General features: G+C 38.9%; 1 protein-coding gene and 2 pseudogenes across 7 annotated transcripts; 2 read left to right on the plus strand and 1 right to left on the minus strand.

The window, feature by feature from the left end:
* Positions 1 to 4,617: 4,617 nt before the first annotated feature.
* LOC149251262 (pentatricopeptide repeat-containing protein At2g03880, mitochondrial pseudogene) lies at positions 4,618 to 35,389 on the minus strand (annotated as a pseudogene).
* Positions 30,134 to 199,735, plus strand: LOC149251263 (translation initiation factor). Of its 7 annotated transcripts, none has more exons than XM_089459319.1 (8): positions 30,135 to 31,187; positions 100,856 to 101,151; positions 130,859 to 131,181; positions 131,514 to 131,867; positions 132,135 to 132,181; positions 132,379 to 132,444; positions 198,791 to 198,923; positions 199,102 to 199,735. In XM_089459319.1, exons 3-8 carry the CDS (start codon positions 130,890 to 130,892, stop codon positions 199,119 to 199,121), a joined length of 912 nt encoding a protein of 303 aa, XP_089315445.1. In that variant the 5' UTR covers positions 30,135 to 31,187; positions 100,856 to 101,151; positions 130,859 to 130,889; the 3' UTR covers positions 199,122 to 199,735. The 7 variants fall into 7 exon arrangements, 6 of the variants coding, with proteins under 6 accessions (XP_089315449.1, XP_089315445.1, XP_089315448.1 ...); XM_089459322.1 differs by having other exon boundaries at positions 30,135 to 31,144; XR_016266856.1 differs by lacking the exon at positions 100,856 to 101,151 and having other exon boundaries at positions 30,136 to 31,187; positions 199,102 to 199,290; positions 199,417 to 199,686.
* Positions 82,473 to 83,132, plus strand: LOC149251264 (cullin-1 pseudogene; annotated as a pseudogene).
* Positions 199,736 to 288,358: the final 88,623 nt, after the last annotated feature.

A 288,358-nucleotide genomic window follows, 5' to 3' on the forward strand; every position in this document is an offset into this window, starting at 1 on the left:
AATGAAAGGAATGTCAATTTGAATTTTGAGATAAAAATTACAAATTTATTTTCCAACCATCAATAAAAAGGGATAAGACATATAACACAAGATACCTTCGAGAATCAGAGAAACTACAAATATTATTATTGATGTAGAAATAGATGCACGCCTAGAATAAAATTTTGTATACTTTTCCCCATTAAAGGACATGTTGACTGATTGAAAAGTTGTCATTACAATTTATGCTCCAGATATGGGAATGGGAGGAAGATTTCCATGTCACATCCAATGAAATAGATTAATGCATAATCTTTACAAAATAAAATATAATATGAAATTAGCTAGTATAGATCTGACCTAATAAAGCATGAAACAAGCTAATATAAGAAAGGCTACCGTTGTTAACATTGCAGCACGAAAGCAAAAATCAAACTAGAATAAACATTAGAATTTAAAATTGGATGCAATTACCCACGTTCTTTGAGGATGGGTGACTTCTTACACCTAAAACATCATCATGTATAATTCTCTTTAACGAATCTAACAACTATGAGCAATTGCAGAAAATTCCATTCTCTTGAAAGAATCTAGTTGTTGGACAGTAGGAAGCGACATCAAATAAATAGTAACGCAAAACCATATAGAATGAAGTAATCGATGAAAAAAAACCTTCAAAAGTAATATTACAAAAAAAATTGACAAGTAAAAGGTGCTATAGAGAACTGAAAAAAAAAGACACACAAGAGGACACAAACAGTCAGCACCAAACCACTTATAGATTGACCTACAAAATCTTGAGAGAAAAAGTGAATGGCATGCACTATGAAAAGTGCCACGTTTATCATACCAAGATAGTTGCATAATAAATGCATGCAATGATTACAAAAAGATACCACCCTTAGAGTTTTGTGGTTCTATGGCTAGTTTGAACTTTTGAAGTCACAACAATCGGACTTAAGAGTCTAGAGCATGCCTTCCAAGCAATTACTAAATAAAGTAATTTTGAGTGTGTTCTTGTAGCACCAAATGTTTCTGATTATACACAGAGACATGACCCTAGAAAATCCTTTCTTGCAAAAACACCATACAAGGGATAGTGGGGATGTCACCGATACATCCTAGAAGTAATTGGTACACCCTCTATATCATGGAATCCCTTCAAGCATGCCCCTTTCACAATTTTTGGCATCCCTACAAACAAGGACATGCAGGACCCTGTCAATTGGTGCACTTCTAGGCATCCCTGGTCTTGGGGTGTTGTTTAAGTCGATTAAAAAATAAACACACGATTATTTTAATTCCAGCTCACACCTAGTCACCCCGCTTGCGTTATTACACAGATAAACCCCACACTGAACCAATACAAAATATCATGTTCAAGATTGATGTTTCTAACTTCTAAGCAGTGACTGGAAACTTGGTGACTGAAAACTGATAACAACAGAGAATTTGTGGCATCTTTTCACTAATGAGATATTGGCCATCATTGAGGAGAATTCTAAGCTTGATTTATAGCTTTCATGTAGGCAATATTTAGGACAACAATGGAATTTTGGTACTTTATTGCTGGAACAGTAGCTGGAAACGTGAAACATAAGTATTTTTTCCGTGATACTAAAACCCACTCACAAATGTTTTAACCTCACCATTTCTCAAGCCTATGGTATGATGTTGCTTTCATAAATGATAATTTTTGTTTTTTGTTTTTTAATGCAACTTATTTGTGATTCATTGTTTGTTATGCAATCATTAACCATTGATGAAAGATTCATAACAATTTTCAGGTTTTTAAATTTATATTTGATATACGTTCTATATTTAGGGCTGAATCACCCATGCTAGGATATATTACCCCCACCATACACTAGCGTGTTGAGATAGAGAGGTTTCTTCAAACACATTGGAGGTACGTTCCCATATATCCCTGTTGGATGAATGTTGCACTTCCAGGAATCCATCACATGGACTAACCAAGACCCTAGGAACATGAGACTAACTGCTCAATCAAAGTAATAGTAAGGGTTTGGAAATTTACTAATGCCTACAGGTTTTTGGTGTAATGGCAATCCTGAACATGGTATTAGATCCTTCGCCCCCCTTAGTCACGTCAGAGGGGGCGTGTTTCCCTAAATGTCACACCTCTGGGAATTAATCACGTGGCCTAATCGCCACCTAGGAACATGGAACTAATTGCCCACTCAAAATAATGGTAAATAATTGGATACTGACTAATACCTTTAGAATTTGATCTAATGGAAAACCTCAACAATCCCTTGGTGGAACAATGGATATTGTAAAATAAAATAAAAATCAACTAAAATTTGTGCTACATTCAAAGTCCTTGTTTAATTTGTTCCTGCACTATTAATTTGTTCCTACACTAAAGCATATCCCGAATGTTTATACTTGTAAATGCTATTAAATATGCATAAAATTATACACAAAAATTATAAGAATAAAAATAGAGATGCATCCTAAACAATGAACCCCCTGCTTTTTTATTCACAACAATTTATTAATGAGCTTCTGTCATTAGGAAAAACGAGCCTAGCTCTAGATGTTAACCTCCATATACCACAACTCATAATGATCTAATGTCAATTTCATTCCCAGCAAGCCTAAGAATTGAAAAATGAATGTCACAAATCTATAGCCACCTCTAGTCAAGAACCATGTTCAAAACATATACTAGAGTAGACTTACCAAGAACGCCATTCATTGGTGTACGAATTTCATGAGAAACTGTAGCAAGGAACTGCATTACCAACAGAGCAAAGAGGTTAGGAAGATGCTATGTAAATAAAAATTATATTGACATTAGAATTCCTAGGATCCATAAATTACATTAACAGAAACATGCATAACATTGAGAATTTGAGATAGTATAACTTGTATCTCACAAATGAATAGTGACAAGATAACAATTCTAGTTGCCACATAGATCTATAAAATTTCAACGTTAAACATTAAAATAAATTCTGACAAATAATTCATGAATTTAACTCTTACTTTTGTCTCATCTTTAAGGTTAAAGTCATGAGGATGAAAACCTAGCATAGATTGTTAAGAGCATCACAAATCTCAGAAGAATCAACATTGTGACAAGACACTATGTTAGTCAGACATAGTCTACAAGATCAATTTGTAGTATCACTAAGTGGACCATATTATAATCTTGCAAAGTGCCAATTGCATGAAACTACAATTCAAGGTGGAAATGATTAAAATAAATGTTGTAGTTTCTGACATAGGAACCTAGCCACAAGGTAAAAATCAACCAAAAAAAATTAAAGACCAAAGAAAAAAAAAGGTCACAAGAACCAACCACGTAGACCGGAAAAACTACAATCCCAAGTTGCAGGAATACTACAGAGGCCCGCAATGCCATGAGTTGTTGAAACACAAAGAAACTACAACGCCAATTTGGGATGATACATAAAACAAAAAGTAAATTGACACACACAACAAATCCAGATTGCTAAAGACTCCAGAAGGCTGCAACAAAAGAACTGCCAAGAATCAAGAATACAAACACTATATTCAAGGCAAAAGATCAAAAGACTTTTCACAAGGTTGCTTTAGGAAATATGGTCATTGATGACTAACAGTCCTCTAGTAATTGGAATATTTCATAATATATTTATATGTACTTCAACTTTCAAGAGAGCTTTGACGACAACTCCCTGGCTCTTGAATCTTCCATTTCTCTTTGTAAGCCTGTTGACGGTAGTTAAGATAGCCAATAGAGTAAGAAAAAGCCAAGATAGTGAGTACATAGCCACAGGGGTTGGTACTAAGTAACAAGGACTACATTGGTGTAATGACTCTTTCCTAATGAATTTATGTGTTGTTATTTATAATTGTTGCCTACGTATACCATGTAATGTGAATCTTTATAGACGCAGAATAAGTAAAACACTTTTTACTACATTGCATAGTCAAAATAACTGAAGCATGAGTACAAAGTTGCAAAGAATATCCTCTAGACCCATTGTATCATGAGATATCTAACTCTAAAATTTTAAATCAAATTGTCTTGAAGATCTCAACATTTATTTAAAAATCATAGCACATAAAGAAGAAACTATTCTCACTTTAGTCCAACTGAGCCCTCATACATTATTTACTAAAATCTATTCAAACTATTAACCCACAAGTTTAGTGTTGAGTAACATGTACTATGCTAGCGTACTCACTCCTTATTAGTGATTTGATATGCTGTTATTTACAATCTATTTACATATGTAACACAATGTGAATCTTTATAGCGACAACATAAGTCATATACTTCCTAAAACATTGCATAGTCAAAAGAAATGAGATAGGAATACAAAATTATGATTAGAATCTTGTAGGATCCGTGGTACTAGGAAGTTAGGTTTCATGCATCAGAAGCAGGGGATCTGTGGAAGTTATAAGAGAAATCATTATTGGAATTTTTTGAAGCCAATTTTAAAACTATGTTTTTTCCATAAACAAAAAATATTTTTGTGTGCCTTAAAGAGTAATGAAAAGATATCATATATGTTACCTTCTTCTTCCATTCTCCACAATAGAGAGTATAACAACATAGATATCCAACAGAGTATCAAACCTTTACTTCACAAAGCATTTCCTATTTTGTTTACCTGTTCATCACCAATAATCCCCATAGGAACATGACCCATCCTTGAAATGATGGAAATGATTGCCATCCCTCAAAACAATTTCTCTTCTAGATACTCTAGAAATGAGATTGGAAGCACTGTGGCAATCCCTGCATACACGGAGGTCTTTAATCACTTTGATAGGCATTCCATGTGATGTGCTTATAAGCCCAAATGCAATTACCAACTTCTCACTATGATGGGCAAGAGAAGTTTCTTTTTGCTCTTGCTCCACATCATGCAGAGCAAAGTTCGTGTTGGGCACATACCCTGCCTCTTTAATTTCCTTCATCAGACTCTCTAATTTTGCATAGATACTCGTTGTTTGTAGGTGTGATCTATCCCCTACTGCAAAAGAATGAAATGTTTTCCTGACTTCAATCCAGCTTAAACCTGGTTCTTTTTTAACCCCCTTGTCTTTCATCATATTTCTCACTTTTGTTGCATCATCCCACATGCCATAGGAGGCATATATATTTGACAGCAACACATATGTTCTTGATGTGTGGGGCTCTTACTCAATAACGTGTTTTGTTGCACGCTTCCCTATGTCCATATTCCCATTGATCCTGTTGGCACCAAACAATGCCTACCACACTACAACATCAGATTCAAGTTTCATTTCATTGATGAACTGCTTTGCCTCATCTAGGTGTCCAACATGACCAAGAAGGTCAACAACACAAGCTTAATGCTCTATTTTTGGTTTAATGCCATGGTCTCTAGTCATGTAATCGAGGTAGCGACAACCTTCATCCACTAGGCCTACATGGTAGCAAGCATAGAGGACACCAACAAAGGTAATATCGTTTGGATTTGTTCCTTCTTCTTACATTTTCCCAAAGAGTCAGAGGGCTTCTTTCCCACGTCCATTCTGAGCATATCCTGATATCAGCACCGTCCATGACACTACATCTCGCTTAGGCATTCCATTAAACAAAGTGCATGCATCATCTATGCTTCTACACTTTGCATACATCCCAATGAGAGAATTTCCCACAACAATAAGTGATGCAAATCCAATTTTGATAGTGTGGGTATGGAGTTGCTTGCCCTGTTCCTCAACTTCTATGCTGATAGATGAACCGAGGATACTAGATAGAGTAAACTAATCTGGCTTCATCCCTTCCCTTAACACTTGCTGAAAAGGTTTGAGAGAATCTTCACTGTGCCCATTTTGGGCATATCCTGCAACCATTGTAGTCCATGAAACAATATCTTGTTTCGACATTTTATCAAACCATCTATGTGCGTCTTCTATTGCCCCACATTTGGCATACAAGTCAACAAGAGCACTTCCCACAAATTCTTCTAATTCAAAATTGCTTTTAATGATATGAATGTAGATTTGTTTCCCATTCTCCATAAATGAAAGGCCAGAGCAAACTCCAAGGATGTTGGAGAAGGTGAAATGGTTAGGTTTCATTCCCCTTTGCTGCATTTTCCTAAAGACACTCATTGCTTTCTCCCCATATTTTGGGCATGATTCAACATCTGCAACCTGGAAAATTCCTACTATCATTGCATTCCATGTTACCACATTTTGATTAGGCATATTATAAAACATTGTAAGTGCATCCTCTAGGCTTACACAATTAGCATACATATCAACTATGGAACTTACCACATAGACAACGAACTCAAATCTAGTTTTAATAATGTGTCCATGGACTTGATTACCATGTTCCTGAGCTACAACACTACTGCATGCTTTGAGAACGCTGCCGAATGTGAAGTGGGTCAGCTTCAAACCTACTTGTTGCATTTGCTGAAAATGTTTCAGCGCCTTCACACCATGTCCATTTTGTGCATATCCTGTAAGCAATGCATTCCATGAAACCTCATCTCTTTCAAACATTTCATTAAACATATCATGTGCCTCTTCTAGTAACCTACATTTGGCATACATATCAACAAGTGCATTTCCCACAAATATATGGTTATCATATCCACTTCTAATGATTTGGGTATGAACCTGCTTGCCATGTTCCAGATCTGCTAGGTTGGCGCACGCGCTCAACACACTAGCAAAAGTGAAGTGATTTGGCTTCATACCCGACCTATGCATCATGTGAAAATGCCTTGGGACATCCTTGTAGATCCTGTGTTGGGCATATCCTGAAATCAATACATTCCATGAAATCACATCTAGTTTATGTATTTTGTCAAACACTTGGCATGGATCCTCTAAACTATCACACTTGGTATACATATTGATGAGATCGTTATCCAGGAAAAGCTAAGGCTTGAATCCATGCTTTATCATATAGACATGAATCTGTGTGCCCTCTGACAGAGCTTTTATCTTAATATGCTCTTGCAATAGATGAGCATACACATTAGAATATGTGGGGACTACATGTTGGCTCGTTTGTGCCCATAAGTCCAATGCCTCATGCAATTGACCATCCTTACACAATGCACTGATTTGTTTAGTGAAATCAAGATACTCTCTGTTGGGTTGGTAATTCTATATTGGGTATTCTTCAATACTAGCACAACTACTATGATACCGAGAAGACAAAATAATTTTAATCTCAAAGCTAGCAATCCTGAAAATATAAGTGGGTTTTCGTACAGTCTCAGGACTGCTGCCAAAGATTTCAGAAGAGTTGTAAAATTCAAGTGATCCATGACTGAATTATGATTGCTATGTTATTATTATCTCAATGTGATGAAGGTGCAAAGGATAAAACCTTAGACAAGATAAATTGTTTTTGGAAAGTTTCTCCCCATTCTTCACCTACACAAGTAGAAACCATTTCAAAACATAATTTATGAGAGACGGCGGGAAACCTAAATGTGGCTTCCAAGTTCCTTGCGTATGTTAGGAACAATAATTTTTTCTTTTCTCTATTTTTTCGAACTCCTGCCCTTCATTTAAATTTTTGTTTCCGAGAGTATGTCCCCCATTTTGGCATCCATTCCTCTAGTTGAAAGTTCAAAGACTTTGGACGAGTCTGCGAGATATTAGACAAAATCACAATAGTTTAATATAATTTAAAATCAAACCATAATCAATCACAAAGTTGCTTCTACTGAGACACACATTTATACAGGGCAATCAAACAAGAAAACCCTTAAAATCGGGGGCAAATTAAACCATAGCTTCGATTTGCAGGAATGGTAAAGGGCGAAATAGCCTTTAACCAGTGCCATTCCTGGAATCCGAGCAATTGGAAGCAAAATCGGGGCTTGAAAGAAATTTGTCCATGTGATTGGAAGGAAAATCAGGGCTTGAAAGAAATTTGGAAAGGCAAAATAGTGTTTTATCCGCTTATATTTCATGGCTAAAATACAATATTTATTTATTTTTTACATATGTTTTAGCGAACTACAAAAAAACAGGTATAATATAAAAAATTCGCCCCTCTAAAATATAAAACCCCTTAAATTTCGCCCATGGGCTAAGATTCATCCCTAAAATTTTCTATGCTCAAGAATTGAAAAGTTTAATGGGTTAAGGTCAAATGGGATCAATATAGTCTAGGGTCTACTACCTGGGAGGATGCAAACACTATGCATTGTGATTTATCTTATTTATTATCCCTGTCATAGGGCAGGTATTACGCATTCAAAAAAAAATCACTGCCAATTAGTTTAAGTTTGACTAAAAATTAAATCATATTGATTAAAGTTAACATTTGGAAACTAATTTTTTTTTTAAATAGATTATTTTATTTTTCCTGAATCTAATTGGCTATTAAGCTCTCGGTCTTATTGAGAAACCATCACAAAATTGTACAAACAAGCTTTCCAGCAGTTGTCCTCCTCAGTCCAGCTCACAATCCATATCTTTTGCAGTGATTTTAGACGAGTGACATTTTAGCGACAACGACATTTTGGGCACTATTACTCTATTTATTTCTGTTTGCGCATTTAATTATGTTTCAGTGGAGTGGTTGAGCATTTAAAATATTGATGCATGTGGCATTTAGAGGTAGCCTAGGTTAAGAATTAAGCATTTCTTACTAGTCTCGTCTTTGCATCATTTTTCAACCTTTTTTGCATCATTTTTTTTGTCCAGACTGATGTGCTCGGTGTCTTTTTTATGTTGCTCCGCCTTTTTTGCTCTGTGTCTTGTTGTTGCTGCTCAACTTTGTGTGTCTTGGCTTTCTACGTATCAGTGATCTGTGTTGAAGAGTTAGACAAATTCAAAAAAGCTAGCTGGACTAAGTTTGGTTAATCACCAAGTAGTCGCCGAAGAACTAGTTGTGTGTTGTTACACCCTACCTTGGTTGTGAGAAGAGCACGAGGGGAGATTGGTTCGTGACAAATCTCGTGGTAGGGAGGAACAACATTGATTTTTGGAAAAAGAAATAAAGAAGTACATGCTTACAATATTGCAGATAAGTATCGTCAAACTTAGATGGTTATACAAATAATAAGATACTTAGTTTATGTAAGTTTATATAAGTTTAGTATAAATTGCAGAATTGAGTCTTTGTGAAAATTGTTATAATATATTGTATATATGTTTAGTACAAGTTGCAAAACCGAGTCTTTGTAAAATTGCTACAAACTTCTTGTGAGTGAAATTAGAAATTATACAGAGTATATTAACAGTAGTACTAGGTTATTGCTCTGGCTGATAAGGTTTAGAAAACAAAAAAAAATAACAGGGTTGCATAGAAATTTGACCGATAAACCAGTAGGATAAATCAGGTTAGTCTTCTAGCCTAGCCAGGCATTGGCCTAGGCGGAAGACAATCCCAAAGTGTGGAAAATTAAACAAGGGCATAGTCGTATGAATTTCTAATGAACGAACTATATATTGTATGTATCAATTTAAATATTTTATTTTTTCTGTTAAACCTGGAAATTTTTAAAAGGAGCCAAACAGAACTGTAAGAGTAAAGAAACACAAAAGGGATTATTGTAATTAAAACACTACTTATAAATTTAACCAAAATTCAGTTAATCTAGAAATTAATATTCCTGCCAAATAGCATAGTGACAAGATTTTGAAAACATGGTAAACTATAGAATTTATAACCAAACCAAGTTTTTATAAACAACTGCAATCATCGAGATAGGCCGACACTGCTAGGTAACGAGGGTTTCCATTTAAGATGCATTCCAACTAGAACTTGGTTGTGCAGAAAATAAATTTAAGACTTACATTACAGTTGCATAGAAATTGGGCTAGTAATTGAGTTCGCAAAGAATCCATTACCGAAATCAGAGCACCGAATTACAACAAATAAGAACCCATTTACAGTTTTAAAATTATATTGTATTTAGGGAAGGGTCCTCCAAGGAACCCAAAAGAAATATATATGTGCAGATCCTAAGGCCAAATAGTGGTCCTTCAAACATAGATTGTAGACCGCAGGGAAGCAAACAAAGTTTGGAACTCATAACCTTATGTACCTAGAAAGACGCAAGAAGCCCAAAACCTTAGCGCACATATTGAGGGATCCTTAGCCATGAACAATAGGAGAGAAAGATTCATGTGCAACCAGAACGACAACAATTAGGAACCGAACGGTGGTATACAAAATTAACAAGCAAAATCATACTCCAGAGTCGTGGAACTTCACGCATAAAACTAGTGGGGTTACTTGTTATAGAGCATATGAGCAGAGTTTCATGCTTTACTGCTGAAGCCACAACCCCTAAATATGGGTTTAAGCCTTCCTATTGCTCAAGAACTAAAATTAGTACAATAAAGTGGAGAACCATGAAATATAGTGAAATTGAACTCAAAAAAATTGTCACAGGAAGTTGAAAAACCTTGTAATCTTACATTGGGAAGGTGACGACATCCATGGAAGAAGATTGAGGCACTTGACTGAACTCTCGACTCTGTGCAAAGGAGAAACTCAAAACCCTACTACAAACAACGCAAATGAGCCTCTAGGAATATGGTTTGATTGGGTAGTTGCTAAGACCCGGCTCTAAGCAATATCCACCGTTGGATGACCATCTCCATCCTGGACCATCGATGAGGTCACCACTCCCAAGGTGGACAGGTGGATGGATTAACGCAATGGTCCAGAGACTTCCATAATAAAATAAAACCAAAATGTTTTAAAACCTAAGTTTATTAATTATTAACGTTGGCTATAGGAAACCTTATGTCATATATATGATATGGGTGTTAACCATAGTAAGGGTTGGTGATCCAACTCTAAATCAACAACTTATCTGGCGTTTAACATCAAGTCCACATTACTTCAACCGTAAATCTATAAATGCATTTAATATCATTGATGCTTTTATTACCAATGAATGACATCAATATTAAGACGAATGTACAATAAATGAATATTAATAAAAAGAAAAAGAAAATTTTATTTGTGGTGTGGTGTTTCACTAGGGATGTGATAATAACTCAATTATTATTATGTATGTTAATTCCAGTAGAAGTTATTTAATTTTAATTTTTCATATATATATATATATATATATATATATCCCTGCCGCAGGGCAGGTATTACGTGTTCAAATTTTTTTTGACTGCCAATTAGTTTAAGTTTGACTAAAAATTAAATCATATTGATTAAAGTTAACATTTGGAAACTAATTTAATTTATTTTTTAAAATAAATTATTTTATTTTTCCTAAATCTAATTGGCTATTAATCTTTTGGTCTTATTGAGCAATCATCACAAAATTGTATGAACAAGCTTTCCAGCAGTTGTCCTCCTCAGTCCAGCTCACAATCCATATCTTTTGCAGTGATTTCATACGAGTGACATTTCAGCGACAATGACATTTTGGGCACTATTACTCTATTTATTTTTGTCTGCGCATTTAATTATGTTTCAATGGAGTGGTTGGGCATTTAAAATATTGATGCATGCGACATTTAGAGGTAGCCTAGGTTAAGAATTAATAATTTCTTACCAATGCCTTTTTTGCATCGTTTTTCAGCCTTTTTTGCATCATTTTTCCAGTCCAAACTATTGTGCTCGGTGTCTTTTTGATGCTGCTCTGCTTTCTATGCTTTGCGTCTTGTTGTTGCTCCTCAACATTGTGTGTCTCAGCTTTCTGCGTATCAACGTCTTTTTTATAAAGGTATGTACTGTTAGCGCTCAAATCTGCCTCAGGCTGAGGAAGGCAAAACTCAAGGCCACATCAAACCAAGCTCAGCCTCGTAGCTAGCCCTACGAGGACAAGAGAGGGCTCTCTCCGGGTCTGTCTCGGCAAAAGGTCTTCAAAGGGGCTGAGATGACTCAAAATTAATACTGATTTTAGGCTAGTAAAGAGATAGGAAAGTTTGATTTAGATTTTTGAGTTTTTTGTTGGAGAAACGGGAAAACCAATTTTGGGTCCGGGGATTAAGGTCAGATCTTTGCAGAATTCGAGTTGGGGCGAGGTAGGCAGTAGTCTTGATGCCTTTGATCAGGTGTATGGATGGATCAGAACGACAAGGAGCTGAAGAGGGCAAAGGAGAACATGGATCCTCTCCAAACTGATGAAAACATGTAAAACTAAACAAATTTAAAGGAAGAGCACTGCGAACAATGAATTCAACCTCATTTACTCATTCATTTAGTTTCAAAATCATAAGAAGGGAATGGCATACATTTAAACATGAATAAACTTACAATAAATTGAGAGATAACACCATCAAGAACTGAAAGCCACAAGAATCCCAACAGGTGCTGCAAAACCTCTGATCTTTCCTTAGCCAAAATATGAAAAATATGTACAATAGTGTGCCAAAATCTTCCGAAGAGTCCAACCCTTGCTACTGACTGAAAATTTACATAATATAGACCAAGCTAACCCATTACCTAACCTCTAGGGGTCGAGCTCCTCCTTCTAGGAGCAGTTTGAACCAATTCTAAACAAGGAACTGAAATCTAGGTAGTCAAACAACTAACCCCTATATGCTAGGAAACTGATTCATTACATTAAATTTTGTTATTTTGTGAATGAATCATCTAGAATAAGGTAAATAAGTGCCAAGTTACATCATACACATCAAATTATGTCAATCTAGGTCAAAAATCTCATCAAGAAGTGAAATTGGTGAAAACTGGCCGAATTCCTGAGCTGGAGGATGAAAATTTGACCAAAAACCTCTATGCGTAGCGCCCTGATCTCTATACGTAGCGCACCTTTCAGCGTATTTTTGGGGCACTTCTCGACATCCAAATTGAGCTCATGATAGCTCGTTGGAAAGCCCTGGATGTCTACTTTCCAATCCAAGTGGAATTTTTCAATTTAGAGCTCATTTGCCCCTCCAAAACTTCATTCTCCCAGAAGTACTTCCTGCTGGTGCAAAAGGTGGCAGCAAGGTGGTTTTCATGGTGTTTTTGGGCCTTTTGATCATCCAGAATTTGATGAAATGCTTCGGCAATACTTGAGCATGCATAACTTACCATGACAGACCCAAAAATATAAAGTTTCCCTCCAGAAAGTGTCCCAATCAAAAGCGAGCGCGTCGACGCGCTACTCGTATAGCTAAAAAATCTGTTTTTAGGCCAAAATATTTTAAAATGACAAAAAGTTCTCCGAATTTGCTCAAATTCGGAGCGAATACCCTCCATCATGTATCATGCCCAGCCAACGAAGCCTCCACCAAAATCCGGAGTGGATCAGGTGTTTCACGGCGCTTCAGTGTCCTCCTGGTGTATGCAGTTCAGTGGTGCAATCTCTGTCTTGGTTGTATGATGTGTTGTTGTCCGCCTCCATGATGTTGCAAAATCTGTGTTGGCTTAAATGAGATGAAGAATGAGGATTTGGTGCTTTTGTTTCAAATGCCAAATGTGGGAGGAACTGTGGGAAATAGGGCCGTGTGAATAGTGGACTGCAAGAGAGTAGGGTTTGTGTTTTTCAACATTCATACTCTTACAACCGATCTTCAAACAACTCCAAACACTGACCAAAGATAATAGCAAGATGATTTAAACTTACAAGAGGCAAAGGAGACTGAGAGAATTTGAATTTTGAAGAGCAGTGGCAAAAAATTTTGTGTTCTGGCCCAATGCGTAGCGCTCCTTATATGCGTAGCGCCAGTGTTATTTTACAAAGGCAGGGGAAGCTATATGCATAGCGCCATTTTGCAGGAGGCTTTTGGAGGCCTTCCTGGTGTCCAAATCAGGCGCAGGATAGCTCGTTGGAAAGGTATTTGAGTCTACTTTCCAAACCAATTGGAATTTTTCAATTTGGAGTTCATTTTCCTTGTCAAAAATCAAATCTCCCAAGATTGGTCAAAATGTGCCAAATGAGGCTGCCTCAAGGCAGAGTGCTGTTGCAGTCAACTTTTGAATGCCTTCCTCAACTCCAAATTGAGCTCATGATAGCTCATTGGAAAGATATTTTTGTCTAGTTATCCTTTGACTCATCAAGAAAGTTATTTTGCCAACCAAGCTAGGATAAAAATTGATTTTCCCAAGGTCACTTCAAAGGTGCATCAATTCTCCCGAGGCGATTGTATTTTTGACATTTATCCAAAACCATCATACCTGTGTAAAGAGTGAAGGAGTTTTTTCTTCCTTGGCATGTTTTGAACAAAAACCTCTCTCACTTTTCCAAAATTCATCTTTTATTGCTCTGAAACATCATTTGAATGAAACCTATCCCGATGTGTGAAACAAGGGATTTTGTCGAAATGAAGCGAAATGAAGTGGATAAGGGGCTTCTAAATTCTTGGGGAAATTTTTGGAAGTAGGGAGGGATGTGAGGAAGTAGGGGAAAGTGGAATCTCAGAGATCGAGTGAGGGGAAGGGGTCCAAAAGGGCAAAACACAGGCCTAGCCTAGAAAATTGCCAAGTTGTGGCAAGAAACTAGGGTTTGTGGAAAAATGAGGAATTTGGGGGATCTCAGTGATGGGAAGTGTTTAATAAGGTACATGAAGGATAGGGGAAGGTGTATGAACATCTGGATACAAGTTTTGCTAATGATTTGACCATTCAAGAGAAATTGCCTTCAAAACCCTAGGAGAGGGAAATGAACCTTGCCTAGGGGCAACTGAAGCATGAACAAGGTGTAACATGACCCGATGGAACCTGATATGATGATAAAAACCATATGAATGATGATAGACTCAGCTGAATAGTGACATAGACTGACATTTGGGCAACTTTGAAAGGAGTGAAAGCAAACCCTAGACCTAATGCCTAGTGACCAAATTTTGCTTGAAGACTCTTTGAAATGACAAAATTGACCTTGACACCTTAAAGTCACTTTATAAGAGCATATTTTATCACTGGAGGAAGGCTACAAAGGCTGACACTAACATGTACCTCGCTTCTCCTTAAAATAGTTGCAGAAGAATTAGCTTCTTCGTTTATTATATTTGTATGTGGTTGTGGCTAAATTTGTGTCTACTGCTTTGTATGGCAATGTTTGCGAATATGTGTAATAAAATTGAACAAAGCACATCCAATACACGAAACTTTCAAAACTTGTAAGCTTTTCAAATAAAATGTAATGGTGCACCTTAAAATAATTATCAGAGAGCATGAAATCTATGTTCTTCCAAACCGATGAGAAACTCGTCCTCTGCTGAGATTTCTTCAGTAATTAGATACATCGGGGTTTTGTAGAAAGAGAATGCAAAACCTTAAGTTACATACCAAATCCCCTAGTGAAGCAGCGCCCAGGCAACTTTACGTTACCCCAGGATTGCATTTTGACCCAGAACTGGAGTTTAACATGAGTATTGGTTTAATAACACTAACAATGCCTGTATGGATAAAGTTTCATTCATGTTGTCGATTCTGGGTTTTTCATCCTCGTGACCTCTAAAATGCAAAGAACTGGCTACCCCAGTTCACACGACCCCGACCATTGGAGTTTCCCACAGTTGTTGATTATTTACATTCCTAGAAAAAGCAATTACCATGAGTTTGGGGGTGGTTTAGGACAGACATTGAAAAGATGCAGTTACTTTGAATTTGAATGATGTGAGATGTGTCTTGCTATGAATCAATAGCACCTGCTTTGCATGGCCACCAAATGTACAATTTAGTTTGAATTTGAATGATGTGAGATGTGTCTTGCCATGAATCAATAGCACCTGCTTTGCATGGCCACCAAATGTACAATTTAGTTTCCATAAGGCATGATGACGACAATTACATCTGTCATGATGTTTTGCAAAAATGGAATCACGGTGGCATTGGAGTAGAGTTTCAAAAACATGTAGGTTGTAGATAAGCCTGATTCCCTTGGTAAATAAAATTCATGCCAGTTGACACAACTACACAATTAAATTATAGCAATATATGTAGGCCCATCTAAAATGACAATTACTTGAGAAAATGTTGGAGTTTTTTTTTAATTGGTCATTGTTTTCAGCAATTGTGTACTGTATTCCTCAATTTTATAGCCAAAACCTAACGAATTTCAAGAATCCCTGATAAAAAACTAACAAACTTCAAGAATCCTTGTTCAAAAACTAACTTGAATAATGGATGAATCGTATGTAAGAAAATATGTTTCTTAAAATTTGACTGGTAGGTTATGACCCTTGGTAGCCTCAAGAGCACGATTTAATCCCATAGAAATCTACACAAATTCTTTCTTTCAATCATGAAATCTTTTGGGACAAAAATGGACAATTAGCCAATGGCAAATATTATCCCTTAATTTATTTTTTTCTTTTTGTTTATATCGGAGCATTGCAGTTTCATAAACTAAGTAAAACTAGAATCGAATAATTGTTTTTTCTGTTGGATAATTTAATGTAAGTAATCTAAAGTAAATTAGTAAAATACTATATTATTGGCAGTGTATGGATGAAATTGTCATTACTGTCACATGTTGTATATAACTTGATAATTTTTTTAACATGTTTTTATGTGCAAATCAGTTGCTAGGGAGGATTTCACTCAGACCTGATATCTTCAAAGAGATCAATTGTTATTGTCATTTTTATTTGTCTTGGAGCATTTTTGGGGTTTTCAGTTTTCAAGTAAACATAATCTTTGATTTTATCATTTATGTAAGCTTTATAATTATGTCACAAATTAGATTGCTTTATAGTGATCTCTTGAAAGAAAAAAACAACATAAAGGTTGATTAGATGTTGAATCCTCTTATCAATTCAAATAACAAGCACCGACAAGAAATTCTAGTGTCAACACAGGCTAGACAAAGGGAAATTATCGTTCATGTGACCGTGGTAAGAACAAGCTAGGGGATCGTTCTGTTCATCTAGATAGTTTCAGTTGCATCACAAAAACTATTTATTTTTACTTTGGGGTTGCTTTGGAGTGGGTTGGTTCATCCATTGAGAGCTTAATTTTGCTCTACTTGTTGAATTCCTCTTTCTCGAAAGTCACCATGGTTTCAACACCAATCTCTTTCGCTTTTCTAACATGGAATTGCAGGGCATGGCTATTGGTATCTTGGCTCCCACACTGGTAGAATGGATACATGTATCCATGGCGTCCGAGTGTAAATGACATGAACTTGTGTAGCCTCTCATCCTCTGGTGGCACGACTAAAGACAACTACAATAGCCATCTGTCGACGAGATTCGAGTATATGGTCTGTTTTTTTTTAAAGCTATTTTTTTCTTAAATTTTGATAAAAGCTTTATTCAAATATAATTAAAAAACACACATTATAGATATATTCATAATTTATATATATTTCATATTAATATGATAAATTAAAGAGTATTTAATATAAACATATTCTAGATCAAATTTTAAAAAAATGTAATAAATTGAAGAGTATTTGATACAACAATTTCAAAAATATATATATTGTAAGCTTGGTAGGACTCTCCAATCTTTGAGTTTACATGTCCATTATTCACCCCACTATGGGGGGAGGGTAGCACAAGATTCGAACCAAAGATCTCTGGTTCGGTGAGACTTCATTCCATGACCATCGCCACTAGAGCTACCCCATGCGGACTATAATTATAAATATTTTATTTACAAACAAATTCCAAACAAATTCCAAATAAATTGGAGAATATTTAATGTGAAAACTTTAACCAAATGTACAATTATAACTATTAAATAAAAAATTAATAGAGTAATGGATATATATATATATATATATATATATATATAGTCAACTAAAGTTATGTATTTTGCCATTTTAATGACTAATAAAAAAAACTATAAACACAAAATTCTAATAAAAAATTTATGTTTTATATAACTAAATAAAAATGATCAAATAACATTAAATCATAATATACTAATTATTTAGAAAATATAAAAACTAAATACCATATTTTATTTACTATAATTTCTTATTAGAAATATGTGATTGAAATTTTCATATATTCTTTTACATTTTGTTTATTACACAATATTAAAATAACATATAGAACATTCAAATGAAATAATTGAAATGGTTTATAGACTATTCAATTTAATCAATATAATTGTGTTGTTATCCATGTTTTTAATGTAAAAATTATATTATTATATCTACATTGGATATAACTTATTAAGTTGTGCATTGACTTGCTATTAGTTTTCCTTTGACTAAAAAAATTTAAGTCTATGCAAAGTTTAACATTATGAAATTAAATTTATTATTTTTAAATAAAATTTATTTCTATTTATCTCAAATATGATTGGTTAAAGTGTCACCCCTCTTATTGTGTAATGATGACAATAATTGACTTTTGTGTACTCGATTATTAATTACTATGTACTATATCACTAATTACTATGTACAATAAATATAAATAATTTGAAAAATAACATTATATATTAATTACTATGGACCATAAACACAAATGGTTAGTAATTAAAATAAAATAAAAAATTCTATTTTCTCATTGGTGTAAAGTATTGAATATACCATTTTTATGGGTTTTATTTTTTAATTTACAAAAAAATAATTTAAAAAATATAAATTTGAAAAAATATGTAAAAATAACATGTGTACAATTTGTACAACTCTCATTATATCAATCTATACTCTAATGACATGACATGTGTACTATAATATGAACATTATATAAAAAATTGTCATCATTCAATATTAAATGCGTAATTATTAACTTGTTATCATTTTCTTCAATGTCAATTATATATATAACCTTTATCTACCAAAAAAATGTTTAATTATATTAAAAATAATAATAAAAAAAGTTAAACAAATATTTTTACAACTCATTTTACAATTTTATTATTGTTTAGAGTACATACAACACATCATGACATTAAAATATTTTATTAAACTAAGTGGCTCTTATGCGGTCTTGTTTGATTAGGATTGATTAACTTAGACTCAATATGGGAGTTTTGAACAATTATTCTTTTGATGGCTAAATTATGTCCATATGAAACTATATTATTATGTTTTAAAAGTACACGATATGATGTGATGTTGCATCATGTGATTGTATGAACTTATATGATGAAGTGTTTAATGAGTCATGCACAAAAGTAACCAAATCTATGCAAATGGTATTGATAACAATAACAGTGCCTTTTGTGATGACATACAAATTTATGAAATTTCCTACTATTCATGATGTGGATTTATTTTCTAGAAGAAAATGATGAAATAATTAAATTGATTGAAAGAGAGCCAATTTATTCAATGAATTCATGGAAGCCAATTTATTTGATGATGGATGGCTTCATGGTATGCAATAAATTAATGGACCATTATGGGTTTGTTCTCTCCTATGGCATGTTTTTATGTATGATGCGGGTCCTCATATGTCAAAATACCAATTAAGGAATGATATAACATGAGGTGGTCCCCTCATTCCTTGAATCTCAATACTAGCTTATAAATTATGTTCTCTCCATGTGATAAGTGTGTGTCCAATGTGGGTCCCCATATGTTGAAAGACTGACAAAGGTATGAGATAACACGAGGTGGTCCCCTAATCCAAAATGGATCTAGTATAGACTTGTAAGTCTAAAAATATTCCTCAGAGAGAAAAATGAAAGTCAAAGGATGCTCTTGGAAATAGTCTCGTTGCATAGATCTCTTCATTCTGAATCTAACACAATTTTAATGGGCTAAAATGGACTTCGGATTAAGGATTTATTGTAAAAAGAAGATTGCCTAATGTCCTTAGAAAAGAATGCATTTCTTATTAAATTTGGCCTAAGGGTTAATATTAGCTTATGCGCTAAAAACCTTTGTTAAGCGCTAAACCTTTTTAAAGCACATTTTACATTGAAATTCAGATAAAGCACGTGGGCACTAGTGACCAAGTGGATATGAAGAATTTATAGAAATCGAGCTAAAACCTTTTTGAGTTCCAGGAAGAAGGCGATAAATGGTATTTCGGGCAGGATCTAGGCGGTAAATGGTATTGGAAGGGTTGAACCCGATTCCATACATTGGCGGACACGCAACACGTGGCAGGAGAGAGAAAACCGATTTTTCAGGCGGGTGATCTCCACGCAAGTAGGCCAACCGAAAATGTTGTTAATCGTTGGATTGGCGATCGCAAGATCAATGACAGAGGTTGAGCAGACTGTTTACTGTTTAGGGTTCAATACGAACCGTCAGATTAAAAGGCAGATCAACGGTCCAGATTAACTGCCAAGATCGCATCGCAACGAACCAAGGGAGAAGAACCGAGACCCATAGCTTAAAGTCTTGCGACGAGCGCTTCCATTGTAGTCATCGAATGAATAAAAGGGATCAACGGTTGTGATTGAATCAACAATCGCTAATCAAGAAGGTTGAAGGACCAAGACCCGTGACCATGTGACTCACCGATATGCGATAGCACTGATGTGCGATGCGCCGATAGCGCTGATCAGGGATCGGTGAATCGGGATGCCACAATACAAAGGAGCGGGGCCTATGCGACATGCGATTGCGATGGGCGGACCCGACGACATTATAGTGGCGAGTTTATTGTTCTTTGAGATCCGGGTTAATTTGTTTTTCAATGTATTTCTTTGTATTTTCGTGTATTGGGTTTTTAAGCATTACGCAATGCGATTGCGATATGTGCGGACCCGATGGGATTATAAACATGATTAAATATAATTTGAAACTCGGCAAAACGCTCCATGATGTGTTTTTCGTTAGTTTGCCTGTGTATTCCGTTATGTGGCTATTTTCGGGATTTCTGCACAGGAAGGCCAAACGACTAGGTTGCCTGTGCCCGCCGATTCATTTCAATTGGAAAACAAATTCTTTGGTAAAACTATCGGTCTTCCATGCTCGAAGAGGCGTAACTGATGTGTGTTAAATACACAGAGAAAATAATTGACAGGGATTCATGCAAAAGCCGAGCAAAACATAGAAAGAATAGAGAAAGAGGATTCTCGTATGCTTAGGCAGAGTAATGCTCAGAGGAAGCTCGAAGAAGCCCAGAGAAGCTCAACACAGCCACCAGAGGTTGGAAGGTAGAGCCAGAGCGCTGACAAAGGCATAGCCACTAGAGGTTGGAGGCAGAGCCGTAGAGTCGGAGGGCTCAATGGACTTCTACAAGCCATGAAGCTGTAATGAAGTCAGAACAACAAAGAGATCGAAATGATCAAGTTATTGCTGATGTCCAGAGTGTGTTGAAGATAGAAGAAGGAGTTCCAAAGACAGTTAAGAGAGTTCTGAGGGAGTTGGTGCAAGCTAGAGCTCAAGATAGCTCAGAGCACTAATTGAAGGAGCCTAGTCCAGAGAAGCCTAGATCTGTCTGCAGAGTATGGATAGCTAGGGATAAGATGGTATTCTAAACCCATAGGTTCAATAGTAAATCAATGGAGTTGAGTGTAGAACTTGTAAAAGAAAGATTACCATAATCCCAGAGAGCCTAGTCGAGTTGACTAGAGCTCACGGAGACGTAGCCCAAGAGGTTTGGGTGAACTCCTAATGATATTGTTGTCTTATGTGTTTGCTGATTTGCTGCTTTATTTACTATTATGTGTGTTTAAATATCAGCATAAGAAAATATACATAAGCACTTGAACAGTTTAAAAACAAATACAAACATACACCTCTTTACAACACTTTTAATTCCGCAATTATTAATCATAAGCATAGATCATGGGAATATGTATAAGTTTTGGAGTGGGAGAGGTTCTTGTAAGCTGACAAAATGCCTTTAGGTCCCCTTTTAGATCATCTCCTCATGCCTCAAATCTCAATACTAACATTTGAGAATTATGATATCTGTTGAAAATAGCAACAAGAAATGCTAAAAATAACATTGCTATAGATAGCATTTCAGGATATATTCCAATTTTAATTTGTCCTTGAATTAAAATTGAGAATTAAAATTTTAATTTAGTCTCACCAGTTGTTTGAACAATAATTAATTAATTCATCTTGAGTTAATTAGTTGGTAAAATTCAAACATGAAGTCTTTGTGAAGACATGCAACAATTATCCCTTTGATTGAGGAAGTTATTCCTTAATTAAGGAGATAAGGATGAGTTGTATTTGAGTTGTAATTAGTTAGCTCAGTTAACTGAGTTAAGTTCAGTTAAATTAGTTCCAAATAGTTTGTGGAACTAATTGTGAGTTCAGTCAGTTAATGCATACATACATGCAACTAGTGTTCTCCAGATAACTGAATATTCTCTCATAAATAACTCATGCATGTCAGTTCAAACAGAGGCCTAGTTGAGATAAAGGCAGGGACAATGTACTATCATTTGCTAGAATATTCCCATGTGAATATCTCTTGCATGCAGAAAGAATTCATTCCTTGAGGATTGCGCAGTTTCTACAGAGGTCAGAGCAGTGTGTGAGGTGAGAATCACACAGGTGGCAGCTGGAGGACCCAGGGAAAACTGCGCAAGGAAATAGGAGGCTTGGAGGACTAAAGGAAGACATATGTGTTGTCTATTCTGTCTATGAGCAGCAGTGAGGGATTGTACTGAGAGCTGGATAGCTTGAGAGCTAAAGCTTTGTGTAATCCTGAGATATTTCCACTTGTATGATAATACAGATAGCGGGGTTTTTAGTTGAGGCTTTCCCCAGAGTATTCTTCTGTGTTTCATGTGTGATTGAATCTTCTTCTCTGTTATATGTGTTCTATTTGATCTTGCTCAAAATCGATTAAGCTTCCACAAGTTTGATTGTAGAAGTAGATTAAGTATTTTGCTTTAGTACATTGCATAATCAGTTTAATCTACAGTGAGAATTTCTACATGGTATCGGAGCAAAGGTGATCAAAGCGGAGAACAATATACAATAAGGGAGAAGTTCGAAGTTTGATGTTCTTGATTTTAGGTACAAAATCAATTTCTTATCACATCTCAAAGTTCACCAATGGCGTTCAATGGCTTGAGACTCGAGTATGCCCTGGATGACAACTCGAATTACATAGCCTGGAAGGATCGTATGGAAGCAGTATTAGAGGGCAACAGTTTGAAGGACTTCATTGATCAAGAAGTCCCCAAGCCAGCAGTAGCTAATGCCGAAGAATTGGCAAAATGGAAGAAATGTGTGGCGAGAGCGATGAGGATTCTTTTGGAGGGAGTTAGAGACCATATTGTCTCGAGTCTCCATGGGAAGGAGACTCCATTTTCAATGTGGAAGACATTGGAGGATATATATCAGAACATCAACGACCAGAGGAAGCTGGCGCTGAAGGACAAGCTTCGGAAAATCAAGTGTGAAAAGGGCGACAGGATCTCTACATATCTAAACAAGCTCACCACATGCAGAGATGAGCTTGGAAGTGTAGGAATCATGACAGCTGATGATGACATGGTGAGTCTTGCTCTCCTCGGTCTTCCTAAGAGCTGGCATAGCTACCAGGACTCAATGAATGGAAGAGAGAAACTGCCAGATTGGGAATCACTATGGTCAGATTTGATGCAGGGGGAGATCAGGAGAAGCACCAAAGATGGTTCTTCATCTAAGCAGGATGATAAAGAAAATCTAGCCTTAGCAAGCAAGGCGCAAAAAGGGAAAGGGAAGGCTTCCCTTTCCAAATCGAGTTCTTCCCATGGTGGGAAGAAGATTGACAAATCTAAAGTGCGATGTGTTAATTGTCATGAGGTGGGCCATTATGTAACAAATTGTCCATTGAAGTAATCCAAGAAGGGATCCTCAAAAGGATCAAATGGTGAGGCACTGGCCTTACAGTTCGAATTGTATTTTACCCTTATCACGTGCATGGTTTCACCAATGGTGGGTTGTGTTTGGTACTTGGACAGTGGAGCCTCGTTCCACATGACCGACGATAAGAGTTTATTCAATACCTTAGAGGAGAAAGACCTCTAGATGCTCATAGAGATGGGCGATGATGGAAAGTATCGTGTTTTAGGTGAAGGTACGGTTGTGTTTCAGAGGGAGCATGGAGCTCCTCTCACCCTGACTGATGTAAAGTATGTGCCTGGACTGAAGAAAAACTTGGTATCAGTCGCGATGTTGGAAGAGAAAGGTTATGATGTAGTCTTCAATAAAGGAAAGGCATTCTTGAGACACATAGCCACAGGTCAAACCAAGAGGATTGGGATTCGAGTGAATAAACTCTACAAGCTGGAGGTAGATGACTGTGCTGCATTGAGTTCCAAAGCAGAATTGGAACAAAGCCAAGATATTGGCGAGTTATGGCATAGATGGTTGAGCCACTTGCATCATGGGGCCTTAAAGATCTTGCAACAGATTTCTACTGGACTTCCCAACGGTAAACTTGAGCAAGTGGACACATGCAAAGGTTGTACCTTGGGTAAGTATGCAAAATCTTCCTTTCATGATCGAGATAGTCGAGCTGAAGCAATCTTGGAGCGAGTTCATATAGATGTGTGTGGACCATTCTCGACAGCCTCCATCGCTAAACAAAGGTACTATGTTATTTTCATTGATGATTTTTCTTGTAGATGCTGGATCTATTTCATGCAGAAGAAGGATCAAACCTTCTCAAGGTTTTGTGAGTTCAAAGCCTTGGTTGAGAAAGAATCAGGAAAGAAGATCAGGGCCTTGCGAAGCGACAATGGTGGAGAGTATGTCTCTCAAGAGTTTAAGGACTTTTGTGTAGCAGAAGGAATTAAACGGGAGTTGACGACACCCCATAACCCACAACAGAATGGGGTGGCCAAAAGGAAGAACAGAACGATTGTGGGAGTAGCTCGGGCGATGTTGCATGACCAAGGCCTACCACTTCATTTGTGGGTTGAGGCATGCAACACAGTGGTTTACTTACAGAATAGAAGCCCACATCGTATACTTGGGATGAAGACACCAGAGGAAGCTTTCTCTGGGAAGAGACCAGATGTGAGTCACTTCAAGATCTTTGGCTCATCGATTTATTGCCATGTGACCAAGGATGCCCGGAAGAAGCTAGAGCCGACAATAGAGTTGAGGATACTTGTGGGGTACACTGATACTCCCCACAACTATCGGGTGTATTTGCCTACCAGTCAGAGGATAGTGGATCACAAAGATCTTAAGTTCGATGAGCTGAAGGCCATGCGAGTTTCCCTTGAGAGGGAGCTCAAGATGCATGCAGAGGAGGAACTTTTGGTTCCTAAGGAGGAGGAGCCTTAGACTGATGCGGAGTAGGCGCATGCAGAGGTTCCAGGAGCAGAGACATCCACTCAAGCAGAGTCTTCCAGAGAGGGGCAGAAACGCACAAGGGAAGCTAACAAATTGTTGATGGATGCAAGAGAGAATGTGGGAGAGCCATCTTCTCAGCGTAGATAGAGGAGGTCACCAAAGTAGTACATTGGTTACATGGCCCTTGTTGGGGAATGTGTAGAGACCAAACCTTCTTCCTTTGAGGAAGCAATGCAACAACCAGTTTGGGTTGATGCTATGGTGGAGGAGTATGACTCCATAGTTCAGAATAGTGTTTGGGATGTTGTTCCAAGACCAGAGAACAAGTCAGTTGTGAGTTCCCATTGGATTTACAAGGTAAAGCAAGCTGCTGATGGTAGTGTGGAGAAACATAAGGCAAGGTTTGTTGCTCGTGGTTTCTCACAGGTCGAGGGGATCGACGATGATGAGACTTTTGCTCCTGTAGCAGGGTACTCATATTTCAGATCGATGTTGGCACTATCACCATAGATGGGTTGGAAGATCCATCAGATGGATGTGAAGACTGCATTCCTCAATGGCAAGATTGAGGAAGAGGTGTACATAGAGAAACTGGAAGGATTTGAGACCTTCGATCGTGAGTCGCATGTGTGCCGACTCAAGAGAGCTTTGTACGGGTTGAAGCAAGCACCTCGTGCTTGGTACACTAGGATCGACAACTACTTCACCGGGTTGGGCTTCACAAAGAGTGAAGCAGATGCGAACCTATACCACATCATGGTAGAAGGTAAGCCATTGATCATTGTTCTTTATGTTGATGATCTAATATTAACAGGTGATGATCAGTTAATCAAGTCCTGCAACGAGGACCTTGCAAGAGAGTTCGAGATGAAAGACATGAGTCTCATGCACTACTTTCTAGGCATGAAAGTGTGGCAGAAGGATGGGGAAGTGTTTGTGTCTCAAGGCAAGTATGCCAATGAGATACTCAGGAGATTCCACGTGGAGAAGTGCAAGCCCATGTAGACTCCTCTAGCAGGTAACTGGAGGAAGGAGGATGCTACTTCAGGTGAGGTAGTAGCTGCTACTGTGTATTGGCAGCTTGTGGGTTCACTGATGTACTTAGTGAACACATGACTAGATTTGTGCTTTGCGGTGAACCAGCTGAGTCAAGCTATGGTTCAACCTACCAAGCTGTTTTGGAAGGCAACGAAGCATGTTTTGAGATACCTCAGAGGCACATCTCAGTATGGATTATGGTATAGACGGTCAGAGGGAGTGAAGCTACAGGGATTCACAGATGTAGATTGGGTAGGGAGTCCATCAGATTGGAAGAGCACATCAGGAGGAATTTTCAACCTTGGTTTAGCTGCAGTTTCTTGGTACAACAGGAAACAGAGGTCAGTTGCACTTAGCTCAGCAGAGGCTGAATACATGGTTGCAAGTCAGGCAACATGTGAGGCCATTTGGATGCGGAACATTCTATTAGTTTTGTTTGATCAGAGGATGGATCCAACTATGATCTATTATGATAATCAGAGTTGTATCAAACTCTATGAGAATCCAGTATTTCATGACAGGTCTAAGCACATCGACATCCAGTACCATCATCTTCGAGACTGTGTGGTGAAGAGGATCATGTTGTTGCAGTATATTTCGACCGAGGAGCAAGATGCTGACATTTTGACTAAGGCATTGTCAAAGTGTAAATTCGAGTTCCATAGAGATAGGATCGGGGTGGCAGATAATCCCTTTCTTGTTGAGAGGGAGTGTTGAAAATAGCAACAAGAAATGCTAAAAAGAGAAAAGCTAAAAATAGCATTGTTATAGATAGCATTTCAGGATATATTCCAATTTTAATTTGTCCTTGAATTAAAATTGAGAATTAAAATTTGAATTTAGTCTCACCAGCTATTTGAAAAATAATTAATTAAATCATCTTGAGTTAATTAGTTGGTAAAATGCAAACATGAAGTCTTTGTGAAGACATGCAACAATTATCCCTTTGATTGAGGAAGTTATTCCTTAATTAAGGAGATAAGGATGAGTTGTATTTGAGTTGTAATTAGTTAGCTCAGTTAACTGAGTTCCAAATAGTTTGTGGAACTAATTGTGAGTTCACTCAGTTAATGCATGCATGCATGCAACTAGTGTTCTCTAGATAACTGAATATTCTCTCATAAATAACTCATGCACGTCAGTTCACACAGAGACCCAGTTGAGATTAAAGGCAGGGACAATGTACTATCATTTGCTAGAATATTCCCATGTGAATATCTCTTGCATGCAGAAGGAATTCATTCCTTGAGGATTGCGTAGTTTCTACAGAGGTCAGAGCAGTGTGAGGTGAGAATCACACAGGTTGTAGCTGGAGGACCAAGAGAAATCTGCGCAAGGAAATAGGAGGCTTGGAGGACTGAAGGAAGACATATGTGTTGTCTATTATGTCTATGAGCAACAACGAGGGATTGTATTGAGAGCTAGATAGCATGAGAGCTAAAGCTTTGTGCAATCATGAGATATTTCCACTTGTATGATAATACAGATAACGAGGTTTTTAGCTGAGGCTTTCCCCAGAGTATTTTTCTGTGTTTCATGTGTGATTGAATCTTCTTCTTTGTTATATGTGTTCTATTTGATCTTGCTCAAAATCGATTAAGCTTCTGCAAGTTTGATTGTAGAAGTAGATTAAGTATTTTGCTTTAGTACATTGCATAATCAGTTTAATCTACAGTGAGAATTTCTACAATATCATGTGATTTCATTTGTTATGTTCATATGTCTTTAATATAGATGCAATGACATTATAATATTATGATGATATTTCTTGATGTGATGGTATGGGGACATCTCAATCTACTATTGTTAGTATTTCTTATACCTTAGAGTTGTGATGACAAGTTTAGAAGGAAGGATGAAATTATAAATTATATGTCAACCACAAATGCTTGACTTGGTGACAGATGATATTCCTATCTTGGCGATAGATGCTTGCTTATGTGGCAGATGATATTCCTGTCTTGGTGTCATATGCCCTCCTTGGTGGCAATTGATGTCCCTGTCTTGGTGATAGATGCCTGCAGATAATGTTCCTGTCGCGGTGATAGATGTTTGCCTTGGTGGTAGATGATGTTCCTATCTCGGTGACAAATACCTTCCTCGGAGGCAAATGATATTCCTGTCTTGGTGAACGAAGCTTACAGATGATATACCTGTCTTGGCGACAAATCACTACCTAGGTGGTAGATGATGTTTGCCTATGATATTCTATCGGTGATAGAAGTCAGATGATACCTTCCTCGGAGGCAAATGATATTCCTATCTTGTAGATGCTTGGTGGCAGACCTGTCTTGGTGTCATATGCCCTCCTAATTGATGTCCCTGTCTTGGTGATAGATAGATAATGTTCCTGTCTTGGCGACAACATACAGGCTGACCTGTCTTGGTGAAATGATATTCCTATTTTGGTGATAGATGTTTGCCTTGGTGGGCAGATGATATTCCTATCTTGGTGATAGAAGTCTGCCTTGGTGGTAGATGATGTCCTTTATGTAATTTTCATTTTTTTGGTATTCCTTATGACATGGTTAGGATGGACTTTTAGAGTTGGAGGTAGATAGGTCACAGGTATAGGTTGGTGTCATCAGCAGGCCCAGGGGCTTTTGGAGGGGTTTTGAGGAGTTTCTATGAGGTCCGATGGCATTCGCTCGGTATATTCCATCATTCGCATAGTTTGCCTTTCGTTCTGCCGCATTTCGTCAACTTTCAGAAAACAAAGTTATTATTGGGCCCGACTCAATTAGTTACACTTAAGGTGACATTTAGGGAGGAATACTTGAGGAGACATGGTGGCCAATTTAGCCTTTTCCCGCATTAAAAAATATTTTAATTAAAATAAAAGAGGGGAAAATGCTCCATCATTAAAATAATAATAAAATACGAAGTTTTAGAGGGGTCCATCAGATCTATAAAAGAGGAGGAGGAGGCCATTGAAGGACATCTTGGATTTGATATTACTTCTTGTATGAGAGGTTAAGAACCCGGTTCTCTACTTTAGCAGTAGCCTGAGGACGGAATCCCTTAGATGATTCGGTGAGATTGAATGAGTACTCATCTCCTTTTAGTGAATTCATCCAGAATTCACGGGAGAGATCAATAGTGCAATTCAATTCAGTGTGGAAGGCCAACATAACAGTGCAATAGATTATCTTGGACACCATATTTTCATCTTAGCTATTTTGGTTGTATGTGCATGTAACTCCAATTTACTCATTATAATAAAAACCGAGAAATTTCCTGTTCATTGTGTTATTGGATTGCAGTGCTCTATTTGTTTTATTTTACATGGCAATCTTCTGTAAATAAAATGTTGATTGTACGGTAAAATTTTGAGTTGAGTAAATTTCGACAAATTTAGAAAAATATCCTATTTGGGACATTACAATGGTATCAGAGCTGTGTATCCTACCAATATGATGGTTTATTACAGAACAACCTTGGAGAAAATCAAGGGTTTCAGAAGAACTAGTTTTCAATTTTTTTATAGTGCCAAAGAGAGATCAAATCAATGCAGGCCAATGAAATTGTCACTCATTTATTAAATATTAAACAATTTCACTTTCAAATTGTTGAATGAAATTTTCGCTCAAAAATTAAAATTTAATAAATTATTAAATATTCAACAATTTCACTTTTAAATTGTTAAATAAAATTTTTGGTAAAAATTGAAATCTAATGACTTATTAAATATTCAACAATTTCACTTTCATATTGTTGAATGAAATTTTCCTAAAAATGAAATTTAATGAATTATTAAATATTCAACAATTTCACTTTCAAATTGTTGAATGAAATTTTTGCCCAAAAATGGAAATTTAATGAAGAGTGGCCAACTCATATTTTATAATTAGCATATTCTAATGTTATGGGGCCGATTATGTTTTGGTAATGGATTATTAAAAAAAGCCCGAAAAATCTCTTTATCCATGGGGCCGAAAAATTTATTTTAGCCGTGGAGCTGAATTGGTAAAGGGCCAAATTATTTTTAACCAAAAGGACCGAATCATATACAATTTAAGGGGCCCACTCTTATAAATTTTCAAGGGGCCATAGCACCAATAAAGTAGGCAAACTCTCATATTTTATTTTTTGAAGGTGATGAGCTTTATTACTAAAGGCCATAGAAACATCATTTGAAATTTGTGACGGTGAATTTTGGTGAGATGCCGTATTAAAATATGAAAGGCCAAACCAAATTATTGTGGAAGGGCCGATTATTGTTTGCAGGGAAAATTACTCTGAAGGGGCTGAAAATCAATTGCGAAAAGAGCCATCAAGAAAAGGTCGGATTTGCCTTTTGAACAGGGCTCTGTGTGACTGACGAATTCACTTCAACCTGTGCGTACTCCTATCGCAAGCCAGAATCAAGCTCCTTCAGATGTGTGGGACGTGTTTGGGCTGCCGCTGATGCTATACAGGCCGTGTGCAATCCTGACTAACCTAGAAGCTAGGCTCACCGTGAACGAGTTCCCCCTCTTGTTGTGGCTGAGCGCACCAAAGTCTGAAATCAGAGGTTCGAGTTGCCGAGACCCTTCTTGAACACTGTCATCCGAGGTTACTTGATGGCGGGATGAGTAAAATATGTTTAATGGGTTGAGCTGAACGTGTCATCCTTGCTGGAGTTTGACATCAGTGTTGGAGGTGCCGTGGATACCCATTCTTCTTTTAGCTGAACGCAGGCATCTATCCCTGTGCGAATTTATCAGTCCAAATGTTACACGATTTCCAGGGGACTCATTCGGCTGAGTTTGTTTGCAGGGGCTGATAATTAGGAGTTGATCCATGTTCCTAGAGTTGAATCTTGCTTGTATTACTGCTTTTGTATGACATTTCTGGTGGGCCGTATTACTTTGACTGGGTGAAATCCGCAATTCCTCCACAAACAGTGACACATTTGTGGGTAAATCTTGTGTCGCTAGGCATGAATACTTGCTGGGGCGTACACATTCATTCTCAGTCCAGGCGGATTGGTTGGCTGAAGCGTGTTATTTTGGGGAGGACAGATAAATGCACTTAGAAGGCTGGGCTGATCTCTGTTCGTTGACAGAGAACTGCTGGAATTCTGTGTAGATTTCGTGACTGAACACTTGCATCTCTTGAAGTAATTTGGTTCCCAGGTCGGCTACAAATCATCCACTTAAGGGGCTGAACTGTAACCAGGTTCCTGTTTAATTCTCTGCTATTTCATGCTTAAGACACCTCTGTAATTTTGATGCAAAACTGCTGAACTACACATCTAAAATGGTGCAACAATTTCCCTGAAATTTATGTTATTTGGTAGCTGCATAGAGACCGTCTCTGTTGATTAATGTTCCAGCTCTTACATAAAATTCTAGGACTGATATAATGACCCAGAAGTTTATGTCCTTAGCATGATAATGTCCTTTTTTGAATTACTATAGCCATCTTGTACGAGCCTTGTAATAATGGAATATTGAAAACATGTCATGCACTAAGACATCAGTCCCTCAATGGACCGCAATATAGATCAGAAAATGAAACTAGCCAACAAACCTTTCTCAAAAGAGATCAATACCATTCTTAACTATGAGTAGCCAAGAAATTTGTAGAAGGAACCGGAGATTGGACACAAAACCCTTGCAGTAGGGACAGATTTGAAGCACATGAGAGTCACATGGAAAACCCTTTTCAAACTAGATGAACTAGATGCACTCCTTTCCGAAGTGAAGTAGTTGGAAGCAAAGAAACTAATTTGGGCTCTAAAACCAGCTATGCTTGCTCTCATACAACACAAGTTCTTGGGGGGACTTTGTGAAAAGGTCAGACTTCTAGTTGCATCTTGTTTTAGTAACATTATGAGGTTGACTGCACCTATACCTCCTTATAGTGATGGCATAATGAGGAGAGTCTTCAGACTGATAGTAGAGACCTTTCAAGATTTGGATAATAGTGAGGGTCCTACTTTCGGGAAAAAGCTTGAGATTCTAAATGCCATGGCCCTGGTTAGATCTTATGACATCATGCTTGATTTGGGATGTGATGACTTGATCCATCACATGTTCCAATGTTTCTTTAGCATTAAGAAACATCACCCTGACACAGTCAAAGCAAACATGCTGTCCATTCTGTTTTCAGTTATGGGAGATCGTGATGCCATTTGTAGGGAGTTGTGGGCTAGATTGTTGACCATTTGGAGGAGAGAACAATTGGTTTCACCTGTTGCTTATGAACTGGCCGAAAGGTTGGTTGAGCAAAACATTGGGTTGTTCAGGAAATAGTTGACTAGGGAGGAACTACTTAGGTTTGGTGGATCATGCAGCAAGAATAAGCTGAGGAAGGTTCTTTGCTTCATTTGCAAGGGACCTTGGGGACTTGATCACTCATGCTTGAGTGACATTGAGGAGATGATAGAGGTAGAGCAGGAGGAGATTCCTTCTAAATCTCAGGTGAGGATTCTTCTTCTTTGGATGAGTCCATGGGTTCATACGAGGATGCCTTTGAGGAGCATGATTCATGTAGAGTTGTTGACAACAAGCCAGATTTATATGATGAGCAGTCAGTGGACCCTATGGGGGGCATTCAGGATGATGAGTCACCAATGATGAGTCAGCATGAACAACATATGGTGGAGCACGAGTCAGCTGAGGAGGAGGATGCACACAGTATGCATGATGAGCCTTTTGGGGATAGGAAGTTGGAGGTTCATATTGAGCCTGAGAGGATGCACACAGTATGCATGATGAGCCTTTTGGGGATAGGACGTTGGAGGTTCATATTGAGCCTGAGAGGATGCACACAGTATGCATGATGAGCCTTTTGGGGATAGGAAGTTGGAGGTTCATATTGAGCCTAAGAGGATGCACACAGTATGCCTGATGAGCCTTTTGGGGATAGGAAGTTGGAGGTTCATATTGAGCCTGAGATGGGGTCAGCCATCGATGAGGAGCAGGAAGATGTATAGACAACAAGCAGTGTGGCAGTATCTGCAGATACATGTCCTTAGGATAGGGTCTGATGGGATAGTTTTGTAGGAGGATAGTAGACGACAAGAGCGCGAAGTTCCCGATCAGAGGAGGGAGGTGCTGTTGGAGATGGTGGTGCATCCATCTTTGGGCCGACCCACTGATGAGGTGTAGGTAGATGCATGGGCAGCTGCTAGAGTTGCAGTACTTTTAGGGAGCAGTCCTCTCCAGGAGTACATAGATAGGGCTTGCAGCATAGTGTGGCCACTTGTACCCATTACAAGGAGAGAGGCAGGGTTTTCTCGATGGATATTGTTGATTAACCAGGCAGGGTTGCATGAGTGGGGCATGGTGCAACATAGGGGGCTTATCACATATACAGGTGCCTATGCATCCGATCCTTCCCATAGGATGGATTGGCGAGAGATCATGAGTTGGTATCCTTTTGATGGAGTATCAACCTTAGTTCGGGGCACAATACAACAGGGGTGTTTAGATGAGGGGGATACTACATGTTTCAGTGGGTAGTGGGATGTGGACCGACAGTGCATCAGTGTTTCAGTATCACGAGCCCAACATCAATAGAGTGGGGTTGACCTCGGCCTATGCTAGAGGTGGGATTTGAGAGAGTTGATGAGTTGGTATTCGCTTTATGGAGTAGTGGTTATAGTCGGAGACAGAGCACAGTCTGAGCCATGGGACTTGGGCGATGATTGACCATGGTGGCATTGGGATCCAAGGGTATTGGTTGATGACATGTATAGTCATTCGGGCATTGGGGGTCCCTTCATGATGGGTTGACAAAGAGGCAGAGCATCACCCAGTGGTTCATATGGGATCCGGGCACTGGGTCTCAGTTGCGTTGGGTCACCATAATGGTCCACAGGTTTGATTGCTTGAGGGCAAGGAATCTTGGGGCGGGAGGATTTGTAATGTTCCTTTTTTTGGTATTCCTTATGATATGGTTAGGATGAACTTTCAGAGTTGGAGGCAGACAGGTCACAGGTGCAGGTTGGTGTCATCAGCAGGCCCAGGGGCTTTTGGAGGGGTTTTTGTTGGACACCTAATCCTAAATGGGTTAGTGTGGAAGCTGAATAGACTAAGTAGTCCAAGAGACCTTGGGATGTGAAACCCAACGGTCACAACAATGTACTATAAATGTATATCAGTGGTTAATAAAAATTGTACTGCATGATTTATCTTTCATATCTCTCTTGCTGCCCATGTGTGTTTAACATGGTATCAGAGCAGGCGAATTTTGGCCCTGCTCATATTTGAGTCATTGTTTGCTTTGTGGAGTTACTGTTTGCTCTCTCTATAGTTCTGTCTGCCACACCTGCGCTGCCCTGACATATTCTATTTATGATTTTTTGCATACGCTCAGACTTCAAAACCGTTTCATATTCTCTGCAAACTCATCTCTGTCCATAACGCGCTGCCTTTCCAGCGCTGCCTCTGCTGCAAACTCACTATTGAAACGTTGAATGATGGCCTGACATGTTGCACAATACCCTGCTGGATATAAACCGGAGACCTTCTGCGTAATGGTGTGGCTGCTCTGCACAGTGGAAACGTGGTGACAACGGACACGGAAAGGACAGTAACGCACTCTGTTACTCGGTTGATGGCGAGTTTAACATTCGAGGATGGACAACATCAGTGTTGAAATTTCGAATGGTTGTTGAGTAACGTCTGCTGCTGGCTTACTATTCAAACAACAAATAACTTCAAACACTGTGGAATGGTATATTGAACTATGGTATAACGCTGTGGATTTATTTAATATTCCACGGCTCTCTTAATTTGCATATTAACGCTGTTTATATGGTATTAAACTGCCATTTTATTGAATGGCATTAAATTGCGTTGAATGGATTTTTTAACATAGCGTTCCTTGCTCATAATCGAATGGAGGTCTCAAACATGGGAGCTTGAGAATAATATTACAGTTGTAATTGAAGGTCACTTTTCCTTGAAGCAGCCCAGCTCCAAATCCGTCACCACCACTACTTCCACCAGTGGAAACCCCTTTCCATGAAGAGTTTCTGCCACTGTCTCCCATATCGGTTTGAGGATCTATGACATCGAGGCCAAGTCCTTGAGCCATAAACAACGGTGCCGTGGATATCTTCTCCTCTACACTTTCTGGTGTGTAAAGATTCGCATTATTTCTCCAGCTGCAATAAACTTGCCCCCATTGTGTGAATATGCCAGGCAAGTCAATGCGTTTGGGGTTCTAGAGGCCACAAGGAATCGGACTTGGTGATTTGCATCAACTTTGTACACGACAACGACACACCCAGCAAGATAGGCAAAATCTCCATTTGAAAAATTGAAAGCAAAGCCACTACAGTTTCTTGTTGTCAAACCTATAACCTTCTCCAATTCAAGCTTCCCACAAGGATCAACTCTCCGGGCTTTCTTCTTTAAAAGCCTCATTCTAAACTGTGAGGGTCTTACTCAGAGACGTGACCTGCGTGAGCATCGGATTTTAAAGAATATGCAATATAAGCAGCCTCTTGTCCGAAGAAAACATTTATTTGCGTGATACTAGCACGAGTTGGCCTGCAGAAAATGAAAGAACTATAAAAGGTGAAGACATTAAGGAGGACAGATTCAAAATAAATCTCTAGCAGAATCGAATGGACGGTTGTGGAGACTGTCAACAGAAGAAATTCTAAGGCCTCTGCGTGATTTAAATTGTAGGTCCGACTTGCCAAATTGTTTAACAAGACTTGAGACCTGGGCTCCATCACTCCCAGAACACCGGCCACCATTATGACATCTATGTAATTTCTGGCCACTGTGCCACCGGCCAGAAGGTGAGTAGTTGCTCCCCGCAGTTTTCCATCGCCGGCTCCTGTGTCTGCTCTAGATTCAGCAGATCCACATATACTGAAGTGCATATGGTATTAGTTGAATGCCTTTTGAATACCTTCGGTGAAGTTTTTTACATCATTGGGGGCATTTCCAATAAAAAAGGGGTTGAGATTCTTGGGTTTATTATTGAAGGAAGAGGTCGAGCTACCCTTGTGTATATTCGTGGAGTTTGAGCCATGTCTCCATTGCTGTTATTAGCAGAACCAAGACTGAACTTTCTCTCTTATTGGTTGAACGTGCTATCTCTCCCATCCCTTGCTGAAATATTACTGCGCAGGAGATAGATGGGCCATCTAGGCCACGCATTATCATTTTTTAATTTTCTCTGCTAGAATGAGAGGATTTATTGAAATCAACCTTTGCAACAACATCAAGAATGTGTCGTCCAGGAGCGTTTTCAAATCGATGGCGAGATTCGACCAAGAAATTTTGATATAAGTTTGGCCAGATGCTGTATAGTGGACCTAGATATTGTTTTGTTGGTGATATTAGGGGCGAAAACGTTGCAGCAGACAGAGGATGTTGTCTTAAGGTTTCAGAAACAGTCCTGTGAATTTTGATGGAAATCGACTTTGGAACTTTAAAAGCAATCGTTTAGTACAAAACTTCGCGGATTTTTTATTCTTTTTGCATTCCTGAGCTTCCAGAAGGGATATAGAGGCAAGTTCTATAAAGTTTGAAGGAATCAGCTACGTAACTTAATTTAAAAGTATTTGAAAGTCTAGTCAGACGTGACATTTCTACAGAATTTAAAGGACAGAATCTCTGAAAGTCTGGTATTGGACAATGTATTTCTCAAACTGATATTCTTCATTTTTGAAATCTTCAATAGCTGGGGTTTGTCTAGACTTGCTATAGTCTCCACTAGGATTGTTGAGTGTTCATTTCTTTGTTGAGACAATGACTAGAATTGATGTTACATTAAAGTTGTTAAATATCCTAATTCATTCCACTGTTGATGGAATCGTAAAAATTAGGTCCGATACACTTTCTGATATTAAAATTTGTTTGCAAAATGCACAAGATAAGATTGAATTTTTGCAGCTTGAATCTCAACTACAGCAGGAAGAATTACAGTAGTGGAGTCATCATTCTGAACCTGTTTCTGTTCAGAAGATTGAAATAGACTCCCATAAACAACAAGACAATAATGTTACAGTTCATTCAGGTTTAGTACCCAATAAAGCAACAAGGTTACATGCAGATGCAGAAACTCAGTCAGCGCTTCCCAAGCCCATCATCAGACCTTGGGAACAGCTTGTCCACAACAAGCACAGAACTGGTCTTGGATATGACAAGGACTTGTCCTTTCATATTCCAGACTATGCCAAGCCCATTCAGTTTCAGAGTGCTGGATTCATTCATGACAGTTCACCTGCTCCTCATGACAGTTCACCTCCAGCTGTTCCAGATTCTGCGCCTCTTCCACAGCAACAACAACAACAACAGATCGTGAAATGCCAACACTGTGACCGAGTTGGCCATTTGAAAGATCACTGTTTTGATCTTCATCCATGTAAGCACTGTCATAAAACCAATCATTCTTCACACAGATGCTTCAGAAACAAACGTCCTGCAAGAACAAAGATTCATCTTGGATGGATCGCTTCTTGGCAATGGGCATCAACAGCCAAGAAGATATTCCAAACACATGTCAGAACTTGTTCCAGAATATTGAACATTGTTGTAGTTGAATTTTCTCCATCCTCTCACCTTGTATCTGACAGGGGGGGAAATGATGGTCATCTACAAGCTTCAAAGCCACATCAAGCGAGCCTGAGCCACAACCTACCGTACCAGATTCAGAGTTGTAGCCAGAAGAAAAGATGCCCCTGAACATGCCTTCAGTTGGCAATCTGGGACACTTCCTCTAGCAGAAGACTTCAGCTTCTTGCTAGTTTTGGAAGAATTCCAAGAACAAAATTGAGAACACTTCCTCTAGCAGAAGACTCTAGCTTCTTGCTAGTTTTGGAAGAGTTCCAGGAATTGCATTAAGCATTCCAGAGTTGTTGGTTATCCTTAAACCATCACAGGTTGAGACTTCCCTTTTCAGGTTGAAGTTCTCCCTTTTATGCGGGGTGAGACCTCCCTTTCATGGTTGAAGGTTTCCCTCTTCAAAACAATAGGATCACTTCCTCTAGCAGAAGACTTCAGCTTCTTGCCAGTTTTGGAAGAGTTCCGGGAACTGCACTAAGCGTTCCAGTGTTGGTGGTCATCCTTAAACCACTACCCTTTATACCAACATTTCATAGAGCACATTCAGCCTAGTGCTGCCATGCATTTTTTGCACATTTTGTATTACAGCTCTCTTCTTGGACTCATACATAACCCTTCGGATTAAGGGGGGAATGTTGGACACCTAATCCTAAATGGGTTAGTGTGGAAGCTGAATATACTAAGTAGTCCAAGAGACCTTGGGATGTGAAACCCAATGGTCACAACAATGTACTATAAATGTATATCAGTTGTTAATAAAAATTGTACTGCATGATTTATCTTTCATATCTCTCTTGCTGTCCATGTGTGTTTAACAGTTTTGAGGAGTTTTTATGAGGTTCGATGACATTCGCTCAGTATATTCCATCATCCGCACAATTTGCCTTTCGTTCCGACACATTCTGACAACTTTTAGATATCATAGTTATTATTGGGCCTGACTTAATTAATTACACTTAAGGTGGCATCTTGGGAGGAATACTTGATAGAACACCTTAGTGTAATAGCTCTTGGGAATTTGAACGAGAAGACCTACATGATGGGATGATTAGATGTGAGTTTCAGTGACCTGAGGAGACATGGTGGCCAATTTACCCTTTTCCCGCATTAAAAAGAAATATTTTAATTAAAATAAAAGAGGGAAAAACGCTCCATGATTAAAATAAAATAAACTAGGAAGTTCTAGAGGGGTCCATCAGATCTATAAAAGAGGAGGAGGAGGCCATTGGAGGGCATCTCGGATTTCATATTACTTCTTATATGAGAGGTTAAGAACCCAGTTCTCTACTTTAGCAGTAGCCCCAGGATGGAAACCCTCGGGTGATTCAGTGAGATTGGGCGAGTACCCATCTCCTCTTGGTGAATTGGTGAATTCGTCCAGAATTCATAGGAGAGCTCAACAGTGCAATTCAGTTCAATTTGGAGGGTCAGTATAGCAGTGCAACAAATTATCTTGGAGGCCAGCTTTTCATCTCAGCTATTTTGGTTGTATGTGCATGTAACCCCAGTTTACCCATTATAATAAAAACTGAGAAATTTCCTGGTCATTGTGTTATTGGATTGCATGCTCTATTCATTTTATTTTACATGGCAATCTTCTGTTAATAAAATGTTGATTTTACGGTGAAATGTTGGCTTGAGTAAATTTCTGCAAATTTAGAAAAATATCCTGTTTGGGACATTACACCTTCTTTGTGACAGATGCTTGCTTCGGTGCTAGATGATATTATGGAATGATGAAGTGCATGATTAAGTTAAACTTCGGGATGAAGTTCATTGAAGTGGGGAAGTATGTCATGTCCCAAATCAATTAAACTAACAAGCTGCACAAGAAATAATGACATAGGGAAAGACACATAAAGGCATAGAGAAAGACAACTTAAGATAAAACTTAATTATTACAAGTGGAGTCTTGGGATCTAGTCCTTTATGATGGAAGTACACTATATAAGAAAGGGGGGAGTAAGAAGAGGGGGGTCTATTTTGGGCAAGAGGAAATACTTTGTTACGTCTGGTAATAATAGATTGAGGCCGAGGGTTGGTAGCTTGTTGAGCTAAGCCTATGTTTGGGAGGAGAGTTGTTCCCAATACCTTTGTTGTGGAGTTGCTGAAGTGCAGGAAGGAGCTGAAAATTCCAATTCTTCAGATAGAGGTACGCAACTTAGCCTTCTTCTTTTATGCTATTTGTGTGGATTCTTAGAGTTGGATGCAACTCTAACTATCATAGTAAATGATTGTGGGATCCAACTCTTGATCTGATAATCCTACAAGTAAGTTGTGAAGCTAGATGGCCTCACAACTAGTAGTATTGGCTGCCATGAACTCTACCTCTACTAAGCTAAGTGGCACAAAATGTTTAACTAGGATATCATTGTTGAACCCATGATAAAGTAGCACCTTGAGTTGTTAGTCCTTTATATTGCATTGACTACCCAATCTGATTATGTAAACCCTTACAATTTCACTTCACCATCTCTAGGATATCTTAGATTATACTCTAATGTGCCCTTCAAGTATATAAGCACATGTTTTGTTGTTACCTAATGCGCTTGTCTTGCCATCACCATGCCCTGACTCAAGGTGTTCACTGCCAAAACCTATATTTGGTCCAGTGTTGACCAAATTCATCAAGGAACCTATCATTTGACTATACTATGTGGGATTTATCAACTCTTAATTTGAAGTTGTCATTTTCTTCAAATGAATGAACAATACATGCCTATAGCCATAGATTTGTAGTTCTTCATTTAGGACCTCTTTAGGATCTCAACTACATACTTGCCTTGCCTAAGGAATATGTCCTTAATCTTTGCCAAAGCTTGACCCCCAAGAAGTAATGCATCATGCCAATGCCCTTCACCTCAAACTCAATATTCATATCTGCATTGTGCCCTGCAATGAGCGTCTTTCCGCCTCTAAGAAATGAGTTTACACACAACAACAAAATGAGCAGATTAGTCCCAACAAATATATACTATAAGATAGGATCCGTTTTACTTTTGGTGAAGCCCATATTTTACAAATAACCATATATCTTAGAATACCATGCTCTTGGTGCTTGCTTGAGTCCATACAAGGCCTTTTTAATCCTGCAAACATGGGACTCCTTTCTGTTTATCTCAAAGTCCTTAGGTTGCTCTACGTACACTTTTTCTTTAATGGTCCCATTAAGGAAAGCTATCTTCACATTGATCTGATGCATCCTTCCCATAAATGGAACTAAGTACATAACTACTCTATTGGAAGTGTACCTGGTGACTGGAGCAATTGCCTCTTCACATTCGACTCCCTCTGTTTGGGAGAACCCTCTTGCCGTGAAACTTGCCTTGAACTTCTTAATGTTGCCATTTGTTGCATGCTTAATCTTGTAGAGCCATCTGGAACTCATTGTTGGCATCCCCTTCGATCTTGGCACTATGCCACAAACATCGTTCTTCATGATGGAGGTGTACCCCCTCACCATGGCATCTTGCCATACTTGCTAGTCTATTGCCACGTAAAAGTTAGAAGGATTGAAATATATAGTGCTACTTGTGAATTCCATGTACTTTGGAAACTTCTTTGAAGGTTTGCTCTCTTTAGATGTGCTCGTAGGATTCTCAACGCACTCCTGAATATCCATTAATGTCTTAGTCAACCATTGAGGTCTCCTCACAAAATTAGGAGTTGATGTCTCCTCCTTTTCTCTTGAAGGCTGTTGTCCTATGTTGGGAGTCATGGGCGACCTTGGTTTAACCTTCAGAGCTTCTTGGTCCTCATCCCTTGTCAGTGGAATGGGCTCATGGGACTTTTTGGATGTAAAATCTTCCTCAAACTTTACATCCTTGCACACTACTATTTTCCTTTGCTATGGAATACAAACTTTGTAGGTTTTTGATGTCTCACTATAACCTACAAATAGTTTTTTCTCACTGGAGGGCTACAACTTGGTCCTTTTTCCACTGGTATATGGATATAAATTGAACATCCAATGTAGAAATGATTCACCTCTAGCTTCACACCAATGAATGCCTCCTCTGGTGCCTTGTCCTTGAAGATCTCAATAAGGACACCAATTCTGGATGTAGACTTCTATGTGTCAGTTCTCTGCCCAAAGAAACATCGTGTAATATTCCTATTAGGAAAATTAACAATGATAATCAAGCAAGTTAGATAAACCCCAGGTGAGAAAACATGCTTCCCAGATGCTAGAAAATACTCCCTCTTCAACCTCTGTGTTGGCCTTGGAAATCTGCTACTGCTATTGGAAAGGGACTGTTGTTTGACCCTTGGAAACTTCTTTGAAGGTTTGCTCTCTTTAGATGTGCTCGTAGGATTCTCAACGCACTCCTGAATATCCATTAATGTCTTAGTCAACCATTGAGGTCTCCTCACAAAATTAGGAGTTGATGTCTCCTCCTTTTCTCTTGAAGGCTGTTGTCCTATGTTGGGAGTCATGGGCGACCTTGGTTTAACCTTCAGAGCTTCTTGGTCCTCATCCCTTGTCAGTGGAATGGGCTCATGGGACTTTTTGGATGTAAAATCTTCCTCAAACTTTACATCCTTGCACACTACTATTTTCCTTTGCTATGGAATACAAACTTTGTAGGTTTTTGATGTCTCACTATAACCTACAAATAGTTTTTTCTCACTGGAGGGCTACAACTTGGTCCTTTTTCCACTGGTATATGGATATAAATTGAACATCCAATGTAGAAATGATTCACCTCTAGCTTCACACCAATGAATGCCTCCTCTGGTGCCTTGTCCTTGAAGATCTCAATAAGGACACCAATTCTGGATGTAGACTTCTATGTGTCAGTTCTCTGCCCAAAGAAACATCGTGTAATATTCCTATTAGGAAAATTAACAATGATAATCAAGCAAGTTAGATAAACCCCAGGTGAGAAAACATGCTTCCCAGATGCTAGAAAATACTCCCTCTTCAACCTCTGTGTTGGCCTTGGAAATCTGCTACTGCTATTGGAAAGGGACTGTTGTTTGACCCTTCTAGAGTGGTCAAAAAATTTTGTAAAATTCATCGTGGGCTCTCCTCACCAAACGCATAAAGTCCTAGAAAGGGTTGGGCCTAGTTCCAACCTTCTGAAATTACCCCAGTAGTGCGAGTTCCTCCTCCAGCAGGGTAATTCTAATTTCTCACTACGTGAGAATCTGCTTCCAAAGCCCTCCAAAATAGCTAAGAAAACCCTCCAATAGTTCTCCTTATGTCTCCTAGCAAAACTCAACCCCAAATTCTTGGTCAAGCCTCCCACAGCAAATGCACTCCTCAAGTGACTGCGCAAGCCCAGTCAAGCCACCTCTGTGCATGCCTAGGAAGAAGAAATTTGGCCAAAAGAATGGCCACCCAATCTGCCCACCAAACCACTGCAAAAATGTTGCTAAATGCCAAGGAAATGTGCCCCTAAATTCTCGGAACCAGCTATGCCCTAAAGCTCTCTCTCCACAAGAGTGCGTGGTCCCTTCCTGCGCCTAGTTTGCTTCAAAGTAGCTCGAATCTCCCCGTGGAATTTCTCCAAAGCAAATCTACAAATGTAACAAAGGATCCCCTAGGGTGGCACTCAAAGTCCACCGAAGGAGTTGAGATCTCCCCTCGGAAATCTTGTGTGTTGAACAACACTTCGTAGACTTGGCTCAACAACTCAAGCATACAAGAGAGTTTGTTTGTCAAATGATCAAAAGCCCCCAAATGATGCCTTCTCCTCCTATTTATCATTGATCTCTCCCTCTCTCTCTCTCCATGCGGGCCCCATACATTGACCCCCTTCTTCTCCCTTTCTCTCCACAAGTGCGTTTTACTCCAAGGAGTGCATATTCCTCTTGGGGTGGCCCCCACCTTCCACTAGGAATTCAATTTTCCTCCTTTTTCTTGTGTTGGAGCCTCCTTAAGCCAAAAATGCGAAGTGGGGTCCTCCTAACACACTTTTCCTAAGTCTAAGATGGCAAATCTTCAAAATTGGCAAAAATAGTAATTTACTTAGCAAAATTGCTATGTATGAGTATCACACATTGGCAAGTCATGGTCATGAATCATGACCTTGGTATCCCTTGCGATTCATTGATTCATGCCTTTGTCCAAAGAAACATTGGCAAGTCATCGTTCATGAATCGTGGTCTTAGTATCCTTTATGATGCATCAATTCTTTTGCTTTGCAACCCTATTGTGTTGTGGATTGTATGAAACAATTAGCTCTCTTGATACTTGTCCCCTTGCAAAAACCCTCGAACTCCTTGGAGGTGTATTCACCCCTATTGTCTAATCTCAAGACTTTGATCTTCTTCCTTATTTGGTTTTCAACTAGAACTTTGAATTCCTGAAACCCGCTAAAGATCTCATCCTTGGTCTTCAAGAAATAGATCCAAGTATTGCAAAAGAAGTCATAAATAAAGGAAACATAATACATGCTTATTGAAATTGATGTTGTTGACTTTGGTCCACAAACATTCGCATGCACTTGTTCTAGAATATCCTTAGGTCTCTAGTTGTGAAGCATGCACCCTTTGTGTGCCCTTGTTGCTCAATGTTGAATTATATAAGACTTGTGTCTATCTCCCTCACAATAGGCAACACTTTGTGATGCAGGTGCCCCATCCTCTTGTGCCATAACTCATCCTAACGGTCATTGCTATGAACTAGGGCTTGAATAGGTTCGCCCTACAACTTGTAAATATTAACTTCTCTAAACTCCATTACTTGAGCTGCATACAAGATAGATTCTTTGGTCTAATCGGGACTAGCTAGTTCTTGAAAATTTGAAATCCACAACATAGCCCTTATCCCCCATAGCTAAAATTGAAAGAACATTTTTTTCTTAGACTTGGAACATACAAAACATCATCAAAATCTAATGAGTTACTTGATTGGAACTAGAGGGATATGGTACCAATGCCTGCTATTGGGTACTTGTCCTCATAGCCAAGCTCAACTTGAACCATTGAGTCTTGCTTTAATAAACTTGAAATCAATTGTTGGGTTGATGTCATATGATTAGATGCCCCACTGTCCACATATCATGCATTCCTTGGAATTGTGTTGGTATAAATACAAGATACCATTTACAAATATTTCTTAAGCCTGATAGTGAATTTGTTCATCTAAGATTTTGTAGAGGCTGCTATTTTCTTTTATTGCTGTTTACGTTTTCCCTTCATCTTATCTAGACATTGTGATGCACATTGCCCGTGCTTATGAAAAATGAAGCACTTGATTTTCCTCAAGTCCTTCTTTCTTGCCCATGAGGTTTACTACTCATTTTTTCCCTAACTCTTATTGGGTCCTTTACCTTTGCCTTTTTTAATCTATCCAGTTAGGGATAGGTTCTCTTCACCACCCTTCTTGCTAGCTGTTGATCCCATTCGAGTCTCTTCCTAGTTGCAGTGATTCCACAATCTTTCAAAGTTAGAAGGTTCTCACAAGCACAACTACCTTTGAAAAACATCCCATGAAGTTGTGTTAAAATTGGCAACTAGGGCCAAACTCCATGTGGGTCATCTTATTAATGGCAGCTGATATTTTTCCTGGATCCCTCTCATCGAGAAGTGTAGGATTGATCTAAAGATCATTTGATTCCGATAAGTATTCATGGAGATATGAATTTATTTGTATTATGGGACAATTCGTCAAGGTCGACCAACAACCAAATAAACCCCACATGTGCTCAACGTTTTAGTATAAATAGAGGTGCCTTGAAAGTCATTTGGACACACTCACAACTCTCTTGTGATCTCTTCCTCTCCATTCGTTTGGGTTTTAATGGAAGGAAGAATCCCTGAGAGAATACGTTGATCTAGGAGGTTTGCCCTAGCCCTCGATGAAGAGATCTATACGTTGCCCTCATCTACATTCATGGAGAAGAATCTTTGCTGCCCAAAAAGGAGGCTCTTATATCGCAGCAAGGATAGGTTTCAATGCTGGTATAGAGAAGCCCTAACAACGCTAATGCTGTCCTAAAAGAAACCCTCAAACACAACAAGAAGAGAACCTTGATCTGATCTTAATATGCTGTCATAATTGGAAGAACAGTGTGGGAAACGCAGGGCTAAGAGATGCCCTAATAGGCTAATTGCTGTTCTCTACAAGATCAAGGAACAGTCATAAAGAACCTAACGCTGTCCCTAACACAGTCATGAAGGTAGAATGCCCTAGCCACAGGACTAAAGGGAAAGGAGATGCCCTAGACATAGTTGCTATCTTGGGTAAGAAGAAGCTACGCTGCCTAAAGAAGATGCCACCTAAAACACAGACTTAGAAGAGAGAGCTAAAAGTTGTCATGGATCTAGCTGCCCTCTATGCTGTCTTGGTTCTAGGTAATAGTCATGTACGCTGTTATATTGAAGTTGCCCTAAACGCAGTCAAGTTGAAGTTATGGTGAAGACCTTAACACTGTTCTAGACCACAGTCTTAGGAGGGGTCTCATGTACCTTAATTGCTGAGTGTGCAAGAGAAGATTTAAAGATAGCTGGGTTGTCTTGTTGCTGGGCTAGGCCGTAGGCCATAGCCAGCAGCATGGAGGATTAAAGTTTGACTTCGGTGCAACACAGTGATATTTAGGTGCAGCACAATGGAATAAGGTGCGTGGGCAGCATGGGACAGTAAGGTGCTGAAGACAGCATGAATGAATGAAAAGGGGTGCAACATGTTGTGATGGAAGCAACAACATGGTATACTACAACTGTATGATAGTGCAACATAGTGCACAGTAACAGGGGTGCAACATAGTGATACATAGTGCAACATGATGTGATGGAAGCAACAATAGGATGCTGAGGTATTGCAGCATGCATTTGGGTGCAACATAGTGCAATGAAGAGCTCAGCATAGTGCAGCAAGAGGAGATGCAGTACAATGATGGGTACAATCATGATTAGTAAAGCATGATGAGATGCAACATTGTGATGATGGGTGCAGCATGGTGCAACACGGTGAGGTGCAACATGATGACGAGATGCAACACAATGATAGGTGAAGGAGTCACCTTGGAGAATCAGTTGAAGCAACATGTCTTCAACTGATCTCATGTATCATCTTCTTAGAGATGATCTTCTAGATAAGTCAAAGTGTTGACTTCTGGTGTAAATGTACTATCTCTCTCTCTCTGCTGAACTATTAAAGAACATATAAGAAGAATTGATCAAGGGTTTCCCCACATTGGGGTTTGTCCCTGGCTAGCGCCACATCTTGTGTCCTCTTGTCTTGGCTTGTCTTCTGCGATTTATGTTTATGTTCTATCTGTAGTTTACTTTAATGCTAATGTGATTGCTAATCTGGAAAAAATATTGAGCTAACTGTGAAAATTGAAATAAATTGCTTTAAGCATAGAACATACCTAAAATTAACAAGTTGGGAATCCATTCATTACCATCTTCACTAGCTCTACATATTCAATCTTCTCCTCAACTACTGCAAGTTGATAACGAATTTGTGACATTCATAAGGTATTTGGTAATTGAATTTGATCTGGTCATCTTTATGGCTTTCAATTTGTTCCGCAATATCCTTTTCTTGTTTATGTTCTCACTTTGGTAGAGGCTAGCAATGGCATTAAACATTACCTTTCCCATTTTCCTTTCAGATAGGTGGGGAATTTAGTGATCCTTGACTGCATCCACATTCACCTGCTTGGCCTACACTTTCTTCTTCTTGTGAGCTTCCAACTACCTACGGATTTGTGGTCCAAGGCACAACATCCTTGACAATGTCCCAAGGATAATTTTTTTTCCAATTATAGTGTAACCCTCATTTTTGAAGACAATAAATTGACAACACTATTGAATCCATCCTTCAATATGAGGCTAGTTGATGCCATCTTTGGGATCTACTTCACAAACTCCCATATTTGAAATTAGTCCTTAAAAGAAGTATTGAAACTTTTTAATTGTTGTTTCTTGTTTTCTGTAGTTGATTTATTGTTCCAAACCGTTGAGAATCCCAGCGAGAGAAATAACTCTAATATCATGTAGAAATTTCCAGCCGTAGGTGACAACTGCTCTTACAATCTTAACTTAAATAAAATTTTGAATTTAATTAAGACACAAATCAATTTTAAACCATAGAATTAGTCTCATAATAGCTTTTTAAATAGTAGAAGCACAAATTAACTTCACACATACAAGGGTAATTTCTCCTTCAAAAACAATTTTCCATTCTATTGAAAGCTTACAAGGAAATCTCCATAGCATGTCAACTATAATGTCCTCGAGGGATTGATTGGCCCAAGGGACAAAGTAGCCTATCGATTCTCGTAGGCTATAGTCCTCGATAAAAGGGAAACCCCCAAAATATCCAATGTTTGTGCAAGTTTGGGGCAGTTGGGACAAAAAACCCAAAGTTTGGGTTTAATGTGAGTTTCACTCAACTAATTAAGGACAAAATCCCCTCAAGGAAGTCTATAAATACAAGAGGGTTGGATTCATTTGGATCATCATTGGATTTGATCATTTTGTCTCTGTTCTTCTTTGAGCATGAGGCTCTGAGGGTTTAAGACCCCTTTCTCTTTAACTAATTTCGGTGGAGGTGATCACACTCTACCTAGTCTCTTTCCTTCTAATTTCGGTGGTGAAAGATTCCAGCCTAATTAGTTTAATTTTCTCTTTTTCTACTTGTTCTAGCATAGGGTATCTTCTATCTAAGGAGCACCAGAGTGTTGGTAGCAAGACAAAGTAAGTATCCTAAAGGCTGGACGAAACTCTCTGTCGCAATTGTTTGACCAGAATGAAGTGGTAGGACAATATAAATTCACCTGAAGCTATATGTGAAGTTGATTCCTGGGCAGATCAAAGGGTTTGAGGCTCAAACTCTTGTAAAGACATTCTGTGACAGAGGGTTAAACTCTTTAAAGTGGGCCAAATATATTCCCGAGGTCAACGTTTGAATTTGTGGAACAAAGCTTGGTGAAATTGTAACTAGGTTTGGTCTTCATAATTATTGTATTTAATGTAAAAAGAAAAAGAAAAATTATTACTATTATTTTATGAGAATTCTTCGGCGTAAATCACATGATAGTACATTTGTCGACGCATTTCAAACCAACGAGTGTGGTTCATCGTCAGGACAAGTTGAAGAACTAGATCATGGCTGCATATTAAATAGGGAGAGTAGATCATCCAATGGTTATGCTTGACTAAAAAAAACGGCTATATTAGGTTAGACTTGATAAACGACTAGATTTGACTCTTCAAATTGTCTAATTATATAATATTATCATGCTAAAATATTAAGATAATAATAGTATTAGGAAAAAATTGCTAGAAATAATATATCTAGGGACAATAATTGAAAGGATTTAATGATAACTAATAATAATTATACTATTATTCTAATAATGATATAGTATTAATCTTATTGTTAATAACTTGTGTAACTAATTAAAATAAATTTAATAGTACGGTTATTTAAGTATTAATAAATCTATGGCTATTATTAACATTAACTAAAATAATCTTATACTAGATAATTCAGATTAGTATTATTATCATTATTATTATTATTAATATTGGTATTAAAAGTAATATTCAATATGATAATGGTATTATTCTTACTATCAATGGATAGGGAATCAATTTATTAGTAATCTAATAGGAACCTATGTTACTAGTTTTAGGGAAATTAGTAATATTAAGGATTTATTATAGTGTTATAATAATAGTATTAAATTAAGGGATGGGTAACTAATTAACATAAATTTATTAGAACATAAATTTGCTATTTAAATATCTTATACTATATAATCTAACCCTAAAGGTATGAAAAGGATTAAAATAAACCAAGGAAGATTCCCAAAGAAGCTCAAAGAACGATGGCTAAAGAAAGAAGGTTAAAGGAAAACAAGGGGAAATCTCTAGAACAGGCGATAAAAAGAGGGAGGGGAGGAAGGGGAGGAAACGACTAGGAGGTGAGGGTCGGGACCCAGCATCTGCTGATTTTCCAACCGTCATCTCTATTGAGATTGCTTGGCCTTCTTTCAATCTCAATGGCTTCCCTAAATTTACGGTGGTGGAACTGCGAAATTCTAGCAACAACATTGGCCTCCTCAATACAAACATGATGTTTGGTCTTCTCCGCATGCTTTCCTAGTGCAAAAGACTTAGTTCTCATGTGCTTAAGATCAGCTACGTGCTCACTAATTCTTTGATTAATGGAGCGTCCAGTCTCACCAATATAGGGGGTCCCACAGGAACAAGGAATAATATAGACCCTCTTTATGTCCTTAGGGTCGATAGGATCCTTCACAGATCGGAGGGACTTACGAATGGTGTTAAGGGGTCTAAAGGTCGAGGGAACATTATGCTTCCTAAGAATCCTCGCAATCTTATCAGTGGTCCCTTGAACAAAGGGTAGATGGACCCTTGGGACACGTTCTTTAGGTTCTTTTTTAACTACCGAATTTTTGGAAGCTTTGAGGAAACCCTTCTAACCCAGGTATCTGCTATAACTGTTCTCAACGAAGACTAAGGAGATGGGATTTCTGATTTCTCTTTCTCAAAGTTCTTTTCATCAGAGATCCTCAGGGCACGAGTAGCGAGTGTGTTGAGAACGCCCAACTTTTGAGCTGGGAAATGATGGGAAATGGTTGCCTCTCTTTCCTTGATATTCTTATTTCTAAGAATATTGACGGTTCCCTCTCCCACCAAGTGTTTCGGAAGAAAACACATACGGAGCAATATCTCCATGCCAGTTCCCATCATTTCCCAGCTCAAAAGTTGGGCGTTCTCAACACACTCGCTATTTGTGCCCTAAGGATCTCTGATGAAAAGAACTTTGAAAAAGAGAAATCCCATCTCCTTAATGTCTTCAATGAGAACGGTTATAGCAGATACCTGGGTCAGAAGGCTTTCCTCAAAGCTTCCAAAAATTTGGTAGTTAAAAAAGAACCTAAAGAACATGTCCTAGGGGTCCATCTAGCTTTTGTTCAAGGGACCACAGATAAGATTGCGAGGATTCTTAGGAAGCATAATGTTCCCTCGACCTTTAGACCCCTTTGTTGGGTTGTGTTATATTCTTTCCACGACTAGTCCACGTAGTTAACTGGGGGGGTTAGGAGGGAGGCGGAGCCCCCCCTTGTTGCGCCGATTGCGTAGCGGGTGGGGGGGGTCACAGGGGGTTTGAGGCGCCCCAGAAAATTTTGGTTTTGGACCCTATGTTAGGTCGGGTGGACCCACCTATGGTTTTGTGCATGATTTTCGCACATGTTTTTGGACGCGATGGTTTTCGGTCCATGGTTTTGGACGCGATGGTTTTTGGTCCATGGTATTGGATGCTTCGGCATGTTTAAATATGTATTGTAACATTGAAAGGAACATAATGAAAAATCAAGCTGATAGTCCCGGTTTTGGGATCTAGGGGAAATCTTTGTATATATGTGTTTTGTGTTATGCTCTCGCATTGTTTATTTTCTATATTTTAGAATTCGGATGCAGGTAATTTCTATACGGGGTTAAAACCTACATTTGGTATCAGAGTTGTTTTGGCTTCAAGGGGATGCCTTTGTTGCTGAGGGGTTTCGCTCGGGTCTGTGGTAGACCCTATTCAGTGGGAGATCTGCGAGATCGATTCTGGTGGTGAAAGAAAATGGCAAGCAGTGGAAAGATAGAGATCGAGAAATTTAATGGTCAGAGTTTTGAGTTGTGGAAACCCAAGATGGAGGATCTGTTGGTGGATAAAGATCAGTGGATCACGGTAGATCCGAGTACTAAACCAACGGGAGTGTCTGATGAAGAATGGAAGAAGTTGGATTGGAAGGCAAAGAGCACAATATGATTGTGTGTCTCAGATTCAGTGTTGCTGAATGTATTAGGGGAAGCTACAGCGAAGGCTTTGTGGGACAAGTTAGGGACTTTGTACCAATCTAAGTCTCTGGTGAATAAACTGTTCCTGCGGGAAAAGCTGTATAACCTAAGGATGAAAGATGGAGACTCGATGACAGAGCATCTGAACGCATTTAATACTGTGGTAAGTCAGTTAGCATCAGTTGATATTAAAATTTCAGATGAAAATAAGTGCATTAGTTTGTTGTGTTCTCTATCAGATTCATGGGATAGTCTGGTTATTGCAATAGGTAGCAATGCAACTACCTTGCAGTTTGATGAAATAGTCTCATCCTTGCTGATGGAGGAGATGAGACGAAAAAATATGGAGAGCCAGAATGGTGATGCTTTGTCTGTACGAGGACGGTCCCAGAACAGAAACAAAAATAAGTCATCGAGTGGGAGATCTAAATCTCCAGGAAAACCTGTAAAGGTGGTGTGCTGGAAATGTGAAAAGGAAGGGCACTACAAAAGGGACTGTAAATCTAAAGCTCCTGATAAAGGAAAGAGATCTGATGATGCTTCCTCTGTAGAGGCGAAAACCACCTCAGATGAAGGTGGGGATGTGTACTTGGCTTCTTCAAGTACACATGTAGATCATGAGGCATGGTTAATTGACTCAGGTGCATCCTTTTACTTCACTCCCCATAGAGAGTGGTTCTGCGAGTATGAGAAATACGATGGTGGTGATGTCTTCTTAGGGGATGATAGGAAGGCTAGAATGGTCGCGGAAAAGTAAAGTAGAAGTTGCAAGGTGGAAGGGTTAGAACACTTTCGGGGTTTTGCATATTTCTGCATTGGCCAGAAATCTGATTTCTGTAAGCAAGTTGGATGATGCAGGTGTAAAAACAGTGTTCGAGAAGGATACCTGCAAGATGGTTCGGGAAGCACTGGTATTGATGCGGAGAATTCGGATTGGAACTCTGTACAAGCTACAAGGTAGCACGATTGTTGATGGATGCAAAAATTCTGTGGTTCGTGAAAGTGGAGCAGAAAATCTAGTGGTCTCTGGAGAGAAGACCATGCTGTGGCATCAAAGGCTTGGACATATTGGAGAGAAGGGCCTTCGAATACTTCATGGTAAAGGTATGATAGAAGGTATGAGTAATAACTCTCTGGATTTTGATTTCTGTGAAAATTGTGTATATGGAAAGTAGAATTGGGTGAGTTTCCCTCTGATGGTAAGAGGGCGAAACATGTATTAGAGCTTGTGCATAGTGATGTGTTTGGACCTGTGAAGGTTCCATCACTGGGTAAGTCTATGTACTATGTATCATTTATAGATGACTTCTCAAGGAATAAATGTATATATTTCCTTAAGAAGAAATCTGAAGTCTTTGACAGGTTTAAAGAATTCAAGGCTCTGGTGGAGAACCAGACAAAGAAGAAGATAAAGGTGCCGAGGATAGATAATGGTGGAGAGTTTTGCAGTAAGGAATTTGAAGAATTTTGTAAGAAGTGTGGTATAACACGACAGAAGACTACTCCATATACACCTCAGCGAAATGGCGTTGCAGAAAGAATGAACAAGACGCTGATGGAAAGGGTAAGAAGCATGCTCAATGGTGCTGGGTTAGGATAGGAATTCTAGGCAGAGGCGGTGGAGACAACATGTTACCTGGTCAACAGATCACCTTCATCAGCGTTGGAGGATAAAACTCCACAAGAGGTATGGACCGGTAAGAAACCCTCTCTTTCACATCTGAGGGTATTTGGATGTAATGCATATGTACATGTTCCAAAGGAGAAACGAACCAAGTTGGATAGGAAATCTGAAAAGTGCATCTTTATTGGGTATAAGGATGGTTTAAAGGGTTATAAGCTTTGGAACCCAGTAACAAGGAAGGTTGTGTACAACCGAGATGTGGTGTTCAGAGAGGTGAAAGATGTTATTAAACATGAAATTCAACCAAAGGAACCTGAGAAGATAGAGTTTGAGCTAAAGGAGGAAGAATCATACTCTACAGCAGAGGAGGAATCAGAAGATGAAGAGCCACAAACTCTGGGTGTGAGAATATCAATTCGAGAAAGAAGGCAGCCAGAAAGGTATAGTCCATCTGCTTTCTGTTCAAATTTTGCTTTATCTATTATTGATGATGATCCCAGAACTGTGAAGGAAGCAGTAGATTCAGAGGATGGAAAACTCTAGAAAGAGGCCATGGTTGATGAAATGACATCTTTGCACAAAAATGAAGCTTGGGATCTAGTGGAGCTGCCGGCTGGAAGGAAACCCATTGGCAGCAAATGAGTGTTTAAGAAGAAGACAAATGCAGAAGGAAAGCTGGAGAAATACAAAGCTTGGTTGGTAGCAAAAGGTTATTCTCAGGTGCCAAGAATTGATTTTGGTGATATTTTTTTTCCTGTTGCCAAGGTAACTTCTATTAGATTACTTTTATTTATTGCTGCTGCTTTTGATTTTGAGGTAGAACAGATGGATGTGAAAACAACATTTTTTCACGGGGATCTGGAAGAGGAGATCTACATGAAGCAAACTGAAGGCTTTGCAGTGAAGGGTAAGAAAGAACTGGTATGCAAGTTAAAGAAGTCTCTGTATGGGTTAAAACAGTCACCAAGGATGTGGTATCAGAAATTTGATACATTTATACGGGGACTTAGCTTCACCAGAAGCAAAGCAGATCACTATGTGTATTTTAAATTAATTGGTGACCGTGCTATTTATCTGGTCTTGTATGTGGATGATATGTTGCTGGTTGGAAATGACAAAGAAATTATCCAGGATTTGAAGACCCATTTGTCCTCCAAATTTGACATGAAAGATCTTGGTGCTGCAAACTATATTTTGGGCATGGAAATTAAAAGAGATCGGACAAAGAGGAAGCTCTAGTTAAACTAGAGGAAGTATGTTGAGACAATATTGCAGAGATTTAATATGCAGGATAGTAAACCAGTGAAGGTTCCTATTCCTGTAGGTGTAAAGTTATCTGCTAAATAGTGTCCCAAGACACAAGAAGAGGAAGAGGACATGTCCCGTGTTCCATATGCAAGTGCAGTCGGTAGCCTGATGTATGCAATGGTCTGTACTAGCCCAGACATTGCACATGCAGCGGGAGTATTGAGCAAGTTTATGTCAAAACCAGGAAATGAGCATTGGACAACAATTAAGCGGGTTTTCAGGTATTTGCGTGGCACTAGTGAATATGGTTTGTGCTACCAAGGAAGACCAGGATTGGACAAAGTGTTGGATATTCGTGGCTTTGTTGATGCAGACTAGGCTGGAGATCTCGATCAGAGAAGATCTACAAGTGGGTATGTGTTTAACCTATTTGGAGGTGCAGTCAGTTGGATGACTAAGAAACAGTCTGTAGTGGCACTATCAACTACAGAGGCAGAATACATGGCAGCCACTCATGCAAGCAAGGAAGTATTTTGGTTGTAGAGATTGTGTTCAAGTATGGAGTTAATACAGGAAGCTATAATGATAGACTGTGACAACCAAAGTGTAATTTTCTTGGCAAAGAACCCTGCATATCATTCATAGACAAAGCACATTGATGTTCAGTATCACTTTGTGAGGGATATGATAGAAGACAAAAATGTGTTGCTGGTAAAGGTGGACACATTGAAGAATACTGCAGATGCATTGACAAAATCTGTGAGCTCTGAGAAGTTCTCTTGGTGTAGAGAAACAATGGGCATTGCAGGGCTGGATAAATGATTAAGCTCTTTTGTGGCCCCTTGTGGAAAGAAAACAACAAGTGGGAGAATGTTGGGTTGTGTTATATTCTTTCCACGACTAGCCCACGTAGTTAACTGGGGGGTTAGCCCCCCCTTGTTGCGCCGATTGTGTAGCGAGGGGAGTCACAGGGGGTTTGAGGGGTGTAGGTAACTCCACTTTATGGTTTTGGACCCTATGTTAGGTCGGGTGGACCCACTTATGGTTTTGTGCATAATTTTCGCACATGTTTTTGGACGCGATGGTTTTCGGTCCATGGTATTGGATGCTTCGGCATGTATAAATATGTATTGTAACATTGAAAGGAACATAATGAAAATCAAGCTGGTAGTCCCGGTTTTGGGATCTAGGGGAAAGTCTCTGTGTATATGTGTTTTATGTGTTATGCTCTCGCATTGTTTATTTTCTATGTTTTAGAATTCGTATGCAGGTAATTTCTGTACGGGGTTGAAACCTACACCCTTAACACCATTCGTAAGTTCCTCCGATCTATGGACGATCCTATCGACCCTAAGGACATGAAGGGGGTCTATATTATTCCTTCTTGTTGTGGGACCCCCTATATTGGTGAGACTGGATGCTCCATTAATCAAAGAAAGTGAGCACGCAGCTGATCTTAAGCACAGAATAACTAAGTCTTCCGCACTAGCAGAGCATGCGGAGAAGACCAAACATCATGTTTGTATTGAGGAGGCCAATGTTGTTGCTAGAATTTCACAGTTCCACCACCGTAAATTTAGGGAAGCCATTGAGATTGAAAGAAGGCCAAGCAATCTCAATAGAGATGACGGTTGGAAGATCAACAGATGCTGGGTCCCGACCCTCACCTCCTAGTCGTTTCGTCCCCTTCCTCCCCTCCCTCTTTTTATAGCCTGTTCTAGAGATTTCCCCTTGTTTTCCTTTAACCTTCTTTCTTTAGCCATCGTTCTTTGAGCTTCTTTGGGAATCTTCCTTGGTTTATTTTAATCCTTTTCATACCTTTAGGGTTAGATTATATAGTATAAGATATTTAAATAGCAAATTTATATTCTAATAAATTTATGTTAATTAGTTACCCATCCCTTAATTTAATACTATTATTATAACACTATAACAAATCCTTACAATTACTAATTTCCCTAAAACTAGTAACACAGGTTCCCATTAGATTACTAATAAATTGATTCCCCATCCATTGATAGTAAGAATAATACCATTATCATATTGAATATTACTTTTAATACCAATATTAATAATAATAATAATATACTAATAATAATGATAATAATACTAATATGAATGATCTAGTATAAGATTATTTTAGTTAATGTTAATAATATCCATAGATTTATTAATACTTAAATAACCGTGCTATTAAATTTATTTTAATTAGTTACGTAAGTTATTAACAATAAGATTAATACTATATCATTATTAGAATAATAGTATAATAATTATTATTAGTTATCATTAAATCCTTTCAATTATTGTCCCTAGATATATTATTTCTAGCAAATTTTTCCTTATACCATTATTATCTTTTCACTTAAATTACATGTGATAAGTATTATAATAATATTTTAGCATGATAATATGATATAATTAAACAATTTGAAGAGACAAATCTAGCCATATTTTTAATCAAACATAACCATTGGATGAGTGCTCTCCCTATTTAATATGTAGCCATGATCTGGTTCTTCAACTTGTCATGATGATGAACCACACTGGTTGGTTCGAAATGCGTCGACAAATGTACTATCATGTGATTTACGTCGAAGAATTCTCATAATATTGACATGGATCACAAAAGCCTCAATTCAACTACTATTATTTTTTTATCAAGCTTGTTCTTCATGCTTTATTTTTGGCCAAAAGAAAATTCGTGACCCTATAAAAAGAAGAAAATATTGAATTTTGTAAATGACATTTGTTCCTCCAAGTTGCCAGGTCGGCCCTCCAGGATGACAAGTCATCTTGCTCAAGAGTTGTGTCTTTTTCGCATGTAGAAACAACTATATATTAGCACCTATCCTCCATCATTTTAGCCATTATTCGGTGATCCTTTGAGGTAGAACAGTTTGGGTTTGTGGCATGGGTTCATGAGGCATACATGATAGAGTTTCTGAGACACACCAACGATGATTTTGAGGATAAAAATTGTCTGCAACATACAAATATCTAAAGGCTCTCTGTGATGGAAATTTCTGTGATACATTTCTTTGTGTAATGCGAAGATCCTATGACATATCTCTCTATGAATGATGCGAGTTCTTGTAGCTCAATTTTCTAAGCTAATGTGAATTTCAGAAGTACATTACATTATGGTGATGTGAGTTTCTAGAAATACATTTCTTAGTGTTATGCTAGTTGTCTGAAGCATCTTTTCTCTGTGAGATTTGAGTTGTCTGAAGCATCTTTTCTCTGTGAGACTCGAGCTGTTTGAGACACCTTTCTTGGTGTAATGCGAACTACAAGAAGATACCTTTCTTCGTGTGATGCGAGCTACAGGAAGACATATATATATATATATATATATTTTTTTTTTTTCCCTTTTTCTGTGAAATGCAAGCTACCTTCTTTTGTGTGATGTGACATCTAAGAACAAACATGTGGCAAATTGATTGACTATCTTATGGACAAAACCTAACAAAGGTTGGAGGGCTGACTTGGCACTTGGATCATTGGTTTGTTTGACTTGGATTTCTCTTGTTGATGAAAAAACTATAAGAATGGATTGACAGGTTTTCTCCTTGTAGATTTTGCCCTGGCCTCTGGTGTAATCTCTAGTGTTTCTTGTCTCTTGTGCATTATTATTTCTATTTTCTTCTATTTGAATGGTAATTGCTTGATGAATAATAAAGGAAAATCTAAGGAAGAACACTAATGACTTCAAAAGTAATTATCACGTTAAGAAATTCCCCCTTTCATTAGAATTTCAATATGGTATTAGAGCAATGGTGAAGACAGGAGCACTAATGGAGAAGCCCTAAGAAGAGCTAAGGCTGAAATATCCAAAATTTATCCTGTGCAAGAAGTCCAAAACTATGGTTACTATCCCATACAAAGGACCTAGAACTATGAAATACATCTATATGAAGAAAGAGCTAACTTGGAAGAAGGGCTACATATTTTATGTCATCTTTAATTACATTCATGACTATACTATAGTATATCTCCTTAAAAGTGTTGAGAAATCTAGGGCTTTAGCATTAGGGGATTTATATTTCATTAGTCACTGCTTGTGAATGCTTTTTACTTCTTTAGATTAGTATCTTCTTCACGTTAGATTATTAGTATTCTTCATCAAACAATAATTAATGCATGAACATAAATAGACAAGAGACACATGATGTAGGCTATAAGCCAGGGCCAAAACCTCTCACTCTTTAAGAGGAAAACCCGCACAAATTCTTGTTATAGAGATTCCAATTGACGAATACCAAGACCAAGACCCTTGACCTATTAGCCACTTTAAGACCAAGACACTAGTTCTCTTGACTGTCTTCTCTTCTTCTTGACTCCTCTTCCGCTTTGACCTTCTTTGCATCAAAACATAGTTATCATCGAGATCTTATCACTATCTACACATCAAGATCTCCTTTACTGTGAGACCTTCTCGCTGTCATATTCCCGAGACCTTACTTTTGTGATGGTTATCCTTCTTATTGTGATTACATCAATACTAAGATAGACCCTTTTAATACTGTAAAGGCACCAAGCTCACAATACTTATCATAACATTAATGTTGAGATAACACTGTGCTCTGATCTGAGGTTTCCTTCATAGCTATGAGACTCTCTTACCGAAATCCGAAATGACTGTAATATCTGAACTGTAGTGTTATCCTTGTTCGAAATTGTATCTCTCTATTATAATCCTGAATAGTGCTTTTCTCTGAAATCCGAACCTCTTATAGCAGTTATAGTAGTCTCTAATTGAATCCAAACTTGTCACTGTTTCTTGGTCACCCAAAAGATTCTAGAGGAATCCAAACCGTTGACTGTAATGGTTATCCGAAAATCTCAGAGTGATGCGAAGTCTGTTCACTATGTTTATGCGAGGAGCCTAGCCTCCTATATATAGTTGTTCAACCGTATATTAAGCCGACCTTAACATCCAAATAATTGTGACATTTTAGGTGAACTGACATGTGTCATTTAATTCATCTTGCAGGGCGACTTTAAGAGGAGATCCATGCTTGTCTTTTGGAGGGCTATCTAGACACTAGATTGACTCGTATACATTTTACATATGCTCAAGAAGAGCTCTTCATACATGACATTAATTCATTGACCTTAATAACAAATCCTAAGGCGCTCAATGGGAGCCACTAACAAATAAAACCTCTTGCTCATGAAACCCATGAAGCAAGACATACAAAAATAATTTTATTCTTTTCATTTCATCATTTACGAAGATCATAATTACATGTCATTATGACGATCGAACCTAGTTACTTTTTACAACACTCCCTCTTAACTAGGGAGATATTCATAATGGTACTTGGTCATTCTCAATCTGAAGAATTTCTCATAAGAAGAATTCAAATTTGTAATTCATTTGTATGGCATCATACCAACCAACATTTAAATAGCGAGGCTTTGACTAACAACTCTATCTCTCCATAGAGCAAAATGTTGGCGAGACAAATGATTTATAGACATCCTCATCATTGTCTCTCTCAGCATACCCCACCTGAGTTCTCGTAGGATATGCTCCATGGAACTATTCCTTTCTTGGACTCCCCAATCCCCAAAAGAATATCGGTCCCCCACGACTACTCTTCCATGGGATTCCATAACTCATCCCACCAGAGCATCGGATGCCAAATGATTACACAATCCTCCATTCTGTCTTCTCAGGTGAAGCACAGAATAACATGTCTATCACTCCTTATACCAGGAGGTTTTATTCCTTTGATGTACCCATTCCTATCATAGAGGAATGTACCTAAGCTTACGACTTAGAAATTTCCGAGTTTCTTCCAAGTAAGAAACTTCTTCTCAGGCTCCCTCTTAACTAGGGACCTATACCTGCATGAAGAGCTCCTTTCTTCGATGTCATGAATTTCTTTTAAGGAGTCTTCAACTTTTGGGAACTTCTGTATATAGGGCACAGATCATCCATCACTTTTGTCCATGAGTTAGTCATGTCCCTAACTCATCAGAAAGTGATCCATCAGATTTTCCATTTGGCTTTGCTTCATGTCATTCTGCTTTCATGCCATATTTCCGGAAGAACATTACATCCTTCCATATGGTTTGCTTGGAAGTCATTCACAGATCTTCCCTTTTACAGTTCTACATAAGCCCAACTAGATGTTAGTTCAAAAATAATCAATGTACACTTCAAATTAGAATTACCTTTGTGATGATCTTTCACTATGACATCTTCCTGTAAGTATCAGCATCCTGTATGCATATTGACACATCTCCCACATATGTTCAATGTTAAGGGTATCTATCTTTTTCTGACTTCCATCAGAGTCTTCACATCCTTCTGGGAGATCTTCTAGTCAAATCTTCTTGGAATTTAGATGTTGAATGCCTTTTATCTTCGTTGCATATTATCACGATCCCTTCCTACCTTTTCACACACTTCATTCCCAGGTCTTCCAATCAGAGTTCCTCAATCGTAGTTAACTACCTCATACTTCATATGAGGACATATTATGTTGATTTCATTTAGTGTGACTCATGCCTTCCGACATTCTTTCATAGGAGGAGATTCCTTTCCTTTGATCATGCTTCTCAAAATAGAAGTAGCGATCCTTGTTACTTGCAACCATATGACATGACTTTATAATATTAAATACAAGAATACATACCTCATTTTACCTTTACGTCATCTAGGCTTCTTTCAGCAGCGTCCTTGATTGAAAAGATCTTCAACCCCTTGATCTGCTTCATCTCTCATATCATCATACCATCATTCCTTGGACTCCATAAGTTGGAGTTCTTGAGGAAACACTTGCTTCCTTTCTAGATTGGTGAATCCTCCAATGAGGATTCCATCTCGCATATCCTTATTCAACAGATGTTTCCTTGATGTATGATGAGACTTGTCTTGGATGACTTCTTCCTTTGATCTTCCAATGAGGTCACCAAGAGCTATATCCTTCAAAGTTGACTACCATAGATTTTGTTCCAGCGGTCCTTTATGGTTTCCTATGTTTATGTCACGAGCTCTTCCTTCTAACGCTTCTCTTCCTTGGACTTCCTTCTTTCAGCTTCCTCCACTTCTTCAGTGAAATGGACTTCTTCTCTATCCTTCTTGTTATTGTCCTTCTTAAGCTATAAGGACAATCTTTCCTTCAAAGAATGAGTTTATCGTATGCATCCTTTTGATGTCTCCTATATTGCTATATGAGGGGATCTTTCATAAGTATCCCTTTCAATGAATTCAGAGGAGACCTTTTGATATGTTCAATGACTTCAACTTCCTAGAGGAATCTCCTTCTTCATGCAAGGAATTTTGATGACCCATCCAATTTATAGATTTCCTTGCAAACACGAAGTCATTTTACCAAATTTATTAAGGAATGAAAGATACTTACTTGAAAAGTGAAGATGAAATTTTTCACCTTGATCACTTTGATGATGGTTGAAGATGTATTAGTGCTCCCTTTTGGATGATATTTTTCCAAATGAAAAATCGTTTCTTCAATAGAGAAGGCTCCTTCTTTTGATGAGGATGATTTGCTGCTTCCTTGGGTGATCTTCTTCTAGGGCAAGGAGAGGATCCTTGCGTGCTATATAACCTTGAAACTGATGACAATGCCTTCTTGCCTTCAATATACTTCGACTTCTCTTGTAGTGTGGATCATAAATGCTTCAAGGGTTTCGATCTTTCTCCAAGATGATGTGATCTTCTTCTTTAAAGTCCTTCGAGCTATCTTGCCATGTAGACAACTTGATTAGGGTCTTTGTGGCCTTTTGATGATAACTATAGAAACAAAAGCTCTTGTTGTTGCAGACTGCTTCTTCGATCTAGGGTTTGATTCTTTAATGTAGATCTTGTTCTTTTGCTTTGATAGCCTTCAACTTGCTTTGATGCCTTTCCTTGAAACTTGAACCTTGAATGTCTTTTTGATTAGATGCCCTTCCTTTGACTTCAGCACCTTAGCTCTAATACCATGTTGAGAAATTTAGGGCATTAGCATTAGGGGATTTCTCTTCATTAGTGACTGCTTGTGAATGCTTTTACTTCTTTAGGTTAGTATCTGCTTCACGTTAGATTATTAGTGCTCTTCTTCATCAAACAGTAACCAATGCATGAACATAAATAGACAAGAGACACATGATGTAGGCTATAAGCCAGGGCCAAAACCTCTCACTCTTTGAGAGGAAAACCCACACAAATTCTTCTTGTAGGGATTCCAATTGACGAATACCAAGATCAAGACCAAGACCCTTGACCTATTAGCCACTCCAAGACCAAGACACTGGTTCTCTTCTTCATGACTCCTCTTCTGCTTTGACCTTCTTTGCATCAAGACATAGTTATCATCGAGATCTTATCACTATCTCCACATCAATATCTCCTTTACTGTGAGACCTTCTCGCTGTCATATTCCCGAGACCTTACTTCTGTGATGGTCATCCTTCTTACTGTGATTACATCAATATTGAGATAGACCCTTTAATACTCTAAAGGCACCGAGCTCACAATACTTGTCATAACATTAATATTGAGATAGCACTGTGCTCTGATTTGAAGTTTCCTTCATAGCTTTGAGACTCTCTTACCGAAATTTGAAATCATTGTAATATCCACACTGTAGTGATATCCTTGTCCAAAACTGTGTCTCTCTATTATAATCCTGAACAGTGATTTTCTTTGAAATCCGAACCTCTTACAGCAGTTACAGTAGTCTCCTAACCGAATCCAAACTTGTCACTATTTCTTGGTCACCCAAAAAACTTTAAAGGAATCCGAACTGTTGACTATAATGGTTATCTGAAAATCTCAAAGTGATGCGAAGTCTGTTCACTGTGTTTATGCGAGGAGCCTAGCCTCCTATATATAGTTGTTCGACCATATATTAAGCCAACCTTAACATCCGAATAGTTGTGACATTTTAGGTGAGCTGACATGTGTCATTTAATTCATCTTGTAGGCGGACTTCAAGAGGAGATCCGTGCTTGTCTTTTGGAGGGCTATCTAGACACTAGATTGATTCATATACACTTTACATACGCTCAAGAAGAGCTCTTCATACATGACATTAATTCGTTGACCTTAATAACAAATCCTAAGGCTCTTAATGGGAGCCACTAACAAATAAAATCTCTTGCTCATGAAACCCATGAAGTAAGACATACAAAAATAATTTTATTCTTTTCATTTCATCATTTAAATAGATCATAATTACATTTCATTATGAAGACTAGACCTAGTTATATTTTACAACAAAAAGAACATTCAAATCTCTCATTTGAAGCCTATCAACACACTCACATCTGATTTGAAATAGTAGACCAGGCTACAAGGAAATTTGCGAGGAAAAGTTAGAAATATAGTTACGAGACAAAAAAATTATGAGGTACATATGTGAGTTATCTATGGCGGATTCTAAGGCACAAGTCTCTGCAAATAATACGAAGATTGAGGCACAAGTTCTGTAGAAAAAAATGCGAAAGATCTGAAGCTTTGTTTCAGTAACATAATGTGAAGTTTTGAAGCTCTGTTCATGTGGTTTTGAGACACAAAATTAGGCGACCTATGCAAATTTTTGGGGCAGAGGCGAAGGCGAACAACTTGGTCATCCTGGAGACTTACTTATGGATAGTTTGCAGTAATCTGTAAAACATGCTATACCTTCTTCTCTATGACAATATGAGTTTTTGAGATGTACCAAACCTACTATGGTACTATATTGTGTAATGTTCCAAATTAGGAAAAACAATGATATGCAAAGCAAATAACAAATGCAATACCAGAAATTTCAAACACTCAACGAACACCCATGTAAACTCTAGAAACCAGAACGAGCTGAGCCATTTTATTAATCAATTGGGGCAAAGTACAATAGTGTGGAAGGAGTGCACCTGGGCTTGCCTCAATGGCAAGCGTGACAAAGCCTAGGTGAGAAAACAACAGGCCCAAGTGCTAGAATCAGGTGCTCCAATGATGCCTTGCGCTGCCCTTCTGAAACTACGCTATTTGCTGCAAAGATGCTGTTGGAAACCCCATCTCCGGTCCTTAGAAAATTCTACCAAGTTATCCCCACACTCCTCAAGCAAAACCCATCAAAACCCAGAAAGGGTTTGGCTTGGTTTTGATCCTGGAAATTCGGCCTCCCAAGAGCTGTGTCCTCCCCCAAGTGCTGCAAGGTACGACCTCCCTGCAACTCTTGAATAAGTGCCACCAAACACACAAATGGCTGAGATAATCCTTTCGAAACTTTCCCTTATCTCTCCCGACAATTACTCGCTCCACAAACTGACCCACAAATTCCCACGTGTGCCCAGTGAGGAATTCCTGCGTTTGCCCTGAGTGTTGGCAATCACGCTGCTCCCAAACAGAAATCTCCAGCTCCCAAAATCCTCCCAAAGGCTAGTCTTCCCCTGTACTTCCTTCACCAAAACTCCTCTGACAATTGCTCCCCGGAAAGCCACTGAATTATCTACTGTGTGTTCCACTACTGCGTCCTCCTGGAGTACGCACCGACTAAATGATGGCTGAGTTGGGGGCTCTGAATATCCGCCTGCAATCTCCTGGAATGATAGCAAAAAATCTCACTAGGGTGGCACTCATGGTCCACCAAAGAGAGGGTGAGTTCTCCGCTTGGAGAGCTCGTGCTAAACAACAAGTGACCTGGGTCACTCGGCTAAGCATCTTGAGCAACTAAGGTTGAGTTCAATATGACAAAAGATGCTAAATAAGGCTGAGCCTCTTCTATTTATAACTTGTGAGCCTCCTTTCCCACATGGGCTCCCTCCAACTAGCAATTCAACCCTCTCTCTCTAGCCATTCGAACTTCCTTCTAAAGTGGTGCGTATTTCCTCATGTGGGTGGCCCCCATACTTGGCCAACAAGACATGTCGGCCTCCATTTTCCTTCATGAGTCTCTCTCCAAAATTCAAATGGGTCCGAACCTTCTATGGCACTGTGATATGAGAGTTTTTCTTGATGCATTGTGAGAACTAGACCAATTGAAGGCCGATACTTATCAAGAATTATGAGAGCTTTCACAATAAGAGCAAGGATCAAGCATCAAGCCTCAAGCCTATAATGTTACAAGCATGTTGTTGACAAAATCTGAAGACAAGGCTCATTTAGGAGGATAGGTAGGGTTGAGATAATACTCCTCATAAGGTACATACAATTTTTTGTTATTAGCTAGACATAGATTTATTTCAAAGTTCTTACAACTATGATCTATGACAATTACATTGCATAAAATGTTGGGCCCTCTAGCTCATGAAGAAGTCACATCTAGAAATTAACATGTAGAATAATCTTATGCTTCTTTGAAAGGATTTGTATAGATATATTAGAGATATATTAGCATTTGAATCCTTTCCTTGCGTGTGAAAGACTAGTTTTTTGTGATGAAATGAACTCCATCTCATGTATAGAGGACTTGTCAAAAGCATCTCTAGGGTTCTGTAACTGACTCATTAAATTTGCAATTCTTAAATGGCAGGTCTTGAAGACTTCAGAGAATTTAGGGTTTGTAAACCCTGACAGAGGTTTGAATTAGAAAACCCTGGGAACAAAACCCTAACTAATTTTTTTCGCTGTAAGAAAAAGATCTATCTCTTGAAGATGACAAAACTGACATCATGCTAATGTGGGAACAAGGTTGATGAAAATAGTCCAGGGTTAAGAGGGAGTTGATCTTTCTCAAAAAGATAAGTACACTACATCTCCTTTCTTTGACTACTATTGTTGCTATTTTGTCTATGCACTTTGCCTTCTTTTCTTTCATAGTCCTCTAATAAAGCTTACAGGTCAATAATTGCCTAAGCTTTAACAACTAATGAATGAATGTAGCAAAGAATGAAGACTTTCCTAGAGGAAGGAGAAGGCAGTTTGAAGGTTATATTAAAGAAGTTAACACTTAACATCAGATGGTTGCATGAAAACAAGACTTGAGTTCACTTACCTCAGTCAGAAAGCGGGAGCTACAAAATCTTGGATGGATACGAGCTGATCCGATTCTTGATTTATTTGATTGAAGAATGCATCAATTAGGATGGCAATGATGCTGATAAAGATACCACCAATGGTTGGGAACTGGTATTATTTCTTGGAAGAGCATGAAGCATAATTATGTTATAATGCGAAGGAAGAAGAAGTGAAGCTGTGAAGAAGTTTGGCTCCATAAGGTGTTTGATGAACTGGTTGATGATATGTTGGATTCAATTATGATATTGATCAAAGTTGCGTGAAGATTGTGAGAGAACTAGGAAGGTCAAAGTGCTTTATGATTTGAGAGTATTATGCAAATAGGAGTCGAGAAGCTACAATAGATCTCCACAAGATGAACAAGTAGCCGATGCGTTGTTGAAGTTCCTTTTCATGAAAAATGATGAGTATTTTTGAGCCAAGCTTAGGCTTTGTGGATAACTCCTCCCTGGTTGAGAGGGAGCGAGGGTGGACACTGTGTTCTCCATGTGTCATGTATTATGGTCAGGACCAACAGCAGCAAGCATAGTGCATGAACACTGGTAGGGAGAATGGTTGATTGGATAAGCATCTGGGACTGATATTCTTTTAAGATCCGTACAATGACCAAGACTAACTGTCGTAAGTCAAGTACATTGATCTAAGATAAGAATAGTCCCGAGGACCGACATTTCCTAGTGTCAAGTATTGTGATAATGGATTAGGAAATGGTCCTGTGAGGACATACCTTGGTGAACACCCGGGTGGGGTATGTGCCTTGAGAGGCGATGGTGTCCAAATTTATGCCTCCCAACATTGTGCTCTGATCTAGTGGAGAGATATAGCGTATTTGCCTAGGCCTTGATGTTTTGACAGTGTTGGCTATGATGATGTAAATCATCATTGATGCTTATTAATCTGGATCCTTTCTTATATGAGTTCTCAACATGAGAATATCTTGATAAGTCATCAATACCTTGCTAGTTAAGAGGGAGTGTTGAAATTTTAACTAGGTTCGGTCTCCATAATTATTGTATGTCATGTAAAAACAAAAAAAATATTATTATTATTTTCTATCAAGCATGTTCTTCATGCTTTATTTTTGGTCAAAAGAAAAAGTCAAGGGCATGTTCTTTGTGACCCTATAAAAAGAAGAAAAATTTGAATTTTGTAAATGTCATTTGTTCCTCCAAGTTGCCAAGTTGGTCCTCCAAGATGACAACTGAGGTTGCTCAAGAGTCGTGTCTTTTCGCACGTGGATACAACTATAAATTGGCACTTATCCTCCATCATTTTGGTAACTATAATCGGTGATCCTCTGAGGCAGAACAATTTGGGTCTGTGGAATGGATTATTGAGGCATACATGACCGAGTTTTTGAGACACATAAATGAAGATTCTGAGGATAAAAATTGTCTGCAATATGAAAATTTCGAAAGGCTCTCGTGATGGAAGTTTATGTGATGTATTTCTCTTTGTAATGCGAAGATCTTGTTACCACACAATCTAGTAGGGGTCCTAGGAGGGGTTTCAAAGGGACTACTACTAGGCCAAGTGACAACAACGGGACAAGGACCCACTGTCACCTCAGTCAATGTCCCCTGCTCTTTATGGACTTTCACCGATGGGAGGAGTCTTGGTAAAAAGGAAACCACTAGAAAGATAAGGTCAACAACAATATACAATATGATTTACAAAGCCCATTCAAAGGAGAGGGTCAGATAATGGCTTGCTTGCTTCAAAAACAAGATAAGGGCTCTCCAAGAAAGGCCTATAGAGAGGGAGGCCTAGAATTAGGTGAAAAGGAGATTCGATGAAGAGGGTATGCCTAGATCAAAGCTTCCTAAAGGAACAAAAGGATCTCTCTTAGGGTTTTGTGAGATAACAAGCATGCAAATGTTTGGGACCACAAGAGAGACCTAGGGGATCCAAGCAAAGAACTAGGGTTTAGGATGATCATCAACAATATGACTAGGTCATGCAAGGATGAGAAGGGTCAATGAGAGATGAACTTCCAATGAGTTTTTGATAGCAAATGACCCTAGAAAATGCCACTAACCAAGAAGGTGAAGGATAAAACGATCTTGGAGCTAAGGCTTGAGATTTCTCTCAAACTAGCCACGGGAATTGGTTGAGACTTTGATGGTAGCTAGAGGAAAGGACAACGCAGTAGTGTACCACTTCACACCCGAAGGAAGTGCCTCTAATACAATTTGCACTAGGCCCTAGCTAACCCTCTAGGGTTAGGGGAAAAATTTAGAAGGAAAGAAAAATGGTTTTAGGGTTGACCATCAAGGATCTAGGACCAGTGCCTAACTATTGGGAAGATTCAACGCAAAATAATCAGGATTTGGGAACTTCACTCTTCAAGGAGGCCTAAAGAAGCATCTTCACTAACAATGGATGCAACTACATGACAACTTTAGACTTTTATACTTCGATGACAAAGATTATGGAGTTTCAAGGATGCGAGTACATAATCCTCTAGGAACATTCATTCATTCTTTGTTCAATGAGTAATACATGCAAAACTTTCAATAGCTTCAATGATTCCACTAATTCGCATTAATTAGGGCACTTTATCCCACCATAAGAAAATGATTCCATGCATTAGACACTTATTAAGACAAAATATAGCATTATATTGCACCTACCAAACAAAGAAGAGTATATCCATCCATAAACTTGCCCAAAGAAGCTCCAAGAGAGATAGCGAAAACATTCCAAACATCAAAATGCATATAATCATCCAAATCATTCCACAAATTGCAGGTTCGAATTCTTTAGAGAGATATATCCCAAATACCAGTGATGATGAAAGATACAATGAGGCTATCATGTATCTATATGAGCCTTAGGGGTTCAAATTATGTCTAATTAGTCTAATGATGCCCCTAGAATAAAATGATGTGCAAAATAACACTATACATTGATGACAAGCCCACCAAATAGCTCCAAAACTGAATGACAAGCTTCTCAAGAGGGTCAAAATGATAGAACAATAACCAATAGGACTGTTGAAAGGCTAGATTGAGTCCCTCATGTGCCATAACGAATAGGAGGGCTCCAACAACAATGATAAAGTGGGTGGCCCCTTAATCTCCAAGCAAATAACTTGTGGTGCTTCCAAGTGGCTTGTGGGGGCACAAGGAATGATATCATGGGTCTCCAACTGGATCGAACAAGTTTGTGCTCCATCAATAAGGGTTGGAACGTTGATACAAGCCCTCCCATGTCTCCCTAGGCGAGACAAAACCCCGTCTGGGCCCTGGATCAACTGCCAAGTGTGTGGTGCAAGTGTGTAGCCGACTGGGCAATGTGGTCTAGGTACATCATCATCATCGAATAACTGCGCACGGGCTAGCAATAGGTGGTGCTGTAGGATCCCGTGGTGTGGCTATCTGCTCTCTGCTGTGGAGGAAATCCATGGCTCTCAATGCTCACTCGAAAAATGCTGTCATGACCCTCTAGAGGACTTGGATCCTGTATAGGGAAGCCAAACCCCAAGATGAAGACCCACCTTAAGTCCTGTATAAGATCCAATGCGTCTCCTCACCTTCCAGTACAACAATCCATTAGTGCAATTGAGTAAATGAGCTTACAAATCAGGGAACCAAGTGGAGACCTCATAGTGGCATGCCCTTCCATAATGGGCTTTAGAACATACAAGTGTCCCTAGGTTCAAGAGGGAGGTTAATCAAGGACCCTATTAGGTGGTTTCAACCAACCTCCAAGGGAGTGACATGTCGATGGTACGCTCATCATACGACAAGTGTCATGTGATATAATGATGGAACAAAGTGGGGTAGTAGGGGGAGGCTCCAAGCTACATGCCATGGTACAAGCGCAACAATAATGAGGGAAGCCCACACATGGGTGTATGGATGTAGGAGGGAGCAATTGTGGTACATGAGTTACCCGACCTTTGTTTTTCCACCATTCTTCATATGTCGTTTGCCCTTTATTGATTTTCTTTTATAACTGCTTGGGACTCCAGAGAATGAGAGCATGGTGTGAATGATATAGCAGTGAATACCCCCTTAAGGTTGGGTAGTTCATCGCCCACCAGGGGTTGGGACAATCATGGGTTCCATAGTGATGCAGGGGGCTCATATAAGGGCCCTAGGAACCAGGGTGATGGCCATGATGATAAGGGTAGAGCTCATGCATGGCTTTTTCCTACATGCTAAATTTTTATGTCTCAACCATCTTTTGCATTTTATGGTACATTTCCTGTTGTAAGTGGCCAAATTACACTTTTTACTTTCTTTATAGCTGCATTGACCTCAGGGGCATCGTTTCAGGCCTGATCCAAAGTGTGGACAAGGGGAGGGGGAAACTAACTCCTTATGAACCCAATGGACAAATGTGGACCCAGATGGGAAACATGTGAAAAAGAGCTATAATGAGCGAAGGGGAGTGATGTATGTGGTGTCGGGAAGCGGGACCATGCAGCCAAAATTGGGGTTTCCCATGTAATGCCACTCCTAAAGCTAGTAGCCGATAAAGGAGAACCCACGGGACTAGGATACAAGACCAACCACGAAATTGGACAAGGGGACAAGAGTACAAACCAAGTCCATTCTTTCTGCCAAATCCCACCACTAATCCATTTCCAGATGTGTCCATGACAAGTAAGCAAAAATACACTATTACATAATGAAAGTCATACCTTCGGGGTTGGAAGGCCCAACATCAAACATTCGATCATAAAAGATGAGCGAGGGCACATAATCGCTGGCTTAGGTGATAGAGATGATGGCACATCGAGCTATCTGGGGCTGCAAGAGGTTGCCCGCTGAAGATAATCTAGGAGAAAAAAATCTCCTATGGGTGTCACCCGCTGGTGGTTGGTAACAGATCATATGACATATCTCTCTATGAATGATGCAAGTTCCTGTAGCACAATTCTCTAGGCTGATGTGAATCAAATACATTCCCTGTGTGATGCGAACTGTCTGAAGAATCTTTTCTTTCTGAGATTCGACCTGTCTGAGACACGTTTCTCTATGTAATGCGAACTGCAAGAAGACACCTTTCTCTGTGTGATGTGAGCTACAAGAAGACATCTTTTTTCTGTGAAATTTGAGCTACCTTCTTCTATGTGACATAACATCTAAGAACAAACATGTGGCATATTGATTGACTATCTTAAGGACAAAACAAAGTAGAGGTTGGAGGGATGACTTGACACTTGGATCATTGGTTTGTTTGACTTGGATTTCTCTTGTTGATGAAAAAGCTATAAGAAGGGATTGATGGGTTTTCCCCTTATGGGTTTTGCCTTTGCCTTTGGCGTAATCTCTAGTGTTTCTTGTCTCTTGTGCATTATGATTTCTATTTTCATGTATTTGAATCGTAATTGCTTGATGAATAATAAAGGAAAAACTAAAGAAGAACACTAAATAACTTCAGAAGTAATTATCATGTCAAGAAATTCCCCCTTGCATTGGAATTTCAACAAAGCTAATCTTGAACTAGCCACAATAGTCTGAAGGTCTGCTCATATTAGCTCGGACCCTCACTGCGGACAAGAATGAGTCTAGAACCGGACGAAGTCCCGAGGCCAATACAGAACCTTGACGATAGCTCCTGGAAGGACTTAGCAAAAATTCAGAATTTGGTCACCCTATAGACATCTCATTATCTATTGTGAAGCAACTCGAAATATACTCCTGAGTCTCCATTGTATTTCGGATAACCCCTGTGGTAGAAAGAGGGTGTCATGTTGAATTCAAACTGTCCAAACAAGTAGAAGTAGCTCGACTTATCAGTAAGGTTCTAAATTAGAATGACATTTTTAATACTTGGTTGATTTATGTTAGAATTTGAATCATATTTGCACTATTGGAACTATTCTAGAATTATTATTCTATGCTGAAGTTTGAATAATCGTATTGTTGGATTGTCTTGGAATTGGTTGGTGATTGATAGTTGGAATTGGACTATGTTAATCTTTTGATTTGTTGAACAATTGAACTATATGATTGATTGTATTGATAAAAGAATGGTATGAATTTCCATTTACATTGGAACAACATATGTTTTCTCTAATCAGAAAGGAAATTTGCTAGCTGGTTAAGAAACCTTAGGCAAAAAATTACCCTAGTATATTATAGTGGTATCAGTGCTGGCTCTCCTACTAGCCAGGAGGATGCTTGAAGATGGGACATGTTACCCACCATTTTTGGGTGATATCCATAGAAGAATTTTTTTCTCCAAGGCGGTCCTCGACCAACCAACAACCCCTTGCAACTACTAGCTAGCTCATTGTGCCATGTCTCCGCCACCTGAGCCAGCCATGTGGTCCCTCACCCATTTGCCATGATCGTATATTTGAAGGTGGGCCTCCCGAACCAAAAGATATGCCTTGTCATTTGGTAATTGAGTATTGTAGTTTGCTTATCATGGACACTTCTGGGCAGGGATTAATGGGGGATTTGGTGGAAAGAATGGGTTAGGTCTGTGCTTTTGTCCCTTAGACCCCTTTTGGATATTAACCTTAGATTCTAGTCCCGTGGGATCTCTTTTATTGACCATTTGGCTTTAGGGATGGTATTTCACGGGAAACCCCGATTTTGGTTGCGTGGTCCCACTCTATTATCCGCTTATATTACCCCCTTTCCACTCATTACTACCCCATTCATCATTTCTCTCACTTGGGTTCACATTCCTCCACTGGGTCCACATAGGGTTAGCTCGCCCCTTCACCTTGCCCACACCTTGGGTCATGGCCTGAAATGATGCCCGAAGGTTGATCTAGCTAAAAATAAAGATAAAAGCATATTTGGCCACATTCAACAGGAAAATGTATCACAAAATGCAAAAGATGGCTGGGACAAACACATTTAGCACGTGGGCAAAAGCCAATACATGAGCTCTACCCGATCATCATGGGCATCTCCCTGGTTCCTATAGGTTCTATGAATCTCTTTCATCATAAAGGAACCCATGATTGCCCCAACCCTTGGTGGGCAATGAACCGCTCTACCTTAAAAGGGGATATTCACTTCTATATCTTATATATCATTCTCTTACCCCTTGACTCCGAGCAGTTAATCAATGAAAATCATAAAAAGGCAAAAGGCATATAAAGAAGGGTGGAAAAATCAAGGCTGGGGCACCTCATGTATCACGATTTCTCTTTCCTATACATTATAAACCCAAGTGTGGGCTTCCCTCTCATTAGCTACCCTTGTACCCCAACATGTGACCTAGAGCTGCCCCTTCTCATCCCCTACTTCATTCACTTATTTGTCACATGGCACCACCTTTGAGGCATGTACCTTGACTATATTATCCCCTTTAGAAGTAGAAACCACCTAATAGGTTATTGGTTAACCCCATTTGGAGTTCGGGAGACATTGGCACATCCCGAAGCCCATTATGGAAGGGCAGACCATTGTGAATTCCCCACTTGTGGTCCATGATTGGTAAGCTCATTTACTCGATTTCTCTAATGACTTGTTGTACTGGAAGGCTAGGGGACACATTGGATCTTATGTAAGATTGCAGATGGTCTTCATTTTGGGTTTGGTCTCCCTATACGAGGCCCCAATCCTCCAAAGGGCTATTTTGGCACATGTAGGGTGTATGTTAAGAGCCATGGGCTTCCACAACAACATACAACACTCCATGAATCTCCACAACCATTCAGAGATTGCTCGTGGTTCACTTATTGGATGAGGAAGATGCACCTGATCCATCATGCCCAGCTAGCCCCATATTTACACCATACACTTGGCAGATGATCCAGGACTTGCACGATGATGTGGCATCACCTACACCATCATCCTAACCCTTGCAGGCAATCTACAGGCATCCTCGATTTGTTTGGAGACCCATGAGGACACGTGTGTGCCCCCACATGTCATTTGGAGCACCGCAAGTTATTATAAGGGGCCAACCCTTTGTCCACTCCTTTTGAGGGTCCTAATATTCATTATGGCACCCATGGACCATATTAGGCTTCTTAGAGGGCCCTACGACATGCATAGATTATTATTTGACCTCTTGAGAGACTTATTTTTTCATTTATGAGCTATTTTGGTGGGTTTCTCACCAAAAGTTAGATTATTAGAACATTATTTTATTTTTGGGGTTATGTAGGCCAAAAAGGCTAATTCAAACTCCTCATTAGTGTTTAAATACAAGTGAGATGAGTTCATTTGCTCATCATCACTTTGGATTGGATCTTTTCAATCTCTTGAGAATTTCACACTTTTTGTAGAGGATGAATTGGAGCTTTATGGATGAATTTTGTTTTGTGGATATTGGTCTATCTTATCTTGGAGCTTCTCTCTTGTCAATTGTAGATGGTTGGATATATTCTATTACATGTAAGTACATGCCTTTAATGTTATTCTTGTTTTACTTTGTCATATACATTGGACTAGGATTTTTGCTATTTTTAGGGCTAATTGCTGCATGCATTTACTACTTCAATTGTGGAATTTTGTCTCTATTATAGCATCTCTCAATGTATGGGCCATGTAATGTGAATGGAATCTCCTAGGGGTAATTCCATTAACGAATTGACCTTGATAAACGATCTCCTTTGCACATTGAAGTATAAAAGCTGCAAGATTGCTTCCTTTCAACCTAGAATTCTAGCGAAGTAGTATTGAGGCCTCCTTGACCAAGAATCAAAGGTCCTCACTCATATTCATCCTAGACTCCATTCTCCCAAGACTAAGGCACTGATTTACCATGAGGTGGTCACTTAAAATCATAGATTTTTCACCTTCTCTTAGGTCTATCCAAATTGGGTCACCTAGGTCATCATTTTCCCGACAAACTATCCCTCCAAAAAGTTCGAGCTCCTAGGGTCTCCTGTGCTAGCGTCTCCTCAAGGCCTTCTCCAATTTTGGTGCTAGTGTCTCCTCAAGGCCTTCTCCAATTTTGAAGCCATTACGATGGTGAAGTTGGGAGAAAATCCAAGCCCTAGCTCCGAGATCAAACTTTTCCTTAGCATCCCCAAGGCGAGTACCTCATAGGATCAATTCAACACCTTCAAGTGAAAATTATTCCTTTGATCCTTTCCCCCACCTTGTCTAGGGTAAGAACATCATTGGTTGCCATACTCTTTCCTGCTACCCTAGACTAGGTCCACTTGGTCCTGTGTGGTCCCGTTCCTTTGAAAATACAATTATTCAAGAACCATTCAGGAAAATAATTTCAACAAGGATTTTAGGGGTTGGGAAACTCCTTCACAAGTCATATCCCATAAACCTAACCCTCAAACCCTCTCTTCCTTTTCCTACAACACATTGTACCTTGCTTAAAAAGCAAGCAAGCTCCATCCTTCAAGCTCTTCAGGGAAAGGGATTATTAGGGTCACTCATATCCATTCATTGATTTATCCCTCATCGGTGACTCCACAATATACTGGGTCTCCTCCCATCGGTGAAAGTACGTAAATAGAAGGGAGCCTTAGCTAAGGTGACAGTGGGCTAAGTCTCTATTTGTTGCCCTTGGTCTAGCATTTGCCCTTTAGGTCCCCTACTAGTTTGAGCGGTAACATTTTGGCGCCATTGTCGAGGATACGAAACGTGTGTTTTGTTCCCATATGACATATTGACATATCATTATTGGCGACTCCATTGGAAGAACGAAGCCCTAGTTCTTCATTGAACTTTAATGTCGATGTTTGTAGGGTGAAGCAAGCATTTTTCTAGTGATCTTTAAAATCACCCTGGCAACTCCTATAGAATTTACATGTATACCCGAAGTAGGGTGTCTTTCTTTGATGATTTTCTCGCTTTGGACATCGCTAGCATCTCTAGGCACACCAATCATGTCACATGAAGGATGGTACGTGGGGTACCCATGTTTGATGGTGACCCAAGCTCCGCAATTGACAATGTGGAAAGGTTTAATGCACATACTTCAAAGGAGAAAGTGGTCCACTAGGATGTCCTTATGTTGTTATTCTTTAGTTCTCTGTATGGTCATAACTCATGGTTGCAAAATCACGAACCTAGGAGCATCTCATCTATTGAGGAGGCCGTTGATGGCTTTCATAGGCATTTTCAAGTATGCCCAACATTGAGCATTCAAGAGGAAGGCTTCATCGAGCATCATCAAGACCTTGCGAATCTAAGTGATGAATGGAAAGATGAGTCCTCCTTGGGTCCACATGATGAAAAGAATGACTTTGAGAACACGTGTTGGGAAGGATGAGTCCATGGAAAGTGAAGTTGAGACTAACCTTACTTTTCTCAATGATATTACTCTCGATGAATCTCCTTTTGAGAACCTTGAAGAAGGTGACCCCATTAGACCCTTGGAAGATGACATTGAAGATTACTTCTAGATTGAAAAGGAGAAATGGGAAATTGTTGGTCCTCAATTTGATTGTGCTCCCATTTATGACATCGACAAGGAAGATGAGGTTGAGAGTGGTCTTCCCTTTCTCTCAAGCATTATTTATGATGACATATCCGTCGATACCCTTAAGAAGAAGGGTCATTATTTTCCCTTACATGAAAAGGATGATTTTGAGGAGGAAAAACCTATTGAATATATTACTTCACCCCCCCTTTGCCTTATTTTTTTTTCATCACTTCAAGTCTTCAACAAGTGATTCCCTCACCCTTTTTCAAATGATCCCGAGTGACCATGAGCCCTTTTCCCCTTTTGTATATGGTGTCAAGGAAGAACCCCTCATTGACTATACTTTATCTCCTTTGACACATCCTCAAGATCATGATCAATTTATAATCCCCCCTTTTCGGTATGATCATCATGGGCAACCTACTTGTGTTTTTCCATCTCATCAGTCTCCCTTGCCTACTAATCATAATCCTATAGAGGCCATAAAATATGACATAAATGATAAGGACCATAATGGAAATAATATGCTTGAGGTTGCCATCTATCAAAAGTTTATGAGCCTAATCATTGACATCTCTATATTTTGGCTAGAAGAGAGGATCTCATGGACTAGATTACATCCTTTTCTTTCCTCTTCTCACATGATCATCCATGTGTGGGCATTCTATTTTCCTACCTCCCATCAACCTTATCATCCATGTGATTTTGTCCACATTCTCTTTGGCATTTGCTACATGAGTAATCATATAGGCCGGCATATTTATATTGATTTGATGATATGTTGGTTGCACTAGCTTTATGATTACACTTAGTATTAGTTTTGTACCATATGCATGTTAGGGTAGGATGCATTGCATGCCCATTTTTGCAGTAGAATTAACGTCACATGATATTTCTCATGGTAAATAGGTGCATATTTGCATATTTTATTTTCTGTTGATTTTATGGCCTAACATATAGCATGTGCGATAATCAGACGTTGCAAAAGCATGCTGCCTCGTATTTTTCCATCTACTATATGTGCAGGTGACATGTCTACGATAACCAAGAGATTGCTAGAGTTCTTGTGACCTCCTGTTCGAGTAGCCTCGCCCACTTCTTTGAGAGATCATGTCCCAGTTGGAGCCAGATGTTACCCACCATTTTGTGGTTGATGTTCTTAGCAGATTTTTTTTTTTTTTCCAAGACAATCCTCAATCGGCAGCCAATAACCCCTTGTAGCCACTAGCTAGCTCATTGTGCCATGTCTTTGCCACCTGAGCCAGCCATGTGGTCCTTCGCCCATTTGCCATGATGATATGTTTGAAGGTGGGCTTCCCGAACCTAAAGGTATGCCTTGTCATTTGGTAATTGACTATTGTAGTTTGCTTATCATGGACACTTCTGGGCAGGGATTAATGGGGGGATTCGACAGAAAGAATGGGTTAGGTCTGTGCTCTTGTCCCTAGATCCCTTTTGGATATTAACCTTGGATTCTAGTCCCATGGGATCTCTTTTACTGAACATTTGGTTTTAGGGATGGTATTTCACGGGAAACCCCAATTTTGATTGTGTGGTCCCACTCCCTTATCCGCTTATGTTACCCCCTTTTCATGCATCATTACCCCATTCATCATTTCTCCCACTTCGGTCCACATTCCTCCACTGGGTCCACATAGGGTTAGCTCGCCCCTTCCCCTTGCCCACACCTTAGGTCATGGCCTGGAATGATGCACCGAAGGTTGATGCAGCTAAAAAGAAAGATAAAAGCATATTTAGCCACATTCAACTGGAAAATGTACTACAAAATGCAAAAGATGGCTGGGACAAACACATTTAGCATGTGGGCAAAAGCTAATACATGAGCTCTACCCCATCATCATGGCCATCACCTTGGTTCATACAGGTTCTATGAACCTTCTTCATCATAAAGGAACCCATGATTGTCCCAACCCCTGGTGGGCAATGAACTTCTCTACCTTAAAAGGGGGTATTCACTGCTATATCTTATACATCATGCACTTACCCCTTGAGCCCCGAGCAGTTAATCAATGAAAATCATAAAAAGGCAAAAGGCATATAAAGAAGGGTGGACAAATCAAGGTCGAGGCATCTCATGTACCACGATTGCTCCCTCCTATACATTATAAACTCAAGTGTGAGCTTCCCTCTTATTAGCTACCCTTGTACCCCAACATGTGACCCGAGGTTGCCCCTTCTCATCCCCTACTTCATTCACCTATTTGTCACATGCTGCCAACTTTGAGGGATGTAACTTGACTATATTATCCCTTTAGAAGTAGAAACCACTTAATAGGATTAGTGGTTAACCCCTTTTGGAGTTTAGGAGACATTGGCACATCCTCGAAGCCCATCATGGAAGGGCAGGTCATTATGAAGTCCCCACTTGTGGTCTATGAATAGTAAGCTCATTTACTTGATTTCTCTAATGACTTGTTGTATTGGAAGGCTAGGGGACACATTGGATCTTATGCAGGATTGCAGATGGTCTTCATTTTGGGTTTGGTCTCCCTATACGGGGTCTTAATCCTCCAGAGGGCTATTTTGGCACATGTAGGGCGTGTGTTGAGAGCCATGGGCCTCCACAACAACAAACAACACTCCATGAGTCCCCACAACCATTCAAAGATTGCTCATGGTTCACCTATTGGACAAGGAAGATGCACCTGATCCATCATGCCCAGCTGGCCCCAGATTTGCACCATACACTTGGCAGATGATCTAGGACTTGCACGATGATGTGGCATCACCTACACCATCATCCTAACCCTTGCAGGCGATCTACAGGCATCCTTGATTTGTTTGGAGACCCATGAGGACACTTGTGTGCCCCCACATGTCATTTGGAGCACCACAGATTATTACAAGGAGCCAACCCCTTGTCCACTACTTTTGAGGGTCCCACTCTTCATTATGTCACCCATGGACCTCATTAGGTCTCTTAGAGGGCCCTATGACATGAATAGATTATTATTTAACGTCTTGAGAGGCTTATTCTTTCATTTATGAGCTAGTTTTTTGGGCTTGTCACCAAAAGTTAGATTATTAGAACATTATTTTATTTTTGGGGGTTATGTAGGCCAAGGAGGCTAATTCGAACTCCTCATTAGTGTATAAATACATTGTGATGAGTTTATTTGCTCATCATCACTTTGGATTGGATCTTTTCTCTTTCTTGAGAATTTCACACTTTTTCTAGAGGATGAATTGGAGCTTTATGGATGAATTTTGATGTGTGGATATTGGTCTAACTTATCTTGTAGCTTCTCCCTTGTCAATTGTAGATGGTTGGATATATTCTGTTACATGTAAGTACATGCTTTTAATGTTATTCTTGTTTTACTCTGTCATTTACATTGGACTAGGATTTTGCTATTTTAGGGATAATTGCTGCACACGTTTACTGCTTTAAATTCTGGAATTTTGTCTTTATTATAGCATCTCTCAATGTATGGGCCATGTAATGTGAATGAAATCTCCTAGGGATAATTCCATTAACAAATTGACTTTGATAAGCCATCTCCTTTGCACATTGAAGTATAAAAGCTGCAAGATTGCTTCCCTTTGACCTAGAAGGCTAGCTAAGTAGTCTTGAGGCCTTCTTGACCAAGAACCAAAGGTCCCCACTTATATTCATCATAGACTCCATTTTCCCAAGGCTAAGGCACCGATCTACCAAGAGGTGGTCACTTAAAATCATACATTTTTCATCTTCTCCTAGTTCTATCCAAATTGGGTCAACTAGGGCATCATTTTCCTGACAAACTATCCCTCCAAAAGGTTCGATCTCCTAAGGTCTCCTGCGCTGGTGTCTCCTCAAGGCCTCCTCCAATTTTGAAGCCATTCCAACAATAGAGTTGGGAGAAAAGCCAAGCCCTAGCTCTGAGATCAAACTTTGCCTTAGCATCGATTCAACACCTTCAAGTGAAAATTCCTCCTTTGATCCTTTCCCCCACCTTGTCTAGGGTAAGAACATCATTGGTTGCCATACTCTTTCCTCCTACCCTAGACTGGGTCCACTAGGTCTCGTGTGGTCCCGTTCCTTTGAAAATACAATTATTCAAGAACCATTCGGGATACCAATTTCAACAAGGATTTTAGGAGTTGGGAAATTCCTTCACAAGTCATATCCCATAAACCTAACCCTCAAATCCTCCCTTCCTTTTCCTACAATACATTGTACCTTGCTTAGAAAGCAAGCAAGCTCCATTCGGCTAGCTCCTCAGGGAAAGGGATTATTTGGATCACTCATATCCATTCATTGATTTATCCCTCATCAGTGACTCCACAATATACCGTGTCTCCTCCCATCGGTGAAAGTTCGTAAGTAGAGGGAGCTTTAGCTGAGGTGACAATGGGTTAAGTCTCCATTTGTTGCCCTTGGTCTAGCATTTTCCCTTTAGGCCCCCTGCTAGTTTGAGCGATAATAGGACAATTGGAAGCATATTTTGTCAAGGAGTATGCAGAGTCTTGGAGGAAGCCTCAAGAGTAGCAAAGCAAAAAACGATTAAAAAATTGCAATACTGGAACAAAATGGCTCTTACAAAATTAGAAAAGTTGGACAAAAAAGCTGCAGCACCTAAGGAAAATGAAGAGGATAAGAGCACACAACAGAAAGCTAGTGATTTTAATAGTGAGCCCAATATAGAAAAACGAAGTACAAAAGAAGCTAGAGCAAGGATGAAGGCATACCCAGAAAAGTGGTCATGGTTATATAAGAAGCAGACAAGTGTCCACGAAAATCTAGTAAAAGAAGGAAAGAAGCGTGTTGATGATTTTCAAACATTTGCTTTAGATCATTTAACAGTTATAAACGCTGGATATGGAAAAGATATAGGACAACAAGTCTGGACTAGTCAGTCTCACTGCATAAGTTGTGATTCAGTGGAAGAAGAAAAGACTGACACCATTAAGCAAGAAGAAGAAGATCAAGGTGCTATCATCTCTGTAGCATAGCAAGAGAAGGAGCTAGGGCTTGAATCACTTTCCCCAAGGGTTTCCCCTAGGAACTTTAAAGGTTGTGGAAATACTTTTACAAATGCTTTGAGGAAGCATTCACATGTGTACGAGGATTGCTTTTTTGTCATTATGAAGGATGTGGTAGGAAATTTCTAGATAGCTCCAAGTTGAAGAGACATTTTCTCATCCATACGAGAGAAAAACATTTTACATGTTCACATGAAGTTTGTGGTAAGGCATTTTCTTTGTATTTTAACTTGCGTGCACATATGCGAACACATTCACCAGAGAACTATCATATTTGTCCATTTGAAGAATGTGGAAAAAGATATGCATGTGAATACAAGTTAAAAGCTCACATTAAGTCCACACATGAGAGGAATTTGGCTAATGCGGTGAAGCTACCCCCTCAGACAAATGGATTTGTAAACTTCTTTAAGGTGTCAAACCTTTTGATTGTTGAGTATTTGTTGGTTAAGGAAACAATTGGCTTTCATTTCAAAATGACAATGAGTAGTGGAAATATCATTAACATGTAGTAAGGATGGGCTATTGTCAATAGGGCCAGGAAAGACGAAATCCTTGAGATGGAAAAAAGTTGGGCTATTATTTATAAAGCTATCCTACAACTAAGAAGTTGGTTGGAAGAAGATCTCAACTGTTAGGTGACTGCAGACGAGAGAGTAGTTATTGGCACTATAGCCTCCTATATGTGTGATTAAACAATTCGCAAGGAACCATCCTATTTTGAACAAGTCTGTTATAATAAACCATCCTAACCCATCTACCTCTATAGTAGATATCAAGACTCCATTAAAGAGTACATCACCTCAATGGTTTCACCGGCTTTGAGGGAACAGAATGATGATGAGCAATTGTTGTCGAGAGAACTTGTCAAACGCTGGAAAATTTACAAGGCGATGCTCCATTGGATGGACATTTTCTTTTGACATTTGGATCTTCGCTTCAGTAAGTTTTCCTTTGTTCCTTTAGTCAGAAAAGTTGGAATAAATCACTTTTGAGCACTAGCTTTTTGGGAAATGGGAGATAATGTGAAGAATGCAGTGATTGTTCTTATTGATGAAGAGCGTGAAGGAGAGCCAAGAAATGAGACTCTTTTGAAGGATGTTGTGGGCATTTTTGTGGATTTATGTACTAATTATGAAGTGGCCATGTTGGAACATACTGGAGATTTCTATTCTCGGAAGGCTGCTTCATGGATTTTAGAAAATTCCTATACGGACTATATGTCAAGGGTGAATGAATCTTTGATACGCAGGAAGATAAGAGTTGCTAGATATTTGCACCAGAGCAACGAGCATAATATATTAGACAAAGTGAAAAATGGACTCTTTTCCCATTACATGACACATCTTCTTGAGGATGAACATTCAGGATGCCTTGCGTTGCTCAGGGAACATAGATATAACGATATTTTGATGATGGGGAGGCTATTTGATAGAGTACCCAATGGCTGGGAATCAATTGCAAATATTTTTAAGCAGCATGTTATTAGTGAAGTAACACCACCTGTTAAACAAGTTGAAGATGCTGTAAAGCAGAATGCAAGGGGGAGGGACAAAGGTCTATTCTTACAAGAAGTATTTGCATTAGTGAGGAAGGTTCTAAAATTACATGGCCAATATATGAAATATGCAGAACATAACATTGCTCTTTCTATGGATTTAAAAGAAGTATGAGGTGTTCTGTAATAAAGGAATTGCAGGAAGTACCAGTGCAGAATGGCTGGCTACACTATGTGATACTGTACTTAAAGAGAATAGCAGTAATGAAAAGTTGAGCGGGGATGATATAATTGAAAATGTGGTGGAATTTGTAGAGTATATTTGTGTTGTAGCGGCTACAACACCTTCCAAAATATTTCCTTAGCTTCGTTTTGGAGCCTCCCTACCAACTTTTGACAGCAGCTTGTCTTGCTTCATCAAGTTCACAAGCTTCAGTGTTTTGCTTGCACAAAGGCAACCTGTCGATCACAACTCGATGCATTCTCCTCACCGGTTGATCACCCGGACTTGGTCCAGCTGCACGTTGAGCGGGTCCCCCAAGAAATTGCGCAATTCTGGAGGGCAACCAGCCTTCCCTCTAGAAATTGCACAATCTTGACTGGCAATCTGCTGTGCTCCAGAATTGTGCAATTCTGGCAGTCAATAGTGAAAATTGCGCGATTTTCCCCAGTAGGGCTCCTCAGCCCAGAATTTTCGCAAACCTGGGCAGCAGTAAGCTGCTCTGCCCAAAAATTGCACAAATCTCCTGGGCAACCAACCCAGCTTCTAGCCAGAGATGCGCATTTTCTCCTAGCAGTCGAATAACCTCTTGCATGTGCAGCTGAGTTGACCGGTTCCCTCCGGGACCGAGCAAAATAGACTTGCATGCGTGGGCTGCTTGTCCCAAGGCAACATGCAAAGGCATCCCTTGTTTCAGGGATTTATTTTTGGGCAGTTGGAGGTTACATGCAAGGATCATTTCAGAAACCTCCCACCCAGTGTCGCTTTCCCTAGATTTGTGGCATGCACGTCACAACCTCGATGTTATCAAAACTCAGCAATCGGACGCTGGAGAGCTCATTCCTCACATCAACTTTGCAACTCTGACATCCCACATCACATCTAGGAGTTGTCGGCACACTCAGCTCAACTGTTTTGGGGTAAGCCTGCTTTTTATGACTTATGTTGCATTTCTTGCGCTTTTGTGTTTCTCTTCGTATGAACATTGTCTGCTTGATTTCAGTGAGTGCTTGCTGTTGTTTTGATACATACTAGCTTGTATCGACACCGTTTCAGTTTTCGTTGCTATCTCATTGCTGTCGCATGCATGAAATTGTTTTGCACGAATGGTCGCTGATTCGGTGACTTGCTTCACCCACATGCATGTTGATCTGTTTACTGAACTTTTCATTCAATGTTTGCATGCACGATCAATCACTTCTATTTTTACTTATTGTTGCCATGCATTCACTTCCACATTTGCTTTCAGTTGCTCGTCGGTGAGTCTCGCCAACCGTGGCCCGGACTCTGTCTTCATTGAGACAACATTGTGCAATTCGGGGAAGGAAGGCTCTGTCTTCCTCTCCAAAAATGCGCATTTCTGCCCAGGCACTGTCCTCCAGGACTGTTTTGCGCATTTCTGAGGGACAGTGACTGTTGGCCCAAAAAATTGTGCAATGCAGTCCCCGAGCCTGTAGTCACTCCCAGTTGGAATTGTGCATTGCGCAATTCCAGCAGTCATAGCCATACTGGATTGTGCGTTGCTCAGTTTCAACAGTTAGTCAACCTCCCAGAAGCCCAGACTGTGCCTTGCGCAGTCTTGGCAGTCAATCTCCTGATCTCCGGGTCGAAATTGCGCAACCTTCATGATCAATCACATATGTATGTTGCAACTTGCAAGTCAGTTCTCAAGTTCATTTTGGTTTACAACTGACAAATTGCTTGCCATGAGTGTTGCCATGTTTCTAGGTATTGCAGGTGTTCATCTGCCTCTCAGTAGTACAGGTACAATGGTTTCCAAGAGAGTAGAGTCGAAGACACCATTCAGAGCACACTTGGGGATGCAGTCGATCAAGTGTATATGGACTTGCCTACCCACGAAGACATCAAGTTGTTCGTAGACAAGGACATCAAGATATGATAGCAGCAGCATCACGACAAGCAACATCATGAACAACAGTTGAAGGTAGCATACCGGATGCAGCGAATGCAAGAGGAAGGTTGTTGACAACACATAGGCGGAACAAAGTTGCAAGCTCAAGCAGATCCACTGATGATGAAAGCAACTTTGGAGACTGAGGCTATGAGGTGACGACGCGACATGAAGATCGCGCGAAGACAGGGACTGGAACAAAGTAGGAGTGCATGTGCTGAAGCAGCAACTCAAGGAAGAACGTGAAGCTGCATAGACAGACGAATGAGTTGCAACAAGAACATGAATAATAGTGGGCGCAACATGCATTCATGGATGAAACTGCACCTGTACAAGTTAAAGATCCATCCCAGCAGATGGCACGACACAGACATGGTGAGTAGTGTTATTGATTGCATGCGAGGGATTCAGCAACATGCATGTCATTGTGTGCACGCATGCGATCCAACCCATTCAGCACACTCACCAAGGCGAAGACAAGAAGCAAGTCCAGCTGGAGCTGAACATGTACTTCGGCAAGTTGCTGTGCATGACCACCAGCACACACTTGAAGATCAACCCAGACACTATGCATCAGTGTGTTGCCGGTTCAACCACACCCAAGAAGACCATGCACACATTAGCAGACGAGTTCGATGAAGGAGCCGAACCAATGCACTAGTTGCAACGGAGGCAAGAGTTCGCTTCAGCAAGATGTCACCGTTGAGCGCATGCACACCATCACGGATCACCAAGCGCGGCATCAGCGCACCACCTTCACCATCACAAGCATGTCAAAGAGTTGGTCTCACCTCAACGGACTGAGTGTCAGTGATGTCTTACATGGCTTGTGTTAGAGTCCTATAGTGATAGGATTCATAACTTTTGGATTGGCTGAAGTTAAGTTTTGTAATATTGTACATACCTTTGCTTTCTGCAAATGTTTTCCATATTAAAATTAAAAAATGTAAAGAGGGTATGTCCTAAAAGAAATATCAAAGGACAAGAAAAATAAAAAAAGATCAAAATATGAAAATATGAACCCCAAACAAAAAATAGATCATGAAAGTGTGCAAGTCCAAGTGCCACTACTTTTACTTTATTGTCTTAAATAATGGTTGTGTGCAGCTTGTCATATATGCCACAACCCATGATAGTCAAACTGTTTAATCTTGACTACATGCTTTGAATTTCATGTTTATAGTTAGAGAATAAAAATCTGACCAAACAGTGTAATCTTGGCAGATTAGTAGATAGGTAGAGAAATAAAAGGAGCTCATCAGCTTAATATGAGCCCTTGGAAGATATAAGGTTAGAAGTAGATAGTTTGTTTCATAAAAGAAAAAGGAAAGAAATGGGTTTGCTAGCTTAAGTGCACCCACCAAAGTGAAGCAAAAAATGTTAGGGTAGGTAGAAGAAAGGTTGCAGAAATACAAGTCATTTGAAGCATAAGCACTACTATCATGCTTAACTATGTGTTTCAGTGTGCAGGAGCAGTTATCAAAGTGAAAAGCATATTCATAAGCTGATTTGCCTAACTTCCCCTTCATTGCACTTCACCCCCCACTATATACTTACTAATTTCCCTTTTACCCCTTCATGGCTTGTGAAGACACCATTTCCATTCATTTTCACTCCTACCCCTTGGTTTCACACATTCCCTAGCCAATTTACCTTCTACATTCATCCCCCTTCCCAAAAATCCCTTTCCCCTAGTGTGAAACCCTTTTTCCCCTTGGAAAAATAACTTTCCCTTGGTTAAATTCCCTAAAAACCCTGAAAACCCACTAAACCTCCTATCCTAACTTTATTTTACCCCCCCCAATTACTTTATTAACCCCGAAAATTCGTTTTCACCCGTAATATTCCATAAACCCGCATTATTTCATAAACCCACAGTTAATCATGGGTTAATTATGCTTAATCGTAATTAATCCCATGGGCCCCGCTAAATCTCGCTCCAATCTCTCGCCGTGCATCTTCACCATGCGATGATCGTTGGATCATCCACCCCTAGATCCAACAACCCTCGCCCATATTGCGCCCGCTCAATGCCCGACTTTCACTGGCTTGAGAGCAAGCAATATGGGCGGTTTTGCTCGGGCCCATTTTTCTACGTGTCAGCCTCTCACATACATTGCGTTCCCTTGGAAAAATACCGCCCTACCCTCATAAGCGGTGCGATGCCCTCCATTATCGCCTCCTCGCCATAAAGCAAAACTGTCACTATTCATATAGTTTCCCCGCTAATTGTAACTGCTCCCTGTTAAAAGCCCGCACACTCCATTTTTAACCTTTTTCCCCTGTTTGCACTGCTGAAGCCTCCGAAGTACACTAGTGCCCTCAGAGTTCTTGTGACCAACTACCAACTGTCAGAACCTTCCGTAAAGCCACCACAACACACCTGAAAGCCGCAGAAGCCTTTGCAAACCTCCATTTAAAACCAGTTTGCAGCCCTGACCATAAATTCCAGGTATTTAAGCAGAAAACCAGAACCCTCCTCTCATTTAAAAATGCACACTAAATTCATGAAATAATTGAATGAATTTAATTGAATTCCCTTTAAATTGAGACTATTCCCCCTCTTAAAATACCAAAACCCCTACCTGCAAACCACTGATACCCTAATCCTATTACAAAATCGTCAGAACTTCACTTCCAATAGCCATATAGCCCAAATTTCCACAATTTATTACAGAAATGGCTATCCAAACCGCTCTAGATGTTAGACCAGTGACAACCCCTCATTTAGACATTGACCACCTGGCTCTGGCAGACAGAGACTTCCAAATCAAAGATACATCCACCCCACGCCACCTTCTGAGAATCCACTGCTGGGCCAAAGATAGGTTCTTAAACCATGCTGATGATATAAACCTTTGGGAATCTAATCTCCCCAAGTATACATTCCCAGAAGTCCACCCATTCCCAGACATAATACATTTCTGCCAAGCCTGTTATGTTCCAAGCCATAGGGCTATTGAGGCACCAAACCATGAGATACTTTTTACTATTACTGCTGAATCCATCAACCAGATGCTGCAAATCCAGCCTAGTCCTAATTTGACTCCATTGTCCATTGGACACTTGTTGGACCTATACATCACACTGGGCCCAGATAGGATCAAACAAATATTTCAGAACTTCATCATTGAGGAGTGCCATACTCCTAAAGACATTCCACCCTATGTAGCCACTATTTTTTCAGAGACTGGCAGGAGAATAATTACCATGATTTCATGCATCCTAGGATGGACATTAGACGAGTTTGTGGATGAGGTCATCATGGCCTTCTTGTCCATTTTCACTCCAGGAAAGCCTCCTACCATTTTGTATGATTATGCCCAATTCATTGCAGACAGAATGCATGAACAACTCACTAGACTGCCCACTGAAAGAGTTTTCAAATACTCTTCAGTGTTGTTTCATATGTTCCTCTACTACCAAACAAATAAATTCCCTTTGAAGATCCAGAAATTGGACACCAAGGGAAAGGAAAGATCAGTCATCTTCTAGACACCCGTGGTCCACAAGTTTTCCACCTCATACAAAGACTTCATAGACTCTTTTGTACATCCAATCATGAACATGTTGACCTCCAAGGTTCAGCCTAGAATCAGCCCAGAAATTAAAAGAGTACTGTAATTAGCCAAGAATAGCAAAGTGGGAGACTGGTACCTCTACCAGAATCACACTGAAATCAGGATCTATGGCTGTGAGCTAGCCCCTACAAATTGCCAAAGTACCTCCCCATGAGGATATTTGCCCTTGAATACTTCAGGCAAATGATAGGTGTAGATGAGGTCAACTTCCTAACTGCTAAGAAGAAGACACGGTTTAAGATGAAAAACCAAATGGGACCTTTCATCTGCAACACCAGAGAGGCTGGGCCTGAAGCTGATAAGATGCTGCAGGAATTCAAATTCAAGAATAGTTTCATCTGGCATTATGACCCTCATGGGGTTATAAACAAGCTCAGACAAAAGGTCAAGCTGGGACCTTACATCCACTACCCAAGACCTGACATTGAACAATATGCTAATCAGTTAGAATGGGAAGAGCATTGATTGACATGGACAACACAATGGTGGATGTGTAGAACGCATTGATTGATTTAGAGAAATAATTTGACCAGAGCTCTTTCCTGCAGGTTCCAGAGTTGGGAGAGCCAATGAACATCACTCCTGTCATTCAAACCCCTCTCAATGAGGAGAGGGATCCTAAAAGAAATAGGTAGGAAGCATCAAGTTCTGCCATGGAGACCACTGATGAGCAGTCTAAGCTGAACAAAAGGCCCAAATTGAATCCTGTGTCTGAACAGGAGGAAAACATTGTATCAGAAGACATCATTGACACTAAGGCAATGGGGCAGAGCAGTAAATAGACAACAGAGAAAGCTGCATCAGTAGAAACTCAGTAGCCATCTACTTCCGACACACAGATCATACTGAGACAGAAGAGTGTGGAGGTGTCTTCCTTTGTCTGGCTAGCTGACAAGGAAACAAACATCAAAGAAAGATTCAAGGAAATCAAAATGAGGAACGAAAAGCTGAAGGCAGACACATATGCCAAATACTTGAAGATGACACCACCAAACCAGAACAGATTGATGTCAGCCTTTGACATCAACGAAAGAAAAATGCAAGTGTCCTTCCTACAGCCCACTGTACAACAACCCAAAACCTCAGCAGGTTACAAGAAGACCAACTTTGAGGTCTTGGCCAGGGATGTTCATCCCATAGATCAGATAGAATTCCATGAACAAGCTGGAGAAATGATCTACTCCACTCTCACAACAAAGACGATGGTAGCATTCAAACTAAAAGATTCATTTGACAATCTAACAGCCTAGTACAAACTGGAAAAGGCCTCCTCCAATGCCAAAGACACGAGGATTAAATCCTTGGAGGACCTGGTTATTGAAATGGGCCATGACCCTAAGGACATCAAGGCTGTTGATCAGTTAATCAAAAAGAAGAATGAGGATATTGTAGCCCTCAAGAAACAATTCGAGCTGCCTCAGTTACAACACCCACAAACAAAGGAAGTCCTGGAAAGCCAGACAAATCATGAAGAGATGATGGACTTGGTGCTGCAGCTCAATGACCAGTTGAAGGAAATGGAAAAGGAACTAGAAAGATTGATTCAGCTCAAACAAGCTAATGTTGATAGTGCTCCTCCAACTGTCATTCCAACAGTGACCACAGCTGTACCTTCCACTCTGGCAGCAGCATTAGCTCCCACTGGTCCAATGGCCACTGCATTGCCAGCGTCAACTTCAGCAACAACATCAACAACAACAGGTACCACAAGTGAAGAAGTGAACAGGCTGGTCAAAGCAATGGAAGAAATGTCCATCCATACCAATGAAATGAACAAACTCAAGGAGAAGGTCAACAACCTTGAGACAAATTGCAAACTTGCCCAAATTATGCGTAAAGAAGAGCAACAAAAGGCTGCAAGAATGAATGAAAGGATTAAAGGCCTGGAGAAAGAACTGACCTTTACTGAGCTAATAGGAAAGGCTAAAGAGCAACTGTGGGCCAATATCATTGACTCTGTCAATGATATTTGGCCATCTATCTAGGTCATTTTTGAGCAAATTGATTTAATCAAGCAGGCAATAGAAGCCATTGAAAGGGTCAAAACAGAACTTGGAGATATGCCAGAGGAAGCAACAAGAATCATCCACTTCCTCAACTCCAAGAATAGATATGAACCGCAAGAGCTTGAGATACCTGATAGGACAGGTACCAATTTAGAAGTCGGGAGAGTCCTCATCAAGAGGAACTTAATGTTGAATTTAGAAGATAAGTGTCAGAACATGCAGCTAGCTGTTGACATGTTCATGGCTAAGTTTGAACTGTTGAAAGAAAAGGGATTACCTAATCCCTTATTTATAAATGACAAATCAATGACACAAGCAAATTACAACAAGAAGATCAGAGAAGTAGCCAAAGAACAGGTGATGACTGCATCTATGAAGGGGCAGGCCAATAGGCAAAGTCTTGTACCAAACATTTGAAAACTTGTTTTACCTCTAGCATGAGGTAAAACACCTGTTTATTAATAAGCCCACTTTTGCCAAATAAACGATGAGATATATAGAAAAAAGATCAATATCCAATTACCAGATGAAGAAAGATGGGAAAAACTGAATGATTTACTGTAGTAAAAACACAGTGAATTATAAATAGTAAATTGTAAATGTACAGTAAAAAGTAAAACAATAGGGTAAAAGGATATTGATAGGTCAGCAGGGTTAAAGTGTATCAGATGAAAGAGTATCAGGTGAAAGGTCAAAGTAAAACAGGGCATCCAGTGTGAAAGCCAAACAACCTAGCAGCATAAAGGGCTAAAAAATCAAAGTCTACAACCAACAGAACCAAAATAAAAGGGATAGCATGAAACAGTTCAATAATTGTCTCTATCTTCTTGCAAGAAGATATTTCTTTTTTCCTAGATTAGTTCTGAATACAGTTTCAGATATTTTGTAATTCCTTTTGTATAAATACTTCAAAATTCAAAGTATTATGGTGGATTATTTTACATTTGTAGAGTTATTGTGATCTTGAACCTAAGGGTGATTATACTATTTTCAAGTCAATAGACTGGAGCAAGTAATAAAAGCATTTCGCTACAGGATTCATGAGATGAGCCATTTGCAGTGAAGTACTTTCTTTGTGTGATTGTTTTACCTTTCTTATGTGTTTTCATAATCTTAAATGTGTTCTAAAATTTAAATGAATTAACTGGAAATATCACTCAGAATTTGTTTAATTACACTCTGTTTTGCACAGTAATTTATTTACATGTTTTCTTCTGATACCTGGATTTGAGAACCCTTAATTGCTCTCCCATCCCGGTTGACTTCTTTCATTTCTTCCAAAGTCCCCCTTAGGGAACCCTTAATTGCTCCCTGGATCTGATTTGAAGCCATTCACCATTTAGCCTCTGAGATCTGCAGTAACTCATCTATCTTGCCCTGTAGACCTTGTTTTTAGAACTGAATCTAGTCTTGTTTGTCAGACACCTGACTTCATAGCCCAATGGTATAAGCCAATCCTCTGTCCATCTAAGTAAAGTGATCCCGCCACCAAATTTTCAAAACAAAACCCAAGTGCAAGCAATAACTAGCCTAAAATCATCTTAATTAAAACAAAGTCAAATCTTAAAGAGAGAGTCCTCTCTGAGCATTAGTAAGTCTAGGTCCTGATCTCCAAAAGTGGTTTGTGGTTACCTTTGGTTTTTCTTTCTTCATACTTCAAAAGAAATATCAGAGTGATAACAGCTTGCTCAAGCCATTTCGTCTCACATGAGCACATGTGCATTGTAATGTAACATCATGTCAAGTGGAAGTTCAAGTGTCAATAGTTGGATGTAATAGTCATAGAGTAGATGAAGAGTCATGAGGGTAGATAAACTGCCACAAAGGGGAATGTCAAGGGTCACCCCACCCTTTGCTATAAATAGAACCTCATAACTCATTGTATAGGCTCTTGGTTAGCCAAGCTTTCGATAAGACTATCTTGGAGAGAGCTTGGACAATATTGTAACGCGCCTTGGCTTTTCCACTACACGGACCTAGTACATCTCTTTGGAGGAGCAGGCGGATGTGTCTGTAACGTTCCACTATTTGAGCTAGTGGTTGGACATGGATGTATTGTATGACTGGAACTTACACTTCTTTATATAATAAGAGCCAACATGTTTCATGCATATGTTGTATTGTATTCCAGCTATCTTGTTTACTCTAAATGGCATATGTATTTGCTTTCTTATGCATGCTTGTATGGACTATTTTGTATGAGTATGTATGAATCTTTCTGAAATGTGTTGTTGGTTTAACCATCACTGTGGATTGCCAGCTAGCTTGCTTTCCAGCTTGTGATGTATCTTCGCTTGTGTGTTCCCTTCCCATACTATTACAGGTTGACAAGGGGTGCACTCATCTCAATGCACTTGTGTTAGAACTTCTCATGCACCTTCCGTGACTCACTGCAACTGTCACACCCTTGCTACCAACAGAGTTATCTTACTTGCCTCTGTGCGAAATCGCGGTCAAGGCATTACCATACGACCCATTGCTGGGACTCCTACACCAAACGGTTTGAGGTCTAATTGGGACTTCTTATTGGGGAGATCCCCTTGACATGTTGGCGGGTCCAACACCGTCAACAATCTGGGATAAAGATTTGTTTGTCGATTCCTCAAGGGAAAAGCTAATTCGTAGAATTCTGTTCGACAAAATTGACAATGTTGGTCATGAGCAGAGCATATTGTCAAAGCTGAAGCAGAAATGTGGTGGTCAATTAACGTCACAGATTGCTGGCATGCTAACGGATTGGACAGGATCGCAGGAGAGACAAAGTAAATTCGAAACATATCTTAAAAATAATAGAAATATACATCTTGGAATAGAGTTTACTGTTACAGTGCTGACAACTAGATTTTGGCCAACATACAAGTGCCCTCAGATTAATTTACCTCCAGAGATGGTTAGATGTGTTGAAGCATTGCAAACTTTTACCTTGGGTAATCCTCAGTTTTTTGAGCATGGATTTCATGAAGCCATCAAAATGGTTGAACATCTACCTGATCTGATTTCTAATATCAAAGAAGGAGAACAAAGTCAGCATGACTCGGATTTGTCATTGCTTGGGGACAAACAATGTTGGGAAGGGGGTATTGTAATGTCCCCGAGGGATTAATTGGCCCATGGGATGAAGTAGCCTATTGATCCCCATACGCTATAGTTCTCAATAAAGGGGAAAAGCCCAAAATACCCAATGTTTGGTCAAGTTTTGGGGTAGCTGGGGCTGGAAACCCAAAGTTGGGTTTTGATGTGAATTTCACTCAACTAATTAAGGAGTTAATCCTCTCAAGGAAGTCTATAAATACAAGAGGGTAGGATTCATTTGGACCATCAATGGATCATTTTGTCTCCGTTCTTCTTTGGGCCTGAGGCTCTGAGGGTTTAAGGCCCCTTTCTCTTGGACTAGTTTCAGTGGACGTGATCCCACCCTACCTAGTATCTTTCCTTCTAATTTCAATGGTGAAAGATTCCACCCTAATTAGTGTAATTTCTCTTTTTTCTACTTGTTCTGGCACATGGTATCTTCTATCTAAGGAACAACAAAGTGGTGGTAGCAAGACAAAATAAGTATCCTAAAGGCTGGATGAAACTCTCTGTGGCAATTATCTGACCAGAATAAAGTGATAGGGCAAAATAAATTTACCTGAAGCTAGATGTGAAGTTGATTTCTGGGCAGATCAAAGGTTTTGAGGCTTGAACTCTTGCAAAGACATTCTGTGATAGAGGGTTAAACTCTTTAAAGTGGGCCGAATATATTCCTGAGGCCATCGGCTGAATTTGTGGAACAAAGCTAATCTGGAACTAGCCGCAATAGTCTGAAGGCCAACTCCGAGTCCAAACCCTCACTGTGGCCAAGAATAAGTCTGGAACAGGCTGAAGTCCCGAGGCCACTACAAAACCTTGACGACATCTCCTAGAAGGACTTGAGCAAAAATTCAGAATTCAGTCACCCACTAGATATCTCATTATCTTTTGTGAATTGAGTCAAAATATACTCCTGAGTCTCCATTGCATTTCGAACAACCCGTGGTAGGAGGGTTTCATGCTGAATTCAAACTGTCCAATCATGTAGAAGTAGCTTGACTTATTAGTAAAGTTCTAAGCTAGATTAGCATTTCTTATACTTGCTTGATTTATGCTAGAATCCTAATCATATTTGCACTATTGGAAATTTGGAACTATTCTGGAATCGATTATTCTATGCTGAAGTCTGAATAAAATTCGTACTGTTGGATTGTCCTGGAATTGGTTGGTAATGGGCAGTTGGAATTGGACTACATTAATCTTTTGATTTGTTGAACAATTCAACTACATGATTGACTGTATTGATGAAATAATAGTATAAATTTTTATTTACACTGGAACAACCTGTGCTTTCTCTAATCAAAAAGGAATTTTGCTGGTTGCTTAAGAAACCCTAGGAAAGAAATTATCCTAGTATAATACACGAAACTAGTAGCTGCATGGGTAATCAAAATCACCTTAGAAACATATTTGCACAAAAATTAAGAAGAAATATCCTACAAGGAAGAATATAGTACCCTTGCTGTACAAATTTGTATGATTGTACATATATGTTGTATGACTTTGTATGACTGTATGGATTCGCTATATGGCTCCGTATAATCATACAAAATTGTTGTACAACTGCTGTATGGGGGACTATTGTACGACCTCTTTTCTTTTTGCTCTAGCTCCTCTCCTGCTCTTCATATTTGCTCAACTGGTTGTTGTCCTTGTTTGACAAGAACTGTGAGCTGTTTATCTTGACCCGTTTTTATACTTTTAGTTGAAACCCTAATCTATCAAAACTCTAATCTCTCTATTTGATGTATGGTTGAGATTAATCCTAGTGTAAGTTATTGATGCATGAAATACACTTTATTAGATTTAATAGCTAGATATAAGACTTTTCACTCTTTCCTAGAGTGAATTACAAGAGCCACTTTTTGAAATATGCCAAACTACCTCTAGCATGTTCACACTAAACTTGTGTAAAATTTTTTGTTTGAACTATATTTCTCAACAATAAGCATATTGCTACTCTCCATTATTTTCCACCAGAAAGATTTTCAACTTCATGATCTAATAATTGCTCGATTTGTAGGGGTTTCATGTGTTAAATTTTGGTATGTTCTATGCTTAGAGCAATTTACTTCAATTTTTCATATTAGCCCAATGACAATATTCAGATTTAGCAATCATATCAGCATGATAGTAAAGTGCAGATAGAACATAAACATAAACAACAAAAGACAAGCCAAGACAAGAGGACACAAGATGTGGCACCAGCTCGGGACAGGCCCCATTGTGGGGAAACCCTTGATCAAATCTTCTTTAGTCTTCAATAGTTCAGCAGAGAGAGAGAGAGATAGAGTACAATGATTCAAAGTCAATACTAACTTGCCAAATAAAAGATCTTCACCATGAAGATGACACAATGGAGTTATACTCCTGGCACCAAGGACTGCAGCTCGGAATACTGATAGGGCAGCCCTCAATCTTCAACTGATTGCAGCTTATCAAGCTTCTAGAATAAGGTTCTCCAAGGTGAGACCCTTACACCACCATGCTGCTCCTTGCTGGTTGAATCAACCTCAACGCAGTCCTTCTAATATCATGTTGCTGGCTATGGCCTGCGGCCTAGCTCAGCAAGACTGGGCTTGAATAAGGTCCAAAGTACTGTCTCCTAACAGTCTCAAAATCTGCCCAGATTTGTCTTGCAATTGTTCTCCAAGGGAAGGCTGTCCCCTTTACTATTCAGAGCAGCCTTCTAGCCCTTAACAGTGGCTGAACAATGGCTATGCCCTCCTCTTATTACAGTGGCATCCAACAGCCCTTATAGTTATAACAGGCCTGTGGCAGCTTATTAGAGTGATTGTTAATGCTCCAGCAAGTGCTCAATCAAACCTCCTAGCCTCAGCCTTTAAGAACAATGCCTCGGCCTACCAACCAGCAGTTCTGCCCTCTAATTGGACCCCTGAAACAACCCTTAAATGTCCACGCTGACCAGTCTTCTTCTTGCTGCGGCTTAGGCTCTTTTGGCTGCGGATATAGGCCTCCTTTGAATGTGGCCAGAACTCCCTTCCACTGCGGCTATATCTCTTCCTTAACTGCTGCCAGGGATCTCCTTCTACTCTGGCTAAGTTTCTCTTTTGACTGCGGTTAGGGCTTCTTCTGACTGCGGCTAGGGCATCCTTCATTGACTGCGTTTAGGGCACATTGAGACAACGTATTCTCCTTTTCTTAACTGCGGCTAGGTCTCCATTAAGACAACGTTTTAGACTTCATCTTAATCGCGTATAAGTGCCTCCTCTTGTTGCATATGAAACCCTTCTTGATTGCGTAGAGGTGTCTTCTCCTAGGACTGCGGCTAGGTCACTTTAGAACTACGGATAGAGCTCCCTCCTTGACTGTGAAGAGCCTTCTCTTTTGACTGCGTCTAGGGCTAAGGCAGTGTATTCTCCTTTAGATCTCTTCTACCACCAAAGCCCAAACAAGTGGAGAGACATCACAAGGGATGTGTATCTAAAATGACTTGCAAGCCACCTCTATTTATATTGCAACGTTGAGATAAGTTGGGGTTAATTTGGTTGCTGTCTGACCTTGACGAATTGTCACATAACACAAATAAATTCATATCTCCATGAATACATGTCGATATCGGATGGTCTTTAGATCAATCCTATGCCTTTCGACGAGAAGAATCCAAGAAAAATATCAACGGCCATAAATAAGAGGACTCACACGGAGTTTGGCCCTAGTTGCCTATTTTAACATCATGACATTAGATGTGAATTATAGATGACTCTATGAATTGTGAATCTTTTGGTGTATTAACGTCCTCATAAAATTATGAAACTTTGGGCTCACCTTCTGTGGCTTGTATGACACATTAAGTTAAGGTATCTCAACTTCACAAATGATCAGAAAATTGTGGTCTACAGAATCTGCAGAGAAATGATTTGAAGATTATGCCCCCTGTTGTTTCTACTATTGGTCATTCTTCTAAGAGCATGTAGATTTACTTCATGAAATTTTTTGAATATATAATTGGAGTGTTGAGTTACATTTCATTGTCATGTTTTTATTTTTATATGTAACTGATTTATGATTATCTAAAAAACCGGATTCGTCCTTCACCCCCCTTGTGTCCCGAATCCCACGAATCAAACACGATTCTCTAGGACACGTGTCCAATTCTCGTGTCGATCTTGTCCTAGAACGTGCGATTCTCGTGTCCAACGTGTCCTGGAGTGTGTCCTAGAGCGTGTCCTGGAGTGCACCCATCTATCATTGTTGAAGATTGTAGATACATAGTTTACCTCTTCATTCATCATGTTGAAGAGGTTGAGCGAGGTCAAGACTGCTCTTGGGGCCATGGTTATTTCCGAGTTTTGGTCTTTTTGGAGAAAGACAGATCAAGCAACCTCAAAAAGAGTCAAGGAAATAGTGTTAGATGATGCTTGGTGGGAGAGGGTAGGTCTCACTATTAAGATCATGGACCGTATTATTGCTTTGCTACGATTTGCAGATATAGACCAACCCATCCTAGGAGAGGTTTATGAGGGATAATATTCCATGATTGAGTCCATGAGGACCATTATTTTATAGAGTGAGTGCCTTGAGTATGAGACATCATCAGAGGCCTTCTTCACCACCATACAGGATATTCTTGTCAGCAGATGGGACAAGAATTACACACCTTTGCATTGTTTGGCTTACTCATTGAACCCAAAATACTATAGCCATGAGTCGCTAAATGGTGGACCTTCCTGGAGATTCCCTCCTCACATGGATGGTGAAATTTCATAGGGGAGGAAGGATGCATTGAGGCAGATATTTCAAAATAGAGAATCCCTTGATGAGGTGGATGATGCCTTTGCACATTTTTCCACTAAAACTGGGCGATTTGCAGGCTATGATGTTATTAGAGACAAGGGGACTAAGAAGCCCTATTCTTGGTGGGCAACTCATGGGGCAACAAGCCCTGCTCTATAGCAGTAATCCATGAGGCTCCTCTCTTAGGTGACTTCATCCTCTTGTTGCAAGAGGAATTGGAGCACATATGGGAATTTGTATAGTGTCCAGAAGAGCAGGCTTGAGCAGTCTAGGGTAGAGACAATGGTGTATGTGCACACCGACCTTTGTCTTATTTACAGGCAGAGGGACGAGTGGCTGAAGGGAAAGAAAAATATGTGGGATGTCCTTATTGGTGACATGGGTTTGGACAACAATGTTGAGTTGGCATTGGCCAACGTGGATCTTAATGACATAGTGCTAGAGCTCGTCACTTTTGATGATGGTGATACTCTTGAGGGGTCACCTTCCACACAAGCAGATGTAGAGATTACATTGGATATAGAGGAGGAGGATGTAGCAGAGGAGAGCAGTGGTGACCATGACAGATTTTGATGATGATGATGATTGATGACCGATGAGCTACCTACTATCTTGAAGTTGTTTTGTATTTGCTATTTCTATTTTCCATTGGCATTGCTACTACCTATGTAACACATTTTGATTTTGATGACTTAATGAGAAAACTGCAATTTGAAGTTTCTTGTCTTTCTCCTATTGGATCATTGATGAATCTGTCACAATTGTATTTGTATGCATAATGTTACTTTGTAAAACTTACAAATTTTAAATTTACAATGTAGAATCTAGATCTATGTCTGAATTTGTATCATGAATGAGAATTTGTGTAAGAAATATCTAATTATATATATATATATATATTTTAATAAAATAATATATAACGTGTCCTGTTCCGGGGGGCCAACGTGCCCATGTCGGACGCTCAAATCTTCGTGTTCTGCATGTCTCACGTCCCCTTGTTAGGTGACTTAGATGATTATGGCATGTTAAGACTTGTTGCTTCCTACACCTGCACTTAAAGTGGGAAAGCTTGAATACCCAACTGCAACCTTAGGGGATCTTAGAAGTGTTGGAAATACTGAGAGGGGGTGAATTAGTATTTCTCATCAATTAGTAAATTTGTTAAATTTTCAGAGCATTAATAACGAGTAAACATCAACACATCAAGAGAACAATGCACAAGAAGTTTTTAGGTGGAAACCCTTCCGGGAGAAAAACCACAGAATGCTTTTCTAACAATTTTATGAGTATAAAATACAATTTAGCTCCAACTAAGAAAGGGAAGCCCCAACTTGTTAGTACTCTAGAAAAGCATTCAATTTACCAGCTCCAACTGGAAGGACACTCCAATGTTCTAGTTTTATTTGCTGCCACTGATAGGATGCTCTAACACCTTGCAAGCTCCTACTTGCCCTTGCACCACCCTGCCACCCTAAAGTGTATTTAGGCTACAATTTGAAGGAGACTTCAAACTCTTGTCTTGCACCACCCAGCCACCCTCAAATAGAAAAATGAATAAGATAAATTGTGGGCTCTCGTACTAGGGACAATGACCCACTTACAAGAATATTCAGTGAACCCCAAACCAGAATGCTGCAAAATGATATGACAATGAAACCCTTTCTGTCAGATTCCTTCAACTGTTGTATATGACAATGAGGCCAAATATACTAGTGATCAAGTAGCTGTCCTTAATTCTTACTGCCAAAGTCTGATCCTGATCAAAGGCCTCATTTAATCTGGAGATACTCTGAATCTGTCCAAGAAATCTCTTACACCAGTCCAAATTTCAATGACAATTTAAGTCTGTTTGAGTAGTTAAAATGTCTTAGAGCTCTATTCTCAGATCTGACCACAAGAATTACTGAGATATATGATGACTAGAGTCTGTAATATGTTTTAGAATTATGTCTTCCACAAATAAACTCAAAACATGATCAAACCTTAGTGATTAGGGCATAACTCCATTTCATATTTTTCAAGGATAATAAAAATGCTCCTTAATGTCTACTCTTGATTTAATGCTGTAAGACACTGGTTAGGGTTTCTTAGAGAAATCGAAACATACCTCAGAAGTGTGCACAATTAGCTACAGGTGGCCAACATATAACTCTTAGAGAACAAGCACTGCTAAACAAGAAGTTTCCATGAATTGTGGATTGATGAAGTCCAATCAGGTTGTTGTGTTGCTATAGTCAAATATGAACTTCTTTGCCTTTCAATCAATTGCAATTATATCTTAAACGATATAGCTGAATTTTCCTTTCAGATAAGAGCACATTAATCACCAAGCATTTGATGTGTCAACAGGTCACTGTGATGCAATTCGATGAACAAAGGGACAAGTTTCGCATAATCTATAGGAGCTTTCACATGGATTCAACATAACATGGCCAAGCCTTATCACAGAGAGGCTGAAACTCAAAAGGCACCAGTTTGTATCATATCAGTGTTCAAGCTAGCCTCAAACTCAGTCATCAAAGGGTCCGAATAACCATAGAAATGCCCAACGAATGCCACAGTCAGTCCTCCCAGAGGGCTGCTTCAGATCCACTCTTGAAAGAATACTTTTTATAAGCAAGCGAAGTCTCAACAAATTTCAGACGGTTTGTACCATAGCAAGAGGCCTAAAGTTTGAGAAATAATAGAGCTGCATGACTTCAAGCATCTGTTCTAAATTCTAATACCCGCAACAGGATAAATAACCAACAGACCATCTCATGCTGCCTCAGACTTCAAAACATTCCTCAGATGCCATGGATCAGCTGCTTAACCCTTCCAATACGATCTCAGAAAGAGACTGTAATAGACTTGTGCTTATACCTGCAAAACAAGTGTAGATGCCCCAACGAAAACCATATCCAAGAACAGATAAACCCTTCAATTCTATGACCTTTTCTCTAGATTCGCTTGACTACCCAAGGTTGAATTTCAGAGATGAATGTCAGAAGTAGTGTTCCCTGGGAGCGGGAGCAAAAACGGTGCGGGAGCGAATCCCGGAGCGATTTTTATATAAGATATATATATTTTTATCTTTTGATACATATATGTCAACAAAAACATGTAAAATGATGAAAACATAGATTGATCATTGAACCATATAACAACAATCATCCTAGAAGTTATAATATTCATCAACCATGTCCACAAGTTAGTAACATACAACATATTGAGTCTCGTGAATCATGATTCATCAATCTTAAAGTTTCAACTTCAAGTTTTTAAAATTGAAAATTCAATATATAACATTTATCATCATTGATCACCAAAGTTGTACTTGTAAGCTAAGTTTAACCATGACAAGAAATAATATCTAACATGAAATAAAATGTTATAAAATGAAATGAAATGAAACAACTTTCACGAAGCATCATATTCAAAATTCAGAATCATTACCAATGAGTTATAATTGCCAACTTCAAACTTCAAACTTAAATTGTCATATATTGTTTACAAAAAATATTATAATAAATATGAAAGAGTCAAGACTCAACAGTTATGAAAACTAATAAAAACTAGAAAAGACAAGTAAACTGTAAATCTATTATCTACTACTTCATGTGGCTTTTGCCACGAGAAGTGTTTGATGTATGAGCAGGTCGTGGTGGTCTTCTAGGAGTCTCCTCCCGCATAGACTGATGACCAAAACCAGAAGGCACATGCCCTCCACGTGAGGGTGTAGATGGAGGCGGCGACAACAAAGGAACAAGACTGATCATTGCTACTGGATGGTGGAGGTGGCATGGTTATTGCTTCATCTTCCTCTCTCATAAGTTCCGCTTCCAGTTCTTCAAGATGTATAGTGCCATCCTCCAAATTATCATCCTCTGGGTGGTTGTCCCAAATTTTATATGTTGGATCCTCATAAGCCTGATCATAATAATGACTCAACAACCTCAAGTTGTAGTGCACATAAACCAAGCTTTTTGCCCAGTTTTCATTGAGTCTGTTTCTTTTCACATTATGTATGAAGTTGTAGGTGCGCTAACACCTCTCTGCAGAAGAAGTATTTACAACCTGTGAGAGAACTTTTTTTGCCAATTTTGGCAAAGGTCCCTAGCCGTCATATGCTTCCCACCATGTGAGAGCATCAAATTTGTCTCTAGCTTCCATTGCATGAAAGGTTGCATAACAAACCAGTGCAACTGAAGTATATGCCTAATTCAAGACGCACACTAGCACATTCCTCCCTGTCAGGTTTCAACTTGTCTAATGCTTGCAAATATCATGTAGATACCTCTTCATCTATATGGGGTTTGACCCTAACCCCACCCCCTGGTGCAGGTTGGCCCAACCAAGATGCATAGTAGTATTTTGGCATAAGGACATACGCCAAGCAATGTAGTGGAACATTAAGTTTATCTCACCGTATACACACACAATCATGAATCAGTTTATACAAGTTGGGATCATTTTTACGAACAATATCTTTTATTTGCCCCAACATGGTATCTATCTGCTCATACACCTCGCCAATCATTGGTTTATCTGTATTTGCAAACTGAATCATGTGATAAACGGGCTTGGTGAAATCCAATACTTGCCTCACACATGCCCAAAACATACCATCAAGAATGGTCTCCTCCACTTGTTCAAAACTTTGCCTGTCAGCTGCATTTGTAGCCCTTTCCTTTAATACCTTCCAGTGTGGACTTGATACCATGCTAGCCAATGACTCTCTTACCTTCAAAAGGAGTCTGAAGGTGAGGTAATAGCTACCAAATCTAGTCCTCGCAATCTTCAACAACTCTAATCTTGAGTGATTGCGGAAAAGGCCATGGGTATTGCTATGATTTGTAATAAATTTTGTCATTTCTTTGCCTCTCTTGTGCAAATCACCAATCCATTTGTATTGTTCGTTTTTGTTCTTAACAATATCATGCATCAAATGGTTCATTGTGTGAACCAAACACCTAGACCAAAATATGTTGGGGTATTTATCCTCAATAGTTGCTCCCGCCGCCTTACAATTAGGAGCATTATCAGTGATGACTTGGATGACATTGTATGGCCCAATACGGTAAATTGTTTCAAGTAATTGTTCTGCAATGTTGATGGCGGTCTTGAACTTGTCTGAGTAATCATATGCTGAAAGAAAGATGGCACCACTAACAGACACAACAAGAACACTTATCAATGGCTTGCCTTTTACATTTGTCCATCCATCAGATACAATGGAAACCCCATGGTCAGTGCAAGAACTTGTCATTCTATTCAAAGAATGTGATATTTTTTCTTTTTCATGATCAAGTCCAACGGTTCTAGCCTTGTCATACCTAGGGCTCTTGTATCCTTTAGGGGCATCATTTATGGCAGAAACCATTCCGTGCCAATAAGGTGAGCGAAGAACATTGAATGGTATCCCACATGCATAGAGAAACCTGTAAACTTTTGAATCCACATCATTCCTACACCCTTCATCAAGGAAATTTGATATGCTTCTACGCCTTAAACTTGGTGACCCTGTGCCTCCATATCCACTGCCTTGGGAGGATGCTGAAGGAGTTCTTTGTGCATGTGATTGTGAGCTTGGTTCAAAGAAACCCTTTGATTTTTTAGATTTGTATTGGGCTTCCTCCTCTTCCCTTATGTATTTGGCTCTATTTGTTGCTGACACACCTGTACAAGTTTTGATTCCTATTTGTTTATCTCCATCCCATGGCCTTTTCTCGCAGAGGTGCTTTCTGACATAGGTGTATGAACCTATGTAATTATTGTTGCAATGGGGGCAATGAAATTTAGTGGTTCCACCCCCTTTCCTTGCTTCAGGCCTATTAACATATTTCCACAATGGATTTTGGTCTTGTTTATTTTTTTGAGACTCATGTTCACTCTCCTCTAGCTCCTCCTCACCAGGGTTTTCATCAAATCCACTATGACCCACTTCTTCATCTCCTTCTTCTTTTTCAACCCTCATTTTTCTACTCTCCAACACCATAATAACCAAAAAAGGAACCAAGAAGAAGAAAATGCCAAGAAATATAACCATGATGTTTGAAATTTGAAGTTTTGAATCTGCAAAAAAATGGAATGGGAATGGGTCCATGGGGGAAAAAAATTATTTATTTATTTAGTAATGAACATTAAAAAAAAATTGCTAGAATAGAGCCTACCTCTTTGGCCTCCAATCTCTCCTTGCTCCTTGCTCCTTGGCACTTGCTCTCTCCTTGCTTCTTGCTCCTCACTCTCTCTTACTCTCTCTTGCTCTCATTCTCACTCTCACTCACACAAATTCTAAAATTATGAATTCATTGGAGGGAGGGTTTATTTACATTCCCTCCCTCCCTCCCTTTTTTTCTTAACGATGCTTCTTCTTCTTCTTCTTCTTATTCTTTTTTTTTTTTTTTAATTTTATTTCGGCAAAACCTTTTTTTTTGTGCGAATTTTTCCACCCGTTTTTTGGGCCGTCGAGCATTTTTTATAGCTCAGGAGCGGTGGGGAGCGATCGTTCCCCGACCGCTCCAGGGCTATAAAAATTGCTTTGGGAGTGATGCTCTCGAGTTCGATCCGACATTTGGTAGGAAGCATTTTTTTTTTCGGGAGCGCGCTGTTGACCCACCCCTGAGTCGCTCCCGCCTGGAGCGTGGATTGGGAGCGGGATCGGGGGGTGCTCCCCCGCAACACTGGGACTTAGAAGATATGCGTGCTATCTCATATGTTTTGGAGAGAAGGTTAGTGCGTTTATATAGATTTGGAAAGACATTTTGAGAGGCAACTAACTGACATTTAGTAGGGAAATTTTAAGTTTCGTTTGGAGCCAAAAACTCCTTCCTTGAATTAGGCTCACTTGTATTTAAATTTAAATTTCCCTCTAATTTGAGAGCCATTTGAATTTGAAAACATCAATAAAGTTTCCTTTTGACTTCAATTAAATTAATCTCTTCAAGGACATCGTTCTTATCCTTATGAGATCTGCCATAGACTAATGAATAATATGTTGCCACATCATCCATTTTTTGGGGCTTTTGACCACAAGCTAGGGTCATCACTTAAATTTGACATATCTCTCAAACCGTAAAGAGTCTTGTGATGTGCCACATACTGTCGGAATTGACATGGCGAAGAGAATTCAATAAAGGTGACCTTGACCACGAAGACCTTAATTTTCCTTGTCATATTTGTCATCAAAAGTGGGGCATCTTCTGGTGCTGCTTGGGTATCAATGACAACCACATTTCAACAAGAAGGGCTACCCACTATCACCATAGTAGCTCCCACTCTTGTTGAAAAATGGTAGCTACGGTTGGTATTTTCATTATCAAATTCAAAGGAGAAATGATTTATTTTCTTGTTGTCCAAGTCAGCCTCAAATAGACAAGTCGGCCCTGTTAGCACTTGAAATTTCACCTCAGGCTGAAAAGGCAAATCTCAAAGCTACATCAAACCATTCAGCCTCGTAGCTAGCCCTACGGGGCAGGAGAAGGCTCTCTCCGGTCAATCTCGGTAAATTTTCAATAGGAAGAGATGACCAATCAAGGTAACACTGATATTAGGCTAGTAAACTGATTTGAAGGTTGATTTGGGGGTTTTTTGGGTTTTTGGTGGCAAATTGAGGAGCTGCAATTTAGGGTGCGGGGATTGGACACAGTTTCTGCAGGGGGGTCTTTGGGGCAAGGTAGGAACCTGTATTGATGTCTTTAGCTGAAGTGGATGATTAGGAAGAAAGAAAAGAAGGCTAAAGAGAGCAAACAATGGATTTGAATTCTCTTTAGACAACAGAAAACATAGAAATTAAACAAATTTAAAAGTAGAGCATGGCAAGCATGAATTCTGACTTTATCACTTCATTTGTTTAATATGCAGCAGTATAGAAAGGAAATGAATCACATAACAAAGCTTACAATAACATGAAGAAACACACCATCAACACCTGAGTCCACATGAATCCCAAAGATGACTGCAAAACCCTGGTCTTCCTTAGCAAAAAATTGCAGAGATACAAGTGAAATATACAATGATAGCTCCTCCCTCAAGAGTCCAACCATGAAAATGAGCATGAAAGTACATAATATAGATGATCTAACCTCTTTCCCTGCCTCCATGGGTCGAGCTCACTATCCTAGGAGCTGTTTGAACAACTTCTAAACTAAGCACTACAAAATAGGCAGTCAAAACAACTTGCCTCTAAAAACTTGGAAACCAGTTCATACAGTCAATTTTACACTTTTACATGAGAGAAACTTCTAGAAGAGTAAAACAAGGGTAAAAGTATCCAAAAAGTGCCACAAGTACAGTCAAAAGGATCACCATCGACCTCAGCAAGTCAAACTAGAGCTAAACTGCAAATTCTGGGCTGAACTGGTCAAATCTGGCATAAATTCCTCAACGGGTCGCGCACATCATCCTCAACGGGTCGCGCACTTTGGAGCCCTGTTTGGAGGCCTTCTCGGTGTCAGAATGAGGTGCAGGATAGCTCGTTGGAAAGGTCTCTGAGTCTACTTTCCAACCCAACTGGAATTTTTGGATTTGGAGGTCATTTGCCCAGTCAAAAGTCAATTCTCCCAAGACTACTTCTGCAGCTCAAAAAAGGGGCAGAAAGTCAAAATTTGGTTGTATTTTGACCTTTTGGAGGCCCAAAACTCCATGAAAACTCAAGGTAATGCATGGGCATATGTAACTTTGCATGACAAATCCAAAAATGCTGAGTTTTTGCAAAACGGAGCTACGATGACAAAGGGTCTCACCGGGGGTGAGACCCGTTGAGAAGCCAAAACCTGTAAATTGCCCAAAAATGCCAAAAATGAGCCAAAACTTCCAAAATTTTTTTGTGCTTGGTGCTGTGAAGAGGCTAGTGAGTGTCATGATGAGTAAGAGAAGCCTCGGCCAAGATGCAGAGGGGGTTGGTCTTCTTCTTCTTCTTAAGAGCCTCGGTCAACCTTCTTTGGAACATTTTCATCTTTGCTTTACAAACGTGCATCCTAGCCCAATAGTGGTTTTTCATATTCCTCAGCAGCCTTTTCTCTTGGTTGGCCTTAGCCAACAGCCTCTCCAAGTGGGCATTCTCCTGAATAAGCAATGACTCCCGGTCAACAGGCAATGGGTCACCGGGCCTCCTACGGTTTAGGACTCGGTCACTACGAATCCTCCAAATCTCATCAAGTGCCTTCTCCTCCTCCAGCTGTGTGTTCCGCTGCTCTAGATATGTGATGGTCCATTGGGCACCCTCAAGTCTCCGCTGCAAAACATCATTCTCGGCCCGGAGCTGCTGAATGATCTCCTTTGCCTCTTGGCTCGGAGAACTGACCTCAAGATCAATCACCAGATCCTCATGAACCATGGGCTCTTTGCCCCTCTGCAATACTTGTGCTGGCGGGAATTAGGGTTTTGTGTGCTTGTGAGAGGGGTAGGGTTTATAGCTTAGGGATGGGGGAAAAATCAACATTTTATGTACAAATAATATGGGACAGAGATGCAAGCATGACTATGAATGAAAGAGGAAAAGAGGGAAGGGACCAAATGGGACAAAAACACTTGAAACAGTCACAAAACCCTAGCATTTTACAAACATTAGCAAGCAGCCATATTAATCCATTCATTTGCAAATTTAGAAGATGAAATCATAGCATACATCCTTATTTTCACCACCAATATCAACAACCATGCATTAAGAGCCTACCTCGACCGATTGAGCAAATTTGAAGTGGAATGAAGGAATTTGATTGAAGTTTGGTGGCAGACAGTTGAACGGGTCGCGCACAGCCCAACGGGTCGCGCCCGTTATGATTTTACACTGCCAGAGTGCGCTGGACGGGTCGCGCACCGCCCAACAGGTCGCGCACAAGCCTGGACGGGTCGCGCACCTGCAAACTGCCCGAAACCGTTGCAATTTCGCCTCCTTCGCCTATCACTCTCTCACACTCTCTCTTGCAAGCTTGAAATGCACAATGAGAGTGAAAGGAGGGAACATTACCTTTTATAATCTCATTTAAAAAAATTTCATCCAAAAACCCACTTTATAAAGTCTATTTTGACACTTTTTTAAAACACTGATTTTCTTGGTTTCCTTTATCCTGAAGTTGACTTTTTGAGTGCTTTGACCTGATTCTTTTTGCAGGTAGATCATCTGAATGACTGTGGCAAGGGGACCAGGGTTGTTGCTACCTTTTTGAAAACATTTTGGAAATTTATTCTTTTTACAAAAATTATCATGACCTTGGCTTTAAAAAACAGGGTTTTTTAAATCCAAGGTTAAAAATGAACTGTACATGATGAAAATTTCAAAGGAACATGTTTACCATCCTCCCTCTGGCTTGCTGATCACTCAAGGACTTTCAGAGACATGACCTTGCTAAGACAACTGACCAAAACCCTAGACCTAGAATTTTGACATTAATACCAAACAAGAGCAGCTTGACAAACTCAATGACTGATATGACCTGATCCATCAAAGCCAAGAGGGGTATGAATAGACCAGCTCCTCCATCAGGATTATGGCATGCCTAACGGGATGCAAATTTTGACACTGATGAGACACCTACTAATGCAAATGCAAAGAGCTTTGATCACTGATGGAGGGCTTTCAAGACCGACACTAACAGGCCCCACCACCTGAAGGGGTTTGACCCCAAGGTCAAAACCCACGTCTTGACACATATAAATTGACATTCGTTGGACCTCATTTGGTATCATCATAAATTCATTCATTTGACCATTCACAAGGAGTCCTGTTAACACGTCGAGGAAGAAGAAGAAGAATTATCTCTGCGTTGACCAACAAATTTTGACGTCGTTGACCAACATTGACTTGAACAGATTTTTGCTGTTTGACCGAGCTATTAACTGAGGTTTGGAAGCCAAATATTTTGTGTTTCATTGATTGAAGTTTTGTCTTTTTTCTATGCCATTGACTGAGGTTTGCCCACAGGTCAACCTCTGAGATTTAATTGAATTCTCTGTGTAAATTGCAGAACTGAATTTTGGCCCTTTGACCAACAGCCTTAGGCCGAAATTCGGTCCCTTGTGTAGACTTTCACTGTGAGCAAACGTTGACTTATTGTCTCTCATTTGGCAAGTTTTGGCTTGGCATTTATTGAAGGCAAACGTTGACATTTTGACTGGAATATTCTAATGTATAATTGATGAATTGAACTCTCTCTCATAAGGAACGATTACCGGGCTTTCCCCCTTAGTGGGGTTTTGTCCCAAGAAATTTTGGTGTCTCTTGTTTCATTGTGATCTATATTTCTCTATTGAAGTTAATGGTTGCAATTTTGAAGTATAATCACTTAATGATTGAAATGCTCTAAAGAAGTCAAAATAGTATCATTGGAAGTAGTGTTATCAGTTTGAAAATTGTTCTAGTCTTGTTTGCATCTAGAAAATCAACAACTCTCAATTTAGTCTGGCTCTCCTCTCCCTCTCTAGTTTAGCCCAACTTTTCTCTAGCAAAAAGGGGCTATGCCCAGATACGATATGATAAACTTTAAAATAAAGTGGATGGTGGGTTGCCAAGATGTAACGAACAATGTTCGTATATGCAACGAAGAGATTCAAAATATCTGAAATATAAAAGTATCCATCGTAGGATAATAAATATATATTTAAAAAATTTGATTACAAATGAGATATGAGATGATGATTTGATTACAACTAAGGGTCTTTTATATATACCTAGGAAGGTACCCTTTTATGAATGGTCATGTCCTTATAGACACACCTCTTCTATACTAATCACTAATTAATCAATCATTATTACATTTATTATTTATATTTGTATTATTTTTATATATATTTTACTAATAACATTGCCTTCCTCTTCAGAAAGCTTTGTCCTCAAAACTTATGGTTGACAAGGCATGTTATTTGCTTTTTTGTCTTTGTAATCTATTCGCATCTTTTGGAATTCTTCGATTTTTCATCTTCGTTAATACAAGATGATTGAATCCTTTGAGTGATAAACACAATTATCTAATTAAGAAGGGATTTGACCATCCTAAATCAATCTTCTGTGAGATCTTGCGGTTACTAGATATTTCATATAACTTTTTATCATAAGATTGAATTGTGGAGACATCAAATTTCTTTGGAACATAAGTCACTTGTCTCTGCTTTGAGTGATATAGATTTGTAGATTGCCTGAGATGTCTACTTTTATGATTTAGGTGTAGATAAGGAGTTCTTGTGCTCTGATTTCCCCTTATCTTGTTTGTGTCAACCTCCTGATTTACTTCAGGCATTGTTGTTGTTGAGTTGGTTACCAAATCTTCATGTGGAATTTTCATTGCTTGAACTGCAACATCTGAGTGTATTTTTTTCAACCGGCTTGTCTTATTCTTGAGTTGTGATATTTACTGGATCAATATTCATTCTTTTCTCTTCATCTTGAATTTCTATAATTGAAGATTTCAACGTTTCCTTCTCAATAAGCTGTTGTACCTTGTTTTCCACCTCCTTCTTGTCCTTCTTAAGCTTCCTAATTTGTGTTAGTAATTTTTCACTATGGCCTTTAAGCTGAGGAACTTCCTCATTTTTGTCAGAGGTGGTCTTGACATATTCTCTTTGCATATTTTGTAGTACTTTTTTACCTTCTTGAAAAATTGCTTTTGAAATATCTTGTATATCTTCTGGTGTTACTGAATTTAGCTTCAATGTAACATCTTGTAGTGTTATTTTTTTCTTTTTGTATGAAAATGTCAAAAACTTCTTTTTCGTATTTAGGATGAAAGAACCTAAAGTTTCCATCCAGGGTGACCCCAAAATAATGTCACCTTGATCGTTCCATAGGGATCGAACATAGAATTGCGATATGAAAGTATAATCCCCAATGTTCAATTGTAATTTAGTTATGTCATATTGTTTTTTATCCCAACTGTCTACTTTTTCGATTATATTTGACTCGGGAATTACCGATTGGTTTGCGAGTTTAGATTTTATATAATTTTTATTTTCGGCATGAGAGATAGAAATAATAATATCTTTCCCTGCCAGAGCCCCTTTAATTCTATATAACACTGGAGCAACGTTGAGTGAGGTTTCTAAAATTCTTCTATTGCTAGTCACCATTTTACTTTGTTAGGTATGAACTTAGGGTTTAAAAGTAACCTTTTTTTATAAACTATTAAAAACTTTATTAATTTATTCCTTTTTTTATTGTCTTTGATAAAATATCTCCCCCTTTTCTTCACCCGTATATCTTATTCAACCTTTTTTGTTTAATTAATAATAAGCTCTTTAACATTTTTTTTTAATAATATATATATATATATATATATATATTTTTTTTTTTAATGACCTTAAAAAGTTATTAACTCATAGTTTTAAAACTCCGACTCGGACTCCAATTCGGCCGAGGGTCGACTCTGACTCCGAATCCGACTTGGTATCGACTCGACCTAGTTGATTTCAATGAATAGGTCTTTGTAAAAAATACATTAAATATTTTTATTTTTTTATGAAAAAGCATAATTTTAAAGATTTTCATTCATGTTTCCAAACACAAAGCATTTAGAATGTTTCCAAAGACAACAAGATCAAAGTATGCTCATGAATATATCCATTATATCAAAATGGCACCCAGTACACTGTCCAATACATGTAATATATAGAGGTCAGAACAAAAACACATAATCAAGGAGGCTCTAAATGACCTCTAGAACAAAACATCACTAGTCACTAGTCACTATTGGCTACTGCTAGAGAAGCCAACATTATTTGGCTCAGACTCTGAATCAGAGGCAGACAGGTAAACACATGGCTCCTCCTCATCACGATCTCCAACTGTAATTGTAGAAGTAATAGCACTAGCATGTGCAACAGCTGCACGCCGAGATAGACGATCTATGCGCTTGCGTCTTGGCTAAGTAGAGGAAGTGCCTGCAACTGGAGGACTTGGGGCTGAGCCTGGTACTAGTGGATCTGCATTTAACTAAACATTATTTTCAAGTAGTGCCTCCATCTCTAAATCCAGGATCGAGACCAATATCCTCATCAAATCAAACTTTGCTGGTTGAATCTCCACTGCGTAATCTGATGTTGGATCATTATCTTCCAACACAATGGGATTTGTATAAGGCCTTTTGTTCAACAATTGGTCGCGTCTTAGTCGAAGGTTGTATTGGATATAGACTAGATCATTTAACCGTATTTGTTTTAAACGGTTTCTGTTCTTCATGTGAATCCTCTCAAAGACGGACCAATTGCACTCACACCCATAAGCACTGCAAGTTTGACTTAAAATACGGATTGCAAACTTCTGTAATTGAGGACAATGGCTACCAAATGACTCCCACCATTGTGCTGCAAAAAACATAGTTGTGTAATGGGTTAGCTCAACAAATTATATCCAACTTTCAAATTATAATCAATTTAACAAAATAAGAATTTGAAGATTGAACTTGTTTACCTTGCTCATCTGCTTCCCTTCTAATCCTTGCTAGGTTCTTGCTAAAGGTACCTGTGGCTCTACTGAAACAAGGGATTTGTTGATGTATCTCCAGCTGGTCACTCTCTTTAGGGACCATGCGCTTAAGGCACTCAATCCGTCCATATCTAACCTCCCCAGTCAAAGCTTCTGCCTCCAGAGCTTTATAATGATACCTTGTGTTCCAAAAAAACCCAACTACATGTATAGGGCGATGGAGTTGATTGTTCCATCTTTGATCAATGATTTCCCAAATGGGCCATACTTAGTTGCTCTACCCTTGTATGCTGCTTTTATTTGCTCCTTTGCTTGATCCATAGTCTCATAAATGAAGCCCATAACCAATCTTTCCCCATACACCAACCGCAACACCTTCACTAATGGCGCAACCACTTTCACAATCTTTGCTGCCTTTTTCCAAAATATTTCTCCATTAACTTTTTTTTTCACATCTTTGCCATCCTATTTGCGAGTCCATTGACATTCATTCCATTTATCACTGGAAAACATCCTTTGCAAGTTTCTATGTTGGGAAAGCATAGATTGCAATGTCAAAAAATGAGTTGCAAATCTAGTGATGGCAGGCCTAACAATATCCTTGCCCCCTATGTTTTTCCTCATCAAGTTCAAAATCCATGAGTGGCTGTAGATATATTTTGTTATGCTTTTGGCATGCTCTACAGTGTTCTTGATCCAATCTATTTTACCAATATCCTCAAGCATGAGGTTTATGCAATGTGCAACACATGGGGTCCAAAACATGGTTTTGTGTTTTTCCTCTAACATTTTACCAAAAATAACGTAGTTAGAGGCATTATCCGTGATGATTTGAACAACATTAGCCACCTCGACCTCTTCAACAGCCTCATTCAAACGCTGAAACAACAAGTGTGCATCTTTCACCCTATCAGATGCATCAACTGATTTTAGAAACATGGTTCCCTGTGGGCAAAAGATAAGAAAATTTATGATGGTATGGTTCCTTTGATCAATCCATCCATCTGGCATGATGGTACATCCTGTTTTTGCCCATGAGCTTTTGAAATCTTTCAAATATCCATCAATGGAAATAACCTCTTTTTGCAAAAGAGATCCCTTTAACTCATCCATAGTAGGGCCTTTTAAGCCCTTTCCAGCAACAAATATGGCATCAAACATAGGTTCATAATATGGTGAACGAGAAGCATTGAAGGGGATATCAACATCATACCACCATTTAACTATGTAATCACAGACAGTTTCTCTTAATTATTTCTTCAAATGGTCATCTTAAGTAGGCTGCATTTGACCTCTATTAGCTTGAGGACCATGTGCACTATTAGAGGGAGAGGAGGGTGTGACTGTGAAATAACTTTTGATATCACCCTTTTTAATTTTACCCTTACCCTTTTCTTGAATAGATTCCAAAGAGGGAGGAACATAGTGAAAGGGGTTGGATGCATCAGTGCAAGGGATAGATGAAGAGCCCTCATAATCAAAATTGGGGTTGGCAACCATCATGTGTTTTATACTCCTCTTCCTCCCAATTTCAACCTCTATTTCTTTTTTCCTAGCTTTTTCTTCCTCAAACTTCTCAAATTTTTCTAGCAACTCCTTCCTAATATCCCCAATTTGTTCTGCTGGTGTTGCACATGGAACAATTTGGCCTCTAATACCAGCCAAGTGTTGTTTCAGCCTATGAATGCCTCCTCCACCTCCCTTAATTTTTTATAACAAAATTTGCAATGCATTTGATTATCAATAATCTCAACATATGCCCAAGCAACATCTTTCATTCTAGGAGACATTTTCTGATATTTGGACTTGGAATTGAAAGGAAAAAATCTGAAAATGAAAAGAAAAAAAAAACTCTTTAATGTTCATTTCTTTTACAATTTTTTTTTTTTTTCCAATTTCCAAGTTTGCAAAAAAAAAAAAACAAGCAAAGACAGATTTGAGAAGTGAAAAAAAATACCTCTAGGCTCTAGCCTCCTCAATGCTGCTCCAACAAACCAACTCCTCAATGCTGCTCCAATGACTGCCCAAGAAGCTCCTCACTACTGCTTCAATGATTTCCCAAGAGACGCCTCACCGCTGCTTCAAAAACCAATTCCAACTCTTCACAAATCCTCACACAAATGCAATGAGATAGCTGTGAGGAAATGTGAGGGGGTTGGGTAACTTTTATAGGCTTGGGAGAGGTTAGATGGAGTGCAAAAAACCTAAAACCCAAAAAAAAAACATTTTGGAGTCTGCTTTTCACTCATTTTTCCGTCGCGGACCGGCTTGGCTAGGTTGGCCGATCTGTTATCGAACCGGCCGAGTCGGTGACTGGCTTGGCCGATCTGTTATCGAACCGGCCGAGTCGGTGACTGGCTTGGCCGATTCGGTAACACACCGATGTTTAGTCCGTTTTTGTATCGAGCCGGCCCGGGTAGGGGTCTGACTCTGTCAACTAGGCCGATTCCGTTTCGAAATGGCCGAATTTTAAACAATGTTCCTCATAACATGGCCCTCAACGGATGCATCTGTACACGTAGAGATGCTGAATGATTTTTTTTCTTCACTGTACGAAGGCGCAATTGATGGTTTGAAATTCATAAGACAACAATGTGCACTATGGTCGAGATTGCAAAATTGAAGGGCTGCAAATTGGTACGTTATGGTTGAAATTTGTACAAGTGCAACGACAAAACCATATGGTAGAATTGATGACAGCTAGGATGAGTACAACACTTTGGTTGTACTGACGTCAAGCGACAACAACATTTTCAAGGTTGGTTGTAGCGATGATGATGGTGTCGTGGGCTGGTTGCATGGACGACTGTGCTTGTTGTTTTGGCACCTGCAAACAATGGCTGTTGCTGGTAGCGGGTGAGAAGGCGGTTGTGCATGGGCACAGGGGTAGTGGTGGAGAAGAGAGGAGCGTCGCCTGTGTATGAGGGATAACTGTTGGGGTTGCAGCTGTGAGCCAGTGAAGTTGTCAGTGGCAGTGGTGAGTTGCGCTGTCTATTGCGGCTTTGAATTGCAACGACGACCAGATAAGTCTTTGTTTATTTTATTTTATTTTATTTATTTATGTATTTTAACTTTTATTTGAATTTTTGATTTTTTTTTAATATATATATATATATATATATATATAAGTGAAACAGGAATCGGCGATTTTGCCGATTAATCGCGATTCCCACTCGGCTCGGCCACGAAACGATCAGAACCGAATCTTCCCGAGTCAAATCGCGTTGACCGAGTTTGACTCGTGGTCAACGCGATTTTGACTCGCGAGTATGCCGATTATTCCGACTCTGCGTTTTTTTCCGAGTCCCGCCAAAATTTTTGGGTTTAGGTTTATCGGGTTCTGGGTTTCTGTTTGTCGCGTTTATCACTTTATCGAGCTGTTTCATAATTCATCGTCCCACATCCATAGTCCCGCGTCCAACGTCCAGACATCACACAGTCGACATCGCTGCAGAGCCTCGGAGCTGCATTCGACGCCGCATTCTTGAGAATCGAGATATCATATACCTGCGTGAGCCTTCAGGTAACTCCTCTCTCTCTCTCTCTCTATATATATATATATATATATATATATATATATATATAATGATGAATCGTGATACTGTGCAGCCGCCAGCATGATCAGGTGATGCGAATCGCGATACAGCAGACTCGCAGAGAAGAACAGATGCAACTACTTTCTAATCCTGTAATATAGTAATTAAACCTTGATCCTCCTTTATTTCTTCCTTCACTAATGAGCTTTGTTTTGGAGTGATACGATATTATTAATTTCGATCACAATCATAAGTTTCAGACCTCTTTTGAATGAATATTGCAGACTTCGGATAGATATTATCTCTGCCATAGAAAGTCTCCATCCTCCTTTTCAACACAAGAGACATGATACATCCCTTAGCTGTGCCTTGGTTCTGATTCTGAATTGATTGAGATTTTCGGCTTCTTTTGAGGCTCTATAATATTTACAGGATCATTCTAAACTCGACCTAACAGATCTCAAAGTTCCTTTGCTTAACTATGTTATAAAACTTTTCCTTCTTCCCTGCCTCTTGAAGTAACTTACCTCTTTATCATAGTTCTGAAACAAGTATCATCGCCCTCATTCAACATTTCAAAAGAAACTTGGACTTGCTTTAGGATGCGCAAAAAAATTTGTCCTTAAACTCAAAGATAATTGTCCATTATCTTGCCCATAATTATCCTTGCAAACTTCACTAGAGATGTAGCTTCAACTAGTGTTCTTCATTGTAGCTACCATAAGAGTGCCTTCAGGAAAAGTGCCAACAATTTGTGATCTTCAAGGCTGCCACTGCAGTAGAGTCACCGTAGGTCTTGTTTGTACAGGAACTGAATGTTTTTAGAGCTCAGTGAAAATATACTTTCATAGTTTGTTCAAGGATGATAAACACCCTATTTCAAGGTCTGCTGAGTCTAGAGTCTAGAATCTATACTATATACTTATACTATATAGAAAGCCTGATCCATTTCCATCCAGAAACTTTTAAGAACTGAGTTATCCTTTTCTATAGTGCCACTAAAATTCAAGCCATCGCCATTGATCCTCAAGTCACACTGCTGCTGTTATGACTGTTCTCAACCAGCAAAACTTAAAAGGCAGTACTGCACTTTGGCCTTTCAGCATGACATGGCACTTTCTTGGTGTGCTTTTGTGCCAATTTTTAGAGCTCTGTTGTGCTCCATTGAATAAAACCAGGGTTTTGCATGTTTTTTGGTTTTATTGAAAGGCAACATTTCTATATGTTCATTGACATCTGTCTTCATTTAATTTTTTAAATTTCTAGGATATTTTAAATTTTTGGATCATTTTTAAATTTGATTTTTTGTTGTCTTTCACAGGAGCCACAAATTAAATAGAATCCACGACTCCAAATCTTAACAAAAGCCACAAATTAAACAAAAGTTCAAAGCAACAACAATGCCGAGAGAGATGGACTTTGCTTGGGCTTATTGTGACAAGATTCCTGGAAAATCCAAGCTCCTTTGTAAATTTTGCAAAAAGGAACGTAGTGGAGGCATTTATAGATTCAAGTTCCACCTTGCACAAATACCTGGCCATGATATAGGTATTTGCGGCAAGGTTGACGATAATGTCAAATACCAAGCAGCCTTGGCCCTTGAGATGTTAGAGTAGCTTAATGCCAAGAAAGCAAAGCAAAATACTGAAATAGGAACTGTTGGAGTTGATACTTTTTCTACCACTAGCCCCATGTCACCTCAATCTGTTGAATCCTCAACGCCGTTCCCAAGTTTTCCACACATGCCTGCAAGGCCAAGTCAAACTCAAAGCCATGCGAGTCCTTCAACTCCTTCCTTCAACACTGGAGGTGTGTTGTCGCGCAGATTGACACGACAACGCTCAGACCGGGGGCTGTCACTCTGATCCCCGATCCCTCCGTTTAAGCCTGTCTCCCGCGGCTAAGGGGGGTAGTCCCTGTGAGATGATGAGACCAACTGTCGACCAGTTGGTTGGTAGACACGAGATACGATATAAAAAAGCACTTGATGGATTTGATTAACTTAGCAGACCAGTGCCTTAAGAGATTGTGGTTAAAACGATTACTTGTTAAATGATATATAAAAAAAAATGGACCATGAACAGCAATCATCTATCATCACAATGCTCTTAGAATGACCAAAACGATATCCAGCAATTGAGAATTTTCAAAAAAAATGAATGCTTTAAACCGCCACGAATCATAAACCATTAACCAGATATCAATTTCGCATCTCGACTTGAAAATTTAGATCTCAGCATGAAAGATATGACAATTCCCGAAAATAACTGGATCTAAAAAAATTTCCACAAAATTTTTATATTTTTTCGAATTTTTTTTTTTTTATACTAAAACAAAAATTCTAAATCTAAACTAAAACCCTAAAATTTTTTTTATTTTTTATTTTTTTATATATTATGAAAATGAAAAATTAAAAAAAAAAAGGGTTAAAATAAAATAAAATAAAACTAAGGCTAAAACAATCAAAACATCACACTTTTTTTTTATATATGTTTTTTAAAAGAAACAGAATTAAATCTAATTCTAATTCTATAATCTAAAAAAAATAAAATTAAAATCTATGAAAAACTAAATCTACACGTAACTCTAAACTCTAGATAAATCTAAAACTTAAAACCTACGCTAAACCAAAATCTAAACAAAAAACGAAAACGCAAATATGAATCGGAGCCCTAAACTACAGTTACGCTGTATATACAAAAAAAATCAAAATTATAAAAAGGAAACGCTGCAAGGAACGACGCCAACAGCAAAATTCGAGCACGGTTCACCTGGCGCTTGAAGAATAAACTCACGCGGAGATGGAGATTGACCTGAGCATTGTGCTTGGAACGGTTTTGACTGAGATCAAAGCTGAGAAATTTCGCAGCGAATCGAATGATTTCGTTTTGGAAACGGATCTGCCGCCTCAAAACTCTGCGCTGAGACTGATGAGCTGACTAATGCCGCAGACAAAGAAATGATGATATACGCAGATAAAGAGTGAACGAATGCAACCCTGAGTGCTTCGACACTGGAAAAAATTCACGCCACCATTTACAAGTATGCAGCCTTCATGATCTTGCCAGATAACTGATAACACGTGCGTTTTCCAGCTCTTGGACGGTGGATTGAGCAGGGCACTGACAGCAAATGGAGGAGAAAGCGGCTGAGCGTTTGTAAATAGACAATAAACACAGCCAATCCTTACCAGACCAATCACGCAGCAGACATTTTCATTTACGATTTGGATATCTCCGCGCACAATGCACCCAACGATGGCTTTAACGTTTAACTCCTGAAATATTTACGAATGGAACGATAACCTGAATGATTATGAGCTTATCCTGGCACGGCTTCAGGTTGATTGCAGCGTCTTTATGCTTTACACCAGGACTTTGACGGCGTAAAGATGAAGATCCAAGGGTTTTCAACAGCAAGAAGGATCACGCACAAGCTCAAAAAACCCTGAAAAGAAACCCTGTTCCTGCAAATACAAGAAAAGAAAACCAAAACCCTAGTGAAAACTGAATAAAACAAACATTTAAAACCCTAGATCAGAAAAATTTAAACCCTAAGACAGCTGATTAATTTACAAATGTGGCCCCTTAACAGCCAGATTCAGCAGTAAGCACGAGATATTTTAAAGAAACAAAGATTTCAGATTATCACTGTGAAGAACTTCAGAAAATCTCTCATGCGATTTAGAAAAAATAAACCGAATGATAGACCCAGGATCAAATCCAACTGGGCTCAGCAAAAAATGCTTGCGGGAGTTGGCTGGTTCAGCCGAGAACTTCCCCGAACGCCCACAAAATTTCCTTCAATGATGTTTTCTGCACAGCTCAAAACAACTGTCAATAAAGAGGGCAAAAATGCTGCTAGAACTCAGGAAGTAATGGAGATACCTGCCATTACTTCAGAAACCCTAACAGCACCCAAACCCCAGCAAGTGAACAAGATACCTGTGCTCACAATACTCTACAAAAAAGCTATTATTAACGGCTGAAAATAACATATGCAGAAAATGAAACAATCTCACAGCATTTTAAGAGAGTAACACCAGCAAGATATGGACCCCAAAGTCTTCTTTTATTAACCAGAAACAGATTTACAAGAGAGCTTCTTCAGTCTTAGACTCGCAGATCCTATTATCTGAAATGACCACCTAAGACCCTATATAAAGTAAATGATCCCAACGGCTAGTTCGAGTGATCCATGTAGAAATGATCTCGACCGTTGATGAGGATCAAGACATCTCTTGATCTCATCCGTCGATTTATTCACTTAAAATATTATTATTTTATTAGTTAGGGTTTTTACTTTATTTTTTTAATTTTTTATTTATTTTATTATTTTATTTCATTTTTTAAATGGATCATCGAACTAAGCCTTCGGAATCATCGCCTAGGACCTAGGACTTAGGACTCACGAGGGGATTTAAAACATTTTCAACCCTCAAGACACATTTCATGATGACTTTTTACAATTTACATCTCAAGGGGACAAACCCACTTAATACAGACCCTCACAAAACACCCAGTTCTGCGACACAACTATAATCTAGCAGATCAACACACTAGGATTCTCCTAAAGTTCTAATGACAAAATCCATCCCGGCTTTGGGGTCAGGTTTGAAGGAAAACTCTGCCGATCCATGGATCGGTGAGACAAAAAACCTTCCGGGACGTAGATTACCACTAGAAAATTAGGTCCACCTAGGCAATACACATACACGACTCATGTCTGCTAAGATTATTTACAATTCATACATGCAGACTGGGTTTACAATCAAAATGATCACGCTGCTGATGACTGCAGGATGGCACGGAAACGCTGATCAGGTGCTGCCCCTTTTTGCAAAGAGAAGGGGGGTGTACTGCACGGGTAGTTGACCGGTAGAGGTCAACAAGGTGGAAACATAAACACCTTTTTTGCTCCCCGCACAAAACCCGGTTCCTAACCTACCTTGGATGGCACTGGTTGGAAAAAAAATATATATAGTCAGGCAAGGAAGGCTATTGCTAACTTTTGGTACTATTCTGACATACCTTTCCACTGTGCCAGAAGTCCTTATTGGCAAGCTATGATTGATGCAATTGCTGTTGCAGGTCCAGGGTTCAAAGCCCAACATCAGAGAGCCTTAGGACAGATATGTTGTTAGAGAGTGTTGAAGATGTCATGCTTGTGCTAGCTGAGTTTCGTTCATCATGGGTAGAAACAGGGTGCACCATCATGAGTGATGGATGGACAGATCAGAGGAATAGAACTTTAATAAATTTCCTTGTATCTTGTCCCACAGGCACAATGCTTCTCAAATTAGTGGATGCTTCAGACAAGGTTAAGACTGCCCAACTTATCTGTGAAATGATGGAGGAAGTCGTTCAAGAAGTGGGAGAAGAACATGTTGTACAAATTGTCACCGATAATGCAGCTAATTATATGGCTGCTGGTAGACTTTTTGAGATGAGGCACCCCACTATTTTTTGGACCTCTTGTGCTGCCCATTGCATAGATTTAATGCTTGAGGACATTGGTAAGCTTCATTGGATACATGAGGTTGTGGAGAAGGCAAAATCCATAACCAAATACCTATACAACCACACTATTGTCCTAAACACTATGAGAATATACACTGAAGGTAAAGAAATTGTTCGACCTGCAGTGACTAGATTTGCAACAAATTTCATATCTTTGCAATCTGTGGTTGAGCAAAAGATAAATCTGAAGAGGATGTTCTTGGGACCTGAGCGGATGGGATCTAAACATTCCAAGACCCCTGAAGGCATCGAAATTGCTGCACTTGTGTTTAATGATGGCTTTTGGAAAGATGCCGAAGAGATTATTGCTATGACGGAGTCCCTTGTTAGAGTTCTCAGGTACTTCAAGTCTTTTAACTTTTTCATTTTTTAAATTTCATTTCAAGTTTCTTTTTATTTACAATGTTTCATATTTCTTTAAATTTGAATGCTTGAACTTTTAGGATGGTTGATGATGACAAACCCGCTGTGGGTTACATTTATGAGGCGATGGATCTCGCAAAGGAGACCATCAAAAGAAGATATGGGGATGATGAGACAAAGTATATGCCTCTTTGGGACATTATAGATGCACGCTGGGATAGGCAATTGCATTCCCCCTTACATGCTGCTGGGTACTTTTAAACCCACAATATTTTTATGATAAGAGCAAATTTAATGAGGATGGGGAGGTTGGCAAAGGACTTATGACATGCGTGGAAAGGTGCTTCCCTGATCCAGAACAACAAAGTCGTGTCTTTTCCCAACTACAAGATTATAGGGCACCATCTAAATTGTTTGCCTATACCAGTGCTATAAGACAAAGGTCTAAGATGTTGCCAGGTACCCAGCTTGAAGGCTTCATCAATTCATTAAATTTGTTTAAACTTTATTTTGTATGTTAAATGTTTTATTAAATTTTCTTTTCTTTTTAAGTTTTTACTATTTACTAATTTAGTACTTCTAGTCTTCTACTCACAAACCCTTACCACTTGCTAGGTCTTTGGTGGCTTTGGTAGTGATACGCCAGATTTGAAGAGATTTGCCATTCGAATCTTAAACCAAGCATGCAGTGCTTCAGGTTGTGAACGCAACTGGAGCATGTTTGAGAAAATACATTCTAAGAAGCGCAACCGATTGACACAAAAACGCTTGAATGACCTTGTATTTGTCCATTACAATCTACGACTTCGCAACAAACAAATACAAGGTGAGATTCGAGAGCTTGAATTTGAAGGTTTCATAATCTAGTTCGTACTTTAAAGTTCAAACTTCAAACTTCAAACTTCAAAGTGAAATTTTAATTCACATTTCAATGTCTCATGATAATGACAGGTATGGATCATTCACCAATCGACCTTGAAGAGATAGATTTGCAAGCTACAAATGTGGCAGACTGGGTTCAATTAGATGAGCCTCCTCTTTTAAGCCTTCATGACTTGGAGAACTTTGAGAGTCAAGCAAGCAAAGGAGTGGAAGGAATCACTTCTAGTTCTCACTCTTAAGAGTCTTAGATTCTTAGTTGCTGATTTTTTTTCTGATTAGTATGCAGTTTTTAACTTTTTTGTAAACTTTTAGAAGCATATGCTTCTAAGGACTAAAGACTCAATGCTTTGGATCATGTTTGGACTCATAACATATATGAGATACTTATTTATTCATGATATTTTGGACATCTATTGATATTATGCATTGTTTGGACATGCCTTTACCCAATATTAATGAAAAATGGTTTTTTTAATTCAATATATGTGTATATTTTTATTTAATGAATTCAACGATTTTTTGCCGATTTTTTCCCGATCCGATTAAAACTCTTTGCTCTTTTGCCTCGCCGATTTATTGCCGATTCCGAGTCTGGTAACATTGATATATATATATATATATATATATATATATATATATATATATATATATATATATACACACTTTTTTTTAATATTTTTTGAATTTTTAAATGGCCAAGGGCTTGATGGAAAAATGGAGAATCTCCAAAATTGTGTAGCGAAACACTTGAATCACAACGACAACAAGGTTGACGATAGGTTAATGGCCAAAGGCCAGATCAGACTGGCTCTGTGCAGCAGTTGAGCGGCCAGAGGATCGAACAACTCTGATACTAATGTAACAAACAAAGTTTGTATATCCAGCGAAGAGATTCAAAATATTTGAAATATAAAAGTATCCATCAGAAGATCATATATATATATATAATGTTTGATTACAAATGAGATATGAGACGATGATTTGATTACAATTGAGGGTCTTGTATATGTACCTAGGCAGGTACCCTTTCATGAATGGTCATGTCCTTAGAGACATGCCTCTTCTATACTAATCACTAATTGATTAATCATTATTACATTTATTATATATATATATATATATTATCATAACACAAGACCAGTGCCCATCCAATGGTTATGGAGTCAAGGAATTCAAACGAGGGTTTTGAGTGATATGGAGAGGATGTAGGCAAACCATACTTTGATGTGCTATGACTAGTCTAAGTAGATTTTTTAGGTTATGTGAGAGTACTTGAGGACTCCTCTGCAAGATGCACCATCAACACTATGAATTTGTAGCGAAGAGACAGTGTGCAACGATAAAATAATTAAGGAAAACTATAACATTAAGAAAAAAGAATTAGGTAGACAACCTTCTACTAAATGAATAGCCTAACCAGATTTCACATCATCACATCCAACCCCATAATATTAGTAAGTTATAACATGAGCCTACCAAGTTTGTCATTACTCCAACAAATTTTCCTGTTGTTCCAGAGTACATCAAACACCAAGGGTTAAGAACCTCACACCTAGCCCCTTCTTATGTGCAAAGATTTGCCTTCTAGTGACTAGTCCAGCAGCGAGATACAATATCTACACAACCATAAACCCAAATGTTTTAATAGAAAATTTAAGAAGAGTGGAAACCTCACATTTGCATGGCCTTTGACATTTTTCTCCTACATAGTGTTCAACTAGGCTCGGAGGGGTTTCTTCTATCAATCCAACTATGAAAAACAAAACGAGGGAGCTATTCTTTTAATAGTGTTGCTAGCTCAACCTTTTACGATAAAATAATATTAGGATGGATCTTGATCTATGCTTTCTCCAGGGAAAACAATAAACATGGACCATTCTCTAGAGCCATGCTTTTCTCTAAGGAATAATCATATTCTTATACATTGTAAGCTTTTGGATCCATGTTTTGAAGTGCATTAAATATCTTATCAAGCCTGGATGCCCCTTCATCTAAAGCTCTTTACTGACCTTGAAACTGCCACTTTGATTGCTCTCATTAATACACTCCTGAACAATGACTTTAAGGGGCTGAAAATAAGGGGATCGTTCTATCCAAGAGACTAACTCAGTCCACCAAAGGAGGATTTCATGTAGGAATATATGCTAACATGGTCCCATTGGTGGTTATAATAGTGTCCTCTTAGTGTTGCTGCATTGGACATCTTAGTAAATGGGATTCCTTCGTTCTTATATCATGTGCCTTTATGACCTTGTATACTTCTTCAAAGTGGGCTAATTCTCCACAATCCCCAAAAATAATAATATGTGCCCAAAACAAGGGGAGCACTCTTGAAGTTGAGCAGCTAATCCTTCTTGGGTTAACCAAATAAGGTTTGTAACCGCTCAAACTAGCAGGGGCCCTAAAAGGGGATCCTTGAAGGGTTACTACTAGGCTAAGGGCAACAATGGAGCGATAGCCCACTATCACCTCAGCTAAGGCTCCCTACTCTTTACGGATTTTCACCGATGGGAGGAGACTTGTTATGATAAGGATCACGAAATGGATGGACCAATGATAGGTCGAGGGGTGATCGTGGAAGCTTATTCACAAGAGAGGTTCAAATGTGTGGTTTCCTTATCTTGAAAGACAAGATGGAAGGCTCTCTAGGAAGGGCTTGGGGAAAATTTCTAGGGTTAGGTTTTGAGTATGTGTCTTATAAAGGAGATCCCTAAGCCCTAGAATTCTTGTGGAAACTTGGGTTCCAGGTGATCTTTGAAGAATTAACTTTGATAGTGCATGGGACCACACGAGACCAAGTGGACTCGAGGTTCGGTCAAGAGGATAGGATTTAGCAACCAATGACATGCTTGACCTACTTAGGGAGGGAAGGGGATCAAGGAATGAATTTTCAATGAAAGGCAATGCAAGGATCCCAGTGAGGTTTCTAGCCTAAGGGAAACCTAAGGAAAGAATTGGTCTTTGACCTAGGGCTTCCAATATCTCAATATCCCGCCATCAGAATCTCATGAAACTTGGAGGGCTTTTTGAGGACACATTAGCGCAGTTGTGGACCAAAAATCAAAGTATTTGGATGGCTAGATTGTGAGATAATTGATGCCCTAAGTGATCTAGAGGACTAGACCTAGAGAAGAGGAAAGGGGAGAAGGAAAATAAGTTTAAGGTGATCACCTTTGGGTGGACCAATGCCTAATCCTTTGGGTAGATTAGAGTCAGGTAGAATTATGATTATGGACATCTGAATTTTCTAGGTCAAGGAGGCCTCAAAGACAACTTCACGTAGCATTAGGGCAACAACAAAAGCAACTTCAAAGACTTTATACTTTGTTTTGCAAGATAAATGGCTTGTCAAGGTGAATTTCAATACTGAAACATCCCTAGGAACAATCATTCATTATACATGGCCCATACATGAAGCATTCAGTATCCAGAAACAAAATTTCCACAACTTCACATAAGAGATGCAACAAACAAGCCCTAGTATAGTGAAATCCAATCCCAACAACAATGTATGTGACAAAATTAGAAAGAAAGAATAACATTAAAATGTACTTACATGTATAAGAATATATCCAACCATCTAAAAACTTGCCATCAAGAGGCTCCCAAACATATGAAAATTATCCAAACATCAAAATTCATTCCATGCTCCAAAAATTCGTCCTCCAAGAAGGATAACGAAAATCTCTAAAGAGATACTTGTTCCAAATCCAAGTGATGATGCTAAAATGAATTCACATCACTTGTATTTATACACTTCTAATGAGTTCGATTTAGCTAATTAGGCCTACATTATCCCCTAGAAGAAAATAATGTGCAAAATAACTAAAAATAACTAACTTTTGGTGACAAGCCCACCAAACTAGCTCATAAACAAAAGAATAAGCCTCTCAAGGGTTGAATGATTAATAATACATGTCGTTGGGCCTTCTAAGAAGCCTGATGAAGTCGATAAGTGCCATAATGATGAATAGGAAGCCCAAAAGTAGTGGACAAGGGGTTGACCCCTTGTTCTCCAAATAATAAACCGGTGGTGCTCCCAATGGGTGTGGGGGCACACAAGTAACCTCATGGGTCTCCAAATAGATCGGAGATGCCTGTAGACCATCTGCAAGGCCTTAGATGATGGTGTAAGTGATGCCACGTCAACATACAAGTCGTGGGTCATTTGCCAAGTGCATGGTACAACTGTGGGGCCCACTGGGCATGGTGAACCAAGTGCATCTTTCTCTTCCAATAGGTGAATCTAGAGCAATATTTGAACATATCTGGGGATCCATGGAATGCTATCTACTACTGTGGAGGCCCATGGCTCTCTACACATACCCTACATGTGCCAATGTAGCCCTCTGGAGGGCTAGGACCCCATATAGAGAGACCAAACCCAAAATGGAGACCATCAACAATCCTGCATAAGATCCAATGCGTCCCCTAGCCTTCCAGTACAACCAGTTATTTAAAGGAATTGAGTTAAAGAGCTTACAAACCATGGACAACAGGTGGGCACTTCATAATGGCATGCCCTTCCATAGTGGGCTTTGGCATGTGCTAATGTCTCCAAGCTCCAAAGGGGGTTAACCAAGTATCCTATTAGGTGGTTTCTACCTTTAGAGGGGATAGTATGTCCAAGGTACATCCTTCAAATGGTGGTGGCATGTGATAAAGAGATGAATGGAATAGGGAATGAGAGGGGCAATCTTGGGCCACATGTCAGGGTACAAGGGTAGCTAATAAAGGGAAGCCCACACTTGGGTATATAATGTATAGGAGGGAGCAATTGTGGTGCATGAGATACCCCGGCCTTGATTTTTCCACCCTTCTTTATATGCCTTTTGCCTTTTATGATTTTTCTTTGATTAACTGCTTGGGGCTCAAAGGATAAGAGCATGATGTGTAAGGTATAGCAGTGGATACCCCTTTTAAGGTAGGGCGGTTCATTGCCCACCAGGGGTTGGGACAATCATGGGTTCTAGAATGATAAAGGAGGCTCATCTAGGGCCTATAGGAACTAAGGTGATGGCCATGGGTATGGGGTAGAGCTCATGCATTTGGATTTTTCCCACGTGCTAAATGTGTTTGTCTCGACCATCTTTTGCATTTTGTGGTACCTTTTCCTGTTGAATGTTGTTGATTATGCTTTTAATTTTCTTTTCAGTTGCATCAACCTCCAGGGCATCATTTCAAGCCCAACCGTATGTGGACCTAGTGGGGAAATGTGGACCTAGGTGGGAAGAATAATGAATGGAAGGGGAGTAATGTATGTGGATGACGGAGCAGGACCATGCAACCAAAATCAGGGTTTCCCATGTAGTACCACTCTAAAACCCAAAGGTCAGTAAAAGAGATCCCACAGGACTAAGATCCAAAGGTAACATCCAAAATAGGTCTAGGGGACAAAAGCACATACCTTACCCACTCTTTCCACTGAATCCCCCCATTAATCCATGCCCGAAATTGTCCATGATAAGCAAACTACAATACTCAATTACCAAATGACAAGGCATACCTTTAGGTTTGGGAAGCCCACCTTCAAACATATGATCATGACAGAGGGGTCAGGGACCCCATGGCTGGCTCAGGTGGCGGAGAAATGGCACAACGAGCTAGTTGGTGGTTGCAAGGGGCTGCTGGCTGCCGGCTGAGGAACATCTTGGAGAAAATTTTCTCATAGGGATATCACCCACAAAATGGTGGGTAACAAGGTTGACGTTACCCCTTAGAGGTAGGAGTTCCTCAAGATCAAGGTATTGACCAAGTAATGTGCTACTTCTAAGGTTTAACACTCAAATGATAATAACCATCTGCATGAAAGGGTGGAATGGCCTTGGAAAAGGGGACTTGGACACTTTTCTAAGTGGAACGTTTTCCTCCACCACAATGGAAAACGAAAAGAATGCTACCACACACTAGGGTGTTCTCTCTCCAAGGTTGACAAGATATTAATTTATGAAAGGCATCCTATTTATTCAGCCATTTGGGTAACAAAAGAGATCCAAAATCTGACCTCAATCAAGCTGGAAAAGATGCTTAGTTCTGATGTTTATCCTACCCTTGTTAAATCTGCACTACTGTACCCTGCTGACAGTGCATTTATTGCTGGATTAAGGCCCTTCAAAACTTTGTTGGAGGCGCATGCTTATCAGATTTGAGAGGCTAATGTACTGGTCTGCTTATGTGGCAGGTAAATTCTGCTACAACTGTATCTCCCATTAATAAAGATCAACAGCCACCCTTAGCAGCATTATCTCCATGCTGGCAGTGTCCTGATGGCTGGTTTTCACTCTGAAAATGACCCCTCTTACACAGTTCTGGGATGCTTTTGGTGAAGAAGTATGATAAACATCTACAAGCCTTGAGCATCAATAATATGGCCAAAAGTTGCCTGTTGTTTTAAGTGCTGTTGAAGGTGCTAAAGGGGCCCTTTAATCTAGTGTACCCAATCAACCCATGAAAGTGCTGTTTTATACAGCCAGTTTTAGGTGCATAAACAGGTTGTACACAAACCTTATTGCTGAATCAATTTGCCTCCATTTGTGTTCTGTTATTTCTGTGTTCTTCCTTTGTTCTTCAAACATGAAATCTGGCAATGAGTCTAGAGGTAAATTATTTTTTCCAGCTGTGGAGTTCTTCAAAACAGCAGTAGTACTAAAACTGGGAGACCTGAAACTACAAATTCTCAGGCAACAAATTTACCATACCTGCATGCAAGAACAACACACCAAGTCTGGAATTAATAGCAACCAATCTCCAAATCAGGTGTCGAAGTTCTGTCTCCTCTTTAACAATAATGCTTGAAGCTTCTTCAAACTCAAATGCCTCTGATGACAAATCAGTAATAAATTCATATTATTACTGTAGTGGAAATCTCTTTGGGTGCTGGAAAGTGTGCCTCCACATACTTAAAATTCAAATGCATTGTGAGGGGTAACAAGATTAATGGCTTAACCAGTAGAAAGATTTCTCTCTGTTGTATTTCACTGAAGTATGCATGTCTTTCTCTTGGGTAAGCAGTATATTTGAAGGTTGTAGGCAGTTGTAGGTTTCATTGCAGTAGTGCATGAGTTAAGTTAAGTTTCTAGCTATGAAAAGGTCTTTGTTGGGTCATCACATTATCCAGTTCAGTTTACAGTACCAAAAAGTTATGTATCTAGGTAAGCCCTTTATGAATTACTTATATGAACAATGTAAATATGAAATATGCTGTGTTTAAAAGTATTGAACTTGTGACTTTTTGCAAGCTTTGTATATATGATATCTTATTGGAAGTCACCTTTACTGCAGTTTACTGCCTGTGTTATGTTTTCCCTGTTGAATCTGTGTATGGTGGGAAATAATTTCAAGCTTGCTTTTATTATGTTACGCGGTTAGTTCTTGGCTCTGATGTCGCTGTTGAATCTGTGTATGGTGGGAAATAATTTCAAGCTTAGTTTTATTATGTTACACGGTCAGTTCTTGGCTCTGATGTCCCTGTTGAATCTGTGTATGGTGGGAAAAAATTTCAAGCTTACTTTTATTATGTTACGTGGTCAGTTCTTGGCTCTGATGTCCCTGTTGAATCTGTGTATGGTAGGAAATTCAAATAATTTCAAGCTTACTTTTATTATGTTACATGGTTAGTTCTTGGATCTGATGGAGGGTATCGTTGATGATGCTTCAGGTGGTTCAGGATCATATAAGCAATAGTAACAATGGTAATCAGCACAAGGAGAGGAGTGAAAAGAGGAAAGCAAACTGGTGAGAGAAAGGAGCAGGAACCATTGTCTCTTACTCAAAACAACGAAGAAGAAAATAATCAAGGCAATGGCAGCCCGTTTAATGACTTTGACAATCAAAAAGGGGCAAAGCGACGCAGAATAAACAAAGAGAAAAAAAAAGTATCTCCCATTAACAAAGATAAAGAATGCCGTGGTAATGATCTTCATTCTCACTCTGTGGAATTGGCAGATCAGAGAGAGCTTTCTGAGTTAAATCACTGTGAAGGTTTGTTCCTTGAACCTGATATTCTAATTCTTGAATCATTTCCTTTTGCAATAAAAGCGCTTCGAGAATACATCCTAAAGGGTTGCACCCTGTAGAGGGGTTGTCCTTCTATAGAGGGGAATGTATCATCTTATTCTCTTTGGATATAAAGTTTGATGTTTCCTTTTGCCAACCAAGTATTTTGCAAAATCTGTTTTGTCTTTGTTAATGTTATACAGTTTTAGTATTTGTCCATCCATCTGTATTTTATGGCTTGATTGGATTTTTCAAAGTGTCTGGCTAATTGCAGTACGCTCATTTCATTCCTTTTCTGTGATTTGTAATGATCTCAGTAAAACGCCGAATTGCTGCTATCCAAGCAATTAGAGATGCGCAGATTGAACATGTTCTTATTCAGTTGAGACTAGCACGTTCAATGTTTTCAAAGGAACAACTTAGTATGCCACTGCTGCAGTTCCTAAAAGAGTATTGTCCCAACACTATTGCAGTAAAGAATGCAGAGGGGATTATTGAGTTGGAGAGGAAGCCTCAAAACAATGACATGGCTGGTAGCTATGTAGATGAGAGAGAATGGCAAGCATCAAATGGGTTTCAGGGATCCGTTGGGCCTCACACATCCCTTGCTGTAGACGATCAAACTGCTGTCATCCCAACACCCATGGGTTTCCGTTTTAGCAGTTCAGCAGGTTTGGATCTAAAGGCTCGAAAAATGATTGTTTGATTTGAGTGTGGTTTTTTATTAATAATAGATCTTATCATGTTTACTGTTAAATATAATTACTAGGATTAAAAAAAGTGCATTTTGTCGTCTGATATGGAAGGGCGATTAGAGAGTCTTCCCTTCTTGCTTGGATGGGAAGGGTAAGCTCTGCTCTGAGAGGATATTCTGTGTACTATGCACTCTTGTGATCCTTGAAATTATGAGTTTCTTATATTATCATTGTGTTTGGCAGTGAAAGATAGCTTCCTGCGAAGCATTGCTGTTCATATGTCAAATGCTGTAAGTTGCTTGGGACAGCCAGTGTATTGACTATTTACTTTTGATTACTGTCCCTTTCTTTTCAATCTGTAGTTTTTTTTGTTTGCTGCTTAAGCTATCTAACACTTGTCTCCAAGTTGATGCATGTTGTGAGTGATCTTTCTATATAAAATGGTTGAAATGATTTTTCAATTTTCAGTGTGTTTCTGAACTGTCAGGTATTTGAAGAGAATTCTGAAATCAAAATGATGGAAGCAGAAAGTTCATTCCAAACGCCCCACATGGTACATCTCATCTGTTCTGGTTTACAGTAACTTGTCACTTTGGTCTTATGTATGAGAATGCATGTCATAGTTGCCGTTGCTTTTGTACCTAGTAAGTAGACTTCAAAAGACTGTTTTAATGATGACTATACGAGATATTAAAACCTTTCATTTTGTAAGAAGATGAGATCAGAACATCTTTCAGTTAACCTTTTCTTAACTCAGCAGATTGTTCTCCTATCTTTTCTCATTCCTCAGTCAAATTAAAAAAAACTGAAATTGTATATGTTCTCGAACAAACAACATGTGGACTCAGAGTACAAGCATATCTGTATCAGATCATATCACTACCATGGGATAGGAGTCCAGGCACATATTTATCAGATCATATCCATTATTAATTCAAGGCATAATATGAACATAGATACAAACATAATGAAAATTGATATAATTAATCACCTCAAACATAACAGTAGTAGGTAGTGGTAGGTCAAAATTTTCAAGGTCCTTTGACTGATTGAACATTTTGAACTCATATGTAGCGAAACAATAAATGTAAGCAGTTAAAATGTAATTGAATTTAGAAGGATGGGACGCCTTTCTTCTATCCTCTGACTCTCCGTCTTTGGAGGGTTGGGCTCAAGAATCGTGATTCATCCTAGAGGGTTGATTGCCTTCAGACCTGATGAGGGATCTTATGGTTAATGGGCTATAGATTTTGTTACAACAAAATCGAGCACCCTCTTGTGATGTAAAGTCCCAAACATCTAGGGGCTAGTTTTGTGCAATTCAGGAAGGCTACCCACTGTCAGCACAGCTCTTCTCAGTTTTTTTGGTTTGCTCTCTCCAACTCAAAGGGGTCTTCCCTAAGCACAGGATTATCAAGGCTATGGACTGGGGGCTCAAGGTGAAAAATGGAGAGTAAGCCTTGATTGGAGAAGGTGGTTATAGTAACGTATGTGGCAGTGGATATGTAAAAGCGGGGATGGGGGGTGGGGGTGGGGCAGCGACATAGAAAGGAAATAAAAGGGAAATGAAGGGAACAAGGCAACGAGGTGATGTAAAACTAGTGCCTATCAATTTAAGGGCTATCAAAGTCTTGAAACACTGAATGGATGAAAGGACTAGTGTTTTTCAATCAACTAGTTTTGAGGTAGGCTATATGGTTGAAAAGGGATAGCTTACCACATTCAAACTTTTGGATGCAATAACATATTTGATGCATTTATAACTTAGGTGTGTACCTAAGGGAAAAATAATTAATTTAATGCAATTTACCTCAAAGTGTTTGCTGAAATAAGCTATAGAATCAAGTCTTGGAGGGATAAGGGTGCCACTCATCAACACAAATTGATGGCTGAAATGTACTATCAAATATGGAACATAGTTTGATAGAGAAATGGAAAGCAGGTTCAAAAATAAAGCAACAAAGAAATAAGAGGAAGAATCTCCTCGCGTGGCTTATTCCAAAATGAACATTGAGTTCATTATTAAGCCTTCACATAAATAGGATAAGAAGAAGATCCTGTTACCCACCACCAATGGTTGACCTTTTTCTTCTAGATTTGTCTTCAGTCGACAGCCAACTGCCCCTTGCAGCCACTAGATAGCTCGTGTGCCACCATTCTCCACCACTTGATCCAACCATTGTGTGCCCTCGCCCATTTGTTATGATCACATGTTTGAAGGTGGGCTTTCCAACCCCGAAGGTATGACTTTTCTTTATGTAATTGGGTGCTTATGTTTGATTTTCTTGGACACATTTGGACATTGATTAGTGGGGGGATTCAGCAGAAAGAATGGGCTTGGACTGTACTCTTGTTCCCTTGTCCCAGCCTGGGGGTTAATCTTGTATCCTAGCCCCGGTGGGATCTCCTCTATTGGCTACTAGATTTAGGAGTGGCACTACATGGGAAACCCTAATCTTGGTTGCATGGTCCCGCTTCCCAACACCATATATTTCACTCCCTTCCGCTCATTACAAGCCCTTTTCACTTTTTTTTTTCCCATTTGGGTCCACATTTGTCCATTGGGTCCCACAAGGTGTTAGCCTCCCCCTCCCCTTTTCCACACTTTGGGTCGGGCCTGGAACGATGCCTTGGAGGTTGATGCAACTAAAAAGAAAGATAAAAACATAATTTGGCCACTTACAATAGGAAGTGTACAACAAAATGAAAAAGATGGTCGGGACATAAAAATTTAGCTTGTGGACAAAAGCTAAACATGAGCTCTACCCCATATCACTATGGCCGTTACCCTGGTTCCTAGGGCCCCTATGAGTGCCCCTGCATCATTAGGGAACCCATGATTGTCCCAACCCCTGGTGGGCGATGAACTGCCCAACCTTAAATGGGTAATCATTGTTTCATCATACACATCATGTTCTCATCCCCTGGAGCCTTGAGCAGTAAAAGAAAGAAAAATCAATAAAAGGCAAAAGGCATATGAAGAAGGGTGGAAAAACAAAGGCCGAGTTAACTCATGTACCACGATTGCTCCCTCCTACATTCATATACCCATGGTGTGCACTTCGTTCATTATAGCTTCCCTTGTACCATGGCATGTGGCTTGGAGCCTATCCCAATTGCCCCACCCCATTCCATCATCACTTCACATGACATCTACCATTTGATGGATGTACCATGGACTTGTCACTCTCTTAGATGTTGAAGCCACTTAATAGGGTCCTTTATTAACTTCTCTTGTTGAGCAAGGAAATACCTGTACATTCTTAAGCCCATTTGGAAGGGCATGCCACTATGAAGTGTCCAATTTTTCCCCTGATTAGCAAGCTTATTTACTTAATTGCACTAATAGATTGTTGTACTAAAAGGTGAGGAGACACGTTGGATCTTATCATAGTTTTAAAAACTGGAACCGGTGACCAGACCAGTCCACCTAATAAACTGGGTTTCAAATCGGAACCAATGTTTTTAAACCCAGTCGGCTCGGAATCGACTCGGCCGAGTTGGTCTGAGTCGGTCAAAAAAAATTTGACCTGGCCATTGAACCGGTTCGGCCGGCCGGGTTAATACTGAGCCGGCCGAGTTGTGTAACAACTCAGCCGGCTCGATATTAACCCGGCTGGCTCGGCCGAGTCCATATCAACCTGGCCGGGTTACATATAGCGGCCAGTGAACCCAAAAAAAGGCTTTTTTTAATTTTTGGGGACTCCCTGGGCTTCCCTGTCTAACTCTGATCCCTAGTATTGATATGCTATTCATGGTAATGTTTAAGAATAAAGTAAAAGTGACATTCTCCTTAATCTTCATTTTCATCCTTTTACTTAAATTTTTAACATTACCATGAAATGACTCAGGATGTTTGAGAGTGGTTCCGGCCTCATTGGATTTCATATGGAGAAAGTAGAATTTTAGATTTCATTCAAAATCCAGCAGACTTATCAGTTTTTCAGGATTTCAGGATTGGGGGATTGCAATGTTTCCATTGAATTTTGTCATGTATTAGGGTATGGAACTCGTATTTAATCAAGAGCACCAATCCCTCTATGTACCTTGATGTTAGTGACATTGGTTGTCGAACTCCTCCGGGATTCACTCCCAAACCGGGAGCTTTTGAAAATGTCGCTACCGCTCTCATTTTCGCTCCCGCTCCTCGCTTGCGCTCCTGCTCCCAAGTAACACTGAGTTAGATGATGTTGGCAACTCTAGCAGTAGCCAGTAGTACTGGTCACGAACTTTTGTTGTAGAGGCCATTTCTAGCCTCCTTGGTTATGTGTTTTTGTTTTGATCTCTATATCATCATCGTGTATGTATTGGACAGTGCACTGGGTGCCATTTTGATATAATGGATATATTCATGAGCCTACTTTTATCATATGTTGTCTTCTATCTATATTCTAATGCTGTGTGTTTGGAAACATGAATGAAAATCTTTAAAATTATGTGTTTTTATAAGAAATAAATATTTAATGTATTTTTTACAACGACCGAGTCATTGAGATCGAGTCAGCTGAATCGATAACGAGTCGGAGTCAGAGTTGGGATCGACCCTCGGTCGAGTCGGAGTCAGAGTCGGGATCGACCCTCGGCCGAGTCGAAGTTTTAAAACATTGACCAGAACTGGTCAAACCGGGACTGGTCAGGTCTAAATGAATTGATTTTTAAAAAAATACATTAAATAATTAATTTTTAATGAAAATAACTATTTTTAAGATTTGAAACCATGATTCCAAGCCAATAGAGACAAAATATGCAAAGTTTTCTCATTTATATACCATGTAAAGGTGACTATATCAAAATGACATCGAGTGCAATGCATATTATCGACAAAATACATAAGCAATGAGGCTCTGAATGGCCTATAAAGTCCAAAAGCAATGCTATAATCTATGAGGCCATTGGCCTACCACAAGACTACAAGTCTAGACTCTAGACTCTAGAGTCTACCCATGATCAATCATCAAATTCATCACCACTACTAGACACATGATCATCATCATCAGCAGGAGCTACATAGACATCATCTGGTTTAGAGTCTGAGGATGCCAAAGCCTCATTTGCAACCTCAGTAGCACTGCTACCAATAACAATTGAAGTGGACCTAATGGAAGGATGGGTTGGTGGAGCTGCACAACTAGTGCCTTCCATTGGTTGTTTGCCTTTACTTGATGCGGCTACTGATCTTGGTTTTGATGGCGCCACCAAATCTGCTTCATCCCTCGCTAATGCCATGTCAATATCAAAATCAACATCAAACACATGATCTTCAGTCTCCTCCACCCATTCTGATGTTGGATCAATATCGTCCAACACAATGGGATCTAGATTAGGTGTTTTGTTCATCATTTGGTTTCGCCTTAGTTGAAGGTTGTATTGCACGAAGACAAGATCATTTAACTGTTTTTGTTCCAAACGATTTCTCTTCTTCTTGGGTATGCACTCAAAAACATATCAATTGCGCTCACAACTTGAAGCACTGCAAGTTTGGCTGAGGACTCTAATTGCAAACTTTTGCAATTGAGGACATTGGCCGCCAAATGACTCCCACTAATGTGCTGCAAAGAAAAAGACATTAATTAGTAACTTAGTTCATTTCATTACTTATTTACAAATTACAAGTATTTATAGATAATTTGAATTGTAAATTTGTAAACAATTTGACTTGAAAAGAAAAACAAATTGGAAATTGGAATTTCTTATCTGGTTTATCCGCATCTCTTGCCATCTTTGCCAAGTTTTTGCCAAAGGTACCAACTGCCATATTGAGAAGAGTAAGTTGTTTATTTATTTCCAACTGGTCTGCATGGATAGGGACTACGTGCTCCAAGAAATCAATCAATCCATCTTTGACCTCCCCATCTTGAAAATCTCCTAGCTGAGCTTTATAATGATACTTTAAGTTCAAAAAATACCCAGTTGCATGTATAGGACGATGGAGTTGATTGTTCCATCTGTTATCAATGATCTCCCATATATGACCATATTTAGCTAACTTGTCCTTGTAAGATGCCTGTATCTGCTCCTTTGCTTGATCCATAGCCTCATAAATGTAGCCCATGGCCAATTTTCCCCATCCACCATCCTTAGCACCTTAACAAGGGGCTCTGTAATTTTCACAAGCTCTGCAAACCTTTTCAAAAAATAATTGTCAAACACTTTCTTTTTGGTGTCTTTGCCATCTTGTCTACGAGCCCACCGAGATTCAGTCCAATCATTAGAAGAAAACATTTTCTATAGGTTTTTATGTTGAGCATTGAGACATTGCAACGTGAGGAAGTGAGTTGCAAATCTCGTAATTGCAGGCCTAACAAGCTCTTTGCCCCCAATGTTTTTCCTCATTAGGCTCAATACCCATGAGTGGTTGTAAATGTATTTTGTAATGCACTTGGCAATGTCTACAATGTTTTTTACCCACTCCACTTTGCGTATGTCCTCAAGCATGAGGTTTATGCAATGTGCAACACATGGAGTCAAAATATGGTCCTATATTTGGACTCAAGCATCTTTCTAGCAAGAACATAGTTTGAGGCATTATCGGTGATGACCTGCACAACATTTTTCTCCCCCACTTCCTCGATAATGTCATCCAAAAGCTCAAATACAAGGGTTGCATCCTTCACCTTATTAGATGCATCAACTGATCTAAAAAACATGGTTCCTTGAGGGCAAGAAATAAGGAAATTAATGATAGTGCAGTTCTTTCCATCGATCCATCCATTTGACATGATGGAACGACCTATTTTGAGCCATGAATATCTATACTCAGTCAAATACTCATCAATGGAAGCAATCTCTTTTTGCAAAGAGCTCCCCTCAAGTCATGCATACCAGGGCCTTTGAAGCCCTTTCCTGCAGCTATAACAAAGTCCCACATTGCTTGGTAATAAGGTGAGCGAGCAACATTAAATGGGATATCTGCATCATACCACCATCTAGCAATGTATTGATAAGAAGTTTCTTTGCATTGTTTTTTCCAATGTTGATCCAAAGTGGGTTGATGACTTGGCTGGGAGGAAGTGGGATTAGAAGAGGCAATGTTGGCAGAGGATGAGAAATAACTCTGGATGTTTATTCTCCTTGTTCCTCTTGATTGTTGGCCAAAAGGAGGAGGAAGTTAGGAACATAGTGAAAGGGGTCATTGGTGGAAGGGATAGAAGAGGAGTCTTGAATCTCATAATCATCATACCCACTCTCTTTCATGGCTTCTAATAATTCCCTTTTCCTTGTAATGTCATCTTGGATGGCCTTCTCCCTAGCCTTATTCTCCTGAAACTTTTCAAACTTGGAAAGGTATTCTGCCCTAATAGGACCTAACACTTCATTGGTGCTTCACATGGCTTTATTTGGTCTCTTATCCCAGCCACATGTTGTTTCAATCTGAGAATACCCCTACCTCCAATAGGTTTATGGCATAATTTGCATATCATTTTTCCATCAATCAAATCACAATGAGTCCATGCACTGTCCTTGGCTTTTGGAGCCATGTTGGCTTGAAATAATTAAAATTTGCAAAGAAATCTGCCATTTAAAAAAAATTGCAGCTAAGAAACATGGAAAACCAAAACTAAATTTAGGAAAAAAATGCACATGTAGCCTACAAAATTTGATAGCATAGAACTAGAGATTTGATAACATAGATGATAGAACACATAAAAAAATTTAATACATGGACAACAGTCAAATGAGGAATTTTTCAAGTGAAAATCCTTACTTGGAAATGCAAACTAGCTTCCTTAGCCTCCTCTTGAAGATGCCAACTCCACTGATAGCTCCAAAGTATCTCCAAAATAGCTCCAACTCCAACTCCAAGATGACTACTCCAGCAAAAACTCAACACTCTCCAAGCTCCCAATCAAACTCACAAAAACTCCAAATGAGATGTGTGAGACAAATGAGAGGGACAAGCTCCTTTTAAAGGCTTGGAGAGGGTGTTTTTGGAGGGAAACAACCCTTATTTTCCCTCCAAAACACCCTAGAAGCTTCCTAAGACCCATGGCCTTCGCAGCGAACCGGTCGGTTTGACCATAAACCGGCCGATTGGCATCGATTTTGTGGTTTATGGGTGAAGGGAAGGGTTGAACCCGATTTTTTTGCCGGTTTGACCCGGTCGGCTAGTGAATCGGACGGTTTGACTAGTTACCGGTTCAAACCGGCCAGTTTTTAGAACACTGGATCTTATACACGATTGCAGGTGGGTCTTCATCTTGGATTTGGCCTCCCTATAAGGGATCCAAGCCCTCTTGAGGGTCATAATGGCACTTGTAGGGTGAGCGTTGAGAGCCATGGGCCTCCACCATAGCAAAGGATTGATTGCCACACCATGGGCTTCTTTAGCATCACATATTGCTTGTTCGTGCCCCAACCATACAAAGATGATGATGCACTTGGACCACGTTTCCCAGCGAGCCACACACTTGCACCCAACACTTGGCAGTTGATCGAGGGCCTAGATGGGGTTTTATCTCATTCAGAGAGTGTTATGAACTTAAAATCATAACAATGAAATAAAATATTAAAATATTAAAATGTTATTTAAATAAATAAATTATTAACTATAATCAATTAATTAGTTAAATGAAGAGACATTAGTCCTCAAGGGACATGTCTCTCTGATCAGGCATGGCTAGTCAACTCCTATTTAAGAAGCATCGCCTCAATCTTGTAAACATCATTCAATTTTTATCAATATATATATATCTATCTATCTATCTATATCTATATATATATATACATATATATATATATATATAAACATATTACATTCAGAATTACCTGGTGTTTTATTATCAGTTTACAACAAATTAGACATTAATATTGCTAACAGTGGTATCAGAGCCAAACTCCGTCTCGTGACACCCACGACAACTTGCTGGCTGTCAGGCCTATGGGCCTGTCATTTCCAGTCTGTTCGGCTGTTCACTGTTAGGGACTGAACGGGTGGTGTCTACAGGTTTTAGGTTGAACGAAGGAAGAAACGACAACCATTAAAAACAGGCGTGTGGAAAAAAAACAGCTAAAGTAGCGACTTAGGCAACTTGTGCGTGGGGCAGCCGGCCACCAAGGAAGGCCACGGTGGGCGTGCTCGGCGTTTGCTGGCAAAACCGGGCCCAGAGATACGCTGTTGGGTTCTGTTGGTGGAAGATGCTATGGGGTATTGAGGTCGACGTAGCACACCGCTGGTGGAAGGCGCTGCAGGGTAGCCAGAAGCCACGGTGTTGAGGTGTCGTAGCCAGAAGCCACGGTGTTAAAACGCCGCAATCCTGGTGAGGTCAGGTCAACGGACGTGACCACACCGTTTCGAAAAATTTCCACTCAAATCGACTATTAAAAAAGAGAACTATATATATATATATCTATATATTCGTTCTTATATATATATATATATATAGATATGAAATATATCGATATTCTATATTTGTGAATGATATTTTTTTTATTATTATTTAAAAAAAATAAAAAATTATTATTATTATTTAAAAAAAAATTGGGTCTTCAAGAAAAAAACAAAATAGAATGGTGGCGAACAACAGTGACGATATGAAAAAGGTTCAAGAGGACATCAACAAGCTGAATAAACGTCTGGATAATGTCGAGAAGTCAGTTAGTAAGCAGGACCAGATGGTTGACGATATATCTTTCTTACAAAACTTGATGAGCCGGCGCTTCGGAGAAACTGTTCCACCTTCATCTACACAGAGTCCCAAGACTCCAGAAGGGGAGACTTCTCTAGAGCATGATTTGCTGAGGTGTGAGAAGCAACAAATACCCCAAATTCACTTCGAAGGAAGCGAATATTATACTCAATCTTCTAGAAGGAACCATCTTAAAATAAAAAATGAATTACTGAAGTATGATGGTAAGTGTTGTCCCTTAAGAAACCCATTTCTAGGCTGTGGAGAAATTGTCCTTAAGACATTAGATTTTATTATGCATGTCACTATTTGTATAATGTATCTTCTTTTGAAGGATCTGAAAGACTTGACCTTAAACCCTTGATATTTAGCTGATATGAAAATCTCAAGATGCCATGTGATGCTGGATATAAATGCTGTGTGAGGAATATTTTGAGAAATTAAAGACAATATGCTATGTTTAACAGAAACTATCATCTATAACTTAGAAGAAATATAGAGAAAGAAGTTCCCGTTGTTCCCTGCAGTTCTGGTAGTTCCGGCTGTTCCCGGCAGTTCCAACAATTCCGGCTGTTCTCGGCAGTTCCGTCTTTTGCCCTCTGCGTCAACTTTCCTGTCTGTTCCGGCAGTTTCGGAATTCCGGATATTCTTGACAGTTCCGACAATTCCGACAGTTCCGACAATTTCGGTTATTCTCGGTAGTTTTGCCTTTTCCTAGCGGTTTTGGCTATTCCTGGCAGTTCCGACAATTCCGGCTATTCTCGGTAGTTCCCGGCAGTTCCGGCTTTTCCCGACAGTTCCAGCTTTTCTTGGCTGTTCCAGCTTTTCTCGGCAGTTCCGGCAGTTCCCGGCTGTTCTGACAGTTCCCGATAGTTTCGGCAGTTCCTGGCAGTTCTCGGCTGTTCCGGCTGTTCCTGGCAGTTCTTGGCTGTTCCAGCAGTTCTTGTAGTTTTCGGCAGTTCCGATAGTTTCGACTTTTCCCTCTGGATTAGGGCAGCGTTATCCCTTAGAATCTCTCCTCCTGCTAAAACCCAAAGACAAGTAGAGAGGAAGAGATCCCAAGTGTGTTGAAATGACTTGAAGGCCACCTCTATTTATACTAAAACGTTGAGCACAAGTGGGGTTTATTTGGTTGTTGGCCGACATTGACGAATTGTCCCATAACACAAATAAATTCATATCTCCATGAATACTTATCGGAATCGGATGATCTTTAGATCAATCCTACACCTCTCAATGAGAGGGATCAAAGAAAAATATCAGCTTCCATTAATAAGATGACCCACATGGAGTTTGTCCCTAGTTGCCAATTTTAATAGATGACGATCACACAACATGTGCCGCCATGATAGTCGTTCCAGAATGGTTGGATGAAATACGAGCCGAATATGCCAAGTATAAGGATTGTGACTCCATGATTAACAATATCAGTCAGTATACCAACTTTGAGTGGAAAAATGACATCTTATGGTACAAGGGGAGAATTTACCTAACACCCACATCCAAGTTTAAGGTGAAAATACTAAAGGAGTCTCACAATTCACCAGTCGCCGGACATGTCGGATTCTACAAGACTTACTACAACGTCCGACAGTCATTCTACTCGAAGTGTATGAGCAAGGAAATTCAGAAATATGTTGCAGAATGTGATATTTGTCAAAGAAACAAGAGTGAAAATGTTCCAACTCCAGGATTGCGACATCCACTACACAATCCAAATTAGAAGTGGGTGGAGATTTCGATGGATTTTATTAAAGGACTACCTCCATTTGACAGAAAGGATAACATATTTGTAGTAGTCGACAGGCTCACTAAATATGCCCACTTTATGGCTATTAAAAACACTGATACAACCAAACAAATTGCTGATGTGTTTTGTAAAAACATTTACAAACTACACAGGTTTCCTAAGGTCATAGTCAGTGATAGAGATGTAAGGTTTAAAGGGAAATTTTGGAAGGATTTCTGCCATCAAGCAGGAATATCCCTTAATATGAGTTCGGCCTATCACCCCCAAATAGATGGGCAAACCGAAATCGTTAATAAATGCTTGGAAACATATCTTTGTTGTTTCGTTACAGATAAACAAAATAGATGGACATAGTGGCTACTCCTGGCCGAATGGTGGTATAAGACCGCATACCACACGTCAGCTAAGATGACACCCTTCCAAGCCTTATATGGTTACGAGCCACCCAGGTGGAAGGACTTTGCACTCCTTGATTCTAGGGTACCAGCAGTTAAAGACCACTTAGGAGAAAGTCAAAGAATCATCAACTTACTAAAAGAAAATCTAACCATGGCCCATAATAGAATGAAACAAGCAGCTAACCAACACCGTTCTGAAAGAGAGTTTGAGGAGGGAGATTGGGTCTTTGTTAGACTCCAACTTTATAAGCAACTATCACTAAAACAAGGAGGGAAGAATAAATTGTCACCTAAATATTATGGACCATACTAGATAATAAAAAAGATAAGTAGTGTAGCTTATGGGTTAAAGTTATCGGACAACTGCCGAATCCATAATACCTTTCATGTATCAAGTCTCAAAAAAGTATTAGGGCAAAATCAAACAGCACAAACAGAAATACTAGAGACCAATGAAGAAGGAAGAATAGTCCTTGAACTTGAAGGTATACTCGCTACCCGAGAAAAGGTTTTACGATCTAAGACAATAAAGGAATACCTCATCAAATGGAAGAGGTTACCAGAGGAAGATTCGTCTTGGGAATCAGAACGTTTCGTGCATCAACACCCAGGCCTACCTATGCTTTGAGGACAAAGCATCTTAAGGGAAAGGCAATGTTATGAACTTAAAATCATAACAATTAAATAAAATATTAAAATATTAAAATGTTATTTAAATAAATAAATTATTAATTATAATCAATTAATTAGCAAATAATTAGTTAAATGAAGAGACATCAGTCCCCAAGGGACATGTCTCTCTGATCAGGCATGGCCAGTGAACTCCTATTTAAGGAGCACTGCCTCAGCCTTGTAAACATCATTCAATTTTTATCAATATATATGTATAAACATATTACATTCAGAATTACCTGGTGTTTTATTATCAGTTTACAACAAATTAGACATTAATATTGCTAACAAAGAGACACGAGAGGGCATGCATTATCTTCTAGCCCTCACTGATGGAGCATCGACTTGTTATTGAGCCACTGGGGACCCATGAGACCATTGATTGTGCCCAGAGCCACTTGGGAGCACCACAAGATGTTTTTCTTGGAAATAAAGGGGCTAACCCCTTGATTATGATTTTTGGAGCCCTCCTCTTCATCATGGCACTGTGAGGACTCATTCATGCCTTCCAACGACCCTCCTGACCATTATTTTATCATTTCAGATAGCTTTGGATGGCTTATTCTTTATTTATTGAGCTACTTGGTGGGCTTGTCGCCAAAAGAGATGTTATTTGCACATTAAAATATTATTAAGGGCTTAATTAGACTAATTAGGATAATTCAAACTTGTAAAGGCTCATATAAATAAAGGAGAGCCTCATTTGTATCTGATCATCACTTCTTGGATTAGCTCTCTTTCTTGAGCTATTTGGTGGGCTTGTCACCAAAAGAGATGTTATTTGCACATTAAACTATTATTAAGGGCTTAATTAGACTAATTAGGATAATTCAAACTTGTAAAGGCTCATATAAATAAAGGAGAGCCTCATTTGTATCTCATTATCACTTCTTAGATTAACTCTCTTTCTTGAGCTATTTGGTGGGCTTGTCACTAAAAGAGATGTTATTTGCACATTAAAATATTATTAAGGGCTTAATTAGAGTAATTAGGATAATTCAAACTTGTAAAGGCTCATATAAATAAAGGAGAGCCTCGTTTGTATCTCATCATCACTTCTTGGATTAACTCTCTTTCTTGAAGAGAATTTTACACTTTTTCTCTTGGTTGTATATTGAAGATCTCTTGATGCATTTCGATATCTTTGGAGCTGAAATTTTCGTTGTCTCTTGGAGCCATCTTCTTGATCTTGGATTTGGATATATTTCTTGTTGTCTTGTAAGTAATCTTGTGGAAGAGTTTTGCATGAAAAATGTCTAATGTGTGGAAATTTTGTAACTAGCTCTTTCTTTTTTCCCCTAATTGTTGAATATCATTGTAAAAGATTGTTAGATTGCGAATTTGTTACTCATTGATAACAAGTAAATGAATGTTCCTAGTGGAATAAAACTTGTTTTTCTTCCATGAAAGTCTATTTAATTTGGGTGGGTAAATGTTAAAGGGTGCTTGCTAGGGCATCACTTTTTAGCCTCCTTGAAGACAATTTCGGCCAAAATTAGAATCACACAGACTCGATAGCCCAAGGACAAGGCACTGATCCGAGTGAATTTGGTGACCACCCCTTCTTCCCTTCTCTTTTTCTCCTCCAATTTTTCGGCCTTCAAACCTAGACAACCTATCTAGGGCTTCGTGTGAAATTCATTAGAGGGACTTTTTATTGAATTCGCTTAGATAGGCTACTACAATGGTGTCTCCTCTAGTGATCCTCTAGGTTTCATGCAATTCCCATGATTCATTCTTGAGAAATCTCAAGCCCTAGCTCCAACTTTTAAACTTATCTTGAACATTTGTGTGTGTTGGATTTCTTGAGGGTTTTGGCACATAGGATTCGGTGAAATAAATCATCCAAACCCTTTCTCTCATCCCATCTTGACCTAGAAAGCTCTTTGGAGAGTTTCCTCCCACAGATATTCATAAACCCTAGGTCTTGTGTGGGCCCACTCTAGGCTTCTCAAGGATAGCAAAGTCTATTTAAAGGATCATAAGGATCATTCAAAGCTTCTTGAGAGGACCTAATCATCTTAGTAGCCTTGACCTTAGGAATCCTTATCACCATTGAGTATCATTGACCCTAGGTCTAGGTCTCCTCATTGACCCCTTATTTGTGCCTCTCCTTTGAATGGGCCTTGGAAATCACTTCATACCTTGCCATTGATCCTATCATTCAAGTGATTTCCTTTATACTGAGACTCCTCCCATCGGTGAAATTCCATAAAAAGCAGGGGACATTGACTGAGGTGACACTGGGTCTTTGTCTCATTATTGTCGCTTGGTCTAGCAGTTGCCCCTTAGGTTCCCCACCTAGGACCCCTGCTAGATTGTGTGGCAACAAATCCTATAACATATATATTATAAGCAACAAGTGAAAAACATAACAAGCCATACAACAAAGTATATCAATACCTCCATGTTTTATTAGTCTTCAAAAGTTTGATGCACAAGGAAAGCTCAACATGATTGCTAAGGCCCTACAATTTTCTTCATTTCCTCACTTCTTCACTCTAACACCAAATTCTCCAGCTGTCAATTACCCATGAAATGGAGATAAACTATGCTATATGGAGTGAGTTAAATCTCTCATACAATAAAATATATTTTCTTTCTAACTCACTCTGTAACAAGTCAACAAATAGTAAAATATTTGAGTTGAATCCATGATTGATCATATCAAGGCATGTGGACTTTATCCTTTTCAAGAGAGTACACCCTCATCCAAAAATAGGCCATAATATGCAACAATAACCTCCATGAGAGAATGTAACATCCAATAATTTGTATATGCCAGGTCAAATGCTAAATGGGTCCACATAGAATTTTCCCTCCTAGAATTGATGCATGCAAACTATAATAAAATACTCTTCAATCTAGGAGAATATCGAGGCAACCAACTCCATGGATGGATGTATAAGCTACTAAGTAGATGGAGTGCCCCACAAGAAATGCAGTAGTCAAACCTCAAAAGTAGGCAATATCGACAAAACAAATCCAATGGAAAGAGGGCGAATTAGGTTTTTGACCATGCAAAAAATCAATGAAATAATAAAATATACGCCTCCATGAATGGCAAGAATTGTCTCCAAAAGTGTCCCTTCCAAAGATTTGCTTAAATATAAAAATGCATGGAATGTGCCACATGTGTGGCCCATCAAGTCAAAAATCCAACATGAGGACCATGCAGAATACCCCCTCCTAGTTGTTGGAAAATGTAACTAGTTTTGGTCTTCATAATTGTAATTCTACTCATGTCATTATGTAATAATATTTATCTAATGTAACAAAACAAAAGAAGAAAGAAAAATATTATTTTAGCATGGATGTCATGCTCCATTTAAATGGTCATCTAGGTCAAGCATGCATTTCATGCTCCTAGGGTTTGTCAAGTCATAAGAATAATTGTCATGAGTCAAGAGAGTCATTATCTTTTGTATAAGACCCTATTTGGCAAGTTGTAACATGTAAATAATTTTTTTTTGAGTCTAAGAAAGTAAAAAAGACCTCCAAGACCAAGTCGGGGTAGAAGAGGCCTATTCGACCACATGAAAAGAGTATATAAAGGAAGGGAGCTCGATTCACTTGGACACACTTTTGCAGTTTGATCACAAGAAAGAAAGAAGAAGAAAAAGGAAGCGAAGGTCTAAGAGAAGGAAGCATCTCAAGAAGAGAACAAAAATCTGAATTTTGCAATCATTTTCTCTCACACGTGCAAAGAGTCTAGGGTTTTTGCAGTTGTTGCAGGGCCAAAAGTTGCAGACCTGATTTAAGGGCCAAAACCTTGATTGAAGCAGATCTTGAAGGAGTTGACTTTCGTTGACTTTGGTGGACCTTGTCTTGTCTTGAAGGAGATCGTTTGGAGGGTTGACTTGGTGCTTGGAGGAGGTTTGACTTTGGTCTTTGGGTCTTGGTTTTCTCATTTGAATTGATTCTATAAGAAGAGAAGAGATTCTTACTGGGTTCTCCCCTTGAAGTGGTTTTTCCTTTGCTTGGAGCCTAATTCTTGTATCTATTATTTATGCCCTTGATAATTGTTTGATGAAAGAATGTAATAAAGACGAATAAAAAGCTAACTAAAATTCACAAGCAATTATTAAGGATAAGGAGAATTGTTTAAATAACTGCCCTACTAGATTCTCCAACATGGTATCAAAGCTAAGGTGAAAGAGAAGGCCACTTGGAGATAATGTTGTTGGCATAAGAGAAGGTTGCTTATCAAAGGGAATCATTTGCTAAGGACACAAGGAAGGGCATAAGGAAGAACTCATCATCTTAAGAAGGAGCAACTCTCGTTTATGGAAGGAAGGTTACTACATTGAAGGTCTCATCATCTTTAGAAGGACATCTATCTCTCTTGAAAGTCTTTGCTTTTAAAGGAACATCTTGAAGGAAGGTTGCTTTATCTTGAAAAAGAATATTGATCTCTCTCTTGGAAGGTTATCAATTTGAAGGCTCATTGGAAGATAACTTTGTAGGAAGCATCAAATCTTGGGAATATCATCCACTCCTTGGAGCAGCTTGAAGACACTATTGTTAAAGGCATCCTAGAAGTCATCACTTGAATGACATCTTTGAAGTCTCTTAAAGATTCCTGAAGACATCAAGTTGAAAGCATCATCAAGAAGGACATTTGTTTGACAAGTAAGTACCATATTGTTCTCCATGTCTCAATCTACAAATCAAATGACTTCGTTTTGCAAGGAAGGCAACAAGCTCGTTGGATCAACAAATTTCCTAGCATGGAAGAAAATGATTGATTTGGTGCTCACAAAAAATGAAGTCATGGAACATGTTCTTGGTTAAGTTACTCAACCAGACAAAGAAAAGACTCAAGAGTTAGCAAGATTCAAGTAGGGAGAAGTGAGGGCACAAAGGATTCTTTTTGAATCCATAAAAGGTCATCTCATTTCCTTTGTCGCTGATTTGAGTTCATCTAAATCTATCTATGATAAGTTGGTGAAATTGTACTCTATTAGTACATCAGGTTAGAAAATATCCTTGAGGAATCAACTATATAGAACAAGGATGTCAAACGATGAAGATATGTCCTCATATCTTATGAGGATCTCACAATTGAGGGACCAATTGCAAGGGCTTGGGGAAGTCATTTCCGATTCAGAGATGACTACTTGTGTACTACATGCTTTGCCACCCGAATGGAGCAGTGTTTGCAATTAGTTCTTGCTCACTTGTCAACGCTCTTGTCCTCTCATCAACATTCTTGAAGACACTCTTATAACAAATTCTCCTTCTTTGACAAGTACTCTATTACACTCTATGTCTAATCCTCCTAGCCAAATGACATCTATTTGTAAGGAAGGAAACAAATTTGATGGAGCATCAAATTACAAGGTTGGGAAGAAGAGAATTGATCTAGTTCTCAAAGAAAATGAAGTCATGCAATTTGTTGAAGGCAATGTTCTAGTACTAGACAAAAATAATGCTCAAGAAGTAGCCAAGTACAACAAAGGAGAGATTAGAGCTCAAAGAATTCTCTTTGAGTCTATCAAAGATCATCTTATCTCTGTTGCTTCAGATTTGTCCACATCTAAAGAAGTCTATGATAAATTGGTCAAACTATATTCTGTTAATACTATTGGTCAGAATATTTCTCTAAGGAATCAACTCTATGGAACAAGAATGCCAAAAGACGAAGATGTGGCTTCATACTTCGTTAAAATATCTAAAATAAAGGATCAAATTCAAGGACTTGAAGAAATCATATCTGATTTTGAATTATCACTTCCGTACTCAATGCTCTACCTCCATCTTGGAATGGTTTTGCAAGTGGAATCTATGCAAGAAAAGATACTTCATCTTTTGAATAACTTTGGGCTCTATGTGTTCTAGAAGAAACAAGGTTGAAAGCTAAAGATGATACCAAACCCAATAATGAAAATTCTCAAGCATTTGTTGCTAAGTCGAAAAAGAAGTTTGGGAAGTTTGGAAGATTTGGATCTCATCACAAGTACAACAACAACAAGCCTCATGGTAACTGGGATATGTCTAAAGTTCAATGATTTGGTTGCAATGAATATGGACATTATAAGAAAGATTGTCCAAAGGACCCGAAGAATAATAAGTGCAATAAAAGGACGGAAATAAATGAAGCACATATAGCAGAAGATGAAGGAGCTGAAAAGAAACCCAAGGTTGAAGACAACAAGGACCTCTACTATTGAAGAATATAGCAAGTACCAAGTTTGCAAGCAAGTTTGTTTTCATTTCTTATTAGAAGATGGCAGTTAGAGTAGCAGTTACAGTTACATTTGAAGGATAAAAGATTTTTGGGATTCACAAATTGTGAAGTCATGAAGACTAGTTTAAGAAGAAGCATATAGTTTTGAAGAGATAGAGTCATCGAAAGTTGTCTACATAGTATTCCACAGTGACAGTCACAATTAAGATGTTAATTTCATCATTAAGATTTAGTAGTCATCATATCATTTAGCAAGCAAAGACTACAAGTTGACAATAGAAGCAGAACAATAGCAGAGTCAAGGTCAATATGCAACATTTCTCCAACATGATATTTGTTTTAATTTTAGTGAAGATAAGTTGACTTCATATAGTAAGTCAAGTAATTTTTCCAGTTGAAAGCATTTCGAAAGCAAATCAAATTTTGATAGATGGAAGAACTAGAAGATAGTAGCAGAGAAATTTTCAACAACAAGAAGCAGACACTCTATACATTTAAAACAATCAATTATATGGCAGTATGAAAGCAAGCTTTAAAAGAAGTATCTATCAAACAAAGGAAGAAATTCACTTACTTCAAAAGGTTACTCTTATCATAAAGGAGTCTCATGTTCATAGAAGACCTTGGAATCAGATATCTAAAAAGGACTCATGGATTAGAGACTTTATCTTCAGAGGGAGTTGGAGGTAGAACATGATACATGTTGATCAGATATGCAGTTGGGTAGAAAGTCAAAAGATGCTTATTACCAAGATTCTCCCTATAGATTGGTTGACAAATATATGGCTATATCACTAAAAGCCTTGATCTAACAATAGATTGGTTCAAACTTTGAACATGTTATACTGTTAGTCATTATTCAATGTAATTTGTTGAAAGAATGTGAAGCTAGATAATGTGAAGGAAGTTGAAGCGAACAAAGTTCCTTCTTCAGATTAATTACTCCAGAAGACTTGGAATAGAAAGATATCCATGAGGATACAAATATTATATATTAAATGTGTGAGAGTGAGAGGCTTGCTTATATACCAAGCAGGGGTCTCTTCATGGAGAGTCATGTCTCATTTAGACAAGACTCTTCAACCTAATTACTAATTAACTAATCATTATTTATGATTATTATCATTTACATCATTTTACATTATTTCCTATATATTTATTTATAACATTTTTTTACATTATTTCCTATATATTTATTCATAACAGAAGTAATATCGACTTCAGAGGGAGCTAGAAGCAAAAATTGACTTGATTACAACTTGGGATTTGTAGTAACATTGATTGATTTGGAAATGCTGATTAAAAGAGATACTATTGATGATTGAGATATGGTATGGTTCCTAAAAGAATACATAGCAAATTTCTGAGCACTATAGAGGCAGAAGATGTGGCAGTTGGTACAATCAATTGTGAAGCAATTTGACTCCGTAGAATGTTTGATGAACTACTTGATGACATGTTGGATTCGATTTTGATATTGATCAAGCGCTACATGAAGATTATCAAAGAACCAGGAAGGTCGACGTGCTTTATGATTTGTGACATGATGCAGGATGAAGTTGTGAAGCAACAATATGTCTCCATTAACGAAGTAGGTAGTCGATGTATTGATGATGTTCCTTTCTATGAAAAAGGATGGGTATTCTTGAGACAACCTTAGGCTTGTGGATGTCTCCTCTTTGGTTGAGAGGGAGTGAGGATCTTCTCCCTCGATGACGGAGTGAGGGTGGACACCGTATTCTCCATGTGTCACATACTATGGTCAGGATTAACAACCATAAGCCTAGTGCATGAACACTGGTAGGGAGAATGGTGGATTGGATAAGCATCTGGGACCTATATTCTTTGAGGATTTGTACTTTGACCAAGTCAAGTACATTAATCCAATATAAGAATAGTCCCGAGGATTGACGTCCTCTGGTGTCAAGTATTGTGACAATGGATTAAGAAATGGTTCTGTGAGGACATATTTGGTGAACACTCGGGTGGGGTATGTGCCTTGAGAGGTAATGGTGTCCAAATTTATGCCTCCCAGCATTGTGCTATGAACTAGTGGAGAGATATAACATGTTAGTCAAGGTCTTGCTATTTTGATTCTTGACAATACTAGCTATGATGATGTAAATCATCTTTGATGCTTATCAATCAAGATCCTTTCTTATATGAATATTTCAACTTGAGAGTATCCTGTTGTGTCATTATGAATACCTCCCTAGTTAAGAGGGAGTGTAGAAAAATGTAACCAATGTCGGTCTCCATGATGTAATAAAATGTAATTTTTATCATAGACATATTCATCATTATAATTTTATTTTTTGGTCAAAGCATGTTCTTCACACTTATAGAGTCAATTGAGTCAAAAAGAATTTATTGTAAGGCAAAATAATTTTTTTTTGTAAAGAAAAGAAAAAGGAATTTTATTTTGAGTCAAAGAGTCAACACAAGACCAAGTCGGCCTAAGAGGCAACTATTCAACCCTACTGGACACCTATATATACAAGTCAATTCGACCTCTTGGAAGCTCATTGATTCATCAACACATCACATCAATTTCTGTGCCTAATCAAGAAGAAAAAGAACTAGAGTCAAAGGAGAGATAAGAGAAGTCAAAGGAGTGATACAATTCAGGTTTTCTAGCTTGTTTCTGCTCACACATGTGAAGATTCTGTGGCATCTCTGTGAAAATTACAGGTGCGAAATTTGTACTTCATGACAGGTCCGAAAATTCTGTGTTTTGACTAGATTTTAGAAGATTTGACCAACATTGACTTTCGTTGACGTTGACCTGGTTGGAGGAGACTTGGAGGAGGGTTGACTTGGGTCTTTGTGGCAGTCTTGGTGTTGGTCTTGGGTTTGGGATATCTCATTTTGATCTGTTTCTATAAGAGAATGATTGTTAGGTTCCCCCTTGTGGGGTTTTGTCCTGGCTTGGAGCCTAATTTCTTGTGTTCTCTATCTCTTTGTGATCTTGTTTTGCACAATTGTATAATTGCTTGATGAAGAAGATAATATAAGTAATAATAAGTCAACAAACACTCACAAGTAATTATCAAGATAAGAGAAATCAATCATTATCTTCTAGTACTTGGTTTTTCAACAAGAAGGTACTATGGTTTGTGAAAGATAGTTCCTAGGGAAAATTTCAAGTGCTTGGCTATGTAACTAGATTCATCCAAACCCCTTGTCGAATCCGAATCCTGCGAATCGGATATGATTCCCCAGGAAGTCAAATCCTAGAACAGGATTCGACGTGTTCGTACAGGATTCGTACAAATCCCCTACGAATCGCGTACGGGCACATCGAATCGCGATTCTGGGATTCGAATCCCCTAAATGTGACTTCCACGGACTTAAAAACGCGCTGTTCTTTTTCTCATTCACCTTATTTCTCATTGAATTTTGCATAGTTTGCGCTGTGGGCAAGGAGCTAAGGGTTTGGAGCAAGGAGCTAAGGGAGTAGAGCGTTCAGCAAGGAGATTCAAGCACCAGGTAAGTGCATTTCAGCTCCATTTTTTTGCATTTATTATTCTATTACAGTAGTTTGTATATGATTTTTTGTTTACAAATTTGTGCATGTTTTGTTCATTTTTTTTACAGTATTCATGGTTTAATCAAAGGCAGCAGTTAGGGGGCAAAGGAAGGGGAAGAATGTCTCCATTGGAGATGCCCCTCCTCTCCCAATATCATCAGAGTTTGCTGTAAGTAATGTTGAGGGAAGAGGAGGACCTAAAGACAACATTGAGAAATATCCCTTGTGGAAATATGTCACAAGAGAGGATGGGACAAGCACCAAGGGGAAGGGAGGAGGCAATGTGCAATGGAGATGCAACTTTTGTCACATTGCTTTCAAAAGCACATATTTCCGTATGAAAGGCCATTTGTTGGCTTTACCGAGTTGTGGAATTGGAGCTTGTAACGCTGTTACTTTACAAAAGAGGAAAGAAATGGAAAAGGAGTTCATTGTTGGTATGGAAAATGTGGCTACAAAATCAAGAAAAACCAAGATGGAAAGAATGAAGACCCCCTTCCATTTTTGAGGAAAGGCACCACCAAATTTCCATTTGAGAGTTCTATTGGGGGACAAGCAGCAAAAAGAAGAGCAATTACACTTGGTCCAATGGACAAGATTTTTCAAAAAGAGAAATGGGAAGAGCTAGATCTCACCATTGCCTTCTTTTTCTATGAAAACTTTATATCATTTAATGTTGCACGCTCACCTTTATTTATGCTCACCTTTATTTATTGAGATGTGTCGAGCTCTAACTCACGGGTCTCCATCATGGTATGTGCCTCCTGGTTCAGAGAAGCTTAGAACCACATTGTTGACGAAGGCAAAAAAAAGAGGTGCAAAAAATGCTTGAGCCTATTGTAGCATCATGGCCAACATCTGGGGTTAGCATTGTTTCTGATGGATGGACAGATCCAGCACGACACCCAATCATCAACTTCATGGTGTCTTCCTTGAATGGTCCAGTTTTCTTGAAAGCAGTGGATACACTTGGAGAATACAAGGATGCACAATTTATTGGTGAGTTATTTATTAAAGTTATTGAAGATGTAGGTGTTGATTCTTGTGTGCAAATCATTACAGATAATGCACCTGTTTGCAAGGCTGTTGGCATGATTGTGGAAGCTAAATATCCACAAGTGTTTTGGACACCTTGCATTGTCCATTCGTTGAACTTAGCACTGAAATCCATTGCTTCTGATGTGCTTTGGATTGGTAACATTTATGAGGATGCGCGACATATCCGTAATTTTGTGCAAAATCATACAAATGTCCTCACTATCTACAAGGAGTACACCAATCTATCATTGTTGAAGATTGCTGATACACGTTTTGCCTCTTCATTCATGATGTTGAAGAGGTTGAGGGAGGTCAAGACCGCTCTTGGGTCCATGGTTATTTCTGAGTTTTGGTCTTTTTGGAGAAAGACAAATCAGGTAGCCTCTAAAAGAGTGAAGGACACAGTGCTAGATGATGCTTGGTGGGAGAGGGTAGATCTAATTATTCAGATCATGGACCCTATCATTTCTTTGCTTCGATTTGCAGATACAGGCCAACCCATCCTAGGAGAGGTTTATGAGGGATGAGATTCCAAGATTGAGTCTGTGAGGAGCATTATTCTACAGAGTGAGTGCCTCGAGTGTGAGACATCACCAAAGGCCTTCTGTGATACTATACAGGATATTCTTGTCAGCAGATGGGACAATAATAATACACCTTTACATTGTTTGGCTCACTCATTGAACCCAAAATACTACAACCATGAGTGGCTAAATGGTGGACCTTCTTGCAGATTCCCTCCTCACATGGCTGGTGAAATCTCACAGGGGAGGAAAGAGGCATTCAGGCGGGTTTTTCAGGATAGTGCATTGCTTGATGAGGTGAAGGATGCCTTTGCAGAGTTTTCCATTGGCATTGGTCGATTTGCAGGATATGATGTGATTAGAGACAGGGGGGCTAAGAAGCCCTATTCTTGGTGGGCAAATCATGGGGCAACAAGCCCTCCTCTTCAGCAGTTAGCCATGAGGCTCCTCTCTCAGGTGATTTCATCCTCTTGTTGCGAGAGGAATTGGAGCACATATGGGAATTTGTATAGTGTGAAGAAGAGCAGGCTTGAGTAGTCCAGGGCAGAGACAATGGTGTATGTGCACACCAACCTTCGTCTTATTTACAAGCAGAGGGAAGAGTGGTTGAGGGGAAAGACAAAGATGTGGGATGTCTTTCCTGATGATATGGGTCTAGACAACAGTGTTGAGTTGGCATTGGCCAACATGGATCTCAATGATCCAGTGCTAGAGCCTGTTAGATTTGATGACTTTGAGGGGTCATCCTCCACACCAGCAGATGCAGAGGTGACTATGGATATAAGGGAGGAGGAGGATGTAGAGGAGAGAAATGGTGACCATGATGATGAGGACATTGATGCTGATTCTGATGATGACTCTGAGGATTGATGACTACCTATTGCCTTGAGGCTTGTATACCTGTAGTTGTTTTATATTTTCTATTTCTATTTGCCATTGGCATTGCACCAACACTACCTATGTAACACATTTTGATTTGATGAATTAATGAGAAAACTACAGTTGTCAGTCTCTTTATCTTACTATCTTGTAGTTGTAAGTTGTCTTTCGTTTATGAATTATGAATCATGATCTATGTGACCACTGACATGTATTTGAATTTTGTATGTACTATGCATGCTATAGATGAAGATCTATGTTTGAAATCAATGAATTTGTATCATTAATTAGAATTTGTGTAAGAAATATCTAATTTTTAATAAATATATATATATCTATATATATATATATATATATTTTTTTTTTTTTTTTAAATATATATATATATATATATATATATTTTTAATAAAATAATATATAATGAATCCTACGTGTCCTGTTCCGGGGGGTCAACGTGTCCGAATCCAACACTCGAATCACCGAATCCTATGAATCCCGAATCCCCGTGTTAGGTGACTTAGGTTACCACTGATTGGAGGAAGTTAGAGATGGAGTTCACTAGGCCGGATGGGAAGTTGGTGGTCCTTACGGGCATGCAGTTGTATCCTCCTCAGACAGTTTGAACACATTGGATGGAGGTAGATTTGAGGCATGGAGACATAGCGTGGGCTGTAGAGCTGAGGATTTCAGAGGTTGGGGGACTGGCCCAATCACCACACCCGGACATATAAGCACTATTAGATAGATACTTAGTGGTATTTGGGGACATTCCACCAGGGCAACCACCAGACAGTGGATTCGAGCACACTATTGAGTTGGAGCTGGGTTTGTAGGGAGTGATTACCACCCCTTATAGGCACCACAACGCCTATAAGGATGAGATTGAGCAGGCGATCAAGGAGTTGTTGGCGCTAGGCCACATTAGGCCAAGTTCCAGCCCCTTTGCTTCTTTAGTGGTGCTGGTGAAGAAGAAGGATAGAACCTTACGCATGTGCATCGACTATAGAGCGCTCAACAAGAAGACGTTGAAGAACCAGTACTCCAGGGCCCATACCACACCCTGATGAGTTGATGGATGAGCTTAGAGGAGCCAAGTACTTCTCTAAGATATATCTATGCTTAGGGTATCATCAGATCAGAGTGAGGGATCAAGACATCCCTAAGACGACTTTCAGATGTCATTATGGGCATTTCGAGTTTTTGGTCATGCCCTTTGGGTTGACCAACACACTTGCCACCTTCCAGTCATGTATGAACCATGTGTTCCGGGGGCAGTTGAGGAGATTGTATTGGTGTTTTTTGATGAAATTTTGATCTATAATAGGACTTGGGAGGAGCACCTACAACACTTGGAGGTGGTGCTGCACATCTTGGAGGAGCAATAGTTCTATGCCAAACTATACAAATGTGAGTTTGGCCTGACTGAGATGCTCTACTTGGGGCACATCATTGGTGCAGATGGGGTGAAGGTGCATGAGGAGAAGATACAAGCTATTCGAGATTGGCTGGTGCCTAGAGATGTGACAACGCTGAGGGGGTTCTTGGGCATCTGCACCTATTACCAAAAGTTCGTCAAGGGATTTTCGCAGTTGGCAACACCCTTCATGGACTTGCCTAAGAAGGGGGCTTTTGCATGGACGGATGGAGCCCAGTTAGCTTTTGATCGCCTCAAGGAGGTGATGAGTAGTTGGCCAGTGTTGGCACTACCGATTTCACTCAGCCATTCACTGTGGAGTGTGACACATCAGGAGGGGGGATTGGGGCAGTATTATCCCAGGATGGACATCCCATTGCTTTCGATAGCTGGAAGCTCCTACCCCATGAGAAGTCATATTCTATATACGATAAAGAGATGTTGGCCATCATGCATGCATTGGCCAAATTCCGACAGTACTTGGTGGGTAACTGATTCCGGGTGAAGACAGATCACAATAGTCTTCGCCACTTCATGGTGTAGCAGGGCCTAAATGATAGACAATAGAGATGGGTTAGCAAGGTGCAGGGCTACGATTTTGATATCGAGTAGTGCGAGGGAAGCACAATGTAGTGGCTGATGCACTATCTAGGAGACCCGCAGGCCTCTCAATCATGAGCATTTGCCATGACTGGAAGGCCCAATTGTTGGTAGGTATTCTAAAGGTCGACGAGAATGCGAGATCTTGGAGGGGACACATGCAGATGAGCACTACAAGGTGATGGCTGAGGTCATATGCTACAAGGGGCGCATATTTTTGGTTCCAAGCTTGCAGTTGAGGGAGAGAGTACTCCATGTAGTACACAATTCTCCATTATCAGGGTGTTGACCACTACGTGTCAACCACCCATAGCAGTACACCCCATTTTTTTTACAAAAGGGATAGCGCCTGATCGACGTATCCGTGCCGTTCAAGTATCATCATCAACCTGAGGATCATCTTATAATGTAAACCCAGTCTGCATATGTATAATGTAAATAATCTCAATAGATCTGTGTCATGTATGTAATCACCTAGGTAAACCTAGTTTTCTGGTAACGATCTACATTCCGGGAGGTTTTTTGTCTCACCGATCCATCCTCGGATGGTCGACAGAGTTTTCCTTCAGCGTTGCCCCAAAGCCGGAATGGATTTTGTCACTGGAATCTTAGGGGAGTCCTAGTGTTCTAGATCGAGTCTGTGTAAAAGTGATTTGGGAATAATCCTAACTATTTGGTTAGGTTATTTTATTACAAATTGCTTGATCTGCTAGATTATATTTATGTCGCAAAACTGGGTAGTCTGCGAGGGTCTTTTGCAAATGGGTTTTCCCCTCATAGGTCCTAGTTCCTAGGTAAATTTAAATTTTCCAGAGGTAAAATTCGTGGATCTTTTAAAAAATTAAATCTTGACAGGTCCAGTGGCTAAGGTTAATTGATTATTTTGCTAAATTTTATGCCTTGGGTCCCTGGGGTTAAGTCAAAGTCAAAATTTTGAGGAAATAAATGCAAAATTTAAATTTTTGAATTTATTAAAATGCATTTAACTGAAAATTCAAAATTTCCTCAATATTTAAAATTTCGACGGACGAGATTAAAAGAAATTTTGATCCTCATTGACGGTTGAGACCACTTTGACAAGGATCACTCGAACTAGCTGTTGGAAGATTTATCTTTAAATAGGAGGTCATTTGTCAGTCAGTGTTATCCGATCTTTTGATTGTGTACTAAGCGAAAATCTCTCTCTTGTAATCTTTTTTTGAGCAATAAAGTGTAATATCCCTTATCAGGAATATACCTCAAACACAAGCAAACTCTAACCAGAGATGGACTGAGAGGGCATTTACCAGATATGTCGCCTCTGAAAAGAGGACGAGATCCGGAGGCTACCTGGCCCTTTCCAGACTCTGTCTAAGAGTATAAGAGAAACACACAAGTGGTATAATAGCCGAGAATGCTCAAGAGATACAAATAACAATGATGCAACGTATAACAATAAAACCAAAAGCAGATACTCAAGAAATGCAAAGAGAATGCTAAGCCATTTTATTATACTGAGTAATAGAATGAGTACAAGAGGTGATCAGGAAGGTGGCACCTCGACTTGCACAAGGCAAGTGAAGAAATACACTTAGAATAGCAAAGGAATGGCCCCTCTCTGAACTGCGTCCCAGCTACTGGAGAATTGCTGTGCTGCTAGAAATCAAATGAGGATTTGGGGCTGCTCCCCTCCTCAGAAAAGGCTGAAACTTTGGAATCGGACCCTAGTCAAGAAACCCAAAAAAGCCCATAAAGCTTTTCTGAAATGGCCAAACCCCAAAAATCACCCCCTTGGGGTTCTGCGCAATCCCTCAATGCTTTGCGCTGCCACTGAATGAAACACTCCAGAAACCTGCCTAAAACCCTTGTCAAAACTCTCCAATATGCAAGCGCTGATCCCTTGCTCCACCTCTTAGCACAAATCCTCCTGCAAACCCTCAACCCAGACTCCTGCTAGAAAGAACTGCGTCCTCTTCTCAGTGTTGCGCAGTCCGCCAAAACACTGATGAAACTGCTGCTGAAATGCTGATGAAACTACTGTTGGAAAACCAATGGAAATACCTTGCTCGAGCAGGCACTCAAAGGCCCCCGGGGCTAAGGGTGAGATCTCCGAACGGAGACACTCAATTCACTAAACAGTGCTGCACACTAGCTAAACGGCCAGCGCGCTTTAAGTCGAAATGACTATCACAAATGCTCATAACCGAATGATCAAAATGAGGGGGCTCCTCTCTCTTTTATAGCCTTTTCCTCTCTCAATCCCAAGGCTCACCTCCTCTTGCGTGATTTCCCTCTTGCCACATGTTTCTTCCCTCCTGTGCAGTTCCTCCGTGTGTCTGCGTGGGCTCCATTTCTGCGTCCCCCTTGGCTCCCCTTTAAGTCACAACGTTGTGCTACTAGGAAGTGACTTTTATTCTAAAAGTGAGTTATGTCCCCCTTCCTATTTACAAATAACTATAGAAGGCAAAAATTGAACAAAATCAAATATTCCAATTAGCCATGGCTAATTAGGAATATTACAGTCTCCCCCGGCAAAATGTTGCTTGTCCTCAAGCAACTGAAGTGATGGATGCTGTAAGATCTTCTCACTCTCCCAAGTGGCATCCTCATCCGGCAAATTCTTCTAGCTCACCAAGAATTCCCGGACCGTCCTGCTCCGCAGCTGCCTCTCCCTGGTATCAATGATAGCCTATGGCTGCAACACCAATGCCCCTCATCATCCATGGGTGGTAGCTCATCTGTCACTGTCACCTGCTGTCCCAATTCCTTTTTTAGGCATGATACATGAAAAATGTTATGAATCTTGCTGCCTTTGGGTAGCTCCAACTCATATGCAACTTGTTCAATCCTGCGTATCACCCTGTATGGCCCATAAAAGTGGGGCTTGAGCTTCTCAGCCCCCTTCTGTTTCAGTGACGACTGTCGGTATGGCTGTAATCGTAGGTAGACCATGTCCCTTACCTCAAACTGTCTCTCCACCCGACCCCTGTCGGCATACAACTTCTGTTGGTTCTGCGCTGTAGCCATGTTATCCTTGAGAGCTCAGAGGATATCCTGACTCTCTTGGATCCAAATCTTGGCTCTAGGAGCCTTGCTATCACCAAACATCACGTTAGCAAAAGATAAAGGATGGTACCCATAGAATGGTGACATACCAATGGACATGTGATGTGAAGTATTGTAGCAGTACTCCCCTAGATGTAGCCACTTCAGCCATGCTTGCTGTTGCCCACTGACATAGTTACGTAAGTAGCCCTCTAGCCACTTGTTAACTGTCTCTGTTTTCCCATCTGTCTGGGGGTGATAACTGGTGCTCGGTGTCAACTCCGTCCCCACCAACCGGAAAAGCTCTTGCCAAAACCCGACCATGAAACGGCTGTCCCTATCATTGACGATGGTCTTAGGAAGCCATGTAGCCTGAAGATCTCTCTGAAGAACAGCTCGGCCACCTGCGCTGCTGTATAATGTGCGGATATGGCAAAAAAATGTGCATACTTTGTCAGTCGATCAACGTCGACAAAGATACAATCCTTGCCTTGTACCATGGGCAACCCTGTGATGAAGTCCATCGAAATACTCTCCCATTTCCCCTTCGGAATGGGAAGAGGTTGCAATAAACCTGCGGGATGGCTCATCTCTCCCTTGTTCCTCTGGCAAACATCGCACTCTCGGATGTGCTGGAGTACGTCCTCCTTGAAGCCCTTCCATGAGAACCTCTCTCTAATGGTCCTGTAGGTTTTGGTAAACCCCTGATGGCTTGCCAATGGTGAATCATGTGATCCCTGAAGTATCCTCTTCTTGAGCTGAGACCCTTCAGTCAAGAAGATCCGGCCCCTGTAATAGATGATCTCATCGACCACCCTGTAGCTGTCATCTGCCACCTACCCATCCAGAACCTCACATGAAAACTTGTCCTTGGAGTACTCTATTAAGAGTCGAGCCCTACAGTCTGTATCCAAGCTCATAAGAGACAATGTGGCTGGTCTACGTGAAAGGGCATATGCTACCACGTTGTTCTTCCCCTTGACATACTCAATGTCAAAGTCATATGCTTGGATCTTACTGATCCACTTCTGTTGCCTCTCTTGTAGCTGCTTCTGTTCCAAAAAGAACTTGAGGTTGTTGTGATCAGTCCTCACTCTGAACCTGTTACCCACCAAATATTGCCGGTACTTAGCCAATGCATGCATGATGGCCAACATCTCCTTGTCGTATATAGAATACAACCTCTCGTGCGGAAGGAGCTTCCGTCTCTCAAAGGCTATAGGGTGACCTCCCTGCATCAACACTGTGCCGATCCCCTCTCCCGACGCATCACACTCCAAAACAAATGGCTGCGTAAAATTTTGCAACGCAAGCACTGGGCAGCTGCTCATAACCTCCTTGAGCTTGTCAAAGGCTTGCTGTGCTGTATCCGACCAACTGAATGCCCCCTTCCTCGTCAAATTTGTCAGGGGTGCAGCAAGCTGTGAGAAACCATTGACGAACTTCCGGTAGTAAGTACAAATGCTAATGAACCCTCGAAGTTCCGTCACGTTTCTCGGCTCCGGCCATTCTCTGATGGCCCTGATCTTCTCCTCATGGACTCTCACTCCGTCCACCCCTATGATGTGTCCCAGATACAACATCTCCGTCAACCCAAACTCACACTTGGAGAGTTTGGCATAGAACTGCTGCTCCTGTAGGATACGCAATACTGTCTCAATGTGCTGGAGATGCTCCTCCCAAGTCCTGCTGTATATGAGAATATCATCAAAGAATACCAACACAAACTTCCTCAAGTGACTATGGAAGATGTGATTCATGTAGGACTGAAATGTAGCGGGGGCGTTGGTTAGCCCAAAAGGCATCACCAAGAACTCAAAGTGCCCATAGTGACACCTGAAGGCGGTCTTGGGAATGTCCTGCTCCCTCATGTGAATCTGATGGTACCCAGATCTCAAATCAATCTTTGAGAAGAAACGTGCTCCTCTCAACTCGTCCATCAACTCATCGATCCTGGGTATGGGGTACCTGTTCTTCAGGGTCTTCTTGTTCAGGGCCCTGTAGTCAATGCACATCCTCAACGTACCGTCCTTCTTCTTCACCAACACCACGGAAGAAGCAAAAGGATTCGTGCTCAGTCGAATGTGCCCAAGAGCCAACAACTCCTGGATAACCCTCTCAATCTCATCCCAATAGGCCTTGGGGTGCCTATAGGGGGTGGTGATCACTACCTGTATGCCTTACTCAACCTCGATGGTGTGCTCAAACCCCCAATCCGGTGGCTGTCCTGGTGGAATCTCCCCAAACACTATGGCATACCGATCAAGGATGGATTGTATCTCTAGATGTACCCTCTGCCTTGTAGTCCCTGCCTCTGATGCACGCAGCTCCACTGCCCACTCTATGTCTCCCTTCCGGAAGACTGCCTCCATCCAATGAGCCGAAACAGTCTGAGGCGGATATGTGTGCTGTCCCCGTATCTTCTCATTCCTCCCTGTCTTCTCATCATCCCACTCCATCTCTAGGGTCTTCCAATCTGTCGTGACCTTCCCTAGAGTGATAAGCCACTGAACACCCAATATCATGTTGGTGTTCGGAATATCGACCACGAAAAAGTGGTTAGTCAATGTGTAGGTGCCCATCGTCACTGAAAGCTTTGGAACATAACGAGCACACGTCATGGTCTGATCTCCTGGGACCAAGACTGAAAACCCATCGAAGCTCTCTGTTTGTATACCTCTCCGCTCAACCATCTGTGCATCGATGAAGTTGTGGGTCGCCCCACTGTCAACCAAAACTGATACTTGTTGGCCACATACTGTCCCTTGTACGCGTAGTGTCAGATACTTGGGAACTCCTCGCAATGCTGCAAGGGCCCCTCCGGTGGGTGCAAAAGATGCACCACCTGCTGGTGGTGGTGGAGGTGGCATAGGTCCCTGTACGACATGGCTATCTCCTGCCTCCACATCATCCTCTTCATCCTCTTCTCCACTGCTCTCAGAGAAGACCTCAATAAAATGTGCTTTGCCAGCAGCACATCTATGTCGCGGTGCCCACGGCTCCTGACATATGAAGCACAACCGCTTCTTCTTCAGCTCCCTCCTAACATCGTCATCAATCTGTACTCGTCCTGGATTCCCCTTTGGAGGTGGAATCCTCACGTCCTTCCCTTTAGACTGGATAGTCTGTCTCTGGGGGTAAGGTGTTCGAGTCCTGGGAAGACATCCTGTAAGTCCCGGGTCCTGCTGATGGCGTCCTGGAGTGTGGCTGGTCTAGTGGATTGGACTAGTCCCCAAAGTGGCTCTGCTAACCTCTCAACATACATATAGACCCTCCGCGCCGTGGATAGGTCTGGCACCATCACGGAGACCCTCAAGAAATCTGCAATGTGGTCTCTGGGTTCCCTGTCTGTTTGAGCCTCGTCAACTCAACAAAATGCTGCTTTGGATCCATCCAATCAAATCACTTCATCAATCTCCTGGTAAACTCAGCATATGTCGTCACTGTAGAGTGCCCGAGTGTAACCATTCCATGAAACCACCAATCCTGGGCCTCACCATCCAAATGCAATGTTGCCACCTTGATGGCCTCTGTCTCTGACATCTGGTTAAGCTGGAAATAAATGTCCAGCTTCTCCACCCAGGACTTTGTCGAACTGTTTGATGAACCATCAAAAGTAGGCAAGTGGAATTTACTTGCTGCACGGTGGGTGTCACCATCATGGTAATGCCGGTACCCTTTGTGATGGTTGCGGGGTCTACTATTCCGCTGGAGCTGAACAGAACCTCTGAATGAGAGGGCTTCCCTGAACTCCTGCCCATAGGCCTGGTACTCTGCAAAATAATCGCCCATATGTCTGGGCTCTGCCTCCTTCTGGGCTACGGCCCCCATGTCTACTCCTAAGAAAGTGGGCATGGTAGAGCGTGTAGGGGCATGTGACGCCACCTGCTGCGCAGTATCCTGCTGCTCTGGCAAATGGTGGCATGCGCCCGATCCCTCACCAACCTGGAAATCCCGTGGGCTCTTACGCTGTCTGGCCTCTACTGCCATGAATCTCTGCCCTATCACTTCAATCTGCCACGACAGATCCTGCATTGATTTGAGGAGCATATCCGCAAATCTCTTCTCTTCATCATCTGCTATCGGAGCCTCCCGTTCTGCATCCACCACAGGCTCCCTTTGTTCTGCGTCTACCACAGTCTCCTCCTGTTCTGCGTCCACCATTGGGACACAGTCTCCCTCTCCGTAAGTGTTCTCCAACCTACGCCCAGTGTCTCTGTACCTCCGACCTCTGTAACATATATAGGGTTTTTCCCACGGTGTCATAGATTGCTAGCTCTACAGGCTGAGCCAGATCTATGCTCTGATACCACTGTAATATCCCTTATCAGGAATATACCTCAAACACAAACAAACTCCAACCAGAGATGGATTGGGAGGGCATTTACCAGATATGTCGCCTCTGAAAAGAGGATGAGATCCGGAGGCTACCTGGCCCTTTCCAGACTCTGTCTAAGAGTATAAGAGAAACACACAAGTGGTATAATAGCCGAGAATGCTCAAGAGATACAAATAACAACGATGCAACGTATAACAATAAAACCATAAGTAGATACTCAAGAAATGCAGAGAGAATGCTAAGCCGTTTTATTATACTGAGTAATAGAATGAGTACAGGAGGTGATCAGGAAGATGGCACCTCGACTTGCACAAGGCAAGTGAAGAAATACACTCAGAATAGCAAAGGAATGACCCCTCTCTGAACTGCGTCCCAGCTGCTGGAGAATTGCTGTGCTACTGCTGCTACTAGAAATCAAATGAGGATTTGGGGCTGCTCCCCTCCTCAGAAAAGGCTGAAACTCTGGAATCAGACCCTATTCAAGAAACCCAAAAAAGCCCAAAAAGCTTTTCTGAAATGGCCGACCCCCGAAAATCACCCCCTTGGGGTTCTGCGCAGTCCCTCAATGCTCTGCACTGCCACTGAATGAAACACTCCAGAAACCTGCCTGAAACCCCTGCCAAAACTCTCCAATATGCAAGGGCTGATCCCTTGCTCCACCTCTCAGCACAAATCCTCCTGCAAACCCTCAACCCAGACTCCTGCCAGAAAGAACTGCGTCCTCCTCTCAGTGCTGCGCAGTCCTCCAAAACACTGATGAAACTGCTGGTGAAATGCTGATGAAACTACTGCTGGAAAGCCAATGGAAATACCTTGCCCGAGCAGGCACTCGAAGTCCCCCAGGGCTAAGGGTGAGATCTCCAGACGGAGACACTCAATGCACTAAATAGTGCTGCAGACTAGCTAAGCAGCCAGCGTGCTCTAAGTCGAAATGACTATCACAAATGCTCATAATCGAATGATCAAAATGAGGGGGCTCCTCTCTCTTTTATAGCCTTTGCCTCTCTCAATCCCAAGGCTCACCTCCTCCTGCGTGATTTCCCTCTTGCCACGTGTTTCTTCCCTCCTGCGCAATCCCTCCATGTGTCTGCGTGGGCTCCATTTCTGCATCCCCCTTTGGCCCCCTTGGCTCCCCTTTAAGTCACAACGTTGTGCTACTAGGAAGTGACTTTTATTCTAAAAGTGAGTTATGTCCCCCTTCCTCACTTTTTTATTTACAAATAACTATAGAAGGCAAAAATTGAACAAAATCGAGTATTCCAAGCCATGGCTAATTAGGAATATTACATAAAGAAAGACTTTGGGGTTAAATTTCGCCGGTGTTACTCTTAATGGAAATGCTGTAAGATATATTATTTTCATGCGTAATTTCTTTTTTGCCATTAATAATAGCTTCTGAAGAGTGATTTGAGTACAGGTATCTTGTTCAGTCGCTGAGGTTTGAATGATAATTTAAGTTTTGAATATAATAGCAGGTATCTCTATTAAATCTGAATTTTATTATCGTTTTCTCACTCTATGTTGACGGCTGAATTGAGTTTTGCAGGAAAATTCTTGATTATTAGATCATCGGGCGTTCAGGGAAGTTCTCGGCTGAACCAACCAACTCCCGATCCGTGTTTTCTGAAGAGCCCAGTTTAAATTTGATCCCAGGTTTATCATAAGATATTTTTTTATGGGTGATGCATGAAGGGTTTTGAGCTTAGTACCTCCTCTAAAATTCAAAAAAATAAAAAATCGTTAGATATGACTGTTGAGAGCCTCAGATCATCAGATTTGGGAGCGGAGTCGGACTCACGCTCCATATATCTGATAGATTTGCCATTTATGTACATAGATCTGTAATTAGTTTTAGTTTCCTGACTTTGGTTTTCAGGGTTTTAGTTTTTTTTTTGGGTCATTGTGTATATTGTAGTGTTTTAAAAACCGTTTTGAAAAACCGGTTACCGGTCAAACCGGCCGGTTAGCAAGCTGGCCGGTCCGAACCGGCCAAAAAACCCGGTCAGACCTTGCATTTCGCCGTTTTTGGGGCCCTAACCGGTGAAAACCGGCCGGTTTAGGACGGAACCGGCTGGTTTTTGGCATGCCCACCGAATCATGCAAAAAGGCGTTGGTGGTTTGTGGTTTAGGGGTTTTGGGGGGGAGGTAAAGGTATTTTCCCTCCAAAAACACCCTCTCCAAGCTATAAGAGACCCCTCTCACTCTCATTTGTCTCACACAACTGATTTGGAGTGTTTGTGAGTTTGTTTGTGAGCTTGGAGAGTGTGGAGTTTTTGCTGAAGTAGTCATCTTGGAGTTGGAGTTGGAGCTATTTTGGAGATAGTGTGTAGCTGTCAGTGGAGTTGCCATCTTCAAGAGGAGGCTAAGGGAGCTAGTTTGCATTTCCAGGTAAGGATTTGATAATTCCTCATTTGAGTCTGCTGTCCATGAATTTTTTTTTTATGTGTTATAAACTTCTCACTTCTATGATCTATCATGTATGCTATAAACTCTCTAGCTCTATGCTATCAAATTTTGTAGCTTGAGCCTTGCATGTGCATTTGTTTTCCTACATTTATCTTTGGTTTTCCATTTTGCTTAACTGCAATTTTTTTTTTAAATGGCAGATTTCTTTGCAAATTGTTATTATTTCAAGCAAACATGGCTCCAAAAGGAAAGGACAGTGCATGGGCTCATTGTGATGTAATTGATGGAAAAATGATATGCAAATTATGCCATAAATCTATTGGAGGTGGGGGTATTCTTAGGTTGAAACAACACTTGGCTGGGATAAGAGGCCAAGTAAAGCCATGTGATGCACCAAATGCACTGTTAGGTCCTATTAGGGCAGAATACATTTCCAATCTTGAAAATTTTTATGAGGATAAGGCTAGGGAGAAGGCTATCCAAGATGACATTGCAAGGAAGAGGGAATTATTTGAAGACATGAAAGAGAGTGGGTATGATGATTATGAGATTCAAGACTCCACTTCTATCCCTTCCACCAATGACCCCTTTCACTATGTTCATCCTTCTATTGGCCAACCATGAAAAGGAACAAAGAGAACAAACATCCAAAGTTATTTCTCATCTTCTGCCAACATTGCCTCTTCTAATCCCACTTCCTCCTAGCCAAGTTCTCAACCCACTTTGGATCAACATTGGAAAAGACAATGCAAAGAAACTTCTCACCAATACATTGCTAGATGGTGGTATGATTCAGATATCCCATTTAATGCTGCTCGCTCACCTTATTACCAAGCTATGTGGGACTCTGTTATAGCTGCAGGAAAGGGCTTCAAAGGCCCTAGTATGCATGACTTGAGGGGAGATCTTTTGCAAAAAGAGATATCTTCCATTGATGAGTATTTGGTTGATTTTAAAGATTCATGGCTCAAAACAGGTTGTTCCATTATGTCAGATGGATGGTCCGATGGAAAGAACCGCACTATCATTAATTTCCTTGTTTCTTGCCCTCAAGGAACCATGTTTTTGAAATCAGTTGATGCATCTGATAAGGTAAAGGATGCAATCCTTCTATTTGAGCTTTTGGATAACGTTATTCAGGAAGTTGGGGAGCAACATGTTGTGCAGGTCATCACTGATAATGCCTCAAACTATGTTCTTGCTGGAAAGATGGTTGAGGCCAAATATAAGACCATATTTTGGACTCCATGTGCTGCACATTGCATAGACCTCATGCTTGAGGATATAGGCAAAGTGGAGTGGGTAAAAAACACTGTAGAGCATGCCAAGTGCATTACAAAATACATTTACGACCACTCATGGGTATTGAACCTAATGAGGAAACACACTGGAGGTGAAGAGCTTGTTAGGCCTGCAATTACGAGATTTGCAACTCACTTCCTCACGTTGCAATGTCTCAATGGTCAACATAAAAACTTGCAGAAAATGTTTTCCTCTGATGAATGGTCTGAATCTCGGTGGGCTCGTAGACCAGATGGAAAAGACACCAAAAAGAAAGTGTTAGACACTTATTTTTGGAAAAGGTCTGTAGAGCTTGTGAAAATTACCGAGCCCCTTGTTAAGGTGCTAAGGTTGGTGGATGGGGAAAGATTGGCCATGGGCTACATTTATGAAGCTATGGATCAGGCAAAGGAGCAGATACGGGCAGCTTACAAGGACAGGTTAGCTAAATATGGCCGTATATGGGAGATCATTGATAACAGATGGAACAATCAACTCCATCGTCCTATACATGCAGCCAGGTATTTTTTGAACCCAAGCTATCACTATAAAAATCGGTTAGGAGATCAGCATGATGGGGAGGTCAGAGCTGGATTGATTGATTGCTTGGAGCGCATGGTCCCTAGCCATGTAGACCAGTTGGAAATACATAGACAGCTTACTATTTTCAATATGGCAAGTGGTACTTTTGGCAAAAACTTGGCAAAGATGGCAAGAGATGTGGACCAACCAGGTAAGCAATTCCAATTTCCATTTTGTTTTTCATTTCAAGTTAAAATTGTTTACGTTCTTGAATCTTTACAATTCAAATTATAAACTAAGTTACTAATTAATGTCTTTTTCTTTGCAGCACATTGGTGGGAGTCATTTGGTGGCCAGTGTCCTCAATTGCAAAGGTTTGCAATTAGAGTCCTCAGTCAAACTTGCAGTGCTTCAGGTTGTGAGCGCAATTGGTCTGTTTTTGAGCGCATACACACGAAGAAGAGAAACCGTTTGGAACAAAAACGGTTAAATGATCTTGTTTTTGTGCAATACAACCTTCGACTGAGGAGGAACCAAATGATGAGCAAATCACCTGATCTAGATCCCATTGTGTTGGACGATATTGATCCAACATCAGAATGGGTGGAGGAGACTGAAGATCCTGTATTTGAGGCTGATTTTGATATCGACATGGCTTTAGCGGGGGATGAGGCAGATGATGTGGCAGCATCAAAACCAGGGTCAGTAGCGGCATCAAGGAAAGGCAAGGAACCAATGGAAGGCACTAGTCGTGCAGGTCGACAAACTCGTGCTTCCATTAGGTCCACTTCTATTGTCATTGGTGGCATTGAGACTGAGGTTGCAGATCAGGCTGAGGCATCCTCAGACTCTGAACCAGATGATGTCTATGTAGCTCCTGATGATGATCCTGTGTCTAGTAGTGGTGATGGACTTGATGATTGATCATGTGTACACTGTAGACTTGTAGTAGGCCAATGGCCTCATAGCTTGTAACATTGTTTTTGGACTTTATAGGCCATTTAGAGCCTCATTTCTTATGTATTTTGCTATTTTGTCGATGATATGTATTTTACTCGGTGCCATTTTGATATATTCACCTTTACATGGTATAAATGAACAAACTTTGCATATTTTGTCTCTATTGGATTGGAATCATGGTTTTACATCTTAAAAATAGTTTTGTTTCATTAAAAATTAATTATTTAATGTATTTTTTTTTAAACCGGTTCGTTTAGACCAAACCAGTCCTGGTTAGATCGGTTCCGGTCGGTAAACCGGTTCATTAGGTGGACCGGTCCGGTCACCGGTTCCGGTTTTAAAAACATTGGTATATCGTTTGGGTGTTTTTTGTTGTATTGCAACGATAGATCTGGAGTTGAAAGTTGTGCAGAGTCCAGATCTAGGCCCTGGAGGGTAAGATCTGGGTTTCGGGTTTTCATCAACATCATTTTGGCAGGGATTATGTTCAGTTTTTGCAGTCCAAAGGTTTAAATTTAGTTTTCTGATCTAGAATTTTAGTGAGGGTTTCAGGGTCAAATCTGAAGCAGATGGATTTGATACTTTAATTAAATCTGGATAATTTTTAAGGGTTTCATTATTAAAGCAGAAGAACTCAACATTTTAAGTGAGATTCCCAGGTTTTGGGCTATCATTTTTGCATATTTATTTGCTGCCTGGTTTCAGGGTTTGCTGTTCAAATTTTGATTTTTTTTTTTAAACCCTCATATCTGCGCTGCCTGCTCATTGTCTTCAATCGTTGCCAATCTTTGGCAATCATCTTCTGCTCCATTCCGCTATCCTCAAATCCCTTTCCCTGTCATCGCTACATAAACCCTCACGCAGCTCCACGCTGTCCTCAACCTGCGGTTCCCTCTGGCATCCTCAGCCACGATGCAGTCATCCCTTCGTGCTGCCTCACACCTGCATAAACCCTCATGCAGCTCCCTTGCTCTCGGCGTTCTTCAAACCTACAAAGGCACAATCCATGCCATCAACTCACCTATCGAGCTCTCTTCCTCTCCGCTCTCTCTATTCGTAGCTCCATTTAGCAGATCTGTAATCCATCCCAAGCTGCCATCTAGCTTGCTCCCTTCCGCTTTCATTCCCGTGGCACCCAAGCTGCTCTCCCATCTCTCTGCGGCTTATTCATACCCCTTGCTGCCACTTTCACGCAAACCCTCCTCATCCTCCGTCCCTCCTTATACGCACCCCGCAGCTCCTCATCCATCTCTGCGTCCACGCTGCGACAGTTCCTTAGCACACAACTGCCCCTCATTTCTGCGTACTCTCTTCCTGTTTGTGCAGCTCCCTCCGTCGACCTCTTCATCCCTTGCACGTTGTCCGTTAGCCCGCAGCTCCATTCCCTCACGCGGCTACCCCTCATTTCTGCGTACTCTTTGCCTGTCTACGCAGCTCCATTCGTCGACCTCTTCATCCCCTGCACGCTGTCCATTAGCCCGCAGCTCCATTACCTCACGCGGCTGCTACTCATTTCTGCATACTCTCTGCCTGCGTCCTCTGCGCCTCACGCGAACCTGCAGCTGCAAAACCACAAACAATATATTCCATTTCATTGCGTATATGCGCTAATTTGACTTGGTTCTATTTATTATATAAATTTTGTTTTCATTTAATTTCTTTTGTATATTCGTTGGGTTAGTGTAGGGTTTAGTTAGCATTTCGATTTTTCATTTCATTTTTTTTTAAGCTAGGCTTTATTTTCATGTTGGGTTTATGATTTTAATTGTGTCTTTTTTATTTTTATTTTTAATTTAAAAAATCTAAAACATATAAAAAGGGTTTTCGATTTTGGTTTCTCTTTTCCACTTAGATTTTTTTTTATATTTTTTTCTTAAATTAAAAATGTAAAAAATATCTAAAATATTTAAAATCCAAAAACATTAAAAAATTAAAAAATTCCTAAAAAAAGGGGCTGAAAGGGACTTCACATTACTTGTGACTTTGAGAAATCCTAAAGTATTAAATCGAAATAAGTTTCATATTTAAGGGTTTTAAATTTTTTTATGTGGCCTCTGGCCCATTAAAATATTTTAAAAATTTATTAAATCTTTTTCGATTTATTTTGGTCGCATTTAGTCTAGCTCAAGATATCGAGAAATTCACCTAAGGAATAATTAAGTTGTCGATCTAAAATTTCTTCTTGGTGTCTTTTGTGCTAAGGTAAGATCTAAAGGTAAATTTTTGTGGTATTTGCCATTTCTCTATAGTTAAATATGCTTAAATTTTTATATCTGAAGATTAACTATTTGAAAGTGGTAAATTTCCTAGATTTGGGATTTTAAGCATAATCATTTAAATTCTAGGATTTGAACTAGTTAACTTTTAAATTTCGTGGTTGATTAAGGTATTTGTATCTATTGAAATTTAATTGTTGAGGTATTGTGCATCTAGTTAAATCGATAGTCATTGCTTGAATCATTTAATGCTCGTTACATGTTAGACATTTTGCAAATGTTTTCAAGCGATTGTTAAATAATTTTATTGTGGAATTATAAACATATTTCATATCTCTGTTTCCTAAGCAGCAGTTGATAATCAATTACTTGGATCATTGATTCCATAAGGCACTGGTATTAATCATTTAAATTCTAAATCTTGCTAAGCCTTAATCAAGTATTTGATTGCCTCGCTGTGTCTCCCGAACCGGTTGATTTCGAGCTGGTTCTCCTTCATCCCATTTCTCCATAGGGTCTACCCCCCTTAGCTTGCTGGAGGGAGACAACTTAAATGGAGAGATCGGGGATCAGGGTGACAGCCCCGATCTGAGCGCTGTCATGGTGCCTAGACAATTTGTGCAACAACACAGGGCATTAGGTGTTTTGGAAGATGTACATGGCAGTCAAAGAGTGTTTCACCCTAAGTTATCGAAAACTCCTAAAGAATTTTCTAGAAACGCGGATCCCCATTTCCGATACACAAACGGATACGATTCTTGTCCGAAACGTTGTAAAAACGTTTTTGTGCCGTTTCAAAAAATCGAAAACTTTAGATTTGGAATTGGATACGTTTCCAAGGGATTTTAAATTTTTTGGATCCGTTTTCGGATTTCCGGAAACGGATCCACGAAAATTGTGATCAGAATCCACCCTTAAAATGTTAAAAAAGCTTGAAAATTTGTATAGCCATAAATAAATAATAAAAATGAAGAAATCAGATTTGCAAATAAATTCACTATAAACAGAGTCTCATAAAGTCTTTTCTGAATCTTTAGAAACAACGACACTGCATATATTTATCAAGGATTCTTACTAAGAAAAAGATAGATGTTCAAAAATGCAAATAAAAGGGTTTGATGAATGTCTTCGTAAAGAGATTTATTTGAGCAATTAATTTTCATTTTGGTTAAGGTTTTGTTAATTGTCATTGATTTTGCTCTTGATTTCATAAATCCCTCCAATATAACGAATCTTCTCTAGACAATCTTGTGCCTGCATATAGTCATGAGACCAAGCTGACATTGAGAAGATTGAAATGTTCGAATAGGTCTTGATGGAATATCCCAATGATCCCATGGGCCTTTTAATTGCCATGCAAGGAAGATAGATATCATCTGCCATGCATGACACATTCTTTGAAGGAGTTGGACCCGAAACCACAAAGGCTGTAGCATTTCTCATTACATTATTAATGATGATGTTAATATGTTGAATGTTATAATAATCACTAATGATGATGACAATGCTTATGCTGAATTAATGATGATGATTTGTTTATGCCTCCAATATAACATAACTTCTCTAGCCAGTCTTGTGCCTGCATATAGTCATGAGACCAAGCTGACATTGAGAAGATTGAAATGTTCAAATAGGTCTTGATGGAATATCCCAATGATCCCATGGGCCTTTTAATTGTCATGCAAGGAAGATAGATATCATTTGCCATGCATGACACGTTCTTTGAAGGAGTTGGACTCGACAACACAAAAGCTGTAGCATTTCTGATTACATTATTAATGATGATGATAATATGTTGAATGTTATAATAATCACTCATGATGATGACAATGTTTATGCTGAATTGATGTTGATGATTTGTTTATGTTGAATTCATGACGATGACTATGCATTTTTAGATATAGATTCTAGATTCTAAAAGATGAATGGTAACATGAAATATATCTATCTATCTATCTATATATATATATATATATATATATATATGCCGTTTCCTTGCCGTATCGTATCTTGATATTTTGAAAATTTGTTGTATCCGTTTCAAACCTCGTATTCGTATCCGTATCCGTTCCAATATCTGTTTCAGTGCAACTTAGGTTTCACCTGGAAGGGCCTCAAGGGGGACGTGTTGAGGTACGTGTAGGAGTGTGAGGAATGCCAAAGGAACAAGGGAAAGTTGACCCATCCAGCTAGGTTGTTGCAGCCTCTTCCCATTCCTGTGGGGAAATGGGAAAGTATCTCCATGGATTTCATAATAGGGCTTCCTATAGTGTAGGGCACAGATTGTATCTACGTGGTGGTTGACCAAATATGCCCATTTCTCTGCCATTCTGACCTGGTACTCAACCTCACAGGTAGCCAAGTTGTTCTTTAGAGAGATTTTCTGTTTGCATGGACTCCCTAAGAACATAGTTAACAACAAGGACAACAGGTTTATGGGGGGATTCTGGTAGGAGCACTTCAGGCTAGTGGGCATAGAGCTCATTCCGAGCATGAGTTACCACCCCCAGACAGACAGTCAGACCGAGCGGGTTAACCAATGGTTGGAGGGTTATCTCAGGAACTATGTGACCAAGCAACAAAAGGCATGGATTCTATCGCTGCACTTGGGCGAGTATGGCTACAATACCACTCATCATATGTCCATTGGTATGTCGCCTTTCCGTGCTTTATATGGTTATGATGCATTATCTTTCGTTGATATTGTTTTTGGAGACAGCCGGGCCCCCAAGGCCAAAGATTGGATCCTAGAGAGCCAAGACATTCTCAAGGCTCTCAAGGACAACTTAGTGACAACACAGAATCAACAAAAGATGTATGCTGATAGGCATCGGATTGAGAGGCATTTTGAGGAGGGAGACTTGGTGTATCTACGGCTACAACCATATAGACAGTCTACCTTGAAGCAGAAGGGTGTCGAGAAGCTGCAACCGCATTTCTATGGGCCATATAGAGTGGTTAGAAGAGTTGGAGAGGTGGCCTATGAGTTGAAGCTCCCCTAGGGGAGCAAGATTCACAACATCTTCCACGTTTCATGCCTTAAGAAGGTGTTGGGACAACAAGTGACAACAACCGTAGAGTTACCCCCGCTAGATGATGAGGGGCATCTGATTTTGGAGCTGGAGGCCTTTTTGGAGACTCGGGAGAGGAAGCTAAGGAGAAGGACTATCAAGGAGTTTTTGGTGTGTTGGAGGAACTTGCCAGATGAGGATGCCACCTCGGAGGGTGAGCACATTTTGGAGCATCCAACGCTGAAGTTGCTTGAGGACAAGAAACATTTGGGAGGGGAGGACGGTAATGTTCCTTCTTAAATTATTTTGTTATAAGTTTAATTTCCCACAATTTTGGATAATTTTTTGTGACCTTGTAACCCATCCAATTTTGACTTAAGGACTTAGGAGAGAAAGAGGCCGAATTATTTTGTTAGTGGAATGTGGGGGCCACCCACATGGGAAAAATGCACTTGGCTAAGTGTGGAATTCGAATAGCCTTGGAGGGGAAATCGAAAGGCAAGGAAGGGGGGCCCACACAGGGAGGAAAGGTCCACGAAATTATCAATAGGAGGGGCTCATCTACTCAAGGGGTCTTTTGTCTATTGAACTCACTTTGTTGCTCGAGTTGCTTAGCTGGGTCACTTGCTGTCTATGTCATAGGGTTTGCTGAATTTGAACCTTGGGTTTTGAAATTTGGCGAACCCCAATTTTTTTTTTGAAATTTGTTCAGGTTCAATGTACCTGAAAGTCGAACCTAAATGAATTCGAACCCCTTTCGAACACAAACCTAAAGGTGAATTTTATCTAATTTGAAATATTTTTGTTGGGGTTTGAGCTTAGGGTTCGCAGGTTGTAATTAATGGTTTACGAGGAAAACCATGGGCGCATAATGGTTTTCAGTAAGGTTGTTCTTGCCAAAACTTTTCCTTTATAAACCATGCCGCTCTAAGGATTTGGCACAAGTTGTGAATCGACTATCGAGCAGAGTGTGAGCCTATGCAGTGTGAGGTGAATCATGATTTCTGAGTGCGTTTGTATTGCTTAGGCCGTGAGGAGATCAGTGTGAAGTTTATATAGTGGACCTATAGAGGAGATTGTGCTTGCTGAGTTGCTGAAGCCTAAGACTTGAGTGACGAGTTTGTGAGTCACGAGCATCGAGTGTGTGCGTGTTGCAAACTTGCAGCCTGTGGTTCGTGCTTGTTGAGGACGAAGTCATGGAGGTGCTGTCCGCTGAGTAACGAGCTTGCTGAGGCGTTGTGTGATGATTTTGCTTGGTGCGAGCTTGCTTACTCACTGGCAAGTCGCTGATTGCGTCTGTCGTGTGAAGTGCTATAGGTTGTAGCCTCAACCCTCAAGCCTGTGTCGTTGTGCAAACTCCAGGCCGGGCCCAAGATTGCCGATTACCGAGTGCTGACTGGTCAAGGACGTCCGACAAGGTTATTTGGTCAGCCACCAGCGTGAATCGTGATCATTTCTCATCCAAGCAGTGGGATCGGGAACTTCGAATGTCCCAACACAAGTTAGTTCCAACTTCAAAGTTATAAACCACTGTCCAATGTCCACTGCTGAGCCTCTCACGCAGTTGTTGATGATTTTTGTTCTGTGATACGTTATATTTGCAGATTCTTTTAGCAATTGTCCTGGCTAGTAATTTTGGCAAGTATTAGTATGGCACTATTAGTATGACAATAAGGCAAAATAGAGACAAAAGAGCATTAATAGAAATAGATTTAGTTAAAATTACATTTAACATTCACATAGCATGCATTCAATTTTTGCACTTAAAGGGTGAGAATCAAGAAAACAACGTAATGGAAAATTGCACCTGTTGGCAGTTGTGACTCAAAGTTTCACAAATTCGGCCTCCTATTCTTTATCATTGGGTTTCAGCTCTTTATGTCATATGACGCTCTTATGTTCTGGTTTCGACTTACTGAAACTATTCATGCTGCCCAATCTGTATTTTCGGCCTATTAATGCATCAGTAGAACCACTCCTCTGAATGTCTGATCTTGATAGTAAACCCTTTTTTCTAGATTATGTATTATGGAGTGACAATATGTCAATAAACGTTAATGTTAAATAGAGTTGTTTCCAGATTTTTTTTTTAATATAAATTCTAATTTGAGTTTAGACAAATTTTAAATCTTCCTCTATTTTTTTCACAAACACTATTGAATATTTTTATTATAAAGGCTCTAGCAAAATTTGAGAGATGCATTACAAACATTTCTTGTTACCAGATACATAGAGAGGTGGTAGGCTAAGTATGACAGGATATAACTAAAATTAGTTAGACACTAAAAGACCAAAAATTATATAGGATATAAACTGCAAATGAAATATAACAAAAATAGTAGGTAAACCACGTCTAAAAGAGACGCAAACTTGCCAGCCAGTTGGAGTAACAGAACAAACAAGAACAATTGCTGTCAAAGTTGGATAAGGTTCTTCCCAACCTGCATTATTAACTAGCATTTCATTGTCTCCAAAAACCATCCCTATCCATACATATGAGACTTCATTGTACCAAAGCGATTCCAGAAATATCTGGAACTAAGATGATAAACGATGACCTGTAGTCTGTAATATAGTCGTAATGGAGTACACACTCATCACAATACAGATTCCCAACCAATATAGGAGGAAAGCTACAGCGGTGTTTGATAAAATGTGCTATCTCTTTCATGTGTCTACTGTAACAAACACAGAAAAGAAAAGCCACACATTAAAAATAAAGACAAGGTTTGTTCTGTTCACAAAACTCCATGTACAGTGCAGATAAGAAGACCAAAAAATATCAAAAATCCAAACTCCATTTATTTTAGCTTAGATGTAAGTTGTACAGTTTGTGAATTAAAAGCACATTATAAGAACAAAAGAAGGTAAATCCTACAGTAGAATTGACAGATTTTTTTTCTAGCATGCCAAAGGGTTTAGGAAAAATAAAGATCAATAAAATCCTCCATGAAAGAAACGGTAATATTATTTGTAGAATAGAAAATGACTGTAGTTGGGTTATTCAAATGATTTAGTTCAACTTACAATCAGAAGCAAACGAGAAACTGATCCTGAAGGTATGCCACTTTCACCCTGATGAGATGATACAGCTATACACTGGAAAGTAGGCCTCATCTCCTTGAATATTTCATGCATCTCCAGTTGCAAAGTGAACATTGAGGGTTCAAGAGTTGGCTGCTATTGAACTTAATGATTGCTTGAGAATTGACATTCAATCTCACTAAATAGATAATGAGAAGTAAAAGAAAACTGTGCAAAACCATGTCTCCTAGTTTGATTTAATAGATTTTTTTTAATTCTACTAACTTTTTAATCAAGATATCAAGTCTTATTTGTATTTGAATTTCACTATTTTATCATTTATTTAAATTTTAATCCTAATATGCCAACAAAATTGCAGACATATTTGTGATGGCACCTCCAAAGTCAACAGCAGAAAGATGGAAATATGTGGAGAAATTGGATGGGCCTCATGGGAGGCATTTGAAATGCAAGCTATGTAATGATGAGTTTGTTGGATCTTTAACTATAGTGATGGACCACTTACTTTCTGTCACTAGTGGAAAACGAGGTGGTGTTGATGGTTGCAAGAATGTGTCTGCAGAGCTTAAGGTGACACTTCAGAAAGATTATGAAAATATGAAAAAGGCTAAGCAAGTGAATGAAAACAAAAGACAACGTGTTCAAACAGAAATTACAATGAATCACAACTCATTTTCCTCACTTTCTTCAAGCATGGTTGGTCTTGGGAGTTCATGTCAGTCAAAGATCGCTAAATCAAGTGGGACAACTACATTAAATTCTCTTTGGAAGCCCATGCAGAAACAAGAAGTTGATGATGCTATAGTTGATATGTTCTTTGAATATGCAATTCCATTAAATGTGGCAAGAAGCCCTTACTTCATCAATGCGTGTGAGATGTGGCAAATTTTGGTGAAGGATATGTCCCGCCTAGTTTTGAGACTTTAAGGACCACTCTTTTGAAGAGGTCAAAAGAAAGAGTCACAAACAGATTGCAGAAGATCAAAGACTCTTGGAAGGAAATAGGGTGCACACTTTTATCAGATAGTTGGTCGGATATAAATCATAGACATCTAATTAATGTGTTGGTTTATTGCCCTGAGGGGTACTTTTTTTGAAGGTAGTTGATGCATGAGGGCATATGAAGACCTTTGAATTTATTTTCAAGATTTTAGAGAAAACTATTCTTGAGGTTGGAGAAGAAAATGTGGTCCAAGTTATAACTGATAGTGCTTCAAATTGTGTAGGAGTAGGAAAGATGATCATGGATAAATACAAAAAAATATATTGGACACCTTATGTTGCTCATTGCCTTCATTTATTGTTACTTGACTTGGCAAAGTTTCCATGGATTAATGAGACAGTTCGGAAGGGGAAACAAATTTCTCACTTCATATTTAACCGTCAACTCACATTGAGCTTGTACATGAGTAAAGCATCTAGAGAGCTACTCAGGCCTTGTGACACCAGGTTTGCCACATATTACATAACTATCAAAAGACTAGTTGAAGAAAAAGGAAGTATAAGAGGTGTTTTTTGCAACAATGAGTGGGAAAAGTCTCCTCTTTCAAAGGAAGCTAAAGGAAAGGAGGTGGAACAGGGGATTTTAGGAAATGCTTTTTGGGACAATGCTAAGAAAGTCTTAAAACTATGTGAACCAATTGTTGATATGCTTCACATGGTTGATAGTGATACCCCTTCCATGGGTTTTGTTTATGAGTGCATGGATCGTGCTAAAAAAGCCTTAGCAAAATATTTTAATAATGAGGAAAATGAGTACATTGCAATATGGGAGGTGATTGATGAAAGATGGAAGATGTTGCATAGCTCTTTAGATGCAACAACTTGTTATTTGGATCTTAGACTCTTTGGGATAGAAAGAACAAATGATGTAGAAGTCATCAATGGCCTTTATGATGCAATTGAACTGTTGGTTCCTAATCTAGAAGAATTTAGGAGAATTAGAGAGCAGCTCCGAGCATACAGGTTGGAAGAGGGAATATTTGCAAGGACTAATGCAGTACAAGATAGGCCCAATATCCCTCCAGGGAGATGGTGGCAGTTTTATGGATCAGAGACCCCTGAATTGCAACGTTTTGCAATTCGTATTTTGAGTGATGGATCAAGTGCCTTTGCTTGTGAAAGGAACTGGAGTAGCTTTAACCATATTCGATCCAAGAAAAGAAACAAATTATTGTCTACAAGGTTGGAAGACCTTGTTTATGTTCGTAGTAATTTGAAGTTGGCCTTGAGTAGTGTCGCCAAAGATGCATCTAGTTCCTCTTAGCCATGGTTTGTTGATGATCCAGTGCCAAAAGAAGATGATATTAGCATTGATGGTGACTCACTAGATGAGCCAAATAACTTTGATGATCACCATTCTAGTGGCTTTACTAGGCCATCTGCTCATGATGATTTAGAGCTTTTTGATGTTACAAGTAGGCCATAAGTATAGATTATCAATGTTTTTGAATTTCCTAGAACAATTTTATGGATTATAACTACTTGACATTATGACTTCCTTATGATATTAGCATTGATGGTGACTCACTAGATGAGCCAAATGATGGAATTCCATGTATTGATGACTTTGATGACATTATCATCCATGTCACAGGATTTGCCGAATTTGAACCTTGGGGTTTGAAATTCAGCGAACCTTAAAAAAAAATTGAAATTCGTTCAGGTTCGCCGAACCTAAACGAATTTGAACCCCATTCAAACACGAACCTGAAGGCGAATTTTAATGAATTTGAAATTTTTTTGTTGGAGGTTTGAGCTTAGGGTTCATAGGTTTTAATTAATGGTTTACGAGAAAAACCATGGGTGTACAATGGTTTATGGCAAGGCTGTTCTCGCCAAAATTTTTCCTTTATAAACCATGCTGCTCTAAGGATTTGGAATAAGTTGTGAATCGATGATCGAGTAGTGAGCCTGTGCAGTGATGTGAATTGTGATTTCTGAGTGCGTTTGTATTGCCTAGGCCGTGAGGAGATCGGTGTGAAGTTTATACAGTGAACTTGTCGAGGAGATTGTGCTTGTTGAGTTGTTGAAGGCTAAGACTTGAGTGACGAGTCTGTGAGTCACGACCGTAGAGTGTGTGCATGTTGCAAACTTGCAGCCTGTGTTTCGCGCTTGTTGAGGACGAAGTCATGAAGGTGCTGTCAACTGAGTAGCGAGCTTGCTGAGGCATTGTGTGACGATTTGGCTTGGTGTGAGCTTGCTTACTCACTAGAAAGTCGCTGATTGCGTCTACCCTGTGAGGTGCTGTAGCTTGTAGCCTTGGCCCTCAAGCCTATGCTGCTGTGCATTGTGCAAACTCTGGGCAGCCGGGCCCAAGACTGTCAAGTGCTGAATGCTGACTGGTCAAGGACGTTCGACAATGTTATTTGGTCAGCCGCCAACGTGAATCGTGATCATTTCTCATCCAAGCAGCGGGCTCGAGAACTTTCCCAACACAGGTTAGTTCCAACTTGCAAGTTATAAACCACTGTCCAGTTTCCACTACTTAGCCTCTCACCCAACCACTGATGATTTTTGTTCTGTGATACGTTACATTTGCAGATTCTTTTAGACAATGTTCCAACCAGTAATTTTGGCAAGTATTAGTATGGCACTATTAGTATGACAATAAGGCAAAATAGAGACAAAAGAGCATTACTAGAAATAGATTTAGTTCAAAATACATTTAACATTCACATAACATGCATTAAATTTTGCATTTAAAGGGTGAGAATCAAGAAAACAATGTAATGGAAAATTGCACCAGTTGGCAGTTGCGACTCAAAGTTTCACAAATTCGGCCTCTTATTCTTAATCATTGGGTTTCAGCTCTTTATGACGCTCTTATGCTTTGGTTTCGACTTACTGAAACTATTCATCTTGGTCTATTATCTGTATTTTTGGCCTATTAATGCATCAGTAGAACCCCTCCTCTGAATGTGCGATCTTGATAGTAAACCCTTTTATCTAGATTATGTATTATGGAGTGACAATATGTCAATAAACATCATCGTAAAATAAAGTTGTTTCCAATTTTTTTTTAATATAAATTCTAATTTGTGTATAGACAAATTTTAAATCTTCCTCCTATATTTTTTTCACAAACTAGTCAATATTTTTATTATAAAAGGCTCTAGCAAAATTTGAGAGATGCATTACAAAAATTTCTTGTTACCAAATACATAGAGAGGTGGTAAACTAAGTATGACACAAAAGAACTAAAATTAGTTAGACACTAAAAGACCAAAAATTATATAGAGTATAAACTACAAATGACAGATAACAAAAATAGTAGGCAAACCACGTCTACAAGAGAAGCAAAATTGCCAGCCAGTTGGAGTAATAGAATAGACAAGAACAACTGTTGTCAAAGTTGGATAAGGTTCTTCCCAACTTGCATTATTAACTAGCATTTCATTGTCTCCAAAAACCATCCCTATGCATATGTATGAGACTTCATTGTACCAAAACGATTCCAGAAATAACTGAAACTAAGATGATAAACGATGACCTGCAGGCTATAATATAGTCGTAATGGAGTACACACTCATCACAATACAGATTCCCAACCAATATAGGAGGAAAGCTACAATTGTGTTTGATAAAATGCGCTATGCCTCTTGCATTTGTCTACTGTAGCAAGCACAAAAAAGAAAAGCCACACATTAAAAATAAAGACAAGGTTGGTTCGGTTCACAGAACTCCATGTACAGTACAGATAAGAAGACCAAAAAATATAAAAAATCCAAACTCCATTTATTTTAACTTAGATGTAAGTTGTACAGTTTGTGAATTAAAAGCACATTATAAGAACAAAAAAAGGTAACTCCTACAGTAGAATCAACAAATTTTTTTTCTAGCATGCCAAAGGGTTTAAGCAAAATAAAGATCAATAAAAGCATCCATGAAGGAAAGGGTAATATTATTTGTAGAATAAAAAATAACTTTAGTTGGGTTATTTGAAGGATTTAGTTCAACTTACAATCAAAAGCAAACCAATAATTGAGCCTGAAGGTATGTCACTTTCCCCCAGATTAGATGATACAACTATACATTGGAAAATAAGCCTTATCACCTTGAATATTTCATGCATCTCCATTTGCAAAGTGAACATTGAGGGTTCAAGAGTTGGTTGCTATTGATCTTAATGATTGCTTGAGAATTGACGTTCAATCTCACTAAATAGAGAATGAGAAGTAAAAGAAAATTGTGCAAACCCATGTATCCTAGTTTGATTTAATAGATTTTTTGAATTCTTCTTACTGTTTAATCAAGATATCAAGTTTTATTTGTATTTGAATTTCACTATTTTATCATTTATTCAAATTTTAATCCTAATATGCCAACAAAAATGCAGACATATTTGTCATGGCACCTCCAAAGTCAACAGTAGAAGGATGGAAATATGTGGAGAAATTGGATGGGCCTCATGGGAGGCGTTTGAAATACAAGCTATGTAATGATGAGTTTGTTGGATCTTTAACTAGAGTGATGGACCACTTACTTTTTGTCACTAATGGAAAAGGAGGTGGTGTTGATGGTTGCAAGAATGTGTCTGCAGAGCTGTTAATTTTAGGAATGTTCTATGCTAGAGAAATTTATTTAAATTTTCACAGTTAGCAATCACATAAGCATTAAGATAAATTGCAGATAGAACATAAATATAAATCGCAGAAGACAAGCCAAGACAAGAGGACACAAGATGTGGCGCGGGCTAGGGACAAACCCCACAATGTGTGGGGAAACCCTTTGATCAAATCTTCTTTTATCTTCAAAGTTCAGCAGAGAAAGAAAGACAGAGATAGTACATTTACAACAGAAGTCAACACTTTGACTTGTCTAGATCTAAGCATAGATCATCTTCTATAACAATGAGATCAGTTGAAGACATTCTGCTTCAACTGATACCTATCATCGTGCTGCATCTGGTCCTCTAGTTGCACCACTTCATACTGCACCATGCTGCTGCCCATGTCCATGATCTTATCCATCATAATGCTGCTCAAACTAATGTGCATCATCATCATGCTGCTGCCCCTGCTAATGTGCATCATCATGATTATCATGCTGCCCTTGCATCATGCTGCATCATCATTGAGATCCTCACTGTTGCTTCTTTATCATATCCATGAGATCTACCTGAAACTTTGATCTCCATTACTGTACTTTAACTGGAACCTTATTCCGATACAGTGAGGGTTCTGGGCTTCTTTTCATCATATATGTACAGGGACTATTGAGAGATAAGTCCACTAAGATCGTGGTAACGTTCCTTCTTATGCTGGGATTGTCTCTAGGATCATGATACCCTTCGAGAGACCTCAAGTTACAGTTCACACTGAGGTTTCTTATTACAGTACTTATACTTAACCACAAGTGCTTGAGCCATCGTACTTATCACCGATACTGCTATAATGATACCATCTAGATCTTCTCCATGACTGGTATGCCGATACTGTCGTATGCTGGGAGAGAATGCCCAAACTACAACCATTCTTTGTTGCCATTCTTTATGCGAGAATGTCAAGACTCCAGCGCACTGTGGTGACACCATCCAATGCACCTTGAGGTTGTGACTGCACCTTAAACTCGTGACTGTGGCTCCTGCGGCTTCCCTCCTTATGACTGCGGCTCAGTGCAGTGCGTATATATTCATGATAGCGTGATAGGACCTTCGTATAGGGCATCTGGACAGCGTATTATATAGCGTATATGACTGTGTGGTAAGGTATGACAGCGTATATATATATCCACGCTGTGTTCCTTCCCTTACTGCGGCTGACAGCGTATGACTGCGTTCCACATGCTGTGTTCCTTCCCTTATTGCGGCTGTCAGTGTATGACTGCGTTCCACACGTTGTGTTCCTTGCCTTATTACGGCTGTTAGTGTATGACTGCGTTTCACATGCTGTGTTCCTTACCTTATTGCGACTGACAGCGTATGACTGCGTTTCGCACGTTGTGTTCCTTCCTTGCATGTAATGACAGTCTTCACCTCCATGAACAACGTGTGAACAACGTATGACAATGCATCTCCATGACCTGTGTATATCAGCATAGATGCTTTAATGAACAACGTAGATGTTTCCATGACCTATGTATATCTGCGTAGATGTCTTTATGACTGCGGCTATTCTAGGCATCACGTTGACTGCGTTTTACTTCTGGACAGTGTAGTGTAAGTGGCTTCTTGACAGCGTGTTAGGGTCTGTTCTTGACAATGATAAATCTTTAGCTGCGTAGATCAACCTACGACTAGGGCATCATCATAATGCCAGCGTAATACTCTTGGTGTTTCACTCCTTGTCCAAAAACCCAAGACGTGGAGAGGAGGAGATCACTCAAGAATGTGTGTTCAAATGACATCAAATCCTCATCTATTTATACCAAAAACGTATAGGTTGAATAGACATGACGTTTGGGCTTCTAGAGCCTACATAAGAGCTGGTTGGCTTGATAATAATTTAATAATCAAAATAAATTCATATCTCCGTAAATACTTATCGGAATCTGATGATCTTTAGATCAATCCTACACCTCTCGACGAGAGGGATCCAATAAAAATATCAGCTGTCATAAATAAGTTGACCCACATGGAGTTTGGCCCTAGCTGCCAATTTAACACTCCCTCTCAACTAGGGAGAACTCTATCCAGTGATCCATAAGTCCGACTGTACTATCTCTGCCATTAGTGCCCTACAATGCTCTGCCCAACTTTGCTCAGCTCTGCTGGCTCTGCTCAACTCAGCTCTGCTGGCTCTGCTAGCTCTGCTCAGCTCTGCTGGATTTGCTTTGCTCTGCTCAGCTTTGCTCAGCTCAGCTCAACTCTGCTGGCTTTGCTAGGTCTGCTCTGCTTTGCTCAGCTTTGCTTAGCACTGTTGGCTCTGCTAGCTCTGCTCTGCTCAGCTCTGCTGGCTCTGCTAGCTCTGCTCAGCTTTGCTGGCTCTGCTCTGCTCAGCTCTGCTGGCTCTGCTAGCTCTGCTCAGCTTTGCTGGCTCTGCTCAGCTTTGCTGGCTCTGCTCAGCTTTGCTGGCTCTGCTCAGCTTTGCTGGCTTTGCTCAGCTTTGCTGAACTATGAAGAAGAAGAATTGATCGAGAATGTCTCATACCATTCTCCACTGACCCGAAATCAGTCTCAGAGTGCGTACCACTGGTCCCATACCAGTCTCAACCGACCCAAAGTCAGCGTCATAGTGGGTACCACTCCTACCACTGGTCCTAGACCAGTATCGCATTCTCAGAGAGTGTACCACTGGTCCCAGACTAGTCTCAGCCGCCCTGAAGTCACCGTCATAGTATGTACCACTCTCACTGGTCCCAGACCAGTACTGCACTGACACGAAGTCAGTCTCAGAGTATGTACCACTAGTCCCAGACCAGTCTCAACCGACCCGAAGTCAGCGTCATAGTATAGTACAACTCCTACCACTGGTCCTAGACTAGTATCATTGATCCCAGATCAATGGAGGTCATCCTAGCATAGGGAGTACGGTAGATACAACGATGCGTCCATCGGTACTACTATGGTCCCTAACTTCATTTCCCTGCTCATTGATCAGATGAGAGGTACTTCCCATGAGTCCCAGATTGCATGGGTAGGATGCCTCGACAAGAGAACTTAATCAATCTCGTCCTCGCAGGAGAACACATCAATCCTGTTACAATCGCCATGGAGAACACATCAATCCAGGCCTCACAGGAGAACACATCAATCCTGCTACAATCGCCATGGAGAACACATCAATCGAGGCCTCACAGGAGAACACATCAATCCTGCTACAATCGCCATGGAGAACACATCAATCCAGGCCTCACAGGATAACACATCAATCTTGCTACACAGGAGAGCGAATCACGCTGTTCCACAAGAGAGCGAATCATCTTGTCTCACAAGAGAGCGAATCATCTTGTCTCACAAGAGAGCGAATCATCTTGTCCTAGTGCGCACTACTAGGGGAGGGTGAGTCACCCTGTAGTCGTACATTGCTCCAGTAAGAACTGCAAGCCCCCAGAGCTCCCAGAGCTCAATGTATGCAATATGCAGGACCCTTGTACAAGGGTCTCTTGGCGACTCCAAGTCGTTTGGGAAAATCATAGATTTGATCTTTCCCCCGAGGCTTTAGCGACCTGTACATCATCTCAGTGCGATGGAACCTCCTTGCTCATCGTCTTACCATATACTAGATAAGGTAGCATCTGATGTCTATCTGCCGAAGCAATCGTCGATTATGAGATTCCTCAATAATCGAATCCCACCTCTGGTTGTCACAGAGAATCACAGTGGTATTCTTCATGTGTACTCACTGAAGAGTTTCCACAACCAAGCAAATTCATACGAGGTCATACTCGTAGATATGTATCCGGTCTCAGCAGTGCTTATAACAGCCGACTTCTGCTTCCTGCTTAGAAGCAGAATCCAAAGAGGAACAACACTAAGAAGTGCTCCAATGATCCTCCACACTGCCTGCCCACTCAGCATTCGAATAATCATGCAGTTTCATATTTCGGCAGTGTATCTCAATCCATGAGAGATTGTGCCCTTAAGACATCTCAGAAGATTCTTGGCACCAATCCAGTGAGGTTCAACCAAATATGAGCTCCCTGTGCTAACTGCAAAACATATGTCCGGACGGAAGTTCACCAAGAACTTTCCAAACTCTGGTCCGACATCACTACCATATAACTTTCTCGATGTAGTCACAGGCTTGCAGTTTATCATTTCACATCCGGAATCCAACTCCCTCTTACTTCTGCAAATGAGAGGGTCTGCCACTGTCAGAAATAGTTCGTCTGCATAAGGTGCCGATATGAGAGGTCTATCATCCACAACCTTGGGATAATGGTTTGGATTGGTTTCACTCCTAGTGAATCTCAGCTTCATCAAACAACTATCAATCCTCTCATACTACGCCCAGGGTGTTTTGCTTCAAGCCATAGAGGGCTTTCTTCCACTTGTATACATGAGATTCTCGTTTATGAATCTCAAACTCCACGGGTTGTTTCAAACCTGTGGATCTGCTACATGAGGGGAATGGTCCCCTTGTAAGATTTTCCTTAGGTACATCTCAGACATGTACTTTCATGCTCTTTTTGAATTCAGGCTTCCCTATCACCATCTGACCCACAGACCAACGTTGCTATGTGTCAATGGACATGGTACCTAGTGGACTTCCTGTAACTTAATACAACCTTGAACTCAAAAGCATCTTTGAAAATTCTATTTTCAAATACGTACCTTTCCATCGACGAATGCCACCTTAAAAACTTTGACTTCCATTCATGGGGTTCCTTGCTTCATTGAAGAGTCGACCGTGTCCTTGATGACCTGCATCTCTGTCATTCAGACACTCCTTCGTATAAGGGCTGAACTCATAACCAAGACATCTACCTTTCCTTCCACCCTTAGATTCGAACTTCCCAATGAAGTGATCTCTAGGTATGCCATTAGTTCTGCTGCACCATTCTGATAATATGCTCTGCTTCGACTTCACCCTTAAGTGAGTTATGAAGAACCCATTGATACTTTTGTCTTGTCCCAACTGTCTTTGGTGATTGCTCTTTCACTCTTGCTTGGGCATTGTCTTCACCCCAGCTCTGATTCCATGTTAATTTTAGGAATGTTCTATGCTAGAGCAATTTATTTAAATTTTCACAATTAGCAATCACATCAGCATTAAGATAAACTGCAGATAGAACATAAATATAAATTGCAGAAGACAAGCCAAGACAAGAGGACAGAAGTCAACACTTTGACTTGTCTAGATCTAAGCATAGATCAACTTCTATAACAATGAGATCAGTTGAAGACATTCTGCTTCAAATGATACCTATCATCGTGTTGCATCTGGTCCTCTAGTTGCACCACTGCATACTGCACCATGCTGCTGCCCATGTCCATGATCTTATCCATCATAATGCTGCTCAAACTAATGTGCATCATCATCATGCTGCTGCCCCTGCTAATGTGCATCATCATGATTATCATGTCGCCCTTGCATCATGCTGCATCATCACTGAGATCCTCACTGTTTCTTCTTTATCATATTCATGAGATCTATGTGAAAGTTTGATCTCCATTACTGTACTTTCACTGGAACCTTATTCCGATATAGTGAGGGTTCTGGGCTTCTTTTCATCATATATGTACACGGACTATTGAGAGATAAGTCCACTAAGATCATGGTAGCATTCCTTCTTATGCTGGGATTGTCTCTAGGATCATGATACCCTTCAAGAGACCTCAAGTTACAGTGCACACTGAGGTTTCTTATTACAGTACTTATACTTAACCACAAGTGCTTGAGCCATCGTACTTATCACCGATACTGCTATAATGATACCATCTAGATCTTCTCCATGACTAGTATGCCGACACTGTCGTATGCTGGGAGAGAATACTCAAACTACAACCATTTTTTGTTGCCATTCTTTATGCGAGAATGTCAAGACTCCAGCGCACTGCGGTGACACCATCCAATGCACCATGAGGTTGTGACTGCACCTTAAACTCGTGACTGTGGCTCCTGCGGCTTCCCTCCTTATGACTGTGGCTCAGTGCGGTGCGTATATATTCATGACAGCGTGATAGGACCTCCGTATAGGGCATCTGGACAACGTATTATATAGCATATATCACTGCGTGGTAAGGTATGACATCGTATATATATATATATATATATATATATATATATATATATATGTATGTATGTATCCACGTTGTGTTCCTTCCCTTACTGCGACTGACAGCGTATGACTGCATTCCACACGCTGTGTCCCTTCCCTTATTGCTGCTGTCAGTGTTTGACTGCGTTCCACACGCTGTGTTCCTTCCCTTATTGCGGCTGTCAGTGTATGACTGCGTTTCACATGCTGTGTTCCTTCCCTTATTGTGGCTGATAGTGTATGACTGCGTTCCACACATTGTGTTCCTTCCCTGCGTGCAATGACAGTCTTCATCTCCATGAACAACGTATGACAACGCATCTCCATGACCTGTGTATATCAGCGTAGATGCTTTAATGAATAACGTAGATGTTTCCATGACCTATGTATATCTGCGTAGATGTCTTTTATGACTGCGGCTATTCCAGGCATCACGTTGACTGTGTTTTACTTCTGGACAACGTAGTGTAAGTGGCTTCTTGACAGCGTGTTAGGGTCTGTTCTTGACAGTAATAAATCTTTAGCTGCGTAGATCAACCTGCGGGTAGGGCATCATCATAAGGCTAGCGTAATACTCTTGGTGTCTCACTCCTTGTCCAAAAACCCAAGACGTGGAGAGGAGGAGATCACTCAAGAATGTGTGTTCAAATGACATCAAATCCTCATCTATTTATACCAAAAACGTATAGGTTGAATAGACATGATGTTTGGGCTTCTAGAGCCTACATAAGAGCTGGTCGGCTTGATAATAATTTCATAATCAAAATAAATTCATATCTCCATAAATACTTATCGAAATCGGATGATCTTGAGATCAATCCTACACCTCTCGACGCTCCAATAAAAATATCAGCTGCCATAAATAAGTTGACCCACATGGAGTTTGGCCCTAGTTGCCAATTTAACAAGAGCTCAAGAGACACTTTAGAAATATTATGAAAATATGAGAAAGGCTAACCAAGTGAATGAAAACAAAAGACGACGTGTTCAAACATAAATTACAACGCATTTTCCTCACTTTCTTCAAGCATGGTTGGTGTTGGGAGTTCATCTCAGTCAAATATCGGTAAATTAAGTGGAACAACTACATTAAATTCTCTTTGGAAGCCCATGCAGAAACAAGAAGTTGATGATGCTATAGCTAATATGTTCTTTGAATCTGCAATTCCATTTAATGTGGCAAGAAGCCCTTACTCCATCAATGCATGTAAGATGATGGCAGATTTTGGTAAAGGATAGGTCCCTCCTAGTTCTGAGACTTTAAGGACCACTCTTTTGAAGAGGTCAAAATAAAGAGTCACAAACAGATTGTAGAAGATCAAAGATTCTTGGAAGGAAATAGGGTGCACACTTTTATGTTATCAGATGGTTGGTCAAATATGAATCATAGACCTCTAATTAATGTGTTGGTTTATTGCCCTAAAGGGGTACTTTTTTTGAAGGTAGTTGATGCATGGGGGCATAAGAAGACCTCTGAATTTATTTTCAAGATTTTAGAGAAAGTTGTTCTTGAGGATGGAGAAGAAAATGTGGTTCAGGTTATAATTGATAGTGCTTCAAATTGTGTAGGCGCAGGAAAAATGATCATGGCTAAATACAAAAAAATATATTTGACACCTTGTATTGCTAATTGCCTTGACTTATTGTTACATGACTTGGCAAAGTTTCCATGGATTAACGAGACAGTTCGGAAGGGGGAACAAATTTATCACTTTATATTTAACCATCAACTCACATTGAGCTTGTACAGGAGTAAAGCGTCTAGAGAGCTGCTCAGGCCTTGTGACACCAGGTTTGCCACATATTATATTACTATCAAAAGACTAGTTGAAGAAAAATGAAGTATAAGAGGTGTTTTTTGCAACAATGAGTGGGAAAAGTCTCATTTTTCAAAGCTAAAGCAAAGGAGGTGGAACAGGTGATTTTAGGGAAAGCTTTTTGGGACAATGCTCAGAAGGTCTTAAAAATATGTGAAACAATTGTGGATATGCTCTGCATGGTTGATAGTGATCCCCCTTCCATGGGTTTTGTTTATGAGGGCATGGATCGTGCTAGAGAAGCCATTGAAAAATCTTTTAATAATGAGGAAAATGAGTACATTGTAATATGGGAGGTGATTGATGAAAAATGGAAGATGTTGCATAGCCCTTTACATGCAACAACTCGTTATTTGGATTTTAGACTTTTTGGGATAGAAAGAATAGATGTTGCAGAAGTCATGAATGGCCTTTATGATGCAGTTGAATGGTAGATTCCTAATCTAGAAGAAACCAGGAGAATTAGAGAGCATCTCTGAGCATATAGGTTGGAAGAGGGAATATTTGCAGGGATTAGTGCAGTACAAGATAGGCCCAATATTCCTCTAGGGAGATGGTGGCTGTTTTATGGATCAGATACCCCTGAATTGCAACGTTTTTTAATTCATGTTTTGAGCCATGGATCAAGTGCCTTTGCTTGTTAAGGGAACTGGAGTAGCTTTAACCATATTCAGTCCAATAAAAGAAACAAATTATTGTCTACAAGGTTGGAAGAACTTGTTTATGTTCGTAGTAATTTGAAGTTGGCCTTGAGTAGTGTGGCCAAAGATGCATTTAGTTCCTCTCAACCATGGTTTGATGATGATCCAATGCCAAAAGAAGATGATATTAGCATTGATGGTGACTCACTAGATGAGCCAAATAACTTTGATGATCACCATTCTAGTGGCTTTACTAGGCCATCTGATCATGATGATTTAGAGCTTTTTGATGTTACAAGTAGGGCATAAGTATAGATTATCTATGTTTTTGAATTTCCTAGAACAATTTCATGGATTATAACTACTTGACATTATGACTTCCTTATGATATTAGCATTGATGGTGAATCACTAGATGAGCCAAATGATGGAATTCCATGTATTGATGACTTCGATGATATTATGATGACTTTGATGACATTATCATGATCACCAGTCTAGTGGCTTTACTAGGCCATTTTCTCATGATGATTTAGACATTTTTGATGTTACAAGTAAGCCATAAGCATAGGTTATCTATGTTTTTGAATTTCCTAGAACAATTTTATGGATTATAACAAAATGAGTACATTATGACTTCCTTTTTTAAATTTTGAAATTTGAAGATGTTCTACATGAGTTCTTAATATAGTTGTATTGTAATGTGTGTTTATATTTTGATTATGTGGGATTTTCAAAGATTACAAGTATTTGACATTATAGACATTCATTTAAATTTTGAAGACTGAAAATTATGTCATTTTTTTTTTCATTTGCGAACTACTATTGTGTATGTTTACATCTAACTAGATGTTAGAATGATTAAATTATTCATTTATGTTTACTAATCAGAATTTTTACTCGTGTTTATTGATGAATTTTGAATTTTTCATTATTTTATGTCATATATATATATATATATATATATGAAAAATATGTATAGTCGAATTTAATGTTGAACCTCATACAAACTTCATCATAAAACTCAAATTCGAATCGAACTTAATCGTTGTCGAACTTGAATTCGAACCTGAACTGTGTGACATAGATTATCATGATCACTAGTCTAGTGGCTTTACTAGGCCATTTGCTCATGAAGATATAGAGCTTTTTGATGTTACGAGTAGGCCATAAGCATAGATTATCTATGTTTTTGAATTTCCTAGAACAATTTTATGGATTGTAACAAAATGAGTACATTATGACCTCCTTTTTTAAATTTTGAAATTTGAAGATGTTCTACATGAGTTCTTGATATAGTTGTATTGTAATGTGTATGTTTAAATTTTGATTATGTTTAAATTATTTGATTTTTTCAAAGATTACAAGTATTTGACATTATAGACATTCATTTAAATTTTGAAGACTGAAAATTATGTCATTTCTTTTTTCATTTGTGAACTACTATTGTGTATGTTTACATTTAACTAGATGTTATAATGATTAAATTATTCATGTATGTTTACTAATCAGAATTTTTACTCATGTTTTTTGACTGATTTTGAATTTTTTATTATTTTATATCATATATATATATATATATATATATATATATATATATATGAAAAATATGTATAGTCAAATTCAATGCCGAACCTCATACGAACCTCTTCAAAAAACTCAAATTCGAATTGAACTTCATCGTTGTCGAATTTGAATTCGAACCCGAACCGTGCGACATAGCTTGCTATTTAGCATGAGTTTTCCAAGCGGAGAGCTCACCCTTTCTTCGGGGGACTTCGAGTACCACCTTGGAGGAGAACTGGAGGGAATTCAGAGCGTATCTTTCATCTTGCTCAGCCAGTGTGTTTCAAGAGGATGCAAGAAGGGAGTACGCAATAGTTGTTTCAGGGGTCTTCTGGGAAACATTTGCCGTGAGAATTTTGGCATTGGATCTTCAAGGGAACATCAACGCTTTGGAGGAGTTTCATAGCAGGGAATTGCTGCTAGTGTGCAACACGATTTACAGTGATCTTGGCCAGCACAGAGGCTACTTTCTGGGCACAAGTGGGAGCTTGAGAGAGGGATTCGAGAGCTGGAGATTGTTGGTGGAGGACATGGTATTTGGGGGTCGAATTTCTGTGGTCTAAACCAGGCCAAACCCTTTTTGGGTTTTGGCCGAGGAGCTTGAGGCTAACTTTGCAGAATTTTTTGAGCATCGTAGGTGGGTTTTCCATCAGTTCCTTTCCAGCAGAGAGTGCATATTTCTGGGTAGTGCAAAACATCATTGGAGCAGCTGTTTCTAACACATTGGGGTGGCATTTTGTCACCTGGGATTTTTCACGCTTGCCATTGAGGCAAGTTCAGGTGCACTCCTTCCACATATTTGTACCTTGCTCCCAATTGATTAATAAAATGGCTTAGCTGGTTCTTATTTCTGGAGTTTATTTGGGTGTTTGCTGAATGTTTTGAAATTTCTGGTGTTGTATATGCCATTTGATTTGGATATCACTGTTATTCCTAGTTTGGAACATTACAGTGATGACCCAAAAACTTTGATTTTCTTCTCCAACAAATGTACTTCTACTACTTCTGCGATTTTGTATTCTTCTGCTTCCCTTTCTTGAATGTCGAACTTGTGTGAGTGATCTTCCAAATGAATCGAATTGCCCTTATTTATAGCCTCTTCTATGGGTCGAATTACTTTGATGTAGGCCGACTTGATTAGGTGAGGGCCGACTTGGTGTGGAGGTGAAAAATGACTTATTTGACTCAATAAAAATTCTTTTTACATGATTCAAAAGCCCAAGAAGGGTCTCATAAAATGGACAATGACTCTAATGACTCAAGACAAAACCTAGAAGTCCTCAATGGGGACTTTGACCTATAACATGATGACCCAAGCATGAAACCCATGCTTTAATAAGTCATAATAATAATAAAAATAATAATTTCTTTTTCTTTCTTTTGATAAATACATTTCGTTATGACAAATACAATTTATGAAGACTGAACCTAGTTACATTCTTCAATTGTCTTTATACGTTTAGCTGAGAATCTATTTTTATATTTACTCCTAGTCCTAGACTAAGTAATGCAGGAAATACACATTTAGACTTAATTGCGAAATATAAGACCTTCACTTTTTATTTATTTAAATTAAAGTGAATACAAAATATAATTAATTTTCCAAAAATATAATTATTTTTAGAAAATATTTCGAACTACTTCTTGCACATTGACATTGAACCTGTTCAGAAGTTCCTGTTTGAGTTATAATTGTGAACATATTGGTGATCTTTATGAGGGGCCATGCACAAAAATAGTAGATGTAGGTCTTGGACGAGAAAGGAGAGCATAGTGGTGGTGGTGGTGGCGGCGACCTTCATGATTTTTCTTACGATTACAAGATATAATAGCTTTAGTATTCACTAGCATGCTTATGTATTACATTTGGATGGCACTGACGGGGAAAACCACAGCTTTTGATTCATCAGTTGGTTGTTTGACTACCCATATTATTAATATGCATGATCTTTAGACTTTAATTTATAATTCTATTCTTATGTGTTTGTCATTTGATCATTTGATCTTGTTCTGTTTACTCAAGGTTCAGTATGCTTTGTTTCTATAATTTTAAAAATCTCTCACACATGCACACATATATACGTACATACATACTCACATATATATCTCAAACAATTTGCTCAACTTGTTGAAATACTCACATATATATCTCAAACAATTTGCTCAACTGGTTGTCACCAATATTTCAAGGCATTTGGCTTATTTTGTGCCAACATTTATTTGGTTTGAATCTGCCTGGGTGAGGTGCACCGGTCTATGTTGATGGGTTTACTAAGGATGACATCCACAGATGTGGGGAAGCATCCTTGGGCTTGCTCTCAAGTTTTGTTGTTGTTGTTGTTTTTTTGTTAATTAAAGAAAATAGAAGAAGCCCCAAAGGATATCTTGATTGATAGATTCTCATGTGCTAAAAGTTCATGAGGTCTTGGGATAAAATCTCAGAGTCCCTTTGGGTAACTATTTGTTGGGAGTTGGCAAAGTATAGGTGTCCTTACTTGGAATACCAAATACGTTGGCAAATGAGGGATTATATTTAAAAAAATCAATAGGATCTGGCTGGGGTGGTTAGGAGGAGAATTTGTTATCCTCCCTAGCTAGGTCCAAATCTTACTTATGACATGTTTGCCCCTTATGCATCCATTGGTTTGACAAGGTACCAACAGTCTCACTTAAGTGCTTGATAGTGGGATGAGATTTTTCCAAACAATTTTAAGTCCCAATGGTTATGGTTATCTCAGTTGGTGTCACCTGCCTTGGTTGGCATTTGGCTAGTTCTATGTTGTTAGGTGCTTGGTTCGAATCCCCCCATGGGTGAGACACACTAGTCTATGTGGTTACTATGGATTCCATCATATATGGATAAATATGTATGTATATCATGCATGCATATTTATAATGCATATAAAACGCAAACACACATTCTTTTTGAGCAAAACTTCACAGGATCCCCTTGTCTTCCTTGGAATATCCGCATGCAGGTCAGCTCAACTGTTAGCCACAATGACCATTGGTACCCGAGTCTCAACTGGATTTGAACCTTTGAACCTCAATTGCACTAGAACTCCAATTTGAAAACATCTGTTTGAATTGATTGAGCAAACCTATTGTGGATATATATCTATATATATGTTTGTGTGTTTGGGGGTATATGTACCTCATATCTGAAATGCGTATCATGTATCCTTATACGATGTGACTTAGGTGATAAAATGCCAGTCATCATTGTCACAAGGTTTGTCAAAATCAATCTTGAGCAAGAGTGCCTCTTGTGCTTCTTTGCCTCCAGTTAACATAAAAAAATCTGGTGTCTGGGTTTGCCTCCAGCATCTTTGTCCTTAGATATGTGCTGGTCGCAATGCAAAACTGATGCAATCATTTGCAGGGTTCTGACGGCTAAGTAAGGGTGCACTGACGAAAGTACAATGCTTTTCCCCGTCTTTAGGTGATGGCTATCATTAAGTCTTAAAAACTGATGGAAAACTTGAAAGTGCGTATACCTTGAAACTTGAAAGTGCGTGAGAAGACAATAAGAAAACTTAATTTTATGTAGTCGACCTTGGTTTCCTGCAATAATTATGTTGTTAGTATACAAATTAAGCTTCAATTGGAGATCCAATCTAAAATATCAGCTCTGTAAAGTTTCTACGATTGTGTTGTTTATGTATATTAGGTAGATTCCTTGTTTGTGCTTTGGTACATTGTTACTTGAGCTTTGTAAATATTTGAACTCAATGTGGAAAGACATAGTTCCTTATTGGCCATTTTCAGCAAACTGTGTTAGTACATTATAAATTTTGATATTTCTACAGGATCTCAAAATGCAGTCAGTCATTGGCATCACACCAAAGACTCAAAGACAACCTAAAAGAGGTGAAATGCTGCTCTCAGTCCATGGCTCTCCCCTTGGAATTTATTGCGAGGATAAGATGGACACAATTAGCGGTACTCCCGCAGCCTCTCTCTGGTCTCGACTCTTTAAAATACCAAATTATATTTGATAGGCAGATGTATCTGAAAGTACCATTTTTTACTTTTACTGTAATTTTGATACTAATGTCGAATTTTTTGGCTCAGGTCGTTATTAACTCAAATTCACTTGAAATATTTGTGCATGTTGCAGAGTCCGACAAGGAGTCCTAGTGTTAATGGTACATTATTTAAGAAAGTTCTTTTCTTCTCTGCTCATCAAGTATATTTTGCGACCACTGATCTTGATATCATCGTTGCGGCTCACATACGGATCACTTTTACCCTCAATATTTACGCCATGTCAAATGGACATTAAATGACAAGTGTACACATATAGAAGGTAAACAATGTTTGGATTTATCCTATTTTACAACGCTGTATAGCAAACGTGAATTATTATATCCAGTCGTGTTTGAATAGAGTTGATTTCACGTACTGGGATGAACAATTTTTTTGTACAATGAAGGATGCGGCTCAAATAATATGGTGTGGTCTTATCTCCGAACAAATCACCTAAGCTATTGCTGCAAGCCATCTTTGCCAGGAACCTTCCATCTTGTTTCTGGTATATTTGTGGCACTGAGCAATCTGGTCACACTCATAGTTTTCAACAGAGTTATGTTTGAAATGCTAGCTAGGATAAAACTCAGAGTTTTGCATATAACTCAAAGTTTAGTTTGCATACAAGTCAAAGTTTTGCATCATACATAATAAGTACTTTTCTTAAATCACTGAAGTGTAGGATCTTAACGAAAATTATGAGTGATTTCAATTGGGTCGTCAAAGTTTAGTTTGCATACACGTCAAAGTTTTGCATCATACATAATAAGTACTTTTCTTAAGTCACTGAAGTGTAGGATATTAACGAAAATTATGAATGATTTCAATTGGGTCGTCACATTGTTAATTTAGTAATAGAAATTGAATAATGAGGAAATGTTTAACATGCTTTTTTTGGTTTATTCATTATACATTCATTGTACTAAAGCTTTTAAAATTAGAAATATTTTTGTTGGTTTTGTAATGAATTAACGTTAGTGAAATTATTGAATATTTTTATTTTTATTCTGATACTAATGATGACGTTACCATTAATGATAAGTTAATTTGTGTCCCATGAAGATTGGAAAACTTCAGGGTTACCATTAATGATAAGTTAATTTGTGTCCCATGAAGATTGGAAAACTTCAGGGTTACCATTAATGATAAGTTAATTTGTGTCCCATGAAGATTGGAAAACTTCAGGGATTTCTAGTGTTCAAAATTATGACTTTTTTCTTTAATGGATTGTTTGATTTCTCTTTGCAAATTTGCAAATTTTGACTTTTCTCAATTCCATTTTTCATTTGCTTCATTATCCATATTTTCTTTTTGCAAAAAAAAAGGAAGCAAAATTGTAAGTTAAAGTAATTTGAAAGAGTACAACTTTGTTTAGAGATGCTTGAATTATTACCATGCATCATTCATCTTACAATAAATTAGATATCTAAAAGTCTAATTGAAATTAAAAAAAGATACAAAAATGTAAAAAATGATCCCACCCAATTCATTTCAAATGCATCAAATGCTTGAATGATAACTCTTGTTCTTGGCATGGTACATTTAATTAGATATTTTTTGATAATTTTGAGCCTCTGCTATTATTATCTTATACTTAAAAACATGTAAACTACACCACTTTTTTAACACAACCAATGCATACATCATTCTGCCATAATATATACATTACTAAAACTTAAGGTGCCATCTTCCCTAACAGTTGGATCACCCCAACCATCCATGTTGAACACACCTCCTATGTGGTAGTCTTGCTCATATAGGGAATTCAAATCTGTAAAATGGATCTATGTTTCTTCTATACATGCATGAACAAATGAAAATAGGGCTTTAGATCCTCTCTACACTTAATTGTTTATTTCAAAATTATATAACCTCTTGTATCTTAAATCAAGTATTGACCTAACAACATTTTGTATCTTCAATTCCTTCTAGATTTGCAAGTTCAAGTTTTGGGTAAATATTGAATGATCCACATACATTTGCCAATATTCCCTTTGGAGGATTTTATCATATGTCCCACCTTTTACAATTAGTAAAAATTAGGCTTTAAATCTAGGTTTTCTATCAAAGTAGATGGAATATTTACATGATTTTGTGGTTCCATGGTAGTATTTAAAACTTTAAAAGTGTCAAATCATTTTAGAACTTTGGCCTTATATTATATGTTGTCCTTTCATTATGTGACAAAGATTAAACTCATAAGAATGTTTAAAGATACATATGTTTTTTTTTTCTTCAGAATGTGAACCTAGCTAAAGGGAGAATAATTAAAGCTTCAACCACTTGATGTAACAACTATGCATTCTAGTCATTGACACATTGCAATAATTGCTTGAATCTCTTCATGTAATTTTAGCATTATTTGGTTATTTTTGATAACTTTTCATGCTTATTTTACCAAGAGAAGATATCTACCTCTTAGCCCGAAGGAAAGGTAAGAGTAAGGTTGTTGAAACCAGGCCAGCCCAAATTTATACTCACTTAAGAGTGTTTTTTTTAGGCTCAAAGCCATTACAACAATAATCATCAAGGCATCAAAGCTCATCATGTTTCTAGTGGGGATTTGAACTTAGGTGGGGAGGATCATAATTGCTCTGCCCAACCATTCGAGATAATCCCAATTGTCAAATGATTTTCCATGCTTATGCACCTTTCTACCTTCTTTTTTGTGTGCGAGCTTTGCCTTTCTAAAACCTTCCATTGAGGATTTTGCATTGCCACAATGCATATTATTTTTATATCCATTGTTTTATTAATTGGTGAACATGGTTGGCTTTTCCACTTTGGAACTTTATCCAATCATCCCACTACTTTGACCTCGGTTTTAATTTTCTCTACAATCATTTATCTCTACCATAGCTTCTTATCATTTTTTAAGAGCTTCTTTATAGATATTAATTTTAATATGGATTTTTAACCTTATTTGAATACAATCTATGATATAAACTCTTATACTAGGATACCTATATTCATCTCTTTTATATATATGTTTGATGGACTTCAAGAGAGCCATATCCTTTCCATTGAGCCCTTATTGCCACATTATCATGTCTAGCAACTTTTTTGTCTTCATTATCGACTGAATAAATAGAGATGCTTAATTTATTCAAATTTAAAAGATATATTTTTGGGCACTGCAACCCAATCATATATGTCCATAAACCAAGGGCTTCTAAGTCCCTAAAAGTGTTGTTTCATGCCCTAAAGGAACAAGGTCAGTTGATTACATCATCTCCTAGAAGTTCTCCACAGGAAACTACTCAGAACTGGTCAAAACTGGACCATACAGACTGCTTAGTGCTAAGGGTGAGATGCATCTCACCTATTACACACGGGGGGTGCGATGCATACTGAAAAGTCCTTCTATAGGGTGCGATGGACGAGAGTAGACAAATGGCGGAGGCAGTTTGCTAAGTGGATGATCTTGGAATCTTCCAGAAACTTCCCCAGGACACTTGTCTCTCTGAATTCGCCCAGGGATGAGTAAGAGATCATCAATCTCCAAGTGGAATCAAGAACTATCAGAGAGAAGACACTAATCAAAATCCCAGAAGCTGACTCACCTCCCTGCAATCATCTATATATGGATCCCTCATCCCAGAGATCCAGGAGGCTGGAATTTTGTATCTTGTAAGGAAGAGCTGTTGGTTTCTTGGTGGAATATCATAGTGTTGGGTGATCTAAGCTTTTCATGAGGTGAAGAAGGGCTTTCATGCTGGGAGGATGACGCCGGGTCAGAACAATTGGTTGTAATCCTCTTTTCTATTCTTGATATTAATAAAGCTATTCAAGTTTTCCTCCACATTCTTGTATGTCTGATGATATATGCATTTGTGTGGTCAGTATATATCTGGTCCTATATTGTTTATGATTATAGATCTCTGTTCTTCGATAGTATTATGCTGCTTTGATTCCACAGGTGCTCTTTGAAGCTGGGTAGACGAAGGCAAAGCGGCAATGATCTGTCTGAAGGGAGAGGAACCAAGCAAGGAACTAAGCACAAGACTGAGGTTGGTGTCCTTTGTTCCCCTCTTATCTACTTCTCGTAAAGGAAAGCGAAAGTAGTTTTAGTTTGTTTGTTTCTAAGATAGCTACTAGTCTTAATGGGACTAGCAGCTCCGAGTGGACACTAGATTTCCCGATAACAATATTTTACTTACCACCTACATAATTGAAACTCACAAATTTCCAAGTAAACAAGTGAAACATGCAAATTCAAACTATTTGACATTGTTAATTGTGAAATCCCAATCTACATAACTCTTCGTGGTGGGGTTGCTACTTTTGCACAAACAAACCATGAGATCATCATCTATAGAACCATGTCTTAGACACTTCCCAAGATAAAATTTAAAATTATGAAAATAAAGTGGGATCAAATTTTGGATCTTGACCATTTATATACTAGCGACTGAGCTAGTTATTGAGGAAAATAACACCTTTCAACTATCTTCACCCTCTTCTATTTAAATAATGGTCATTCATCCTTAAGTCATTACCACATGCTACATAATAAAGTTGTGAATCAATTTTTTGTTGCATTACTTTAATCCAAGACTCCAAAGGCCTTAGCTCTTCATCCAAAACATTTCTTTGCTTGAAATTATTGCTATAAGATTGTCTATAGATTGGGTAGCCTTACTAGTCACTTGTTTATATTTACTATTGGTATATTGCTAAATGTGATGGCCTTGAAAGAGCTATATATTAGGTAGTCTTACTAGTGACTTGTTTATATTTACTAGCTTAGCTTAATATATTGCAAAAGTTGATGACCTTCAAAGAGATTTCTTTATAGTTAAGGCTCGGTCTTATAAGCTAAAACCTGGTCTCGCTAAAGCAATATAAAATGATGTATGGTCTTGGTTGTTAAAAAAGGTCTTGGTTGGTCATCCCTTGGCTTGAAGGTAAGGTTGTTGGATTTCCTTGGCTTGATAAGGTTTAGGTTACAATTACCTTAAGATGTAAGCCCGACTCAAATAAAGGTAGGCTAATGTTCTATATTAGAAGGTAATCTTTGTGTTATGCTTACCTTGACAAAAAAGGGTTGGCCATTCTTGATACATAATACCTTGAATGAAGGTTTTGATACATTTATTGTATCTTATAATTGTTATCTTGGGTTTTATCTCTATGTTGGTATGTGAGAAGTACTTTGTAACCTAAACACTGATTTCAAAAGAGATGCAAAACTAAATGAATTAACACAGTGAAAACATAATCAAAGTGATTTGTGAATAATGATCATAAATAGGTTGAAACACTCAAATATAAACACAACAAACTTAACGAGATCGTAAACCAAAGAACAAACCCAAAAGAGAATGCACAAAGATTAGAGGCTAAAGTCTAATAATGCCTAATAGAGTCCACTAAAGTAATTACGTTATACTCTTAACTCATGTGTTGCCTTGTACAATGGCCAAACTTGATATAGTCAAACTAGGGAAAAATGTAATGATATAGTCAAACTAGGCCAAACTTGATTATCTAAAGGGTGTCTATGTTTCTCTATAAGTCTCCCCATTGCCTAGCAAAATGGCCAAATGAGAGAAACAAAGTGGTATAGTCAAACTAGGTCAAACTTCATAATAAAAAAGTTTCAGATTTGACCTTTAGTTTATTTTATTTTATTTTCTTATATTATTAACGAGTATTTTTCTTTTTAACATTTAATACCTTTTAGATTCTTTTTGACTTCTTTCTTTATGTCAATCTTTTCATTAATTATTGAGAACATTTTAATCTTGATTGTTGAATTTTTGATATCTAACCTTGCATCTCTCACCTATTTATCTCTCAATGCATGATCATATTTCGTATCTCTGTCCTGAGGATGAGCCACACTTGTGTTAGAAAATCAGAAAGACAGTGAAGATTTTCTTGATTTTGATAATTACTTGTGATGTATCTTATTATTACAATTCTTTATATCTTCTTTCTTTAGTTCATCAAGTAATTACCAAAAGCAACAACACATAAAGTAATAGACACCAGATGTAGGGACATGCCAGGGAAAAACCCCCCTCGAGGGGAAAACCCAATCAAGATAATTCTTCCTTTCAATGGTATTGTTTGAGACTCTTCACCCTAGACCAAGACCAAATCTTCACTCCACACCAAGTCATCCTCCCAAAATTTCGAGCTCTTTTCAACAACTTTGACTATACAACAACTTACGACAACTAGCAGCGTCCGGCTTGGCTTACGACAACTTACTTTCACTCGGAAGACTTCGATCTCCCCATCCAGGACACAAAACAGAGAGAGAGAGACCAAAATTTCAGTTTTGCTTGTGTCCTTAGACTTCCCCAAACTTGCATTCACTTCGGCTTCCCATCAACAGACTTCACACCTTTTTCCCAACTACAAGAGAACTTTGCACTTCTTCCCAACAACAATGATTTTTGCACTTCTTCCCAGCTATAAGAGAATTCAAACTTGTGAGAGAATGGTGCTCCAAATGAATTCGATGTGCTTCCTTTTATAGGTTTCTTGTGGGGTCGAATAGGGTCCTAAGGCTGACTTGATCTTCTTCTAGGCTAACATGGTGTGGAGGTTACATAATTCAGATTTGTCTCAATACTTAACCTTTTTACATGATCCAAAAGTCCAAGAAGGGTCTCTTTAAATGTAAAATAACTCTATAGGCTCATAATAAATCCTAAAAGTCCTCAATGGGGACCTTTGACTAAAACATGGTGACCCAAACATGAAACCCATGCTTTAATAAGTTACAATAATAATAATGAAAATTATTTTCTTTATTCTTTTGACAAGTACATTACATGATGACTCAAGTACATTATTGAAGACTGAACATAGTTACATTTTCTAACGCTCCCTCTTAACTAGAGAGATATTCATAATGTGCAGATACAATGGAAGATCTCAAACTATGTGAACCATGAAGAACTTTAGGCACCACAATGCCATGGACTAGATTCCTGACCAGAGTAATCTATCCAAACATTCACTCAATAGTTTAGGCACCACAATGCCATGGAATAGATTCCTGACCAAGGCAGTCTATCCAGGTGGGACTAAGATGAACTCAAGCTTTCAACCCCTTTAGGTGACCTCAGGCTTACTTGCTAACAATCAACCCAAAAATCCAGGTGTGCATCCAAAACATAGCTCTTTGATCAAAACCACCTTTCCAACTTCGGGACTCAGACATCAACAGAAAGTGTCAACCAGATGTCTTCCCAAGCAATGCTTCATCCACAAAGTCTCAATACGCCTTGATCCAACAAATCAAGTATGACCAATCTCTCCCAATCAAACTAATTGGTAACCAACATGCTATCAAATCCTCCGAGAGATTCTCCTGTACAAACACAACCCCAATCAATAATATACTTTCACATGTACATAATCAAATACAAACCACGGGGGTCTTTCAGAGAACTTGATGTTGCTTCTCAACTTTTCATAGTAGGACTATCAACTGAATCTTTGACAAAAGGTTCCTTAACCATATGTTTTCCTTCATACTTCCCATACAACAACGTATCCTCTGAAATTTATTCTTCGATTAACACCAAGCTATGCCCTCCCCCTCGATCAGGAAGCACCTCTTTATCCACACTCCCTCTTAATCTTAGGGAGATCTCTTCTATTCATGCTTCCTCTGGGAGATCAACTTCTTCCTTTTCGACATCAGAGAACCCTTCGTGGCTTCCAACCATTTCATCAGAGTTATCATTATCCCCATCATGCTTATCAAATCAATGAGCATCTTCACCAAATTGAAGATTGTGTACTTGCACATCTTAAATAGTATGTACAACCAAATCTACAAAAGCATGATGTTAGCGATATTAGAAATACGGAAGCATTTCATCTTATACATATCAGATACCCAAACTCAATTACAAACAAGAGACATATACTCTTCAACATCTTGTTAGATACTTTTGTCACACACCCTAGACTACTTCAAAACACTTCTTATTCCATCTAGGGTTTCAATGTTTCTTCCAAAGGTATGACATACCTTCCTTCAACATATAAAAAACCCTAAAAACAATTCACACAAATATAGACCTACAAAGCATCTAACAACCTTTTAAAACACATATGTTAGACTTCTCACTAGGGATTCATACAAATCCTAGAATTTATACAAAAGAATCAATCAATCACAGGCTAGTCATTAACCTCACTAGCTTCCACTAGGGTTAGTTGCAACCCCTATATTTTTAATCAACCATCAAACAATCACTAACATGACCATCTACCACTAGGGTTAGTTGCAAACCCTAGATTTCCAATCAATCATCATACTCAACCAAAAATTGAAATTTCAACAGTCTTTCATAAATCTCAAATTATCATATAGTCATCATATGTCAGAGATATCTACTTTGACTAAGGTTTAACTCCAAAACCCTAGAATTCCAATTTCACAATCTCAACAATCTTATACAAATCTCAAATCATCATATTTCAAAGATTTTACTTTGACTAAGGTTCAACTCCAAAACCCTAGAATTCTATTGTCACAATCTCAACAAACATTAAATACATAGATCTCATATTGTTATATTATACACATTCGACAATGTTACTACTAGGATTTAACTGCAAAACCCTAGATCTTTATTTTCAACAATCATCTACTATATTTCAGATTGTTATATTTACACATACTAGACAATTTAACTTCATTAAGGTTTAGTTACAACACCCTAGATTTCAAGATATCATCATCTTAGAATCTTAGACAAGGATTTCCATTAAATCCTAAAACTCATGACCATAAATGACTAGGTCAACACAGATATAAGAATTCATAACCATACATAAACATATCATATGTCCAACAACATTAATACATCTAGACCAAGCTAAGATTCAACAAAGAGGACACATCTATACATGCCTAGATTTCATCATCATGCAAATGCATTTCATTTCATGTGTTAATCAATCCTAACTTCACAATGATCAATAAGAGTTAGACACACAACCATCTTGAATATACTAGGGTTTGATCAAACAAACACACATATACCAAAGAAATCAATTCGAAGACAATATAAGGGACTTGCTTACACATTCCACTAAACCCTAATGAGCTAGGGTTCCAATGTAGAAACATAGCAAAACCCAACATTACCAAAACTTCAAAAGTTTGGGATTTTAGACCTTATCATTCAACCCTACCAAGTTAAGTTTTCCCGATCATACCAAAATCCCAAATATGACGTCATCAATAAAACTTCAACTAGCATTCCACAATCACCCTAAGCAGTTTAGGGTTTTTAGACATTCATAATAACATACCCTTCGTTTAGGGTTTTCCAGAACCTGTCTAGGGTTCTATTCAATCAGTTAAGCGTAGGGTGGGTAGATTTATCAAGAGATGAATCACCCAAACAAGAATCACTAAGATTGAATACAACTAGTCATAACAAAGTTAGTAATAGATCATCATATGGATAACCCTTTCAATCAATATATTTAAAACATACCTTTGTTTTTTGACTAACCTTGTCTTGCGAGATCCTCCTTCTTGCAGACGTTTTTTCATAATCAAGAAAACAAAGGGAGAAAGGTGATTAATATTTGATATAATTAAAATTAAATGAGTACATGAACCCAAAATTGAAAAGACATGAAATACTTATCTTTAGGAGTTGTTGGGGGCTCCCTCCAAAGCTTGAGGGAAACCTACAAACTTAAAACAATACAAAAATGTCTTTTCCACAATATGTTACAAACTTATAAATTCTAAAACATATAAAACAAGATATGTAAAGCTACAAGCAAAAGACTTAATAGTGTAAGTCCCTAATGTCGGGTTCTTCAAGCTTGACTTTCTTTGAGTCTCCTTCTATAGCAAGGTTGGCTTGATCTCTTCCTCTCTTCTTATGCTTTGGATTCTCAAGACATTCACTTTTGTAGTGACCCTTATTATGACATTGTTAACACTCTATCTTGGACATGTCAAATTTCTTCCTCGGTCCCTTCGATCTCTTTCATTTATGATGAGCAACATAAGCATTTGATACTCCTCAGGATTGGAAACCATTGAGATCATTAATTCTTCTTGACTACATGCGGTCCATAATTCTTTAAAGGTGGGCGCTTCCTTCCAACTATTGAGACCTACAACAAATGCACCCCAAGAGTGTGGCAATCCTAATAGAGAAGTGATCACTAGTTCTTTGTCTGGAACAATCTCATCTATGGCCAAGAGATCATCCCAGAGTCTAGCTATCTTCACAAAGAAGGTTGCCACAATATCTTCTTTAGTTATCTTCGTAGTCCTCAACTCATTCTTCAAACTTGCTACTTGACCAATGTTCTTAATAGTGAACAACTTTGACAAGGCTTCATACATCTCCTGAGCATGATTAATGTTAGCTATGAATGGGACACACTTGTATTTTATCCCTTCTACCATCAAAGTCATATCCACCAATTCTAAATTCCTAAATTTCACTTTGTCAACATCACTGTCTTCTTCTGTAGACCTCTTTACAGTTCCTTTTACCAAATCTAACACCTTGTTCTTTTCGAGAATTAGGTCAATCCTCTTCTTCCACGATGTAAAGTTAGATGCTCCTTCACGTTTGTTCGCACCCTTGATTGAGTTAGACGTCTTCCTTGAATATAATAGACTCCTTCCCTGAGATAGTACCTATGAATAGATCAAGTGCTTGACATCGCCTTTTTCTTCCTTCTTTACCAAAGCTTTGATTCCATATAAGAAAACCAGAAAGGCAGTAAATATTTTCTTGATCTTGGTAATTACTTGTGACATTTCTTATTATTACGATTCTTTAGATATTATTTCTTTAGTTCATCAAGAAATTACCAAAAGCAGCAACACATAAAACAATAGACACTAGATGTAGGCCCATGCCAGGGAAAACCCCACCCCCCTGAGAGGAAAACCTAGTCAAGATAATTCTTCCTTTCAATAGTATTCTTTGAGACTCTTCACCCCATACCAAGACCATACCTTCCCTCCACACCAAGTCATCCTCCTAGAATTTTTACCTCTTTCTAGCAACTACGACTATGCAGCAGCTTACAAAAACTAGCAACTTTCGATAATAATGAAACTTGGAAGACTTCGATCTCCCAATCTAGGAAACAAAACAGAGAGAGAGAGAGACACCAAAATCTCGATTTTCCTTGTCTCCTTAGACTTCCCCAAACTCACATTCACTTTGGCTTCCCGACAACAGACTTCACACCTTTTTCCTAGCTATAAGAGAACTTCGCACTTCTGCCCAACAACAAGAGATTTTCACACTTCTTCACAACTACAAGAGAATTCGTACTTGTGAGAGAATGATGCTCCAAATGAATTAAATGTGCTTCCTTTTATAGGCTTCTTGTGGGGTCGAATAGGGTCCTTAGGCCGACTTGATCTTCTTCTAGGCCCACATGGTGTGGAGGTTACATAATTCATATTTGACTCAATACTTAACCTTTTTACATGATTCAAAAGCCCAAGAAGGGTCTCTTTATATGTAAAGTAACTCTATAGACTTAGAATAAATCCTAGAAGTCCTCCATGGGGACTTTGACCTAAAACATGGTGACGCAAGCATGAAACCATGCTTTGATAAGTCACAATAATAATAATAAAAATTGTTTTCTATATTCTTTTGACAAGTACATTACATGATGACTCAAGTACATTATTGAAGACCAAACGTAGTTACATATTCTAACAACTTGTTGGCTTGAAACATCAATAATAAAAAAGTATGATGTGAGTAATCCTGAAATGCTTGAACATAATCACAAAATTTTGTACTTAGGCCTACAAGTCCACCCAAGGCAATGTTTACATGGAAAAATACAATAAAATAATGAGGCCCAAAGTTATGCTGTCCTTTCCATTTCTCAAGGAGAGAAAGGATAAGAATTGGTAACTCCTAAGTGTAAATCAAAGATGTTAAAATCAATTTGTAAGGTAGTGTTTTATACATTGTTTTTTTTTTTGTATCCAAGAGAAACCTAGTAGCCCTCCTAACACATAACTACTAGTAAATCTTTGGGAGCTTATGACCTCTCCTCTTCTCCGTAAACCAGGTCACAACAAGGGGGATTTGGACCTTGGATCTCTTAGTTTTCACATTACTTCGATCACCAATTAAGCCGCGCCCATGGGACGTGGTTTATACATTGTTAAACATGAAATGATGATTAAATTTTGCATATTTCCATGTTTTGTATTAGAAACATGGCATAAAAACTAACATGCTTTAACCAAAAAAGAAAAATAAAAGCATCGTGTCAAAAAATATGTTTCCAACATTTTTGATACATTTAAAATCTGGATTCATTCGGTAGCGGACAACAATATTTTGTTAACCTCAAGTAGGGACATCATTCATTCATTTGTGATTAAAAACGAAATAAGTTATCTATTTAGACATGCCAATTGGAATAAATTGACAAATAGTTTATTTGTGATCGAGTGCTAGGTTTAGAGAAGGGTTAGTTGACCCTTCCTCATTCTTCTTATGGAGAAGGGTTAGATGACCCAAGTTCCTCATTCTTTTTTAGTAGAAACTCTCCTTCTATGGTTGGGGGAAAACATTGAAATACAAATAATTTGGATAGTCATTATCCAACGCTTCATTCCTTTCCTCATGAGAACTATTCTATAAGTAGGAAAATAGTAATTAACAATTGTTACCTAAATATACTTTGAACAAGGAAGGATTATCGACCCCTTATCACACTTCTGTAATTCAATTGAGGAGGAGCACCTTCACTTTCTCTCACTAATAATTTGAGAGAGGAAGAGAAGGGATATCAACCCTTTCTCACATTTTTATCAATTGAGCATGGAGTACCATTGGTTTCTCACTCTTTAGTGATTTGAGGGAGGTGGAAAAGGATAAGAGGTGACTTTCTCACACTTGTAATTCAATTTAGGAGTAGAAGAAACACAATAAATTTTTCACACATATAATTTTAGGGGAGAGGAGAAGGACTGCCCATCCTTAAGGAATGAGGAGGAGGAGGAACATTGAACTTTTCTCATACTTTTGTAATTCAAATGAGGAGGTTAAGGATAAAATCCATTTTCTCACACTTCAGTAATTTCAAGAGAAGGAGATCCTTCTGTGAGCTTTTGTTACTCTAGTGAGGAGGGGTACTAACCCTTTCGTAACATTTAGTAGTTCAATAGATTCCATAATTATAGGGTAGGGGGAGAAGTGGCATCAAAACTTTCTCATAAATTTGTAATTAGAGTGGAGAGGAGAATGAACAACTTCACCTTTTCACACTTTAGTAATTTCAGGAGGAGATTTGACCCTTACTCAAGATTTTGTTACTCTAATGAGGAGTACTAACCCTTACATAAATGTTAGTAATTCAATCAATTCTATAATTATAGGTTAGGAGTGCTAGAAATTTTGAGAGGTGGGGGGTGAATCAATATTTATTTAATCATTATTTATGCCATTTAAGAATTTTTTCACAAAACAAACCATAGCATAAGAGATAGAACAACAATAAACTTTATTAATCAAAATGGTGAGGACTCCAATCCTCTTATACAAAAAATTATGCTCCAAACTATATAACAATATTTTTTGACATTTTCAAGGCTCCAACCTTGAGCAAACCCAAGCTCCTACTTGGTCAAAATGAGGGCTCCAATCCTCTCAGCAGTTTCCAAGCTCCAACTTGGTCTAAAATCAAGACTCCAATCCTTTCATCTCCAAGCTCCAATTTGATCAACTAAAAAATAATTAGTACTTAATTCAAAGCCTTCAACAATATACCAGGAATGCTTCAAGATTTACTTCAAAGGGTGTCTTTAATGATGCTTCAACAAGTTTCCATTGGAAGTTCCAACAATTCTTCAAAGTTTACTCCAACAAAATGACTTGATGAGATTTCAACTATTATCCAAGAAGCTCCAAGGATAACCTAAAATGTCTTCAATATTTCTTAACAAGATGCTTTAGAACAACTCCATAAGATAACTTCAACACTACTGGAATATGTCTTCAATAAATGTTTCTAGACTGCTCCAAAAGATGCCTTTAATTTGCTCCAAAATATGTCAATGGGTTTCTCCGAACGATGTCATTATGCTACTCTAAAAGATGATTATAGGATTGCTTCAAAATATGTCACTGGAATGCTCCAAAAGGTATTCTTCAATAGGCCTGCAAGAGGGTCAAGAAATCCTCTAGATCTGCGCCAAGGTGTCTTCAACGACTGTCCCAAAATATCGTTAGAAACACTTCAAGTGATGCTTCTATTCTGCTCCAAGGGTTGTCCAATGTCTCAAAAAAATTCTAATCAGTGACAAGTTGTAAGTTAAGTATAATCCCACAGGTCGAACTGATATACAAATCATAGGTCTGAAATGTTTAATCCACAAGTACGAAATTCAAACCAAAAGTCCAAACCCTTTGACAAGTCACAAGTCCGAATATATAGTTTCCATAGTGTTGAAGTATGGGTCTCCACAGGGTCGAGAATTGAGGTTCCTCAAGGACAAGAACTGAGGCTCCATAGGGCCAAATATAGGGGTTCCTCATGGCTGAGTACTGAGGTTCCTCAGGGACAAGAAGCGAGGCTCCATAGGGCTGAATACAGGGGTATGTAATATGCCTTCTATAGGTCCGAAATCTCAGTCACAAAATATATAAAGTCTGCTCCATAAAATTCAACGAATTCTGCTCCATGAATCCCAAATGAACTAGAAAAAATGTCACCAAGTAGCCAACAATTTTTTTATTTTATTTATTTATTTATTTATTATTATTTCTTGCTCTTTAGTTCACGAGGTGTGAAATCCACCTTGTTCTTATCTAGTACTTGCTTGACCGAATGGTGAGTGGAAATGGAGAACCACGACTTCTATTTATACTTGTTTTTCCATGATTTAAAGAGACACATCCATTGGAGAGGGGCTGACCTAACTTTATGTTGGCAGAAATGAGAAAAAATAAAATTTTTGGTCCTCTAATTTAAAAAATGTAAAATCTTCTCAATGAATTGGAGTTAGAGGGCAAGTGAATACTTTTTGGAAAGAACTTGAAGCCCTGTATGTCTATGCAATAATATTTTTGAGATAGTGTCCCCTTTGACATCAATAACACTAATTTCTTCCAATGATCTCCCCCTTTGTTATTGATGGCAACAAATTCCTCATATGTTTCTTGCACTCTCAGTGTGCTATGTCATCATGTTGCTCCCCTTGTCATCATGCTACTTCCCCTATCATCGTGTTGCCCCCCTGTCATTGTGTGGCTCCCCTTGTCATATTCACCCCCTTTGACATCAATAGCAAAGGGATCCTCTAATGGGATGCAAGAGATATTACCCCCATCTTTTGACGAAGATGTTAAAATGCTTCTTGAGGTAGGGGTTTTGTGAAGATATCTACAATTTGTTCCTTGGTGTTGACATACTCCATTTTAATGTTATTCTCTCCAACCTATTCTTGGAGGAAGTGATACTCAATTATGATATGTTGTATTTGAATGCATTATTGGATTCTTTGAGAGGCTAATTGTACTGATGTTGTCATAGTATATGGTGATAGGATAATTTGTTTCTACGTTGACATACTTCAAGGCCTCCTTCATCCATATGATTTGTGTACAACAATCTTCTACTATTACATATTCAGCTTCAACTGTGGAGAGGGATATATATGATTGTTTCTTGCTAATCCAAGACACAAGATGGTCTCTCAATAAGAAAGCATTCCCACTGGCACTCTTATGATCATCAACGCTTCTTTCTCAATCTGCATCAGTATATGATTTCAAGGTAACATTTGTGCTCTTAGGGTACAACTTAGGGTACCATAATCCAAAATCAAGAGAGATTTTTAGATATATGAGGATTCTCTTTACAACTAGCAAATGTGATTCCTTAGGGGTTGATTTGAATCTTTCTACCATTCCTATTGCTTGCATGATGTTTGGCCGTGGAGCTGTCAAATATAAGAGGGCTCCAATCATTGATATGTAAAGAGTAGCATCCACCATAGGAGATTCATCATCCTTACTTAGCTTGCAACCTGTAGTCATAGGAGTGCTCACAATAGCACATTATTCTATCCCAAATTGCTTAAGCATATCTATGAGATATGTTTCTTGTGATATGAATATACCTGCTTTGGTTTGAGTTACTTGAAGTTCAATAAAGTACATAATGTCGCCCCAATTGTTTCTCTCATAAATTTAGGTTGTAAATCAGATGCTAATAGCATTTTTCTTGCACTCTCTTGTATGTATATGTTATTTCTTTCAACCACTCCATTTTCTTGAGTCGTCCTAGCAACAAATAGTTCCCTCTTGATTTCATGTTGTTCACAGAATTCTTTGAATTCCCCTAAGGTGAATTCTCCACCTCTATCTGTGCTTAAACATTTGATTTTTGACTCATTTTCATTTTCAACTGCTACATTGAAGGTTTTAAAACATTCTAGCGCTTTTGACTTATATTATCTTATGAAAAATACCCACATGATTCTAGTATAATTATCTATGAATAATATAAAGTACCTTTCTCCTTAAAGAGTCAGAGTTTTGGGTGGCCCACACAGATCTGCATGAATTATTTCTAAAGGCTTTGATGATGAACATTCCTTTGTCTTGAAGTTGTTCCTTGTTTTCTTTCCTTGTTGACATGGTGCACAAATAACCTTTCCAGGTTTTGAAATTATGGGCATAATCCAACATGTACAACAAAATTTTTGACCTTTTCAAGGCTCCAACCTTGAACAAATCCAAGTTTCTATTTGGTCAAAATGAGGACTCCAATCCTCTCAACAATTTCCAAGCTCCAACTTGGTCAAAAGTCACGACTTCAATCCTTTCAACTCCAAGCTCCAATTTGATCAACTCAAAAAATAAATAGTAGTTTAAAGTCTTCAATAACATATGAAGAATGCTTCAAGGATAACTTCAAAGCGTATCTTTAATGATGCTTCAACAAGTCTCCAATGAAAGTTCCAACAATTCATCAAAGTCTACTCCAACAAGACGACTTTAATGAGATTTCAACTATTCTCCAAGATGCTTCAAGGATAACCCAAAATATATTCAAGATTTATTCTTAAAGTGCCTTTAGAACAACTCCATAAGATAACCTCAACACTACTGTAAGATGTCTTCAACAAATGGTTCTAGATTGCTCCAAAATGCCTTTATTCTACTCCAAAATATGTTAATGGGATACTCTAAATTTTTTCATTAGGTTGCTCTAAAAGATGATTATAAGATTTCTTCAGAATATGTCATTGGGCTACTCCAAAAAGTATTCTTCAATAGGCCTGCGAAAGGGTCAACAACTCTGGATCTGCTCCAAAGTGTCTTCAAAGGCTGTCCCAAAATATCTTTAGAAGTGCTTCAAGTGATGCTTTTAACATGCTCCAAGGGATGTCCAATGTCTCAACAAAAGTATGATTAGTCACAAGTTCTGAGTGAAGTATAAGCCCACAAGTCAAACTGGCATACAAATCATAGGTTTGAAATGTTTAAGCCACGAGTCCGAACTTCAAACCACACGTTCGAACCCTTCTACAAGCCACATCTCTGAATTCAAAATTTCCACAGTGTTGAAGTCTAGGGCTCCATAGGTCTGAGAACTGAGGTTCCTTAGGGCCGAGAATTGAGGCTCCATAGGGTCGAATATAGGGGTTCCGCAAGGCCGAGAACTAAGATTCCTCATAGTTGAATATTGAGGCTCCAGAGGGCCGAATATAGGGGTATGTAACAGGCCTTTAACAGGTCTGAAATATCAGTCAAAAAATATATAAAGTCTGTTCCATAAAATTTGATGAATTCTTCTCCACAAATCACAAAAGAACCACAAAAAATGTCACCAAGTAACCAACAAAAATAAATAAATAAATAAATAAAATCTTGCTCCTTAGTTCACCAGGTGTGAACTCCACCTTGTTCTTATCTCAAACTTTCTTAACTGAATGATGAGTGGAAATGAAGAACCACAACTTCTATTTATACTAGTTTGTCCATGATTTGAAGATACACATCCATTGGAGGGGGTCTGAATTGAGTTTATATAGGCCAATTGGAGGAAAAATATTTTTTTTGGTCCTATAACTTAAAAATTTAAAATTTCCTTCGTGAATAGGAGTTAGAGGGTGAGTGGATACTCATTAGAAAGGGATTGGATCCCTCTACAAGTCTATGCAATAATATTTTCAAGATGGTATCCATTTTGACATCAATAACAATAATTTATTCCAAAAATATGCCCATTTGTTATTGATGGCATCAAATTCCTCATATGTTGCTTTCCCTATCATTGTTCTATGTCATCATGCTTCTCCACTTGTCATCATGCTACTCCCCCTATCATCGTGTTTCTCCCCCTGTCATTGTGTTTCTCCCCTTGTCATATTCTCCCCCTTTGAAATCAATAGTAGAGGGATGCTCTAATGGGATATAAGAGAGATGACCCCCATCTTTTGACAAAGATGTTAAAATGCTTCTTGAGGTAGGGGTTTTGTGAAGATATCTACAATTTTTTCCTTGGTGTTGACATACTCCATTTTAATGTTTTTCTTTCCAACCTATTCTTGGAGCAAGTGATACTTAATTAGGATATGTTGTATTTCAGTGCATGGTTGGATTCTTTGAGAGGCTGATTGCATGGTGTTGTAATAGTAGATGGTTATAGACTAATTTGTTTCTATGTTGACATCCTTCAAGGCCTCCTTCATTCATAGGATTTATGTACAACAATCTGCTACTGTTATTTATTCAACTTCAACTGTGGAGAGGGATATAGATGATTATTTCTTGCTAAGATAGGACACAAGGCAATCTCGCAAGAAGAAAGCATTCCCATTGGTACTTTGATGATCATCATCACTTCTTTCCCAATCTGCATCAGGATATGATTTCAAGGTAAGATTTATGCCCTTAGGGTAAGATAACTCCCTCTTGATTTGTGCTCTTAGGGTAAGTATATGATTTCAAGGTAAGATAACTCCCTCTTGATTTCGTCTTTTTCATATAATTCATTGTATTCCCCTAAGGTGAATTATCCACCTCTATTTGTCCTTAAATATTTGATTTTTGACTTAATTTCATTTCCAGGTACTGCTTTGAAGGTTTTAAAACATTCTAGCACTTCTGACTTATATCTTATGAAAAATACCCACATCATTCTAGTATAATAATCTATGAATAATATAAAGTACCTTTGTCCTTGAAGAGTTGGAATTTGGTTGGCCCGCTCAGATTTGTATGAATGATTTCTAAAGGCTTTGATAATGAGCATTCCTTTGTCCTGAAGCTATTCCTTGTTTGCTTTCCTTGTTGACATGGTGCACAAATAGTTTGTTAAGGTTTTGAATTTATGTAAATTTCTCTCACCGCTTGAGTTTTGTTGATATTTACCAAATTCTCAAAGTTTAAATGTCACAATCACTTGTGCCATAACAAACTTTCATCTACTTTACTCATGTAACACTTTTCCTCTTGAATTTCACTGGACATGTATACATTATATGCTATTCTTACTCCTTTTCCCACAAGTTTTGTTGAATAATACCTGAATCTTATCTCACAATCCTTGGCACTAAAGATGATATCATGTCTTTGGTCACATGTTTGGTTAAATCTTAGAAGATTGTGTTTGAGTCCATTAACGAATAGTGCATTTTGTGCTTTACCTTACGAGACTCACTATGCCTTTTTCAACAATTTTAGCAGATCCACTTCCAAAAGTCACATTCCATCCTTCTTATTTGGTGAGATGAACTTCTTTTGGTCACCAATCATATGCCTAGAACATCCACTATCTACGAACCATTTATTTTCCTCATTTTGTGCACACAAGGCTAGACCACACTTTTTAGGGGTGGGTTCTCTAGTCTTCCTTCTCCATACCCTTTCTCTTGGTTCTAGTGGACAATTTTGTGCTTCATGACCTGGATTATTGCATTTGGAGCATTCTAGACTATACTTTGAAAGAGGAGCAAATGAATTGTAAGTTCTGATTTGGTTTTGTCTCCTTGAATCAATAGTCTTGTTTTGGTAATTAGTCCCATACTTTCTTGAGTCATCATTATTGCCTCCGTAAGCCTTGCTGTCACGTCCCTTCCTAAATTATTTTGGAACAAGATTAATTATTGTTTTTTGGGGCCAATTTTTGAGATAGTGGGGCCCATTCAATTTTATTAACAGATTAGTCTTCGGATTTTTTTTTTTGGTGGTTAAGTTACACATGGGGGCCACCCACACTAGGGAAAAACTGTTAAAATTGGCAACTAGGGCCAAAATTCATGTGGGTCATCTTATTCATAGTTGATACTATTTATTAGATTCATCTCGTCGAGAGGTGTAGGATTGATCTAAAGATCATCTGATTCCGATAAGTATTCATGGAGATATGAATTTATTTTGGTTATGGAATTATTATCAAGCCGACCTACAACTTATGTAGGCTCAAGAAGCCCAAACATAATGTCTATTCAACCTCTACGTTTTAGTATAAATAGAAGAGGACTTCAAGTCATTTCTACACACACTTGGATCTCTTCCTCTCTCTACTTGTCTTTGGGTTTTAGTATGAGGAGAGATCCTAAGATGATGCCAGTGATATCGATGATGCGGGTAAGCCGATGATGCGGGTGAAGGCGATGATGCCGGTGAAGGCGATTATGTCGGTGAAGGTGATGATTCCAGTGAAGGCGATGATGTCGGTGATGCTGATGATGCCGGGGATGCTGATGATGCCGGTGAAGCCGATGATGCCAATGATGCCGATGATGCTGGTGAAGCCGATGATGCTGGTGATGTCAATGATGCTAGTGATGCCGATGATGATGATGCCGGCTGATGCCGATGATACTGATGTCGATGATGCTGATGCCGCTTGATCTAGGGTTTGCTGTTGCTGAATTATTGAAGATAAAAGAAGATTTGATCAAAGGGTTTCCCCATATTGGGGTTTGTCCCTGGCTAGCCACCACATCTTGTGTCCCTTATCTTGGCTTGTTTTTTATTGATCGTTTAATGTTCTATCTGCACTTTACTTATGTACATGTGATTGCTAATCTATGGATTATAATAAGAAAGATAAGTAAACTGCTCTAAGCATAGAACATACCAAAATTAACATGGTATGAGAGCTGAGGTGAAGACAATGCCCAAGCAAGATTGAAAGAGCAATCACCGACAATAGTTGGGACAAGACAAAAAGGATCAATGTGTTCAAATTCACCGAGGGTGAAGTGGAAGCAGAGAATATTATCAGAATGGCGCAGCGGAAGTTTTTGATGGCCTACTTAGAGACCACTTCATTGGGAAGTTCAAATCTAAGGGTGTAGGGAATGTTACCCCTCAATTGAATGAAGGTAACTCGATTCATTTACAGAATCTATTTTATGTACTTGATCGCAAGAAGAACCTAGTGTCCATTTCAGTAATGGAAGTCAAAGGTTACAAGGTGGAACTCATTGATGGAAAGGTGTTTGTAAATAGATTTTTTCAAAGATGTTTTTGAGTTCAGGGTTGTATCAAGTTGCAGGAAGCCCACTAGGGACCATGTCCATTGACACAACACCGGAGGTTTGTGAGTTAGATGGTGACAGGGATGCTTGAATTCAAAAAGAGCATGAAGGTACATGTCTAATATGTACCGAAGGAAAATCTTACAAGGGGACCATTCCCCTCATGTGGCAGGTCCATAGGTTTAGAACAACTCATGGAGTTTGAGATTCATGAATGGGAATCTCATGTATACAGGTGGAAGAAATCCCTCTATGGCTTGAAGGAAAACACCCCGGGGGTAGTATGAGAGGATTGATAGCTATTTGATGAATCTGAGATTCACTAGGAGTGAAACCGATCCAAACCATTAACCAAAGGTTGTAGATGATAGACCTCTCATACTAGCACCTCATAAGGATGAACTATTTCTGACAGGTGCAGACCCTCTCATTTGCAAAAGTAAGAGGGAGTTGGATCTGTGACAACCTCAAGGATATTAACTTTCAGAAGTTATATGGTAGTGATGTCAGACCAGATTTGGGAAATGCCTTTGAGTTTCATAAACTCAATCATGTTGATGTTCTTGGTGAACTTCCATCCGGACATATGTTTTATAGTTAGCATGGTGAGCTCATATTTGGTTGAGCCTCACTGGATTAGTGACAAGAATCCTCTGAGATATCTTCGGGGCACAATCTCTCATGGATTGAGATACACTGCCGGAAATATGAAAACTGCATGATTATTTGAATGCTGACTGGGCAGGCATTGTGGAGGATCATTAGAGCACTTCTCAGTGTTGGTTCTCTTTGGATTCTGCTTCGATATCATGGATAAGTAGGAAGTAGAAATCGGTTGTTATAAGTACCACCGAGACTGGATACATAACTACGAGTATGACCTCATATGAAGTTTCCTGGTTGTGGAAAGTCTTCAGTGAGTACACATGATGATTACCACTGTGATTCTCTATGACAACCAGAGGTGGGATTTGATTATTGAGGAATCTTGTATTCAATGATTGCTCCAGCAGATAGACATCAGATATTGCCTTATCTAGGATATGGTAAGTCGATGAGCAAGGAGGCTCTATCGCACTGAGATGATGTATAGGTTAGAGCCCCGGGGAAAGATCAAATTTGTGATTTTCCCGAACGACTTGAAGTCGTTGAGAGACCCTTGTAAAAGGGTCTTGCATGTTGCATACATTGAGCTCTGGGAGCTCTGGGGGCTTGCGATGCTTATTGGAGCAACATACGACCATAGGGTGACTCACCCTCCCCTGGTGGTGCGCACTATGAACAAGATGATTCGCTCTCTTGTGGAACAAGATGATTCGCTCTCTTGTGGGACAAGATGATTTGCTCTCCTATGTAGTAGGATGATTAGTTCTCCTGTGAGGTCTGGATGATGTGTTCTCCATGACGATTGTGTAGCAGGATGATTAGTTCTCCTGTGAGGTCTGGATGATGTGTTCTCCATGACGAATATGTAGCAGGATGATTAGTTCTCCTGTGAGGTCTGGATGATGTGTTCTCCATGACGATTATGGAGCAGGATGATTAGCTCTCCTGTGAGGCCTAGATGATGTGTTCTCCATGGCAATTGTGTAGCAGGATGATTAGTTCTCCTTTGAGGATAGGATTGATTAAGTTCTCTTGTCGAGGCATCCTACCCATGCAGTCTGGGATTCATGGGAAGTACCTCTCATCTGATCAATGCGTAGGGAAATGAGGATAGGGACCATAGTAGTACCGATGGACGCATCGCTGTATCTACCATACTCCCTATGCTAGGATGACCTTCATTGATCTGGGATCAATGATACTGGTCTGGGACCAGTTGTAGGAGTTGTACCTACTATGACGTTGACTTCGACTCAGTTGAGACTGGTTTGGGACCAGTGGTACATACTCTGAGACAGACCTCTGGTCAGTGCAGTAGTGGTTTGGGACCAGTGAGAGTGGTACATACTATGACATTGACTTCGGGTCGGTTGAGACTGGTCTAGGACCAGTGGTATACTCTCTGAGACTGCGATACTAGTCTGGGACCAGTGGTAGGAGTTGTACCCACTATGACGCTGACTTCGGGTCGGTTGAGACTGGTCTAGGGCCAGTGGTACATACTTTGAGACTAACCTCTGGTCAGTGCAGTACTGGTCTGGGACCAGTGAGATTGGTACATACTATGACACTGACTTCGAGTCAGTTGAGACTAGTCTGGGACCAGTGGTACGCACTCTGAGACTGACTTTGAGTCAGTGGAGGATGATACTGGTCTGGGACCAGTGGTAGGAGTTGTACTCACTATGACGTTGACTTCGGGTTGGTTGAGACTAGTCTGGGACCAGTGGTACATACTCTGAGACTGACTTTGAGTCAGTATGATACATCCTCGATCATTTCTTCTTCTTCATAATTCGGACAAAAGCAGAGCAGAACAGAATAAAGCAGAGCAGAGCAGATTAGAGCAGAGCAGTACAGATCAATACAGGGCAGAACAAGACAAAGCAGAATAGGCAGAATAGAGTAGAGCAGGGCAAGGGTAAAGCTGTATAGGGTAGTGCATTTGATGGATGAATAGTAGCGACCGACAGACAGATTGCAGATGAAGTTCTCCCTAGTTGAGAGGGAGTGTTAAAATTGGAAACTAGGACTAAACTTCATGTGGGTCATCTTATTCATGGCTGATAATATTTTTATTAGATTCTTCTCGTCGAGAAGTATAGGATTGATCTAAAGATCATCCTGTTCTGATAAGTATTCATGGAGATATGAATTTATTTTGATTATTTAATTATTATCAAGCCGACCTACAACTTATGTACGTTCAAGAAGCCCAAACGTCATGTCTATTCAACCTCTACATTTTAGTATAAATAGAAGAGGACTTCAATTCATTTCTACACACACTTGGATCTCTTCCTCTCTCTACTTGTCTTTGGGTTTTAGTAGGAGGAGAGATCCTAAGATGATGCCGGTGATGCCGATGATGCGGGTGAAGCCGATGATGCCGGTGATGTCGGTGAAGGCCATGATGTCGGTGAAGCCGATGATGCCGGTGAAGGCGATGATGTCGGTGATACCGATGATGCCAGTGAAGCCGATGATGTCGGTGATGCCAATGATGCAAGTGATGCCGGTAATGCCGATGATGCTGATGATGATGATGCCGATGATGATGATGATGCCGGCTGATGTCGCTGATCTAGGGTTTGCTGCTGCTGATGTAAATCAGATTTATGTACTATTTCTCTTTGCTGAATTATTGAAGATAAAAGAATATTTGATCAAAGGGTTTCCCCATATTGGGGTTTGTCCAGGGCTAGCCGCCACATCTTGTGTCTCTTGTCTTCGCTTGTTTTCTGTTGATCGTTTAATGTTCTATCTGCACTTTACTTATGTACATGTGATTACTAATCTGTGGATTATAATAAGAAAGATAAGTAAACTGCTCTAAGCACAGAACATACCGAAATTAACAAAAACACACTCCCTAGTTTGATTTGCATGGAGGTGGTTAAGTGAGGGCCCACGATGGGAGTTGATTGAGTATGGAGGAGGGCCATGGAGGAGGGTAGAATTGGAGGGAAAGTGCTCGACGAAATCTATATAAGGAAGGAAACTCTCCTCATTTGATTCATATTTTTGGCATATCGATTTCTCTTTGGTTACTCAACCCACTTAGCCGAGTCACTTGTTGTTCAACACACGTTCTTCAAGCGGAGAGCTCACCCTTTATTTAGGGGACTTCAAGTGCCACCCTAGGAAGGTTTTTATTCATTCTTTAGGAGGAGGATCTCATTGTGATTTATAGCAGGTACATTCATCTCCAGGTGGTGCGTATTACTGGAGGACGCAGTGAAGAGAAGGACGAGTTTGCTTGTGGTGTCTTGCAGTGGAGTTTGGTTGAGAGATTTTTCGGAGAGGAGGCATAGGAGGTTTTCTATTATTTTTGAGAGTTTGGGAGTTGGAGGAGTGTGCTTCTTTGCAGGGTGAGTTTCGCACTTCCAGGGCTAGTGCAGAAGCAACACTTAGTGCTCACGTGGAGGGTAGAGTATTAGTCCTTGAGGCTGTACGTGGAGGGTAGAGTATTAGTACTTGTGGATGTACTTTACTGGGGAGTTTAAGGGTGTCAGACCAGGAGGTAACCCCTCAAATGTGATTATGTTATCCATTCAGATTGTTCATTATTATATACAAGAGGGAGTGACTGTTCAGTTCATCTCTTGATGACTCTCCATTTATTCTATTATTTATTTACACTAATTACGGCTATTCACCCAACCCCTATGATTAGGTGTCAACATTCCCCCCCTTAATTTGAAGGGATGTCGGTGAGTCCAAGCATCGTTCTGAATCTTTCAAGATTTTCTCTTCCAAGCGCTTTGGTGAAGATGTCTGCAATCTGTTAATTAGTGGAACAATGGCAGAGATGGATTGTTTTGGCCTCAACATGATGTCGAATCAGATGATATTTTGTATTGATGTGCTTCGTTCGATCATGGAACTTTGGGTTCTTGGCTAGATTTATTGCCGAGGTATTGTCAATCATGAGTGGAGTCGATTATACTTGTTTTACCTACAAATATTCAAGAATTTTCCTGAGCCACACAATTTCTTTTGTTGCCTCAGCTGCTGCCACATATTCTGCCTCTGTTGTGGAATCTGATGGAACTGATTGTTTGTGTGATCTCTAGGAGACAACTCCTGATCCAAGACTCATAGCATAACTTAAAGTAGATACCCCAGTTTCTTTGTCTCCATTGAAGTCTGAATTAGAGTATCCAATCAAGCAGAAGTCTCCCACCTGTGTATACTTGATTCAAAAGTCTTGAGTTCCCTTCAAGTACTTTAGAACCCTTTTTGCAACAGACCAATGTCCCTCACAAGGCTTTTGCATAAACCTGGAGAGGATTCCAACAACAAATGAAATGTCTAGCCTGGTAGTAGTTAGGTAATTGAGACTTCCTACAAGTTGTCTATACTTTGTTTTCCTTCAATGGATGTGAGCTTTAAGTTTTGTTCCATTGGAGTAGTCAGAGGATTGCATTCAATCATGCCAAATCTGTTCAACAGATCTCCAATTTACTTCTTTTGAGAAAGGAATATGGACTTTGGATGTTGAGTTACTTCAATACTAAGATAGTAATGAACATAGCCCAAATCAGTCATTTCAAAACCTTTCCTCAATTCCTTCTTTATGGATGCAATGTAGCTCTCATTGTTCCCTATCATCAAAAGATCATCTACATATACCACAAGATATACAATGTTTTCCAGCCTTCTTGACAAACAAAGTTGCATCATCAAGATCATAATGTTTGAAATTGAGTTTCAGAAGATGCTCAGTTAGTTTTTCATACCAGGCTTGTGGTGCTTGTTTGAGACCATACAAGGATTTCACAAGTTTGCATACTTTATGTTCATGTCCTTTCACAACAAATCCTTCAGGCTGGGACATAAAAACATTCTATTTTAGATCTCCATTCAAGAAAGCAGTTTTTACATCCATTTGATGGACTTTCCAACCTTTCTGAGCTGCTAGGGAAAATAGTGTCCGGATGGTAGCCCATTTTGCTATGGGGGAAAGGTCTCCTCATAATCGACCCCTTCTTTCTGTGCAAAACCTTTTGCCACAAGCCTGGATTTGTGCTTGTCAAGTGAGCCATCAGCTTTATACTTGTTCTTGTAGACCCACTTGCAACCAATTGGTTTGGTTCCCAATGGAGGATCAACCAATTTCCAATTGCCATTCTTTATGAGAGCATCATACTACTTTTGCATTTCTTCTTTCCATTCATCATGAGAAGCAACTTCTTTGAAGGAAGTTGGTTCAAAATCTGTAGACAAATTCAATTCACAAAAATAAGAAACATCCATATCAATAGGTGAATCATAGTCATCTACATCACCTCCATTTTTCCGATTTGAATTTCTAGTTCCTATCTTTCCAACCTCATTAGGATGAACGCTTTCAAGTGTCTTTGTTAGCCGCTTTTGGGGAAATTTCTCAGATGGTCCAAGCTGCTCCATTGATTGAGTTGGGACTGAATCAGGATTGAGTCTCCCAATTCTATCAATCACATCACTCAAAGTATCATTTGTTGTTGGAATTTCATGTGGGGGAGAGAGTGCTTCAGAAGAAGGTTCCACAGGTTGATCTAGTATAGGAATCCCCCCTTCAAGATGTGGAATCTGATTATCAAATTCTTGAAATGATTTTGCATTTGAAAATCTATCTAAGCGATCAAGTTGCCGCTCAACAACATTATCAGTTTTGGATGATTCAAGAAATATTACATCTCTAGATACAACAAATTTTTTATTGGCTTCATCATAGAGACAATATGCTTTGGAGGTGTTTGAATACCCCATGAAGATACACTTACGACTTCTTGCACCAAGTTTGTTTTATGTACCTTTGGTATCAAGGCATAATATGTGGAACCAAAGACTCTGAGATGTTTTATCGAAGGAATGTGCCCATACCACATTTCATAAGGAGTCTTGTTTCTAATAGCATTAGATAGACATCTATTCTTTACATATACAACACATAGAACTGCATCAACCCAAAACATCGATTTTACATTTTTGAAAAACATCATGGAGCATACCATATTTAAGATTGTTCTATTCATTCTTGCAGCTACTCCGTTCTATTGGGGATTATAAGGCATAGTTGTTTGATGTTTGATCCCATGTTGGTGAAGATAGTTTTCAAATTCATTTGAAGTGTATTCTTTTCCATTATCAATGTGAATAGAGCCACTATGAGATTGTGCATCATTTTCAATCCATGTATGAAAGTTCTTGAATGTTTGAAAAGCATAAGATTTGTTCTTTAATAAATAAACCCAACACATTCTGGTGTAGTCATCAATAAATGTCATCATATATTTATTTCCATTTGCAGAAGGAACAAGCATTGGACTACATAAATTTGAATGAATGAGTTCAAGTTTTCTATGTGCTCTTGAATGTGAATCATGAAAAGATTTTTGCTATGCTTTCCTAGAATGAAAGCATCACATTGCTTAAGTTTCCTAGGAATTGTAGGCAAACCAGTAACACCATTTTTCTTCAACAAGCGGAGGCTGTCATAGTTCAAGTGTCCAAATCTAGCATGCCATAATAAACTTGATGGAAATTTACCTTCTTCATAATGAGAATTGTATGAGAAATTTTGTGCATGAGCAGAGGTACCCTGTAGCTTGAGAAGCCTTTCTTCTTCTATCCCCGTCATGACAAGTGAGTGGTCTGATGATTTTCTCACCTCAAGCTTGCCATCAAACATATGAATGGAGTGTCCTTGCTGGCAGATGTGGACCAAGGAAAACAAGTTTCTCCTCAGCTGTGGGAGATATAGAACATGATGCAGAAGAAAGTCTATAAGACTAGGAAATTTAAGCTTGATTATGCCAAGCCCTGACGGCTTGAGTTTTGATTTGTCTGCAAAGTATATTATTCCATCAACATTGTTAGTAAATTATTCAAAACAATCTCTTCTAAAAGTCATGTGGCAAGTTTCTCCTGAATCAAGCAACCAATCATTTTTCCAAGAAACAAGTGAAGCATTAAATAAGTCTTCATTTACTTCAATATTACAGTGTGCCACAACATAGTGAGCAAATCAGGTGCTTTACCTTTCTCTTTTTCATTAGTTTTACCTTTGGGTTGGTTTCTTTCCTGCTCAATTCTGTCCCAAGGCAACTTGCATGTGGATGCATCATGTGATCCATCTCTTTTGCAGCGTATGCAGTGCAAATTTGACTTTTCTTCTTGAGAGTGTCTGCCCCCCCACCTCTGAAATGTCTTCCTCTTCCTCTTCGACCACCTCTTCCTATGGAAGAATCTTGAGCAAGACTATTTTCTCTATGTGCAAGACACACAACCTCTTCAGAAGACCGAGGAGCTGTCTTCTTCCCAAAAGCTTTCTCTCTTTCAACAATTTTTTTTACAAGGGAGTCAAAGGTAATATCTTTGAGGTTTCCATTTGCTTGCAATGACTCAAGATAATTTGAGTAAGTGGGATAAAGTGCCTTGAGAAAAGCTATCAGAGGAATGTCGAGTTCAACATTAATGACTTTGATATCATGCATAATCGATTTTACTTCTGATGCAAGAGCAAGAGGATCATCATTTTGTAATTCAAGGGTGAACAATTTAATCATGAGTTGAACAACTTCAAGTGCAGAGTGTGAGTCATAAAGTTCTTTCAATTTTTGTAAGGCTTTGAAAAAATTTGAAAATGGAAAAATATGGCGACTCACCTCTTCATTTACTGATGCTGCAATCAATGCATAAGCCTCACTGTTCTTATTTTCCCAAATGACGAAGTCCTTGTTTGAGGTAGGCTGTTCTGCCTCTTTGTCTCCGTATCCAACACACACTCCTTTCCACAGCTCATTAAAAATGAGAGTGTGTTTGATTTTCCGCAACCATTCAGGATAATTCTCCTTCCCATTGAGAACCACTCCCACAATAGATATTAATGAATGCATTGTAAAATCTATGTACTGTGGAAAAAAAATAATTTTGTTGCAAAATTTTACTCCTAAAAAAAAATCTGATTCTGATATATGAAGACAGAGGTATTATGTGGGGAAGGTGTTATTGGAGGAAGGGTGATACCATGTCAGGCATCGTTATTATGATGGAGAGGCACATGCACTATGGGAGGAGGTAATTATGATAGCAGCGTATTATGATATCAAAAGGGAAACACAGTTGAAACAATACCAACAGTTTGAAGCAGAGACAACGTTATACTATAATTCAAAGACAATGAAATTATGAAACAATATAATGTATATCGGCATTCTATGAGACTTGTATATGAAGACAGACAATGAAAGCTAAAATTTGGACAACGTTATACTATCTCTACCAATTGCATTAACTTGTGGTAATGAAGGAAGGACAACGTTCAACGTAATATAACCTGGACAGCGTCAATGTATATAACCAGACAATGTTAATGTATATAACCTAGAGCAGATTCACATATGCCAAGGGCCGAGGTATGGACTGTGTATGGTAGCCCGGTGGGCAGGGTATGGTATGCGGGTGAAGGGAGGTGATGGGAGTTGACTGAGTATGGAGGAGGGCCGTGGAGGAGGGTCATGGAGGTATCGACGAGCAGTTGTATGGGAGCAACGTTCAAAATTGGGAGGCATTTAAACCCTGCGAGCTTTCAAGCTTCAAAACCATGGGCGTATGGGAGCATCGTTCAAAACTGGGAGGCATTTAAACCCCGCGAGCTTTCAAGCTTCAAAACCATGGGCATATGGGAGCAGCGTATGGACCGATGAGCAACGTATCCATCAATTCTTGTAATTTACTTGTGAATATACCAAGAGCAGGTTGCTACCTACCATACAGTCGCGACTCCTTTCTCATGCATATCACGCCATTGCCTTTCTCATGCCACTCCATAGTCGGCCCTCCACGACTCCATTTGCTTGTAATGACTTTGCCAATAGCATTCAACGCACATTAGTGATTTGTCAAACTGCAAAAAAACACAGAATGGAGGTAGAATAGACAGAATAGGCAGAATATGCAGAATGGCAGTTACAAAGTAGAGAGGAAAGCCAAAAATGGCGCTGGCTTTGATACCATGTCAGACCAGGAGGTAACTCCTCAAATGTGATTATGTTATTCATTCAGGTTGTTCATTATTATATACAAGAGAGAGTCACTGTTCAGTTCATCTCCCAATGACTCTCCATTTCTTCTATTATTTATTTACACTAATTACAGCTGTTCACCCAATCCCTATGATTAGGTGTCAACAAAGCGAAACATTTGAAGATGATATTTATTCATTTTCAAAGCTTGGAGGAGGTCTTCGCTGGCGTTCCTTGCAGGCCGTATTCTTGAGCAATTTGGAGGGCGTAGGGCATATTGGAGGCCGAATTTGGGAGGTTGGATTCATGCCAAACCCTTTCTGGGTTTTTGTGGGTTTTGTCCATGGAGCTTGGGGCTAAAGTTTCAACATTTTCTAAGCATCAGAGACAGGGTTTCTTGCAGTTCCTTCCCAACCAACAATGCAATTTCTTGGGGACAATGCAGAGCATTAGAGGAGAAGTCATTTGCCATCTTTGAGATTATTGTTTATCACCTAGGATTTGTCAAGCTTGCCCTTGAGGATAGACCAGATTAATTTCTCCATACTATTGTACTTGCTCCATTTCATTAATAAAATGGATCAGCTGGTTCTCACTTCTAGAGTTTACTGAGCATTTGCTGATTGTTTTAATTTTTCTGTGTTATAAATCGATTTTTCTTTGCATATCACTATTTATTTAAGTTTGGAACATTACAGTGGTATCATAGCTTAGATTCTGGCTCAACCGTGGGATAAGTTTTCTATGAGTGAGGAGAACTAAAAAAATATTACTTACAGGAGGCAGAGGTACCAGAGTAGGGAAAGTGAGTTGGAGATTACTCCAGACATAGAGGATCGTGGGAAGACTATGGTAGCAGAAGATATGGGTGAGCCCAAGAGTAGGGAAGAGATGGCCTTCGACATTCTGTTGAAGGATTTCAACGATTTAGCAAAAGGACAGAAGGTGAAGCTGAATGAGATCACGATGCAGAACCAGGAGCATAACACTCACTGAGAATTTCTAGTTGGAGAGACTTCAGGGGCCTCTCAACAATTCAATCAACTTTCACCTACTATGCAATGGCCATCCTTGAGTGGGCCAACTTGAGCTACTTTACCCTCTTTTATACCTTTGGCGCAGGGTGAAACTGGTGGAGGAGAGGATCCGTCGTTGATGGGGAGCATTTCTAGGAGTGGCAATCCATGGGGGCAGACTTTAGAGAGGCTCTAAATTTCAAAGAGTTCTTCAAGATCAAATAGGATGAAAAGGGGAAGGACTATGGTATGCAAAATTATGAGCTGCACCATGGTGTTTGGAAAATGTATTTTCCCACTTATGATGCACTACCAAGTACACAACACGTGCTTGCATAGAGAAGCTGGACACACACTTCCATCTCAACAGGATGACAGAGGTAGAAGCCATCAAGATGGCTACATTGCATTTGGAGGGAGAGGCACACGATTGGTGGTTTCATGGTTTGTACACTCTGGGGCATGCTAGTGTGACCTCCTATGAGGTCTTCACATAGAGAGTGGTAGAGTGTTTTCATTGAAGGGATCCAGAGGCTCACTTTAGGGAATTGACTCAGCTTAGGCAGAAATGACAACCTAACCATTATATTTTTGAGTTCTTGAGGGTCTTAGTCATGGTTCTATATTTGTCATATGCTAGGAGAGGATATACATTTGTGTAGGGTTTGATAGAGCCACTGCAGGGACTAGTGAAGTCACACAGACCATCTACTCTTCTTGAGGTAGTGACCTGTACGCGGGACTTGCAGGGGGTTATCCCCAAGGCCCGGGCACCATTTCTTGCATGCACTCCCTACATTCAAAAGGGTGGTGACACTAGAGCACTTGTAGTTCAGAGAGAAACCCAAGGGCGAGGATAGTTGGATGATGAGACAAGAGGGACCTCACGAGGAGGAAATTGTGTTTTACATGTCGAGATCCTTGGGCACCAGACCATCAATGCACAATGAGAAAGGCCCATGATCCAGGTGGATGTTGGTGTCCACCCACCTATCCCACTTGGACCCCCACAATCGTCTCTTTTAGTTTCCTTAATTGTAACACAATTTACTATTTTTGCCATTTTTTCGGATCCTGAACTTCCGAAGCCGTTTTGAGGCCCTAAACGACGTTTTTTGGGGAAAACTTGGAGCAACATGGCTCCATAGACTAATATTTCTCATTCAAAAGTTGTAGTCCTCGGATGGATATTTCTAACGAGGTATTGTGCATGTCAAACAAAGATCATATGTCAAAGTTACGACCCCGAGAAATTGATGTACCAATTTACCCAAACGACGCCCATAGTTTGGTGCTTCATCTCCTAGGGTTAGGTTTTTGGATGTTTAGGGTTTTCCATTGTTTCTCAACAATAAATAGGCCTTCTTGCCTCATTGTAACACAGTTCATAGGCATGTAGCCACCACATCTCTTCTTAGAGATAAGCTACCATCGCCCTAGATGGTTTATTTCCATTTCTGTTTGTAAGCATATTTAAGTATTTTACATTAATGAAATGAAGTATTATTTCTGATGCATCTCTATATTTATGGTTATATCTGTAATTTGTTGCCTTCCTGTTTAAATCCAAATCAGTGGTATCAGAGCGGTCTGCTCTTTCTATGTTTTTCTTTGCATTTCCCCAACGAGGTCGAGATATAAGGAGTTAGGGCTTGAGCTAGTCGAACCCTGCAAGACCAGCCTCGCAAATCCTAACGACCTCCCATGGCGGATGAAAAGAAATATGAGGGGGTAGGAGATCCTATCAAAATATTTCTCAAAGAAGCCCTCGAGCGACAAAGGAATGCAATGATGGAAAACTTTGCCCAGATCCTTCTGCGGCTACCTAGGGGTGACCCATCTGCTTCCAATGGCTACGCTGGAAACGCCACAACCTTTAAGGTACAAGTTAACTTTGAAATCTCCATATCCGAGGGTCAGATAAACGCATATGCCTTAGATAAATGGTTAAATCTGCTAGATGGTTATTTTTATGTTCATGATTTTTCCAGCCGAGAAAAGATCACTTTTGCACTTCTCAAAGTAGCCCCCCACATCAAGGACTGGTGGGAAACCTACTGCGAGCGGAAGGATGAAAGTACAGGCTCACTATTTTCAGCTGCACCCACTTGGAATTCATTCTGGGATGCCATCAAGGAGCAGTGCTACCCTGTTAGGAGCTATGAGGACAAATACATAAAGCGGACCACGCTGCGGTAGCGAAGGGACCAAGATGTGCCAGAGTTCACAAATATTTTCATACCCTTCGTACAAAGTTGGGTATCAAGGATTTTGAGTTGCATTTGGTACTCAAATACCACAAATGCCTACACAGGTACATCTAGGATGAGATGGAGTTCCTAGACATCTCCTCGCTTAGCACAATGTACTGATACGCTGTCAAGATTGAGCAGAAGTTTAAACAAAATAAACGAGCATTGGATATGCGAATCCGAAGAACAAAGGACAAAGCCAAGGTGGGGTGACCCAAAACAACTCGTCGAAGCCGCAAGAAAAGAACAACACCACGAAGTCAAAGAAGGACATAAGAAAGTGGTGTGAGTTCCATAAGAACCCCACTCATAACACAAGTGAGTGTCAGACCAAGCAGTTGTTGGTGGCTGAGTTGAAGGCTTCAGAATCAGATGCATGTTCCGACCCTGAGTCATAACCCGACAAGGGGAATGAGAAAGGGAAGAAAATCATTGATGTGAAGCCCAACACGATTGTTGCCACCGCCAAGGTCCAGAAGAATGAGCCCGAAGGATCCAGAGGAGGGGGAGCGTCTTTTCCACTCACAGATGTGGGTGAACGGTTCGCCGCAGCAATTCATTGTTGACATTGGGAGCCAAAAGAACCTCATTTCAGTAGAGGCCGTGAAGTGGTTGGGTCTACCGACCACACCACACCTGCATCCATACAACATCGGGTGGCTTCACCAAGGGCGAGATCTCCGAGTTCGCCAGGAGTGCTGCCTTCCCTACAACATCAAGCCCTTCACATATGAGGTGTTGTGTGATGTTGCACCTCTTGATGTTTGTGATGTATTACTAGGCCAACCATACTTGTGGAAGCGACATGCTGTGTATGAGTCAAGGCATCGTGATTTTATTATTTCTTTGGGTAATTCATTATACAGGATACCAGAGGTAGCCCCACCTACCACCACTTCTTTGATCTCTTCTAAGAAAGGCAGTAAGATTATCTCCGAAACTAGGAAATTCATTTTCTGTCTAGTTCACTCTCAAAGTAAGGGGAAGATCATAGCCACATCCATGGCCCCTGGGAAGGGTTCCTCCATGCAGCAGAAGCAGGTGGATACGGTCATGAAAGAATACAGGGACATCTTCTCCTCACCCATAGGGGTACTGTTGCACTGTCAGGTCAAACATTCGTTTGATCTGACTCCCAGAGCACCTCTACCCAACAGGGCGATATATCGCCACTCCATTATGGAAAATGCCAAGTAAAAGTAGCGACATGATCAACATTAGGTACCACACAAGTTTTAAGTGGGCAACAAAGTTTGGTTGCATCTGCAGAAAGAACGCCTTACAAGAGCCCATCAAAAGCTTAGACCACTCCGACATGGTCATTACACCATTACCAAGGCTGTGGGAAACAATGATTTGGAGCACATCATTCCCCCATTCCTTTGCTTGCACTGAGTGTTCAATGTGGATCGCACTCGGCCATGCTTCCAACCATTACTGGACATATAAGAGGTTGCAAAACAACTCACCATGGACCAAGTTCAACATAAGTTTCCTCATCTCATGTAGGAACTCAACACAATGGGGACCATTTCTTCCTAAGGGGGGAGGAATGATCCAGGTGGATGTTGGTGGCCACCCACCTATCTCACTTGGATCCCCACAAATGTCTCTTTTAGTTTCCTTAATTGTAGCACAATTTACTATTTTTGGTAGTTTTTTGGGTCCTGAGAGCCGTTTTGAGGCCCTAAATGATGTTTTTTGGGAAAACTGGGAGAAACATGGGGCCATTGATTGATGTTGCTCACTCAAAAGTTGTAGTCCTCGGATGGATCTTTTAACGAGGTATTGTGCGTGTCAAACACAGATTTTATGTCAAAGTTACGACCCTAAGAAATTCATGTACCAATTTACCCAAATGGGGCCCATAGTTTGGTGCTTCATCTCCTAGGTTTAGGTTTTTGGATGTTTAGGGTTTTCCATTGTTTCTCAACAATAAATAGGCCTTTGAGCTTCATTGTAACACAATTTCGAGGCATGTAGCCGCCACATATCTTCTCAGAGATAAGCTACCATCGCCCTAGTTGGTTTATTTCCGTTTCTGTTTGTAAGCATATTTAAGTATTTTACATTAATGAAATGAAGTATTCTTTCTGCTGCATCTTTGTATTTATGGTTATATCTGTAATTTGTTGCATTCATTTTCAAATCTGGATCAACCCATTACATTGAGGTCTTCTCCGACAGTGATCAAGAGGACGTTCATGAGTTGGAGGTTGGTGGAGGAGATAGCGAGGATCCCACAGGTAGGGCAATAACACCACCACCACCTCAGGGAGGAGCATCTTTCGCACCAATTGGGGGAGTTCTAGCTTATTTGTGCAAGATCCCCAAATTCTTGACCTTGAGGATTAGAGGTATGGTGTAGGGGAAACGTGTCTTAATTTTAGTAGATAGTGGGGCCACACACAATTTTATTGGTGCTCAGATGGTCCAGAGGAGGGGCATCACCATTGCAGAGTTCGAGGGGTTTTCAGTCCTAATACCAAGAGACAGGACTATGTAGTGCACTCGATATGTTCCCGCTCTGATAGTGACTATGGGGAACTATTTGATGACATACCACTTTTTTGTGGTGGATGTACTAGACACCAATGCGGTATTGGGTGTCCAATGGTTGTATTCCCTTGGCTGAGTTACCACCGATTGGAAGCAGCTTGTGATGGAGTTTGTTGGGCCGAATGGCAAGTAAGTGGTTCTTCGGGGCATGCATTCGTACCACCCTCAGGCAGTTTCGGCCCACAGGATGGAGGTTGACTTGAGGCATGGAGACATAGCATGGGTTGTAGAGATGAGGATTTTAGAGGCTGGAGGGAAGGCCAAAACAACACATCTAGGCATATAAGCAATATTGGATAGATATCCTATAGTCGTTGGAGATATACCATTGGGGCAATCACCTAACAGGGGGTTCAAGCACACTATAGAGCTAGAGTCTGGTGTGTAGGAAGTCATTACCACACCCTATAGGGATCCCAAGGCCTATAAGGATGAGATCAAGAGGGCCATCAAGGAGCTATTAGTGTTGGGCCACATCAAACCAAGTTCCAGTATGTTTGCTTCTTCGGTTGTGCTGGTAAAGAAGAAGGACGAGACTCTCCGGATGTGTATTGACTACAGGGCCCTCAACAAGAAGACACTGAAGAACAAGTATCCCATTCCACGCATTGATGAGTTGATGGACGAGCTTAGAGGAGCCAAGTACTTCTCTAAGATAGATTTGCGATTGGGGTATCATTAGATTTTAGGTGAGGGATCAGGACATCTTGAAGACAACTTTTAGATGTCATTATGGGCATTTCGAGTTCCTGGTCATGCCTTTTGGGTTGACCAATGCATCGACTAATTTTCAGTCGTGCATGAATCATGGTTCAGAGGCTAGTTGAGGAGGTTTGTAATAGTATTCTTTGATGACATCTTGATCTACAACAAGACATGGGAGGAGCACCTACAACACCTAGAGACAATCTTGCGTATATTGGAGGAGCAATAGTTCTACACCAAGATGTCCAAGTGTGAGTTTGGACTGTTGGAGATGCTTTACCTGTGGTACATTGTAGGTGCATATGGGGTCAAGGTGCATGATGAGAATAGTCAAGCCATCCGGGATTGGGCAGAGCCTCGAGATGTGACAACGTTGAGGGGATTTCTGGGCATATGTACCTATTATTGGAAGTTCGTGAAGGGATTCTCACAGTTGGAAACACCCCTTACTGTTCTGACTAAGAGGGGGGATTTTCTGTGGATAGAGGGAGCTCAGGAATCATTTGATCACCTCAAGGAGGTGACGAGTTGTTTTCTAGTATTGAAACTTCCAGATTTTTCATAGCCTTTCATAGTGGAGTGTGATGCATCAGGTTGGGGATTGGAGCAGTCTTGTCCCAAGGAGGGAACCCCATCACTTTTGATAGCGGAAGCTCCTACCACATGAGATGTCATATTCCATATATGACAAGGAGATGTTGGCCATAATGCATACATTGGCTAAATTTAGACAATATCTGGTGGGGAATCGGTTTCGAGTGAAGATGGATCACAACAGTCTTTGCCACTTGATGGGGTAGCAGGGCCTCAATGACAGGAAGTAGAGATGGGTCAACAAGTTGCAGGCCTACGATTTTGATATTGAGTATGCGCCAGGGAAGCACAACATAGTGGCATATGCACTATCTAGGAGACGAACAAGACTTTCACTCATGAGCATTTGCCATGAAGGCTCAGTTATTAGTAGATTACTACAAGGATCGTTAGACGTGCAAGATCTTGAAGGGGAGTTATGTAGATGAGTGCTACAGGGTTATGGATGAGGTCATCTATTACAAAGGGCACATATTTGTGGTTTCAGGATCCCAATTGAGGGAGCGTGTCCCTAGAGCAGCTCATGATTCTCCTTTGTTTGGACACCAGGGGTTCAGGAAGACTTATATGGTAGTGAGAGAGCGCTTCACTTGGAAGGGCCTCAAAGGATACATGTTAAGGCATGTGCATGAGTGCGAAGCTTGCCAGAGGAATAAAGGAGAATCGACCCATCTAGCAGGATTGTTGCAGCCTCTTCCCATCCCCGAGGGAAAATGAGAGAGTATATCTATGAATTTCATCACTGAACTTCCCTTAGTGCAAGGGAAGGATTGTATTTTTGTAGTGGTCGATAGGCTGATCAAGTTTTCACATTTCTTTGCCATTCCGACATGATATTCAGTTTCAAAACTGGTATAGTTGTTCTTTAGGGAGGTCTTTCATCTGCACATACTCCCTAAGACTATAGTCAGTGACAGATATAGTCGATTTATGGGAGGATTTTGGCAAGATATTTTCAAGCTAGTTGGCACTGAGCTCACCCTGAGCACCACCTATCATCCACATTCTGACAACCAAACATGGGTGAACCAGTGGTTAGAGGGCTATCTTAGGAACTATGTGACATGGTAGCAGAGGGCTTGGATTTGATGGTTGCATTTGGGAGAGTATTGTTACAACACCACACATCACATGTCCATTGGTATGACTCCTTTCTGTGATTTATATGGTTATGATGATTTATCATTTGTTGACATTGTTTTTGGAGACAACAGGGCCCCAAAGGCCAAGGAATGGATCCTCGAGAGCCACGATATCCTCAAGGCTCTTAAGGATAACTTACAGACAACTTAGAACCAGTAGAAGATGTATGCTAACAAACATCGATTAGAGAGGCATTTTGAGGAAGGGGAATTGGTCTACCTTCGATTGCAGCCTTATTGACAGTCCATGCTAAAGCAGAAGGGGGTCAAGAAGCTACAATTGAGATTCTTTGGGCCTTACAAGGTGATAAGGAGGGTTGGAGAGGTGGCTTACGAGTTGGAGCTACCACCAAGGAGCATGATCCATAACATTTTTCATGTGTCATGCCTCAAGAGGGTGTTGGGGTAGCAGGTTACGATAGTTGTGGAGTTGCCTCCACTTGATGATTAGGGGCATCTTATTTTAGAGCCGAAGGCCATCTTGGAGACTAGGGAGAGGAAGCTCAGAAGCAGGGTCATCAGAGAGTATTTGGTGCATTCGAAGAGTTTACCAGATGAAGATGGCACTTGTGAAGGGGAGAACATACTTGAGCATCCAACATTGGAGTTGCTTGGGGACAAGCAACATTTGGGACGGGAGGACAGTCATGTCCCTTCCTAAATTAATTTGGAACAAGATTAATTATTATATTTTGGGGCCAATTTTGGAGATAATGGGGCCCATTCAATTTTATTAGGAGAATAGACTTAGGAAAAGTTATTTTTGTTGTGGTTAAGTTACACATGGGGGCCACCCACACTAGGGAAATAAGCACTCCCTAGTTCAATTGCATGGAGGTGGTTAAGTTTTGCATGGAGGTGGTTAATTGAGGACCCTTGATGGAGGTAGAATTGGAGGGAAAAGTGATCCATAGAATCTATATAAGGAAGGAAACCCTCCTCATTTGATTCATCTTTTTGGCATATCGATTTCTCTTTGGTTGCTCGAGCTGCTTAACCAAGTCACTTGTTGTTCAACACGATTTCGTCAAGCGAAGAGCTCACCCTTTCTTCAATGGACTTCAAGTGCCACCCTAGGAAGGTTTTTCTTCATTCTTCAGGGGGAGGATCTCATTGTGATTTCTTGTAGTTGCATTCATCTCTAGGTGGTGCGTATCACTGGAGGATGCAGTGAAGAGGAGGCTGAGTTTGCTTGTGGTGTCTTGGAGTGGATTTTGGTTGAGAGATTTTCTGGAGAGGAGGCATAGGAGGTTTGTTGTCATTTTGGAGAGTTTGGGATATGGAAGAGTGTGGATCTTTGCAGGGTGACTTTAACACTTCTTTGGCCAGCGCATAAGTAGCACTTGGTGCTCACATGGAGGGTAGAGTATCAATCCTTGAGGCTAGACTTTACTAGGGAGGTTAAGGGAAACATTTGGAGAGGAGATTGCTTCATTTTCGGAGCTTGGAGGAGGACTTTGTTGGTGTTCCTTGCAGGTCGTATTCTTGAGTAGTTTGGAGGGTGTAGGGAATATTGGAAGTTGAATTTGGGGAGGTTGGATTCAGGCCAAACCCTTTCTGGGTTTTTGTGGGTTTTTCCAAGGAGCTTAGGGCTAAAGTTTGAACATTGCCCAAGTACCAGAGACGGGGTTTCCTGTAGTTCCTTTCGATCCAACAATGTAGTTTCTTAGGGACAACACAGAGCATTAGAAGAGCATTCATTTTCCAGATTTGAGATTATTGTTTATCACTTGGGTTCTGTCAAGCTTGCCCTTGAGGCAAGCCCAGGTGCATTTCTCCATACTATTGTACTTTCTCCATTTCATTAATAAAATGGCTAATCTAGTTCTCACTTCTGGAGTTTATTGAACATTTTCTGATTATTTTATTTTTTCTATGTTTTAAATTGATTTCTTTGCATATCACTATTTATTTAAGTTTGGAACATTACACTTGCAATGCTTATCTTGATGACCAAATTTTTTACAAAGGAAACAACAACCAAGGAGAATAGTTTGTTACCTGTTAACATAAGCACGTCTTGATGTAGAATTCCTTTCTGGATAGACAACTTCTCATTCATTGTATTATTGCAAGGACGTCCCTTTGGTGTGTCAAACTTCTTCCCATTTCTTGGATGATTGTGGAGGGAATCAACATAGATTCTTGGTTCTTCTTCATGATGAGTACTAGTGTTATCCTTTGAATTAGATGGTTCACTTACATAGCCAAGTCTTGATTTGTCATGTTGTTGTATTTGAGTGTTGAGGATGACATCTAGGGTTTGATAAAAATTTTAAGCTTTTCTTGACCTTGTCCAATTCTATTTATAGAGAGACAACTTTAGCTTCTAACTTGTCGTAGGTTTCTTCCTTTCCCTTTATCTTGTTGTTCAATAATTCTTCCATCCTCTTTGCTACTTCCTTTTCTATTTTGAGAGATATGATCTCTTGTGATAACTTCCCAGTCTTTTTCCTTAGTTTGTCACTCTCTTCAATGGCACTAATAAATGATTCATCCACATTTCCTTTTTGTTCCTAATTGGTCAAAATGAGGACACTAATAGTCTCAAAAATTTCCAAGCTCCAAATTGGTAAAAAATCAGTACTCCAATCCTTTCAACTCCAAGCTCCATTTTGACCTACTCAAAAAATAAATAGTACTTACTTCAAAGTCTTCAGCAGTATATTAAATGCTTCAAGGACAACTTCAAAGGGTGTCTTCAACAATGCTTCAAAAAGTCTCCAATGAAAGTTCCAACAATTCTTCAAAGTGTACTCCAACAAGATGACTTTGATGAGATTTCAACCATTCTCCAAGGTGCTCCAAGGATAGCCCAAAATGTCTTCAAGATTTATTCACAAGATTCCTTTAGAATAACTCTATAAAATAACTTCAACACAGCTGTAAGATGTCTTCAAAAAATTCTTTTAGACTGCTCCAAAATATGCCTTTAGTCTACTCCAAAAGGTACCTTTAGTATACTCCAAAAAATGTCAATGGGTTGCTCCAAAATATGTCATTAGGCTACTCTAAAAGATGATTATAAGGATGCTTCAAAATATGTCACTGGGCTGCTCCAAAAAGTCTTCTTTAACAAGCCTACAAAAGGGTAAAAAAATCCTCTAGATCTGCTCCAAGGTGTATTCAAGGCTATCCCAAAATATATTTATAAGTGCTTCAAGCGATGCTTGTAGTCAGCTCCAAGGGATGTCCAATGTCTCAACAAAATTCTGATAATTCACAAGTTCTGAGTGAAACATAAGTCCATAGCTCAAATTGACATACGAATCACATGTCTGAAATGTTTAAGCCACAAGTCAAAACTTCAAACCATGGGTACGAACCGTTCGACAAGCCACATATTCAAATACAAAGGTTCCAGAATGAGGAAGTCTGGGGATCCATAGAGCCGAGAACTGAGGTTCCTGAGGGTCGAGAATTGAGGCTCCAGAGGGATGAATATAGCGGTTCCTCAGGGATGAGTATTGAGGCTCCATAGGGCCAAATATAGGGGTCCATAATATGCCTTTTACAGGTCCAAAATCTTAGTCACAAAATACATAAATTATGCTCCATAATAGTCAAGGATTTCTACTCCACGAATCCCAAACGAACCGCAAAAAATGTCTGCAAGTACCCAAAAAAAACTGTATTTCTTTCTCCTTAGTTCAAGAGATGTGAAGTCCACCTTGTTCTTATCTTAGACTTGTTTGACTGAATGATAAGTGAAAATGGAGAACCACTACTTCTATTTATACTAGTTTGTCCATGATTTGAAGTGACACATCCATGGGAGAGGGGCTAACCTGAATTTATGTAGGTCGACATGAGTACAAATATTTTTTTTTGTCCTCCAACTTAAAAAAATTAAATATCCGCAATGAGTAGGAGTTAGAGGGTGAGTGAATACTCACTGAAAAGGGCTTGACTCCCTCTACAAGTTTATGCAATAATCTTTTCAAGATGGTGTCCCCTTCGACATCAATAACAAAGATTTCTTCCCAAAGTAGGAGAAGTGCCATCAAAACTTTTTCATACTTTTGTAATTAGAGTGGAGAGGAGAAGGAACACCTCCACCTTTTCACACTTCAATAATTCAAGGGAGGAATAGAAGGGACACTAGTCCTTTTTCACATTTTTGTAATTAAAGTGAGGAAGAGAAGGAACATCGGTCCTTTCTTACATTTTTGTAATTAAAGTGATGAAGAGAAAGAACATTGACCCTTTATCACACTTTAGAAATTCAAGGGAGAAGGAGAAGGGACCTTAACAATATTTGAAACCTTAGTAATTTAAGGTACGAGGAGAAGGGAAACCTTCATTTTCTCACTATTTAGTATTTTGATGGAGGTAGAGAAGGAGCCTTGACCCAATCTAAATCTTTTGGTTTTCAATTTAGGAGGTGATGAAGCGCTTTGAATTTGCCACACTATAGCAATGTTGGGGAGGAGAAGGAGCACTAACCATTAAAGTTTTGTAATTCAATGGGAGCGGAATAAGGTATTACTTTCCCTTTCCCACATTTTTGTAATTTGATTCAGGAGGAGTATTTTCCCTTTCTTATACCGTAGTAATTTTAGGAATTCCAATAATGAGCACTAACCCTTTCCCACACTATTTAAATTTGAGGGGGGAGGAGAAGGATCATTGACCCTTTCTCACCATTCCAAAAAATCAAGTGGGGAGGAAAATGAGCACCAAACCTTTCTCAGTTTTTTTATAATTCAATTGAGGAGGAGAACTGAGCCTTTCTAATACTTTTTTCTGTCAAGTGAGGAGGATTAGGATAAACTTCATTTTATCACGCAGTAGTATAATTGAGGAAGGAAGAGAAGGAGCGTTGACCTTTTTTGATGTTAATTAATTCAATATAGGAAAATAAGGAGCATCATGTCTTTCTAAAACTTTAGTAATTTAAGAGAGGATAAGAAAAATGCACTATTTGTCACAATTTTTTTATTAGAGGTAACAGGAGAAGGAACACCAACCCTTTCTCACACTTATGTAATTAATGTAGGGATGAAAACAAAAATTAAATATTTCTTACACTTAATTAATTCAAGAGACGAGGAAAAGGAGCCCCAACGTTTCTTGACATTTTAGTAATTTGAGGGATGAGGAGAAGGAAGACCTTTATTTTCATAAAATTTAACAATTTGAGGGAGGATATGATGGAGCACTTTCCCTTTCTAAAACTTTTCACATTGAGTGAGGAGGAGAAGAAGCACCTTAATTTTCTCACACTCTAGAAATTTGAGGGAGAAGGAGAAGATGCACTAGCTTATTTCTTACACTTTTCTCATTTATGTGAGAAGAAGCTATACAAACCATTTTCTCCCTCCGATAATTTGATGGAGGAGGATGTAACATGAAAATGCTTGCAAGTAAATTATTATTATTGAATAATAATATAAGTTGATGATACAATAACCCTCGTGGGACAAAAGGTGTTAATTGAGAAAATGTATAAGCCAATAGAGAAGGGAAACATAATTGATAATGCACTTGCAGAATCCAAAGCTTGATGATAAATTGTGTTAATGAGGAATGACGAAAATGACAAAACTACTAGGATACTTAACTACCATGACGAGAAAATTAATCAACTAAATGAGAAGGTAGTTGTGTTAGTGGAACAACACTTATTTTATCAAAAGATGGCACCAATTCCATAAAATACAAGCGAGCAAGATCACCAAGAAAAACCTAAAGTAATAATTTTCTTTAGGTAGTCAATATCACACAAGAATTCCATACATAAATCATAAATGAATTAAGAAGGAATTACCAAAGTATGACAATAAGGACCATACAAGAGCAATCATTTGGGTCAACAAATGGAAGGGAATTTTTAATCAAACCCCCTGTTAGGTGAAAGAGAAAAAATAATGATAACTTCCAACAACATAAAAGGGGAAGCTTACTGTTGTTTCTTATGGTGGAAAAAAAGTGATGTTTGTTCCTTTCATTGGCAAAAATTCATGACAAACTTATTATAAAGGTTTATTGATGATGAAGATGATAATTTTTACATCTCAAACAAAAAGGAAACATAAAAGAATATACACATGAATGGGAAGTTTTGGAAACTAGAAAAGCTGGATTCACAAACGAACAATTGCTAAAAATGTACATATGTGGACTAAAATATTATATCCATAGTGAAATAAAGCTATGGAATCCTAAAACAATTGAAGATTCCATGCATGAAAAAATTAATCGAAAAAAAACAAGTTCAACAAACTATCTTTTATAGGTCTAGAAAAATCAAACATATACTTGAGTGAAAAGTCAAAAAGTACCCTACAAACTGTCTTACAAGTATATACCTCCTCCCTTAAGAGAATAATATAACCAACACCAGGGGTCAGACAAGAAATGGTTCAAGGTATTGTGGATACAACTTGACACCCAAGCACATATGTAACAACAAAAAACTATATAGATGTGAAGCGAGGTATAATCTCAAACATCCAACAATGACTTAGAAGTAGAATGTCAGGAAGAAACTAATATTCAAAATAGAGAAGATGGAGGGGATGTGCTCAAGATATAGCTTGTCACAATAACAAGAATAACATAACCCCAAACATTGAAACCAAGAGGGCAGGTAAAAAAATAAAATATATATAATTGTCATAAAAAGACTAAATAGATTTGTATATCCAACCATAAACATAATGGTAGCATATGGAAAATGAATTGATGGACTTAGAAAGTGCTACAAAGTGAGGTTGTGATTACAAGATTATGAATTAGAATCCATATTCTACATTGAGCCCCTAGGAGGAGTAGACATGCTATTGGGAATTTAATGGATGCAAACCATAGAGACTTATTTTGAAAACCACAAAAAATAATCGATCAAATTTTAATAGGAAGGAAAAAACTATAAATTGTTTGGATTCCAGTCTTCACCAACTCAAATTGTATCTTCTGAGGAAATGATGAAACTAATTAGAAAGGTGACACCAATATACATCACACAATTAAATCAAATGGAGATAGTAGCATAAAAAATATTACATTATCAACACAAAAATATTAAAGCTTGAATCCACAAATACTATAAGGTATTCCAAGACCTACCCATGAAGATTCCCTAGAAAGAAGGATAAAACATAGAATCAAAGTTAAACCAATCTTAACACTGTTGAATATCAAACCATTTCAATGCCTTCATCACCATAAAACAAAATAAGAAATATTAACATATTATGGTGTAGATTTATTACAATGAGTAGGATCCCATATGCAACCCTAGTAGTATTGGTTAAAAACAAATATATTTCGTATTATGCATAGATTATCAAGGCTTAAACAAGATAATTATGAAAAATAAGTTTCATAGCCCATTTATAAATGAAAAGTTGGATGAGCTCCATAGAGAAAAATATTTATCAAAGTTAAATCTAAGATCATGATATTATCAAATCATGTAAGGTTATAAGATGTGGATAAATTTATTTCAAAACTCAAGCACTACGAATTTAAGGTGATGCCATTTGGGTTAACCATTGCCTCTGCCACCTTCCTAACAACCATGAATGAGCGTTTTAAACCCTAGCTAGGAAGTTTGTATTGGTATTTTTTGATGACATTATTATTTACAACAAGACATGGAAGGAACATATTAAGAATTTGAAGGAAGTACATTCTCTCCTTATGATGTAGGAGGATCCCCAATGGCCTAAAAATCAAAGTCCTTGAATTTCAGCAAAACCAAGACCAAATTGAAGAATTCGTCACAAGGAATCCAACAATGCAAAGGATTCCTCAATTTGAATTTGTATGTGAAAGTTATTCTTAGTAAAAGTTTCAGTCAGACATGGAAAAAATGACAAAATTTGGTAGAGCGAAAGATAAATTTGGAGCATTAGTAAATTGGTAGCCAAATTTGGTAGACCTTGGATGAATTTAGCAAAGAATTTAGTTATAGTTAAATGTCTTGGCAAAAGAGCCTATACACGCAGGTTTTGTTCTTTCAAGTAGCGTATACAAAAGAAAGGCTTGATGTTCAGAGATGATTGATCTATCAGACCAGTGTTGTTGATTTATTGTTGTTGCTATTTTACTGTTGTCTGCCAGTGAAGTCTTATTAGATCTGAATGTAAATCTGAATGCATAAGGAGGTTGATATTTGATTGATTGTATAAGTAAGAAGAAGTGTTTTCTGTTGCCTGCCTGTGTAAAGTTCTGTAAGTTGATAGTAGATGTTCAGTACACTGCTGGTTGGTACAGTTTGTGATTCAGATATTTTACGATTCAGAATCTTTAGAGGTATACGCAGGTTGGGATGAAGGAAGTAGCATATACACGCAAGTTTTCTTCATTGAAGTAGTGTATACAGTCTGACACATGAATTTTTGAGGTTTCAGTTGGTTCTAAATGTTGATATAGGTTTCTGGGTTCAACACAGTGTTCTGATGATAGTGATCTGATTGTTTTAGATTAACTACATGTTGGTTGATGAAGTTTGAGTTTCTAAATTTCTGATGGGTTATTGATGAGTCAAGGTCTTCATATGTCTTGATATGTGCCAGGAGCATCTAGTTTGAAAATTCATGAAACGTGTTCCCTAGTGGAAGAGTGGAATTTTCTGTAGACTAGCACCTACGTACTAGTAAACATATTGGCTAGTAAAAGAGTTAGGGGGTTGTATCTCCCTTCCAGTAGAAGCTGGAGAACGAGAGAAGGTTGTAACCTTTTGTAGGTAGAAACCTGCGTACTGGTATGAGTCTACACTAGTACAAGATTGTAAATAGATTTTCTTATTATTAAAAGAAGACAGAGACGACAACAACATGTGGTTTTCACCCACATTGGGTTTGCACCTTAAATCTTGGTGTTCATGTGTGTTGCTTATGTGTAATATTTTATTGTGTTTATAATGCACATGGTTACTTTTTAATGATTGATGAAGTACTGATGCACTGATTAAAGATCAACATATGATGAATTAACTGAATAATAAGTTTGTTGCATAAACGCTAGTTGCCTTAAAGATAGTTGCGTGTACATGCTAGTTCCCCTCTCTGAAGTAGCGTATATAAATTTGATTATGAAAAAGAAAAATTCTTGATCTGATAATACTGATTCACCCCCCCTCTCAGTATTCTTTCCCACAATTGATATCAGAGCCAAGTTCTTCAGAAGAAGCTTGATCGCTTGAAGGAAGATCCATTAAGATGAATAATCATGAAAGCATGGGATCCATCAGACCGCCTTTCTTCGATGGGAGCAACTTTGTTTATTGGAAAATAAGAACCACAACCTATCTATAATCTCTTGGAATGGACGTCTGGGAAATTGTGGAAGGAGGATATAAATTTCCAACAACAATTCCTACAGACACGACATGTAAAAGGAAATATGAAACCAATGCCAAAGCTGTCAATACTTTATTGGGAATTTTGTCACAATCAGAGTTTTTCAAAGTCATGCAGCTCAAATTATCCAAAGAGATATGGGACAAAATCGTTTAGAGCTATGAAGGAGACTCTCAGGTAAAACGTGCTAAGCTTCAAACTCTTAGAATTCAGTATGAAACTCTTAAGATGCATAGTGATGAGAATATAGCTAGTTACTTCTTACATATAGATGAAGTTGTTAATTGCATGAATAATCTGGGTGAAGAAATAAAGGAAGTTACCTTAGTTGAGAAAATTTTGAGATCCTTGTCTGCTAAATTTGAATCAAAAGTGTTTTCCATAGAAGAAAAACAGAATCTGCAGAATATCACTATGACACAGCTTCACGGAATCCTAACTGCTTTTGAGATGAGAAAAGGAGGTCCATCAGATATGAGAGAAGCTGCATTTAAAGCTTCAAAAAAAGGAGAAGAAAAGGGAGAACACAATGAATCAGGACACATTTCAGAAGAAGAAGATGAGGTAAATTTTGTCAAAAAGCTTCAACGGGGTTCTTGAAGGTTCAGAGGTAAGCTACCTTTCAAATGCTTTGCTTGTGGTAGAGTCAGTCATTATACTGCCATATGTCCTCATAAAGATAAATATGAAAAAGGAAAAGAATATGCAAAAGGGAATAGGAAACAAGTTGTGAATAGAAGGAGTTACTATACTTATGAAGATAGCAATGGTTTATCTAATAGTGATGAAGATGAAACTGGTCAAGATTACAAACTTCTCATGGCTTATGATAGCGATGATTTTTGGGATAGTTTAGAAGAGGATAGTGATGGTTTATCTAATAACGATGATTATAGACTTCTCATGGCTTATGACAATGATGATTTTTGGGATGCTTTAGAAGAGGAAAACTTTCATGAAGAAATCTCTAAACTCAAAATTTGTTTAGAAGAAAAGAATATGATCATAGATACCTTGACATACCAACTTGTTGAAAAAGAAAAACACAATGAAAAACTAGAATGTGCAATTGTGGGTCTAAGAAAATATCTTGAGAAAACAAAATTTCTCAATCTTAGATTTGCTAAAGGATTAGAAAATTTAAATGAAATTATCAAAGTTCAGCGTTCTCCTTTGATAAAGATAGGTCTTGGATATATTGAAGAAGCATCTCAATCATAGAAGCCGTCAACCTCCACCAAACGCTATCTTGATGCAGCAAATACCAGTGAACAGTATGACAATCGCCAACAAAGGCATAAAGCTTATCACCAGGTAAATCATACTCAATTTGCTCCAAGGATGAATATCAATAGAAGCCACAACCAACCTCAGGCAAATCATACTCAATTTTCTCCAAAGATGAATATCAATAGAAACTACAATCAATAGGTAAATAGATTCGATAGTCGCAGAAACTTCTTTAATGGGCAATGTTTTTCATGTCATAATTTTGGGCACAAAGCTACTCAATGCGTTGCTTACAAAACCATCATGACTAGAGAAGCACAAAATCAAAGGAATGTAACAGGGATCAAGAGAAGTTCCTATAATAACTTTTCTCCTCTTGAAAATGAAATAGAATGCTCAATTTGTAACAACTTTGGTTATGAAGAATCTGAATGCAAGAGAAAATTTCGGCAAACACCTCAAAAGGAGAAAACACCATTAAATCTCAAGATATGGAGAAGGAAAGAATCTCAAACAAAAAGATGTGGTATAGCCTTGTATGCAGAAGGACAAGAAAATCAATGCTACATCGACAATGGATGCTCCAAACATATGATAGGTGACAAAAAGAAACTTCACTCATATAATGCCTTAGAAAAGGAAAAGAATGTCTCATTTTGAAATGACACTCCAGCTGTCATAAAAGGTAAAGGTTCTATTTTCTTGAAAGAAAAGGTTAACGCTGGAAATGTTATGTATGTAGATGGTTTAAAGCATAACCTATTGAGTGTCAGTCAAATGTGTGATCAAGGAAATGAAGTGGTGTTTCGATCAAACGAATGTGTTGTTCGTGAGCTTGATACTGGAGATATCATGATCAAAGGTACAAGAACTCCAAAAAACTTATACATACTCAAATGAGGACAACAACAATGCTATCTAAGCAAAAATGACGAAAACTGTCTGTGGCATAGAATATTGACACATCTAAGCTTTTCTCAAATAAGAAAAGCATGCAGACTCAAGGTTGTTTGTGATCTTCTAGATATCAGCATCCCATAAAATACAATATGCAAACCATGTCAACTTGGTAAGCAAACCAGAGTTCACTTCATGGAAAAAGAAGGGTTAACTAGTAAGCCTCTTGAACTTATCCATACTAATTTATGTGGACCAACAAGGAAAAATTTACCTCGTGGAGAAGAATATTTTATTTTGTTCATTGATGATTTTTCTAGAATGTGTTGGATAACTCTTCTAAAGCATAAATATGAATCATTTGAAAAGTTCCAAGCCTTCAAAGCTTTGGTTGAAAATGAATCAGATCGAAAAATCAAATGCCTTAGATCTGATTGAGGAGGGGAATTTATATCGGATGAATTCTTTGAATTTTGTGAACAACATGGAATAAAAAGGGAATTCTTCACTGCAAGAACACCTTAGCAAAATGGTGTAGTAGAAAGGATGAACAAAACAATTCAATAAATGGCTCGAGCCATGCTAGCTGAATTTGGAATTCCTGGAACCTTTTGGAGTGAAGTTGCATTCACTGCCATGACTATTCTCAACAAAGCAAATGTTTAGGTAAATAGCACCCAAACTCAACATGAACTTTGGTATGGTAAGACTCCTACTATAAAATACTCTAAAGTTTTTGGAAGAAATTTTTTTATCAAAAGGATTGATGAAAAACTTGGTAAGTTTGAACCTAGAGCAGATGAAGGGATTCTTCTTGGTTATTATTCCAAAAGTAATGGATATAAATGTTATAATAAAAGACTTGGGAAAATTGTTGAAAGCATTGATAGTTGATGAAGCATGCAGAAATCCAAAACAGATAAAATCAACAGAAGATTATGACAATGAGGAAGATGGGGATTACTTTCCCACATCAAATCAAAATTATATTAAAGAAGAAACCAATGAAGCACTAGAAGAAGATATAATGGTAGAAGAAAAGACTCCGTCCAGGTATGTTCAGGAAAAATCATATAGAAACTCAAATTTTAGGAGAAGGGGAGGCTGGTGTACAAACAAGAAGAACTATTACAGGGACCTCAAGCTAATTAGCATTACTATCCTCCATCGAACCTTAAAATGTAAATGAAGCATGCAAAGATGAATGTTGGGTCAAGGCCATTGATGAAGAACTTGAGAAAATTGAAAAGAATGACACTTGGGAATTAGTTCCTATACCTCATGATAAAAATATTATAGGAACTAAGTGGATATTCAAGAACAAGATCAATGAAAATGGAGAAGTCATTAGAAACAAGGCCAATTTGTTTGTAAAGGGTATGCTCAATAAGAAGGTATAGATTTTGAAGAAACTTTTGCACCTGTTGCCAGACTTGAAGCCATAAGAATGTTTCTTGCTCTTTCCAGTTTTCGGAAATTCGAAGTATACCAAATGGATGTAAAATCAACCTTCCTTAATGGATATTTATAAGAAGAAGTTTATATTGAACAGCCAGAAGGATTCATTCTTGGAAATGATGCAAAACTTGTATGCAGACTCAAAAAGGCTCTCTATGGTCTGAAACAGTCTCTAAGGGCTTGGTATTACCACCTTGACAAATATCTACACCAAAAAGGTTTTACAAAACCAACTGTAGATAGCAATTTATATACAAAGATTGAAAATGATAAATTGATAATTATTATTGTTTATGTTGATGATATCATTTTTGGCAGCAATGAAGAATCCATGAGTTAGAGTTTTTCTTCAGTGATGCAGCAAGAATTTGAAATGTCCTTGCTTGGTGAACCTACCTATTTCTTGGTCTACAAGTTTAGAAAACTAAAGATGTTATTTTTCTTTCACAAACCAAATATCTCAAGCAGATATTGAAAAATTACGGAATGGAAGATTCTAAACCTGTATGTACTCCAATGGTAACAGGATGTAGTCTCAACTCAAAAGATGAATAAAAAACAGTACATCAACCAACTTACAGATCCATGATTGGAATTCTACTTTATCTAACACGTACCCGGCTTGACATCATGCATGCAGTAGGAATAGTTGGAAGATTCCAAGAATCCAAAGGAATCACACCTTCAGGTAGTCAAAAGAATTTTCAAATATCTTCAAGGAACTCAGAACTTTGGATTATGGTATCCTAGAGATGCAGATCTTACTCTTCATGCATATACAGATGCAGATTGGGCAGGAAGTGTTGATGATAGAAAAATCACTAGTGGTGGTCCATTCTATATGGGATCCAGGTTAGTGTCTTAGTTCAGAAAGAAACAAAGTTCAATTGCTTAATCTACAGCTGAAGCAGAATATGTGGGTGTTGTATCTTGCTGCACACAACTACTTTGGATGATGCAAAATTTGCAAGACATTAAGATCACATGTACTCCACCCATCTCCATTCTATGTGATAATACAAGTGCCATTAGTATTTCAAAGAATCTAGTCATGCACTCCAAGACCAAGCACATACCCATCAAGTACCATTTTCTATGAGAAACAAGTGCTTGAACAAAAGGTCAAATTGGAGTATGTCCCCTCCAAAGAACATGTTGTTGATATATTCACTAAACCACTGCCCAGAGAAATATTTGAATATCTCAGACAAAAGCTGAGAGTTGTTGCTGCATCATCCTGCTGTTAAATCCAGTTTTTCAGAGGAGTTTACTACACGCTGGTTTCATGTAGTATATGCACGGGTACACGCGGGTTGCCTTGGATGAAAGCGTGTATATGTTTTTTCTAACAAAAAAAATAGTGGTAGCACAGGTTCAAGGGGAGCATTCACATTCCACATTGTTGGCATTATGGTTACTGAACTCAACTATTTCTTAGTTGCATCAGTCATTAGTGTGATATATCTTCTTCTGTCATGGTCTATATTTTAATGAGTTCTATTGGTCATATGATGTAATTTATTTCCCCAATATGCTTGGGATGGATGATGTAATAATTATTGTATTTTTGTCATGTATAAACTTTGGTATATCCCCACTTGATTGGGCAGGTAAGTCAAATATGGTGTATCCCCACTTGGTTGGGTGATTGATCTATGTATGAGTTCGTGGTCATAGAGAGGTCATACTCACTTTGTTGAGTTATAGTTTCATGTTATTATATTGAATCATCTCTCTGCAGACTCGGCATGTACTCAGGGGGAGTATGGATAGCATCATGCAAAGGAGGAGAGTAGAGTGGTCCGCCCTTTTCCCTTGATGTCAAAGGGGGAGAGTATTTTGGTATTTTGGTGTTGTATGGTATCTCTAACAGTCTTTACATCTTGCAGTAGTCAACACCATCATGGTTTCCATTAAGTCCAAATGGGGAGATTGTTGGCATTATGATACAAGTATTGTCCTTGGTGGCAACTCTACAGGTCAACTCAGTTTTGATAAGAGGCTAATAGGAATATTCAAAGGCAATAAGGTAGTGGTACAGAGCATCAGGAAGATGGAACTAAGGTCTATTGATTAGAATAAATAAGTTGAAGGAAGAAGATGATGTAAGAGCAATTTAAGCGATACACGCAGGTTCACTTAGTCCAAGCAACGTATACATGCAAGTACTCAGAATAGAAATAACATATAATGTACACATGCACTCCCATAGAAGGAAAAGCGCGTACATGTTCAAAACCATGTTTTTGGTCCGAGGTATTTGGTCCAAGGTATCTTTGGACCATGATATTGACCCTAGGTATTTAATCCGAGGTATTCGGTCCGTGGTATTTGATCCAAGGTACTAGTCCTAAGTGGATTCGGTCCATGGTATGGAGAAATGCCAAAAACTATATAAAGAAGAGAGGATCATAAGGCCAGATGTGCAAGTGAATAAGATTCTAAGGAATATTTCTATCTGAAGTATATTTTATGTTGCAGGGTTATGTTTGGGACTAGATCTGAAATATTTATGTGCACCTTGAGTTCAATATTGGATCAGGATCATGGGACCTGAAATTACTTATTCTTAAATGATATGATATTTGTTGAGGCTAGATCTGACGTTTTTCATCTATTTTATTCGTTATCTATCATGATATGGGTTTGTATGAAGTCTGGAATTGCAACAAATTTCTGAGTCAATATTTGCAAATTTGTACGCAGGTTCGTCTTAGCAAAAGAGCTTATACATGTAGGTTCTGTTCTTTCAAGTAGCGTATACAAAAGAAAGGCTTGATGTTCAGAGATGATTGATCTATCAGATCAATATTGCTGATTTATTATTGCTGCTATTTTACTGTTGTCTGCCAATGAAGTCTTCTTAGATTTGAATGCATAAGGAGGTTGATATTTGATTGATTGTATAAGTAGGAAGAAGTGTTTTCTGTTGCCTTCCTATGTAAAGTTCTGTAAGTTGACAGTAGATGTTCAATACACTGCTGGTTGGTACAGTTTATGATTCAGAGATTTTATGATTCAAAATATTTAGAGGTATACACAGGTTGGGCTGAAGTAAGTAGTGTATACATGCATGTTTTCTTCATTGAAGTAGCGTATATAGTCTGACACATGAATTTTTGAGGTTTCAGTTGGTTCTGAATGTTGATACAGGTTTTTGGGTTCAACACAGTGTTCTGATGATAGTGATCTGATTGTTTCAGATTAACTGCATGTTGGTTGATGAAGTTTGAGTTTCTAAATTTCTGATGGGTTATTGATGAGTCAAGGTCTTCATATGTCTTGATATGTGCCAAGAGCATCCAGTCTGAAAATTCATGAAACGTGGTCCCTAGTGGAAGAGTGGAGTTTTCTGTAGGCTGGCACCTACATACTAGTAAACATATTGGCTAGTACAAGAGCTAGGGGGTTGTAGCTCCCTTCCAGTAGAAGCTGGAGAATGAGAGAAGGTTGTAACCTTTTGCAGGTAGAAGCCTGCGTACTGGTATGAGTCTGCACCAATACAAGATTGTAAACATATTTTCTTATTATTAAAAGAAGACAGAGACAACAGTAGTAGGTGGTTTTCACCCACATTGGGTTTGCACCTTAAATCTTGGTGTTCATGTGTGTTTCTTATGTGTAATGGTTTATTATGTTTATACTGCACATGGTTACTGTTTAATGATTGATGAAGTACTGATGCACTGATTAAATATCAACATATGATGAATTAACTAAATCATAAGTTTACGACATAAACGTTGGTTGCCTTAAAGACAGTTGTGTGTACACGCTAGTTCCCCTCTCTGAAGTACCGTATCTGATTATGAAAAAGAAAAATTCTTGATCTGATAATACTAATTCACCCCCATCAATATTATTTCCAACAATTTGGCACAAAAATAGTGGCCAAATTGGCCCCAACCGAGCATGAAAACTTCAAATTTGAATCGGGAAAATGGTTATACAATAATGGGTAAATTTAAACGTTTATATATAAGGTTACAATGATTTGACAGTTTGAATTTGTTTAACAAGTAGTTTAATTCAATTCTAGACTGTTATGTAATGTTGTTCGACAAATATATATAGCAAACAATAGCATACCAAAATGGGGGTCCACGGGGTTTGAACCCGTGACCCCCACCCACAAACCATTTTAACATACCATACACCAATGAGGAGTCCAACCACTCGGGCTTTGAGATGTCCGTCAATCGCCCAATATTTAAAACTCGCTCATTTCAGTCAACAAACAATGGAGCCATGAGCGATTGATCATAGGGATAGCAGGAGGAGGAACCAAGAGCAGGTCGAGCAATGCACAGGGCTAGAACGCTGTGGCGGAACCTTGTGACATGATTTTCAAGGAGAGAATATTCCTAGAATATTCTGATGTGGAATGTAAATATTCTCTGGGGGGTCTAGAGTTGTCGATGGCATAATATAACTGAGTTTATACTCATTTTGCTTAGAATTTCACGAGGATTTCACTGGTGTAGTTTGTTTTTGGATCCAAGCATCCCATTTTCAGGTCATCGTCATAAATGGAGGTATAATGATGTATTTTTCCATGTACTCATTTTCATTTTTGTCGAGATGAATGAAGAGGCCTCCCCACTATTGAAGTAGGGCCTAAATATGTAGTCCAAACTAGATGAACTCTCTTATCAAGAATTGTGTGCATTGTCTTTATGGTCTCCTTTACGTTGCTTCTTCATATAAGGTTTTTATATGCTCTTTCATCTAATTATGAATACATCAATGAAGAAAATATCCTAGACCACCTTAAAAAATCAATTCTATGTGAAAATACCAAAATGTATTGTTGGTAAGGAAGAAGTTGAATACCTTGGTCTTGTCATATCCAAGGAAGGAGTTAAGGTGGATTCAAAAAAAAAAAAAAAAAAAAACATGTAATAATGAAGGAAAAATAATGTATCAGAACTAAAAGGATTCCTAGGATAAAAAGAATATTAAATAAGACTCGTCAAGAACTATCCTAACTTAACAACACCACTATCTAACTTATTAAAGAAAAATTCCTTACACTTGCATAATCAAGCAACATACTGTTTTGAAGAATTGAGAAAATTTATCTTCAACCCCTGTGTTAGCAAAACCATATTTCACAAAATAATTTATGGTATAATGTGATGATGTAGGGGTTCAGATAGGTACAATATTAATGCAAAATGACCATTTGATAGCCTTTGAAAGTTGAAAACTGAACAATAGGGAAAGTATAAAACATACACATGATAAAGAGATATTGACCATTACCAATGCGCTAGCCAAGTGGCGAAAATACCTATCAGATAGTAAATTCTCAATTTATATGAATCACAACAGTCTTCAATTATTCTTACAACAGAGGACATTATCATCCGAACAACAAAAAATGGATGGAAAAACTTTCCACCTTTGATATGGAAATATTACACAAAATGGGGAAAGATAATGTGGTTGTTGATGCATTGTCATGAAAGGATGCTGAAATAAACCATGTACGACAACAATGATGATTCCCAATTGGTTAGATGGAATTTGGATTGAATATTGCAAGGATCCTGAAGCTTATTCCATAATCAAGAATTTGGACCATAACCCAAAATTTGAATAGAGAGATGATATTTAATGGTACAAGAATAGAATTTACCTAATTCCATCTTCAAAGTTTAAAAGGGAAATCTTAAGGGAGTCACATATTTCCCCAACAACGAGACACAATGGATTTTTGAAAAATATACTATAATGCATGGCAATCCTTTCAATGGAATGAGATGAGTAAGTACATTTAAAAGTTTTTCGCTGAATGTGACATATGTCAAAGAAATAAAAATGAGAATATCATGACATCGGGGTTGCTTCACCCCTTTTACATTGCTAACAAAAAATGGGAAGATATATCAATGGACTTCATTGAATAATTACCCATGTATGACATGAAAGTTAAGATTTTTGTTGTGGTCCAAAGATTAACTAAATATGCACATTTACGGCAATTAGAAAAATGGATTCAACAAAATAGATTGCTAATGTCTTTTTGTTAGGCCTCTATACTATTAGTGTAACCCCTTATTGTTATTAGTACAACCCACTTATTATATTGATGTACCCATGTAGTGCCCATATTGTTACTATTGTGCCACATATAAGCCCACTATTGTTACTATTGTGCCCTTACATCATTATTGTTATGTCGGCTCTGATTATGTTATGACCCCTTAGACTCTTATATATAGAAAGGAGGTCTTTTCATTTGTATCATCCAAGAATTGCTCATTTATGTAATGTAAAGGAGGTTGCCCCCTCGAAGAGGCTGAATTCTAAGGCGTGGATCTCTCTTTTCTATCTTTTTGTGAGCTGGTTTCATAACATTTGGTATCAGAGCTTTGGATTCTAGGGTTTTGCTGCTCCAAACAGGTCATTGTGGCATTTTCTCTATAACTTTTTTTCTGCGACGTTTCAGAAGCTAAAAAAAAACCCATTTGAGAAGACATCGTGCTGAATCTTAGGTCCGAATTTCAGAGCTTTTCGTGCTATATTTACGGAGATATGATCTGAGGAAGTTGGTCTTTTCGCAGACTCCTGAATTACATTCCAAACAGGTGACCTAGGGAAAATCGCCATAACTTTCTCTCTGAGCATTAGATTGAAATTTCGTAAGAAGGTACAGAAAGAGGACAGACTGTAGTTTTTTGTATATATTTTTTAGAGCCAAAGGTTGAAACAGTGACACGTGGCACTTCATACAAGTTTACTCTTCTGGAAAGGTCTATAATCAGGTCATCTTGGGAGATTGTGCATAACTCTTTCTTGAAGAATCAATTTGGATCAGGCTAGTGGCATTGGAAAGAGTACACAGAGGGATACTACAGTTCACAATTTCAGAACTTAAAGATCCGAAAGTACAGAGTTACAATCGTTTCAAGATCGAGCTCCTAAAATCAAGAAAAAGAAAGATGAGGAAGTTTGATGGCAAGGATCCGGTAAATTGGATACTTCAGATGAAGCAATATTTTGATCTACATGGTGTACCACTGTTACAAAAGGTATGTATTGCATCTTCATATTTAGAACCGGATCAATTTTTATGGTATGAAGGGCTTTGTTCTCATAAACAACTTGTTACGTGGTTAATTTTCACGGAGGAAATGGTAGCACATTATGAGGATACAAAGAGCAACACCTTCTTTAGAGCACACCACAACAATTGGAAATAGTAAAAGGGCTTTGTGACATAGTGGAAAGCAAAATTATGGAAACCAGGAAGCATACCCCTCATAACTATAAAGATGAAAGTGTTGTTTCTCCCAGCCTTCCACAACCTACAAGGGTTACACCACAACAATTGGAAGAAAAAAGAGAAAAAGGGCTTTGTTACAATTGTGATAGCAAATGCACTAAAGGTCATAAGTGTGATGAGAAGAAATTATTTTACATAGAATATGAAGAGGAGGAAGAAAAGGATCAAGAAACATCAAAAGAAGAGGATATACGCCAGGACCCCACCCCATAGAAAGAAGAAATGAATCAGACCATATCTTGTAAAGCATTGGCAAGAATTACCACTCCTCAAACTCTCAAGATAGAAGGACATATCAAGAAGAAAAAGGTGCAAGAAGTGAAAGATCACATCGAGAAAGAAGAAATGAATCCAACCATATCTTGTAATTCATTGGTCGAAATTACCACTCCTCAAACTATCAAGATAGAAGGGCATATCAAGAAGAAAAATGTTCAAGAACTGAAAGATCACATCGAACATCAATAAATGAATCCGACCATATCTTGTAAAGGATTGGAAGAAATTACCACTCCTCAAACTCTAGAGATAGAAGGACATATCAAGAAGAAAAAGGTTCAAGCAGAGAAAGATCACATCGAGCATCAACAAGAAGTTCTCCAATTTTTAAAGGATAACGCCACTTCGGCGAAAAATCAAACGAAACAACAGGTAGATCAACATCGTAGTGAAAAATGTTTTGATGTAGGTGATTGGGTATTTTTACTGCTACATCTCAAGCAAACTATTTATGAGAAGGAAATTTTTGCAATACTACATGCACTTAAAAAATGGCGACCTTACCGAATGGGAAGACTCTTCAAGGATGAGGATGTGGAAGCATTGTTTTGTGCTATTTCTATTATCCAACAAGATTGGATAAATGAAGCAAGAGATGAATGGAAGAAGGACGAAGAAGTATGGCCACTTATTCAAAAGTTGCAAAAGATCCCAATTCAAACAATATTGCCAGAAATTGAAGAGGAAGGAAAAATCATATTGGAACCTCGAGCAGTCACAGAAACAAGAACCCAACAGCTACGAAATCGATCAATTTCAGAGTATCTCATCAAGTGGAAGAACTTACCCGCTGAAGATTCCACATGGGAGGACAAGAATTTTATACAGAAGCATCAAGAACTACTCAAGCGTTGAGGACAACACTTTTTGAAGGAGAGGGGCATGTTAGGCCTCTATACTACTAGTGTAACCCCTTATTGTTATTAGTACAACCCACTTATTATATTGATGTACCCATGTAGTGCCCATATTGTTACTATTGTGCCACATAGAAGCCCACTATTGTTATTATTGTGCCCTTACATTATTATTGTTATGTCGGCTTTGATTATGTTATGACCCCTTAGACTCTTATATATAGAAAGGAGGTCTTTTCATTTGTATCATCCAAGAATTGCTCATTTATGTAATGTAAAGGAGGTTGCCCCCTCGAAGAGGCTGAATTCTAAGGCATGGATCTCTCTTTTCTATCTTTTTGTGAGCTGGTTTCATAACACTTTTGAAGAAACATCTATAAATTTCATGGTTTTCTGAAAGTCATTGTGAGCGATAGGGATCCAAAATTTAAAGAGAACATTTGGAAGGAAATTTGCAAAGAAATTGGAATATCGCTTAATATGAGTTCATCTTAGCATCCACAAAAAGTTGGACAAATAGAAATTGTAAATAAATGATTGGAAATTTATCTCTGTTGTTTTGCGACAGATAAACAAAATAAGTGTTCTAATGGTTGCATTTAGCTGAATGGTGGTATAATTCTACCGCCACACATTTGCCAAAATGGCCCCCTTCCAAGCCTTATATGTTTATAAACATTTGCCAAAATGACCCCCTTCCAAGCCTTATATGGTTATGAACCACTGAACTGGAAGGAATTTACACTACATGATAGTAAGGTCAAGCAATGTAGAATCACCTTAACGATGAGCAAAATATCATCAAAATATTAAAAGAAAATTTAGTTACATCTCATAATAGAATGAAGTAACAAGAAAATTAACATAGGTCAGTAAGAAGGTGAAAAGCATGCGATTGGGTGTTTGTAAGACTCCAACCTTACAAGCTGTTATCACTTAAACAAAAAGGGAAAAATAATCTGGCTCCAAAGTTTTCAGAGCCTTTTCAAATCAACAATAAATTAGTGAAGTAGCTTATGGATTGAAGTTACCAAACAATTATCACATCCATAATATCTTCCATGTGCCTTGCCTCAGGAAGGTGTTGAGAGAAGCCCAACTTATTCAAATCGATATTTCTTTGTTTGATGATGAAGGAATAATTATATTAGAACAAGAAGGAATTATTGCAACTAAGGAAAAGGTGTTACACTCCAAAACCTTACCGTGCTTGGAAACTTACCTCTGTTGTTTTGTGATGGATAAATAGAACAAGTCGTTCTAATGGTTGCATCTAGCTGAATGGTGGTATAATTATTCCCACTATAACAAGTCGTTCTAATTGTTGCATCTAGCCAAATGGTAGTATAATTATTCCCACCACACATTCACCAAAATGACCCCCTTTGGAGCTCTATATGGTTATGAACCACCAAAATAGAAGGAATTTGCACTACTTTACACTAAGGTCCAAGCAATGTATAATCACCTTAATGATGAGCAAAATATCATCAAAATATCAAAAGACAATTTAGCCACATATAACAATAGAATGAAGCAACACGCAGATAAACATAGGTTAGAAAGAAGGTTCGAAGAATGCGATTGGGTGTTTGTAAGACTCCAACCTTACAAGCTATTATCAATTAAACAAAAAGGGAAAAACAAATTGGATCCAAAATTTTCTGGGTCTTTTCAAATCAACAAAAAAATAGTGAAGCAACCTATGAGTTGAAGTTTCCAAACAACTATCACATCCATAATATCTTCCATGTGTCTTACCTCAAGAAGGTGTTGGGACAAGCCTAACCTGTTCAAATCGATATTCCTCACTTTGATGACGAAGGAAGAATTATTTTAGAACAAGAAGGAATTATTGCAACTAAGGAATATGTGTTACATTCCATAACCATCAAAGAATAATTTTTTAAATGAAAAAACCTTCCAGAAGAAGATGCATCATGGGAAACATAGATTTTTTTCCAAAAATACCCCTTATTACCCTTTTCTTTGAGGAAAAACAATTTTAAAGGGGGTGGCTCATGCTCATTCTCCTTCTCACTAAACTAATAAAAGTGTGAGAAAAGTTCAATTCTTCTTCTCTAGCTCAATCGAATCACAAAAGTGTGAGGAAGGGTCGATGCTCCTTCTTCTACTTCCTTAAATTACAAAAGGGTAAGAAACTGAAGGTTCTCCTTCTTATCCTTGCTCGAATTAATTTTTTTTGAGAAAGGGTATGTAAGCATAATAATAAATTAATTAATTAAAAATGAATATTCAAATGCAACATACCCTTTCACCTTGGGACTGGTGAAGAGGATGAGGAGCAACTTCATTTTGTTGGACTTTAGTACTTTAAGGGAGGGAATGATTTTTGGGAATATCATTGCGAGGAAGTTTATTTTCTTAAATTGTGTAACACTTATTATCTGTCCATAGTTTGTAAACTTGTGAAATGCAAAACCTGCATGCGGAAAATTAGATTGTTTCATAAGATCCATATAGAATGCTAAATGCTTATCCTACTTTATGAAATCAATTACATAAAATTGTTAGGATATTCCGACACATAGGATATAGTTAAGTTCAACTTGGTCTAGTATAGAGTTAGGTTAGAGTTAGGTAAAGTGTGTTTCTTTACCGTTGTACATTTTGTAACTTACAATCCGACGGTCACGATATGTAGTGATCCGACGGTTCACTCTCACCTCGGTATTACCGACACTTGATCCGTGGCTTGACACCCGATTGGTCCATGAGTTCTATTTAAAGCGCATGGAGGGTCATTGTTCGGGTAATCCGTGCATGAGAGAAGCTTATGTAAATTTTCATTCTTTGATTAATAAATTGTCTGTAGTACCCACGTTGGGACAGGCCGTGGACTGTTTCCCTCCTTGCACTTTGAGGGTTTTAACCACGTCAAAAATACTGGTGTATTGATTTGAGATCTGGTTGTGAGCGGTGTCCTTTTGGTATTCTTTCTGAGGAACTTACCCTGTAAATTCCTACATGGTATCAGAGCTATTTGAGGGCCGCGTCCGTTGGTGATCCAAATCTGAAGCCGGTAGAACTGCATGCGGCTGTCGTTTCCTAGATCTGTTGTTTCTGACTGCTTTCGGGCCGAGAGGACTGCTCTGTTGCGTTCGGAGCATCTGTTCCAGTGAGGAACCCCTTTCGTTTCACGCGAAAAGGTTTCCGGTAGCCCTAGCTGCGTCATTTTTCAGATCGGGAGGTATACAGTGTTTCTTTTGCAGTTTACTGTTATTTTCTCTCTGCTTATTTCGGTCTCAGTTTATTTAGCCTTTTTTTTAACCGGATCTATACCTTTCATTTCTGCGTATGCTCTTTGCCCTGCGACTCTGTGCGATCTGGGCAAATCAGAAACAGAAAGGAAGGATTTTTCTCATGCGTATGCTCTTTTCCCTGCACCTTAGTGTGATCTCGGAAAATCAGAAACATTGAGAAAAATATTTAGTTTTTCGGCTAAAGCTAACTTTGAGATTTTTTTTTTTTAAATTTCTAGTTTTTTGGCTAAAGCTAACTTCGAGCCGCAAGGTTCGTTTTTCTTTGCATATTCGTGTTGGGTTTTGTGTTTTGTGTTTTGTAGGGAAAAAGAGCTTTCTCAAGGCAAGCACGCAAACCAAGGCCCCCCCCCCTCTCTCTCTCTCTCTCTCTCTCTCTCAAATTTTTTGTATAGATCAATTGGTTCAAAGCTATTTTAAGAGAGTAGAGGTCTTGGGTTCAAGTCTCCATTTTGTGGGGGCGGATTTTTTCATTCCCGCACATTCGCGCACTTTGCCGGCAACGTCAACAATTTTTTTTCAAAAAGCCATAACTTCTTCATCCGGAAGCCTTTTTCAGAGCCGTTTTTTTAAAAACCGCCTATTTTTTCGAGATCTATCCATTGGAACACTTACTTTCAGCATCTTCAGCTTCAGTTTTTTTTAAAATGGAAAGTCCATGCCAAGTCATTCTTGACAGCACTAACTACTTCCAATGGGTAGCCTACATGGAAGATTTACTTAGAAGTAAAGGTCTCTTCAGAATAGCCACAAACCAAGAGAAGAAACCAAAAGATGAAGACAAGGTGGCAAAATGGGAAAATAGACAAGATCAAGCACGTGGTTTGATAGGGATGTCTATTTCTCCTGATCTTAGATTCCACATTGCAGGACTTGAGACTCCTCATGAAGCATTAGAAAAACTTGCTAAAGTTTTTGGGATTAAAAATGAAATTAGAGCCCATCAACTTGAAAATGAGCTGCTTACTTTGGATCCTAATAATTTTTCTTGCATTGAAGATTTCTTGTCCAAATTCAAGACCCTTAGATATCTCTTGGAAGGTGTTAAAGTTAAGAAAGAAGATGGTAACCTTATTTATTCCATCCTTACTAAGTTGGGACCAGCCTACTCTGTATTTGTTTCCACTTTCCATTCTACAAGGGAAGCTTTCATTTGTCAAGGACAAGACTACAAGGCCCCTTCCTTTGACTCCTTTTGTGATTCCTTAATAAGAGAACAAGAAAAACTCTTACACCTTGGTCTTCTTAATCTTGGAAACTCTTCCACGAAAGCGTTAGCCGCCCAGCAGCAACCAAATTCAAAGAATCCTAAGAAGTCATATCCTCAAAAGAATGGTCCTAAACCATCTCAGCCTCAAAATGAAAGATCATTTCAGCAAAATGATAAGACCAATAAAAACAAATGGAAGAAGACTGATAGACATTGTAACTTTTGTAATCGAGATGGCCACTTAGAATCTAAATGCTTTAAGAAGATGGAAGCCTTGGAAGCCGCAATGAAGAAACATAACATCCATGTGGAGCCTACTTCAACTTCAACTTTCGGAATGGCACTTTCTGCATCTCATTGTCAATCATCTCAGTCTGGTTATGCATTAACTTCTTCTCATTCTCATGAGTGGCTCATTGATTCTGGAGCCTCTTGTCACATGGCCAAAAACCAAGCCATGTTTTCTTCTTTAAATGATTGTAACACCAAAAATATATATATTGGTGATGATAGATCTCTTAATGTTGTAGGGACTGGAACTGTTCATCTAGACAATGGTCAGTTTAATGATGTATTATGTGTTCCAACCTTATCCTGCAACCTTCTATCTGTCTATCAGATAACTCATTCAGGTGAAGGTAAAATTGTTGAATTTTCACCTCATGATGTTGTAATCAAGGATCTAAAAGATCCTAAACAGATTCTAGCTACTGGTCTTGCTGATGATTCCAAAAGGTTGTATAAGTTTCACAACTTTGGGTCATCCAATCTTCCCTCAGTATTTGTTGCTCATAATGATGAAGTGAGCAAACTTTGGCATGAGCGATTTGGTCACTTAAACTATCGCTCCCTTCAGCATCTATGTAAAGAAAATATGGTGACAGGTCTTCCTATGGTATCTTGCAGAGATGGTGTTTGTTCCGGATGTGTACTCGGAAAACATCATCGGGACAGTTTTGACAAACGTGCCTCTTGGCACGCCTCAGCCCCTTTACAGCTTGTGCACAGTGATTTATGTGGTCCTCTTCCTGTTGCTTCATTCTCTGGCTGCAAGTACTTCTTAACTTTCATTGATGATTTCTCCAGACGCACTTGGGTATACTTCTTAAAACTCAAGAGCGAAGTATTTAACACTTTTTTGGCCTTCAAAGCCTTTGTTGAAAAACAATCTGGACATCAAATTCTTAAGCTAAGAACTGATAATGGTGGAGAATATGTTAAAAACACATTCATCAACTTTTGCACCGAAAATGGAATTCAAATGCAACATACTGTTCCATACACTCCACAACAAAATGGTGTAGCTGAAAGGAAAAATCGCACCTTAAAGGAAATGGCTAATTGTATGCTGCAATCTAAAGGACTCAGTCTTAGTTTTTGGGCCGAAGCAATTAATTGTGCAAATTATATAATCAATCGCACTCCTACTAAGGTTCTAGAGAATATCACTCCAGAAGAAGCTTGGAGTTCCATTAAACCAGATGTAAGTCACTTTCGTGTGTTTGGAAGTGAAGCATGGGCCCATATTCCAGATGAAAAGCATAAAGCTTTAGAACCTAAGAGTGAGAAATGTACTTTTGTTGGATATTCTGAAGATGTAAAAGGTTATAGACTTATTCCATTTAAGTCCAAAAATGTTATCATTAGAAGAGATGTAAAATTTGATGAAAATAAATCGGCCTGCGAGCCTAGTCCGGCGGATGTGCCACCTCTTCCTATCTCTTCTACTTTTGAAAACATTTCTTCTTCAGATGATGAAAGCGAGGATGATAATCCTCCCCCACCTTCTCAGGATCCTCAACTTCCAAGATGGGTCCGTGCTACTCGGGATGCAGCAGGTGATCTTGCCGGTGATCCTACAGATCAGCGACGTACACGTTCTCAGTTTGAAAGAGCCTCTTCTTTACTGGCTCAAGCTCCAGTAAATCATGATCCTGACACTTTTGCAGAAGCTTCAGGCCATCCACATTGGGAAGCAGCTATGAATGAAGAATATCATTCATTGATGACAAATGATACATGGGATCTTGTTCCTCTACCAAAGGGACGCAAACTTGTTAGATGTAAATGGGTTTACAGAACCAAGTATGGACCAGATGGGAAAGTTGATAAACATAAAGCTCGTCTCGTTGCTAAGGGCTTTTCACAGGTTGAAGGCATTGACTACACTGAAACCTTCTCCCCTGTTGCCAAAATGAACTCTATCCGCCTTGTTCTTTCCCTTGCTGCCTCTTTAAAATGGGAAGTCCATCAGATGGATGTTAAATCTGCCTTCTTGCATGGGGACTTGCAGGAAGAAATCTATATGGAACAACCCATTGGCTTCATACAAACAGACTCCAGCCTTTTTTGTCGACTTAAGAAATCCCTTTATGGCCTCAAGCAAGCTCCTCGGGCTTGGTATGCCAAAATGGATAGCTTTCTTTTAGAATCTGGCTTTTCTAGGTGTCATTCTGACAATACTGTCTACACCAAGAAAGTGGGCAACTCTCTTATCATCCTTGTTCTTTATGTTGATGATCTTATTCTTACTGGTAGTGATCCCAACCTTATAAACCATGTGAAGTCCAGCCTTAAAAAGAAATTTGAAATGACAGACTTAGGACACTTACACTATTTTCTCGGTCTTCAAGTCTTGCAATCCCAAGAGGGTATTTTCCTTTCCCAGTCCAAGTATGCTTGTGATATTCTTCGTCATTTTCACATGGAAGACTGTAAGCCAGCCCCTTCTCCCTTTCAGTCTGGAGTCAAACTTTCAGTCTCTTGTACTTCTCCTGAAGTTGATGCTACCTTATACCGTCAACTTGTCGGAAAACTCTTGTATTTAACCCATACTCGTCCTGATCTTTCCTTTGCTGTTGGCCTTGTTGCTCGTTTTATGCAAAACCCCCGTGAAAGTCATTGGAAAGCAGCTAAAAGAATACTTCGTTATGTTCGAGGTACAGTACAGTTTGGGATTCATTACAGTGCCAAAGCAGCTCCTCTGTTAGTTGGTTTCACTGATTCTGATTGGGCTGGTGACCCTGATGATCGGAAGTCTACTGCCGGTTATGTCTTCACTCTTGGTTCAGGACCTATTACATGGGCTTGTAAGAAACAGGCTGCCATTTCTCTTTCGTCAGCAGAAGCAGAGTATCGTGGTGCCGTGGAAGCTAGTAAGGAAGCCTTGTGGCTTCGTCAGATCCTATCAGAGTTTGGCTTTGAGCAGCAGCATCCAACCACACTTTGGTGTGATAATCAAAGTGCCATTCAGCTATGCAAAGATCCAGTCCAGCATCAGCGCAGCAAACACATTGAACTACACATGCACTTCATCAGAAAGCTCATTCATGACCATGTTCTTGAAGTGCAATATTGTCCAACAGATGATCAGGTTGCAGACATCTTCACAAAGGCTCTCACAGAGGCGAAGTTCACTAAACTTCGATATATGCTTGGAGTTCAGGAAGTTGTCACTAAGGGGGGATAGGCTCTAGTGCCTCCTTCCTTCTCCTATTGTGTCATATTTGTAAATCCTTCAATCCTATCCCAAGTTGTTCTTAAGGGGGGATGTTAGGATATTCCGACACATAGGATATAGTTAAGTTCAACTTGGTCTAGTATAGAGTTAGGTTAGAGTTAGGTAAAGTGTGTTTCTTTACCGTTGTACATTTTGTAACTTACAATCCGACGGTCACGATATGTAGTGATCCGACGGTTCACTCTCACCTCGGTATTACCGACACTTGATCCGTGGCTTGACACCCGATTGGTCCATGAGTTCTATTTAAAGCGCATGGAGGGTCATTGTTCGGGTAATCCGTGCATGAGAGAAGCTTATGTAAATTTTCATTCTTTGATTAATAAATTGCCTGTAGTACCCACGTTGGGACAGGCCGTGGACTGTTTCCCTCCTTGCACTTTGAGGGTTTTAACCACGTCAAAAATACTGGTGTATTGATTTGAGATCTGGTTGTGAGCGGTGTCCTTTTGGTATTCTTTCTGAGGAACTTACCCTGTAAATTCCTACAAAAATGACATGCTACACTTCATCAATCAAAAGCAATTTCAAGACCAAAAAAGGAACTAATCTTACCAACCTAGATTACTTGAGATTACATAGGTAAAATATCAGGTTGTGAGGTGGAGTATGCCATTAAAAGGTGAAAATGGGAGGCTCACATAATGGTGCTTTATTCACTCACATTGGTTATTGGTTAGATAAGAAATTCTATCACACATTTTGAAAATAAAAACAAGGCACATAACTTACTTAAAATCTTTTGGAAGACCAAGCATGCACTAGCGTCCAACAAGTTGTAGTTCCTTTGGATTCAAAGGCCTACAATGGTTGGTTCTTGAGTCTTGTACTTATCTCTCATGGTTGATTTCAAGGATCAAAATAAAAGGACATATTAAGAAATGGAAATAATGCTAAAGTAAGTCCATTTTGGTGGATTTTGCATGTATTAGGGCCTTTTCCAAATGGATGGACACTTCGAATCTTTTATCCAACCCATCAATAAATTTGTTTCTCAAGACATTTACTAATTTATCGAAAGGAAGACCTACAATTCTTTGATGCAAGACTAGTTTGATAAGCTATGTATGCATTAGGTCCTTTCTGAACGGGCGGACACTCCTAATCTTTTACCTAGTATTCAAAAGCTTTAGCTAATTTATGATAAAAGACTTGATTTGTTCATGAACATCAATAAAGATATGATATATAATAAATCAATAAAGTTGATACTTAAAAGAGAGTATTACAGACAAAGAAAAATGTGAAATTGGTATATAAACAAAGTGATTTATGACAAGTAAGAACGAAGGTTAAAGAAAAGTATTTACAAAGAAATAATGTAAAATAAATGAGATTTCATAAAATAAATAAGAGAATATAAAATGAAATATAATGCCACCGTGATTTATTTGAAGTGAGCCCAATTCCCCCAAGAACAAGGTAGAAAACTATTCTATAACATCATAAACTAAATCAAAACATTCTAAATCTAATACTATAGAACAACTAAGATAACCAATAAAAAATTTAGATCCATAAATCTCTCCTAGATCCACAAATATATCATGTGGTTACAAACAATTATTAAAAATCTCTCTAAAATATGTGATATCAAATCTTAAATGATTCTTCTTCCTCCAAGATACTTGAGTGATCCTTCCAAATCTTATCCAAATCTTCAAAGGTTGAAGAAGAAATTCGAATTTGGACCATACTGGTAAATTTTACATTGTTGGGATATTCAATTATGCTCACAATCATCACCAAATTGTCTCAATTTTTATATATAAGTGAAAACATGTTATTTTACTAATATTTAATCATAAACTAACTCAAACCACTAAAACAAATGCATTGAAAAATATGGAGCCTAATCCCACATACAAATATAAACTTGGAGGAAAACAAGGTTTCAGAAGAACAACAAATGATAAAAGTCAAGGGAAAGGTTATGAAAAGATGACAAAAAGGATGTGTAAAGATGGTCATCTTCATGAATCAACATTTCCCCCAACTGAAGATGTTGCATGTCCTTATGCAATCTTGCATATGATTTTCCTAAACTGTGTGATGGTGTCTTCGTTCTTTGAAAAGTATCTTAATGGAAGTTGAGTTTCTTGTGGTTGGTTATTGCGTGGCAAAAAAAAGTTTTGTAAGTGTTATTTCTCGTGTAATAACACTTATCTCTTGGACTTGAATTTTTATTGAACATATTGTGATTTGTTCTTGTGTGACAACCACAAGTTTGTAAGTGTTGGTTCTTGTGTAACAACACTTAATTTTTATTCTCCTCCTTGCTACAACAAAATAATCTCATGCACCTTTTGAAATAAGCTCATCTACATTCATTCATGGCCCAACAATGTATATTTTAATCAAATTTCCAAATGAAAACCCAAGCTTGCAAAAAAGCCAATATCTCACAAATTCCACTCTAAGTATCAATGATTTTTGGTGACCATATTAATTCAATCACAATACCTTTGGTCATAAAAAATAGAGAAATATATTTTATGGATTTGAAGTTATGGGAAAATTAGTTTCTAAATTTTTTTCAAAAACAAATCCTCACCCACCTAAGTGGTCTTAGGAAAATATATGTTTAAATTTGTAGGCATTTCCCTTTTATAAAGTGAGACATGCTAGGTAAAACTATCACCTTGCTAACAAAACTCAAGTCTCATAATTTGGCAGTTCTTCTTCATTTACTTGTAAAAAATCCGTCAAGTTGTAGTTTTTTTCATCTTTTTTCTTTTTCTTAATAGGGTTTTGCAAAAAAAAGCACACTCGAGGCTCACTTGAAGGCCACATTGAGTGCTTCAAAAGGGAGAAGGTTGGTTTCCTCATTTACACTTTAATAAACTTCTATATTTTCATTTTCATGAAGAAAATCCCCACTTGATAAAAGACTTGACTTTTGAATTGTAATGTCTCATAATAATAATAATAATAATAATAATAATAATATTAAAATATAAGCAAATAAATAATAAACAATAAAGAAAATATAATAATAGTACATAGATAATAAATAATGAAGAAATATAATAATAACAAATAAATAAAATAGTAAATAACAATACTAGAGTTCTAAATAAGTATATATAAAAGTAAACTATAAAATAGTAACAATAAGTAAAGTTAACAAAAAGTAAAATAAAATAAGAAAGAGTTAACTAAGAGAACTATAAAAATAATAAAAATAAGTAAATTTATCAAAAAGTAAAAATGAATAGAATAAGAAAAAAATAAATTAAGAGAAAATTTAACTGAAGCCGGTTTTGCGTAGGAAGGGGGTGTCTTGGTGACTTGGTGGAGTCACCCGCCCGTCGTGCACGAAAACAAGGCTCGGTTGTGAAGTGTTGAACACAGCTCGTGTGAGGGCGCGGCTGCCCGCCTTGGGCAAGGAAATCTTGGTTATCACATGGAGGTGTGATGAAGTTGTAAAATTGGCTGAGTATGAAACTTGGTGTTTCCAAGTATACTTGTAAAGCTTTGTAATATTGAAAGACTGTATAATATATTATTCAGGCAGACTCATTGTTCAGGGAGTTGCCCCTCCCTTTATACTGTGCAATTGTGTTCTCGTTTATAATTGCTGATGATAATGAATGTGTATGGGTGTTCATTGGTATAAATGAAACATTAATAATACTTGGTTGCGAAACACAAACTAAGTAGGATAAGTGGTTAGGCGTAGTCCACGAACATAAGTATTGGTGAAAAGAAAGTGTTCGGTGGTGCCGCAACTCGCCGAGAATGGTTGAAAGACTACCGCCGGCCTGGGGGCGTGACAATTGGTATCAGAGCTAGTCTGAAGACTTGGAGAAGTCTTGCAAGAAGCTGGGTGAAGCAAGTGTATATACACTTGGAAGATGATGAACAGGTGCTGGTGTTGAAGATTGAAGTTGATTCAGGGTTGAAGAAGCTTGACAGTTGATGACAGCAGAAGTAGGTACTTGCAGGTGAAAGAAGCTGGTTTTACATACAATTGGAACAAGAGCTGATTCATGTTTTGCAGGGAACTTGGTAAAGCTGGTAAATATGGAGAAGGCTGAAAGGGAAAAGATGGTAAATGAACCTATTGAAGGTGAGTCTGGCCATAATGCAAGTGAAGTCTTCCGGTACAAAGTGTTGGAACAGGTGGGTCGATGGAGTTCTGACTGGGTTTCGATGAAGGCTGAGAATATGAAGATTCGGGACAACTGTTCGAAGCTGAGGAAGGAAATTGAAGAACTCAAGTTTCAATATGGAAGTACGATGGATGGTGAACTCAGGGAACTTGACAAGGAGATCTGACAAAATGGACTTGATCTTCAAGAGCTCTTAGATGAAAGAGCTCGGTTGAGGAAGGAAAGTGCCATGGTGGAGACCGAAATCAAGCAACTTGAGGACGAGATGAAGAAGAAACTTCTTGATAAGAAGGTTGTTGTGATTGAGTAGGATGAGCTCAACTACATTGACAGGCTGGGGACTCACTACCACAATAATCCAGAGGATGTTCAGAAGCTTAGTTCTATGGAAGTAGTCAATGGGCACTTGGTTGGTGCACTTAAGCAGGATGTGATGGAGGACAAGCTTGAAGGAAGTCAAGCTGAGCCAGGATCAAATTGCTTAGAAGAGCCAAGCAAGGAAGTGAAGTACCTTAGGAGGAATGTCAAGTTGGAGCACAAGCCAATTGACACTTCTAAGGCCGAATTCTTGAAGAAGGTTGCTGATGTGAGACGCAAGATAAAGCCGACAGAAGGAGGTGATGCCTTGAATCTAAGCTTTGTGCAACTGACCATGAAAGGCAAGAGATTTGTAGCTTTGGTGGATACGGGGGCTACTCATAGCTTCTTAAGCAGGAAAGCAACAAAGTCTTTTGGGAAGAAAGCAAAGATGGAGAGGGAATGGAGTGCTTTCAAAGCAGTCAACTCTACCATGAAAGCTGTTATTGGTGTGATGGAATGTTGGCATTATGATGCATCTGTTGTACTTGATGGCAAACAACTCATAGAAGATCAACTCACTTATATATATCTAGATGAATCTACGGAAGAAATATCAGATGACAATTCTCAGTATGACAAGTCCAAAGGGGGAGATTGTTGTCATTATGAGACAAGTGTTGTCCTTGATGGCAAATCACACAAATGATAAATTATAGTGCAGTAAATTTATTTGATAAATTATAGTGCAACAAAGTTTCCTTCATGTAGAGAAAAGTTCACGCACTTTTATGCAGAGAAAAGTTTATTCCATGTAGAGAAAAGTTCACGCACTTTTATGCAGAGAAAAGTTTATTCCATGTAGAGAAAAGTTCACGCACTTTTATGCAGAGAAAATTTTATTCCATGTAGAGAAAAGTTCACGCACTTTTATGCAGAGAAAATTTTATTTCATGTAGAGAAAAGTTCACGCACTTTTATGCAGAGAAGAGTTTATTTCATGTAGAGAAATGTTCACGCACTTTTATGTAGAGAAAAGTTTATGCACTTTCATGCAGAGAAAAGTTCCCTTCATGCAAGAGAAAAGTTCACACACTTTCATGGTTGGTTCATGGTATTAGTCCGACAGTTTTTGATCCTATGGTTTTGGTCCGTGGTATTGCATCCAAAAGTGTTGATCTCACGCACTTTCATGGTTGGTTCATGGTATTAGTCCGACATTTTTTGATCCTATGGTTTTGGTCCGTGGTATTGCATCCAAAAGTGTTGATCTCACGCACTTTCATGGTTGGTTCATGGTATTAGTCCAACAGTTTTTTGATCCTATGGTTTTGGACCGTGGTATTGAGAAAGGACTAAGGCTATAAGAGAGGAAGGAGATCATTTGGCAAAGCATCTTCTGAATCATTGAATATCTGATAAAGTGCTAGATCTAGAATATGGTGATTGGGTTATGGTGCAGATCTAGATCTGAATAAAGAAGGAACCTGAGCGCAAGGAGAAGGATAAGTTCTATTGATGTGTCAAAATCTTAAGGCTGGAATAGTGGTATCTCTATATGATTTTGATCTGTGATATGTGGCGCATGCTTGATCTATAAATCTGATAAGCTGGGTTAACTAATATCTGAATGTTTGAAAGAATGAATTTATAGATCTATACGCAAGTTTCTATTGGTGAAGTTGCGGACTTTACTTGAAATATGTTTTAGCTGTTTTTATCTATTACTGTGGTGTTCAAGGTTCTGATTTGATATCTGGTTGCTGTGTGCTGAGAAAGTATTAATTCAGCTTATGCACAAGGAAGTTGGTTGATTGCAGATCTATTTGATACTTGATGGATCGGGATCTTAAGGATTGGAATGTTTATCATTATTTGGTTTGATAGACTAGATCTGAATTATTGACGTATGTTTTATGAATGGTATGATCTGGGTATGTCTGATGTATGGAACAGCTGCAAAGTTATAAGGAAATATTTGCAGATCTGTATGCGGGTTGGCTTTGGTGAAAGCATTGATTCAGTAATTCAGAGATTGATGATGCTAGTATTGATTGATTATGAGCTTCAATGATATTAATGGGTCCAGTATGAAAATTGGATGAAACGTGGCCTTTCAGATTATGATGTTGTGCTTCAGTGTATCCAGTCTGAAAATTGATGAAACATGGTACCTGGAGGAAGAAAGAGAAGGTTGTAGCCTTCGGTAGGTTCGCACCTACGTACTAGTACATCAGCTAGTACAAGAGCCAAGGGGGTGGTAGCTCCCTTCTAGTAGCAGCTGGAAAACAAGTAAAGGTTGGAGCATCTCAGCAGGTAGCAGCCTGCGCAAAGGGGGTTGTAGCTCCCTTCCAGGAGAGTCTGGAGAACGAGAGAAGGTTGTAGACTTCTGCAGGTAGAAGCCTGTGTACTGGTATAAGTCTGCACCAGTATAGAACTATTGTAAAAGGTATTTCTTATTAAAGAAGATTGAGACGATTTGCAGCAGGTGGTTTTCACCCACATTGGGTTTCCACCTTACATCATGGTGTTCATGTGTGCTTCTTGTGTGTGATGATCTGTTCTATTTTACTGCTCATATGGTTAATAATGTTCTGATGCACTCATTAGAGATCAACTAACTGAATCATATGTTTAATGGATATATACTTGTTGCATCACATATGAATCTTAATATGGAAAGAGAAAAAGTTATATTGATATGATAATACTGATTCACCCCCCCCTCTCAGTATTATTTCCAACAATTGGTATCAGAGCAGGTCCTTTGGTAGAGGCTTGATCGCTTAAAGGAGATCCGTGGAACAATGGGAAAGAAGCTTAAGAAGAAAGCACATAAGCAGAAGAAGACATCTCAGTAGAACTATGACAGTGGGAGAATTGATTGGGGATTAGGTGTAAGAAGCTCTTCAGATTCAGAATCATTTCAGAATGAAGATGAACTATCAGGTATGAATTTGCTATCCTCTGATGTTCCAGCTATCTATCCATTTGGAAAAGATGAAAGTGATAGTGAAACAACTGAATATGCTCTTATGGGTGAACAAGAAAGATATCAAATAGAGGCATAATTTAAAAGGCTTTCGGACAAAAGCAGAGATCAATAAGATCTATTGAACAAAAGGGAATGTGACTTCAAAGAAGAAGTTGCCAAACTAAAAGCTCAACTAGAGGAAGGAAACAAGGTAAGGAAGTTATTCAAGGACAAATATCAAAAGTTGCAGGATGAAGTCAATGAAAGAAGCACAACCATCAAGAAACTCAGAGATAGATCCAGTTACTATGAAAGTCTTGAAGCCACGATCCGCTCGCTAAAAGAAGATCTTGAAGAATCAAAGAAGCAGAATAAAGAATTACTCCAAGCTCATGAAAATGAAGTTCTTGAACTAAGACGTCGGTTGGAAGAAGAAAGAAATGCTGAAGAAAACGTGAAGAAGCAGTATCTTGAAAAGGAAGAGCAACATCAAGTTGAGGTAAATATTCTAAAAGATAAATTAGAAGAAAAGGATAAACTGTTACGATTTCAAGATAGTACTAAAGTCTTGGATGATATTCTTAATAGTCAAAGGTCTCCTGCTATCAAAACTGGTCTTGGTTTTCATGAATCTATTGAAGGTGAATCTAGTTCACAAAGTAAGACAAGGGACTCGACTGCAAAATCTGAAATGCTCAATAAGGAGATGAAAGGTCAATCTCATCATCAACCAAGGAAAGTAATTCTTCAAAGAAAATCTTTTACTCCTCCTATGAATAATGTTGAATGTTATGTATGTCATAATCTTGGACATGTTGCAGCCAGATGTAGAAGAAGAAGGTTTCAAGACCATCATGCAGAAAGATCATCACATTCAAGGTATTTTAATGGATATTGCTTTGCTTGCAATATGTTTGGTCACAGAGCTGTTGATTGCTATAGAAGAAATATGAGACATGTAAGATGTTACACATGTAACAAGCTTAGACATATAGCTAAGGAATGCATGAACAAAGTATGGGCACCATACCAAAAGGAGAAAACATCATCATCACACTTGAAGATGTGGAAGAAGAAAGAAGTACAGTCAGAAAGAGGTGGCACAACACAACATACAGACATAACAGAATCAGAGGGAGCTGGAAGTGTAAAAATTCAGTGTCCTAAATCTCATATGCAAGTTTCTTAAAGAGAAGTCATGTATATACGCGAGTTGGTTATGACATAGTTGCGTATATGATTGTTTGAGGAAAGGCAGTAGGGACAGGTTCAGGAAAAGGATCAGTTATGATTCGGTTTATTATTTGCGCTGTTTGATAATGGTTACAATTTGCTGATGATGTGTGGAAATGACTTGATGGTTAGAAGTGTTTTTTTTCTAACTTGATAATGAAGATGTCTTGATACTTCTTGCTGATATGCATGATCAGATCTGACAGTAACCAAGATGGCACAGGTTTAGGGGGAGCATATGATTTTAATGCATTGTTGGCATTATCGTTAATAGTCCTTGGTGATGATGCTTATATGGATAAATGATTCATCTTGCTATGATATGGTTATGAATTGTTCAGATGATTCTTGGGGTTACATAGTTGATATTTAGATCAGATTTGGTTGATTCTCTAATGGTGCTTACATGGTGATCTTCATAAGGATAAGGAGAAGTACAAAGCTGGACTACACATCTTCATTACTTGATGAGTCACTCATATGCTGCTGTCGTCATATGCATAAAGATCATATAATACAGTTATGATGTAAGATTCCTATAGTTCTTGGTGCTCATGTGGATGAGGATTGTTGATGATATAAAGAAGCCTTGACAAATGATCTTGAGCTCAAGATACATAATGCTGGATACATGCATGATTACTCAAAGTTGCATTGTTGGAGACATGATGATGATGAGTTCTACCTATATGATGATAGGTTGATACTTACATATGTTGATTGATGCAGATATTTCCAAGAGATGATACATGGATGATCTTGTTGATAAGATTGCTATGGCGTTTTACACATAGGATATAATGTGAGTGATTTTATGATGATGAGTTGATATCTATCTGCAGACATATCCTGTCATAGGACATTTACAGGTTGCTGATTTGGAATTGGCTGTACGCGAGTTTCATAAGGAGTATCCGCGTATATACGCAAGTTTCTGTGGATACAATTGCATATATGTTGGTTTGAATAAAATCAGTGGGCCAGACTCTGGGTGAGAAGAGTATGATATGGGTCTGACAGAGACCATCTGACACAGATTCAGGGGGAGCAGATTAACTTCTAATAATGCATTATTGGCATTACCTTAGAAGCTCTTGGTTCGTGTACACAAGCTATTTTGGTTAGAACAGGTGCAGAAGGAGAACAGAAGGAGATCATGGTTGCTGATCTGAAAAGTGTTTGACAGATGCTGCTGCTATCAGTTATTGGTGACTTTCATAAGTCTTGCTCTAGATATTTCGTCTCTATGTCATGTATCTCTTTTATGATGTCAAGGTCATGTAACGACCTATATTGGTTTCTCCACTATGCCTGGGATGAAGATGTAATGTTCTTGTTTTATCATGTGTAAACTTTTGGTGTATCCCCACTTGGTTGGGTGGATGAGTCAATTCTAGTATATCCCCACTTGGTTGGGAAATGGATGTATGTATGAGTCCTTAGTGATAGGAAGGTCATTTATGATAGAGTCATGTTCTTCTTGTAAAACATCTTTTTGCAGACCTTGCTTATAGTCAGGGGGAGCATGAACAACACACTTCAGTAGAGCAGAGACTTCAGCATGTACTCAAGGGGAGCATGGACAGATTGGTACACCTTGGTATATACAAAGGGGGAGCTCATTCAGAAATTTCAGCAGGCACTCAGGGGGAGTATGGACAGCAAAGGAAGAGAATATCTTGGTCCGCCCTTTGCCCTTGATGTCAAAGGGGGAGAGTGACAGGGAAAATTTTAAGAACCCCCCCTAAATTTATAAATATAATAAATGGGCAAATCTCCATGGTATATAGGAAAAATGGAAGGCGATTTTATCAATAATATAATATGTATATATAATTTTTTGGCGAATCTCTCACCAAGCATGGCGAATATTTTACTCAATTATAAAATCTTGTAAGATCTTGGCGAGTCTTTCACTAAATAATAAAACTTTGTATGGATCTAAAACGATAGAATTTCCCCTTTAAATAGACTATGCTCACATGAATACCATGGTATTACCGTGGGTCAATACCATGGGTTATCATAAACCTGGAGCTTAAAAATTACTATTAGTAACTTATAAAAATTAATAAAATTAATAGTTGATTTTTATTTTAACCAAGCTAAAATGTTTAACCTACATTAAATTACAACATCCATTTTTACTCTTGACCAAGCCCCAAGAGGATCAAATATTTTTTCACTCTATGCTAGTTTGCATATCACGATATTTGATACCTCTCGGGGGTTAGTAGATCCAGAGTAAAGATGGATGTATGCTAGTTTAATTCCCGCATTTAAATAGGCTACATTCCAGGTGAAAACCATGGGTCAATACCATGTGCCATTTTGGTGAATACCATGGGTCAATACCATGTGCCATTTTTATTTTTATTAATTCTAATATTAGGGTTAATAATGGTTTTTTGCGTGGTATTAATAACAATCTAGTCCATGCTGTTTGTCCCATAGTATTTTGCCTATAGGTTTCACCTAAATATAACCTATTTTTTGAGTGTTCGTAAATATAAGGTGACTTATGGAGTAAATATAAAAAAATGTTTTATTTGTTTACCATACCTCTCGTTTATTTATATTTTTATTAATTTACCATACCTCTATTACAAATATGGTATTTGGCCCATAGGATTCACTTAAATAAAACCTCTTTCTTGAACCTTCATAAATAGAACGTGGGTTATGGACTAAATATAAAAAGAGGTTTTATTTATTTACCATACGTCTACTTTATTTATATTTTTATTTATTTACCATACCTTTTCGAGTAAGTATAAAAAGATGTTTTATTTATTTACCATACCTTCACTTTACTTATATTTTTATTTGTTTACACCAGGTGACTTATGGAGTAAATATAAAAAATGTTTTATTTATTTACCATACCTCTCATTTATTTATATTTTTATTAATTTATCATACCTCTTTTATAAATATGGTATTTGGCCCATAGGATTCACTTAAATAAAACCTATTCTTGAAAATGGGCGAATGGATTCACTTGAGTAAAACCTATTCTTGAAAATGGGCGAACGGAAGGTTGTAACTCCTAATTTCAAGGGCTAAATTTACCTTTTTTACCCTCTCCCTTAAAATAAGGTGGGCTATTTGAGGTGATTTGTAAAAATGTACTATGATACAAAATATTCGCCCACTAAAAATTTAAAACCCCTTAATTTCGCCAAAGGGTGAACATTCGCCCCTAAAATTATCCTTGGAGAGTGATTTGGTATTGTTGCCATCAAGTCCAAAGGGGGAGATTGTTGGCATTATGATGCATGTGTTGTACTTGATGGCAAACAACTCATATAAGATCAACTCACTTATATATATCTAGATGAATCTACGGAAGAAATATCAGATGACAATTCTCAGTATGACAAGTCCAAAGGGGGAGATTGTTGTCATTATGAGACAAGTGTTGTCCTTGATGGCAAATCACACAAATGATAAATTATAGTGCAGCAAATTTATTTGATAAATTATAGTGCAACAAAGTTTCCTTCATGTAGAGAAAAGTTCACGCACTTTTATGTAGAGAAAAGTTTATTCCATGTAGAGAAAAGTTCACGCACTTTTATGCAGAGAAAAGTTTATTCCATGTAGAGAAAAGTTCACGCACTTTTATGCAGAGAAAAGTTTATTCCATGTAGAGAAAAGTTCACGCACTTTTATGCAGAGAAGAGTTTATTTCATGTAGAGAAAAGTTCACGCACTTTTATGCAGAGAAGAGTTTATTTCATGTAGAGAAATGTTCATGCACTTTTATGCAGAGAAAAGTTTATTTCATGTAGAGAAAAGTTCACGCACTTTCATGCAGAGAAAAGTTCCCTTCATGCAAGAGAAAAGTTCACACACTTTCATGGTTGGTTCATGGTATTAGTCCGACAGTTTTTGATCCTATGGTTTTGGTCCGTGGTATTGCATCCAAAAGTGTTGATCTCACGCACTTTCATGGTTGGTTCATGGTATTAGTCCGACAGTTTTTGATCCTATGGTTTTGGTCCGTGGTATTGCATCCAAAAGTGTTGATCTCACACACTTTCATGGTTGGTTCATGGTATTAGTCCAACAGTTTTTTGATCCTATGGTTTTGGACCGTGGTATTGAGAAAGGACTAAGGCTATAAAAGAGGAAGGAGATCATTTGGCAAAGCATCTTCTGAATCATTGAATATCTGATAAAGTGCTAGATCTGGAATATGGTGATTGGGTTATGGTGCAAATCTAGATCTGAATAAAGAAGGAACCTGAGCGCAAGGAGAAGGATAAGTTCTATTGATGGGTCAAAATCTTAAGGTTGGAATAGTGGTATCTCTATATGATTTTGATCTGTGATATGTTATGAAACCAACTCAAGAAAAGATAGAAAAGATAGATCAACGCCTTAGAATTCAGCCTCTTCGAGGGGGCAACCTCCTTTACATTACATAAATGAACAATTCTTGGATGATACAAATGACAAAACCTCCTTTCTATATATAGGAGTCTAAGGAGTCACAATATAATCCAGCCGACCTAATAATAATAATATAAAGCCACAAAAATAACAATAGAGGGATTCTATGGGGCACAGAAATAACAATATGGGGGTAATAGGGGCACAACAATATAAATAAGGGGTATAACTACAATAGTAATGGGGTAATCACTAGTATTATAGGGACCCAACATGCCCCTCTCCTTCAAAAAAGTGTTGTCCTCAACGCTTGAGTAGTTCTGGATACTTCTGCATAAAATTCTCATCCTCCCATGTGGAATCTTCAGCGGATAAGTTCTTCCACTTGATAAGATACTCTGAAATTGATCGATTTCGTAGCTGTCGAGTTCTTGTTTCTGTGACTGCTTCCGGTTCCAATATAATTTTTCCTTCCTCGTCAAGTTCTGGCAATATTGTTTGAATTGGGAGCTTGTCACCTATAACCTTCTTTAAACATGAAACATGGAAAACTGGGTGCAATCGAGAAGCTGCAGGAAGCTCCAATTTGTATGCCATAGTACCAATCTTTTGCAACACCTTGTACGGACCATAATACTTTGGTGATAATTTATTATCCTTCTTAGCTTGCTTTAGGGACATTTTCTTATATGGTTGTAGCCGTAGGAATACCCAATCACCTACATCAAAACTTCTTTCACTGCGATGTTGATCTGCCTGTTGTTTCATTCTATTTTGTGCCAACACGAGGTTATCCTTTAAGAGTTGGAGGACTTGTTGTTGATGTTCGATGTGATGTTCCACTGCCTGAACCTTAGAATTTTCTCTTAAATATGATGTGATGGATGGTGGTTGATACCCATAAAGTGCCATAAATGGGGTCATTTTTGTTGCTGTATGGAAGGAAGTGTTATACCACCATTCAGCCAGAGGCAACCATTTGACCCATTGTGTCTGTTTATCAGATACAAAGCAACGAAGATATCCTTCCAAACATTTGTTTACTATCTCAGTTTGCCCATCAGATTGAGGATGATAAGATGAGCTATGAGCTAACTGAGTACCAAGACAAGAAAATAATTCTGTCCAAAAATTTCCAGTGAAAATGGGATCTCTGTCACTTACAATAATCTTTGGGTTTCCATGTAGCTTTTGAACTGTTTCCATAAATGCAGTAGAAACTGTACTGGCTTTAAATGGATGTGATAATGCACAAAAGTGTGCATACTTGGTAAGTCTGTCAACTACCACCATGATGACACTCTTTCCCTCAGACTTGGGTAAACCTGTGATAAAATCCATTGAAACCTCCTCCCAACGTTGGCTTGGAATGGATAAAGGTTGTAATAGACCCGGTGTCTTAATTGTTTCAACTTTATTTTGCTGGCAAACCAAACATTCCGCCACAAACTTTTGAATATCTGATTTAAGGCCATCCCAAAAAAATTCCTTCTTAACCCTGTGGTAAGTTTTTAAAAATCCTGAGTGCCCTCCTAAGGGAGAAGTGTGCAATTCCATAAGAATCTTTTGTTTTAGCTGGGAATTCTTACAGAGGTATAAGCGATCTTTGTACCATAACGAATCATTTTGCCAGCTAAATGTATCAGAAGTACTGGAATCTTGTTGTAGCTTTCGAATAAGTGCCCACACTTCTTCGTCATTCTTCCATTCCTCCCTTGCTTCGTTTATCCAATCTGGTTGGATAATAGAAATGGCACACAACAATGCTTCCACATCCTCATCCTTTCTTGAGAGTGCATCTGCCACCACATTTTGCTTCCCTTTTTTGTAGATGATTTCAAAGTCATAACCCAACATCTTTGTGACCCACTTTTGTTGCTCTTCAGAGGATAATCTTTGTTCTAAAAAGTATTTAAGGCTATCATGATCCGTTTTTACCTTGAAGTGTCTTCCCATTAGGTAGGGTCGCCATTTCTTAAGTGCATGGAGTATTGCCAACATTTCCTTCTCATAAATAGCTTTGCTTAAAAACTTTCCCTTGATTGGACGACTTTCAAAAGCAATGGGTCTTTCATCTTGCATTAGAACAACACCAATTCCATTTCCTGAAGCATCACATTCCACAATAAAGGTTTTTGTGAAGTCCGGTGTAGCTAAGACCGGTGCTTGGCACATTGCCTCTTTAAGATGTTCAAAGGCCTTTGTTGCTTCCGGAGTCCATGAAAATGAATCTTTCTTCAATAATGTTGTTAGAGGTGCTGCTATTCTCCCATAATTCTTAACAAACTTGCGATAATACCCTGTCAACCCAAGAAATCCTCGCAGATGCTTTATGGATGTGGGGATTTTCCATTCCTTAATGGCTTTAATTTTGCTAGGGTCTACCTTAACTCCTTCATGAGATACAATATGACCCAAATATTCCACCTCCTGGACTCCAAAGAAACATTTGGATCTTTTTGCATATAATTGTTTCTCCTCCAATAGTTGTAGCACCCTGTCAACATGTTCAACATGATCCTTCCAAGACTTGCTGTAGATTAGTATATCATCAAAAAATACTAACACAAATTTTCTAAGGAATGGTTTGAAAATTGAATTCATCAAACCTTGAAATGTTGAAGGTGCATTGGTAAGGCCAAAAGGCATGACCAAAAATTCATAATGACCCTCATGAGTTCTAAATGCCGTTTTCGGAATGTCTTCAATCTTCATTCTGATTTGATGATATCCCGAACGAAGATCCAACTTGGTGAAGTAAATTGATCCATGCAATTCATCCAGTAATTCATCAATAACAGGAATGGGGAACTTATCTTTAATAGTGAGCTTGTTGAGCTCCCTATAATCTGGACACATGCGCCATGATCCATCCTTCTTGTGCACCAATACTACTGGAGCTGAGAAAGAACTTTGACTTGGTTGAATTATACCAGCCTCTAGCATTTCTGCAACCATACGTTCAATTTCACTTTTTTGGACATAGGGATATCTGTACGGCCTGATGTTTGGAGGAACACTTCCTGGAATCAGATGAATAGCATGATCATGATCACGCATAGGTGGGAGACCTTTGGGAGTCTCAAATACCTTGGAATGATTGTCCAGGACTTTTTGGAGATCTGGAGAAATAGATGATTCCAATGTGGAAACATCTAGCGAACATAATTGTGCAATTACACCTCTTTGCTCCTTTTTAAGAAGCTTTGTCATGCCATTAGAGCTGATTATCTTTCCTGGTTTCCCTGCAATACCCCTTAATTCAACTTCCTTTCCTTCCGTAGAAAATTTGATGAAAAGTTCTTGAAAATTAAAAGCTATTGTACCCAAGGATTGTAGCCATTGGACTCCTAGTACAACATCAGCACCTCCCATTGGAATGGAAAGCATTGGGCTAGTCAATACATATTCTCCCATGGATAGCTTGATATTATGGCACTTTCCAGAGCAATTTATTGTTCCTCCATTTGCAATCATCACTTGACACTCTGGTGCTGGATATAGGAAGCAATTCAATTCTTTTGCTACCCTACAATGAATAAAATTGTGGGTGCTTCCTGAATCAATCAACACTATTACCTTTTTCTTCTTGATTTGTCCTTCTATCTTGATGGTTTGAGGAGTGGTAATTCCCGCCAATGCATTACAAGATATGGTCGGATTTATTTGTTCTTCATCTAGGCTTTGTTCCTGGAGTATATCTTTTCTTTTGACCTTTCTTGCTCCTTTTCTTCTTCCTCTTCACAATCTATGTAGAATAATTTCTTCTCAGCACACTTATGACCTTTAGTGTATTTGCTATCACAACTGTAACAAAGCCCTTTTGCTCTTTTTTCTTCCAATTGTTGTGGTGTCAACCTTATAGGTTGTGGAAGACTAGGGGCAACAACACTTCCGTCTTTATAGTTGTGAGTGGTATGCTTCCTGGTTGCCATAATTTTGCTTTCCATTTTTCTTGCTAACCTGAATGCCTTCTCTAATGAATCAGGTTCCCAAAGGCGAACATCATGTTGGATATTATCCTTTAAAGACCCTATGAACACATCAATCCTATGCTCCTCTGGAATATCTTTTACCCTTATGTTCAATTTTTGGAACTCCTCAATGTGCTCCATTACTGAACCCTTTTGTTTGAGACTTATCAATTGGCTAAAAAAAGTGTTGCTTTTTGTATCTTCATAATGTGCTATCAATTCTTCCGTAAAAATTGCCCAAGTGATAAATTGTTTACGAGAGCAAAGCCATTGATACCATACAAACTGATTTGGTTCCAAATATACAGTTGCCATACGTACCTTTTGTGCGTTTTGCACATTATTGAGATCGAAGAATTGCTCCATCTGTAATATCCATGTGGCGGGATCCTTGCCATCAAACTTCCTCATATCGATTTTTGGAATATGGTGATTCTTCGATCCAACATTAGCGTCTATGGAATCATGATTAACATTTCTTTTGTTCTCATCATGAGTTTCCTTTACTACCTTTTCACCATTAGTGACCCTTTCTTGTAGCAACTTCTTCAATTCTTCCATGTTTGTCTTCAAATCTATCTTCAAATCTGCCATCGAATCCTCCATCTTAGCTTCCATGCCCTTTATCTTAGATTCCACTCCATTTATCTTAGATTCCACGCCTCTTATCTTAGCTTTTGTTAGCTTTTGTGAGCGTGACATTTGTTGCACTTGTTCTTGTAATTTTGATATATCATGTAGCATTTCTTCCTCTTCTTCATGAGTCATGCTAGAGCTTTCAGGTTCCTTACTAGGTGTTTGCATTTTCTTTCCTCGGGGCATCAGTTACCGATAATAATGCTTTACTATGCCCTTTGAATTCCGTTAAACCAAACTTACACAAAAATTAAAAAAAAAAACTACACACCTTTTTTCACTTTATAGAAGCCTGATATTGAATCTGATGTATCTCTATAATTTCGGATCATCTAGTTCTGAAATTGCTACTTGTAGTAGCCTTCTATGTCCTCTTTCCAATGCCACAAGTCTGAGCCAAATTGGATTCTCCAAGGAAGAGTTATGTGAAATCTCCCACAGTGACTTGCTTTTAGACTGGTTCAGTAGAGCGAACTTGTATGACGTGCCACGCGTCACTGTTTCAACCTTTGAATCTGAAACACACACACAAGAAACCATAGTTCGTCCTCTTTCTGTACCTTTTTACGAAATTTCAATCTGATCCCCAGAGAGAAAGTTATGATGATTTTCCCCAGGTCACCTGTTTTGAATGTAATTCAGGAGTCTGCAAAAAGACCAACTTCCTCAGATCATATCTCCGCAAATATGACGCGAAAAGCTCTGAAATTTGGACCCAAGGTTCAACGCAATTTCTTCTCAAATGGGTGTTTTTTGCGACTTCTGAAACATCACAGAAACAAAGTTATAGCGAAAATTCCACGATGACCTGTTTGGAGCAGCGAAACCCTAGAATCCAAAGCTCTGATACCAAATGTTATGAAACCAACTCAAGAAAAGATAGAAAAGATAGATCAACGCCTTAGAATTCAGCCTCTTCGAGGGGGCAACCTCCTTTACATTACATAAATGAACAATTCTTGGATGATACAAATGACAAAACCTCCTTTCTATACATAGGAGTCGAAGGAGTCACAATATAATCCAGCCGACCTAATAATAATAATATAAAGCCACAAAAATAACAATAGAGGGATTCTATGGGGCACAGAAATAACAATATGGGGGTAATAGGGGCACAACAATATAAATAAGGGGTATAACTACAATAGTAATGTGGTAATCACTAGTATTATTCCATAAAAGTTCACGCACTTTTATGCAGAGAAAAGTTTATTCCATGTAGAGAAAAGTTCACGCACTTTTATGCAGAGAAAAGTTTATTCCATGTAGAGAAAAGTTCACGCACTTTTATGCAGAGAAAAGTTTATTCCATGTAGAGAAAAGTTCACGCACTTTTATGCAGAGAAAAGTTTATTTCATGTAGAGAAAAGTTCACGCACTTTTATGCAGAGAAGAGTTTATTTCATGTAGAGAAATGTTCATGCACTTTTATGCAGAGAAAAGTTTATTTCATGTAGAGAAAAGTTTACGCACTTTCATGCAGAGAAAAGTTCCCTTCGTGAAAGAGAAAAGTTCACACACTTTCATGGTTGGTTCATGGTATTAGTCCGATAGTTTTTGATCCTATGGTTTTGGTCCGTGGTATTGCATCCAAAAGTGTTGATCTCACGCACTTTCATGGTCGATTCATGGTATTAGTCCGACAATTTTTGATCCTATGGTTTTGGTCTGTGGTATTGCATCCAAAAGTGTTGATCTCACACACTTTCATGGTTGGTTCATGGTATTAGTCCAACAGTTTTTTGATCCTATGGTTTTGGACCGTGGTATTGAGAAAGGACTAAGGCTATAAAAGAGGAAGGAGATCATTTGGCAAAGCATCTTCTGAATCATTGAATATCTGATAAAGTGCTAGATCTGGAATATGGTGATTGGGTTATGGTGCAGATCTAGATCTGAATAAAGAAGGAACCTGAGCGCAAGGAGAAGGATAAGTTCTATTGATGGGTCAAAATCTTAAGGCTGGAATAGTGGTATCTCTATATGATTTTGATCTGTGATATGTGGTGCATGCTTGATCTATAAATCTGATAAGTTGGGTTAACTAATATCTGAATGTTTGAAAGAATGAATTTATAGATCTATACGCAGGTTTCTGTTGGTGAAGTTGCGGACTTTACTTGAAATATGTTTTAGCTGTTTTTATCTATTACTGTGGTGTTCAAGGTTCTGATTTGATATCTGGTTGCTGTGTGCTGAGAAAGTATTAATTCAGCTTATGCACAAGGAAGTTGGTTGATTGCAGATCTATTTGATACTTGATGGATCGGGATCTTAAGGATTGGAATGTTTATCATTATTTGGTTTGATAGACTAGATCTGAATTATTGACGTATGTTTTATGAATGGTATGATTTGGGTATGTCTGATGTATGGAACAGCTGCAAAGTTATAAGGAAATATTTGCAGATCTGTATGCGGGTTGGCTTTGGTGAAAGCATTGATTCAGTAATTCAGAGATTGATGATGCTAGTATTGATTGATTATGAGCTTCAATGATATTAATGGGTCCAATATGAAAATTGGATGAAACGTGGCCTTTCAGATTATGATGTTGTGCTTCAGTGTATCCAGTCTGAAAATTGATGAAACGTGGTACCTGGAGGAAGAAAGAGAAGGTTGTAGCCTTCGGTAGGTCCACACCTACGTACTAGTACATCAACTAGTACAAGAGCCAAGGGGGTGGTAGCTCCCTTCTAGTAGCAGCTGGAAAACAAGTAAAGGTTGGAGCATCTCAACAGGTAGCAGCCTGTGCAAAGGGGGTTGTAGCTCCCTTCCAAGAGAGTCTGGAGAACGAGAGAAGGTTGTAGCCTTCTGCAGGTAGAAGCCTGTGTACTGGTATAAGTCTGCACCAGTACAGAACTATTGTAAAAGGTATTTCTTATTAAAGAAGATTGAGACGACTTGCAGCAGGTGGTTTTCACCCACATTGGGTTTCCACCTTACATCATGGTGTTCATGTGTGCTTCTTGTGTGTGATGATCTGTTCTATTTTAC

This window comes from Pinus tabuliformis, chromosome 7 (assembly GCF_031772625.1).
Source record: "Pinus tabuliformis cultivar Carrire ecotype Pingquan chromosome 7, CPIR1, whole genome shotgun sequence".
Classification (NCBI taxonomy): Eukaryota; Viridiplantae; Streptophyta; class Pinopsida; order Pinales; family Pinaceae; genus Pinus; species Pinus tabuliformis.

Bases quoted from the DNA above. Each gene is read 5' to 3' on its own strand.
- LOC149251263 (XM_089459319.1), top strand. From the start codon at position 130,890: ATGGTAATCAGCACAAGGAGAGGAGTGAAAAGAGGAAAGCAAACTGGT. The intron at 131,182-131,513 runs GTTTGTTCCTTG...TAATGATCTCAG, and splicing joins TGAGTTAAATCACTGTGAAG to TAAAACGCCGAATTGCTGCT. The intron at 198,924-199,101 runs GTACTCCCGCAG...TGCATGTTGCAG, and splicing joins TAAGATGGACACAATTAGCG to AGTCCGACAAGGAGTCCTAG.